A 232,500-nucleotide genomic window follows, 5' to 3' on the forward strand; every position below is an offset into this window, starting at 1 on the left:
CAATAAGACATCTAAGCAATATCCCAAGAACAACTGAGGGTATTAAGTTCAAACTTTCGGGGCTACTTCTATTACTTCTTCTGCTCTTAAAATTTAACTATATCAAAGAGTGTAAGTGTATCCAGGCTGTCAAAAAAGCATAGATAAAAAGGGTGTATTTTGTTGAAAATTGTTGAAAAATTTCTCCAGCATACAGAAAGCAGGTCAAACTAAATTCTTAAAGGAAAAATCAAAAATATTTAAACTATTTTTTCTCCTAATCTGAGAAAGACTATGCCAATATAAAACGAACAAAAATTAATTAAAAAAAACTTTTTCAACAGAATAAGTTTTCAAAGATAAGTTAAGCACTCCAAAATGAGCAAATATAGAATCAAATAATCCACCAAACGTAAAAGTACCACAAATCAGCATCCATAAGTAGCCGAGTTACATTCAAAACGAGCAGAAATTAACATGATTAAGGCTCACAACTCACAAGACCTATGCCTTCTCAAGGCCAGAACATAATTTGCATTTTAATGAAAATATACAAATAAATGTGCATTGTCAGTTTAATATACATTTTTTTATTTATTTTTTGTTTATTTCTATTTTATTTTTTGTTTTTTTTTATTTATGTTTAATAATTTTTTATTTAGTAAAGTTATAAAAATGAAAACACATAATTTTTTTTGAAAATAATCAAGTGCGAACTATGTTCTGGCCTTGAGAAGGCATGGGTTGTGAGCCCTACTCATGTCAATTTCTAGTCGGTCATCCTGAGAATCTTTAGGTAGAAGAACTTTATCAGTATTAATTTTCACGATTTGATCTTTATGGCTATTCCATCTACGTATTCCATCACTTGATCACAGCGATTTTGTAGCTGCCAAAGTCCAGTTTTCGATCCGAGTCAGTAGATTTTGCAACTTCCGAATTTTCAGCAAAAGGAAACCCTTCTGTTAATAACCCAAATCAAACAGTTCGTGGTAACGAACTGTAAGTAAGGAGCGACTCGGCTCAATGGTAACCGAAACTCTAGAAAATGGGATTTTGATACCAATATATACATCAAAAGAATTAGATTTTAATATTGATTTCAAATATATAATTTTTATCATGTTTAGTCCTAACCATTAAAAGTTACGCGCCTGAGAAAATTTGGCTGATTTTCGAAAAAAAGGCGGAAATATCCCCTAAAAATTATAGAACCTTAATGAAAATCACACCATCATATTCAGCGTATAAGAGAACCCTGCTCTAGAGGTTTCAAGCTCCTATCTACAAAAATGTGGAATTTTGCATTTTTTGCCAGAAGAAAGATCACGGATGCGTGTTCATTTGTTGTTTTTTTTTTTTTTTCTCTATGGGTGATCGTATCGACCCAGTGGTCCTAGAATATCGAAGGAGGGCTCATTGGAACGAAAATTAAAAGTTCTAGTGGCATTTTTAAGTGACCAAAAAAATGGAGGGCAACTAGGCCCAAGCTCATTTTTTCCCAAAGTCACCTGATCAAAATTTTGAGATAGCCATTTTGTTCAGCATGGTAGAAAATATGATAACTATGTCTTTTAGGATGACTTATTCCCCCGAAGTCCCCGGGGGGAGGGCTTAAAGTTATGAACTTTACCCAATGTTAACATTTGGTTATTGGGAAGCATACAAACATTTTCAGGGGGATTTTTTCTGGTAGTAGGGGGGGGGTCGGAAGTTATGTGGGAGGATCTTTCCATGAAGGAAATTAAATTAAAAAAAAAATACTTACTTTCAGTTTTTCAACTGAAAGTGAGGAGCAGCATCAAAACTTAAAACGAACAGAAAATATTACGTATATAATTGGGTTCACCCCCTAGTCAATACCTCACTCTTTAAGGCAAAGATTTTTTAGTACTTTCATAAGAGCTATTTATTCTAATTAACGGCCTCTGTGATTAAGGGGTCATTTTTAAAGAATTGGAACAAAATTCGAACTTTAGCTTAAAAAGCAAGGTATTGACTAGGGGGCGAACCCCCTAATATACGTATTAAAAATATATGAATATAGAAGTTCGTTATGTAAGTTAATTCGTAAGTTACGTATATTCATTACTAATAAAAACGTTCGTAAACAAAATTAAACAAGTTCAAGAAAGCCATTTAACCAAATAAAAGTCAAATTAATATGCAAATTTTGTTTTAATTATCCATGTACGATGAGCCAAAATCAAAACCTGTATTAATTCAAAACGTTCCAAAATTGAAGTTTTTTAACTGAAAATAAGGAACGACGTTAAAATTTAAAACGAACAGAAATTATTCCATATATGAAAGGGGCTGTCCCGTCCTCAGCGCCTCGCTCTTTACGCTAAAGTTGGCTTTCTCACAACTCTATTTTTAAACAATAAATACGCTAAACAATACGCTAAAGTTTGAGTTTCTCAAAACTATTTTTTTTTAACAATAGAAAACTTTAGCGTAAAGAGCGAGGCGTTGAGGAGGGGACAGCCCCTTTCATATACGGAATAATTTCTGTTCGTTTAAAGTTTTAACGTTGTTCCTTACTTTCAGTTTTAAAAAAACTTGTTTTTTTATTTAATATTAGTTGGAAGCGAGAAAATTCATGATATCAAGTCCAAAAGAACATCTTTCCAAATTTGAACACAATACAAACCATTAAGGTATTATTTAAATACATATTCAAATGCTTTTAAAAGACTGATTTGAGAGGAGAGGGTATCTCTAATGAAGAGTTTTTTTTAAGTTTGGCTTTATCATTAATTAATATTTGCGCGAATTTTAGGTTTCACTTGTTCATTCATGACAGTTTGTTTTTGGTTTAAATCTGACTTATCATATGACTATTTCCGCTCCTGTCAGGTTTTAATATCGCTCAACGCTTTCCCTGACCAAAGTTTCACATACTGCTGGTGGCAAAAACATCGGAAACACTTTTTTGTTTCTGTTTTATGGTTAAATGAATTCGCAGCTTTATTTACTCAGCCGTGTAACTGCACCAAGAAAAAAAAACACATTAGCATGCTTTGGTGATCAATGACTGGAGTTTACCTAGGTAAAATTATTACAACTAAAAGGAATCTTTAGTGCTATTTCAGATTTAGGCTTTAAGAGACAAAAAAAGAAGAAGAAAGAGATCTTTGTCTCCTAAATGTCATTTATTGGTCATTTAAGAGCTAAAAAGTATCTTAACGTCCTTTGCAAGGATTTAAACTAACCATCATGAAGATGTAAAAATTGTCATTTCTTAAAAACTACTCTGTAAAAGCTGTGCCAGTTTGCCTCTCACAGAGACTATCTGTCTTGGCGTTTATTACTCTAAATGGGCTTTCAAGTCTTTGATCACTTTGACCAAATTTTTCACTTAGACTGGTGAGCCTGTGGAAAAATCTTCCAGCAATTTCCTTCTGTAAGAGGAACAACAGATACTTTGTAGTAGACAAAAGTGTTTCATTCAATTTTTTTTTAAATTGCTCTAAAGAGGGGGGGGGCACAAAAACTAGATTTGTTCTCTGTTTTCTTCCGTCTATACTATTTACTAATGTTTTCCTAGTAAAACGGTTTTTGAAAGTAATATCCCAGGGCCATATCCAGGATATGGCCCTGTAACCCCCCCCCCTGGATACGGCCTTGTAATATCCCATCGTCACCGGTCATATGCACTATCATATTAACTAAATTAATTTATAGTTCTCCCTAGCACCAAAATTAGCAGCCAGCATCCCTGATTTTAGAAACCCAAATCTGTCGGCCACTGAAATTATCAAGCTACTGCCTTGACCTTTATCCAAAGAGGCCTTACCCAGGTACCGAAGCACTGACTTTAGTTTCACCGCGCTATTTCTATTTTTTTTTTTTTTTTTTTACTATTTTTTATTGCTCTATTCTATTTTCGTTGGTTCTCAAGATATTTAGAAGTTTTTCCATTATTTTCAAAGCGAAAAGCCTCTTTTCTCTCACATAAATAGCTGAGAGATAGAACCTCTGATAACAGACAGACAGGTTTTTATCGTATCATGGATGCCTAAATAACCTTTCGCGTACAAACAAGTTGTACTCTATAACAAAGGACCATTTATCCTATAACCACTTAGAAATATGCAGAGTGTTCGGGATAGTTTATGCAGGAAAGACTGTTCATGCGTGTTCTATCTTGCCTACTTAAGTACACTCTAGGTGTTTAAGGTGTATAAACAATACTTTTGAAAAATGATACTCCCTGGGCGTTATCTATCCCTGTTGGTAGAAAAAAAATGTAAACTTAGAAAAGGCATTAGTCATCTTAGTCGGTATGAGAGCCAAAAATTGTTTCATTTTATTGAAATCAGCTCAGAGGCAACGCCCTAGCGTTGATATCGAATTATTGATATCGCTATGATATCAGGTAAAACATTTTAGAATGGTATTTCGTTTAAAATCATCTAAAGAATATGGCTGCAGGAATGACGTGAACCTCCAGTCTCTGGAGTAAGGGGCATTTACAATGGACATTGCCAATTGTTTACATAAGTTCTATAGTGGAATATAGGGTGAACCTTGTGTTTCAAGAGTCGTCCTAAAATAATTGGGACAAAATTCTAAATTTAGCGTAAAGAGCGAGGTGTTGAGGAGGGGACGAACTTCTCATATGCAAAATAATTTCTGCTCGTCTTAAGTTTTAATGTTGCTCCTTACTTTCATTTGAAAAAAAACTTCTGTTTCCAAATTTGATTTTTGGTCTTTGTTAAATATTGCCAGGACATCTGGCTCCACCTCCGCGGGAAAATCCTTCCCCCACTGATATATTCTCTAGACAATTCAATCCTGGTGGAAATTTAACCCGGGCGATTACCCTTAACATCTCCACGCGTAAAATTGAGTCGGCAAAGACAAAGTAAGACATCAAAAGAATTTCGTAAAGGAATTCTGGCAAATTCCCCCAGCGGAAAATTTCCTCTGAAAAATTCACCCCCTAGAAACGTCCCTCCCCATGGAAAATTCCTCCAGCAGAGAATTCGTCCCCCCCCCCCAACCCCACAATGTATGCATACTTCCCAATAACAAATACTACACGTACACAAGGGGCAAATTTTAGGTTTAGGTTTATTTCATCAAATAAACAAAAATCAAGCCACACTAGGGGAAACAAAAATATTTTTTACTAACGCGTAGTGATTACATACATAAATCTTCCTAAATCAACCTAAATTAATTAATCAGTTCCACAAACAAATAATAAATTTGATAAATTAAAGACATTTCCCCAGGGCGTAGAGGGTGGAGGAAGGGTCATGTTATCTTCAAAGGCATAGTTTTCAGACTTTTATCTATGTTGAACAAAATGATTATCTCAAAATTTTGATCAGACTACTTTGATAAATGAATGGGCGGGGGAGGGGACTTAGTTGCCGTCCGATCTTTTTGGTCACTGAAAAAGCGCACTAGAACTTTTAATTTACGTTTGAATGAACCCTCTCTTGATATTCTAACACCACTGGGTCGGTACAATCATCCCCGGAAAAAAAACAACAAATTAACACGCATCCGAGATCTTTTTTCTGGCCAAAAATTCAAAATTCCACATTTTTGCAAGTAGGAGCTTGAAACCTCTTCAAAGGGGTTTTCTGATACGCTGAATCTGATGGCGCGATTTTCATTAAGATTCTATGAATTTTAAGGTGTGTTTCCTCCTTTTTTCAAAAATCAGGCTAATTTTCTCAGGCTCGTATCCTTTGATGCTCGTATCCTTTGCCTAACTGTTGATTAATACCATTTGAATCATTATATGACCTAATTTGTGCTCCTTTTAGCTTTTAATATGGCTGTTTATTTAGTATTGAAAAAGATTTTTTTTTGTGGAAAATGTTTCATGAAATTAATTTCATGAAAAAACAGCTCGTATCGAATCTTTAAAATTTACCGTGCATACAAATATATCTTAATATAAAACAAATTTAAGTAAAAAAAAAAAAACAAAAAAAAAACACAAGCCTTCATAGATTGAGATCCATAAAACATAAACAAACTTAAACAAAAGAATAATAAAACCAAATTTGGCTTAGAAATGCTTATTAATCCTGGAAACTATGATCTATTTAGCGACCGAAATCTACACTTAGCCTATTTTTCCATAAGAGCCAACAAAAAACGGAAGGCAATGTAACACAACAAGCAGCCTTCGAATCCCAATCAACACTAAAACATATAAAATAATGGTTGGTAAAAATTATAATGTAACAACGAAATTTCATAGCTAAAAGATAAGTATGCCATACGTTTCCCAATTAATAGCTATTTCCAAGTAATCGTCACCCCCGTACTGGTGTCCTAGCCCACTCCCCCTTCAATGTCTAGGTACAACCCTAGGCTGTGTTAAAGTTTACTGGTTTTGTCTGTTTGAATTTTCTTGTGTGTTTCTTTCTCTTCAAGAGTAATTCAATTGTGCCAAATAATGCCAGTATGAAGAAAAAAAAAGTTAAATAAAGACATCAATTTTTGCATGAAAACTAGAGCTATACTACTATTAGGGGACGTCAGGGGGAGAGGCAATTTGTGATTTTAGTAAAATTTACCTTATGTCAGAGAGACCGATGAATAGGAAATAAATTAGTACATATATATATATATATATATATATATATATATATATATATATATATATATATATATATATTATGTTTGAGAGGCTTTTTGATATCTTTGAAAGTAGTTGAATGAAAGTAGTTGAAGGACTGAATCCAGGGCCAAAAATTTACCCAAAAAGCTGTTTTCAAGCAACTATCGCTATCCTATCTTATTTCCAGTGCTTAGAAGATTCTATAGATGACAATTTATACCTATCTAAAATTCAATAAAAAATATTTACCTTAATTTTTGTTTTTTAGTCTCTTTTCATTGACTCTAATTTTTGAAAACGCAACTGTTTAATATTTGAGCGAGATTTTAAGCCGTGTGAAAGCGCTCTTTTTTCAAGAATTTAATAAATATATTTGCAAAGCTTAGTGTCATCGTGGTTGCAGCGGTAGCTGCAACCTAGTAAAGGAGGAATCTCAGCCAACAGTAACCCAAAATTAATTATTTTGAAATCGAATCGAAATAATAGTACATATTAATAAAGAACAAACAAAAGCATCATGCTAAAACAATTTTCTTGTGTCTATTTACAGTATTACACCTATTACTCAAGATTTCTCTTTTACAACACAAATAATGTAGAGAATCATCAAAGGTCAGTGTCCTTTGGAGGGTGAAGGTGTTGAGATAGGTGGTTCGAAATATCTAAACGGGGGTCATTTAGCCTCTGGATCCATTCCTGAGAGCCTCATTCACTTAACTCAGCTTTTTTTCCAAGATATAAAAAGCCCCTTGTCTAGAATTTTGCCAGACACTTGTTAATTACTCAGAGCACACTCAAGAATTTTGCTCTGTAAGATCTGACAAAACTGGTGTGTCTCTCTGTAATCGGTTGTGATTTGGGTAAATATCTACCAAATCATATTATTGACTTACGCATAAAGTGAATATACCACTCGATGCATTTTTTATGCTGATTACGAATATAATAATTTTGAGTGAGAAAAACTGCGACTTAGGTATAATTAAATTAAATGATTAATATATAGAGGTGGTCAGGGGTTAGGTATTTTGTTAAAAGTATTATATTTTCATTATATTTTGGTATATTTTAATAGGATTAACCTATTTCCACTTCTTGGGTGTGTTCTGAATAACATATTGTCATCTTTTAACTAGCGAATTTCTGTACTACACTAGATTTTACCTTTTGACTAAAGTTAAAATTCTGGATGAATAAAAAATATTTGATTAGGTTTCAATAGAGATTATACAATTAAACAAATACTCCTTACCTGAAGCTGTTGAAAAAACAAAACAAATTCCAAAAAGAGCAACACTCATCATCTTAGTGCAGCTATAGCGGCTAATAAAAATTGATGAAATACAGGACGACTTGAAAATTTTTCCGAGTAATTCGCAGCCCTGTGACTACCCGCAAACTCAAGTGAGCTATAAATCCACCACTTTTTTTTTCAGAGACAATCAAGTAAATAGATCATTGCAAAATAGTAGGTGTTTTTCATTTGGGGTAAACTCCCATTAACAAAGGTGGTCAAAAAACTATTGCGATTTTGTGGTCATTAAAAGAAGAAAATATTTTTAGAACAAAGGTTTGTGGTTAAGAAAAGAGTAATTACCAGATTATGATTAACTTCATAAGTGGTGTATCAAGTGTCTCTGCACTCAATGGAGCAACTGACACATATCTACATTTTTATTTGGAAAATTAATAATAATCATTTAGCTGGGCTACATAATTGTTTACTTTAATTCTAGAGATAATATCATTTGCCAGTGGCATAATATAAGAAAACTGCAACGAAGGAGATGAGTGGACATATTTATAGAAGAGTCATTCCCTAGCAGCAAGTTCAACCCTTCCTCTAAAAGTATTTATGGCGGTCTTATAATCGACCTTAATAGCCATATTCGGGATTCTTTAAAGCGGTACCAGAAGATTGTCTAAAGGCCCACCACGAAGCCATATTTGGTAAAAGGGTGCAGGACTGGTATGGACAGCTAATCGAGTTGAACGGAAAAAAGACTGGAAGTTACGATTTTTTCCCAGGTTGCTAACGCAGGAGGATTGGAACCGGTTGAGTTGGGATTACACAAAAGTCTAGCTGGGGAACGAATTCACAAACGGCAAAGTTTATCCATGCTCTTACATTGAAAATGAGGGCATATAATTTACACAGAACATGACATTGGAACAAAACACTTCTAATGCGATACATTTCACAATAGAAAAGAAGGAAGAAAGTGAAGAAGGCAATAAAAAGTAGAAAACCAGAGTATTTGATCAACAAAAGAAAAATAAATCACAAGTACTAAAAATAATAATAATAACAGAACGAGGCTGCGAATACGATCCAGTCTGACCCGGGAGTGTCAAACAAGAAAACAACAATAAGTAATCAAAATAAAAAGTATTAGAAAATATTCATATTAATCAGAGAAAAAATATCACCCGCAATATTTTTTCATTTAAAACAAAGGAGAAAATAAGGTACGTTTCAATTAGCTGGTAGGCCTACCCACGCGAGAAGTTAAGTTTGGTTAATGCTAATGAAATGAAACAAAAATTCATGAAAATGAAATAGTTTAGAAACAAATTTGGGCTATATATTTGCATATTAAGGGGGTGGGGTTAAAGAATACCATATATTAAATATGTAACCTAACCTAACCTAGGTGCCTATTTCCCTCTAACCCCTCCCCTCCAAAAAATAGTTTAAATATTTTAACGCAATGACAAACCACGGTTTGCGATCCAATTCTCTATTGACAGATACCCGTTTGACTAGTTTCCTTTAGCATCTTCCCTATACAATATATCGCGTGGGTACCAGCTAATTGAAAAATACCGACATAAAATACGAATACCAAATCAAGATAGCAAAAATTCAATGCGTGGTTTCAATAGTCCCAGAATTCCCTTCCCCCCGTAGTCACAACATCTTCCAGTATAGACCCAGTATTTCAATTTTACACCCTAAATCCTCTCAACAGAAAATTAAAATATTAAAAGAATACCCAAGAAAATAATATAAAAATATATTAAAAAAAAAAAACACACAGAAAAATCAGGACAAAGGACTCCAAACAAGAAATCGAGACAAAAAACGAAATAGTTTGGCGTGAAACCAGAAGTTAAGCAGGTTGTGTCCCATCCCTGATTTGCATGGATTCTTTGATGGACTGTGCCCTAAGACTGTGAAATCAATTGAAAAGGTAAAACTCTCCTAGCTTTAGGCCATGCAGATGGTTTTATTGTCTTAGACAAAAATATTAGCAAAATGAATGAATTTTTAAAGGTTTTGAGGGTTCAGTTTGCAAGAATAGGTATGAAAATTAGCGTTAGGAAGACTCGGTCGCTTTAAAGGAGGAATAAATGAGGGCAAAGAGGTAACGTTACGTGAAAAGATGATGGACAAACTGAAAATCCTCACTTGCCTAGAATATTTTATTAGTAAGGATGGTAGATACAGTGAAGACGTAGAAAGCACAATATCCAAAGCACAGGTTTTTTTTTCTTCGAAGTTTGGAAGAATTGGAATATAAGTCTTAGAAAAAAAGAAGCCACGATAATTATAGCACCAAGAAGATATGAATTCATCGAAAGGTTGAAACAGATGGGCTAGATAATTTCTAAAGGAATTTCCTAAGAATGTTTTTAGCAGCCTATTTGTCAGACGTGAATATTAAACACTAAGCTGTGTACAAAATTGTGGCTCCATCGCATTGTCTAAGGCTATAATGAAAGAAATGTTTAGATGGTTTGGCCATTTTTATGGATCAATAATGATTGGTCACCAAAAAGACGTGCTCTTTGGCAGCCACATCATCCACATCAAGGTAGAGATAAGTGACATCCCTCAAAAGTGTCAGAGTCAGAAGGCCAGTACCTTGCGGCACCTACCATCCTCAAGCTCTTTAGACAAGGTGACCGAACCCAGGCCCGGTGCCAGATTGGATTTTTTTCGTGGGACCTTCTACATACAGACCTACTAAATATTTGGTATATATATATATATATATATATATATATATATATATATATATATATATATATATATATATATATATATATATATATATATATATATATATATATATATATATATATATATATATATATATATATATATATATATATATATATATATATATATATATATATATATATATATATATATATATATATATATATATATATATATATATATATATATATATATATATATATATATATATATATATATATATATATATATATATGCTATATATATATATATATATATATATATCACTATATCTATGCCTGTATATGCTATATGTATATATATGCTATATATATATATCGCTCGCTCGCTCGTGCGTGCGTGCTCGCTCGCTCGCTCGCTCGCGTGCGTGCGTGCGTGCGTGCGTGCGTGCTCTATATATATATATATATATATATATATATCTATATATATATATATATATATATATATATATATATATATATGCTGCTGCTGCTATATCTATATCTCTCTCTGCTATATATATATGTATATATATCTATATATATATATATATATATATATATATATATATATATATATATATATATATATATATATATATATATATATATATATATATATATATATATATATATATATATATATATATATATATATATATATATATATATATATATATATATATATATATATATATATATATATATATATATATATATATATATATATATATATATATATATATATATATATATATATATATATATATATATATATATATATATATTACCCGTGAATGTCCAAAAATTGGTGAATGCCGACATTCACCGGTGAATGTCCGAAATCCCTTTTTTGTATTTGGATTTAATCAGCGTTGCTGGTCAACTTTTTTAATTTAATGCAAGGTTTGATGATGACATGTTAGGTTAGAATAGACTAGGTTTGGTAGGGTTAACTTAGGTTAGATTTTTAACCCATTTTCAATATTTAAAAACAAATTTATACTAACCTAATCTAACCTGACCTAACCTAAACTAACATAATCTAACCTAACTTTAACTTTTACCATAATAGCTTGCACAAGACTTAAAAGACTGACTCGCAAAGCTATATAATCCAAGCAGAGAAAAATGAATTTCGAACATTCACTGGTGAATGTCTGAAATACCTTTTTTCTCCTTGGATTTAGTCAGCATTAATAGTCAACTTTTTCAGTTTAATGCAAGGTTTGATGATGACAGGTTAGGTTAGGTTGGGTTAGCTTAGATTTTTAACCCACTTCTGATATTTATGACCAAATTTAACTTAATTTAACCTAACTTTTACATGATCCGTGCCTGTTTGATCCGGGCCATGGTTCGGTCACCTTGCCTAGAGAGCTTGAGGATGGCAGGTGTCGCAAGGTACTGGCCCTGACGTTTTTGAGGGATAAAAACATACCCAGAAGCATGAAAAATAATCTTGAGGAGAATAGACTAAAGCAGGAACCCTTCACATCAGATTGGAATAGTGCAAAAAACACAGGACAAAAATTTTCAGGAATTTTGTGTGTACGGGGGAGGGAAAAAGGAGGATAAAGACGGAAAGAGGGTTGACTTAAAGATTGAGTCATGCAAGAATTCCAAGCTTCAGGTATATGCTCAGCATTTGTTTATGGTGGGAGGAAGGACTTTCCCAAGATACAAGAAAGGCGAATTACACAAAAATATAAGACGATATGGGTAAAATTTAAAACATCTTAACATTCCCGGTGAGAACAAGCTAAGAGACACCTTGAAATCCTCAAGTACCTTCTTCCCGAATATAATTTGTTTTCAATTTATCTATCACCAGTTCAATAGTTCCTTGCCTTCAATGAACAAGTTTAAATTTCTTCTACTATAAGCTAGTGGTTCTTGGATTAACTACCGACAAAAACTAGAACCTACTAACCCAGAACTAGAGTCTAGTAAGCTAAATTGTTCGAACAACACAGACAGTTCAAAGTTCATATTGTTAAAAACTGGGGATCAATTAGCGCATATTTTGTCACAATAACAATTTTAGACATGGCTGGGTCATAGATTGAAATAATTGCTTCATAGCATTAATAAAGCTAGACACTCCCAAAGAAATATGAAAATGGAGTTCTCAACTTAAATGGAGCCCTGAGGTTGTCTTTGACATTTGACTAATGAGCGTAACATATTTCAAAACGGGACTTGTGAATAAATGCCAGCTGAGATATATATGAAAAATCTGCCTGCCAAATAAGAATCGAAAAACTTCTTTTTTTACGGTTCTCTAATTGACTACATTCTTCTTAGAAAAATGACTTAAATACTTTCAATACGTCACAAAGTAATAACAACTGTAGCGATATATATCTGAAGCATTTGAAAAATGCCTTTACTTAGCACTGCAATAGGCTGCAATAATAATAAAAAAGTAATCACTAATCAAGATTTTGTCCCAGATGTAAGAGAGGCCAGAGCCACCACTGTCTTCAATACCTTACTCTTCATGCTGAAGTTTTTTAGTACTTAAAAAAAACCTTTTTATTCTAATTAAATTGTCCTTGTGTTTGATAACATCGATCATGTCGATCTTAACAGTGATGCCATAAGAAGATAGGAAAAAAAATTAAAGGAAGCTCAAACTCTGACGCAGATGCTTTTTAGTTTTATTCAAGTAAATACAGGGCTCAATTGGAAATTAAAAGTTCTAGTGTTCGTTTTAGTAATCGAAGTTATTTTGAGGGAAATCAACCTCCTCCCATTCCCTTTTCTACCACCCACAGTCCACCCATAAGGACCCAGAAATGGGCAAAACAATTTTTTTCCTGAATACTTGTGCTTCGAGCAAACTCTTGCGGATCATTCGCTATGCCAAGATTCCCAGAGTTTCCAAGGAGTATACTCAGTAAACGACATAGTCCAGGACTTTTAGCTCAAAAAAGTGTCGAATCCGGACAAAATTGCAATATAAACGAAAATGGTACCAAAATGATCAGAAAAAAATTCTGTACAACACACTAAAAGTCCCCATAAATCCGAGTGGGGCGAGTACCCGAAAAACAGGGGAAAAGGGTGACATGCGGGGAAAATGGGAAAAATGCCGAACATGCCCAGAAAATAGTTTAAAGTGAGTTTTCTGAGGTTTTCAAATACGCTGATTACGAAATTGACATCTAAAATTCAGTATAGAAAAAGAGTACTACGGAAACCGGGGGAACAGGGGAAAGAGGGGAGAAAAGAGAAGAATACAGGGTAGGGGTAGAAAGCGGTTTGAAAGATATTTTCTGGGGTATTCCTATCTGGTGATTACGAAATTGAGAACTAAAATGATATAAAAAAATTGATTAAAAAAAAACAGGGAAATGGGGGGGGGGAAGGGGAAAAAGGGAAATATACAGGGTAGGGGTAGAAAGCATGTGGAAATGTTTACAAATGATAATACAGGAGATCTATAGAGATTCGGCTACCCCATAGGTTCGGAAAAGGCAAAAAAATCTCGAGAAAGAAATACGGAAAGTTACTGAAATTACTTTATTCCGTATTCCTCGCCGTTATCAACAAGCGCGTGGGTTCGTCAACATAATCCTGTTCTAATTCGACATTCAGTAAGAGAAGCAAGGTAGACTAGTCACCGCGGAGTTCCAGTGCCGATGACCAAACCTATCCTGACGGAATGACATCTAGCGGATCCAATAGTCCCCAGTCTGCGTGGATGCTTACACATGTGACATGGTAGCAGGGTAAATCAAGGTACGACGAGACTTTTTTGTTAAATCAAGCATAATTTTGCGTATCGGCAACTCTTCTTTCAGTACTAAGCCAAGTTTAATTCATTATTTTCCCTGGGTGCCTGAATTCATGGTTATAATTGCGTTTTGTCAAGATTAAGCAAGAGCGACATCTAATTTTCAGAGACGGTCTTTCGAGATGTATGACGATTTGGTGGATGGAAAGATTTCTGTGGAAGAAGCGGCTAATCACGAAGCCCTTCAGGTAGTTTCGCCACACCTCGAATCCTTACAATTGTTTTTGAAATCCAACAGAACTGAACAACCGTTCATGCAGAATTCCAAGATAGTTTCGATCTTTTGGAAGTATTTGAAAGCAGACAGTACTGGAGACCGGAATATATACTTATCCTATCTTTTTCATATGCTCCCAAACCTTACAGCTGCGGGGCATAATCTTTATGCCAAGTCAGTTTGTCTTTTTCTTCAGATGATGCAAGAACTTGAAACATCGAATCCACAGCTCTTCGGACAATTTGCAAGCGACAAGTTTATTGCCCAATAAAGTGACCATTATTGGGCCGGATTTGCTGCAGACCTCATCATCGAGAAATTGCTGATGAAGAGTCTAAGAAAAGATGGAGGGCTGACAAGAGGGAGAGAGATTTATTTTAAACAAACAATCAATTTAACATAAGTTTAGTGGCCACCCCAAGAAGTAAAAACTTTTCCAAGGGGGTGGCAAAAATACACTAACATAACAAAACAACAATAAAAAAAAAACGAAAAAAATAATAACCTATCTATAACAGTCCCCAAACAGCACCACAAACCTTAAACCTTAACATTTTCATTAAATTTGCAATCATATTCATAATCATCACCCCCAGGAGCCATAAAAATTTACCAATATCATTATTAAAAAAAAAAAAAAAAAAAAAAAAAAAAAAAAAAAAACCATTAAAATTCATACTTACTAAAAAGCATCCCTTTAATTACTATCTTAAACGAAGAAATATCACCTATGTTTTTTATATTTTGATCAAGATGGTTCCAACTTCTGATCCCCCTATGAAGCAAAGAAAACATCGATCGGGCCGAAACTACCAGTGGAATATTAATCTCTGCAGATGACCTAGTATCATAATCATGGACAGAAGATCTCAGGTTAGCCAAGCTATCAAAACACGGGAGGTTTATACCCCTTTGAATCCTAAAAATTAATAGAAGTGTACACAACTCCCTTAATCCAGCAGCTGGCATTATCTTTACACGCTCATACGCGTTTTTTACCAAATCCCGGGGTTGTAGTCCATCTAACAGCCGAACAGCATTGTTTTGTAGAACTCGTATTGGCCGAACAATAGAAGAAAATGTTTCAAGCCAAACGCTACTACAATAAAATATATATGGATGGATAAGGGAATAATAAAGAAGGCGCATAACAAAAGGAGGAAAAAAAATGCTTAAGTTTTCTCATTATACCCAGGTTACGAGACAGTTTTACAATCATAATGTACATGGCGCTTGAATGATAAAACTTTATCAATATAAACCCCCAGGTACTTATAAGAACACACCCGCTTTAAAGCTCCATACTGTGTTACAATATCCTGAAACCATGGATAAAAATCTGGCGAACGGGAAAAAATAACAAAATTAGTCTTACCCAGATTAATCTTTAATCTATTTACCCTCAACCTGGAATATAACCTTTCAATAGCATCTTTCATCGATGTCTGAAGTAATTCTTCTGTCTTCGCGGTACTAACAGCAACTGTGTCATCAGCAAATAATGACAGCGTCTCATTCCTGGGATTTTTGACCATATCACTAACATTAAAACAACAACCTGGGATACAATCAGGCATATCATTAATATACAATAAAAAAGAATCGGACCAAGAACTGACCCCTGCGGGACACCACTAGTCACTGGACGGGCGCCTGATTGTATACAAGTCATCTCTACAAACTGGTACCGGTTACTAAGGAAACTCCGTATAAAGTCAAGAGTTTTACCTCGGATCCCATAGACCTCGCATTTTTCCAGGAGTAGGCCATGGTCAACTGTATCAAAAGCCTTCTGTAAGTCTAGAAACACTGCACCAACCTTAAATCCTTCATCTAAAGCTATGTTAATTATACTAGTCAAAAATATCAATGCATCCTCTGTCTTCCTATCTTTTCTGAAACCGAACTGATTATTATTCAACAATTTAAACTTCTCTAAAAAATAGGTCAACCGATTACTAAAACACTTGAGGAAAAGGGATGACAAGAGGAAAAGGGATGACTGAGCTTCAGAGAAACATATGGACAATGTCTATGCCAGTACTCGCTTCAGTGAATGATCTAATGCAGAAACTGACGGGCCTAGAGTACAGTTCTAGTGAACAGCACATTACTGCAACCGCAGCACGAATAAAGAGAGATACTAAGGATCTACTGACGTTTCTTGAATTCCTTCTAGAGAACTGTCCTTTCGCTAGTTCCACAGAGCTTAGAAGTATAGGTTCTGGGCTGATTGCCCAAAAAGGCGTCAATGCAGTGGATTCTAAAGCTGTAGGTGAGCTGATCCTCCAGCGCATGGATGGCCAATCCGTCGAAAGTTTTTCATTCAGGAAGAAAGACAAAGTCGTTACACTGGCATCCGATGGGAACATAAGGATAGATGGCGAGATTTTGCATATCGACCCTGCACTGCTTTTTCAATGTCTTTTGACTGCTGCCCATACATCTGAAAATGACATGGCAGAAACTCTACGTTACGAACTGTGCAGTTATCCGCTCGCTTTGTTTGAGAATTCTGGCATAATGCGTCAGCCAGAAAAACCTGCACTAGCGAAAGCAATATGGAAAGAAGCGAAAACGGACTCGATTCACCACCTGCCAGTGTCAGATCGTGTCACTGTAGTTGACGGAGGTTGGCTGCTTCAGCAAGTACCTTGGAAGATTGGTGATACTTATGATTCAATCTGTGACAGCTATGTTAGTTTCGTTACTCGACGCTGTACCTCCCCTACTGTTGTCTTCGATGGATACAGCGCTGGTCCAACCACAAAAGATGCTACCCACAACCAACGGTGTAAGGGAAGCCAGCATCAAGTGATCGATTTAAGTTTAGGGATGACGCTCCAGAAAAAGAAGGAAGAGTTTTTGAGCAACTCTCAGAAGAAACAGCGAATTATAAGCTACATCGGGGAAAAACTCAGAGCCAAAGGATTTGAAGTCGTCCATGCAAAGGACGATCCTGACTATCAAATCGTGAAGACTGCCGTAACGAAAGCAGAAAAATCTGAAACAATAGTTCTTGGCAACGACACTGACCTTCTGATTCTACTCTTGTATCACCTCCCGCCTAATGCAAAAACACTTTACTTCGAATCGTCAACGAACGCAAAAGAAGCGATAACACGGTTCTGGTGCCTCAACGAAGTTAAAAAAAAAATGGGAGAAGTATCCAGGCTACTTCTGGTAGGGCACGCAATCTTGGGATGTGACACGACCTCACGAGTTTTTGGACTTGGAAAGCAAGCTGTGCTACCTCTTTTGAAGAAGAGCGAAGTGTTCAAGAAAAAAATGCTAAGTGTTTCTGAGTGAATCATCGTCTAAAGATGAAATTGTGAAAGCGGATGAATATCTTCTCCTCAGCTTGTATAAAGCACGATCAAACAAAGATCTCACTAAGCTGCGAGATTGAATTTTCTTGGAAAAAGTTTCTTCGTCAAATACTATGGTGTTTGTTAAGCCTGAAAGGCCTCTGCCAACCGAAGCTGCAGCTTCATTCCACTCCCAGCGAGTGCGCCTCCAGGTATCCCTTTGGAAAGGGGAACCAGCTGACCTAGACCCGGCTGATTGGGGTTGGGTCCTCAGAGACCATAAATACTCACCTGTGATGACCGATTTGTTGCTCGCACCTCAGACTCTTTTGAGTGTCGTGAGATGCAACTGTCAGACAGGCTGCGAGAACTCGCGATGCAGCTGCAAGAAAAATGGATTAGCGTGTACGTTCGCGTGCGGAGAATGTCAGGGTATCAACTGTTTGAATAGGGACAACGAGATTGTCGAAGACGAGGAACTCGACTAGTGACATCAATGCTGTGTTTTTCAAGTCAACTCTACTGCCTTAAAAAGTGCAGATTTTACCTATAGTTACTGAAGTTCTTTTTTTAGTTTTTTATTCAACGATATTGCCTTCGAAAGTACAAATTTTACCTATAGTAGCTGAAGTCTTATACTGTGATCACTGCCAAGCGGTTGTTTTCTTTATGTTTAGTAATTCAAATGGTTGTAAGAAATGTCTGTGATTCAAGAAAGTAAAAGTTTGATACTTAAGCGAGTTATTTTGTCCATAGGCCCACTTATTAGCCATTAGCAGCTGGCTCAGGAGTCAGGCTTCCCTTCCCCTTTTCCGTTATTTCCTCCAGTTTTGTTCGGTTTTCATGGTTCTCGTTTTCCTTCCTTCATTTTAGGTGTCAGTTTCGTGATCAGCAGATAGGAAAGCCCCAGAAAACACATTTCAAACTGATTTTTATCCCTGACTTCAATTTTCCCGTTTCTTCTCCTCTTTCCCCCTTTTCCCCCGTTATGGTGGGGCTCATGTTCTTTATCTCATTTTAGATGTAAGTTTCGGGATCAGCAGATAGAAAGACCCCAGAAAACATATTTCAAAGTGCTTTCTACCCCTACCCTGTATTTCTAAATTTTTTCCCCTCTTCCCCCTGTTCCCCCAGGTTTCCGTAGTAGTTTTATTCTATACTGACTTTTGGATGTCAGTTTCGTGATCAGCGTAAGGGAAAGCCCCAGAAAACTCACGTTGAACTATTTTCTGGGCATGTTCGGCATTTTTCCCAATTTCCCCCGCATTTCCCCTGTTTTTCGGGTACTCGCCCCACTCGGATTTATGGGGACTTTTAGTATGTTGTACAGAATTTTTTTTTGATCATTTTGGTACTATTTTCGTTTATATTGCAATTTTGTCCGGGTCAAACCCTAAAAGTCCTGGACTAACAGGCGTACTCAAATAAACCAACAGACACTATATGCGCCAAATTTTTCAAATTATTGTCATTATCTTGGGAATCAAACAGTTCGTGGTAACGAAATGTAAGTAAGGAGCGACCCGCCTGAATAGTAACCGAAACTCTAAAAGACGAAATTTTGGTACCAATAAATACGTCGAAAAATCGTATTTTTATGCCGATTTTAAATATATAAGTTTCATCAAGTTTAGTCTTACCCATCAAAAGTTACGAGCCTGAGAAAATTTGCCTCATTTTCAAAAAAAGGGGGGAAAACCCCTAAAAGTCATAGAATCTTATTGAAAATCACGCAATCAGATTCGGCATATCAGATAATCCTACTGTAGAGTTTTCCAGCTCATATCTGCAAAAATGCGGAATTTTTTATTTTTTACCAGAAGAAAGATCACGGATACGTGTTTATTTTTTTCCCAGGGGTGATCGTATCAACCCAGTGGTCCTAGAATGTCGCGAGAGGGCTCATTCGAACGGAAATTAAAAATTCGAGTGCCCTTTTTAAGTGACCCAAAAAATTGGAGGGAAACTCCCATGCTCATTTTTTCCCAAAGTCACCGGATCAAAATTTTGAGATAGCTATTTTGTTTAGCATTGTCGAAAAATCTAATAACTATGTCTTTGAAGATGACTTTATACCCGTAGTCAGTTCAAACAGTTCATGGTAATGAACTGTAAGTAAGGACCGATGCAGCTCAATAGTAACTGTAACTCAAAGAAACAGAGTTTTGATAACAATAGATACATAAAAAAAAAAAATTAATTTTGATGCTTATTAAAAATATATAAAATTCCTCAAATTTAATTTTACCCATCAAAAATTGCGAGCCTGAGAAAATTTGCCAAATTTTATAAAAAGGGGGAGAACACCCTCAAAATATCAAGAGATCTTAATGAAAATGACACCATCAGATTTAGCATACCAGAGAACCCTATACTATAGAAGTGTAAAGCTCCTATGTACAAAAATGTAGAATTTTGCATTTTTTTGCCGGAAGAAATATGCGTGTTCATTTTTTTTTTTTTCAAGGGTAATCGTATTGAACAAGTGATCTTAAAAGATCGGGAGAGGGCTCACTTGATCGGAAATCAAAAGTTCTAGTACCCTTTTTAAGTGACCAAAAATATTGGATGACAGTTAGCCCCCCTCCCACGCTCATTTTACCCCAAAGTCACCCGATCAAAATTTTGAGATAGCCATTTTTTCAGCATGGTCGAACAATCTAATAACAATGTTCTTGAGGATATTTAGCCCCCCGGAGTGCCCAGGGGAAGGGCAGCAAGCTACGAACTTTGCCCACTGTTTGCGTATAGTATTGGTTATTGGGAAGTATACAGACGTTTTTAGGAAGGATTTTTCTGGTGGAGTGGGGTTATGTGGGAGGATCTTTCCATGGTGGGGGAGCCAGGATTCCCAGCATTATTTAAAGAACTATCAGAAATTAAATAAAAAACATGTTTTTACAACTGAAAGTAAGGAGGAACATTAAAACTTAAAACGAACAGAAATTATTACGTATATGAGGGGGGTCGCACTTTCCTGAATATCTCGCTCTTTGCGCTAGTTTTTGTTTTATAACTCTTGCAAGAGCTTATTATTCTAATCAAACGGCTTTTTGTGATTCAGGAGTCATTCTTGAATAACTGGAAAAAAAATAGCGTAAAGAGCGAGGTATTGAGGAGAGGATGACCCCCTTCATATACGTAATAATTTATGTTCATTTTTAATTTTAATGTTGCTCCTTACTTTCAGTAAAAAAAAACTTTTTTTTTAATTTTAGATTAAAATGAACCTATAAAAGTTCACATTCATGGTACTGGAGATATTGGGTTTTGTATATGAAACTTGTTCTATAAAATATATCAGTCAGTTTTTAAACAAGAGTTTTGTCAACAATGGCAAAGTACGACAAGGACATGGCTAAAAAACTATTGATGAGAGTGGTTCTACTTCAAACTCCCGTTATGGAAATTTGCAAAAACAAAGAAAAAATTCTGAACCAATTCCAGTAAAATGGAAAGTGCAGAACTAAAGTGAATTTGTCAAGTGACCAAAACTATAACTAGATTAAATTTCTCATTCGATTGCTTTCTGGCGAGAACGAAGAGCAAATAAATAGAAAGACGCGTGGATTTAATGTACTATTTTAATTTATTTAAGAATCCCATTAAATTGGGCTTTTCATGTAACTACGCTTTTTTTTGTTGATCCTAAAAACTTGTGTGACAAACCACAGTTAATTTGTTTAATGCTTTAGCATTAACAATATGCTATTGATGAGCTTGTGCTGAAAGGTAAAGGAGCTTTGAGAAGGCTTGAAGTTCTTATGAACCTTAGTTTACTCTGCATCAACGTGAATAAGACCTTCTTCGTGATATCCCGCAGAACGGGAACGCCTGATGATGCTAGTAGTCTTCTTATGTTGTCTGGGAAGCCCTTGCACCAAGTGAATTGCCTGCAATACTCAAGGTTTTTTATTGATTACAATCTGTCATAGAGGAAACATAGTGACGCTATTTCTTCTAAAATTGCTAGAGTTGGAACGATCTGAAGACTGCAGCATTTTTTCCCAAAGTGAATTCAATAAATTGTATATAATTCAGTTATTAACCCATATATCCCTTATGGCCATCTCATCCAGAGCCGCAATTTTTACGGTATTTCAAATGAGTAAAAATACTGCAAAACAAAGCAGTAGGGATAATAGGTAAAGAAGTTAAAGAAGTGAAGGATACAATTAATCGATTTAGGTCTTTGGGTTTGCTTAACGTCGGTCAACTACGTGATTATCAAGCCAGGGTTTTTTTTAGTGTACAAATGATCGAGTCGCAAGCATTTTTTTTTTTTTTTTTTTTTTTTGCCGTGCTAGTAGTGATTATGAGACTAGGCTTAGTGATAATTTGGTGGTTGAGCGCAGGAACAGCAGACGATCTGGTTTTGGACTACAAGTTCTTGGAACTTCTGTGTGGAATTAATTACTGATGGATGTCAGGGCAGCTGAACATCTTTTATTTTTAGTGAAACGTAAAATTGAATGGCGCGTAATTTGATTTTTTTTTCTTTTTTGCCAGGGAGCGGGAAGAGGGCCATTGTGAATGTTGTGTTGGACAGTTTGTTTTTTTTTAAGTAAGGGTAGTATGAAGGACGAATGGTAGACAGGTTGGGAGGAAGGGTGCTTGGGGTGACAGGGAAAAAAGGACGCGGGGTGGTAGGGGTGTGTTATGAAAATAATATTTTTGAAAGAGTGAGTTGTTGTTTGACTCCTTTGTTTCTTTTTTAATTATTATTTTTTAATTATTAGTTATTAGTTTATTAGAGCTGATGAAATTGGCTAGTGTCTTACGCTCCGCGCTAACAAAAACGTCGATTTTTGTATAAGTGCAGCATTCTATATTTTGTAACAACTGTTTTTGTGTTTGCGAATAAAGAAACTTTAACTTTAAATAAATTGTTCAAAAACAAGCGAAATAAAGCCAGTAACTTAACTGTAGCTTGTTGTGATATATATTTTTTTGGGTACTTTTATTTTCTACCCTCAGTGGTGTAAGGGGAGTTCGTATCACTTCCTAGTCTGCTATCTTTTAGAGCTTCTAAGATTATTTCGATATTTTGACAATTCTATTTCTACCAAAAAAGAAATTTATGACCCACAAAAACAAACCTTAAAAAGAAAAACAGCAATATTATTCACAATATGATCAAGAGAATAACTTAACGCAAAAATTTAATTGTGGGAGAAATGGCAAAGCTATTTCATGGTAGCAGCAGTAGCTGCAACCTAGTAAAGAGCGAATCACAGCCCATAGTAACCATAAGTTGAAAACGACGTTTTTTAAAAACTGCATTGTGAAAAAAAATTGCCATCTTACACTGAATCAGGAATGGTAACTATTGTTCCGATTAATCTTAAAAGTAATTTATGGTGATTATGAAAAAGAGCCTGAAACCCTTGAAAATAGCATCAGATCGAAATAAAAAGCGCACCATTGGAATCAGCATGGTCGAAAACCTATAGTAGGATAATTACAGCCTTTCACCTTGAACACAAAGAAAAATCACTTTTTTGCATGAGTAGCATGACCAGAACATCATAGAGAGATGTTTAATGGCTCATTTGAACAGAAATTAAATTTGCTAGTGCCTTTTTCAAGTGACCGAAAAGATTTGAGGGCAACTAGCCCCCTCCCTGAAAGTCGTCCTATAAAAATTTCGAGATAGCCAATTTGTTTAACATAGTTCAAAGGTCCAATAAATGTGGTTTTAATGATTATATGACCCTTCTGGGAAGGGCTGTACGTGGTATCGGGCATATCGGTATCACGCGTATTGGTATCAAATATATCGTAACTGGCATATCGGTATCCTTTTTTTTCAGTCATTTTCTAGGCTCATTTTTTAAAGCATATCCCGGGAAGGAAATCTATTTCAATATCATGGTTGCAGCGGTAGCTGCAACCTAGGAAATATCGAACCAAAGCCCATAGTAACCAAAAGTTAAAAAAACTGCCTAGTGAAAAAAAACTGCCATCTGACACTGACTCGGAAATGGTAACTATTATTTCGGTTCGTCTTAAAAGTAAAAGTTTATTGCGCAAAGAAACTTATGGTGATTTCGAAAAAAAGTCTGAAACCCCTCGAAAATGGCGTCAGATTAAAATGAAAAGCGAACCATTGGAATCATCATAGTCAAAGACCTTGTACAGGGAAATTACAGTCCCCCTCCTTGAACAAAAAGGAAAATCATTTTTTTTGCATCGGTAGCACTGATCTGTCTCCCGTTTTTTTTCCAGCAGGCCTAGCGGGCTACCAGAACATCATAGAGATATGCTTAATGGCTCATTCAAAAGCTATTTCTCATATCTATGTGCTTTTTATAAATTCCTCCATCTGCAAGCGCCATATGGCACTAAAATGACACTTTTTTTGCCATCTCGAAAGGGGTGGGGCTAGCGGGCTACCAAAACATCGTAGACATATTTTTTATAGCTCATATAAAAGATATTGCTCACATCTACGTTTTCCCTATATAATCCACCATCTGCATGTGCCAAATGACACTAAAAAATTGCACTATTGGTGCCATGTCTCATGTGGAAAAGCTGTGTGAAAAGCCATGTCTCATGTGGAAGAAGTGGAAAAGGTGGGCATTCAGAACTTCTTAGGGAGATGTTTAATGGCTCATTTGCAAGCTATTACTCATATATACGTGCTTTTCATCATTTCTAAAATCTGTAAGTGCCATGTGGCACTTAAACGGCACTTTTGGGGCCACTTCTTAAGTGGAAAAGCTTGGAAGTATAAAACAGTATCATTGTAATAGTTATGGTCCAAAACCCTTAACTGTAGATTTACAAGAGCCCCTCCCGTATACTCCTTCTCCCAGCCCCCTTAGTAAGTCTCATTAGTCCGTTGGGAGAGTTCACAATGAACTCTTTAACACGGTCAGCCAACGTTGGGACTCGCAAAATGATTTTTAAAATATCGAATGTTCTTAAGAAGAAGAAATTCATAGAAGAACAAATAATTGAATCTCAAAATTCCAAGTGACCATTCCTTGACGTACCCCCTTCGCTCCTCCGGTTCGAAAGTTGAGCTTGGCCAAATATAGTTTAATGCTCTCACTATTTATAACAGAAGCTCTTATTAACTCAATGTTTTATAATAGCCAATTACAAATGAATTTGCTGAATAAGGTCCAATAATTATGCTTTCGGTGATGATATAACTCTCCATAGTCTTTGGGAAAAGGGCTGTAAGTTATACAACTTGGCCCTACAAGAACAAATAGACTGAATTCGATCATCAGCTGCCGTAGTTCAGTTACTATTGCGTGCTAGACTATGAATCAGAATGGCAAGGGTTCAATTCCTTAATTGAACCCTTTTTTTGTTTCAATTTTTTGTTTCAATCATGGTTTTCAATCTTATATGTGATTATTTTTCAGCTAATTCACTATTTTTGTTAATTTTTTTTTGGAATTGTGAAATGTTCCATACACTATTTTTGGAATAAATTACGTCCCAAACCCCAACCCCTTCCCACTTAGGGGTTGGAGAAATCTAGGCATATGGTTCTGGAACCACTCAAAGTTGTATCTTCAAAGACGGATTACTTATTGTTATATTTATTTATTCATATCATTTCCTTTCTTTGCTATTTAATAGACAGAATAAAACTATTTGTACTGTATATAGAGAAAACATAACACTAGCAACCTATTTGCATTTATTACTGTGATATTTTTGTAGTTGTCAGGTTACTTTCCAACTTTTTCTTGTTTATTGCTATTCCACACCTGTATGTCTAATGTTTTGTTGCTATTCCACGCCTGTATGTCTAATATTTTTTTTATTATTAAAAAAATAATAAATAAATAAAAAACAGGGTTTTTCACTTTCTGTTCAAACATCTTAGTCTGAAGCATAAGCATTTATTTTATGCCAAACATGTCATTTCAAATCACTTTTTCAATTGCAATGATCCTAAACGCCACAAAAGTGAAAGGAAATTCATGCTAACTTGGTCACACACTAGTGAAGAAAAAAGCGAAGCAGGTTGCGGGTTTGGCGTAAATGGTAAACTTAATGAGGGCTCCCACCAATAATAAAGGTAATTACACATTTCCTAAATATTCTAATTTAAGAGGAAGTAATTCGCAGCTTGACTCTAACGATTGCATTGAAGGTAGTCATTCTTGTGATATTTGGTTAGAAAGTGTAGATACAGATAATTTATTAGAAGTTAAAATATGCTCTAGATTACAAATCTATATATTTTAAAGAAATGATATCCTTTATTAATAAGGTCCAAGGGAATCGGTCCTTCCAAGTTACAAACGATAAATCGAAGTCATGAGCAATCAATACAACCCTACTGTGGGTTTAATTGTTAATATCCCTTAATATTAAAAAAAAATAATATCTCGTTTAAATCATAAACATCGCGCACACTTTTGTTGGAAATTAGTTTTACGTTATAGCCTATATTTATAAAAGGAAATTGCTTGCGGACTCGAACAAATATATACATATATATAGGCTATTCTGGAAAAAGTGCAAAGTTACTATATATTATCAAATAAAACTTCAATATAAATCAATGTTTAAAAAATGAATAAAATTCTGCAACCAGCAAAGCCAGTGATGATAACTTAGATAATGACACTTTATAACAATATTAATATAGAAAAATAGCTTACCGACCAGCTGCCCGTTCTCAGCAGGGTTATCACCCAGTTAGGAAAGAAATCACTAGATTTTAGTGATTTTCTGGTTGATTTAGAGATTTTCTTCAATAATCTAGTGATTTATGTGCTGATTTAGGGATTTTTTATTTAAACAAAATAAAAAATAACTAGAAATAATGATAAATCACTAGGGGATGGCAACCCTGGTTCTCAGTCAAATGATGTATATTTCATAGTACTAGCACCCCTTATTCCGCAACGCGTGAGATACTTCTGCCCGGCAGCACTATGAATGGAGCACCTCACACCATGCGTGACGTTCGCCACCAACTGTATTCGATCTTTGAAAGTGGGCAGTCCATCGTAACTTACAGTATAAGAAAAAAACAAAAAAAACAATTTTCCCTTCAGAAGACAACAACACTCCGGTTATTTGAGCGAATACATCAAAACCACATAGCCAGTAGGCCGCATTAAAAAAAAGAAAGAAAAAAGAAGTCATATTCCTTTGATATTTTTCTTCACAGTTTTAAGTGAGACAGTTCCATTCTTTCAGCTTGAAATTTTAGAAAACAAGATAATTATACGACAAAACTTTCTTCTTTATATTTTTGTGCGAATTTATTTAATTGGAAATCAGAGATGAAAGAAATTATACAAATCGCTGATCAGGCACGTACGCAGGAATTTGTTTCGGGGGGGGGGCCAAATCCTTCAAACTCATTATTCTGTGAGAAAAATCAGAAAATTATGGGGAAAAAAAATCGTGAGATTTCGGGGGGGGGGGCCGGGCCCAGACGCCCCCCCTGCGTACGTCCCTGTCTCTGATAGACAGCACAAAATACTTCCAAATTTGCTTTATTCTGGTCTAACTTGAATATCAGCATCTATTGTTTTACTTTTAATACTACTGGACCCTAAAAAATTTGCGCCGTCAGTCGCATAAGACATAAGCCCACAAAAAGGAGTAATTATAACCTGTTATTTTTCAGACTGTCCATTGTAGCAACAAATCGTGTTTCTGTTAATAAAACAAAGCCTGTTCGGCTTCATTTTTTTCCTGCAATTTTCCAGATATAGATTAACAGATAAAGTACCCCTACTCTTGGTAATATGATTATTATGAGGTACAGGGTTGGGTATACCGTACAACAGACAAAAAATTCCCAGTAACAAAGTTGGTTCGTGTGATAGCGAAGGCAAACCCAGTGACCTTAGAAGTAACCTTAAGAAAAGGTGGTGGTATACATAAAAAAGGCTCTGAGGTTATTACCTTTAGGCACAAACTACGCCCAACCTCTCGCAGCACCAGCAGCAGATACAAAGGAGAAAGTGAGGGGACCCACTTGGCTTTTCGAAATCAACCAGACAAATATACTCACCCCGAAAAAAAATCGACACCCTCCTACCCAAAATTTGTTTTTAGCCTCTTCTTTAAATCCAAAGCAAATAAAGCGTACAGCTTGTACAGACGCCTGCTTAAGAATAAATAAAATATAACTTTTTTCAACTGAAAATAAGGAGCGACATCAAAACTTATAACGAACATAAATTATTCCGTATATGAAAAAGGGAGCCCCCTCCTCAACGCCTCGCTCTTTAAACTAAAGTTTTTATTACTTTAAAAACAGCAGTAATTATTATGTGTAGTAATTATTATGTAAAGTAATTATTAGGTATACGAGGGGAGTTGCCCCATCCTCAACACCACATTCTTTACGGTAAAGTTTTAATTTTGTCCCATTTCTTTAAGAACGACTCCTGACACACAAGGTTCGTTAATTAGAGCAATAAGTAGCTTTTATAAAAGTATTAAAAAACTTTATCGTAAAGAGCGAGGTGTCGAGTCTGGGACCCCCCCCCCCTCATATACGTAATAATTGCTTTATTAGGCAAATTTTCGAAGGATCGTAACTTTTGATGGGTAAAACTAAATTTGATGAGTTTTATATATTTGGAATCACCATAATAAGCTAATTCTTCTGATGTATCTATTGATATACAAATGAATATCTGTTTTTCTAGAGTTTCAATTACTATTCAACCGAGTCGCTCCTTACTAACAGTTCGTTACCACGAACTGTTTGATGTAAAGAAAAAACAACCGTCTCTAATTTCTATCAGGTCCTCAGTAGCTTATACAAGTCCTTCAGATATATAGGGCGATAAACAGTGGCACTAAAGACGAAGAGGAACTGCTTTCCTATGATTTGGGATGAAAAATATCCTTTAATTCTTTTATTCTGCGACGCATTTTCGAGAACCAGTCATACCGGAAAAGGAAGCCAATAACAAGGGTCAATTAAAGGGAGGAGGTAGGAAAGGCATATGGTCTAAGGCTTTTGGAATACATTAATCTATCTATCTATCAATAACAATAAATATTAAAGGATAGTTTACACCATACATTCTGCATATATTTTGGAACACAGGCAGAATATTCCAGAATCCCGTCTTTTCTTCATTCTTTTTATTTGTCTTATGCCCGTGTCACATCTTAGTCACATCTATCTATAAAGAAAGCCAAATATCATGAATGACAAGGCAATTTTCGTGATTTTAGCGGCACACTTGTATTTAAAAAGCAAATAATTAAAACGACAAGAAATTAGTTTAAAGAGTTTGCTCCATCAGTAATTTGTGTCCAACTGTTCTCTACTAATACTAAGTCTTCTTAACTTTTGTCAGATTCCTCTCCCAGATAGAAAAACCGCTTTTCTAAGTTTCCATCTTTTCTAGTTTTAAAAATTATGCCTTAAACCTTGAATGTGATTGGTGAGTCAAGAAATTTATGTTGGAAGTTGAACAGTGTTCAACTCGAGAAATTATGAACGGCGAACGTAATTGGCGCTGTAGTCGTGCGTAATTTTGATTTTATTGACAAGTGTAACTATAACGTGGCACGGGCATTACTTTCCTATTGGCTGCACAATTTTACACATGAAAGGAATTTTCCGGGGGTTGATTGTCAGCAGGGGGAACTTTCTGGGCAGAATTATCTTCGGGAGGCATTTTCCACGAAGAATTATCCACGGGGGGGGGGATATTTTACAAGGTAAATCAGCCTATGGCGTCCGGACGATCCTCCACCCCCCCCCCCCTGAAAAATTAAAACTTAGAGCCGAACTACATTTTTTGAAGAAACAACAAATAATGACTTAGTAAACTTTTTTTTACAACTAAGTGTTTTCGAGTTTAAATGTTATACATCGGGGGGAGGGAGGGGTGAAAGATGTTTTTGCTCGGGACGGACTAAGGCTCTTGGTGGCCCCACATAAATATGCCCCCCCCCCTCCGTGGCCCTATAAAAGACTACAGACTACATAATAAAGGACTACAGAAACTGGCCAGTTAACCTAAACAGAACTGAGCTATCTAGCTGGGACAGCGGAAAAACTTAAAACAAACATAAATTTACCCATACATAGAAAAGCCTGTCACCCAGTAAGTCTCCCAAAGCACCACAATTAATGGTTTATCACACTCTTTTGGGGAAGCCATTAAAATAGAAAATAGACGCATGAAGACTTCGCTTCAAAAAGAGATACATCGGGGATATTTTTATAAACCCTACTTATGACAATTTAATAAAATGAGTTTCAACTCACATTACGTCTCTTTAAAAAAAATATAAATTGATCGTCTTAACACAAACCAATGCAGTAAACTGCATTTATCCCCAGGGATAAAAATGGATATAATCCGAATTTCAAAGTGTCTTTCATTCACGGTTAATTTTTCTTCAGTCTTTTCCTTCTTCAGAAGTTAGTTCAAATTTTTTTTTCTTTTGCACTGAGTACGACTTAGCGAAAGTCTTGGCCGAAAAATCTGCTTTGTCTTTTCGTTTTTAACTGGCTGTAAACCACCGTGATTTGGTTTTCTTTTATTCTTTTTTTTTTTATTCGTTCATTTTTTGTCTGTACCTCAAGTGTAGCCAGTGTGATCTCAGAACATATTTGGCACTGATTTACAAAAATAGATCCTTTTTTTTGCTCAAAATCCCGCTATTTACCCAAAATTCTCCTTTTCCTAAATTATCCTCTAATACCTTATTTTCGCCCACATAAACCTCATCTTCGACTTTGGAAAACAAATCGTGCTTATTCCATGCTTAATCTCTACAATTGTAAATTTGAAGCGTCACCCATAACAGATAAACTGGATTAAAACAACGAAAATCAAACAAAACCCATTCAAACTTTTAAAAATGGTGACAAGATCTGCACATAATGGCATTAATTCCAGATACGTAAATTTATTTTACATCCAAACACAAGCTCAATGTACTTACAAATTTTCTTAATCAGAACTATCACTTTCAACTTCCTGTATACGCTTTCTAGGTGTCTTCTTTTGCTTCTAAAAAAGAAAAAAAAAGCCACATATAAACACTCTCTCTCTCTCTAGATATATGTAGATTATATATATATATATATATATATATATATATATATATATATATATATATATATATATATATATATATATATATATATATATATATATATATATATATATATATATATAGGCTGAATAAAACAAATTTATAGTGGTGGTCAAGAGTATGGCTCTCAATTATTACAAATAAGAACGCAAAAAAAAAAATACAAAAATGCTGAAAGACCAGACAAACGATGACCAAGAGAAGCATTTTCTCTTATTTTCTTAATCAGAACTATCACTTTCAACTTCCTGTATACGCTTTCTAGGTGTCTTCTTTTGCTTCTAAAAAAGAAAAAAAAATGCCACATATAAACACTCTCTCTCTCTCTAGATATATGTAGGTTATATATATATATATATATATATATATATATATATATATATATATATATATATATATATATATATATATATATATATATATATATATATATATATATATATATATATATATATATATATATATATATATATATATATATATATATATATATATATATAGGCTGAATAAAACAAATTTATAGTGGTGGTCAAGAGTATGGCTCTCAATTATTACAAATAAGAACGCAAAAAAAAATACAAAAATGCTGAAAGACCAGACCTTAAAAGAATTTGAGCGGAATTCTCTTTCATTTCAGTCAATTTTTCAAACTATTGTAGCTGGTGATGATGAAGATACTTCTAGTAATTTTGATATCCCAAAAAATCAATATATATTTATGAATGAGCTGGTAAGAAAAAATGTAAATACAAGTAGGATGTCGTTTTGGAATTGCCGGGGTTGGAGGACTGCACAGGATGTGATTGAAACTTTTTTGTCGGATTCAGATAAAAATATATTAGGCCTATGTGAAACTTTTTTAGATGATTTTTTAATTAAAAATATACATGTAAAAGATTACCAATTTTTTCACATCGGTCGGAAAAGACAAAAACAAGGGGGTCTAGGTGTTTTAATTAAAAATTGCATACCAGCACGTATAAGGATTGATTTTTTGTCAATGAATATTGAAATGATTTTTGAATCTTGTGTAGTTGAATGCTCTTTTCAAAATAATCGGAAGGTTTTAATTGCAGTTATTTACCGTACTCCGTCATCCAGCCAGATGGAATTTAAAAATCATTTTGAAAGTATGTAGGGTATATTAGCTAGTCTTAATACTCCTTATTTAGTTATGGGTGATTTTAATATTGATTTAATGAAACTCCTATCTGCAGATCAGAATAGAATATATATAAATATTTTGCAGTTTTTGGAGGGCCCACTATCTTATGGACTAAACCCCGTATGTTTTGTGCCCTCTAGAATAGCTGATACATCATTTTCACTTATTGATAATATTTTTTCACCTTATAGTGCTGTTAATACATTTATTATTCCTGATGATTCATCTGACCACTGTATAATTATGTTTGATTTTCTTATAAATTTTCCGCATAATAAAAAAAAATCAAACCAAGCGTAGAGATTTTTCACATAAAAATGTGTTAAGGTTAAAAGAAGGGCTTGGTGATGTTGATTGGAGTCCTGTAATTGATTAGAAGGATCCGATCCAATCATTAGATAAATTTTATTATATTATGAATGAAAAGCTTGATCGTTTTTGCCCGTATAAGAGCCCGAGAGGAAAGAAACTTACCCCAAAAAACCTTGGATAAATGAATCACTTTTAAGATCTATTAATGAGAAAAATCGTTTATATAAAATTAGAATAAAATATCCCACGGAAATAAATATAATGCGTTTTAAATATTATAAGAATATGGTGGTAAGGATCCTTAGAGAAAGTGAAAGACTTTATTATGACAAATCTTTTCGAAATTCAGATTCCCCTAGAAAAACTTGGAGTTTGATTAAAGATAAAATTGGAAGAAATAAAAAGTTGTTACACCCTGAAGTGTTATTTGATATTAATGGTAAAGAATTTAGAGGACCACAAGCTGTTGCTAAGAAGTTTAGTGAATATTTTGCTAATATTGGATCATCTGTTGTTTCAGGAGAAGTTGACCTTTCTTCCCCAAGGTCGCATAAAAAATATCTACCGCCCACTGAAGATACGAGCAAATTTATGGCCCCGGTTACTTTTGCAGAATTTCAAAAGGTCATTAAGAGTTTAAAAAATGGTAATTCATTGGGATATGATGAACTTTTAACTAATTTGCTAAAAAATATTGCAGGTGTAATTTTTGAACCATTGCTTCATATTTTAAATTTATGTATTTTCTCAGGTACATTTCCTAAAAGATGGAAAATTGCGCGTGTAATACCATTGCATAAAAAAGGAGATAAATCTGACACAAATAATTATCGTCCTATTGCAATTTTATCACCGTTGTCTAAAGTATTGGAAAAGGTTTTTAAAGGAAGGATTACTAATTATCTAGATAAAATAATTTTTTTTACCAAACATCAGTTTGGATTTAGGACAGGCCATTCGACGGAACAAGCAGTTGCAGCTCTTGTATTAGAAATAAATGACTGCTTAGATAGTAATTATCATGTATCTACTGTTTTTTATGATGTTAAAAAAGCATTTGACACTTTAAACCATGAAATTCTTTTTGATAAAATGGAAAATTCCGGTATAAGAGGGAAAGGACTAGATATAATAAGATCATACCTTTATGGAAGTAAAATCGTGGTAGATGTTGATGGACATTTGTCTAGTTTAAATGATCTTGAAGATATTGGTGTCCCACAAGGATCGGTCTTAGGTCCGCTTTTATTTTTGATGTATATTAATGATCTTCCACGATGTTTGCAGGGAAATAATGGTCTTGCAATTTATTTGCAGATGACACAGCTGTTTCTGTTAAAGCGAAGGATTCATCTACATTGATTCAAAATTTGTTTAACACTGCTAGTTCAGTTAATCGATGATTTGTTTCTCATTATTTAGTACCGAATTTTAAGAAGACTAAATTTATGGTTTTTGGTCATTCAAAACGTGCTACTAAAAAATTTCATGTCAGGAGCTTCAAGTTGGTGAGCATAAAATACGTAGAGTTCAATCGTATCGTTATTTAGGAGTTTTTATTGATCCCCTTTTGTCATTTCAAACTCATATTGATCATTTAAGGGTGAAACTTTCGCAAAATATTGGGTCTATGTATCGTTTGCAACATGCTTTTCCATTTTCAATTTTAAAAATAATTTATCATTCTTTGATTGCTCCTTATTTAAATTATTGCACAATTATTATTTAAATACTTTTTGGATGCATATAAAACCCCTACAGATCCTTCAAAATAAAGCAGTGAGAATACTTGGAAATTTTTTACATCGTCCATCAAAACTTAGAGATGCATCGGAAAATGAAACATTATTTCTTTTCTTGAATTTATTAGATCTGAAACATATAAGAGAACTTAATATATCAATATGACATTTTAAAATACAACATCCTAGTAGTTATTTTTATGAAAAATCTCTGTTGATTCTACCCCCTCCTTCGGCTCTTAGGTGTTCTGGAATATATCGAATTCCCTTTGTTAATTGTGAAAGATCTAGATTTTCAATTAGATACCAAATACCATTTATTTCAAATAAATATAGCCTGAAAGATAGAATTCAAATTGAGTCATTTCGGCAAATATCAGTTCTAATGAAGAAAATATTAAAATTATGTATTGACCTGTGATGGTGGAATAGAAATTTTTTTATTATTATTATTATTTTTTTTTTGGTTTATATTTGTTACCCATGTTGGGATAGCCTTCCGTGCCCCACTTGCCCAGCGTTTGTTTTCTTTATGTTTGTTATTTTTTTTGTTTTTTTCTTTAACCAGGTTTTTTTTCTTTCTCTCTTTTGTTATGATGAGAAAATGTTTTTTTTGTTTTGTTTTTTTTTATTTATTTTTTATTATTGATACCCAATTTTACGAGCTTCGCTCTCTGTTGGGGGTATATGTTTTTTGTTATGTTGAATTAATCAAATAAACAGTTAAACAGTTAACAGACAAACGATGACCAAGAGAAGCAAATTAGGGGGAGGTGGAAAAGACCCAAAGAGGCGAAGATTAAAATACTTTCAGAAATTGCTCATACCCAAACGAGAATGTTCCTTCTGCTGAACCTTGGCAAATAAACTGTGGTAGAGCGGCTAAGCATGAGAATAGTGCATTTTTTCAAGATAGCATGGAAGTTGGTGGACATATACTTTCGACTGCGTTGAACAATCCTAGAATTAGAGGCCCAAATCTGATCACTAGAACATCGTCAAAACTTCGAATAACGTCACGAATTGTCAAATAGGGTTTGACAATACCCTATATATCAGCACTTTTTTCCTCAGATCATAAGGACATCGTCTAAACGTCACAAAACGTCGCGTATTTTTCAAATAACAACTTGCTGATATATAAGAATCAGCAAATTAAAGTCGTGGATGAGGCCTCAACTATGCTGAAAATTCCTAGAAAGGTAGGAAACAAAGAAGGTGACAAGAACGTCGTCAAAAAGTTGTGTGATGTTGCTTATCTTAAAAGAAGAAGGGCTTAGATAGCGAATCAAAGTCCTGAATGGGTTAAAATGAGCTTCTGATCGTACTGGCAAAAAATAAGGTTCATATCGCACTGGCCATTTTAGCATCATATTAGAGGCCATAAATCAGGATTACAGACCTCAGTTTTTTTTTAAATTGCAACGTTATCAGAAGGTCACATTAGGTTGTGACCTTCGTTACTTGTTCGTGAACAAGGCTTAGGTCACTTGTTTGCCTGTGAGTCTAAGCAAATTCACTCCCACGTTTTGCATACAAGTTCAGTGGACATTGTACTCCATGAGTCAACCCAAAATGCTCGATCATCCCTGAGTTCAATGACTATCTACCTTAGTTCTGCCAGGGGATGGATAGATGGATGACACGCTATATATCAACAAGTGAAAATGACATAATTTTTATACAATCCTCAAAAGGACTTATGCCAGCTTTGCCTCCAACTCAGACTATCTGTCTTGGCTTTATTTCCAATTAGCCATGGCTCGATGGCAATTTGATTTTAATTCAAAGATCATCGGATTCGGACAAAAAGTCGGACACTGACTATACAAACTGATTCCAAGAATTAAAATTATATTTCAGAACACTGTTGATATGCGGAGTAACATGAGCTCATTTTTTTGAAAACAAGAAGCCGGACATCGACTATAAAAACTGATTCCAAGAATTAAAATTTTATTTCAGAACATTGTGGATATGCTGAAAACATCTAGAAACAAATACTTTTCGCAATTTACAAGAAAGCCAATGGGTGAATGAGTGAATATTTTTTTTCACAATCAAACTGATTTTCACTTTTTCATGTTTCAATTTGACTTTTTACGGATAAACGAGGATATTACAAAAAGATGTCTTAGGTACCTTGTGAGATTCATCGTAATTAGCAAAAAAAGGTAAAATCACTTGAAAAGAAAGCATCACTCCGATTGAAATTCGGCAGGAAACGATAACTTTTGAATAATTAGATGAACAAACTAATAGCTTAGCACGAGCACATTTTCCACTATATTTACATCTGGCGGTGCATGACAGATTTGCTATTAAACATTTGCACTTTTGAACACAACCATTTTTACAATTGCACTTGGTCAGCTCCTTACTGGCAGAAGATGCCCCTGGTAAATCATTCGAATTTGGAACTCATTTTTCCCCTTTGTCTCGTTTCCATCCCCTTTCTGAAGGATCAAGTTTAAGTGAATCACGTCTAAGAGACTGACCAGATTTTGGCTCGGTAAACAGCACGTCAGATATGCTGAAGCGTTGTTGCTCTCGTTGGAAGAATTCGGTCCACCGATTTGCCTTGGCTAAACAGGTTTTTGCGAGCCTCATTGATATCAGCATCGCAACTCGTGCGGTCATATAGAAAGATTACAGATCGTTCGAGCTCAACAACAACGTCCTTGTCATTGTCTTTATGACATACTGTTACACTATTCATTGATGATGATATCTCAGGATAGATATGCCGTAGATTCCAGCCTGTAGCACACCCAAGGTTCACAGATAAACAAGTGGTGTCACGGCCAAGAAAGGCATGGACTCTTTCTCTGTTACAGAGTTGCTTGTTAGTAAGACTCATTAAGCATGTTCTTCAAGGCTCACATAGTTCATATATTTGGGAATTGGTCTACCTTGTATTCGTTTTTTATGCATTTAGGAGCTACATTTACATTTGGTTATGTCTTGAGATAAAATAATGCAGACAGAAGAGCTATATTCAAATCGTGAAAAACCGAACCAGCAAAACGAGAACATCCGTGTCTACCAACTGAATCACCAGGAGCTTGTACTTATTATCACTGCCTACCTTCGCATGTAGGACAATGCGAGTATCCGCCTCTTCATGTGTACAGGGACTTAAATTTCCAGCATCGATCATTCGGTCAGAACACAAAACAAGTTGTTTTCTCGTAGCAAATAGCTATCGATCTCCGAGTTCGTCAATCTTTTCCAACAAAATTTCAGAAAGAAAGTCAAACAGCTCTTGGTTATTCTCATCAACCTGCAAGTAAGTCTTTCCATTTCCACTTCTGGGGTATCCTTGTTGTGAACAAAATCCGAGTTCTGATCCCTGTTCCGCGCTTTGTTCTTGTTCCAAATTTCAGGCTATCTTCCATGTACACGTCCCAGATGGCATCAAGTCTTTTCCATCGCATGAGCTGAGATCAAACATAAGGAATGAATAAGTCACCTGCGTAATCCCCAAAAGTTTCGACTTCACGGGGGGTCAACATATGCAAGATGACCAGGCCGTCCAACATCCACTGCGAACTAAACGGAGCTAAAATATATATCGGTAGCTCTGGATATGTTTCTATATCTTCATGCAGCAGTGGAATGAGATCAGATTTTGGGCTGCTTAGCAGTTCACCTTTGCTTGAAAGCACAGGAGTAAACCTCTGATTTACATGGGAGAAGAAGTTTGTCAGGTCAGTAGATCTGAATTGGCTAGCTATGTAGAGACTAGAAAAGAGGTTTGTGTTCTTACTCGAGGCATCTAGCTTGCTCTTCATCATGGTATTTGCAGTATGTCCTCGCTTTTCTGAAATACTTCGAAATTATTTCGAGGGATTGGGTCTGACAGTGGTTGCTGCCTTAAGACAAAGTGGTTCATCACGAATTCCTTGTATTGGTGTTCTTTCTTTTGATATCGGGATGATACAAGTCTTTTAACCTTAAAGATTCAAAGTTTTGCGACGTTTTGTGACGTTTAGATGACGTTCTTACGATTCTTCTAATTTTTAAACCTTAGCCGCTCCACTACTGGAGCTAAAAGATGAAAAGGCTGAAAAAGAACTTAAAAAACATGCCATAATGATTCCAAATGAGCCGTTTTACCCATTGACTGAACCAGACTATGATCTCCTAGGAACTATGTGCTCGGAAAAAGTTCGGAGAATCATGAACAGAAACATTGGCAGATCAGCCCCCAGGCTGGTTAGTATACCCACTCGAATGTAGAAATGGGGACGCACTTGATTCCTGCTACTTAACAAAGACATGTTTACAACAACTGTTTGCCTTTCCAAGTGGCCTAGTCAGTGGAATGTGTCGGTATTTATACCACTGTTCAATGAAGGATACAGATTAGATCATGGATATTACTGGGGAAAACATTTAGGAAAATTTTATAAGGAGATTGTTTTGTAAAGCATTAGATTTTAGGTTTTAAAGATGGCCGAAAAGAATGAAATCTTAAGCAAAACACAAACAGGTTCAAGCTAATGATTCAGCTACTGTTAGATATGGAACTGTGGTGATGGGTCTTTTGCACCTAATTTTCAGTTATCTTGGGCACGAAGTTGCTATTTGACAGTCGACGTCATTATTTTTGTGAAAAAGAATAAAATCAAGCATCGGGCTTTCATAAAATAATTTTTGTTTGTGAAAGGTGCAAATCAAAGGTGAGTTGGGCTCTGTGTACGAGGATTCTCTAAGATAATCACAACGTTAAATTACTCTATTGTTAACCTCTTAAATAATAGACGTTCACAACTCTTTAGAGATTTTAAACTACTAATCAGCAATTAAACAAAATGTTGTAACATTTGTTCTTTTCTTTTAAGTAAGTAAATCTTTACTAATACAAATTTCCACTACTAGCTAACAGAGAGCAGAAATCGGTGCGTTAGCTTAATAGTTAGATAACTGAAGAGAAAAAAAAATAACACAAATGTAATGCGACAGAAATAAGACAAATAAAGAAAACGAGCTGTAAAAGACAAAAAACTAATAAAAAAGAAGCAACAGCAGAGAAAAAAGAGCAGAGGCCACTCCAGCATGAGCATAAACCAAACTAAAATTAAAACAAAATCAATCACTCGTAAGTTCCCACACCCATGCGAGGAATAATTTTCAAAATACATTTTTTTACTGACGGAAAATTCTTTGGAATTAATTCGGTCAGAATAAATTTATTTCCAACATAAGGGAAATGGTATGTCAATGACAATCTGACCCTTTCTTATTTCAGCAGAGGAAGAGGAAGCTTCTTGAAGCGAATATGGACAGAAGAAACGGTAAAAAAAATAGGTAAAGAATACGGCATTGGACTTTACAGTCCCTACCGGAGGTGCTGATCTCCGTTTCTTGGCCCTTCAGCCAGGAGGTGCAAGGGGGGTTGGCCAACCATCATATGCTTTCGCACACCCTTCCTGTTTACCTTCCCCAGATTTCTCCAGGTACCCATTTAGAGCTGGGTCGACTCTGGCTGAGCTTACAGAGTCACGTCACTGACCCCCGTTGCAAACCAAATAATTAGATACACTAGGATTCTAACCCTCGCCGTCTCGGACAAAGAATCCTAAATCCAGCGCACCAACCCACTCGGCTAGGACGGCCGGCTAGGACAGAAGAAACGGGGACCCAAGCAATACTTTCATCATGGAAATGGTTTGCTGGAGGTTGAATGTCATAATACGCCATTGCTGTTTGTAATTCTTCTAGTTGCTTTAGAATACGAATATAAAGAAATAAAAAGAGGGTTTGTTTTCCCGATTGATTTTGAAGCTTTTTGGGGCAAGCAATAAAGGAGAAAAGAATTCTTACACCGTAGCATAGCAATGCTACTCGTCAGTTTTCAAATCTGTTGGCAGATTTTGTCTGAAAATACCCTTTTTATATATAAAAATACTTTTTGGTCAAAGAAAAGCTGTCAAAACACAAGTTGTGCTGCTAAAGTGTCGGCAGCTTTTGGAATTCCGTTGAATTCTGCTACTGGCAGCTATGGAACTTTTTCCATATCTGATTTCAAGAGAACCACAAATGTATTGAGATAAATTATAGGACCATATATAAGATAGAATTCTACGAGGGAATGATACACGATCTTAAGATTGGAGAAAGGAAACAAGTCTTAGTTTATAAAGGGAACCCAAATTGTGCCCAAGTGTCTGACTCAAATAATCAGAATGTTTGCAGAAAGACAACATGTCATCAATAATGATCCCATGGTACCGGAAGGATTTAATACTTTTTACGCAATTTTGACCTAAGATCAGCTCTTCTATTCTGATCTTATCTAGTGTCTGCTTTGAGTGCCCAAATATCATTAGATCAGGTAAGTATGGAGCCAAATAGCTATATGTAAACCACGCATTAAGGGAATTTACTGTTGTCATCAAATTTTCGACCAACAAGCACGGAGTTGTAGGTTCTACTACTGAATTTCATCAATGGCTAATTCCTATATGGATTTGTGGCATAATTCAACGGGTAAGTGGAATAGCTATTAAAATCCAGTTCCAACTTATATATAGAATTTATTAATTTCGCAATTATGTTAGAAGGGATAATCTGTTCAGTTAATGGTTGAGACATGGCACTTCCTTTATATTTAGATTTCATTCAATCATAGGAAATGCATTTAAAGCAAAATGAAAGAATAGTAAAATATAAAACGAAAATTACTAGCGAATATATAAGCTCAAACATTTATGTAAACAATTTATAATAAACAGACTTTATGGCAAAGAATTATCGTGATCACATACAAAAAAAAAATTAATGAATATACTAAGTTGTAATAAAATTGACCTAAAACTTACGAGAGTCTACTGTTTTTTTTTATTAACCGTTGAAAACAGACACGTCCATCACCAAGTAACAAAAACAAACGTATAAAGAAATTAGGACTTCTTTTCAAACTCAGGACACCCAACATTTATATTTGAACATTTTGGTTATATACCGGTTAGCCATCCACAGGGAGAATAATGAATGGAAAGCTTGATAGACTACAATAAAAGAACCATATAAAAAAACATTAAACTAGCGTCAGATCCGTGAAGTCAAGGCATTATAGTGGCGTTGTTTATTTCTTTTTTAGAGGAATTTTTAGTTTGTTTTTCATGGTTTTACTTTAACTTTTCTGTCACAATGACACTAAAATCAGAGAGATAATCAGCCTCTTACTAACAGACATTCGATCAACCAGTCCCAAGTTTCTATGATTATATTGTTATAGAAGAAAGTCAACGGGAGAGAGCTTTTAGCAGGCACTTAGTACCACAGAAAAGTAGATAACCAAACACATTCAAACAGTTCACACTATCTTCTACAAGTTTCATTTCGTGCGCCACGGGCTACAAAATTTCAATTTAAATGCTTCTTCTAAAAATGTATACGGCGATACTTATAATTTAAAATCTTGCCTCACTCAAGCAAATACCGAGTACTTACCAGACTGGATACCTGCGAGACATTTTTACGTGACTCCTGTCGGCTCTTTGAAGCACTTGAAATGTGAGAAACATTGCTGCTCGAGATATGTCTACTCCTTGATACATCTGAAATCTGAGAATCATTTTTGCTTGACTTGCGATTACTCTGTGATACAGATGAGATTTGGGAAGCATTTTTGCGAGATTCCTGGGTACTCTGTGAGGCATTCGATTCTAAGCAATTTACACTGGAGTTCTGCGAATCACGAAAAGAATCTATACCAAGACCACAACTAGGACAATTCTGTGCGTCATTCCTCGAAAACTTTTGAAGACACGGCCAATGAAACTTAACACCACAAGAATTGCAAAGTCCACCCTACAAAAGGAAATAAAAAAATCCGGTTTGACAATTTTTTATGTTAATAGTCCCAAATTCTTTTCCCATAAGTCCAAAAGCCTGAAAATTGGCTCAAAGCAACACGATAAACGAAACAGAGCCTCTAAGTAAGAGCAGCTAATATGGTTAGGGTCAAAATAAACAGAATGGCGTTAATATATATATATATATATATATATATATATATATATATATATATATATATATACATCTGTATAGTCAAATTTTTTGCAAATTATATTATTGACTTATGAATAAATCAAATATACCACTAGATGCCTTTTTTTATATTCTTTCCAAATGTAATAATCATTTTTGTCGGAAATGAATTTTACCCTCCCCCCTATATATACTAATTCAGGGCATATATTTGCACATTATGGGGTGGGGTGGTGGCTAAGATTAAAATTTTCTATCTTCTGCAACAGAAATGTAAGTTCTATCACCCCCCCTCTTAAATTACTAAAGTATAATCTGAAACAGTGTAGGGGTGGGGGTGAAATTAAAATACGACCAGAATGATTTTTATATTTGGAAAGAGCATAAAAAAAAGAATCGAGTGATATGTTTACAATATTCGTATGTCAATAATATGAACTGCGAAAAAATTACCGATGGGTCTCCATGTCTAGTTTCCTTATACAGTATATAGCGGTGGGTACCGCATAATGCATAAGTACCTATATATACATATAGTAGTAAATATATATACTATACATAAATACTATGTATATTTACTTAGTTTATAATACTATAAAGTAATATATATATATAGTATAAGCCTAAAATTGAGGCTATTGAAGAGGAGATATGTTAATAAGACAGTTCCTATTTTTATGATATGCAAAAATTGTAGTTATCAAACTTTGAAATCGATTTCGCTATACTTACCTCCCAGGCCCTCTAATATGCGGACGTATAGATAGACGAATTGTATTATTCCCATATGTTTCCCCGTTTCTTGCTTTCGTCAGCATTTATTTGATTTATGGTTATACTAGTTAAAAAAAGCGTGATGCATGGCAAAATGCATAGAAAATAATTAATTTTTACTATATTTTTCCACATTAAGGAGCGAAAGCATAGTGGAATCCCTTTAATATATGTATATATATATATATATATATATATATATATATATATATATATATATATATATATATATATATATATATATATATATATATTTCAGGAGGGGACAGCCCTTTTCATATACGGAATAATTTCTCTTCGTTTTAAGTTTTAATATCGCTCCTTACTTTCAGTTAAAAAAAAACTTTTTTTTTTATTTAATTTCTGAACATTTTGGAATTAATGCAGCTTTGATGTTGGCTCACCGTACATGAATAATTAAAATGAAATTTGCATATTAATTTTACTTTTTTGACTAAATGGATTACGCGTACTTTTGATCTGACGTGACTTACGAATTAACTTACGTAACCCTTAGTCAATACCTCACTCTTTACGCCAAAGTTCAAATTTTCTTCCAGTTTTCTAGGAATGGCCCCTTAACCACAAATGCCGTTAGTTAGAAAAAATAGCTCTGATGAAACTAAAAAAAAAGAAATAGCGCAAAGAGCGAGGTAATGACTAGGGGGCGAACCCAATCATGTACGTATTAATTTTTGTTTGTTTTAAGTTTTGGTTTTGCTCCTTACTTTCAGTTGAAAAATTGCATTTTTATTTAATTTCTTATTGTTTTTTTAAATAATGCTGGGAATCCGACGCCCCCTTCATAGCAATGTCTCTTCCTCCGCGGAAAGCCCCTCCCACGGAAAAATCCGACCCCCTCCCCAACTACCAGACAAATTTGCCCTGAAAACTTTTGTATACTTCCCAATAACCAATATTATATGTAAACATTGAACATAGTTCATAACTTGCAGACCGTCCCCCGGAGACTGTGGGGGTCATCCTCAAAGACATAGTTATTGTATTTTTCGAACATGCTGAACAAAATGGGTATCTAAAAATTATGATCCGGTGACTTTGGGAAAAAGTGAGCGGGGGAGGGGTCTTAGTTACCCTCCATTCTTTTTGGTCACTGGAATAGGGCATTAGAACTTTTAATTTCCTTTCTGAATAAGCAAATCCATCAGTTTTTTGGTCTGCCCTAAGAAAATGTAAGGATGCCAAGGATAAAGAAAAATACAAGGATCTTTGTGATTTTATGCTAACGTTATGTGGCCTGCCACACTCTTCAGCAGCTGCTGGAAGACAGTTTACGCTACTTGGTAACATCAAAACCAAATTACGGAATGGTCTTCTAATGCAAACGACTAGTTGTTTAATGCATGTCAAGCAACTAATTTGGCGTTCTGGAACGTTGCTGGAATCCTGGATTATACATTTTGAAATGCGCAAGAAATACTCCGATTGGTAAATAGCTAGCAAAGGAAGAAATAAGACTGACTCTCGCAAGCTGAGTCACATAATTTTCAAGATGAATTCTCGGTAGACCAGTGGGAGCTTAAGAAGACTAATCTTAAGCTCCCACAAATTATTTTTAGTGTTTACTTGTTTTTATGAGTTTTGTGCTTGTATTAAATGGTTTTTTTTTGTTTTCAATATATTTGATGTTGACTGGCCGCTTTGAAAGATGTTTCCAAAGCGTCTTTTGTTCAATATCCCAATTGATAATAAAAATAACCTCTAGGTTCTGAGATTTCAAGATAACATATTTTGGACATATTTAAGACAAAATATGGACATATTTTGGCTAAAAATGACATAATTTTGGATACTCAGGGGATATATTTATGGACCGCAAAGTTGGCAACCCTGGTCGTGCAAGGGTTGATGTGACTGATTAGTTTCTGATTGTATTTATTCAAAATCTTTCTTATGTGCTATTATGAGCATTGTTTCCACTTCTACTTATTTTGGTAGTAAAATACTTATTTTTGGACTATTCTACTTCCAAATATTAAATCTACTTATCTACTCACTTATCTACTTATTTTTGGAGACTTAAGTTTTCGTGCCGGCCAAGTATTTTGGTTTTGATTCCGTTGAATTGTAATCCTATAATGTCCTATAGAATGGAAGGGTGCAATTGTTTTAAGAACCGGCATCTTTGTCAGGAGCGGAATCTTTGTCGGAAGCGGAAGTCTTAGACTGCATATATGCAGTCTTTGCATCACAGGTTACTGTTATGATAAAATAAGAACGTAATTTAAAAGTTTTAGTGCCCATTGTAAATGACCAAAAAGATTGGATGGCAAATAGCCCCCCACGCTCCTTTTTCGCTCAGAGCTATGCGATTAAGGTTTTTAGTTAGCAATTTTGTTCAGTATATTTAAAAGGCCCAATAACTATGCCTCTTGAGATAACGTGAAACATAAAATATCAAATATCAAAGACTGCATATATGCAGTCTTTACATGAAAGGTTACTGATATGATAAAATCCGAACCGGACCAAATATCAAATTTTTGATCAAAATCCACACTATAACATTTATTACAAAAACCTAGCCTTTATTTACAACAAAAACCTGATTTGTTAAAGTTATATTTTTATGCTAAAAAGGCACTACAATAAACGAGTTGGCACATTTAGTCATCCAAGGGTCAGACCCATATTTCACCAAAAACTGGTTAATATCATCGTACTGCAACATATACACATACAATATGAGACGCTAATTAATTGTACTCTTTGCTAAAACAAATTGGTAAATAAAGAATAAATTATAAGGATAAAAACAAACTATACCTTTCTTAAAAAAAAATAAAAAAAAATTTTTTTCAACTGAGAGCAAGGAGCAACATTAAAACGTAAAACGAACAGAAATCATTACGTATACGAGGGGGTTCGCCCCTTCGTCAATGCTTCGCTCTTTAAGCTAAAGTTGGAATTTTGTTCCCATTCTTTAAGAATGGCCCCTGAATTACAAATGCCGTTTAATTAGAATAAATAGGTCTTTTGAAAGTACAAAAAAAAACTTTAGCGTAAATGGGTATTGACGAGGGGGCGGACCCCCTCACATACGTAACAATTTCTGTTCGTTTTAAGTTTTAATGATGCTCCTTACTCTCAGTTGAAAAACTTGTTTTTTTTTATATTTAATTTCTGATCGTTTTTTAAATAATGCTGGGAAATCCGGCACCACCTCGTGGAAATATTCTCTTCTCCCATTAAAGTTTCTCCACGGAAATATCCTCCCACGTAACCCCTCCCCCACCAGAAAAAAATCCCCCTGAAAACCTCTGTATACTTACCAATTAAAATATCCAATACTATATGTAAACAATAAGCAAAGTTCGTAGATTGCAGCTCTTCCCCCAGGGACTGGGGTATTAAGTCATCCTCAAAGACATGGTTATTAGATTTTTCGACAATGCTGAACAAAATAGCTATCTCAAAATTTTGATCTGGTGACTTTGGGAAAAAATGAGCGTGGGAGGGGGCCTATTTTCCCTCCAATTTTTTTGGTCACTTAAAAAGGACACTAGAACTTTTAATTTCCGTTCAAATGAGTCCTTTCGCGATATTTTACGACCCCTGGGCCGATACGATCACCCTTGGGAAAAAAACGAATAAACACGCATTCGTCTTCTGGCAAAAATCTTTCTTCTGACAAAAATATAAAATTCCACATTTTTGAGAACAGAAGCTTGAAACCTCTACAGTAGAGTTTTCTCATACGCTAAATTTGATGGTGTGTCTTTCATTAAAATTCTATGACTTTTAGGTGGTGTTTCACCTTTTTTTTCCAAAATAAGGCAACTTTTCTCAGGCTCGTAGCTTTTGATGGGTAAGACTAAACTCGATGAAACTTATATATTTGAAATCAGCATAAAAATCCAATTCTTTTAATGTATCTACTGATATCAAAATTCCGTTTTTAGAGTTTCGATTACTATTGAGCCGGGTTCCTCCTTACTTACAGTTCGTTACCACGAATTGTTTGAAAATAATTTCTTTAAAAAAATATCTTTCAATATAAAGAAACAGTAAACTATACAGAATGATAGTAAACATTAAGAAAATGTAAAAAAATTACATGATGTTTTACAAAAAATTAGTCCAAAGGCCTTGGCATGCGTTACTGCTGTGCTTTGTTTATCTTCCCAGCTCGAACGGCCACAAAAGCGATATGGACTCTACAATCAAGAATATTTAGTAGCCTGCAATTCCTATCAGGGCCAAACGAGTAAAGCAATAATAGCTGAAAACCACTTGAAAGTTCTATGGGATGAATCAGACACTCACCATAAACACAAGTGTAAAACCTAGTGTTACCAACTATACTTGTCCTGTAATTTTAATGTACTTCCTTTGAGCATTATCAATTCAAGTTAATTTCATTGTGCTCATGAGCAGTATTAGCTTTCACCTGCCAGTTGTTTGCCTCAATATGCCAGTAATCATTTACAAATGGTTGAAATGCCATATTCTAACAATGATAGGTGATCATAACAAAAGGAACAATTAACAAATTTACAACCAGTCCATCTGCTTTTGGAGCACCCGGTGTGTACAAATATATTCCGTGGATTTCCTTTTTTGTCCCTTACGATTTCTATAATTTCAAGAGCACTGCCATACTACTGAGTTCCAACCAAAAATAAAAAAAGTCTGACAAAGCGAACTAAATAGTGCCCTGCCAGTCTAATCTGTAGCATTGAGCAGCTCTAGAAAAGAGAAAGCCCAAATAATTTTGCTGCAAATAATCCAGCATTATTGACTTCAAATATTAAATAAAACCATTTGTGGGTAAAGAAACGAAATAATCAATACTTAGACCTACTGTTTAAGCTGAAAATACTGCATATAGATTGGTCACGATTGCGAGCATGGGGTGATAAGAAAGATGTATAAACCTCGGAATTCTATAGATAGTTTTCAGCTTGAAAACCAACTTTAATTTGCAGCCATGATGACTACAAAGCACCATAACGAATATGACAAACAAAAACAGCAAAATCAAATATCAACGATCCAGCACGTAAACAGAAGCTGATTTTGGAAGAAGTAGAAGAAAGGTAGAGTGAAATCAATCAACGCAGAAAAACAGGTAAACTGTTTAGAATTTATATGAAAAAAAACATGCTAAAATTGTAAAATTGAAAGGATAATCCTGTGCCCCCCCCCCCAGCAGAATCTTTTTTGTGTGCAGTTATCATGGTATTTTTTTCAAGATAAAGAAATTATCTCTAGTAAAATAAACAAGTTTTTATCACAGACATTCAACAAAGGTACTTCACGTTGAAGCAACACAGAACTGTGTTGCTTCTTTAGAATATTTGTCTAGCTTTCTTAGTAAGCTTCAAGAGCCCATAGAACATTTTGTATCTCTGTTAATTTAATTAATTAATTCTTCTGAAATGTTCATTGATCTGATGTTTCAATCCATAAACTATATTCCATACGTCTTTAATGCAATCTTAGCAGCCGATCCCCGATCCCTTTCAAAGGATCGGGTTTTCTTATTACAGTTATACTGGAAGTGGTTCTGAACTTCCAAAAAATATAAATTTCTGAATATAATAAATTAATAATTTTTTATTCTAGTGGTTAGTTAAGAGGAGAGGATAAACAGCAATTTTACCAAGGTAAATTGTTCAAATATACTTAAAACCATCATAAACTCAATCAATAGGCACCTCCAATGAAATAAGTTATCCCAAATCATTCTTGATTTGACCATTTTTGACCACTATCTATTAGAGCTTCATTTAGTCGTTTGCAGCTAACCGGGACACATCTAATCTAATTTTGAATGAATTTTTCTTGAAATTCTTGATGATTTTAGGAACATACATGTATTTTACAAGGTTCACTTATTATAGGGATACCATGTTTAACATCTTAGTGTAGGTGTGCCGCTAGGCCTGGGCCAGGAATTTAAAGCCAGAAAACTCATAAAGGCTAGTATGTATTTAATTAATTTAATTAATTAATTTATTTATGACCCGTCATACACAAAAATTGCAAAAGACGGAGTAAAAGGAGAAAAAAAAGATTGAAAAACAACATTTGTACAGTCACACTGATGTTGCTACTACTTTGAATCACCCTGTTTTGACATGAAACTTCTCACATTTTCACACTTTAAGCTTGAAGGCACGTGACCAGGTTTCCCGCAGTTTGAGCATTTGATTTGCCTTGTGCAAATCAAATCAAAAACCCCCAGGGCATACTTTACAACCCTTGTCCTGATGGGTGTGGGGGGTTATCAACCTAAAAGCCCTAATTTCCAAAATATTCAACTGCGTTGAACAAAATGAATATCTCAATGAATATCTGAATATCTTTGATTGCATGTGTTTGGGGAAATGGTGGGCGTGAGAGGGGTGTTAATTTACCTCAAATCACTTTCAACTATTAAGAAGGGCACTAGTCATTTCAATTTCCAATTGAATGAGCCCTTTTTGAAGTTTGTACGACAACACTTTCTATAGAATCCTTATATGCCCCCAGGGCATAACTTACAACCCTCGGACTGAGGGTTGGGGGGGGGTTCATCCCCAATGACCTAATTTCCAGAATTTTCAACTACTTTGAACAATATGGCTATATCAAAATTTTGATTGGATGTGTTTTGGGAAATGGTGGGCGTGAGAGGAGGGTTAGTTGCCCTCCAATCACTTTCAACTATTAATAGCCCAGTAAAAGTACGGAGAAAAGTGGGTCAACCCGGACAAAATTGCAACTAAAAGTTTTTTTTACACCAAAATGTTCAGAAAAAATCGCTGAACAACATATCCAAAATCCACTAAAATCGACCATCGGGAAAACCTTCTGGGGCTGCTTAAAGTGGATGGAAGGGGGCGAAAAAATAGGTTTTTTCATTTTTGACATTTAGGAAGCTTCTTTTACTCTAAAATGTTCAGAAAAAATCGCTGGACAATATATCCAAAATCTGCTAAAATCGTCCACCAGGAAAAGCTTCTGGGGCTGCTTAGGGGGTGGAAGGGGGCAAAAAAAATTGGTTTTTTCATATTTGACATTTAGGAAGCTTTTTTTTACACTAAAATGTTCAGAAAAAATCACTGGATAACATATTAAAAATCCGCTAAAATCACCACAGGGAAAACCTTCTGGGGCTCCTTAAAGGGGATGGAAGGGGGCGAATAAATAGTTTTTTTTTCAGTTGTTACATTTAGGAAGCTTTTTTTACTCTAAAATGTTTTGAAAAAATTGCTGAACAACAAATCCAAAATCAGCTAAAATCGCCCGCCGGGAAAACCTTCTGGGGCTGCTTAAAGGGGGTGAAAGGGGAGAAAAATTCTTTTTTCAATTTTTGTTATTTCGGTACGTTCGAAGACTCGATTTTGGTATAAATCAACTCGCTGAAACCGAAAATGATATCACTTTTATTGTAACACTTCTCTAACTTATATTAAACTACAAAAAATAAGATTTTAATAACTCCATTGCCCAAATAAAGGAAGTAGCTTTTCTCCGAAGTTTTACACAAAGATCAGATCGGTCGGTTTGTTATAAGAAGAAACGATGGTTACTCGGCTGGATTGTCACCGGATCTAGTCATTGAGCAAGCTCTAATGCGCAGTTTGGAGAGAAAAGGTGGACTAACTCGTGGACGGGGGAACACACAAACTCAGCGTCTGATATGGACTTTTTCGATGCCGATCTGTGCTGAATTAAGTGCCTCAATGCAAGGTCTGACTAGCCTGAGTTACTCAACAAGTGATCAATACGTCAAAACGTTCCAGTGGCGGATGAAGAGAGATACTGATGACACGGAGGCGGTCCTAGACTTTTTGCGAACCCTGATTCTGTTCAGAGAACACGGAGGGCTCCTCAACATCGTTATCGGCGTAACTGCATCAGCTAATGTAGATACGGACACCACGAAAGAAGTTGGAGCCCGAATTCTAGACGAAATGACTTGGAAGGCAGCTAATTCATTTGCGTTCCGGAAGAAAGACAAGGCTGTTACAATGGCATCCAAATCAGCTGTTAACATCGATGGTAAACCGGTTCATGTAGATCAAGGGCTTCTGTTCCAGCGCTTAGCTACGGTGGACAACCGGGAAGAATTCGATCTTCGAGGCCTTTTGTCGTATGAGCTTTGTACGTATCCCCCATCCTTTCTTGGATCCTATGAAGTTTTGCGTCCTGCCGACAAACCATTTCTGTCAAATGCAATTAGAAAGGCGTCAGGGAGCCATTCGGATGAGCGCTTAGACTCGTGTCACTATGTCGTTGACGGCGGCTGGCTGCTCCAGAAATTGACTTGGCAACCCAGCCCTACAATTGACTTCATTTCCTGCCGACAAACCATTTCTGTCAAACACAATTAGAAAGGCGTCAGGGAGCCATTCGGATGAGCGCTTAGACTCGTGTCACTATGTCGTTGACGGCGGCTGGCTGCTCCAGAAATTGACTTGGCAACCCAGCCCTACAATTGACTTCATTTGCAAAAGTTTCGTCAAGTATGTCACCACTGGATTTGGAAAAGCTTCGGTAGTTTTTGATGGATATGACAATGGTCCTTCGACGAAAGGTATGGCTCACCGTAAACGTTCCAGGGGTAAACAGTACCCAGTGGTAGAATTCACTGGTACAACAAATTTAACAAGAAAGGAGGAAGAGTTCTTGCAAAACGACACAAACAAGCAGCGGATAATTCTAGAAGTAGGAGAAAATTGTCCTCAACAGGTTGTTCAGTACAACATGCCTCTGCTGACACGGATGTCCTGATTGCAACCACAGGCATTCAAAGAGCAAGAACTCAGTTGACGTGTCTCATCGGCAACGACACTGACCTCCTTATCCTTCTCCTCTATCATGTCACTGCCACCCACAAAGGCGTGTATTTCAGATCCGAGACGAAAGTTTCAAACGAACATAAGCAATGGAATATTTGCTCCATCAAAGAAAAACGAAGAGACATGTGTGGTGCAATTCTATTTCTGCACGCGTTCCTAGGCTGTGACACCGCTTCGAAATTACAAGGAATTGGTAAATATATCGGACTGTCATCGTACCGGTCCGATCCGTCTTTCCGTGAGGCCACTAAGGTCCTTATGGACTCGAAGGCTACGAAAGACGAGCTCATTGCAGCTGGTGAACAAGCTCTTTTGAGAATTTAAAAAGGGAAGCGTGAAGGAACTCTCGTGTCCTTGAGATATCGTCTCTTCTTGGCCAAGCTCGCTTCCTCTTCCGCATTTGTCTGCCCTGATCGGATGCCTCCCACACCCTCAGCTGCGAAGTTCCATTCTTTTCACGTGTATTTCCAGGTAATGGAATGGAAAAGTGAGGCTGCTGCGATGAAACCGGAGAACTGGGAATGGCGACACTCTGCTGATAGTTACATCCCTGTAATGATGGAGAAGAAACCAGCTCCCCAAAGTCTTCTTCAAATTATCCGCTGCAAATGCAAATCAGGTTGCGATACGGCCAGATGCACTTGCCGTATAAATGGCATGTCCTGCACACTTGCTTGCGGAGAGTGCATGGGAGCAAGCTGTAATAAATCTGAACTAACATCTCTAGAAGAAGAAGAATTTTAGTGTTTTGTAATAACGGTGGTTGTGCTCTTTTGTAGTGCTCATTAATGAAATGATGATTCTCAATATTATGTGATCTAAAAAGATTATTATCAAAACTGTGATTTATATATAGACGTGTTAATGTTTTCTAACTGTAAAAGAAGCGATAATAATCATGATTTTTCAAGTTTCTATGCGTCTATGCCTATAGTTTCCCTTTTTCTGTAGTCTGGTCTTCACATGGTTGATTCTCATCGGATAACCAGGTTTCCAATGATTAGCGAAGCAACAAAGAGTGGGGTACTTCTCTGCTCCTTTAAATTGCAGTTCGAGATTTTCCTGTGTAGCTGTTTGAAGTATTTCAGGCTTCCATTGATCTGATCTTTCAAACACTTCGGAAGAAAAGCTATTTCCTTTATTTTTGTGATGGGGTTATTAAAATCTTATTTATAGTTTAATATAAGTTACAGACGCGTTACAATAAAAGTAACATCATTTTCGGTTTCAGCGAGTTTATTTATACCAGAATCGAGTCCCCGAACGCACAGAAATAAAAAAAGAATTCCCCCTTTCACCCCCTTTAAGCAGCCGTAGAAGATTTTTCCTACGGGCGATTTTTAGCAGATTTCGGATATGTTGTTCAGCGATTTTTTTTTGAATATTTTAGTATGAAAAAGCTTCCTAAATGTCAAAAATGTCAAAACCTATTTTTTTTGCCCCCTTCCACCCTCTTTAAGCAGCCCTAGAAGGTTTTCCCGGCGGGCGATTTTTTCTTAACATTTTGGTGTAAAAAAAACTTTTGTTGCAATTTTGTCCCGGTCAAACCGTACTTTTACTGGAGTATAAAAAGGGCGCTAGTCCTTTGAATTTCCAATTAAATGAGCCCATTTTCAAGTTTCTACGACAACGCTTTCAATAAAAAACTTATATGCCCCAGGGCAAAAAGTACAACCTTTGCCCTGAGGACTTTGAGGGGAGTGTCCTCTTCAAAGACATAATTTCTAGATCTTTCAACCATGTTTAACAAAATGGCTATCTCAAAATTTTGATTGGATGTGTTTTGTGAAATAGTGGGCGTGGAAGGGGTTTTGATTGCCTTCTAATCACTTTCGACTATTAAAAAGGGCAGAAGCCCTTCCAGTTTCCAATCGAATGAGCCCTTTCCAAGTTTCTACGACAACTCCTTCGATACGAAGAGCCCTGCTCTAAAACCAAGAAACCAAAAAAAAAAAAAAACTATAATACATTGTGCCAACATCGTTCTTTACTTAGGCAGCGTTATTGTGCTATTGCGCTGCCTATGATAAGCATCAATTTCAATGAAAAATTGGAATATGTGAAAAGGTTTAAACATTGCTAGAATTTTGATTTGATTAAATCCTTTCAGAGCACCGTTTCTTCATATCTATATTAATATTAACGGTGATAATGACAAAATAAACGAGCCTAGCGCTTTTAAGACATTGAAGAGACCCTTACCTTTACAACAATATCTTTGCATAGATGGCAGTCGGCAATATAATCCTTCAACTGACTTTCCAGCAGTGATTTAAACTCACCAACTCCTCTAGGCGTTAGTGTTATCTCACCTTTTGACTAGAAAAAAAAACTATAAGAATCATCAATTATAAATATAGGATGTCTTGAAAGCCACTACCCCAGGGGTAAAACAAAATCGTGAGGAAAACGAGGACAATTAACAGCCAGTGAAAAACAAAAAATTATGCAAATATTTTGGTCAAGACCTCCGTTTGACCGTCCTCAGAGCAGAATAAAAAGTATATATATATATATATATATATATATATATATATATATATATATATATATATATATATATATATATATATATATATATATATATATATATATATATATATATATATATATATATATATATATATATATATATATATATATATATATATATATATGTATATATATAGAGTAGAATATTTTTATTTATAACACGTACATAAATAAATGTCACAAAACAGCGCACATGCCTGGTGGCATACTTTAGCGCTGAAAATATTGCCAACGAAAATACACAGCCATTTTCTAACTAAATTTTACAACAACGAAAAAGAAAATCCCAATGAAAAAAATGTTTAGCATGTCATAAGATATTTCTTCACCAGTCTTAGAAAATGTCGCTTGTTGCTACATTCTCGAACTGATGCAGGAATTGAGTTCTAGATTTTTGGGCCAATGTGACGGATGCTGAATCCCGCTCTCGATGTCGGGCGAATTTCGCACGAAAAGTCTGAACGATGCGCAGTAGGATAATTATGAAATTGAGAATTAGTTGAGAAAATGCCGGAGAAATTTACAGGTAAATTACTATATTGATAATCATGACAAATACTAGAGATAGAAATTAAATGAAGTTGGTCCAAAGAGAAAATTCCTGAAGTCCCATATAGTTCTGAAGTTCTGCTGAAGTTCTAACTGAAGTTCTGCAATCAACATTAAAAAGAATCCTCATTGCTTTATTCTGAAGTATTTGAAGAGATTTGAAAACAGACGGAAAGGTAGATGCCCAAACCGAAATGTAATAGAGAAAATATGGGTGGACAAAAGAATAATAAATATATTTTAGAATAGATTTAGGAAAAAAGTGACAAAGACGAGTTCGCATGCCAATATTTCGGGAAATTTTTAACGACAGTGTTTTTACATAATTATGAAACGACAAATTTTCATCTAAAATAATCCCAAGATATTTGAACTGATCCACCCGTCTTAATTCAAGACCATTCAAAAAAGAGAGAAGGTATCTGACACTATATATATATATATATATTATATATATATATTTTATACTCCAGTAAAAGTACGGTTTGACCGGGACAAAATTGCAACAAAAGTTTTTTTTACACCAAAATGTTAAGAAAAAATCGCCCGCCGGGAAAACCTTCTAGGGCTGCTTAAAGAGGGTGGAAGGAAAAAAAAAATAGGTTTTGACATTTAGGAAGCTTTTTCACACTAAAATATTCAAAAAAAAATCGCTGAACAACATATCCGAAATCTGCTAAAATCGCCCGTAGGAAAAATCTTCTACGGCTGCTTAAAGGGGGTGAAAGGGGGAATTCTTTTTTTATTTCTGTGCGTTCGGGGACTCGATTCTGGTATAAATAAACTCGCTGAAACCGAAAATGATGTTACTTTTATTGTAACGCGTCTGTAACTTATATTAAACTATAAGTAAGATTTTAATAACTCCATCGCAAAAATAAAGAAAATAACTTTTCTTCCGAAGTGTTAGAAAGATCAGATCAATGGAAGCCTGAAATACTTCAAACAGCAACACAGGAAAATCTCGAACGGCAATTTAAAGGAGCAGAGAAGTACCCCACTCTTTGTTGCTTCGCTAATCATTGGAAACCTGGTTATCCGATGAGAATCAACCGTGTGAAGACCAGACTGCAGAAAAAGGGAAACTATAGGCATAGACGCATAGAAACTTGAAAAATCATGATTATTATCGGCTTCTTTTAAAGTTGGAAAACATTAACACGTCTATATATAAATCACAGTTTTGATAATAATCTTTTTAGATCACATAATATTGAGAATCATCATTTCATTAATGAGCACTACAAAAGAGCACAACCACCGTTATTGCAAAACACTAAAATTATTCTTCTTCTAGAGATGTTGGTTCAGAGTTATTACAGCTTGTTCCCTCCTGGGGGTCCTTTGGACTGCTTTTACCCGGGATTTGGCAATGAGAATCAATATATACAAGCCTGCCGCGTAGTCGTGCCAGGGCCTGACCTTGAAATAGGCTTTATTTTTTTTTTTTTTTTAAACTGGCATATTGATACTTTTGGCCACAAAAACGATCTAAATAGGTCAAAACTTTAAGGAAGAATTACAAGCGACAGTGAGAATTAAAACGTGTCAAAAATGAAAGTGACAAGTCATTGGGACCCTTCAACGTTATATGTATTCCCTGCAGAGCCCTCGGTTTTCCCGAGGAAAGAGTAGCAAACAAAGGTGATTCATTTAGAGGTTGCTGCTTGCATCGAGAAGTACATATACAAGATGTATGTATGTTCTCGAAACCGGTTCCATATTTTTTCAAGAAGTTGGTATCTTGGGATATTCTCGCATAAAAAAAACGATCTAGATAGGTCAGAAGTCTGAAAAAATTCTTTAAGAGCCTTAATTTTGGTTTTTGCAAGTGACGTTATGTACTGTGTTAGTATATCATATAAGCATTTCTTATGAGATCTTAAAGGTGTTTTCTTATATGATGTCATGCTTAGCATAAATACGATTGTTGAGTTTCCAACGCATCAATTATTTATATCATATAATGTCTGTTGGAAGGCCCAAAAAATGAAAACTTGCAGTTGCAGTTACTATAAATGATGATTCTTGGACGAACACTTAACTATCAAACATGATAAGACGTGAAAATCGAGAACCTGGATCATCAATTGCGACAACACCAATATGCGTGGCTAAAGTAAAAGCCATTGATAAATTGTCTGAAGTTATCAATAATCCAAAAACGTGTCGAAAATGAAGAGCAAAGATACGGGCTGTTAGAAGATATGTGAAAACGACAATTAGAGCGTATCAAAAATGAAATGAAGAGCTAAGACACACGCTGTTAGAAGACATGGAACACCGAGCAAGTGAGCGACTCAAAAATAAAAATGAAGAAAAAAAGACCCACTCGGTTATAAGAAAAGCGGTGGCGTGTCAAAAATGAAAATTAAGAGTAAAGACACACACTGTTAGGGGACATGCAACACCAAGCGTGTGATCGAGTCAAAAATGAAAAGGAAGATCAAATACACACGTGGTTAGAAGAACAGTGGCGGCGTGTAAACAATTAAAATGAAGAGCAAAGACACAGGCGGTTAGAAGACATGTGGCACCGAGCCTGTGAGCTAGTCAAAAAGGAAAATGAAAAGCAAAGACACACGCAGTTAGAAGGCATGTGACACAAAACATGTGAACGAATCAATGAAAGTCAACCTGGACAGCGAGATCAAAACGTGTCAAAATTGGTAATGATAGCGATCATGATTGGGTAAGAGATTTTGACATGCATAAGCTTATCAATGCCTACCATACCTTTGTTAAAAAAAAAAACAAAGGTTCGGCGATGTGTATTTCACGATTGCGAAATACAAGCCAAGGTAAAACGAACCAAACAAATTTACTATACCTTTGTTTAAAAAAAAAACAACAACAACGGTTTGGCGATATGTCAAGGAGGCACACTTTTGCCTCTTTAAAGAGGCACATTCTTTAAAGTATCAGGGACTGTGAAAATGAAATCTGATTGTTTGAATTGGTTAAGTGGGAACTTGCACAATCATATGCATCTTAAAAAATTTGAAAAATCAAGAATAAAAAAAAAAGAAAAAAAAACACAGTCCGTAAGCAGTTATACAGTTCTTGGCAGTAGTGGGTGCCAAACAAAAATTTTAATCAAATTTTTTCTACCATCTACAGTAAAAATTCAATGTATTGAAAACTGTTTTCTTTCACAGCAATTTTTATTATTGGGACAAATTCTTTAAAGTATCAGGGACTGTGAAAATGAAATCTGATTGTTTGAATTGGTTAAGTGGGAATTTGCACAATCATATGCATCTTAAAAAATTTGAAAAATCAAGAATTAAAAAAAAGAAAAAAAAACACAGTTCGTAAGCAGTTATACAGTTCTTGGCAGTAGTGGGTACCAAACAAAAATTTAATCAAATTCTTTCTACCATCTACAGTAAAAATTCAGTGTATTGAAAACTGTTTTATTTCCTAGCAATATATATTATTGGGACAAATTATTTAAAGTATCAGGGACTGTGAAAATGAAATCTGATTGTTTGAATTGGTTAAGTGGAAGCTTGCCCGATCATATCCATCTTTAAAAAATTTTTTAATCAAGAATTAAAAAAAAAGAAAAAAAACACAATCCATACGCACTTATGCAGTTCTTGGCAGAAGTGGATGCCAAACAAAAATTTTAATCAAATTCTATCTACTATCTACAGTAAAAATCCAATGTATTGAAAACTGTTTTCTTTCCCACTAATATATATTATTGGGACGAATTATTTAAAGTATCAGGGACTGTAAAAATGGAATCTGATTGTTTGAATTGGTTAAGTGGAAACTTGCACATCCATATATTTTTAAAGATTTGAAAAATCGAGAATTCAAAAAAAAAGTCTGTACGCAGTTATGCAGTTCTTGGCAGTAGTGGGTGCCAAACAAAAATTTTAATCAAATTCTTTCTACCATCTACTGTAAAAACTCAATGTATTGAAAACTGTTTTCTTTCTCTACAATTTATATTATTGGGACAAAGTATTTAAAGTATCAGGGACTGTGAAAATGAAATCTGATTGTTTGAGTTGGTTAGGGGGAAACTTGCACAGTCATATATATTTTTAAAATTTTGAAAAATCGAGAATTCAAAAAAAAAAAAACAACAAAGTCTGTACGCAGTTATGCAGTTCTTGGCAGTAGTGGGTGCCAAACGAAAATTTTAATCAAATTCTTTCTACCATCTACGGTAAAATTCAATGTATTTAAAAACTGTTTTCTTTCCCAGCAATATATGTTATTGGGACAAATTCTTTAAAGTATCAGAGACTGTGAAAACGAATTCTGATTGTTTGAATTGGTTAAGTGGGAACTTGCACAATCATATGCATCTTAAAAAATTTGAAAAATCAAGAATTAAAAAAAAACAAAAAAAACACAGTCCGTAAGCAGTTATACAGTTCTTGGCAGTAGTGGGTGCCAAACGAAAATTTGAATCAAATTCTTTCTACCATCTACAGTAAAAATTTAATGTATTGGAAACTGTTTTCTTTTACAGCAATTCATATTATTGGGACAAATTCTTTAAAGTATCAGAGACTGTGAAAATGAAATCTGATTGTTTGAATTGATTAAGTGGAAACTTGCACGATCATATGCATGTTAAAAAAATTAAAAAATCAAGAATTCAAAAAGAGAAAAAAAACACAGTCCGTACGCAGTTATGCAGTTCTTGGCAGTAGTGGGTGCCAAAAAAAAAATTGAATCAAATTCTTTCTACCATCTACAGTAAATATTCAATGTATTGAAAACTGTTTTCTTTCCCACTAATACATATTATTGGGACGAATTATTTAAAGTATCAGGGACTGTAAAAATGGAATCTGATTGTTTGAATTGGTTAAGTGGAAACTTGCACATCCATATATTTTTAAAGATTTGAAAAATCGAGAATTCAAAAAAAAGTCTGTACGCAGTTATGCAGTTCTTGGCAGTAGTGGGTGCCAAACAAAAATTTGAATCAAATTCTTTCTACCATCTACAGTAAAAATTCAATGTATTGAAAACTGTTTTCTTTCCCAGCAATATATGTTATTGGGACAAAGTATTTAAAGTATCAGGGACTGTGAAAATGAAATCTGATTGTTTGAATTGATTAAGTGGAAACTTGCACGATCATATGCATGTTAAAAAAAATTAAAAAATCAAGAATTCAAAAAGAGAAAAAAAACACAGTCCGTACGCAGTTATGCAGTTCTTGGCAGTAGTGGGTGCCAAACAAAAATTTGAATCAAATTCTTTCTACCATCTACAGTAAAAATTCAATGTATTGAAAACTGTTTTCTTTCCCAGCAATATATGTTATTGGGACAAAGTATTTAAAGTATCAGGGACTGTGAAAATGAAATCTGATTGTTTGAATTGATTAAGTGGAAACTTGCACGATCATATGCATGTTAAAAAATTTGAAAAATCAAGAATTCAAAAAGAGAAAAAAACGCAGTCCGTACGCAGTTCTTGGCAGTAGTGGGTGCCAAACAAAAATTTTAATCAAATTCTTTCTACCATCTTCAGTAAAAATTCAATGTATTGAAAACTGTTTTCTTTCCCAGCAATATATGTTATTGGGACAAATTCTTTAAAGTATCAGAGACTGTGAAAATGAAATTTGATTGTTTGAATTGGTTAAGTGGAAACTTGCACGATCATATGCATGTTAAAAAATTTGAAAAATCAAGAATTCAAAAAGAGAAAAAAAACACAGTCCGTACGCAGTTATGCAGTTCTTGGCAGTAGTGGGTGCCAAACAAAAATTCGAATCAAATTCTTTCTACCATCTACAGTAAAAATTCAATGTATTGAAAAACGTTTTCTTTCCCAGCAATATATGTTATTGGGACAAATTCTTTAAAGTATCAGGGACTGTGAAAATGAAATCTGATTGTTTGAATTGGTTAAGTGGAAAATTGCACGATCGTATATACCTTAAAAAAATTTTAAAATCGAGAATTAAAAAAAAAAGTCTGTACGCAGTTATGCAGTTCTTTGCAGCAGTGGGTGCCAAACTAAAAAAAAAAAGTTGGTGAAAATGAGCAAAAATAAATTAATACAATCGGCACCAAGGAGCTTAAGAAGGCGTAACTGTATTTTGAAGGTGGATTGTCTTTGGGAACTAATCAGATTGTTTGTGTTAGAGTTCGTAAGGAGGAAATATGTTCCCAAATTTAACTAATTAGGTCTGCTTATTTATTTTATGGTTCAACCTGGCAATACTGACGAAAATGTAATCCTGCCCTAAAAATTACATAATTTTGAAACAACTAGAAAAAAATCCATGAAAATTGTGGTTACACTTATCAATACACCTAAGATAAGTCCAGCTGGAAAACAATGGTTTATTTTAATTGGCGATACTTTAAGCTATTTGTATCTGATAACTAGGTCTTATCCTAGCCTTTTTAAGCGTTGAAAATGAGCTATTCGTAACTTTGTTTCCTGAAGTTCGAATATGAAAATCTAACTAAAGTTTCTTTTTATTTTTGCTATTTTAGTAAAAGTACGAGAAAGGAATATTTCTCGCACTTAAATGTCTAGTATATAGTAAGATGGTCAATTTGATTATTGATTGTATTTTCCAGAGCTATTTGTAAAAAAAAGTCTGTATTTTTTTTCTTTTTTGCAAAGTAAGAATTTTGTAAAGTCATTTTAGGAGTAAAATTTCCATAGTTTCTTGCTTTCAATGCATTTGTTATTGAACAAAAACCCTCATTTTTAGTATTTGGTTGTCCTAATATCCTATTTTGAAGAGCCGATTTTGTGTTTTTTAAAGTGGAATATTGTCATTGTTAATCCTAGGCAGCGCAATAGCGCTGCCTAAGTAAAGAACGATGTTGGCACAATGTATTATTATTTTTTTTTTCTATGCGTAGAAACTTCGAAAAGGGTTCATTTGATTGGAAATTGGAGTGGCTAGTGCCCTTTTTAATAGTCGAAAGTAATTGGAGGGCAACTAGCCCCCCACACCCATCATTCCCCCAAACACATCCAATCAAAATTTTGAGATAGCCATTTTGTTGAGCGTAGTTGATTTCCAGATAGAAATTATGTTTTTGAGTAGGACACTCCCCCACAGCCTTCAGGGCAAGGGTTGTAAGTTATGCCCTGGGCGCACATAAGGTTTTTATAGAAGGCGTTGATTTTGAGATAATTTTCAGATAGCCATTTTGTTCAGCGTAGTTGATTTCCAGATAGAAAATATGTTTTTGAGGAGGACACTCCCCCACAACCGACGTTGCAAGGGTTTCAAGTTATGCCTTGGGGGTATATAAGAAAAATGTTGGCACAATGTATTATTGATCATTTTTTTCCTTAAGACCAGGGCACTTCGTATCAAAGAATCTTTCGTAGAAACTTTGAAAAGGGCTCATTCAATTGGAAACTGGAATGGCTTGTGCGCTTTTTAATAGTCGAAAGTGATTGGAATGCAACTAACACCCCTTCCACGCCCACCATTTCCCAAAACACATCCAATCAAAATTTTTAGATAGCCATTTTGTTCCAGCGTAGTTGATTTCCAGATAGAAATTATGTTTTTGAGAAGGACACTCCCCAACAGCCTTAAGGGCAGGGTTGTAAGTTATGCCCTGGGGGCATATAAGGTTTTAATAGAAGGCGTTGTCAAGGAAACTTCAAAAAGGCTCATTCGATTGGAAATTCAAATGGCTAGTGCCCTTTTTAATAGTCGAAAGTGATTGGAGGACAACTAGCCCCCCCCCCCACGCCCATCATGTCCCCAAACACATACAAACAAAATTTTGAAATAGCCATTTTGTTCAGCGAAGTTGATTTCCAGATAGAAAATATATTTTTGAGGAGGAAACTCCCCCACAATCCTCAGGGCAAGGGTTTTAAGTTATGCCCTGAGGGCATCTAAGAACGATGTTGGCAGAATGTATTATTTATTTTTTTGTCTTTTAGAGTAGGGCACGTCGTATCGAAGAAGTTGTCGTAGAAACTTTGAAAAAGGCTCATTCAATTGGAAATTGGAGTTGCTTATGTCCTTTTTAATAGTCGAAAGTAATTGGAAGACAACTAACACCCCTTCCACGCCCACCATTTACCCAAACACATCCAATAAAAATTTTGAGATAGTCATTTTGTTCAGCGTAGCTGATTTCCGGATAGAAATTATGTTTTTGAGGAGGACACTCCCCCACAGCCTTCAGGGTAAGGGTTGTAAGTTATGCCCTTGGAGAATATAAGAATTTTATAGAGGCACGTTGTCGTAGATACTTAAAAAAAAGGCTCATTCGATTGGAAATTGAAAAGGTTGGTGCCCGTTTTACTAGTCTAAAGTATTGAAAGGCAGCTAACACCCCTCTCATGGCCACTTGTTGCCCAAACACACCCAATCAAATATTTGACATAGCGCTGTTACGGGACGGAGCTGATAGTTCTAGAAATTATACCTTTGAGAAGGGCACTCCCCCCACAGTCTTCAGGGCAAGGGTTATAAGTTATGCCCTAGGGGCATATAAATTTTTATTCAAATCTTTGTCGTCTAAACTTGAAAAAGGGCTCATTCGCTTGGAAATTCAAAGGTCTAATGCCCTATTTAATAGTCGAAAGTGATTTGAGGGCAACTAGCCGCCGTCTCACGCCCAGCTTTTTCCCAAGCACATCCAATCAAAATTTTTAGATAGCAATTTTGTTCAGCGTAGTTGATTTCTAGATAGAAATTGTGTTTTTGAGGAGGACACTCCCCCAAATCCCTTAGGGCAAGGGTTTTAAGTTATATACTGGGGGCGAATAAGGTTTTTGCTGAAGGCGCTGTCGTAGAAACTTCAAAACAGGACCGATTAATTTAATATTCAGAGATCTGTTGGTATATGTAATAGGCAAGGTTTATTTAACGGTAACTAACCCCCCTCTCACGACCACCTTTTCCCCAAACACATTCAATCAAAATTTTAAGATAGCTATTTTGTTCAACTTAGTTGGAAGTTCTGGAAATTAGGTCTTTGAGGATGACAACTCTCCCACAGTCCTCAGGGCAAGGGTTGTAAGTTATGCCCTTGGGACATATAAGGTTTTTATAGAACGAGTTGTCGTAGAAACTTCAAAAATGGCTCATTCGATTGGAAATTGAAATGGCTAGTGCTTTTTTTAATAGTCGAAAGTGATTGGAAGGCAACTAACACCCCTTGCACGCCCACCATTTCCCCAAAAACATCCAATCAAAATTTTGAGATATCCATTTTGTTCCACAAAGTTTAAAGTTCAGGAAATTATACCTTTGAGCAGGGCACTCCCCCCACAGTCTTCAGGGCAAGGGTTATAAGTTATTCCCCGGGGGGAATATAAGTTTTTATTGAAATCTTGAAAAGGGACTCATTCGATTGGAAATTAAAAGGTCAAGTGCCCTTTTTAATAGTCTTGAAAGTGATTTGAGGGCAACTAACCCCCCTCTCACGCCCACCTTTTCCCCAAACACATCTAATCAAAATTTTTAGATAGCCATTTTATTGTATGTAGTTGAAACTAATGGGGATCAGTTCCTTGAGGATGAAAGCCTCTCACCGCCTAGCTCTCAGGCAGAGGTTTGAGAGATGAGCATAGGGGGCATATTAGGTTTTAAATAATAGTGTTGTCGTATAAACTTCAAAGAGGGGTCTAGTAATTGAAAATTGAAAGGGATAGTGTCCTTTAAATATGCGAAAGAGATTAGCGGGTAAATAACGCGCCTCTCAAACTCACCTTTCTCCCTAGCATATTCAATCAAAATATTTAGATTAGGTCTTTTGGGATGATAACCCCATCAGAACCCTCAGTGCAAAGGTTGTAAGTTATGCCCTGGGGGCATATAAGGTTTAAATATAAAGTTGTTGTAAAAATTTGAGCAAGGGCTCAGTTGATTGGAAATTGAAATTGCCCTTTTCAATGGTAGAAAGTTATTAGAGTGATTTAACCCCCTCTCTCGCCCCCCATAATCCCCAAAACCTTCAATCACAGTTTAGAGATAGCCCGTTTATTCAACGGAATTGAAAGTTTTGGAAATTATCTATTTAGGGATGACAACCCCCCCAGAGCACCCAGGGCAATGGTTGTAAGTTATGACCTGGGGGAATATATGGTCGTTATAGATAGAGTCGTCGTAAACACTTCAAAAGGGGCTCATTCAATTGAAAATTTAGTGCCCTTTTTAAGGCTAGTGCCCTTTTTAATAGTTGAAAGTGATTGGAGGGTAACTAACCCCCCTCTCGCGCCCACCATTCCCCCAAACACATCCAATCAAAATTGTCAGATAGCCATTTTGTTCAACGTTGCAGAAAGTTCTGGAAATTAGGTCTTTGAGGATGACGATCCCCCCCCAGTCTTCAGGGCAAGGGTTGTAAGTTATGCACTGGGGGCATATAAGGTTTTTATTGAAAGCTTACTTACTTACTTCACTTTCGGCGGGAACCAGACTATGAACTGTCCTGGCCGGCACCAAAGGATCTTGGAATGACTTCCGACGACCACTTAGACTTCCGACGACCACTCGGCTGCAGCTTCTCCGATGATCTTCAGCCAGTCTTTGTTCCATCTCTGGCCGTGTCTCCTAACTCCTCCCCGCGGTTCCAGGTCCTCCTTCTATTTTTGCCACAGTTTCTTCTTTTGTCCTCCTGGTTTACGTTTCCTGGAGGGGGCTGAAAAGCGTTGTCGTAGAAATTTCAAAAGGGCTCATTTGATTGGAAATTGAAAGGGCTAGTGGCTTTTTTATAGTTGAAAGTGATTGGAGAGCGATTAACGCCCCTCTCACGCCCACCATTTCCCCAGACACATCCAATCAAAATTTTGAGATAGCCATTCTGTTTAACGTAGTTGAAAGTTCTAGAAATTAGGTCTTTGAGGATGACAAACCCCCTCACAGCCCGTTTAGAGTATACATTTTCCGATGCTCTAACTGAGAGCATTATGCTAATATCATTGAATCAATTTGAAATCCTTTGGGAAATCACACCCGACGGCGGTGCTTTACTGGACCTAGCACACTGAACACAAATCAAAAAACCAATGTATTTGATATGGACTCATACTTGTCACAGTACAAGTTCTTTTGCCCACCTTTGAACTTCCTTGAAAAAATTCCAAGTGTTAACAATACCCTAATTATTGTTAATATCAGTTCGTCAACTTTGACTAGTGGTCAGTGCCTAAAAATCTTTCACACAGCGAAGAATATTTAATTTTTCGATCCTCTAAGTCTATCTAATAAATTTTACGTACCCGTTATCAGCAACCGCATTGAAAGCAGTGGAAAAACCAGTATTCAAAATCTACGTAGAGTAAAAGATTCTGTAACTAAGACATTTAGCTTTCATGCACTACTTTTTTTCATGTTCAGATGTCGTGGCTAAAACCAAAAGCAGTTTCTCAACATCTATGTTGACTTACCTCGATTGAACGACTTTATAGCGGAAAATATACTTACAAGCGTATTAAATATTGATCTTAGTGCCCTACGAATAAAATGTTCTAAAAATGTATGTGAAATTGTTTATTAATAAATGATAAAATTTATACATGATAAACCGACTATTCTACTCTTTAGATTTCATCTTGTACTAGCTAAAGGTATTTGTCAATAACAACTAGTCCAGGTAAATTATCTGAATTCACAGGGTACTGATCATGATGTATTGCAATTTCAGAGTCACATTTTCTACAATGGAGTGTAACTTCAGTCCTGTCATATCTTTTGTATAGTCAATGATACTATTCTCATTCATTCTATAGAATTCAAATGTTTCATTTTGTATATTTGAAGTAATGTCACAAATAGTGTCTTCAAGCGGCGAGTCACATTTCGTCACAGCCAAGTAAAAATCAGTGGATTTATAATCATAGTGGTCATTGTCTTCACAACGATGACGCAGAAACCAAATTCTTTTGTTGTTCCAACAGTTGAATCGCTGACCTTGCTCCTCCTCCCAGAGAAATCTAAAAACCTTGACGATACCAATCTTTTAGCAATAAACTAAAATCCTGCTTATTATTCTTTCCAATCATACCTAAATATCTATTATCCCACTTATTACATTTATCATACTGAAAATTGGAACATAGATGGCCTCTAGGATGAGAGTCAAACACCTCTCCAAAACAGGAATTACAACCTTTAATTTGTACAGCATATCCTTTATGCAATTTACACGGGTTGCATAATCTACACTTTTCATCATACTCGTCAATCATTGTGCAGTTCTCACGTGATGACCAGCTGCCCAGGTTGCACATACAGAGTTGGAATCTATGGATCTTTTTGTCATGTGTTATCGGTCTCACTGCCACAACGAAACTGAGCTAGCAACAACAAAAAAATTGTCTGAGATAGAGTGAGAGAGAGTAAATATCTCGGTTGTCTCTAATTGGCTGCCTAAACACATGTACACACTATGCTTTCAAAAAACCAGTCTGGTTGAAATACTTGGAGTTGAAACAAATTTGTGCGGGGAATCCCCCGTTCATACTGTTATCTTTTTTGCAATGTTTAGGAACAGGCGGGGATCCCCACTCGTTTGGAATGGTACCAACGGGACATAAGCAAATAGCACATAGTTTCATAACGTGTTTAATCACGTGTAGAGGTCCCATAGAATAACAATGGAAGGAACATAGAATAGCATGGTAATTCGTATAGCTTCCATAGAAATGTAAGGCCATGTGAGAGGATACTCACTCTCTTTAAAAAGGTGTAGAGCATCCATATAAATGATTTCCTATGGCATCCATCGAAATGGAAGGCCAAGTGAGAGGATACTCACTCTTTAAAAAGGTGTAGAGCATCCATAGACATGTTTTCCTAGGGCATCCATAGAAGTATAAGTTAACATACTACTTATACATCACTACTGTTGGAACCAGCGCATTTTGAATCAGCTCCTTACGGGGGGAATCACGTGACGATGCTTCAGGGTTACATATACATCGTCTATATTCTGTTGGCTTATCACACTTGGCATTCATGTGGTTCAAAAATTGGCATTTATGACAGCAACAGAGCGTGCGCAGGAATTTAGAAACCTGAAGAAACTTACAACCCACCTTGAACCCAATTTGCCAAAGACTTAAATAGATAAAATTTAAAATTAAAACATAGTGTCTTGTTCCCCAGCTGTCCAGACAAAGAAAAATTTCTTTTTTTCCTTTTTAAAGAGGATTTTTCAAAAAGCGGAGAAAATGAATGCTTTAAATAGAGTGGGGCAGAAATATAAGTTCCCTAGTAGATTAACCTCAAGTAGCTTATCTTTGTGGAAAATTGTTCTCTACGGTAAACAAATTTATTAAGGATGCTTTTCTAGGAGAGAAAGTGATAGGGGGGGGGGGCAAAGCTAAACATAGTCTGTTTAACTTAAAGTTTTGATAATATTTTCGTTTTCAGCAATCCAGTCATAAGCTTTTCGATTATAGACTCCACCGCCAATGTAGAAAAATTGTAAGTGCATATATATACGAGGTTTAAATTGGAATGGAAAACTTGTATAAATGAGAATTCTAATTGCTCAATAGCACAATGAATGTGTTCGAGTATGATATATGACGATTCAGTAAATATATATTATATTATGGATATAGAAGGGTTTTTATATGAAATGAAAAATATTTTATTATTATATAAAGGAAGCAGCCCCTTGCTGTCGTGGGCAATAAAAATAAAAGAGATTTTCTCGTAAAAGTAACTTAACTGATTGAAACTCCAGTAAATGAAACCTAAGAAAGGATAGGGCAAATGTGTCGAGGGAGCAGTAAAAATAGTAGATTACAGTGGTTATCAAACGCAGAGGTAATGTATTTGATAGAGGTAGGACGTTTTTTTTTCAAATTGAGATTTTATATGAGTAGCTAAAGGTTATAAAAGTTTGAACAATGAAAAGAAATATAAGAAAACTATATGAGAAATATATGAAGGGAACAAATTTATTTTACAGAAAATGAAAAGGAAGAGGACACGAGGAAAGGAGTTACATCCAGAATATCTCAATATGGACCAAACACCACAGGATAAAAGAAAGAAAGAAAAAAAAATATTAGAAAAGGATTTTGCATACTTTTTAACATCACAGAGACTATTTATTTAAAAAAAAGAGGATTTGTCAAAAAGTTGGAGAAATAAATGCTTTAAATAGGGTGGGGTAGAAACATAAATTCACTAGTAGACAAGCCTCAAGTAACTTATAGTTATGGAATTTTTTGTTTCTACGGTAAAATAGTTTTTAGGAATTATTCTGCTGGAGAACAGGTAAGAGGGGGGGGGCAAAGCTTAACATAGTCTTTATGACTTCCAGTTTTGATAAAATTCTCGTTTTCAGCAATCCAGTCAAAAGTTTTTTAATTATAGGGCCTCCATTGCTCGCTAAGCCAGCTTGATAAGATTTCCAACGGGCACCAAGCGTTTTGGAAAATAGCTTGTGGCGGCCCTAAGACAAACAGAGCCAAGAAGCCACCACAGCTTCATGGAGTTTGATTAGCCTTGGGCGGCTTTGTGCTACGATGAAAGCCTTTTTTATAATTGCAAAATATTCATTACTTACCGCACTAGAAAAACAAGAAGGAAAAAATAATAAAAAGAAGTCCTTATACTTCTTCGGAGTCCATACTTGGAGTTTTATACTATTGGAGTCCCCATTTCTCCAATTTTAGGCAAATGCTTATAAAGAAGGGATTGAAAGTAGGAGTCACATCCCATTTATTTGACTTGTGCTATCCATACTATTTTTGTCCACACATTTGCAAGGGATTATATATTAGGATGAGATACCATTCTTGAAAGAGAGGGGAGGAGGAGGTTTTTTTGTTGAAAAAAATGATATTAAGGACATCATTAGGAAACTTTCACAAACTCTAGTTAACAATATTCTCTTTGGACAGCTTTGTTTTAGTGCTTTGCTCTACATTCCCTATCCTTTAAACAGGAACCATTTTGTTTAACGTAGTTGAAAGTTCTGGAAATTAGGTCTTAGAGGATGAACACCCTCATAGCCCTTAGGGTAAGGGTTGTAATTTATGCCCTGGGGGCATTTAAGGTGTTTATAGAAAGTAAGATCGAGTTTGTTGTTGTTGTTGTTTAGACCAGGGCACTTCGTATCGAAGGAGTTGTCGTGGGAACTTCGAAAAGGAATCATTCGATTGCAAATAGAAAGGGCTGATGACCTTTTTAATAGTCGAAAGTCATTGGAGGAAAACTAATCCCCCTCCCACGCCCGCCCTCCCATTTGCCTTTATGTTTAAAAACTAAATGTTGCCATAAGATTAAATCAAAATGCACTGTGTTAATGCTAATTCCCAATAAGGCATCTCAGCAGTATCCCAAGGACGACTGAGGGTATTATGTTCAAACTTTCAGGGCTACTTCTGCTCTTAAACTTTAACCAAATAAAAATAGCATAAGTGTATCCAAGCTATCAAAGAAAGTAAACAGATTTGTTAGCAAATGGTATCAAGTTTTCCATTTCAGGTCAACTAGAGGAGGTATAAAACTAAATTAAACACTGCAATTTGTGTCCGGATTTTTAATCGGGTGTAAGTTGTTAAAAATTGCTGAAAACTTTTCTCCAGCATACAAATAGCAGGCCAAACTATAAATTCTTAAAACAAACGAAAAGATTTAAAGTATTATTTTCTTTTTCCCTGAAAAGACTGTCAATATAAATGAACAGAAATTAATTAAAAACACTTTTTCCAAAAAATAAGTTTTTCAAAGAAAAGTAAAGAACTAAATTAAACAAAAAATGAGCAAAAATAAAATAAAATAATCTACCAAGCGTGAAACTACCACAAATCAGCATCGATTAAGAAATGAAACCCAAAACGAACAGAAATTACAATAAATAACTGAGTCAAACTCAAAACGAGCAGAAATTAACATAAGTTGGGCTCAAAACCCCTTTGCCTTCCCAAGGCCAGAACATAATATGCACTTTACTGAAAAAAATTCAAATGAATGTACATTGTCAGTTTAATATACATTTACTGATATTTAGTAATCAAAATCTGAATATTATTTGATTTATTAAAGTTATAAAAGTAAAAACATTTATATTTTTTTCAGTAAAGTGCAAATTATGTTCTGGCCTTGGGAAGGAATGGGGGTTATCAGGCCTACTAATGTTAATTTTTGCTCGTTTCGAGTTTGACTTTTTGTTTGGCACCCACTACTGCCAAGAACTGCATAACTGCGTAAAGAACTTTTTTTTTGAATTCTCGATTTTTCAAATCTTTAAAAATATATGGATGTGCAAGTTTCCACTTAACCAATTCAAACAATCAGATTCCATTTTTACAGTCCCTGATACTTTAAATAATTCGTCCCAATAATATATATTAGTGGGAAAGAAAACAGTTTTCAATACATTGGATTTTTACTGTAGATAGTAGATAGAATTTGATTAAAATTTTTGTTTGGCATCCACTTCTGCCAAGAACTGCATAAGTGCGTATGGACTGTGTTTTTTTTTCGTTTTTTTTAATTCTTGATTTAAAAATTTTTTAAAGATGGATATAATCGGGCAAGCTTCCACTTAACCAATTCAAACAATCAGATTTCATTTTCACAGTCCCTGATACTTTAAATAATTTGTCCCAATAATATATATTGCTAGGAAATAAAACAGTTTTCAATACACTGAATTTTTACTGTAGATGGTAGAAAGAATTTGATTAAATTTTTGTTTGGTACCCACTACTGCCAAGAACTGTATAACTGCTTACGAACTGTGTTTTTTTTTCTTTTTTTTTAATTCTTGATTTTTCAAATTTTTTAAGATGCATATGATTGTGCAAATTCCCACTTAACCAATTCAAACAATCAGATTTCATTTTCACAGTCCCTGATACTTTAAAGAATTTGTCCCAATAATAAAAATTGCTGTGAAAGAAAACAGTTTTCAATACATTGAATTTTTACTGTAGATGGTAGAAAAAATTTGATTAAAATTTTTGTTTGGCACCCACTACTGCCAAGAACTGTATAACTGCTTACGGACTGTGTTTTTTTTTCTTTTTTTTAATTCTTGATTTTTCAAATTCTTTAAGATGCATATGATTGTGCAAGTTCCCACTTAACCAATTCAAACAATCAGATTTCATTTTCACAGTCCCTGATACTTTAAAGAATTTGACCCAATAATATAAATTGCTGTGAAAGAAAACAGTTTTTCCTACATTGAATTTTTTTAGCGTGGATAGTAGATAGAATTTGATTACATTGTTAGATTTGGCATAAAAATTTACATTGGAAAGAACTCCAAAGGCAATTAAAACATATTTTATTACAGTCTAAAACATCCAGATACCTACAAGATCTATTTTTTTATTGAAAATACAAATTTATATACTATTTTTTTTTCTAATTTAGATTCAGTACCCTTACAAAATTTCTGCAAGGAAATTTGTAGAAAGAATACCTCTGTTGGAGGGGAATCATGAATTAGGCTTAATAGTAAACAAAAGAAATTACATTTTTTGCAATCCATCCATCAGAAACGAACTTTAGAATGGCTTTGTCTGCATCAGCTTTGCTCATTTTCTTGATCATCGAGGATGTTGAGTTCAACACTTTTATTGATGACGCTACGCCAGTATTTTCACCAGTCACAATCTCGGTCAAGATGTTTTTAAAAAGCTCATATTCAGCAGCAGAATACAAGGAGTTGGACCTAAATACAAGTTAATTTATAAAGAGCTAAACTATTCTGATAGATTTAGAAAAAAAAACAATACACTTATGTAAGGCTAATTTGATCAGGTCTTTGACACAAATAGAAGACGTTTTTTTTAAGAATTGTTTTTACTTTAAGGCACCAATACTCCTATGGTATAAATTATCAGGACTTTTGGGTGTTGGGCTATGCATTTGAACATAAAAAATGTCCGGAAGTACATTTTAGAACGGATTTAGTCATTTTTTTTTCCTTTTTGTACAGATCCTTGTATGCAGAGCGTACCCTTGAGACGGTATAAAGTTCAGAATTAATCAAATCCTCAACTGCAAAAACCATAAAAAGTGGGATCAGTCATATTCAACTAAGTAAAAAAATACAATCAAAATTATAAAAATAGGCTCAGTACAAACAAAAATAAGGTACTTTTATGAAACAAGCATTAAATCCTATTGGATGATAGGCATAAAAAGGAAAAAATCACAAATATCTCAAATTTAGTAAAGAGTTCACAACCTAGGTCTATAATTTTACTATTTATAATTACTACTACTACTACTAACAACTCACCGCAGCACCAAGCCGCCTGAGACCAACACAGCTACGCACGATCCTCCTCCACCCCAATCTATTCAAAGCCTCCCTTTTTACACCCGCCCACGAAGTTCCCATTTTCTTTAAATCTTTCTTTATGACGTCCTCCCACCCCAGACGGGGACGACCTGCTTTCCGTTTAGCCCTAGATGGTTGGCCGAAACGAACAATCTTCGGCAATCTGTCGTCCTTCATCCGTACAACGTGCCCTAACCACCTCAACCTTTCTTTCATTATAACCCTGGAGAGCGGTATTGAACCACATTTTTCGTATAGCCTATTGTTTGAAATACGGTCAGTCAGCCAGGTACCCAGAACAATCCTTAAACAATTTCTCTGGAAAACATCGAGAAAATCTTCTTCCGCTTTTCGGAGCGTCCATGCTTCAGAGCCATATTTATAATTAAAAAATTATGATATGGGATGACCATCCTATACACAGCCTAGGGCTGATAAATTAAGTACCAGTGTTTCCTAAAGCTAAATACATAAAGGTTAAATTTTTCCTTGCCTCACATGCTCACAAATATTCAAGCCGAAAAAACCCTTCATTATATACATAAAAGACAACAACTGCAAATGTAAACTGCTATAGACTAACAACTACAAACATTCGGGGAAACTGTTTGCCCCTCCCCCTCCACCCAGGCAGAAAATTCGAATTCCCATCGCCGGGCATTCCATGAGCACAATCATGTTAAACAACCCATTTTGGCTCTAGATGGTGTTTCTGTAGATAATTTTGAACGTACATAGGTTATGCATCTTTTTCACCAAATAAAAAATAACATAGTTTCTTTGGAGTGCAGCAAAAAGACCGTCGCAGTTGCAAAGAACCACATCTAAACCATCGTGACAGAATATGCTTGCATAAATCACGGATTCTTGGACTTTTGACCTATTTGGTCGTTATCGAATAGAGCCATAGTACTCACAGAAAATACTCAACACAAGGCACTTTAGAAAATTGACAACTTGAGAGTAATGAACAATATTCATCAACATTCAATATCATTAAGACGGGACAAAATATCGATACCAAAAGATAAATATCGACGTCAAGACAACATGTTTTACCATCTCTTAGTTCAGAATTTCGAAATGTAATCTTTTCAGGCATAGCGTTCTAGCTGTTCAAGGTGCACCAGCTCCTCCTCAGTAATATTGCTTGGAACTGACAGAAAGAAAATGAGTTGTTATTTCAAATATGATTTTAAGGCCTACAGCCGAAACAACTCGGCGTTTTTTATCGAGCATTTCTTAGAGTTGTATAGGATAGTATTGACACGGCCGTTTAGGGCAGTTAAAAAAAAAAACATCGACGGCAGCAATGCAGCCGGCCATTATCACTTATACGAGCTATAAAGGAATGGCAAAATAAACGATCTTTTATTTTAACGTATACGCTGAAATTGTTTTTTACCACTGACGACTGCTGATGAGTGTGTTTGCAGAGGGTATATAATAAAAAAACGGAAGTCATAAATTAATTTCTTGTAATGGGAAGAGAGAGGGCCATTGCAAAAAAAGAAAAAATGTTCCAGATAATTTGACTAAGGGTTCCCAGAAATTCAAGGAGGTTTGAAGCGTCAGAGGTATGGGAACAAACTAGCCCTTGCCTTCGACCCTAAACAAATCAAAGCCTATTTATTCATAAAAGAAATTTAGTGTTAATCCAATTTATGTTTCCTAAACTAAACATTATTTTAACAAAATTTGAATTCATTTACATTAAGAAAATTTCTTCCTATTGGTTTTTAGAATAGCTTCAAGTTTAACTGCCCTCCCCCTCCCCCATGTCAGTACGCGTAATAAATCCATACGAATATAGAAAGGAATGCAGTGTATTTTTCAATGTGTAGAGGGGAGTAATTTTGCAGTTTTTTTCAACAATTTTCAACGAAAACACAAAAAGGCTTATGATCTATTAGATTATTAATGATCTATTTGCGATCTATCAGATCTATTATGATCGACTAATGTTGCGACGGTGGAATGTTATCGCCTAGTGTGACCCCACTAGAGTACAAACGGCAAAAAAATTGCTCGGTAAAAATGTCAAAATATCTCGGGCATTGCACTTTTCAAGGTCACAACTGCACCCTTTTCTAAAAACCACCCTTCCAGCTAGAAGTTTTGGTCTAATCTAAAATACTGAAAAACTATAAATAGCTCTGGGAGACTGTGACACATAATCATATTTTTCTGAGGGTTCTGAAATAATTTATTAAGGAGAAAATAAACTCAGTTTATAAGCCTCCATTAAGTTAAATTTGGTTCTAAATATCAGAAATGGGTTTAAACATAACTTAAGCTAACCTAAACCAACCTAACCTCGTCTAACCAAACCTAATCTAATCCAACCTCCCATCATCAAACCTTGCATTAAATTGAAAAAATTTACTGGCAACGGTGACTAAATTCAAGGAGAAAAAAAGGTATTTCGGACATTCACCGGTGAATGTCGAAATTAACCGATTTGCTGACATTCACCGTAACAAATATATATGTTACCGTGAATTTCTGAAATCTAGTTAATGTCGACATTCACCAGTGAATGTTCAAAATTCCTTTTTCTCTGCTTGGATTCAATTTGCTTTGCGAGAAAGCTTTTTCAGTGCTATGCAAGCTATGGTGGTAAAAGTTAAAGTTAGTTTACGGTAGATTATGTTAGTTTATGTTAGGTTACATTAGGTTAAATTTGGGTCTAAAAATCAGAAATGGGTTAAAAACATAACCTAACCCAACCTAAACCTACCTAACCTAATCTATTCTAACCTGTCGTTATAAAACCTTCCATTAAATTGAAAAATTTGACTGGCAACACTGACTAAATCCAAGGAGAAAAAAAGGTATTTTGGACATTCACGGTAACATATACATATATAGTACAGGGAGCCCGGCGGCTTCACCGCCGGGTCCCGGCACTCGGCAGGCTTATACATATGGATTTTCACTGTCGCTTGTCTTCTAAACGCAGGCAATTTGAGCCTTTTCTTGGTGTCATGATGTCCAAATAGACTTTAAATTAGAAGTAGGGCCTTTTTAAATATAACAATTTTCTTATCGGACCTTTAACTTTTGCCGCGACTTATTTTTTGTCATTATGAAAAACATATCGCCGAATCTTTGTTTCTTTTAATTGTTCAGGTGGTGGGACAAAAATTTCTTTCTTTGCCTCGGCTTGTTTTTTGTGATTATGAAAGACATTTCGCCGAACCTTTGTTTCTTTTAATTGTTCGGGTGGTGGGACGAAAACTTCTTTTTCTTTCAGCGATTTATCTAGTCCAGGTTCTTGATTTTCGAAGGTATAGTAGGCATTGATGACCTTATCCATGTCAAAATCCCAAATTTAATAATCGTCACTATCATTTTCGATTTGTTTGGTTCATTTTACCTCTGCTTTTCTTTCGTCATTATGAAATATTATTTGAAAAAAAACTACGTTTTCTAAAGAGTTAAAGAGGCTGAGTCACAAGTTCGAACCTTAAAACGTACAGGAGTTAGGAGGTACAGTTGGGGGGCTGCCGCCCCCCAAACCCCCTGCTTTTGCAGCCTTTAAATAACAAAAAAGTTTTTTAAACTGAAAGTAAGGAGCGACATTAAAACTTAAAACGAACAGAAATTATACCGTCTATGAAAGGGGCTGTCCCCTCCTCAACGCCTCACTCTTTACGCTAAAGTTTGACTTTCTCACAACTCTATTTTTGGTAAGCAAAAAAAAACTTTAGCGTAAAGAGCGAGGCATTGCGGAGGGGACAGCCCCTTTCATATACGGAATAATTTCTGTTCGTTTTAAGTTTTAATGTCGCTCCTTACTTTCAGTTTGAAAAACTTGTTTTTTTATTTAAAGGCTGCAAAAGCGGGGAGTTTGGGGGGGGCCAGCCCCCCAACTGTACCTCCTAATCCCGGTAAGTTTTAAGGTTCGAGCTTGTGACTCAGCCTCTTTAACTCTTTAGAAAACGTAGTTTTTTTCAAATAATTTCTGCACGTTTTTGTACAGTTTAGTACATACGTATTATTACTTGACTAACTGTTAGCTCATCGTGTCAGGAGTTAAAGTTGGGGGGCTGCCGCCCCTAAACCCCCCGCTTTTGAAGATTCTTGTGTTAAGGCTTTTAAAAATTTTCGTTTTTCGACAAAAAAAACTTCTGGGAAAGAGCTGGAATTTTTGGAAGCTTGCAGTCGGTCTTTTCAGGTTAAGAGGACTATTTTGATCTAATTTAATAATGAAATATTATGCTTTTAGGAATTTTAAAAATTAACATGGGCCCTTATAGGAAAACGAGGTTTTTCGTAAATGTAAATTCGGGGGATAATTTTTTCGGTCTGAAAATATCAAAGGCCCTAACAGGACGAGTTCCACTTCGAATGAGTCCTCATTCACCCGGATCCGTTGCCAAATGTGGCCTGTAGGCGTGGCTGATAAAAAAAAATAATTTGATGAACATTAAGTGGCTATATTTGGTTTTTGGAAAACAGGGAAGGAGTGATCGGATTGAGCTAAAATTTTGAGGATAAGCTCCCAGGCCCTAGGAAAGCTCATCTTCTAAATTTCATCCCGATCGGACAACGTTAAAGGGGGGCTGTGGTGGGAGGGTCGAAACTTCCGGCCCACTTTCCCCCATGAAGATAAATTCGGGGGGGGGGGGAGTTTTGCATGTTTCTTAGTTTGAGCTTAGGCTACAAAATGCGATCACCGCCGTCTCTCTGCGACCGCTAAGACCGGAAATCGCTTAACATTGTGGTGGGTCGCCTCTTTAAAGAGGCACAAGTGTGCCCCCTTGATAGGCTGTGAAGTAATAATTTTTGTTTGTTTTAAGTTCCAACTTCATTCTTTACTTTCCTAAAAAAACTGTTTTTTTTTTATTTTCATCAGAGAAGACAGCAGATTTTATCGACTTGCGTCATTAAAATCTCTTGACATTCCTCAGTGAGTGATTTAGTTCCGAGACGAATGCCGATGCTAGCTTTTGGCGGCATGCCTAAATTAACATGAAAACGAAGTTTTTCGTAAATATAAATTCGAGGGATAATTTTTTCGGTCTGAAAATATCAAAAGGCCCTAATAGGTCGAATTCCGGTTCGAATAAGTCCTCATTCACCCGGATCCGTTGCCAACTGTGGCCTGTAGGCGTGTCATATAAAAAAAATATTGATGAACATTAAGTGGCTATATTTGGTTTCTGGAAAACAGGGAAGGAGTGATCGGATTGAGCTGAAATTTTAAGAATAGGCTCCCAGGCCCTAGGAAAGCTTGTTTTCTAAATTTCAGCCCAATCGGACCACGTTAACGGGGGGCTGTGGTGGGAGGGTCGAAACTGCCGGCCCACTTTCCCCCATGAAGATAAAGTTAGAGGGGGGTGAAATTTTGCATGTTTTTTAGTTTGAGCTTAGGCTACAAAATGCGATCACCGCCGTCTCTCTGCAACCGCTAGGACCGGATATCGCTTAACATTGTGGTGGGTCGCCTCTTTAAAGAGGCACAAGTGTGCCTCCTTGACATATCGCCAAACCGTTGTTGTTGTTTTTTTTTAAACAAAGGTATAGTAAATTTGTTTGGTTCGTTTTACCTTGGCTTGTCTTTCGCAATCGTGAAATACACATCGCCGAACCTTTGTTTGTTTTTAACAAAGATATGGTAGGCATTGATGAGCTTATGCATGTCAAAATCTCTTACCCAATCATGATCGCTATCATTATCAATTTTGACACGTTTTGATCTCGCTGTCCAGGTTGACTTTCATTGATTCGCTCACATGTTTTGTGTCACATGCCTTCTAACTGCGTGTGTCTTTGCTTTTCATTTTCCTTTTTGACTTGCTCACATGCTCGGTGCCGCATGTCTTCTAACCGCGTGTATCTTTGCTCTTCAATTTCATTTTTGACATGCCGCCGCTGTTCTTCTAACCACGTGTGTATTTGATCTTCCTTTTCATTTTTGACTCGATCACACGCTTGGTGTTGCATGTCCCCTAACAGTGTGTGTCTTTACTCTTAATTTTCATTTTTGACACACCACCGCTTTTCTTCTAACCGAGTGGGTCTTTTTTTCTTCATTTTTATTTTTGAGTCGCTCACTTGCTCGGTGTTCCATGTCTTCTAACCGCGTGTGTCTTAGCTCTTCATTTCATTTTTGATACGCTCTAATTGTCGTTTTCACATATCTTCTAACAGCCCGTATCTTTGCTCTTCATTTTCGACACGTTTTTGGATTATTGATAACTACAGACAATTTATCAATGGCTTTTACTTTAGCCACGCATATTAGTGTTGTCGCAATTGATGATCCAGGTTCTCGATTTTCACGTCTTATCATGTTTGATAGTTAAGTGTTCGTCCAAGAATCATCATTTATAGTAACTGCAACTGCAAATTTTCATTTTTTGGGCCTTCCAACAGACTTTATGTTATACAAATAATTGATACGTTAGAAACTCAACAATCGTATTTATGCTAAGCATGACATCATATAAGAAAACACCTTTAAGATCTCATAAGAAATGCTTATATGATATACTAACATAGTACATAACGTCACTTGCAAAAACTAAAATTAAGGCTCTTAAAGAATTTTTTCAGACTTCTGACCTATCTAGATCGTTTTTTTTATGCGAGAATATCCCAAGATACCAACTTCTTGAAAAAATATGGAACCGGTTTCGAGAACATACATACATACATACATATATATATATATATATATATATATATATATATATATATATATATATATATATATATATATATATATATATATATATATATATATATATATATATATATATATATATTATATATATATATAGTTCCGGGCCCCGGAACAAGGCAGGCTTGTATATGTACTTCTCGATGCAAGCAGCAACCTCCAAATGAATCACCTTTGTTTGCTACTCTTTCCTCGGGAAAACCGAGGGCTTTACAGGGAACCTTCAATGACATTTAAGGTTCCCACTGGCTTGTCACTTTCATTTTTGACATGTTCTAATCCTCGCTGTTGCTAGTTATTCTTCCTTAAAGTTTTGACCTATTTAGATCGTTTTTGTGGCCAAAAGTATCAATATGCCAGTTTTAAGAAAAAAAACAACAATAAAGCCTATTTCAAGGTCAGGCCCTGGCACGACTACGCGGCAGGCTTGTATATATTGATTCTCATTGCCAAATCTCGGGTAAAAGCAGTCCAAAGGACCCCCAGGAAATTATAGGTCAGAATGCATTTTTTAAAGAAACTGGATAGCATTAGGTTATAAGGAAGTACCAATATTTATGTACATTTTGTCAAAAATATTTTTTTTATGTCGAATTTAATTTTAATTTGCAGAACCAGGGATTTACAAACCTTTTCTTTTATTGTTTGTTAGTAAATCTTCTTTTCTCAACTTAGCACAAACGAATGCACAACATATCAATGAGGGAAAGAAAAAGAAGGAACAGAGCCCTGATTATAATTAACGTATTCTTACATTACATAGTAGCCACCTAACTGAAAAAGGACATAACTTAAACAAAGCTGTTCCTTACTTACTTAAGATGTTTTCCAGAAGAAGTATTGACTAACACATAATGAAAACAGCCTGTGTCTTCGCACAGCCTTTTAATACAATCTAGACCAACCAGTTTAAGTTTTTTTCTTGTTTCTTCTAAGAAATCATCTGCTAAAACATTAGGTGGTACAAAGCCTGCAAGACAATAACTAGTTAATACCAATTACAAAATGCTCCCATTCACTGATTTAAGAGTAGGCAGACCTTTCACTGTTCTTAGATCTTTTGCACTGTTCTTTGACCTTTATTGGAAATTTGTTTAATTTTGGGCAAGATAAAAAAAAAGGAAATTTACATCAAGACTGAATGAACTTTGTCATTAAACTCTCTCTGATAATAATCTGGAAGTTCATTATTCTGTGAATGACCCAGAAAAGTTATTTACTTTTTTGTGAATAAATATTCTAGTTTCAATTATATTATTTTAGTAATTCTACTGATGATGGTTACTGTATATGTGATCAAAATATCTGGACTTTTGTACCTGTTCTTTTTTTTCACTGTCTAAATAAATGGTTTTATCCCCACTTGAAAACTTATTTGTTCGTCATAGAACGGCAGTGTGGTCTAAGAAAAAATACCTAATTAAAGGTGTTACATCGGAAATACTATTTCTTCAAATTTAAAGTGGGGTATTCTTATCAAAATTAACATCCATAAAGCTAATGTACCTTTCTCCCTCCTTAAGCTTCTAAATAAATTTGAAATTCACCCTTTCCATTGTCTAAGGATTTATACTTCCTTTGTCTGCACTTATTTTGAATACACACAAGCCCGTGACCGGAGGGGGAGTTAGGGGGGTTTGAACCCCCCCCCTTCCCCGAAATGTTTGTTTGACTTGTAAAAACGTAACAAAAATGCATATAAACAAATTTTTTGTGCGTTTTTTGTGTACCCCCCCCCCCCAAAAAAAAAAATCTTTGGGTAAAATCCCCCTCCGAAAAAAAATCCTAAGGTACGGCCTTGAACACACATGTCCAATTTGGAACCCTGGTATTCCAGACAGGAGTCAGATAAAATTGAATCTGTCCAATAACTCACCTTGCAAATAATTTTCAAAAAAGGTGATATCCCCTACTCTGTTCTTCAAAAAAAAAACCTAGGTTAGAAACGCTTGAGTGCAGGAGAGGTATACTGTGCCTCCGTTTTTAAAAAATGCATCAACAAACCCTTGTACAGAACACATTTTTCCAAAATGTGTTCCATTCCAAATTTTTCCATCTTGATTCTGCCCCCCCCTCAGGCCATTTTCCAGCCTGTTCCTACCTAGTCTCCTGTTTGCAGCTGTAGCAATGAATATAAAATCCTTTGTCCCCAATATTATGGAAAATATATAAAAAATACTGTTAGCTTCCATCTTCTTATTTTTTGGTATACACACTGCCCACATTTTGTATTTCTTTGCTTGATTTTTTTCTTTACTTTTTTAATGTCACTTTTACTTTTTTTGTATTTATATTGTTTGTTTTTTGTTGTTGTTTTTTTTGGAGGGGGGGGGTTATTATTTAGTTTAACTTATTGACTAATGAATGGAATTCATTTTTAAAGTTTTAGTTTTGGCATTCTTTTGCCAGTCCTTAAAATTTTTGTTTCTTTTTTTGTTTTTGTCCTGTTTTTATTTATTGACCCAAAGATTTGAATTTGGCCCTTTGGGGCTTGTGATAGCAATCTTTCTTAAATAGATATCTTGTCTTAGCTTAAACATAACAAAAAACATAATGCTATTCATTATTAAAGCTCAAAAAGGACAGACATACTTTGCAATTCACTCTGCAAAACTGAACCTTGGAACAGCAAAAACCTTGAGAAAAATTTTCTTTTTTCAGTCTTATCTTAGCTTAAACATAACATCTTATCTTAGCTTAATATCTTATCTTATCTTAGCTTAAACATAACAAAAAAACTTAATACTATTCATTATTAAAGCTAAAAAAAAAAAGAGAGACATACTTTGCAATTCACTCTGCACAAATGAACCTTGGAACAGCAAAAACATTGAGAAAAACTTTCTTTTTTCAGTCTTATCTTATCTTAAACATAACATCTTAGCTTAATATTTTATCATATCTTCGCTTAAACATAACAAAAAAACTTAATACTATTTGTTATTAAAGCTCAAAAAAGAGAGACATACTTTGCAATTCACTCTGCAAAACTGAACCTTGGAACAGCGAAAACCTTGAGAAAAATTTTCTTTTTTCAGTCTTATCTTATCTTAGCTTAAACATAACATCTTATCTTAGCTTAATATCTTATCTCATCTTAAACATAACAAAACAAAACTGAATACTATTCATTATTAAAGCTAAAAAAAAAGAGAGACATACTTTGCAATTCACTCTGCAAAACTGAACCTTGGAACAACAAAAACCTTGAGAAAAATTTTCTTTTTTCAGTGAAGCCATCCATAGGTATGCACCTAAAAACAGAACAAATCTGTGTACTTAAATTTAGGAAGATGCAAAAACATCAAACAAGGCACTAGTGTAGAAGAAGGCACTAGTGTGAATAAAATTATTGTGATATCTTTGCACGTCTTTTTTTAATTCCAAAACGGTACTTACTTAAAAACATGCCTCATATATATATATATATATATATATATATATATATATATATATATATATATATATATATATATATATATATATATATATATATATATATATATATATATATATATATATATAATCAGGAAAACATCTTGGGCCAATATAAGAGGGCAGTTTCCACTTCCAGGTGTATATCCATCTCCCTCTTAGTCAATGTTAGAATTCTTATGAAGGAAGCAGAGATATTAGGTGCATTCCAGGTTGATAACCATAATAACTTTACATTAGCTTGTGAAGTAATATGGATTCATTAGGGTTTGGCCAGCCACCATTGTTATTGGATCTTGTAATAGAAAGTGATCATGAAGCATTATTAAATGTAGCCCCACTACTGCCCTTTGGTGCAAGCAATCACGCTGCTACCCAATTCTCCCTTAGACTTTACCCTGAAAAATCAGTTTTTACAAAACATGTGTATAGAGATTATCATCTAATGAGGCAAGAGTTGGCAGGACATGATTGGTCCTATATCACTGAGAATGATGTTTACAAATTATGGAATATGATAAAGAGAACACTACTAGAGGTATCAGAGAAAAATACTACAGTAAAATGGGCTCAAAACCTAAAACACCGCCATTTATGACCAAAGAAATATGGAAAGCAATAAATAAAAAGAAAGGTTTGGAGACTATAAGCAGAATATACATAATAAGAATATCTACACAAAATATACCAAGGCACAAAATCAAGTCAGAAACCTATTCAGGAAGCCAGGGGTGTCGTTTGGGGGTGGCAAGGGGGGGGGGCAGGTGCCCCCCTAATAATGTGGAGAGAAACAATATTATACATCCCATGCCCTTTGATTATTCAGATATGGACCCCTCTTGCCCCCCCCCCATAAAGATGTTGGAGATTTGCCCCTGCAGGAAGCTATTTGAACAGCATGAGGAGGCTATAGCAGCAGCAAGTCAGATCCAAAACGCTTTTGAAATTATGTCCCAGCCCATAAGCCTGGCAGACACTTGGTTACACAACTAAAAGTCAATGACTGTGTAGTAGACAACCCAGAAAAAATTGCTAATGCTAGAAATAGGTAGATTACATCTGTATTTACTCTACCTGAATGCCTCTCTTCCAGTCCCCCTATCTATACCATCATAACCCCTATGCCATAGATAGCTGTCAACAGGGTTGATGTAGAGGCATGCCTAAAAAAGTTGAACCCAAATAAATCAGTGGGACCTGATGGTGCAGACCCAAGGCTTCTAAAAGAGTTGCATGTTGAACTGCTGGGCCCACTAGCTCTACTTTTTCAGGAATCTCTTGAGGAAATGTGTATCCCACAAGATTGGTGCACTGCACATACAACCCTCAAACACAAGGGTGGTAGCAAAGAGGACACAAGTTATTACAGGCCAATAAGCATTACCTCTGCAGTTGGGAAGCTTCTAGAAGGAATTGTTAACACTGCAATCTTGAAACACTTAAAAACCAATAAACTATCCTCATCATGTTAACATGGCTTTAAGTCTGGTTGGTCAGTTGAAATAATCCTGATTCATACTTACAATTATGTCACCAATCTTCTGGACCAGGAGTTCCCTTTAGACATTGTATTACAGGATTTGGCCCATTATGCTGTTTCTCATATTTTCTACTTTAAAAGAATCAGAACAATAATTATAAATCCAGTAAAATTCTAGACAAGCTACTTTGGCTATCTTGGAAAGGGGGTAGGAAAATGAAACTGTCAGGGGTGGATCTAAATACTAATGTTTGCCCTGGGAAGGTATTTTGAAGTGATCTACCTCTACTCTTTCTCCCTCTAGAGGACACTGACTTTTATAAATCTTTGTGTTTTAAAAGTGAAACCTTGCAAAACAGATCTTTATTAAAGTTCTAGTTTAGTTTTTTGCCATCTTGGAAGCAGGTTAGGCTAGGAAACTCCTGACCCCTTTCCAAGATAGCCAAAAATAGCTTGTCTAGAACCATACCATAAACCTATAGGGTAAAATTCTAGTTTAGCTACTGTTTGCTATCTTGGAAAGAGGCTAGGTTAGGAAAATGAATTTTTCAGTAATGAATCCAGGGCCAAAAAGATACTCTGGGAATGTATTAACAAGCTTCTATATAAACACTCCTCTGATTTTTAAGACTTAGAGATGTGCCTACTTGGCATGTCTATAGGCTGCCTATTGAAATTTGGACAAAACAACATTTTACCTTAATTTTCAGTTATCACTTTTTTTTCTTTGGTTTTAGTTTTGAAAATACAATTCCTGTTATTTGAGTAGAATGTTAAGTCATACCAATGATTTTTTTTTCTAAATTTAGAAAATATATCTGCACATTTTTGAAACCTCAAAAATTAAGATTGAGCAAAGTTGTGATGCTGATAACAGTTTTGTTGTACTTTATTTAGGCAGAAGAAATATTTTGTAAGGTTTCACTTTTATAGCACAAAAAATTTTCAGGTAGATTTGTAGTTGGCTATATAATTTAGCTACAATGAAAGTGAAAACATCATTTGATGCCTTTTTTATACTCTTTCATAATTCAGTAATTGCTTCTGGGGCTAATTGCATCTTGAGCTCTTAAAGGGACCTTGAATGTATTTCATTTTTGTAACCACACAAAGAAGTTATCAACATTAGTAAAGGTACTGAAATTGGTTAAAAACATATAACTAGTTTATAAATAGGTAAATTTTTCACATTTCATATTATTGACTTAAAGTACCAATAAAGTGAACATGCCACTCAATGCCTTTTTTATGCCCTTTAGGAGTATAATAATTGTTTCTATTGTAAATTCAAATTTACCCCCCCCCCCCAACCCCTAATATAGAAATATATATCCTGAATTGCAATATACCATGAATTGTTGATGGCAAAGTTTCAAATAGCAAAATTCAGCACTATTTTTTTTGACAGCATTCAACAAACATGAAATGATAGGAAAATGTTTTATATTTGAGTTGCCTAATAAATGAGGTTTGAATTGTTATAAATAAGTATTTTTGGAATATTTTACTCTTGAACAGCTTATTTGTAAACTAGTTATATGTTTTTAACCACTTTTCAATAACTTAACTAGTGTTAATAACTTCTTTGTGTGGTTACAATTCAGGGTATATATTTGAACATTAGGGGGTGGGGTTGGGTAAATTTGAATTTGCAATGGAGTGATTATTTTTTTTTTATAGAGAATAAAAAAGGCATTAAGTTGTATGTTCATTTTATTTATAAGTCAATAATATGAAGAGTAAAAATTTACCTATAAACAAGTTGTAGGAATAAGTCTTCCAAAAATACTTATTTATAACAATTCAAACCTCATTTATTAGGCATTCCAAGTATAAACCAGTTTCCTACCATTTCAACCTAACTGTGTGTTTTTCAAATGCTGTTGATAAAAATAGTGCTGAATTTTGTGATTTGAAACTTTGCTGTCAACAATTCAGGGTATATATTTGCACATTAGGGGGTTGGTGAATTCCATAGTAAATTTGCAGTGGGCCATATAATTTAGCTAGGATGAAAGTGAAAACTCATTTGATGCTTTTTTATGCTCTTTCATAATTCAAAAATATACCTTTGGAGCCCCTTTAAGGGCTCAAGATGCAATCAGCCCCAGAAGCAATTATTGAATTATGAAAGAGCATAAACAAGGCATTAAATGATGTTTTCACTTTCATCCTAGCTAAATTATATAGCCAACTATAAATTTACTGATTTTCAAAGGTCACTGCCCTCTAGAGGGAGGAGTGAAGGTAAAATTATACTTTAAGCTACTTTAGGCTATCTTGGAAAGGGGTTAGGTTAGGAAAATAGAACTTACACAGATGGGTCTACAGGCTAAAGTATGTCTCAGGAAGGTATTTTGAAGTACCTACCTCCAATTCTTCTCTCTCCAGAGGGTCCTGACCTTTGATAACCTTTAAAAATCTATGAGTTATAAAAGTGAAACCTTGCAAAATAGATCTCCTGTTTAAATGAAGTACAACAACAAAAAGTTCAGCTTTAAAGCTTCAATCAATCCTTATTTATAAGGTTATGAAGATATGCAAATACATTTCCTAAATTATGAAGAAAAAAAAAATTATATGGCTTAAAATTCTACTCAAATAACAGAAATTGCATTTTAAAAACAAAATCCAGAGAAAATGAAACTGATAACTGAAAATTAAGGTAAATTTTTTTTTGTCAAAATTTCAATAGCCTAGGTATAGACCTGTCATAGGCTATAGGCAAATTTCAGGACCCTCTAGAGGGAGGAGTGGAGGGATTTACTTCAAAATACCTTCCCAGGACATACTTCAGCCTGTAAACCCATCCCTGAAAGTTTTATTTTTCCTAACCTAGCCCCTTCCTGGTAAATAGCCTATTTACCAAATCATATTATTGAGTTACAACTAAAGAGAATATACCACTTGATGCCTTTTTTTATTCTCTTTACAAATATAATGATCATTTTTGTTGGAAATGAATTTTAGCCCCTGCCCCTATATATACCAATTCAGGGTATATATTTGCACATTAGGGGGATGGGGGGAAAGTTTAAACTTAGGCTACCTCTCATTTACATCAGAAATAAAATTACCCCCACCCCCTTTATGTGCAAATATATACCCTGAATTGGTATATAGAGGGGTGGGGGCTAAAATTCATTTCTGACAAAAATGATTATTATATTTGTAAAGAGCATAAAAAAAAGGCATTGAGTGATATATTCACTTTAGTTGTAACTCAATAATATGATTTGGTAAATATTTAACCCCTTTCCAAGATAGTCAAAAATAGCTAAAGTAAAATTTTACCATGGTAGGTATTTCAAAATATCTTCCCAGGATATAGGCTAGCTACTTTTGTCTGTACACCCATCCCTAAAAGTTTCAACTTCCTAACCTAACCCCTTTTCATGATAGCAAAGGTAGAATCTTACCATCCATAGATTTTAACATTACCTTATATCTATAAAACTATCAAGCAAGTGGTCTATTTACTGAATTTACATACAGAACTGCCAATTCTAATAAATTCTTCTTTTCTAAACGTTAGATTTTATTGACACTCATGCTTTTGGCATCAAACATTAAATTTTAAATATTTAAAATGGAGGAGGATGACCAACCTAGAACTGATTTTAAATTTAGTTCGTTTAGTAAGGTATGGAATGTGTTTAACAAATTTATTACATCCCCAAAATGAATGAACTGTAAAATTCCACTTTAGTTGCTGTCGGTTATCATGGAAAGGAGTTTAGTTAGGGAAATGAAACTTTCAGGGATAGGTCTACAGGCTAAAGTATATCCTGGGAAGGTATTTTCAAGTACTTACCTAAATACCTTGTTCTAGAGGGCCTAAAATTTGGCTACATGACAGGTCTATACCTATTGAAATTTTAACAAAACAACATTTTACTGTAATTTTCAGTTAGGCTATCAGTTTCTTTTTCTCTGGCTTTAGTTCTGAAAATGCAATTTCTGTTATTTGAGCAGAATCTTAAGTCATATCAATGTTTTTTTTTCAAAATTTAGGGAATGTATTTAGGCTAGCCTATATATCTTTAAAACCTTATAAATTGGGACAGAGCAAAGTTGTGAAGCTCAAAACAATTTTGTTCTACTTCATTTAAGCAGGAGATCTATTTGCAAGGTTTCACTTTCATAACACATAGATTTTTAAAGGTCAGGACCCTTTAGAGGGAGAAGGAGTGGAGGTAGGTACTTCAAAAGGTCAATATATACAAAATCATATTAGTGAGTTAGGACTAAAGTGAATACACCATTCGATGCCTTTTTTATGCTGATTATGAATGAATATAATAAGCATTTCTATTGGAAATGAATTTCAGCCCCCCCCCCCTATATATGCCAATTCAGGGTTAGGTTGGGTTAGGTTAGGTATAGCCTATATAGGGGGGGGGGCTGAAATTCATTTCTGATAGAAATGCTTATTATATTAATAATCAGCATAAAAAAGGCATTGAATGGTGTATTCACTTTAGTCTTAACTCAATAATATGATTTTGTATATATTGACCCTTCAAAATATCTGCCAGGATATACTTTAGCCTGTAGACCCATCCCTGAAAGTTTCATTTTCCTAACCTAACCCCTTCCCAAGATAGCCAAAAGGGTAAAGTTCTACAAAATCATATTATTGAGCTAGGACAAAAGTGAATACACCATTCAATGCCTTTTTTATACTGATTACGAATATAATAAGCATTTCTATTGGAAATGAATTTCAACCCTTCCCCCCTATATAGGCCAATTCAGGGTTAGGTTAGGTATAGCCTATATAGGGGGGGGGCTGAAATTTATTTCTGATAGAAATGCTTATTATATTTGTAATCAGCATAAAAAAAGGCATCAAATGGTGTATTCACTTTATTCCTAACTCAATAATATGATTTCATAGAACTTTACCACCAAAAGTAGCTAAAGTAGAATTTACTGAATGAACATTTGAAACTGCTATTGGCAAGCTCTGGCCTGTGATTAATCTTATCTATTTTTAAGGAATCAAGGCTCATAATGAGCAGGTGGTAGATTTGCAGTTGGCCATATAATTTAGTTAGGATGAAAGTGAAAACAGTATTTGATGCTTTTTTTGGTAAATATCTACCAAATCATATTATTGAGTTTGGACTAAAGTGAATACACAATTTGATGCCTTTTTTTATGGTTATTTCTAATTTAATAAGAATTTAGTTCGGAATTTATTTTCAGCCCCCCCCCCCCTTTAGGCTATATCTAACCTAACCTGTTAAGTACCTTTTTAGGGGGAGGGGGGCTGAAATTCATTTCCGATTGAAAATATTATCACATTCTCTATAAGCATAAAAAAAGGCAACGAAGTGTGAGTTCAATTTTTTACTAAATCAAAAATATCATTTGGTAGATATTTACCCTTTTTTTATGCTCTTTCATAGATCAAGAATTGCTTCTGGGGCTAATCGCATCTTGAGCCCTTAAAGGGGCCCCAAAGGTATTTTATATGAATAATGAAACAGAATAAAAAAAACATCAAATTATGTTCTCATTTTCATTCTCGCTAAATTATATTGCTCACTGCAAATTTACTATGAAATGTACCCAGCCCCCTAATGTGCAAATATATACCCTGAATTGGAATATAGGCCCACCCTACCCCCCTAAATTTACCCACCACTACCCCCCCCCCTAATGTGCAGATATATACCCTGAATTGTCAACAGCAAAGTTTTGAATTGCAAAATTCAGTGCTATTTTTGTTGATGGCATTCAAAAAACTTGAAACAGTAAGAATAGGCCTATGGTTTATATTTGAGTTGTCTAATGAATGAGGTTTGAAGTGTTATAAATAAGTATTTTTGGAATAAGCTATATTACTCTTGAACAGCTTATTTATAAACTAGTGATATGTTTTCAACCACTTTTCAATAACTTAACTAGTGTTGATAACTTCTTTGTGTTGTTACAAAATGAAATACCTTTGGGGTCCCTTTAAGGGCTCAAGATGCAACTAGCCCCAGAAGCAATTAGAAGTTATTAACACTAGTTAAGTTATTGAAAAGTGGTTAAAAACATATCACTAGTTTATAAATAGGTTGTTCAAGAGTAATAGCCTATATTCCAAAAATACTTATTTATAATAATTCAAACTTTTGCAAAGTTTTGAATTGCAAAATTCAGTGCTATTTTTGTTGATGGCATTCAAAAAACTTGAAACAGTAAGAATAGGCCTATGGTTTATATTTGAGTTGCCTAATGAATGAGGTTTGAAGTGTTATAAATAAGTATTTTTGGAATAAGCTATATTACTCTTGAACCGCTTGTATATAAACTAGTGATACGTTTTCAACCACTTTTCAATAACTTAACTAGTGTTGATAACTTCTTTGTGTGGTTACAAAAATGAAATACCTTTGGGGTCCCTTTAAGGGCTCAAGATGCAACTAGCCCCAGAAGCAATTAGAAGTTATTAACACTAGTTAAGTTATTGAAAAGTGGTTAAAAACATATCACTAGTTTATAAATAGGTTGTTCAAGAGTAATAGCCTATATTCCAAAAATACTTATTTATAACAATTCAAACTTTATTTACTAGGCAACTCAAATATAAACTATTTCAAGTTTGTTGAATGCTTGGCATATATTTGCATTAGGAGGTTTGGGGGGGGTTAAATTTCCAGTGGGCCACATAATTTAGCTAGGATGAAAGTAAAAACATCATTTGATGCTTTTTTACTCTCTTTCATTATTCATATAATATATCTTTGGGGCCCCTTTGAGGGCTCAAGATGCAATTAGCCCCAGAAGTTATTATTGAATTATGAAAGAGGATAAAAAAAAGGCATCAAATGACATTTTCACTTTCATCTTAGCTAAAATATAAAGCCCACTAGAAATTTACCAGAAAATGAAACTTTCAGTAATGAATCCAGGGCCAAAAATGGTATAGATGCAGGGTTGGTCATCTACATAATGAAATATGTTAAGAAAACAATTCTTACTTTATAATATGCAGAATAATCCTAGTTAACATATTTTGCAAGGGGAGATTATCATCACTTCTTTCATTCTTTTTCCAGTTTTTCTATCACACTTTTAAATATTTGTGTCCATTTTTTAAGTCTTTAAAATTGTTTATAAACAAAAACCATCTGACATAACTAACCTAACCTTATTTAACCTAAATTATCAGTATTTGTCTACTAATATGTTTTTGGTTGATGGCATTGATGGTGTCCATCTACAAATATAGATAATTTGAACATGGAAAATGGAGTCAAATTAATGTTTATATTTCAGAATTTTGTTTAAAAAAATTGTACAGCAGTGAAAGAAGTAAAGATAAATGCCCCCCCCTCTACAAAATATGTTAAGTAGGATTATTCTACATATAATGAAGTAAGGATTTTTTCTCAATATGTTATATTTTTGTTTTGAGATTTCTATTATACAGCATTGGAAGGGCTGATTAGACCAGGTAAGCCCCCCCTCCTAAAATTCAGGTTATGGCTGCCCATGCCCTATTCTATATAAAAACTTAATGATTTTATTTTGTTGTTGTTGTTTTTTTTTTATTGGCTTTGTGTATTTTTAATGGTCTAGTGTACAATCTTTCTTCCTCAGAAGGAAGCAATATAAAATTCTGAAAACAACTTTGAAATTATAAAATAGAAGATGAGAATCAAGAAACAGAAGTTGCATGGGAAATATGTAACTTGGGCTAAATATTTGCAGATTACTTGGGATAAAGTAAAGTGGATTGCTTTTAGGAATAACATAAGTGACTATTTTAGGATTTTTAGTAAGTATGATTTAAGTAAGTATTCTAGAATTTTTTAAAATTGTTTTCAGAATTTTATAGTATTCCTTTCTGAAAAAGAGTGATTGTAACCTAGAACCCTAATTCGATATATATGTGCTAGATATTAATCTGTCTTAATTTGCTCCCAAGGTTGCTTAAAACATTGTGGCAACAGGGAGAATACAATCAATGCAAAGTTGGAAAAAGTGGTTGCTGGATGCACCAAGAGTTCTAGAAACTGTCATCAGGATTATGAGACTTGCTTAAAGACCTCCATTTGGCTTGCCAGACAGTTACCTCTGCAACAACAGCTTCATCACAACATCCGCTAATACACCATAAACAATACAACAAGGTAACAGAAGTTGGATTTGAAATGCTATAGCCTAGTGGTTGAGAATTCTTGTATTCAGTTCTTCACATAGCTGTTCAAAGTATGGGGAAAAGACAGAGTCTTTGAAAAAAGAGAAGTGTCTGAAGAGGATAATCACCAATGTTGGTGTTGTAGTTATAAGGCAATAGTCCCAACACTTTTAGCTGTCTTGACTGTTTTCCCTAAAAAGAATGAAAATCCACTTCCATTGGGTCTTTTGCTACAGTCTTGCATAGACCAGTATGTTTTCAGTAGAGAAGTGGTAAGTAGATCTAAATTTTCTTTCTGCAGAGAAGTGGAAGTTGAAAGCAGAATCAAACTCATTTTTTCTGCAAGATTCAAAGGGAAAATGAAACTGAACTCAGTAATGGTTGGTACTAAGGAGTTGCCTTTTGCCATTGGACCTGAATCAGGCTGGTTGTCAACAAAACTCCAGTACTCCAACAACAGCAGGGAAATGCTCCAGAAAAGTGTCAGTACTATCTTGGCTTTCAACCCACCATGTGTCATAAAAGCAAAGGAGTTTTTGCTTTTTTTGTACGTGGCAGAGTAGAAGCTAATGACTCAGTTTGTTTGGGGGAATAAGAAGAAAACAAACAACTTCTTAGAAGTATCCATATAGCATTTGAATTAAGTTGAGTCTGGAGGCATTTGCCAGTGGAAGGTTCAAACAAAGCACAATGTATGTAAATGGCAGGTGGGTTTTGTTTTCTTATCTCTGCTTGAACACCCTTGTACAAACCAGACAAGCTACTACCTCCATCAGAGCCAATTCCAACTAACTTGTTTGTGCCTACTCCAAACTCTAAGCAGAGTCCAATAATCTCTTTTATGGCAGTCACGTCATTTGTAGTGGCAAAATGCAAAAAACATTTCTTTTATCTGATGGTTATCATAGAAACGGACGACAAGGACAAGCTGTTCTTTTTGAGTTGCACCACTCATCTCATCACCCAATATAAAAACACTTTGTAATTTTTCCTCTATTCAAAATTGCATCCCAAATGACACTGCAAACACTATTGACAGTATCATTCTGCACAAGAGGAGATGCATATTTTTCTTGCTTGTAGTGGATGATCAAAATGTTCCCACAACTTTGTGTTTCCACAATCCATCATCAATTCCAACAACACTCTAAACACTTCTTCATTTTCAACACTTTTTGTAAGGAAATCCTTTTTTATGACAACCCTGCAGGGCTAGTTTATGAAAACCACAAAATAGAATAGCCTGATTAATAGGTCTTGACATTTTTAGGTTTTTAGTCCTTTCCTTACAATTTTGCAAATTCAATTGCTGGTCAATGGGAATGCTTTTACCTTCTTAAATTATGATGAACATCATAGATATTTGTACTGTAGTAATATGATACTGTCTTTCATTGTGATACTTGAAAGTCAGCAAGATCATCTTTAAGGGTCATTGTATGGCTTCAAAACCAAACATCCAAGCCTCTGACATGAGCCTTTACTGGTCTCACATTTGGCAAACAAGAAGCAGTATTTATAGAATGCACCTTTTTTTGAAGGGCTGAATACCAACCATGAATACTTTTGGAGTTGTGCAATTTGAAAACGATGACATTTTGCTACTATGCCTTTGACATTTTGGTTAACTATTTCAGGAAATTCAAAGTTCTTTCCTGGTTTCCAGTGGCTAAACTTTAAGTCCCACTTTTGAGCATCAGAAATCTTGTCATGGTTGTCAAAGTACTCCAGAATAATGTCAAGCATGGTGATTATGGGTGTAGTAAATGAGGTGTCTTCTGAATGTTGGTCTATTTCATGAAAGCAATTACTAATGCTTTGGTTCAGAAGTTATTCTAATGTCTTAAGGTCAATACACATAAAAACTTGGTTTAATTCAGAAATTTTTGAACTAAAGCATTTAAGTATTTTGCAGAGATTGAAACACAAAATAGAAAAATTTCCAATCCTATGACCAATAGGTGTTTTGTGTGGCTGTGTTAAATAATATTAGTCGCTTTTTTTGATCAGAACGGCCACAGGCCTTCCTGCTAAGTTCTCTTTCCTTACTGCTAATTTGACTGTTTTTTTTTTTAATGCAAGAGTTTTGACACTTTTTTCGTCATACCATGACAAAAGAAAACAACCTAATTCGTATTCTTACATTTGTTAAAATTTAACTGTATTTCATTGCCTTAAATTCCTAAATGGGTTTTCAATTCTTGTAACCTTCACAGCTTCATAATTATCAGCCATGTTTCATTTTTTATTTAATTCTTATGCTAATTACAAGAGGAGATAGGAAAACTGATCTCAGAGTCGCCATTCTCCTTTCTTTGCTGGCCATAGGACAAAGGGTTGGTTAAAAAGTGGGAAAATGAACCAAGGCCTCAGAAGATAGGGGGACAAAAAACACAACTTGGGTTGTAGAACAATCTGTTCTTGCATACTATACCTATGTTCATGAACAATCCTTTTATCTTATTCAACAAGAATTTTATGGCACATATTGTTGGTTAAAACAGACAACAATTGTGCAATCTGTTTTTCCTTCTCACTTTGAGTTGTGAGATTAGAAAGTTGGTAACTATAAAGCAGTCACTTTAACTCTAGTTCTTGTATCCATCTTCATTTTGCCCATCTTTCTCAAGAAATTAAAAACCGTCTCCTTTCTGTGTGCTTTGAATTTGAGGAAAAAAGACCATCCAGACAATCAGTATTTTCATTTCCAAAAACTACTAAGTGAGTAAAAGATGATATGAGAACTATTCCACTATGCAGCTTAGCTTCTATGATAGTTATGGGGATTGACAGCTGCTTTATTTAGTTTATTCAATATAGGAGAAAGGCATAGGCTTGTTGCAATAAAACTATGAAAATAAGTTTTAATAGATATAACTATGAAAAGTTTTAAGAATTTTGTAATTTCTGATGTATTATGATTTGAAGTGAAATAAGGTATTTAAACTGTTGTTGATGTTTTCATGTTGGTCAACATAATGACATCTAGACAATTAGCATCAATACAAGGCTGTTATAGGGCTAATCTATTTCATTCTTAATGTTAAATCGTTCTCAAGTACTTAGAAACGAAAAAAGAAAATTGTATATAAAGCTTAGATACAAAAAGGCTGATCATTAATAATTCCTTTGACTGGAAGGAGATTAGCCAAATACCTTTTACCCTTGCCTGAACAACTAGAAGAGCGGGAGTGAATCACGATCTTTATCTATCTAAACGCTGTGTTTTTGTAAAAACAATGACAAAGAGATTGTAGACAGTGTTGTTTCACCATTAAGATACCTATCAATATATTATGCTTTCTTTTAAATATTGCTGAGTCATGTTGGGTCAGATAATAGGAACAAAGCTTATGCAGCTTTCAATCTGATCAAATGTAATTACAATAAGTATGAAATAAGACTTGTCAGAGACTCAAGCAAAGGGATGGAATGACGGAAAGAATGACAGTTCTTGGCTAAGAATGTGAGAGAGGTCTTAGAAGTATAGGATCTAAGTCTAGACAGGTACATAAAAGATCTGTAAAGGGGAGAAAATTTATTGCTTTGCAGCACTGGCAGTATTGAAGTATACAACAAAAAATTACAGGGACTGCTGAGAGCAAAACATAAAACTATTAAAAAAATCCTATGTGAATTTCGGGAGAGGGGCTTGGGCCCCCCTCTAAAAACGTCACTGCTATGGTTCTCCTATTGTACCAAAAACTGTAGTCAAAATAAAATAAAAAATGTTAGATTTTTAATTGAGAGTAGAGTTGCAAGTTCTGTAAGACTTGTAAGCTATCTTCATAGATAAATACACCAAGAATTTTCTAGAACAGAACAAATTGCAACTTACTGTGTACTGCCATGCAATATGCAATAAATTCAAACGCAATTCCATAATTACAATCGCTTATTGGATGCTGAATTGTAAAGAAATAAATTTTAATAAGCTTATTGAATGCAGGAATTATAGTCAAAATGGAACAAAAATATTAGATTTTTAATTGAAAAATAATAGATTTTTAATATAGTTGCAAGTTGCCTAAATTGAAGAACTTCATTAAACAAAAAAGAGCAAAAATCAAATCAAATAATCTACCAAGCGTGAAACTACCACAAATCAGCATCAATAAATAAATGCAACCCAAAACGAACAGAAATTACAATAAATAACTGAGTCAAATTCAAAACGAGCAGAAATTAACATATGTTGGGCTCAAAATTCCTATGCCTTCCCAAGGCCAGAACATAATTTGCACTTTACTGAAAAAAATATAAATGTTTTACTTTCATAAATTTAATAAATCAAATAATATTAACATTTTGATTACTAAATATCAGTATATGTATATTAAACTGACAATGCACATTCATTTGTGTTTTTTTCAGTAAAGTGCATTTGAGTTTCACTTGGTTATTTATTGTAATTTCTGTTTGTTTTGGGTTTCATTTATTTATCGATGCTGATTTGTGGTAGTTTCATGCTTGGTAGATTATTTGATTTTATTTTTGCTCATTTTTTGTTTAATGGAGTTCTTTACTTTTCTTTGAAAAACTTATTCTGAGGAAAAAGTTTTTTTTAGTTAATTTCTGTTCGTTTTATATTGACATAGTCTTTTCAGGGAAAAAAGAAAATAATACTTTAAATCTTTTCGTTTTTTAAGACTTTATAGTTTAGCCTGCTATTTGTATGCTTGAGAAAAATTTTCAGCAGTTTTTAACAGCATACACCCTTTTACAAATCTGGACACAAATAGTTGTGTTTAATTTAGTTTCATACCTCCTCTAGTTGACTAGAAATGGGAAACTTGATACCATTTGCAAAAAAATCTGTTTACTTTCTTTGATACCTTGGATACACTTACGCTATTTTGATTTGGTTAAGTTTTAAGAGCAGAAGTAGCCCCAAAAGTTTGAAAATAGTATCCTCAGTCGTTTTGGGATGCTGCTGAGATGCCTTATTGGGAATTAGCATTAACACAGTGCATTTTGATTTAATCTTAAGGCAACATTTAGTTTTCAAACATAATGGGCAAACTGGAGGGTGGGTGTGGGAGGGGGATTAGTTGACCTCTAATCACTTTCGACTATTAAAAAGGGCATCAGACCTTTCTATTTTCAATCGAATGAGCCCCTTTCGAAGTTCCTATGACAACTCATTTGATACGAAGTGCCCTGGTCTAAACAACAACAACAACAACAAAAAATAATACATTATACCCACATCGATCTTTAATATAAAAATATCAAGCCTTCCAATCACTTTCGACTGTTAAAAAAAGCACTAGGCCTTTCGATTTCCAATTGAATGAGCCCATTTTGAGTTTCTACGACAACGCTTTCTATAAACATCTTATATGCCCCCAGGGAAAAAATTACAACCCTTACCCTAAGGGCTGTTAGGGTGGTTGTCGTCCTCTAAGACCTAATTTCCAGAACTTTCAGCTACCTTAAACAAAATGGCTATCTCAAATTTTTTATTGGATGTGTTTGGGGAAATGGTGGGCGTGAGAGGGGTGTTAGTTGCTCTCCAATCACTTTCAATAATAAAAAAATTCACTAGCCCTTTCAATTTCCAATCAAATGAGCACTTTTGAAGTTTTAACAACAACGATTTCAATCAAAATATGGTCGCAGGCCATACCTTACAGCCCTTGCCCTGAGGGCTGGGGGGGTTGTCATCCTCAAAGACCTAATTTCCAAAACTTTTTACTACGTTGAACAAAATGGCTATCTCAAAATTTCGATTGGATGTGTTTGGAGGAATGGTGGGCATGAAAGGGGGGTTAGTTACCCTCCAATTACTTTCGACTATCAAAAAGACCGCTAGCCCTCTGAATTTCCATTTGAATGGGCCCCTTTTGAAATTTTTACGACAACTCTATCTATAGAAACCTTATATGCCCCTAGGGCAGAACTTACAACCTTTGCACTGGGGGCTCTGGGGGGTATTGGCATCCTTAAATACATAATTTCCATAACTTTCAACTACGTTGAACAAAATGGCTATCTCTAAACTTTGATTGAATGTGTTTGGGGAAATGGTGGGCGTGAGAGGGGGGTTAATTTACTCTCCACTCACTTTCGAGTATTAAAAAGGGCAATTTCAAATCAAATGAGCCCTTTTGGAAATTTCTACAACAACTTTCTGTATAAACCTTATATGCCCCCAGGGCATAATTACCACCCTTGCACTGAGGGCTTTGAGGGGGTTATCATCCTAAAAGACCTAATTTCCAGAACTTTCAACTACGTTGAACAAAATGGATATCTCAAAATTTTGATTGGATGTGTTTGGGGAAACGGTGGGAGTGAGAGGGGGGTAAGTTGGCCTCCAAACACTTTCGACTATTAAAAATGACACTAGCCCTTTCAATTTCAAATTGAATTAGCTCTTTTTTAAGTTTTTACAACAATGCTTTCTATAAAAACCTTATATGCCCCGATGGCATAACTTACAACCTGAGGACTGTGGGGGTTGCCATCCTTAAAGACCTAATTTCCAAAATTTTCAACTATGTTGAATGAAATGGCTATCTAAAAATGTTGATTGGATGTGTTTCGGGAAAAGGTGGGCATGAGAGGGGGTTTAGTTGACCTCAAATCACTTTCGACTCTTAAAAAGGGCACTAGCCCTTTGAATTTCCAATCGAATAAGCCCCTTTTGAAGTTTTTACAACAACTCTTTCTATAAAAACCTTATATGCCCCCAGGGCATAACTTAAACCTTTGCCCTGGGGGCTCTTGGGGGTTTGTCATCCTTAAATACATAATTTTCAGAACTTTCAACTACGTTGAACAAAATGGCTATCTCTAAACTTTGATTGAATGTTTCAGAAGCAACGCTATAGCGTTGCCTATAGTAAATGCCACACGGCTCCTAATGCTTTATTATGTTTTTTTCCCCCAGAGGCACTTCATATGGAAAGAGTCGTCGTAAAAACTTCAAAGGGGGCTCATTCGATTGGAAATTCAAAGGGCTAGTGCCCTTTTTAAGAGTCGAAAGTGATTTGAGGTCAACTAAACCCCCTCTCATGCCCACCTTTTCCCCAAACGCATTCAATCAACATTTTTAGATAGCCATTTCATTCAACATAGTTGAAAATTTTGGAAATTAGGTCTTTAAGGATGGCAACCGCCACAGTCCTCAGGTTGTAAGTTATGCCATCGGGGCATATAAGGTTTTTATAGCAAGCAGTGTTGTAGAAACTTCAAAAAGAGCTAATTCAATTGGAAATTGAAAGGGCTAGTGCCAAAAGTGTTTGGAAGGGAACGAACATTCCTTCCTTGCCCACCATTTCCCCAAACACATCCAATCGAAATTTTGAGATAACCATTTTGTTCTACGTAGTCGATTTTCACTTAGAAATTATGTTTTTGACGAGGACACTCCGCCACTGCCCTCAGGGCGAGGGTTGTAAGTTATGCCCTGGTGGCATATAAGCTTTTTGTAGAAAGCTTTGTCGTAGAAACTTCAAAAATGGCTCTTTCGATTGGAAATGCAAAAGGCTAGTGCGCTTTTTAATAGTCGAAAGTGATTGGAGGGCAACTAACCCCCTGTCTCACGCCCACCTTTTCCCCAAACACATCCAATCAAAATTTTGAGACATCGATTCTGTCCAACGTAGTTGAAAGTTCTGGAAATTAGGTCTTTGAGGATGACAACCCCCCCCCCCACACAGCCCTCAAGGCAAGGGTTGTAAGTTAAGTCCTGGGGGCATATAAGGTTTTATATTGAAAGCGTGTTCGTAGAAACTTCAAAAACGTCTCATTCGATTGGAAATTTAAATAGCTAGTGCCCTTTTTAATAGTCAAAAGTGATTGGGTAGGCAACTAACACCCCTTCCATGCCCACCATTTCCCCAAACACATCCAATCAAAGTTTTTAGATAGCTATTTTGTTCAACGTAGTTGAAAGTTCTGGAAATTATAGCTTTGAGCATAACACCCCCCCCCCCTTGTCTTCAGGGCAAGGGTTATAAGTTATGCCATAGGGGCATATATGGTTCTTATGGAAGGAATGCTCGTATAAACTTCAGAGAGGGCTCGTTTAATTGGAAATTGAAAGTTCTAATTCACTTTTTAAGCGTCAAAAGATATCGCAGGATTACCAGCCCCCTCCCACGCCTTCTTTTCCCAAATGCATCCGATAAAAATTTTTAGATAGCTATTTTGTTAAAAATAGTTCAAAGATCATATAACAAAAACTCCGGTATCGACACAACCCCCCCGGGCCCGGTGGCTGGCATTGTAAGTTATGCTCTGGGGGCATATATGATTTTTATGGAAGGGATTCTCGTATAAACTTCAAAGAGAGCTCATTTGATTGGAATTTGAAAGTTCTAGTTCACTTTTTAAGAGTCAAAAGAGATTGCAGGGCACCTACCCCCCCCCCCCCCTCCACTCCCTTTTTTCTCAAGCTCATCCTATAAGAACTTTGAGATAGGTATTTTTTTTTAATAGTTGAAACACCATATAACGACAACTCAGGGGTCGACACAGTCCCCCAGGGCCCGAAGGCAGGCTTTGTAAGTTATGCCATGGGAGAATATATGGTTTTTATGGAAGGCATGCTCGTAAAACTTCAGAGAGGGCTAATTTGATTGGAAATTGAAAGCTCTAGTTCAGTTTTTGACAGTCAAAAGAGATTGGAGGGCAACTAGCCCCCCCCCCCCCCTCACATGCCCATTTTTCCGAAATCATCCGATAAAAATTTTGAGATAGACATTAAGTTAAAAATCGTTCGAAATTCCGATAACTAAAACTCAGGTGTCGACACCCCCCCCCCCGAGGGTCCGGGAGCAGGCGTTGTAAGTTTTGCCCTGGGGCATATATGGTTCTTATGAATGGGATGCTCGTATAAACTGTAGAGAGGGTTTATTTGATTGTAAACTTAAAGTTCGAGTTCACTTTTCAATAACAAAAAGAAATCTGAGGGCAACTAGCCCCCCCCCCCCCCACGGCTTCTTTTTCCAAACCCATCTGATGAACATTTTGAGATAGACGTTTTGTTAAAAAAAATAGTTCAAAGGTTGGATAAGAAAAACTCCGGTGTCAATACAACCCCCCAGGGCCCGGGAGAAGGCGTTCGAAGTTATGCCCTAAGGGCATGTATGGTTCTTATGAAAGGGATGCTTTTATAAACTTCATAGAGGGCTCATTTGATTGTAAATTGAAAGTTCTAGTTCACTTTTTAAGAGTCAAGAGATATAAGGGTAATTATCCCCTCCCCCACGCCCTTTTTCCCCAAACGCATCCGCTACAAATTTTAAGATGACCAGTTTTTAAAAAATTGTGCAAAAATTAGATAGCAAAACTCCGGGGTCAACACAACCCCCTAGGGCCCAGGGGGTAGGCGTTGTAAGTGTTGTCCTGGGGGCATGTATGGTTCTTATGAAAGGGATGCTCGTATAAACTTCAGATAGGACTCATTTGATTGGAAATTGAAAGTTCTGGTCCACTTTTTAAGAGTCAAAAGATATCCAAGGGCAACCAGCCCCGCCCCCTCCCCCCACACACCCTTTTTACCCCAGCCAATCCGATAAAATTTTTAAAAAAGCCATTTCATGAAAAATAATTCAAAGGTCAGATAAGAAAAATTCCTGTGTCGACGCAACTCCCTCATGGCCAAGAGGCAGGCGTTGTAATTAATGCTCTGTGGGCATATATAGTTTTTGTATGGAAGGTATGCTCGTATAAACTTCGAAGATGGCTCATTTGATTGGAAATTGAAAGTTCTTGTTCACTTTTTAAGAGTCAAAGGAGATTGGAGGGCAACTAGCCCCCATCCACGCCCTAAATGCATCGAAAAAAAATTTGAGATAGACATTTTTCTAAAAATAGTTCACAATTCAGATAACAAAAACTCCGGTGGCGACACATCTCCACGGGGCCCAAGGGCAGGCGTTGTTGGTTCTGCCCTGGGGGCATATATGGGTGTTATGGAAGGGACGCTCGTATAAACTTCATATAGGGCTTATTTGATTGGAAATAGAAATTTGTAAATCACTTTTTAAGGGTAAAAAGTGATTGGAGGGCATCTAGCCTCCCCCTACACTCCATTTATTTGTTTTCCCAGGCGCACTTCATATAGAAGGGGTCGTCGTATAAACTTCAAAACGGGCTCATTTCAAAGGGGGCAAACTTTTTTCACTTTGAAACTGTTACTTTGATACCAGTTTTGATACTTTGATGAAGATTTGACTTTTTTTAAATTTGATTTTGAAATAAGCAATTTTTAAAAACTTGAAAGTTTTTGTAATCAAAAACGAACAAAAATTAATTTAAAAAAAACCTTTCCGAAAAATAGGTATTTCAAAGAAAAGTAAATGCCATTTCAAACTTAAGCTCAGCAGATACAAATACCTGTTAAAATTCAAACTCAAAACTGTAGCGATGAAAAATTTGGCTGGCTATACTAAATGTGGTACTAAATACTGACCGCGTCAAAGGCGATATTATGCCCAAAGGTCGTGAACTTACACCTTGTAATTTCTCCGATAGTGCCGCTTATAGCGCTGAAGATTGTGTCAACTAGGCTAGCGCCGCCCTCAATTAATGGGAGAAAATTGGATATGTAGACATATAAATGTTGCCTTGTTTTTCTTGAGCTATCTGGAGATCCGATTCCGCTAGGAGCGCTACCTTGGAGACATGCGAACTAATTAGCTATCATTAGGCTATATACGGGCATATAAAATGAAATAAACACAGGTAAAAAGCAATGGATTTATTGTGACTTACATATTTAGGTGAACAGCAATGGGTCACTCCAAATGACAATAACGGTGACCAAGATACAACATGAAAGAATTGCAAAGATCGTACGCCAAAAATTCTGTCTCAATGGTCCTGACTCTCAGATACGAATCTTTTCAAAAAGCACTTTTACCCCACTATCAAACGTAGCTCTTTACTCCTGCGCTGTAAGAACTGGCTCACAATTGGCTCGAGTGGCCCAAGGATGCGAACCCTCGTCCAATAATACGTCTTAAATATTTTTGATGATTCAAACGTTCACACGGCTCTTATAGTTTAAACTTCCTTAGAAATATTGTGCGTAGCATCTTTTTTGTTACTAATTATCTTAGCGAAATTGAAACCGACTAGCGTCGTTGTTTGACTGAAGCTAGAATGCAATTTCTGTTTTTGCTGATTAAGAATTTAGACTCTTGGAAGCTAGTATTTGAACTCAATTAGGGGACGTTTAGTTTCTGTCCGAATCATCTTTAGAAGGAAAGAACTTTATTTTGGTATTTTAAATATATCGCATTTTGCTCATGGTACATATAACCCGTCCCATTAATTAATGACGTCCCGTCATTATGACTTGCTTGCCTTTGGGCTTTTGAATGTTCGCAATTTATTAATTATTTCTTCTACATAATTATTTCATATTTATATTATGGCCTAATCAGGAGTGCTAAACATTTTTTCTATTACTTTTCTTATTTTATTCTACATTCATATCTAAAATTCGTCTACCGGACTAAGATTATTCATGGTTCTAGGCTAACTACTATACTAAAGATTTTTTTTCTTTGAATTGACTTTTTACAAGGCTTTTTTTTGCTGTTTATATGGCACACTACTTTCTATCTACGCTACATTAATTGAATAGCTTGACAAAGCTACACATAACTCTATCTGGACACCTAACACTACATACAAAAACGATTTCACACAATATTGGGTTCACCATATTCACTGGTAAAATTAAAACACTTTCACTGGGGATGTTTTACTACGCAACGTTAATGATGGGATATTGGGATTTCTGAGTAATCAAAGTTATTAAGAAGTTACATATGTAAATTCACATCTATTTCAGTACCTTCGAGTCTTTTAGCGTACTCAATCCTCCTGTTGTAAATTATTGTTCTTCACTCTTTTCGTCTTGGCAAAATTTTTTAAAGCACTTATGTTATGGTTTCTTCATGGGACAGTTCAATCACGATTGTGTTCACACGACAGGCTTTCTCTAATTGTCAACTGAGAAATAATGCTTCCAACTACAGGTGTGGGAATATGCCGTCAGAAATCATTCTCACCTGCTTTTCTTGTATAGGGCCTTATCATTAAGGGGTCGAACACGCTTATTTTCTTCTTCAGGGATATTTTGAGGCACATAGAGAATGTATTCTCGCATAAAATTGTTCATTTGTGTCTCTTATAAACTTGTTAGCTCATGGCTTGCGTCTATTAACCTTTGCGGTGATTCCTAGGTTAATCACGGGGGAATTGAAGTTTGGATTTGGAACGGGTTGACATCAAACTATAGTGACTCCTTCAACATATTGTCTTTAACTTGTGGGAGGGGCATATTGTCACTGGCTTGATCACTGGGGTTAATTTTGGTTTCTAGGTCCATTTTCAGAAATTATCTCGTACATTTATGGCATAACAGAGATATGATCTTTCCACCCAGAGGGGATAGGATGGATTCTGAGAGATGGTCGAAAGGGATTCGACGCGTGAATCTGCGTTGTATAAATAATTTTCAGGATCATCAAATATCATAACTATACAGTCAAATGGTTCTGGGGTCCATACTGATTGTCAAAGGCGATATTTATGTAATAATATCTTGTACTGATTTATGGGGTTCTCAGCATTTATGTGATTATATGGTTCGATAAAGCACTGGATATTGAGATTCAAATATAATGTTACCTGATACGTAATAGGGTTTATGGTCGAAAAAACAATGATCAAAGATAACTGTTGTTTTCGTAGACGAACCTGGGATGAAAATTGCCTGGAGTGTATGGTGAGTACTCTTCGTTGGTTGAGGTATGATGAAAATAGATGCTACTAGGTTGTATCTGTACTGGGCAAATCATTGTAATGCTCGATATCCAATGTTTCAATCCACTTCCTGTAATAAAAATATCGAAGCAGAATCACACGGTCTTTAAAGTAAATACTTATAGTACAAATAAGTCACGTATTGATCGGTTACATGAATTTTACGCTATGAGACGGAGTTAAATAAATACACTAATATTAGTACAGAAAAATAAATTTTTATCGTGTTCAGCAATTCTTCAACACTCAGTTAATTTTACATTAGATTTGAAATAATCATTTAAACAGAGTTTATGCTACATGGTTAATTTTTGAGGTCTAATTTTACAACATGTTTCATGCCTGCATTGTTCACGCACGTCCGTGCTGTCCCAGAAACGCATGTTGCAGAGTCGTAGCCACACGGTTTTACGCAAACAATACTATTATGAGGGGACAAGACATAACAGGGATGAGCGGAGACCTCTATACTCACTCGTTTTCCGATGTCTTTCCTATTTTTTTCCCTAACTGTTCTCATTGGGTTCCGGGTTTAACCTCTGCATTTCAGCTGTTTCCCCGTGTTCTTCTCTTGGTTTTCGTCTTCTTAGTCTTAGCATTTTTCCGTAATTAAAAGTCAATAGGGTTCTTATGGTCAGGGAAGTCGCGAATACGAAACATACGGCCAATAGTATGTTCCGCCAGAAATTGGTCGATTCTTTGAGTTCATTCGTGTTTCTTTCTAGTCTTGTTACTTGTTGAAACAAGGTCTCGAAGGGTTTGGGGTCCAATTTCATAAAGATCTTCCATGCGTCATGGCTCGCTAGTAATGAATTTTCATGCTTGAATATTACTCCATGTTTTACAATGTTCTGGGCAACTGCGTGAACAACGAGGATTATGATGATATTCTTAAGCCTCATCTTATTGTTTGTTTCTATAATTAATTTATTATTAATTTCATCCGTTTTTTGCAAAATTCGTTTTTTTTTTTTTTTTTTTTTTACTGCTTTGTTATTATTTTTTTTTCAAAGGCACTTTAATTTTTACTTAGGTTATTTCTTATTATGTAATCATTTTGTGGCGTTGGCCAAAGAATACTGATTTGTTGGCGTAAAACAGAATAAATACTTTATGATTAGATAGGTTATGAAAGTAAAGTTAGGACTTCCGAGCTTTATTCTGGTCGTGATATACCTCTATGACTGGTTGAGATATAACTTTAAAGCGTAGCTAATAATCGCTATACAATTTAATTTTGCATTGTATTTTTCGAGTAAGCAGCACATAAATAAGTAAGCTATCAGCACATAATTATACTGTTATCCTATTTTATTTTTTTTTAACTTATTCCCCCAAATTATATTTTTTTCAATATACATATCAAAGGAATCGCCTTTTAATGCTGATTCTAAATATGTGTAATTTAATTAGTTTCACTGCACCTATTTAAAAGTCACGTGTGACCTATTAACGCCCTGTGTAATTGTTTCCGTGATAAGGTTTCTGTTGGCTTTCTAGGCACAATCGATTTGTCGACTAATTGGGATATAAGGGACTATTGGCTTCACTCTATTTGATTTCTACTATCAGATCGTATTTGTCTGATATAAAATCTATCTGATATTCGACTAAACTCTACTGATTTATAATCAGACTAGACTTGAGGATGATTCGTCATTGAGTAACCGTAAGAGCGGACCAGAATTAACAATATCAGCTTTTCTAAAAGGATATATTTCCTTCTGTGTTTGTCCTATTGTGTGCTTATATTCTTTATAAATAAGCATGAACACTGGCTTGTTTTACATCTACATGGCTCTAAAGCAGCCATGGTTTAAAATTCAAATTTGAACTTTCTTGTGCCTCGTTTTGCGGAGCTAATTCAGAATTTAAATTTTTTCTAACACCATTATTCAGATGAAGGTCATCTGTGTAGGTAAAGGAGACCCTTTTAAGACCTATCCCCATGCCTCCATTTTCTGTGATTAACGGTTTCTTTCGCCGAATTTCTCACCTTATGCAGAGTTCCAGTCACAGCTGGTTAACAACTTTCTTTTTTTTTGCTTCCTTCGCCGACTTTTGCTAAGCTTCCACTTTTTTTTCTTGCATATAAGGTTACTTTTCTCGTTTTTTTTTCATCCCTTTCATCAAGTAATTTAATTATATATTTAGATATCTTTTACTTCCCTTTGCTTTTGAAACTACATAACTAACCTAGTATTTGTTAGCTTTAACAAAGGTAATTCTATTGCTTATTACGTCGTAAAATACCATATTTTCGAAGCATATCTACTCCTAAAACACTTTGAAATGGTAGCTTCTAACCTATAGTTGTTTGGACCACACTTTATGTGTTTCCTCTGCTAAATTGTAGCACTGTTATCCTTGAACAACAAGTTTATAGCCTGTACCTGCAGTAATGCTGAATTAGGACCTCATTTGCTACTATCATGCCTAAAATTCTTCTGTTTCTACCAACGTTTCATCGGTTCAGCTAGATTTTGTTTTTCTTTACGTATTATCTTTTATTTTGTTCTTTCAATTCACAGTACAAATACTTTATTATTTAGTAATATACGGCACTACTACATTGCATTTATTACTAACTCTAAAAAAAACTATTAACTATACACTTGCTTCTACTTGTTAAAAACTGAATACTATTTTTTCTCATTTTACAATTCTTCATTGAGCCTTTTCTCCATTTTTTCTATTGTACCCAACTCTTTGAGGGGATACAAATTTATTTCCAGTAGCCAAAGTTAAATCAAAGTTGCTTTAAGTTTTTGCTGATTCGATTGATGCTAAAAACAAAGTCCATTTACCTTCCTCCTTTGACAAAGCCATTTATGTTTCAATATACAATTTTTACTTATTCTACTTGATCCAGTTTTCCCAACTTAAACCAATTAGAACTTAAAGAAAATAAAAATATAGTATATATGTATACAAGCATTGAATCAGTTCAAAATAAATTTATTTTTTCACTTAACCCATTTTCGGAGAGGCTATTATCTCCTATGAGATATCTAAAGGGTTTCCCTGTAGTATCTTAGCGGTTATAGGCCTAATCACTTTACTTATATGTCTGTATCTCCCTAATAATTAAATTTAAATTACAAAGTTTTATAGCCTAATTAGTTCGCAAGTTTTCCTCCAATTTCCGACTGTGCCATTTGTAGCAATACAAGTTTTAATAAAAGTTCTTAGTCCGGTAGACGAATTTTAGATAGGGACATAGAACAAAATAAGAAAAGTAATAGAGAAGATTTGTAGGACCCCCGATTAAGCTATAACATAAATATAAAATAATTATGTAGAGGAAATAGTTAATAAATGGCGAACATTTTAAATGCCCAAAGGCAAGCAATTATTAATGACGGGGCGTCATTAATTGATGGGAAGGGTAATATGTACCATGAGTAAAATGCGATGTATTTAAAATACCAAAATACAGTTCCTTCTTTCTAAAGATAATTCTGACTTCCTCTAATTGAGTTAAACCTAGTTTCAAAAATGAGAAGTCCTAAATCAGCAAAGAGAAAATCGCAATTAGCCGCAGGCATAGAACGGCGCTATTCAAGCTTTGGATTTCGCTAAGATAGTGAGCAATAAAAAAGGTGCCACGCACAATATTTCTAAGGAAGTTTAAATGATAAGAACCGTGTGAACGCTTGAATCATCAGAAATATTTAAAAGAATTTATTGGACGAAAGGTTCGCATCCTTGGACCACTCGGGCCAATTATGAGCCAGTTCTTACAGCGCAGGACTGAAGAGCTATGTTTGATAGTGCGGTAAAAATGCTTTTTGAAATTATTGGTAATGTAGAATCAGGACCATTCAGATAGAAGTCTTATATTCTTTCATTGTTGTACCTCTGTCACCATTGTTGTCGTTTGAAGTGACTCGCTGCTGTGCACCTAAATATGTAAGTCCCAATAAATCTGTTGCTTTTTACCTGTGTTTATTTCACTTTATATGTCTGCATCTAGCCTAGTAGCAGGTAATTAGTTCGCATGTCTCCAAGGTAGCGCTCCCAGAGGAATCTGACCTCCAGATAGCTCAAGAAAAAAGAGGCCACATTTATATGTCTACATATTCTATTTTCTCCCATTAATTGAGGGCGGCGCTAGCCTAGCTGACACAATCTTTAGCGCTATAAGCGGCGCTATCGGAGAACTTATAAGGTGTAAGTTCGCAGTTTCAAGGTATAATTTTAGACTTGACGCGATCAATCTTCATTACCGCTATTAGGACGGCCATAAAAACTTTATCGCTACAAAACCACCAGAAATTACTATTAAAGAATAAATGAAACCCAAAACGAACAGAAATTAAATAAACAATCGTTGGAAAAAAACATACAACACGTAATAATATAAATGAATAAATTAATCTTAAAGCGAGTAATGCTTAGATTGAATATGAAATTCAAGCTTAAAACGAAAAAATATTTTGCTATTGAAGTATAAATGAAACTTAAAACGAACAGAAATTAAATAAACAATCAATGCAAACAAACATACAATGGATATTATTGTGAATTAATAAATAAATCATAAAACTGTCAAGTTGACAGCAATAGGAAAGGGATTATAATTCAGGGCAAGAGCTATAATCTACTTGATTTAATATACGATATGGTTACAAATCGTAAAGGACTGTTATCATTCGATGCTCATCTATACAACTTTCTAAATACATTAAACTCTCCCAAAAGCCTTATTAGCAATAGGCAAATTCTAAAAAAATTAAATGAACATGCTTCCTCGACGTCAAAACCATTAAAATGTGAAGAAGAAGAAGATTTTAAATCAATCTTGGAAAATACTAGCACACCTAGTTATTGATTTGATAATGAGGAGGAGGAGCACACCACTGATAGCTAGACTAAAGCGAAGATGTATCAAGTCAAAGTCACCGCCACCACCAACCACTAGTATACAAAAGGGTAGTGGACATTACACTATGTGTTTACGTTCAAAATGGTTGACGTTAGGTAACCTGTTTATGAAAATATTGGTGAAGTAGGAAGATTACGTTCTCCCACCACTCTTTCAAAAGTCACTGGTGTTCACGCTAAAGGGTACAAGACTATCTACAAAATGAATCAAGTTACACTCTGCATAGAAATCATAGGCTTCCTGCTAATCATTATCGAAAAACTAAAGCCTTTTCCCCATTGCATATAATGGAAGCAGATCTCTTAACTCTAGATGAGATTCAAAGACGTCACAATACACCGTACAAGTACATTCTACTTGCAATCATTTTTTTAGTCGTTATGCATATGCCATTCCATTGTGGTCAAAGAGAGGTGTTGAAGTTGCTCAGGCTATTGAAAGTATTCTCGAACAGGATTCGTATAAACAAATTCAAATGGATCGCGGTTGTGAATTTGTTAATCCCCATGTTGAAAAAGTACTAGCCAAATATAATATACTGCTCTATCATAGTCATAGTCCTATAAAGGCTGCATTGGCCGAAGGATTGATAAGAACTATTCCACTTTTAATTTCAAGATATTGTACATTGAAAAATACATTGCTCTTTTAAAAAAAGTGTATAGGTCTCAAGAAATGGAACATAGATGCATGGGGCTACTCACTCTCTTTGAAAAGGTGTAGAGCATCAAGCAAATAGCATGGTAAGGAACATAAGCCAAGCAAATAGCGTGGTAAGGAACATAAGCCATGCAAATGGCACAGTGATTCCTATACGTCTGTGCAAATCCAGAAGGTCAACTCTACTCTTTCCTTATCACTAATTGTGGCCCTGTTCCTATGTTTAAGTGGGACAAGTCCAGATAGACTGCTCCCTTTCAAGTTTTAACATGCCAGTACAATATTGCAATATTATGTCATCTAGCTGCATCTTCCAGATCCTCGGCAATTTTATCTATGATCTCCACTTCACACCACCTTAGTTTTTATTTTAATGCTTTCTCCACTTTCTTTACATTTCTCTTGTTTTCATATGATCTGTCACTCAGATAGTTCTTGTACAAGCCCCTCCTCCTCATTATGAAACACATACTCTTTCACTTTCACTCTTCGGCTTTCACTCTTTCGGCTTTTTCACTAATATTCTTAGTTGCGTTACTGACATTCTTCTCTAAGACACCATTAGCAACATCACAAATTATTTTCCTAAAATTATTCCATCCATCTTCTACATTGTAAAATTTTAAACTTTCCAGTTTAATATTCAATTAAACTGGAAAGTTTCTCTCAAATTCTCATCCTGGAGTATGACCAACGTCATAACTTTCCGGGATGTAGTTACCCTTCCGAAATTTCAGCTCTAAATTAACCCTACACACTTCTAGATGGTGATCTTTACTTTGATCATCAATAACAGTACTCTTGTATACCCTAGTATCTTGTATTGATCCTGCCAGTCTTCGGTTTACAATAATATAATAATAAGGTTAGCTGTCTTACCATCACGTGAATATCATGTTAACTTATGGGTCATGTATGACTAAATACTGTAGTGGTTATAACTAGATTGTTATACCTACAAAAGTAGAGCAGTCTGTAGCCATTACTGTTTGCTTTTCTGACACTCAATTTCAATAGTGTAAGATATTATCTATCCCTATTTCTACTGACCTGGGCGTTAAAATCTCTTAATAAAATCACCATATTTCTAAGCGGGACCCTGTCTATTTGTTCCTGTAACTGTAAGTAAAATTCATCTGAGTTGCTACTACCTCGTGTCAGTCGGTTGTACAGGGGTAGATACTACTATAACTGATACCTTGCACTTTTTAGTCCTAAAAAGAGCAATTAGGATTATATTACTAATATCTTCCCAGCCTGAACAAGACTTAGCAGCTTCCTTATTCATCATGAGCCCTATTTCCTCTCTATGTACCCCATCCTTCCTGCTTTAGTAAGGTAATTCAATATGGCCTAATTTCAGGCTTCCTTCCCCTGGGATGTGAGTTTCTGAAATTCCTAATAAATCCAGTTCGAATCGTCCGAATTAAAAAATAGCGACGAAGACCACACTGCCTTTCCATCACAAATAACAAAAACAAGAAGAAGAATAGGGGATTATTTTCGTAAGACAGTGAAGATAATCTGAATGAATATTTCGGTCCTATGTCCAAGGGCCGTTCTCAGAAAGACAAAAATGTATAAAAGAAGAAAAACTCACAACAATATGCGACCAATAAAACTAACAAGCGTGAATTTTCAAAACAGTCCCAGCATCCTTACTTCAGCGAAGCTCAACCATGACTGATAAAAAGTGAGGTAAAACAAGCGGTTCATTCAGATGAAATAAAAATAATTTAAAAACGCGCTTATTGCTAACCCAGCCTTTTTGGCAGCTAACCTCAAAGGTTTTTTTGTGACCGGTTCTGTGTTAATGTCTTTTGGTTTTTAAAAATATTTTGTAAGATGAGTTTTAATTAATTTTGTGTACAGAGCATTTAATATATATTCCCCCAAGTCCCTATTTAAAGAAATACTATTATTAATCTTAAGTCTGCTTTCAATTGCTTCTCGAACTACCTGTTTTATGCCTAGGTCATTGCTAATAGGGCAGATTCATCAAAAAGTATTTTGTCGCTAGGATTTTCAAATACTTGGCTGTCTAAAGCAGAATCAAATGAAATAGTAGCAATATTAGAATTTAGGGCTTAGGTAATACCATCTTTATGCTGTTGTATGCGTCGCAATCGCAAATAAAATCTCATTCCTAGACGTGTTAATTATTTGTAGCTTAGATAAACTCAATTTTACTATTTATAGAAATCCAACACAAAATAATAGATATTTGTATTTTAGATCAAACCATCCCCCACAAATTAAAAGAGCTGTCGTAATCTCTCTCGTCGCTCGTGCCCTAAACATTTGTTCTGATTCCCACGTCGCAGCAGAACTAAACTTTATCAGGGACATACTTTTTGGAAATGGGAATCCTGTTTTATTTATTAATAGTACAATTAACCGTAGACTGAAAAGATACTCCCGTAAAATTAATGATAGTTTACCTTGTGAGAATCTTACTACGAATCACTACGAATCTTAAAAAAGTTTGCATACAAATAATCTATTGGTAGTATTTACCAATAATTTCAAAATCATAAATTTCCTAAATTCTGGTAAAGATAAAACCCCAGTTACTCGCCAAAGAGGGGTCTATGAAATACCATGCAATTGTGGCAAATACTATGTAGGTAGAACTCATCAGAATTTAGAGAAACGCATACAACAGCATAAAGGTGCCATTACCGAAGCTCTAAATTATAATATTGCTACTGTTTCATTTGATTCTTCTTTAGGCAGCCATGTATTTGGAAATCCTTGCCACAAAATACTTTTTGATGAATCTGCCCTTATTAGCAATGACCTAGGCATAAAACAGGTAGTTCGAGAAGCAATTGAAATCAGACTTAAAATTAATAATAATATTTCCTTAAACAGGGACTTGGGGGAATATACATTAAATGCTCTATACGCAAATTTAATTGAAAATGATCTTAAAAATTATTTTTAAAAACCAATAGACATTAGCCCAGGACCGGTCACAAAAAGACCTTTGAGGTTAGCTGCCAAAAAGGCTGGATTAACAATAATAACGTGTTTTGAAATTATTTTTCTTTCATCTGAATGAATCGCCTTATTTTACCTCACTTTTTATTTGTTTGGTTGAACGGTTGAACTTCACTGAAGTAAGGATGCTGGGACTGTTTTGAAAAATCTTGCTTGTTAGTTTTATTGGTCACATATTGTTGTGAGTTTTTCTTCTTTTATATATTTTTATCTTGCTGAGGACGACCGTAGGACATAGGGCCAAAATATTCATTCGAGTTATCTTCATTGTCTTACGAAAAGAATTCCCTATTGTTGTTTTTGTTGTTCGTCTGAATTCGTCTATCAAAATGTTGGTACAGTATTTATTTTTTAGTCGTAGCATTCCAAGTTGTAAATTTTATATTCTTTAAATCTTTGAAATTATTTTTGCCTCAGGAAAAGCAATGGTCCCGGATACTAGTGCTGGACGGGGACCAACACATTTTCTAAAGTATGTACCGAAGCGCTTAAGCTGGCTTGGAACCAGACAGCAAGAAGTCCCTGTGACCTCCAGTATGAATGGCGGCTTTGTCCATTCCTGGGATCATCCTGGTCACAACATGGTTTTCAGCACTTGGTAATGCTCTTCTATCAACATGAGTCGTAATCCTGCACAGACAATCTCAAGCATATTACATCCAACTCATTATATATTCATACGTACAAATATAATGCTACTACGGGGAGGTAATCCATAATAAATAAATCAGCTAGGGAGAGGTTTTTCATCCCGAAAACGCCCACCAAAACAGATCAAGTCCAGAATTATTATCCATTGATCAGAATCCCGTGCGAATGCTGTGTCATTTACTTGGCCATAATTTCCTCGAGGGGCGTCACTCCTCAAGTAGGAATAGAGTTGACCGAAGGGTGTCTAGTCTTGCAGGTACCCTGAAAGGGTCAAGGCAGCCCTTTGCGGAGGCCATTGTCCATACATCTGGATCTTACGCCCTGCTGCAGTTGTCCTCCTATAGTGGATCCTCCCACGATGGTGTTCTGTGCCACCATGCAATTAAACCCATTACTGGGAGAAGTTTTCTGACTCACAGGACGTGTGCAGACACCGGTGGGCCCTGCGGAGTGCACATTTGAGCGACTTTCTTCCTTTTCTGCCTGTACTTATGGCCCCCGGGTGAGGGTGCCCTAGTTTCTACTATGGACACCCAGGAAGAGATCCTCTCTTGGTCCGTGCCTCCTATGGAGGTATCCTACATATCTTTAGGGCCTTCCCCTATCGCCACCTGGGGGACGCGCTTAGTGGCCTGGGGGAGGCCTCTGCTGAGTAGTAGACTCATAAATCCACTATGACAAGCCTAAATATATTAGGCTAGGTCAAGCCTAAATCTTCTATCATTCGTAAATCTATTATCCTCTGAAAAAAAAAACACAGAAAATAGTGATGTATAATGTCCCAATTGAATTGTCAACAGATGTCCTGAAAAATAGTCTCATAAACAAAAACTTAGAAATGCTAGAGATCTGTGAAGTCCATCGCATGGGCAAACTTGACTCTAAAGGGATACTAAGTAGTTAGAGTGTCCTCTTTATCTTACCAGCCATTGCCCAATTAGACTCATGTTCCCTTTTGGTCAGCCTAAAGCTTAGAAAACATACCAAGAAAAGCCTCTTCAATGCTCAAAATGTTTTAAGCTTGGACAGACATCAAAGAATTAGTCAGTGATCTTTGAATTTTCAATGCAGTAACTTTAAATTTGGCCTCATTGTCTGTTGTTTAATAGACTACTGTAGAATGTTGGGGAAGCTATGCAAATTTTGTATTTGACTGCCAATGAAAGCAGAATCCTTGGAAAATTTAACAAAGACAGAAAAAAGTGAATTTTGAATGAATGAATGGATTAATGAATTTATTGAAAACTTGTAAAGTTAAAAAAAACAATGTTGGAGGAAAAAAACAACAACAAAGAACAATTGAAGAAATTTTACTAGACAAAACACAACAAAAACAAAGGAGTAAACTAATAAATGATTTCATACATGAAAAAAAAACATTGCATAAACACTACTAACATTGCATTACATAAACATTACAAATAAAATCACATAAAAATAAGCAATGCAACTAACAAAACAAGTTACTTTTTTACTGTGGAGTTAATTGGGCCACTGGTGGCTATGAACTTTAGAGTTGGGATATTGATTCTGTTTTTCAACTACTATGTATGGTTCTGTGAGGTCTTAATATTTAGAATATTTAGTCTGTTTATTTTGAGCAATGATTCTCTTAAAGGTTGCACAGTAAACAATGTGGGGCACTATAATTATGTTGTATAGATTTGTGAGTGCTACTCTATGAAGGGAATGAATGTGGTATTTATGTGCTGAATAAATAAATTTTTTTGCGTAAATAACAATCATTATACTTTCTATTAGTAAATACTAATCATAGGCAGCGCGCTAGCGCTGCCTAAGTAAAGAACGATGTGGGCACAATGTGTTTTTCTTTTCTCCATACCCGGGTACTTAGTATCGAAGGAGTTGTCGGAGAAACATCGAAATTGGCTCATTCGATTGGAAATTGCAGTGCCCAGTGCCCTTTTTAATAGTCGAAAGTGATTGCAGGGCAACTAGCCCCCCCACGCCCATCAGTCCCCCAAACACATCCAATCAAAATTTGAGATAGCTATTTTGTTCAGCGTAGTTGATTTCCAGATAGAAAATATGTTTTTGAGGAAGACACTCCCGCACAACCCTCGGGGCAAGGATTTTAAGTTATGCCCTGAGGGCATATAAGAACGATGTTGGTACAATGTACTATTTATTATTTTTTCCTTTAGAGAAGGGTACTTCATATGGAAAGGGTCGTCGTAGAAATTTCAAAAGGGGCTCATTTGATTGGAAATTGAGAGTTCTAGTGCCCTTTTTAATAGTCGAAAGTGATTGGGGGACAACTAGCCCCCCTCCACGCCCACCATTCCCCCAAACACATCCAATCAAAATTTTGAGATAGCCATTTTTTTCAGCGTAGTTGATTTTTAGATAGAAAATATGTTTTTGAGGAGGACACTCCCCCACAACCCTCAGGGCAAGGGTTTTAAGTTATGCCCTGGGGGCATATAAGGTATTTATAGAAGGCTTGGTCGTAGAAACTTCAAAAAAGGCTCACTCGATTGGACATTCAAAGGGCTAGTGCTCTTTTTAATAGTCGAAAGCTATTGGAGGGCAACTACCCCCCCCCCATGCCCATCATATCCCCAAACATTTCCAATCAAAATTTTGAAATCGCCATTTTGTTCAGCGTGGTTGATTTCCAGATAGAAATTATGTTTTTGAGGAGGACACTCCCCCAGAGCCCTCCGGGCAAGGGTTTTAAGTTAAGCCCTGGGGGGATATAAGGTTTTTTATAGAAAGCGTTGTCGTAGAAACTTCAAAACGCGCTCGGTCGATCGAATACTCAAAGGGCTAGTGATCTTTTTAATAGTCGAAAGTGATTGGAGGGCAACTAGCCGCCCCCCCCCCACGCCCATCATTCCCCCAAACACATCCAATCAAAATTTTTGAGATAGCCATTTTGTTCAGCGTAGTTGATTTCCAGATAGATAATATATTTTTGAGGATGACACTCCCCTACAACCCTCAGGGCAAGGGTTTTAAGTTATACCCTGGGGGCATATAAGGTTTTTATAAAAGGCGTTGTCGTAGAATGTTCAAAAGGGGCTCATTCGATTGGAAATTCAAAGGGCTAGTGCCCTTTTTAATAGTCGAAAGTGATTTGAGGCAACTAGTCCCCCTCCCCCCACGCCCATCATTCCCCCAAACACATCCAATGAAAATTTTAGATAGCCATTTTATTCAATGTACTTGAAAGTTTTAGAAATTAGGTATTTAAGGATGACAACCCCTCCCCCCACAGCCCTCAGGGCAAGGGTTGTAAGATATGCCCTGGGGGAATATAAGGTTTTTATTGAAAGCGTTGTCGTAGAAACTTCAAAAGGGCTCATTCAATTGGAAATTGAAAGGGCTATTGCCTTTTTTAATAGTTGAAAGTGATTGGATATCGACTAACGCCCCTCTCATGGTCAAAATTTGCACCTCTCACTAAAGTGTAAATTTTGTTCTGGCCGTGGGAAGGCATAGGGATTTTGCGCCCAACTTGTGCTAATTTCTGCTCGTTTTGAGTTTGACTCGGTTATTTATTGTAATTTCTGTTCGTTTTGGGTTTCATTTATTTATCAATTTCACGCTTGGTAGATTATTTGATTTTATTTTTGCTCATTTTTTGTTTAAAGGAGTTCTTTACTTTTCTTTGAAAAACTTATTTTGTGGAAAAAGTTTTTTTTAATTAATAAATAGAAAATACAAGGCAAAGCTTTATTAAATGGAAAATACAAGGCAAAGCTTTAGTTAGGAAATGGCTGTATATTTTCGTTGGCAATATTTTCAGTGCTAAAGTATGTCACCAGGCATGTGCGCTATTTTGTGACATTCATTTATGTATGTGTTATAAATAAATATATTCTACTCTACTCTCTACTTATTAAATCAATGGAGACTCTGCAAAGTGCCGATCTTCGGGGGTGGCAAGTGGTGCGACCACACCAGCCCCCACACCTGCTGGAGCCCCGCGCTAACAGGACCAAATATATTAAAAATTACAATCACCTGAGTCATTTTTTGACTTTGCCATGAACCTCACAGAAAAATCAGCAGAATGCAAGCTTGCGTTTCTAAATATGGCCCCCGCCCCTTTATATGGAGCAGATCCATTAGTTGTAAAATTTTTCCTAGACATATAATACAGTTCGGAAATAAGTTGAACAAACTTAAGTTCGAATGACACTGTACATACGCAATACAAGGCCTACGTGATTAAATCCATCGGACTTATCTTAGAAAGTACAAAGTTCGCTACGTGGTATACTTTGTGTAAAAAAAAATAATTATGATATTATTATTACGCATATATGATATTATATATGTATATATATATTATATATATATATGATATTATAATATGATATATATATATGATATTATATGATACATATATATATGATATTATATATATGATATATATATATGATATTATAATAAAAATAATTATTACGCGCGTAACAACGCTTTAACGCTAGAGTTTCATACCGTAACTTAACATTATAGAACGATTCTCATCTTGCCTTCTTAATACTGAATTTAGCTAAAAGGATGTAACGTTATATTTTACTTTTGTTGTAATACAGCATGGAAGCTTTTTTACACGTGTAATATATTCATTTTTATAACACAAAATGTTGCGGTGCATAGTCTATTGTCAGTACGAAGAATAAATAACGTTATATAGTGGTATAACGCTTACAACACCTTTCGTCGTAGTGTGGTTATTACCTGACGTCTTGTCGAAACCACAAGTAAGGCCGACTCTGACTGTGCACCATCAGTTTCAGAATTTCCTGAAACTGACTTAGAGAATTTCCATCCTTGCAATGCTCCGTGATGACAACTTAATTATGATACTCTGGGATGACCAGTTAAGAAGTTTTTTGATTAGTTCTGTTGCGGTAAGTCATAGCAAATGCTGAGGTTGCCCAGAAAAGGCTGTCATGCCAGAAGTCGTCAATAAAATTGATGAAATAATAATATAAGAATTAAAGAATAAAAATAATTGAGGTGGCTTATGTTCTAGGCATTTCAACTGAGCAGGTACATTACATTTTACAGCAATATTTGAAATGAAAAAGCTGTCTGCACAGTGGGTTGGGCAATTGCTACCATTTAATATTAGGAGCAGCAGGGTGATCATTTCAAATAAGTCTTTGATAAATGATAACACTCAGCTGCAATCAGAATAAATTTTTGTGCTGCTTAATTACCATGGACAAAGCACGAATCCAACACTCAGAATTAGAGACCAACTAACAATCAAGACTTCCTTTGGTCAACATGAACCAAAAAAGACTTAGGTGGGTCTGCTGGTCAAGAATTGCATACCTTTAGCATTGTCTACCTTCAGGAAGGCAAAGTGACCACAGCAAATACAGTTGAGAGCTCTTGGCCAGATTAATATTGATTGCAGAAAAAAAGTCAATTCCGTCAGGATAGTCGGTGTTCCTGAATAGACGGTGTTTCTTCATACCTAAGTATCCATAAATTCAGCTGTGAAGCGTTAACCCATTCAACATGTTCAGCAGATTTAGTCCCCCCTGACTATTTCCAGTCATGAAGAAATGCGGCGGAAGTAAATAATTTGGGTCAGATGAAGAATTTATCATTCAAACAATGCCTATTTTGGAGGACTTGAGAAATATTGTTATTTGGTAGGAATAAATCAATTGAAGATTTATGAACTTAATATACTAAGTTAAAGAATGTAGAGAATTAAAATGCTCATTTGCCAAAAACATATTTGATTCAAAAATTCAGTGGGTCATCAAATTACCCTCATAAGAAAGATTGCTAGAAAATAAACATACAGTTCAATTGGCTATTCAATGATATTGATAATTACTAAAATCATTTTGATTAGGAATTCCAAAAAAAAGTCAGCAAAATCATTTTATTTTTCAAATTTGTTTTTGGATAATAAATGTCTATTGTCTCAAAATAAGTAACAATTTTAGATGATGAAATTTTGCTATCATAAAAAGTAGTTGAGTTAGGAGAATGGAACTGCTAGAAAACAGAGCCTAAAATAATTCATGAAAGGATGTTTTCAAGATCCTATCACTACTACTCCCCTATATCTGAGGCGTAGGAGGTAGCACAGAAGATGGATTCAACCTTTTTAGAAGAAAATTCTTTTGCTTCCTTAGTTTTCGAAAACTATTTTCTCTTAGTTTTTGTTTGTTTTTCGTTTTCTTTGACTTAAAATTCTGAAATTCCAATCCTTTGAGATGGATTTTATGACTCCAACTTAGTGAAAAGTCCATGATCTAGAATTTTACCCAAAATTAACGTATTGAATTGGCAGAGCCGGCTAATGCTTAGTATTGATATCAAAGACAATACTTTTGTATCATTCTCAATGGAAAGTAGATCACGTAATTCTTATCCTCAAACCATAGAATAGATTCGCGCAAAAGTCCTTCAAAATATAGAGAGCAGCATCGTTCTTCAACACAATGTTCATGCTAATAATTTCTCTGGCTTGCAACATATTTTCCTACATGAAATATATTTATTTTAAATTAATCTCCTGATATTTACAAGTTAGTTATCCAGCTGCTAGATGACAAGTTTTCTGTGGTTTTAAATTTTTTTTTTTTTTTTTTTAACATAGCCAAAGCACCTGACAAGGCCCCATACACTTGACTTTGAACCAAGTTAAAAGCTATAGGGATTAACCAAAAATGAGTTGGCAAGCTAACAGACTTCCTGGTTGATAGAACAGCTTAATCACACTTACTAATACTAAAGACAGGTCTAGGGATTGCCAATCAGTGAGTGCTCCATCACATTGTATGATCCATAGTTTAGCCGACCAATCCTTTTCATGATTTGTTTTAAAGCTGCTTCTTTTTTCCTTTTTTCGGAATAATTTTTCTAGGATTCCAGGCAAAAGAATAAAAAATATTATCAATTTGTATACTTGCAAATTCGCAAAAGTCAAACTTAAAAAAATTATATGGCAGGAAATTGATTGTTGAAGTTGACAGAAGTGTGGCAGAATTTCATTGTGCAAGAAACTGATTCTTACTGATCACCTACTTATAAAGATACTTATTAAGATAGGCCAATGATTAGGGAAAAGGGTCAATTAAGCTGAAGATCCCTAGAACTTCTTTCTCTTCAATCATTTGCTAGCTGAAGCACTTCTGTGTAGACTTAAGTTATTTACCATTTGCACGGGGGGGGGGGGGGACTGTATGCCTTGCTTGATGCACTAATAATTTTAATAACTTAAAACATTTGAATATTGGAAGAAAACTACAATGCCTACTATGCTCATGGACTGACAATCATAAATGTTTTTGACTGGTCTTCTTAAATCATATTGATTATGGAAGCTTCTGTCTTATTTAGGGTAGGAAGGTGTTAATAATACACTTCTGCTTACAAACTGTATGACTACAAAAGTGCAAAGTATCAGTCACTATTGTGTAACTGGATAAATTATACTTACAGTTGCAGTAACAAATGAACAAGATCCCAGACATAAAATAGTATTGCTGTTAGGAGACTTCAATACCCATTCTGGTTCAAATAAGGACAAATGGCATCAAAACAAATAGGGACAGATTACGTAATAGCAATAGAAATATACTACTACCATACAACTGTCTTGTAGATACCAAAACTTTATTACAACTATTATAGTATTAGCTAATTAAGTAGACCGACAGAGCAAGGACGAGTACAAGAGGCTAAAACGCTTAGTAGAAAAGAGAGTCCTGGAAGTTCTATGACAACTATAAATAAGTGTTGTGAATGTAAAGAAGTCTTTCAAAAAGGTGGCAGCCACTTCCTGTACAATAAAGTTCATGGACCCTTGAAAAAGAAGTCCTTGGCCACTTCTACTCTGTTAAAAAGGCATAGGCTCCCAATCAATGACATATTCTCCCAATCAAGGCATAGGCTCCCAATCATGAATCTCCTAAAGGAAATATAATGTTCTCCATTTGAATCATGTCATGTGCATGCATTCACCCTGCCGAATTAGGTTAATGAAGCCAAAAAAAGGCATAGGCTCCCAATCAGTGACTCCGAGGGAAGACAAGAATCATGGAAGGACCTGCGAAAAAACGGAACTCCACAATAACGCCCGACTCGGATCTTTCTATCCTTCCCACTATACTATATTATACTGTACTCTCAGCTATAATATTATTTCTGATTATTCAATCAGAACTTCTAAAAGCAGGCGCAGAACAACTGGTCAATTTCTGCCAAAAAAGTTATTACAAGTGTTTAGGAATGGGCAGCTTCCCCATACGTTTGGTGAAAGCCGCCATTATCCCCCTTCTCAAAAAGGGAGAAAATGGCAACTGTAACGACTAAGGATCAATAAGTTTGAATAGTCACCCGCAAAGATTCTTAAAAAAATACTCGTTGACTGTCTCAAATCTCTGACGAACGATGTCTTCAAGGAATACCAAGCAGGCTTTCGAAAAGACCGCTCTACCATAGACCAGGTTTTTTTCACTTTGCTACTGATGGAGAAGTATATCGAATCTGCATAAGAGCTGATACTACTCTTCATCAACTTCAATTAGGCTTTCGACTTGATACAGAGAAATAATTATGGCATATTCTGCTACATTTGGAGTCCCTGAAAACTTGGTAGTCCTGATCAGAGACATCTATTCGCATTTCGTTAGCCTGGTCCAGACGCCCATGGATTCACATAAATTTTTCTAACATCAGTGAGTGTTCTCCGAGGCTGCCTCTTGTCACCCCACCTCTTTAACCTATTCCTCAACGCAGTGCTACCACTTACTGAAACTGTAGACGATACAGAGATTAGGGAGAAGCTTGTCACAAATTGGTATACACAGGTAACACCAAGAGCATCTACTCTAAACTAACAGTGATGAACTAGTGTCGGAAAGTGAGGATTTTGGTAAGGTAGTTAATACATCAAAACTCAAGTTTATGCGGGTGTCTAGAGCAGGGCCGTCACGTATACGGGAAGAGTTGGGACGTCCCCCTATTGTTTTGGTCACTCGGTAAAAAAATAAGTTGGTAACGCGCCACGATTTTTCCGACCCCGCTAAAATCCTTTGTTCAGTTCAATAGAGATTATGAAAATACTGACATGTCATCTACAGAAATTTTGAACTTGGTTGGTAAACACAACAGTTTTACCAACTCCTGCCATGATTTTACGGATGGTGCCACAATTTTCTGTTTGGTTAAATAAACAGCATTAAAATAGTGACATGATATGTACCAAAACATAAATCTCCGTCTGTAAATTCAGCGGTTTTACCGACTTGTGCAGTGATTTTACATATTGTATTTGAAACGGACATTATGCTAATTAATAACAAAAAACAGTCGGTAAAAATGACAATCCAGTCGGTAAAATCTCTAGCCCCCCCCCCAAAAAAAAAAAAAAATTGGCTAGTAACGACACTGGTCTAGAGACCCTGCTAAAAGAACTTAACAACTGACAATAAAGGAGGAGCCAGTAGTAATGTTATCTCCTTCATGTACTTAGGGAGCCTCCTAACTTCTGACAACGACTGCTCAAAAGCGATCAAGCAAAGACTTGGCCAAGCTAGTGACAGCTTCAAGAATCTCTTTTCAATTTTGAAAAGCAGGGCCGTGTCAACGTTTCTAAAGTTGCGACTCTTCAAGTGCCTCATTAACCCCATTGATTTATGCTCAAGCTGAACATTGTTAAAAGAGGCTGATAATGATTGAAGAATGTCTGCATTTGAAACTAAATGCCTTAGATGCATTGTGAGGATCACTTATTTGGAACGAGCCTCAAATGAAGATCTCTGAAAACTACTCTGTTGACCCCTAACCATCATAGATCGAATCAGAAGTAAAAAACTCTGCTGATTTGGCTGTATTCAGCGTATGCAAGCCAACCAGCTACCAAAAATCATATTCGAAGGACGGGTTCACGGCACACGTCCCAAACGGTCACCTCATAAGAGATAGACCAACAACTTCCTGACCCCTAACCTTCCCTAGCTACTACGCCTAGCGCCAAAAAGATTGAGATACCGTCGCAAAATTCGTCTTCGGCTTAGAATAGAAGACATCCTAATACAGCCACAAAGGCTGGGCGGGAGTTAAGTCAAGTAAAGTCATGTTAAGGCATGAGATGATGTTTCCAAGCTTGTGCCTTCTCCCTTTTGTCTTCTTGAAAACATTAGAAGATTCTATTTGAAACTCTCTCATAAAAATGTTTTCATGTAAAATGGTTCTATACTTCTTCATTTATGTGTTGAGGTATCTAAATCACTATGAAGGTCCTTTTACCTCTTTTGGGTTGTCTGTAGAGCAGTCACCCCAAGTATGAGGAATCCAAGGGATTAATAGATCATTTTCTTCTTGAAGATATTAATACTATATTTAAAGGCTATCAATTCTGTTTAATGGGGGGAATGGTGGTTAATAATATTCCAAAAGTCGTCTTGGATTTTTGCGCCTTGGTAGTATTAGTTTAAAGTCTATGAATGAGCAGCAGAAGATGGATACTCAGTGAAACATGCTGAATTTTTTAATTAGATTTATGGCAATCTCAACAGAGATGAACGTAATGTAGCCTTAATTAAAAAGAAAATCATGGAAAAAAACATCCAGCTTTCAATTGTTAGTTTATTATGGACAAGTCCCTAAACTGGTATAAAATCCCTTTCCAAAGGAGGATTTGAGTATGAGGTATCTGCTGTATCATTTTCTAGCAGATGTAAAACATCGTGCCATTTGATCCCCATATGCCTCGGTGCGTCCTGCACCTTGGGTTTATTCTATTTGTTCTTTTATTTGCGAGTCAATTTACAAGTTGCCTTTAAATCTGAATCAGGGGCAGAAAAATAGACTCAAAACGGCAGAGACATAGCTGACTGAGAGTCAGTTACTAGCAGTATGTTTTTCGTGTCATGATATAGTTCAACAACACTTCTAAAGCAATCTAAATTGCTTGAATATCTGGTAAAAGTAAGTAGGGAGGCCCCAATAGATAAGAACGGGCCCCACTGCTGCCATTTATAATCGAGTCTAACGCTGACAGAACATAGTTTATGAATGTTTTTTCTCACTGAGGATTTTTTTTCATGGCTTTTCTCACTGTGGATGTTTTTTTCATGGTTTTTCTCACTGTTGATGGATGTTTGATGGTTATGAGTGTTAGTCAATTTGTTTGTTGTTTTCTTGGATGTCAAAATAAGTTCACATCAACAATTGCTGGATTATTGAACGACTCTAACGGGACAGGGTCAATGACACCTCTTTCAAGGTCAATTCGTTTGTTGTTTTCTTGGATGTCAACATAAGTTCACGACAACAATTGCTGGATTATCGACTCTAACGGGACAGGGTCAATGACACCTCTTTCAAGGTCAATTTGTTTGTTGTTTCCATGTCTATTGATCGAGTCTAACGGGACAAGATCGTGTGTCTCTTTCTAAGCCAATCAGGGAGTCACGTAAGGTTTCTCTTTACATCACAATTCGCACTTGAGATTTTATATATAACGGACATGCATTGAGGTTGAATTATCATACGGTCTCAAGTCACCATGGATAGAGGATCAAGTATTATTGACAAGGAAATTATTAACTACAATGATTAATAATGTGAGTTCTGTTTAGTAAATTTTCTTAGGTTATTTCCAAATAAAATAATTTTACATAGTCCCCCTACAGTATATTCAAATTCAGGTACATCCCCCCTCCCCCCTCCAATACAAACTCCACTATGCGTTATTTATAGTCGTTAGAAAGCGTAAAATATGCTCTTTTTTACCATGTAAACCCCCCCTGTTTACGACTTTAATTCTTTCATTGGAAATAATTATCTTTTTCGATAAAATCACGCTTTCTATATCCTACCTAAAAGTGTCAACTGACTTCTGTCAGCCCTTAGCTATTAATATGCCGATTCCATTTAAGCCGTCAACATAACTTTTATCAGTTCCGAAAAGATTTTAATAGGGGTAATTATCGCATCCTGTCAATGGTCATCCGGTATGTAGGAAACCAGGGAATTAAGCATTACGGTGATTTCACAGAAAGATTCTTTTTTCCAGTCGAATTAGCGATACAGTAAATCTTATGAATTGCAAGGGGGAGAGGTGACTGTTATGATAAATATTATAATATGAAAAATGTAATGGCTTCCATTTTGAATACCCAGTGTTTATATGGGGAGGGGGGAAGGGGCACTGCATCGCTTCTAACAGCTTCATTGTAAGGTGAAAACAAACTGTCCCCCCCCTCGCCCCAAAAAGAATTTCCAATATGCGATGTCTATAGTCATTAGAAAGCATAAAATACGCTCTTTTTCCACTACCTAAACCCCTCGCCCCGCCTCCCACCATTCATCACAATTTAATTCTTTCAATTGAAGATATTACTCAAAAAGTTTCATTTTCACACACGTTTAAAACCATTAAAATCTTCACACTTGCGCTTTAACCTAACCTGTGTGTGAATAAGTCTCAAAAGGGGAGCTTCGTAAACAAATCGTCTCGCACGCGTGTTGTCCAAATTAACAAAAAAAAGGGTGGTAGCTAGACACGAAAATGATTAAGGCTACAGGCTTTAGGTATTTCTAGACGGTTTGAAAAAGGGATGAATTATTTGCAAAATTAGAAGAGATATTTTTAGGACGTGGAAATTATGTAAATGTCAGATGCAAAGAGTCCTTTAGAGTGTATTATATTCCTTTTTCTATACCTTTCTTTCGATAAAGTGTCTTTTATGTTGTCAGGGGGGAGGGATCGAAAACTATGCTTTTTAACTATGATAGTAATAGGCTAGAAAGCAAAGTCTTTAATTTAGGGAGAGGGTTGTTAAAATTAGAGCTATGTCTCTTGCACTCTAAACGAAATACATCTTTTATTAACAAAACGGAAAAAGATTGCTTTTGCAGACAATTATACCTAATGAGAGGAGTGTTCTATTTTCAAATGACTTTGATGAAAGCAAATAATGTTTTAGTTAAATCTTCAAAGTTTTACCTTCCCGGAAAGGAAGGGATGGGGCAATTTAAATGCTCTTGTTTTCGAATTCATGGATTTTATTTACTCTTTAGATGATTAATAGTTTAAGTGATTTTCATAAAAATCTTTCTTTCACTAATTTCTTTTCTTCAGTAAAAGGGAGTCGTTACTCAATACTAAATTTTTCTTCTTTTTTAAGGATGAATCCGACAAATGCCCGTCTCCTCCCAGTAAGAGGGCTAGGGCTAACGTTAAAACCCCTACGAAGGCGATAGTTGTCCAATATGGCCGCTGGCAGAGGCCCTCCAGCTCTGCACTGCCTGCCCAAGTTTCATCTGCGCAGGCAACAATACAGCCAGGCTGAAAACCAAACAGAGAGTGGATGGCTGCTTTAAATGCCGCAGCCCCACCTACGCAAGATCATGAGGTAGCCGGCCCGTCACCCCCTTATCACACTTTGTCGAGGGTCTCAGGAGCTACCCCGCCTACACGAGATCATGAGGTTGCCCTCCAACACGCGCTAGCAGGACCATCCGGCACCCAAGTGCAGCCGGAATTTGGAGATGTAAGCATTTTTGCCTCTAGTTTCTACCTGGTTTTAGAAACATCTATCTATTTCTTCCAACTTTTTTAGGATTTTCTTTTCGCCATTTTTCAAGACAGTAAAAGTATGTCAGAGATATTAAAAGATTTCTTCTCCCAAAGGGTATATAATGTTCTCCCTTTGAATCATGTCAAGTGGATGCATTTACCCTGCCGAATTAGGTTAGTGAAGCCAAAAAAAGGTAGCCTACTATATTTTGATCATAGTAAGGTTAGATAATTTTTATTTCGCTATAAACGAAAGGTTAATCTTGCCACTACAAATTTCTTAAAAAGCGACTTTCTATCGGAATGAGTTGTGTATCATGACAGGAGATGGCTATCCATTTCAAATCATATTTTTTCCAAAGCAGATAAAGAGTATTAATATGAAATTTTTTGGGAGGGATTGTTTGAACAAAATCAAAACCTGCTATGTCATGTTTAGATTGTAAATATCTTATATTAAGGTGGAACTTTCAGGATATATATATATAGTAGTGAATTAACCAAATGCTACTAAGCACATGTAAATAATAATCCAATTTTAAAAATAGGGTGATTTAGACACTTTGAAAATGAGCTATTTTCTTTTACAGATTACATTGGTTCCATATTCCTTATCTCCGTCCTCATCAGTTGGAGAAGAAGAAGAAGACGCATCTATGGAGTTTTGCGATAATTCACTTATCAGTGAATGGCATGGTAATTCTCTAGAAATACCGTTTAATATTGATGATGATTTTCTAACTAATTATTTCAATGTGGAACCTAGCACAGTTGAACAAGGCAAAATAGCTAATTCAGATTTGGACTTGCCTTTGCTAAGTCCGAAAACACTATAAATTTTATGCGATTTTGCCAATGAATTAACATAGAACCCTTTCTCCTCTGATTACATGAACACACTTCAAACAAATGAAATGGCTTCGAACAACCCTATTGTTGAACAATGTGGGGAAAGGGGAGATAATATACAATTTATGACATTTCCAGACTTCCAGCGGTCAAATTCAATATTAAATACAATAGTCATCAACAGTGCGACTTTCAGGGATCCATTTAATTCGCTTATGGGGGGGATTTTGTATTTGACCCTATTGATATTGTTCATGTATATTTAGATAAAATTCGTGCACTGTTAGAAAACCAGATTCAGTTGGGGGGATGTAGGGAGGCTATTAAGCTTTCAATTGTTTTGAAGGTATTTTATTTAAATGAGGGTAAAAGTGAAGTTTATTATCATTATGTACATACCGAGATGCTAGTGGTCTACCCGCATTTGGAAAATTATGAAACAGTTTTTATGGAAAGGGTAGTTGACATTATTACGCATCTCGAAAATTATAACGAGAATGGTAGTGGATCTGTGGTTCTTTTTATTGAAAATTTAAGCGTAAAGTTTTGTGAATTTAAAAAAGATTTTAATTTAAGAGGGGGTGGTGGTGAGAGGGATACAGTTTTAAAATATAATCCAGATTTAGAGGGTTGTCAGAGCGTTCAGCGAATCTGTTTTGAAACAGGTCAAAAATGTTTCATGTATGCTTTGCTCGTACCCTCCTCCAAAGCAATAAAATTTCTTTGGATTGTGAAGCTAGGCTAGTGGATATGAACGATCCTCGATTTCCCAATCGTATCAAAGAATGTCTGGCCATAGTGGTTTCCTATGCCCACGCGCAAAGAGACAACTCTAACACTATGCAGTTGCTAAAAATAGTCGAAACGTTGGATGAGGAGGAGTGATCAAGGCACTGACTAAATTAACTGACACTGCAAATGGAGCAATTAAAAATAAAAAAATATGCTGGGTTTGTAAGGGAGAGTGTGAAGAGGGGGCTAAGGGGAAAGGGACTAGGGGGAAAAGAGGGGGAAGGGGAAATTGATCGACCATGATCACTTGTGGCAGGAAATATCATCAGGGGGTACTAATTTTAGAGGGGTTGCACATCAATCGTGCAATGTGAATGTAAGCCAGCAGTTTTTTTATACCGGTTTTCATTCACAACGCAGATTATGATTTAAAATTTATTTACCGGCTTTGTCATGTATGTACAGGGAGGGAGGGGGAGTAGATAGTCCGTGGGTAAACAATTCATTTACCTATAATATTATCCCAAAATCGGCCGAGAAGCTGGTGCTTCTCGAGCTGAAATGGCAGGTAGTGAATAACGGGCATACGCTTTGGAATAAAATTAGGTTTTTAGATTCTTTTAGTTTTTTCCCCAAGGCATTGAGTCAATCGATTCAACTGTAGAAAAGCGACAATTTTGATAGTTTTCCTTTGCTTAAACCGCACTTTCCGGACAGTGAAATGTATGACCTATTGACCTGTAAAGGTGTATATTCACACGACTGTTACTGTTCTGGCGCTCGGTTCAGCGAGGAGAAACTACCTCCAATTGAAGCTTTCTATAATTCACTCACCAACAGTGAATGCACTGCCGAGGAACATGAATTTGCCAAGAGGGTCTGGGCTTAATGTAATTGTAAAAATGGGTGGGATTATTGTAGACTGTACTTGGCCAGTGATGTTTTAACTCTTTTAGATATTGCCTTTAAAAACACAGAACCAAATCTATTCAGAGTTTGGACTAGATATAGGATATTATTTTTCCACACCACATTTGGTGATGGGCTTGATATTAAAAATTTGTAGGGAAGAAATAGGATTGATCACTGATGTGGATCAACACCTTTTTGTAGAAAGATCAATAGGGGGGGTATGTTTTTCATGGAGATCGCGTTCTAGCAACAGATCCAAGCGGGCAAGACACGGGTGTAAAGTCCAGTGCAGTTTTCCTTGACATGAACTCGTTATACCCCTCGGCAATGTCTCACTACTCTTTGCCGTGTGGAAACTATTAATGGCATCAGAGATTCAGAGATTCATCCTTGTGAGATCCCCGACATTCACACCGTGGAGAACAATGGGCCACAAGGATGGTTCTTTGAAATTGACGGGCACATTCTATTGGCGCTTCATGGTTCTGTCAAAGATTTTGTTTTCCCCTGTATCAATCGACCAGTGACAAAGGACTCGCTGAGCCCATACAATCGATCATTGGTTGATGATATGAGAATGCACTGGACCCCCTCCAAGCATAAACTTATTGTAGATTTAGACCCTAAACAGAATATCGTTGTTCATTATGTGCTTTTGCGCTGGATGGTGAACAATGGTTTCAAGATAAAAAAAACACATAGGGTCCTGCAATTCAGTCAAAAACCTTATTTGAAGACGTTTATCGATACCTTTGTCAATAAACGCTCTCGGGCAAAAAGTAAAGTAGAAAAAGGAAATGTAAAAGCTCATTTTAAATTCAGCGTTTGGCAAAATGTGTGAAAGTGTTTGGAACAGATCTCGTTGTGACGTCGTGATTGACCCCCAAAAATGTGCACAAATTATTACGGACCCTAATTTTACATCGTTAATGAGCGTAGAGACAAGTTAGGTTCTTATACACAGGAAGAAAAGAAATGTGGTACTGAACAAGAATATAGCGGGAGGTATTTCAGTAATTGAAATTTCCAAAAACTCATGTTGTCCTTTTTTACAATGTGTGTAAGGTACAATAGCCAAGGGAGGGGGAGGTTCAAGTTTATTATTGGGATACAGATTCTCTGCTGTTAAAAGCAAATACCGGGGATTTATTAAATGATTTAGAAAATGGGGAACACATCAGCTCGCGGATGGATTTCACTAACTGGAATGCATCCCTCTACCCCGAGTTGGTGAAACGTCAGGCCCCCAATCAGCTACTCATGTTAAAATCAGAGACGGAGAGCGATTTGATATCTAATGGGGTGTTCCCCGGTCCTAAAGTTTATTGCGTAGAAACTCACAACAAAGATGTAAAACAGAAGTGTAAAGGGGTGCCTACACATTTTGTAAAGAACAATTTCAACATGAGTGTCTACAGAAACTGTGTAGAGAGTAGTCTAGTGCCAAGAGCACAAGTGCTTGCAATTCGCTCTCTGCAGTATAAAAACTATACTATTAGAGTTGAAAAGAATGCCAGGTCTTGTATATCCGACAAAGTCTTTGTAATCGAGAATGGTGTAAATGTACTCCCCCACGGCCACTATCGAATTTCAGACCGGGTTGAATGTGTAGACTATCGCAACCAACTCGGTCTGGATAAATTAAATTAACTTAACCCAACCCAGCCTCGCCTGATAAATTAACCCAACCTAACCTAACCTGATAAAATTAACTTAAATGTTCAAACCTAACTTAACCTGCAGCAGCAGCGGCGACTATTGTATACAGTTTTTCCACAGCGACCCTGGGGCGGGGGGTGCACCGCCCGCCACTGGCCTTTGGCCCGCGGCTCCCGGGAGGTTAAGGGGGGTCCCGCCCGCGATCCCCGGGGGGGCGGAGGGCATCTTTTAAATTCATAGTGTTCAACCGTGCTATTCGTGTTCGTGTTGTAAGTTTTTTTTTATGTCGATAAGTGTTGTTGTGCAAATAGTACTGTTATATAAAAATATGTGTGTGTACTATTACTGTTGGTGTTCTTGATGTACAAAAAAAGTGTTTTTTATGACAGTAAATGTTGTTGTACAAATAGTGTATGTTGTTCTTGCTAAAAAAAAGTGTTTTTGATAATAAATATTGTTGTTGTTGTTCTTGTTGAACAAATGTTGTTGTTCAATAAGTGAAAAAATAATGTTGTTGTACAAATGGTGTTGTTGTTCTTGCTGTACAAAAAAAGTTTTATGATAATAAATGTTCTTCTTGAACAAATAGTGTGTGTTACTCATGCTTTTCAAGTGTTTTTATGTTAATAAATGAAAGAAATATTGTTTTTGGTCTTCTTGTTAACGTAGCTAGATCTATGGGAAATTATTATTACTTATTTATTAGACAAGTATGGTTTACAGTTAGTTGTAGTCCGACTGTTGTCAACATTCAGATCGTTTCTGTGTGGCCCGTCAATGTCTGGGAAAACGACACTTTTAGCTAAAATAATTCAAAATTGTAATAAAATGTTTTCGGAAAAGCCGCAAAAATTTCCTATTGCTATAGTATTTGGCAGGAATTCTACGATCAAATAAAAGCTATTGCCACATACTTGCTAATACAATTCATACGGGGACTTGATGTTTTCAATAGTATTGAACCAAGCTCGTGGCTGATTGTTGATGATTTGGCTGAATCAATTGAACAGTTCTTACAGGAAATGCTGCACCTGTTTACCGTTCGCTCTCATCATGAACACATTTTCATAACCCTAGTTCTACACGATCTGTTTATCAGAGCAAATGTATGAGAACCCTTGCTTTGAATTGCACCATCTATATTATTTACCGAGTTGTTCGTGATTCTAGCTCGCTAATAACTCTCAATAAGCAAATATATCCAGGAGCCCCCAAATTTTTGCTGTCAGCGTACACTCAGGCGACAAATAAGCCCTACGGGTACATTTTGCTAGATCTTAATCAGAGCACACCCGAGGATCTACGTGTAGTCACAGATATTTCCGACAAAGAAATTAATGTTTATCTTCCAGTGAACAGTAGAAAAAGCTATTAGTTGCCCTCATGACACTGAAGAAACTACACGAACAACGGCATTTATTTTCCCTTTTAGGCACTTACAAAACCTCCACTCAGGAAGGCCATACTAAAACATGGTGTTGACAATGATTTCATTAATCTAATATCTGAACTTTGTTTAAATTTAACTGAGGGCAATGTACACTTGCCAGAAGGTGTTAGACAACAAACAAGGAAACATCGTTCCACTGTACGTGCCTTGGCTTGCAAAAACAAAGAAAAATTGTTAGAAAGAAAACGTTTCCTTAAAGCGGGCGGTACCTTTTTTACGTTTTTACTACCAATGATTGCCGGACTTGTAAACAGTTTTATTTAGATGGCTAAACCCTACAAATTGACGCTATTTGAACTTGTCCTCTCGCCCGTGGAACATTTTGAAGACAATCTCAGCAAATTCATTAATGATGAGAATATTGCCGATGATAAAAAGCTAGTTTTTCTTCAAGATGCATTGCGACGTGTGGACAAACATAGACCTTATCGTGAGAGACCCGCCGTCACAGATCCCCCTAAACAGGAAACATCTCAAGATTCAGCAGTGCAGTCAAAGGAGAAGGAATTGAATTTTAAAGTGTCGTGAATTGGAAACCTATTGCCAGTGACCTATCGAGAACAGAGTAAAAGAGTATTAGCATATTTCATGTTGGAGAGTGGTGGTGAACATCAAGTTTAAGTCGATAGCAGAGGAAAACGAATTATAATTCAAGCAAAAAGTAATAATCTAGTTGATTTAATTTGTGACATGGTGATGAATCGTAAAGGATTTTTATCATTTGACAATAATCTATACTCCTTTCTAAATGCATCAAACTTCCCCAAAAGTCTTATTGGCAATACGCAAATTCTAAAGAAACTAAAAGAATATAGTCCTCAAACAACGCCAACACCACCATTTAAAAAAGAAGAAGTTTCAATCTTGGAAAATACTATCGTCAGCAGCAGCAGCAATGGTTTTATAGCACCAGTGGCTGCTAGTCAAAAGTGAAGACGGATTGATTTACCCTCCAGTGTGCTAAAGGGGAGTGGACATTACACTACGTGTTTGCATTCAAAATGGATAAAGTTCTGAAACATGTTTATGAAAATATTGGTGAAGCGGGAAGTTCCCCCACAACGCTTTCTAAAGTTACATCTAACAGATGGCAGCACATTAAAAAAGCTGTAGGGTGGATAGAGGTTGAGCCGGCTTTTATACCTCTCTAAAATTGCCCGCTTCATGGTAAACAGTATTAAAAAAGTTTAGCCTTTTTTTTTCTGCCTGCGGCGTAGACTGGTCTCCCGACTTTGTATATGAACTAACAGCGTCAAAATGAACCCTACAAAAATATTCTAGTGGCAATCAGTGTCTTTAGTCGCTATGCATATTACATTCCATTGCGATCAAAGAGAGGCGTGGAAGTTGCTCAGGCTTTAGAAAGTATTCTTGAACAGGATTGCTATATAAAAATTCAATCGGATCGCGGTAGTGAATTTGTTAATCCTCATGTGCAAACGGTTCTTTTGAAATATAATACAACACTCTATCATAGTCACAGCCCGATAAAGGCTGCATTAGCTGAACGATTAATAAGAACGTTTCGTCTATTAATTTCAAGATATTGCACGCTGAAAAATACTGCTGCTTTTATTCATGATTTAGATAAAATCATGCAAATACAACCAACTACCACATCGATCCCTGTCCAACTCAAGCCCTCAGGACGTTCATTGCAGTGAAAATACATTTGATGCTTTTCTAAAACAATATTCCAATGGTAGTGTAAATGAGAAGAAAAAGAAGAAATTCAATATTGGTGATACTGTTCTAATTAATAGAATAACCAATATCTTTGAAAAGTTGGATTATTTATGGAGCACTGAACTTTTTAAAGTGTCTAGAATTCTAGGAACTACACCCATGACTTATCGACTATGAGAGACCAAAGATGATGAGATTATCTGCGGTTTTTATGAATATGAACTACAAAAAGTTAGAAACACTTCTGAAATTTATCAAATTGAAAAGATATTAAAGAGTCATACTCGCAGGGGCAAGAGACAGTTGCTTGTTCGGTGGCTAGGATACAACTCTGATTTTGATTCTTGGGTCAGTGTTGAAGATATTAACAATGCCCAATGATTTCCTTTTGAATTTCATGTCCAATGTTTCTGATCCTCTCTACAATGATTTGAATAAAACAAGTAATTTTTGGACAAAACTTTCTCCAACCGTCAAATTCGATGGCGCGTATGAAGTGGCTCTTGTCGACTGTATTCTCAAAAATACATATGATATCCTGAGAAAAGATCACATATATGATATAAAAATTAGACCCTATGATTGGTCGCCACCCTCATTTGATAAAGAACAAATTCAAAAGATCAATTGGATGAATTATCCATATATTGAATTACCCTACGAAGAATTCACCTGTATGAATGATTTATGTCGTTCTATCAATAAAAGAATCTCCACTCGTAAAAAAGGAGCCTTTTATTTCAACTATTCAAAGGAAGAGGGCAAGATCTACATTAGTTCACCCATTGCCGATGAAAAGATCATTCTCAATGATAATCTAAAAGATGTTCTTGGCTTTAGGCTCAATATAATCAATGGTAAAAGTGCTGGAAACGCTAATTTTATTTTTGCTGACTACCCACCTGCCTTCTCCAAGGACATTTGTATATTTCTCTACGCTTCATTTGTGGAAACATCTCGAGTTGGCAATAGCAATGTTCTCCTCCTACGAGTTCTTGAACGAAAAGTCAATAAAGAATACATTCATCATTGCAACATAAAGCATCTTGAGCACATTCCTGTAAACACTTTCTATTCGGTACTCTACCAAATAGCACTAAGTACTTAATTATTGGACCCTCAGGTGATTTCAAAAGATTTGGCTGTGGTTACATGCGTTTTTCGACCCATTCAACAACAGCAAAATAATGTCTAATAGAAAAGTGGTATTCATTTGTCCTGATATTGACTGTTATGTAAATATTCTTGGCCCAAGACAACTGGGCAATGGAATGGACTATTACAAAGGTCGCTCGTCGATGTCTGACTATGGTCTTGGCGGTTGGTTTGCTAAGCTGTTTCGCTCTGCACTACTCCGGCTAGAAAATGTATTGTACCGGCTGCGACAGATTTTGCGTCCTCTACACTATACGATTAGAGCTCTGGCAAGGATTTTAAAAAAGTGCTTCGGAAAATCTTAGGTCCAGTGCGTGAACCCTTGGTGAGAGATTAAAACAAAATGGAAAAGGTTTAAAAAGGTCGGAAAAACAGTGCACCACTCATTAGTCTCTACTCAGGTCAGAAACGAAAGACATCACCCCTGTCAAAGAAAAGAAGGAAAAAGCCGACACGTACAGTAAATAGTAGAAGAAAGAGCCTCAGGAAGAGAATTGTTAGATCAAAACTAGATTTCTTTTCTTAAGATTTCATATCTACCGCATAAGGATTCCCAACCTTCAATCACCTCATTGAATCTATTCAATGCTGAAAATGTTGATGTGAGTGTAAAACATGGATACTATGAACAATGTTTTCCACAACAACCCCTCCACGATAATATCCACTTTCAAATTTATTCCAATGAAGACTACTTTATGGACATGTCTTAGACATTTTAGATTTACGAATGAAAGTCCGGAAACCCGATAATACATTGCCAATTCTTGCCGATGGAATATCCTATGAAAATTGTATATTACATAATTTATTTCGTCAAATCAGAGTCTACATAAATGCTACACTGGTGAGCACAAGCAACAATATCTCAAATTATACAAGCTATATGCAAGTCATGCTGATGGCACCCAAGTCATAAAAAGAATTGAGAGACACCTCCAATGGATATGAATATATTACTAATACTGAAAGTACAGATGCAGTTAAAAATGCTACAACTAGTGAATTACATCTAGTTGGAAAAATATATCATGAAATATTTAATATACCCCAATGGCTACCACCCAATGTTAAAGTGGATATAAAAATTGACGCTTGCACCATCCAATTTCATTTTACGAAAAGAACTTGCTGCCAATCCTGATGTAACTCTCTCCCTCACCTTGGCAATACTACATGTACGCAAACAGCTGGTTATTAGTTCCGTTGTTTTGGTAGTGGAGAAACTGAGAGCCAGTGGAAATAATACTAAATTACTTGTACCTCCTACAATCACCAATCAGCTTCATATCACCAAAGGCTCATGCACCTTCACTGACTCATACTTTATCAATGGAGAAATTCCGTCAAAATTGGCATTGGCATTTGTAAAAAGCGCTAGTGCAATAAAATCGTGGACTGGATGCCCACATAAATTTGAAATGTTTGGGCTTTCATCTCTTCTGCAAAGTAAATGGAATCCCACTGTACAATCTTAGATAATTTCGGAGACCACACTGCCTTTCCATGACGATAAATAAAAGTTCAAATAGGGATAAAATCCTTTTAATAGACAGTGATGATAGAAATTCACAAAAATACCAGATATTTCGGTCACATATACAGTGACCGTCATCAGTAGTAAGACGTCATCAGTAGTAAATCAGTACTGATGACGGTCACTGTATATGTGACCGAAATATCTGGTATTTTTGTGAATTTCTATCATCACTGTCTATTAAAAGGATTTTATCCCTATTTGAACTTTTATTTACTGTACAATCTATCTTTTGATAAATCCTTTAGGACATTGTATGAGTTGACCATGCAAACCCTAGATCATGCTTCACAACTATTTGAAAATGGTATAACCGAAGAAATGTTTGCCAAAACACATGGTATCATTGTATTGGATTTGTCTGGCACCCAGGATATGAGTATAGTACGAACGGGGAGTGTGCGTTTAGAGTGTACATTTGCCGACCCATTAGCTGAGAGTACTGCACTAATCTCACTAAATCAATTTGAAACCTGTTGGGAAATCACTCCCGTAGGCAGTGTTCTATTAGGTTTGGCACCATGAACACCAGTCAAATAATCAACGTATTTAATATGGACCCCTACATGTCCAAATACAGATCCTATTGTCTGCCCTTGGACTTTCTTTAAAAAATTCAAAGTGCCAACAATACCCTAATCATTGTTAATAGCAGTCCGTTGACTGTGAATACTGGCCATTGTTTGGGCATCTTTCAAACAATGAAGAATATAGAATTTTTGGATTCTCTTGGCCTACCCTATACCTTCTACACTCCACACATCAGCACGTATATTGAGAGCAGTGGGAAAACTATTATTCAAAATTTGAGGAGAGTGCAGGATCTGACGACTAAAAGCTGTGGCTTCCATGCACTACTATATTTTGTGTTCAGATGTCGCCGCTATACTTTCAAGCAGTTTCTCAACATTTATGTAGACAATCCACATCTGAACGACTTTATGGTGGAAAATGTCCTCTCAGACCTGTGTAATATTGATTTTAGTGCCCTACGAGTAAAGTGCTTAAAAATGTATGTGAATTTGTTTATTAATAAATGAAAAATGTATACAACAATGTCTTTATTCTTCACTTTAGATTTCTTCTTCTTCGGTGTATAGGCAACTGTCGTGAACCAATAATTCTTTTAAATCATTTGAATTCACTGTATATTGATCTTTATTTGTTTCAAATTAAGGGTTGAATTTTATTCAGTAATTTGCAACTTCACGCTTGTCATATCTCTACTTATAGTTAATGATACTATTTACAGTCCTATATGTAAAATTCACGTGTCTTAATTGGTCCCTTTGGAGCAGCATTATATACAATGTTTTCAAATGGTGAATCACATTCGGTAACTGCCAAATAAAAATCACTAGGTTTATAGTCACAATAGGTAGTGTCGTCACAACGATGACATGACATAGAAACCAAATTGTCTTGTTACCCCAACAGTTGAATCGTAGACCTGATTCTTCCTCCCAAAATAATTTAAATCCACGACGATACCAATCTCGTAGAAATAAACTAAAATCACGTTTGGGATTCTTTGTAATTTACAAGAGTACATAATTTGCACTTTTCATTATAGTCATCAATAATTGTACAATTCTCACATGATGACCGGCTGCCAAGAGTGTACATGCATAGTGGACATGTATAGAACATTTTTTTTGGTTTCCGATGTCAACTCTCTCACAGCTAAAACGAAACATATCCTCGTTCGATAAAATTCAGAGGGAAGAATGGGAGAGGAGTAACTCTGTGACGCTACCTTTTTCGAATGGGGGAGCCATCTACTATGAATCTATGGTAATGTTTTCAAAAGTATATCCACGATATTATTCTGCTCTGTTCTAATTAATATATCAATAAATTGAGTATAAGCATTTGGGTCGCATCGTACAAGTTTCATAGAATAGTCCAATGGGGGAGAATCAGTTTTCATTATATTATCAAGTCTTCCCTGTGAGAATATCTTTCGTTGAAGGGATAACTCGAAAAAATCATCATCCAAAATCAAATGTTTTTCCATAATCACAAGATTCGACCCAATTCTCTGTTTCTCAAATTTATTCATTTTTTAATCCTATCACTGTCACTGCAGACTCTAGGCTGACCATGATTCGTTCTACTTAATCTAACAAAAAGAAAGGGAACATTTTCAATTTCGAATCAATTTTTTTATATATCTACAACAATAATATTACACATGTACAATTAGTGATACGGCTTATTGTCTTCGATATGCTTCACTAATGCACTTAAAGCACTTTGAAGTCTATTCACATGTGTTATATCAACTTTTGCAGCGAAGCATAATTGATCCTCCATTTTAAATTTGCTGAAGGATATCACATATATTGCATATGCTTCATCCTATTCCAGATAAAGTCGTGATCCTCTCTTGATTTCCATTGCAATATTTGGTGCTCTTGTATCATTGCTACGAACTCCACTATCAACTTCTAATAGTGTAAACGTTCCACTCATTATTACAAATATATCCTAATGAGTGAAGTCAAACTGTTCTCACTCCTTGAATTCTATTCACACAGTAATAACAACTATAGCAAAAATCCTTTCCTTATATTCTCTGCAATCCTGTCCCGTTAATATTTCCGACTCCCTGATTGGCTTAGAAAGAGACACGTGATCTTGTCCCGTTAGCGGATAAATAGACTCGGAAACAAGGAACAAATTGACCTTGAAAGAGGTGTCATTGACCCGTTAGATTCGATCAATAATCCAGCAATTGTTGATGTGAACTTATATTGACATCCAAGAAAACAACAAACAAATTGACTAACACTCATAACCATCAAACAACCATCAACAGTGAGAAAAACCATGAAAAAACATCCACAGTGAGAAAAACCATGAAAAAACATCGTCAGAGAGAAAAACTATAAAAACATGCATAAATTATGTCCTGTCAGCGTTAGACTGGATTATAGATGGCAGCAGTGGTGCCTGTTCGTATCTATTGGGGCCTCCCTACTAAAGTATGGAACTAGGTTTAGGCATAGATGAAGTAGGGTCCAAGAGGCAACAACTGTAATAGCTGCTTAAAGGATTCTCTGTTTACATGACTGTTCACAGTCCCAGGAAGTTATACACGCAATCAGAACTGAACAGTATTTGGGGAGGGGAGTTTAGTCTTTACTGCAATAATAGTTAAATAATAAGTAAAAATAGCTTCAAATGCTCCTATAGCTCCTATTTGGGCCATCAGGGTGTACTTTAAACTGGTTAGGGAAAGTGTTATTACAAGACTATTTGTACTGTATAAGAGTAGCCTAGTGTAGTCTATCACTTGGAAGGAAGTCATATGGCTATTGCGTCAGCAACGTTTGAAATAGCCTCCACATTCAAAACAAATACTAAATGCATGGGCTTAGGGGGGGGGGGGCAGCTGCCCCCTCCCCCTAGACCTTCAAATATACATTAGATATGGCTGAAAAAGCAGATGGTTTGGAAAAAGCAGTGGATAAAACTCCATCACACTATCGACTGCACCCCCCCCCCTAGACAATATGCTGGCTAATGCTGCCTACGCCCATGACTAAATGTGTTATCATTTTGGGTATCTGTGTTGCAAAACTATCCTCAAATTTGTAGTTACAAAGCTCAAAAACCCCTAAATACCATATTTTTGAAAAACTAATGAAAAACCAAAGTATTTGGGAAGGGGGTAATGTATAATGCATTGACACAAAGGGGCTTAAACGGGCTCGTTCAATTGTTCCGTTGTATAGATTAAATTGTATTTAAACGGTTTCATTGGAGGTTGTTACATTACAAAGGTTTTAATTAAGTTTTACATTGTAGTTTGTGCATTTTAGCACAGTTATATCTAGCAACTTTTCTAAAAAAGAAAATAAAAGACTTTATACTAATAAAAGTGAACTGTAAAGGCGTTTTGTAATGAAGGTCATCCTATGGAAAAGGCAAAGATGCGTCCCCTCTCTATAGGTACACATTTAAACTATTTTTGTAGTACTCTTCACGATTTTCCCTTGGAAAATGGAAAATTTTTAATGGGCCCATTCTCTGAGGGGTTAATCCTTAAGTTTAATTTTAAGTGTTGAATATCATTAGGATACCAGCTTAGATTGTAAGTTGAAAATCACAAAATTCAGATTTTTTTACGAGCAGACCAATGGTCTGCATAGCGCAGATAATTTCCTTTATTCGGCCGGGATTGTTATGCGTGGTTGGGGGCAAGTCACTCGACGCTTCCCGTGTTTCCCTGAATTTTCTCCATTGGGCTCTCGGCTTTTAAAATCTTTGCCATTTTTTCAGACCCCTTCTTTTCAAATGATGCCTTATAGAATTCGTCCATTTGAACATACGAGGGTCTTTTTTTTTACCCCTCGATAAGGTATAAAAAAGAGATAAATTCATATAACTAGATACTAAGTCAGGAACAGCCTATACGACGAATGATCCAAAATGTCCCATTGTAAGTGTTTGAGAAGCCATTGAATTACACCAGCAGTGTCTGGATGGGCACTGTCACGGATAAAACAAATCCAGCAGTCAGCTTTCCTCCTCATTTGTTTTGAGTGGCTTTACGCAAATGACGTTAAGTTTCACAATAAACAGCTATGCAGCAATGACTGAATCAACAGGAAAAGTGACTGCTGTAGTTGTTGTGATCCATGACAATGTTTGTATACACAATGCTGATACAACTCAACGGCTTTTCAAACAATTGGATATTTTGATCATCCACTATATTGTCCTGACTTAGCGCCCAGTGACTTTCATTTTATTCCTGAACTGAACCTGTGGCTTGAAAGGTAGGCCTAGTGCTTTCAAACAACTAAAGAACTTCAAACCAACGCCAAGGATAATTTGAATTCATTAGCAGCAGTATTTTTTGAAGAGGGTATTGAAAAGTCTGTACACAGATATGACAAATGTCTTAATCTTTTTGGTGATTATGTCGAAAAGTAACTGTAAGTGTAGCAATCTTTTGATAATAAAATTATTGTTTTAAATGAACTTCTTTTTATTCATAGCCTATTGGATGTTGATAGAAATGTTTATTAATTTCAGTTCTTTTAATGGTAACAATTTACTGCAGACTTAAAATAGATAAACAAGTTTTAACTGTAAATTTGTAATATTTCACAAATCTCCTCATAAAATCAAACAGTTCGTGGTAACGAATTGTAAGTAAGGAAGGACCCGGCTCAATAGTAACCGAAACTCTAAAAGAAAGTATTGTGATATCAATAAGTACGTAGAAGAAACGAGATTTTTATGCTAATTTCAAATATATGAGCTTCAACAGGTTTAGTTTTGACCTTCAAAAGCTACATTCCTGAAACAATCTTCCTGATTTTTGAAAAAAGCGGGAAACATCCCTTGAAAGTCATAGAAGCTTAATGAAAATAATACCATCAGATTCAGCGTATCAGAAGACCCTACTGCAGAAGTTTCAAGCTCCTATCTGAAAAAATGTGGAATTTTTTATATTTTTTCTGCCAGAAAAAAGATCACTGATACGTGTTTATTTGTTTGTTGTTTTTTTTTTTTTCAGGGGTGATCGTATCGATCCATTAGTCCTAGAATATCGTAGTTGGGCTCATTTGAACAGAAATTAAAAGTTCTAGGGTCCTTTTCAAGTGACCAAAAAATTGGAGAGCAACTAGGCCCCCTCACACACTCATTTTTTCCCAAAGTCACCCAATCAAAATTTTGAGAGAGCCATTTTGTTTAGCATAGTCCAGAATCTAATAAATATGTCTTTGAGGATGACTTAATCCCCCACAGTCCCCGGGGCAAGGGCTGCAAGTTTTGAACTTTGCCCGTTGTTTACATATAGTATTGGTTATTGGGAAGTATAAAGACGTTTCAGGAGGGATTTTTTTTCTGATGGGGGGGGGTCGTAGTAAGGGGTTACGGGGAGGATCTTTCAATGGAGGATGTCTCCCTGGGGGAATGGACATTTATATGAAGGGGTGCCCGGTTTCCCAGCATTATTTCAAAAACGATCAGAAATTAAATAAAAAAAATAGTTTTTTCAATTGAAAGTAAGGAGCAATATTAAAACTTAAGACGAATAGAAATTATTGCTATATGAGGGGTTTGCTCCCTAGTCAATACTTCGCCCTTTTCGCTAAAGTTTTTTAGTACTTTCAAAAGAGCTAATTAACCGGCCTTTGTGATTCAGGGGTTTTTGATTCGAACAAAATTCGAACTTTAGTGTAAAGAGCAAGGTATCGACTAGGGGGCAAACTCCCTAATATACGTAATGAAAACATACGAATATTGAAGTTCGTTACGTAAGTTAATTCGTAAGTTACGTCAGAACAAGAAATGGCTTTTCGAGAAACCCATTTAGCCAAAAACAGTAAAATTAATATGTAAATTTCGTTTTAATTATTCATGTACGGTGAGCCAAAATCAAAGCTGTATTAATTCAAAAAAGTTCAGATATTAAATTTAAAAAAACAAGGTTTCTTTAAACTGAAAGTAAGGAGCGACATTAAAACATAAAACGAAGAGAAATTGTTCCGCATATGAAAGGAGCTGTCCCCTCCTCAACACCTCGCTCTTTACGCTAAAGTTTGAATCTGTCACACAACTTATTTTTCGAAACTATAAAAAACTCTAGCGTAAAGAGCTAAGTATTGAGGAGGGCAAAGCCCCTTTCATATACGGAATAATTTCTGCTCGTTTTAAGTTTTAATGTCGCTCCTTACTTTTAGTTGAAATAAACTTGTTTTTTTTTATTTAATGCTAAAAAGAGCCAACATAAATTCCCTAATTTAAACATCCTTATAACTCACTTTTTGAGAGGATTATATCTAGGATTATTATTTACAAAATTATAATTGCTACAGTCTTTGCTTCGTATATATCTTAGTTACCCTCTGCCTTGCTCTGGACAAAGTAAATGTTAAACGCCTGAAGAATAATTACAGAATGTGTTTTTTTTTTCAAGTTATTGTTTGCCTACTCATATTTTTCTATTTGCCATTTGGTAAAGCCTAAGAATTTCTAACTTCCTGAGTCCTAGATCCCTTGGTTCAATCTTTTGGGTGGATCTTCCCCTTTTTGCTGGTTCGATTGAGTTGAAAAGATGCATATAGACTGATAGGACATTTTTCTATTATAGAGAGATGAATATTTTGCACCTCCAGTCTTGGAACTTCCATCAGTAATCCTTCCAAGGAAACCAGAATCACCAAGGAATGAAATTTTCTTAAGCCAGCCAGGTGTAACTACACCACTATACAATCAACAGTTATCTGATAATCACATTGACACTTTTTTAGCAGCTATTGTTAGACAAAATGAACAAATAATTCATTTACAAGAGCAAATGGCATCTTTATTGTTTAGACATCAGCCTCAAAATCAGGGATCTCTATACTTTTATGAAGAAAAGCGAGTTGAAAGATCGATAATTGAAAGGACTGATGGTACTACTGCTCAAGTTGGTGTATTAACAAACAGAGTTGTTGGCAATGCCGGGACTGAAGACCTTAAAAGACAGTTAAAAGAGGAAATCTTGGCTGAGCTAAGGCAGTCTGAACCTAATCTTGTCCTTGGTGCTTCTACTAATTCTCCACTGCTGAGTTGTTCAGATGCTAGAGATGTGTCTCCAAAAGAGTTACATAATGCTGGCTCCAATCAAGTTGATACTTCAAGACCTACCACTGAAGTAGACTCTTTGTGTCAAAAAAGACAATCTCCTAAATTCCAAGAAACACAGAAAAACAAATGCAAAAAATATACTACATCTGTTTCTAAAAACAAGGTTCCAAAAGATAAAGTTCTTAATCCTCAAAGAGGGCGTGATATAAGTCTGCCTTCGGCTAGCAATGATTCACAAAAAGAGGGAATAGGCAAGGAACCCAAGAACAAATTTTTTCATTCCTCTAAAAATATAACAGACAATTTAAATTACTCAAATCAGGATGAAAGTGCACAAGAAGAGAAAAACGAAAATTCAATGCTAACATTTGCTGATTTGAAGCTTGCCACAATTGATGAACAAACGTCTATAGTGCAAGAGCCTGTTGTTGTTGACATTGAGGAATATGAGACAAGTGATTCTGAAGATGAGACCATGTTCAAAGAATCTGAAAAAGAATTTGGATATGCATTAGATCAAGTAAAAAATATAATTGAACATAAAAAGCAAGTTAGTTTTGGTCCCTACGAAAACCAGACGTTCAGAAACAACTCCCCAAAAGTTTCAAGTTCGCCTAACGGTTTTAGAAGAATTACCAACCAACCAAGATCAAAACCTAGCATGCCTATGACTCCAATTAGGAAAGCAACGCTTGAAAGAGTGACAGAGCTTGGAGCAAGTTTTGTTCAAAGACGAGCCCAGGAAGGGAATTATAGGTTGGTAACTTATCATTTATTTCTTCTTTTCCCATTGTCTAGTTTATAATGATGGTATCTTAGAAATCTAGCCTGAAAAAGTGCTGCTTTGGGAAGAGAATTCAACTGGTCCTAAATAATAATACGATTTGTATTCTATTACAATTGAAATAATAATTATAGCACTGACGTATAAACACCTTGTACACTTTCTTGTACATATCCTTTACGTAGTCTGAATTCTAATTTTCATTAAAATAGTTGATCAGCGCTTTATGCACACCAACACATTTGCACATCAGCAACATACCTCATCATCAAATAAGTGGTATTGCTCTGAAAATATTTTTCCATGTTATGCATGCCCTCTTTGTGCAGCAGGTCCTGTATAGATTTTCTCCCCAGACTTAGCCTCTGCGACTTTGGCTGGCCAACTCTTTTTTTTGCGTCTGTGTGGGCTCTGGGTCCTTCTCGAACCCAAAGAGGTAAATTCCAGGCAATTCAAAGGGTGTGTTGCCTTTTTTTTGTAGCTCTTTTTCTCAAGGGGGGGGGTATCCCATTTGTGTTTTTCATCGAAGTTCCTTTAGCCCAATGACTTAGATGTGAGTTTCAAAACGAACAGACACAAACAAATTGACGTATCTTTGTGCCCCAAATACCCTTAATTTAGGGTTCTCACCCTTGGTGCAGCATTAGTTTTATTATCCCTGGAGGCATGTATGTTTGATGATTTGGCTGTTATGAGCAAACCAGCAAAAAGGGTCAAGAGAGGGCTAGTTGCACTGCGATCACTTTTGGTGCTTAGAAGGGGCACTGCAATTTTAAGCTTTTGATCCAGCCAGCCCTACATCGCTCTTTACAGTGCCTGCTTTATCGCGTAAACTAATTCTGGCTAGCCTAAGATTTATTGTTGAAAAAAGTCAGTCTAATTAAAAAAATGCATCTCATTGTTAAAACCCGCTTTTTTATCTCGGCTTCTTTGGGCCATCGATTGCTCTTTACTAGATAAAATCAAACAAGACAAGTAGATAGTTTTTTTTTAATTATTTGTCACCTAGTAGAGAGTGAACCACGACCAGCAATTTCGGCGGTTGTTCTCACTTCACAAAAAGTCAGAACTAAGGATAATTATTTGATATGTTTGAAATATAACTTGCTTAAAGTGATTTTTTGTTTAAGTTAATGAGTTGATATTTTGTTTGTACATAAACTATCCAGCTTCAATAGCTAGTTTGTCCCTATTTTCAGGGACATTGCCAGAATTAATCTTCCTTGAACTTAACTCATCTCTTTAATCTTCTTTGCTAGCTTCTATTATGCCATCAATCCTTATTGTTTTTGACATCAGTTCTTTTTCTTGACCCTTCAAATCAGTATTACCTGCGTTAGATCTGGTTTTCAAGATTTATTTCAAGCAAAGGTTTCTGGATTTCATGACTGCGTGAGACCATGGCAGATTGATTGGCTTCATCGAAACTTGTAATCTTTGTCATTTTGGCCAAACCCACCCGGTTTGACCCCCTCTCCTTCGAAATTTTTGTCTGAATCGTACAAAAGTAACAAAAATACATGTAAACAAATTTCGGAACACGGAAACCATGGTAATCACTAATCTTTTCAATGGGCCAAGCCTATACATCGTAAAGGATGGATTCTATGGAAAGATTTTTTTAATCCCCTCCCAGTAAAAATGCTAGATAGGGTGCTGCAGGAGGTACGATGCAGGATTCCCCCTCCCCCTTTTGATGATGTCGTTGGTTTAGCTCCCTTTGTTAAAGGCTTGATTTCGCTTGTTTGAGTCTTTTTGTTGACAATTTCTTATTCCTAGTTAAGACTGAGATATCTTTAAACTAGAGGGAGAGGAGTAATTTAGCTGGATCCAAATTTGTGGTTCAAAAATAAACCAGTTCACTAGTTTAGATAGTTTTCAAGTTTTTATTAAAATGTCGAATGAAAATGAGATTCAAGAAAGTAAAAGTAAGACTTTTATGAAACTAGGGCTTGGTGATCAGTTCCTTTGTTCTCTCGGCTGTTGTCTAAGCCTTTACTCCAATCTACTGTAAGCGTATAAGAGGAATGCTACGTCATGTTTTGTTTTCAACTTCATTTTAAATGGTTTTACCCCTATTTAAGCCATATGCTTTGTTAATTTTAGTCTTTTTTATAATTATTTTTAATTTTGAATGATTTGTTCAAACTATTAAAGTATCAAGAAAGTTGAAATAAAAAAAAAAAAATTCGTGCAGTAGTCCGATCTTAGGTTTATTTATTCCTAACAACCATGGCTTTCTAAGATTTTTCTTTTGGTTGTTTTAACATTAGCATGCTCTTCGAGCAGTTTCACATTTTTATCAGTATTGTCATGTTGAACTGTGAAAAAAAAAATAAACAAAGATAATTAGGTAAATTTGACAGTGCTTTTTTTCCGTAAAAAATTCCAACAACAACGAACTCTTCATTTCCAGGGACAACTGTACCTTCAAAGGAAAGCAACCCTGTGCTAGAAGATTTTTAAAAACAGGCCTTTAAAAAAAACAAGTCTCGTTTATTGAAAGTGAAGTGACATTAAAATTGCAAACGAACAGAGATATTTATTAGCTTTGCATATACTTTTATCCTTTTTTGACCCAAGAATTAGCCCTGACTTCAAAGAGGTTTTGTTTTTTCTTTTCCTCGCAATATCATTGCGCTGTAAATAGATTTAGAGCATCAAGGACAGTATCAAAGTGAGAATATCCAAAGCGTCTTCTGCCATGGCTGGCCTAAATCGGCACCTCTGGCGAAAATCGAATATCATTCTTATAACGAAACTGCGGGTTTTCAGCGCACTCGTGGGCCTTGTGATGCTTTACGGAGCTAAGACGTGGCAAGCATCACCCGCAAGTTCTAGGACATTGACGTGTTTCATTCAAAGAGCTTGAGGATGATCGAAGGTCTGTGATGGTTCGACTGCGTCAGCAATAAGAAGCCGTTGCAGCTCACTAAGCAATCTCGGTTTTCGACAAACAGTCGAGCGCATCTCACTATGGTTTAAAAATCTGCTGCAAATACCTCCACATTTACCCGCCCTACGACTTCTTGACGACTTCAGAACTCGGACGAGCAAAGCCTGTCCGAGTTTTTCACTATGGCAAACATCAGACTGAGTGAAACACAAACGTTCGCCTTGGACTGAAGTGGATTAAGGAGGCAGACCTCACTCTCTACGCTAAGTAGCGCCCGGCAGGAGACAAGTCAAGTTAAGTCGAGGACAGTAAAAATTAAATCTGATTTTTTGGATTTGTTAGGTGATAACTTCAGCAACCATATATTTCATTAAAAAAAAGGAAAAATAGGGACTTAAATGTTTAATGAAAAACACTCCATCAGTACTTATGGCATTTCACGTCTAGTGAGCATCTACTTTAAAGGAAACGTGGGCAAAAAAAAAAAAGCAAAGGATAATCTAAACAATACAACGTCAAACAGTTTAAGAATGTAGTCTGAAACAGCCTTGCTTTTTCAGGTATAAATAGACCTAATATTGGTTAAGGAGGGCAAAAAAGTTTTTTTTTTTTTTTTTTTTTTACTTGATTTTTTCTTTATTTTATTTTTTAATTTGAATTTCCTCTCTTCTAAGATTGTCTCGACTCTTAGATAATTGTTAAAAAATTGATCCTAAATCGTACCTATTACTCAATACTTTAAGGCAACAAAACTAACAATTATTTTGCCTCATTTCAGGGATAATCAACGTTTGCAACTTAAAAAGGATAACCATTCTGAAGTTAGTATTGCTTTAGCTCGCCTAAGCAAGAAGTATAGCCTGCCAAGCACGGACACTTCTATTCGAGTTGATGAGACAGATAGTACACCTAGCGAAACAAATTTCTCTTTGTCCACTCAACAATATTTGCAGAAATATGGGCTTATGAATTAGCTCAGAGTTTATTATTATATTTTTAGTACAATACTAACTGGGGACAGAATTTGGCCAGTGTAAATATCAGTATCTATGTGGTTTAAAATTTAGTGGTAGTAAAAGTAAATAAAAGGGGCAGTGCTTATTTTGTTTCTCATTAGCAGGCATTGTGGCTTTATTTCATCACCGAAAGATTTTGGCGATCAGTAAACAGCTATTGATATAAAAACTGATATATAGTAAATGAACATTTACCGCCACATCCCTTTTTGTTCCCCCGCTTTGGTGTTAAATACCTAAACCCCCTAAAATTGGCCTTTTACCTTGCTTTATTACAGTGTTTAAATATCACCATACTAAAGGGAAAAGGACTACGATGGAAAGCAACTAGATTTCTTATTAGTTCTTTCTTTTCAGCGAAGTTTTCGAAAGTTTTCCTTTGAGGTGCTTTCAAATGCAACTATTTTTATTTTGAAAACTAAAAGACTGAAATACTTTGAAGTTCTAATTTTTCAGCAACTAAAGAAAATTACTACAGAAAGGTGACTATAACTAAATAACTAAATTATATGTATCGAGTTATGTTAGTTCTTTTTTTTTCAGCGGAGTGTTCGAAAGTTTTTCTTTCTGGTGCTTTCGAATGTGACTATTTTTATTTTGAAATCTAAAAGACTGAAATAATTTCAAGGTATAATTTTACAACAACAAAAGAAAATTACAAAAATTGCTACAGAAAGATAACTAAATTATAACTAAGCAAAACTACCGGTGGTAGTGGCCCTGCTGATGAACAGGTCTATATATTGGTTTTGAAGCATGTACACCACTTTCAAATGTGGTCTTGATTGACTTTAATGGTCCTTGTATGACCTTTGTGATTTTAAAAATGAAAACAACATGTGGATTTAATTAATGAATATTTTGTTTTTAAATTTCGAAATTGTTTACTATTCATTATTTAGAAAACAGTTTACACTGAAAACAAGTAATTTACCCATGTGTTGTACAGCTGTTTTCAAGCAAAATTTGAATTAATTTCTTTTTTCGTTAATCTGTTCTGTTGCTAAGGGGAATTAAAAGAGAACAAAATAGAATGTAGAGAGACGACATTTTATTTCCCTTTGCCTGCTTGTATTGTGCTACCTAAGAGTTAATCCACCACAAATTAATAAATTACGACTAATTGATATAACTTTTATGCATAGACACCAAAAGGCAAAGAACGGGACTTTCCTTCGTGTACGGATGGGAACGTGAGGCAGTTAGAAAAAAAAAACAGAACCCGAGGATCTTATAGAGCCTGAAGCCCAAACCCTCTGCACAAAAATGTCTCCTCGTAGATAGAGCCGCTTGTTTGAACTTTTTTAAAAAGAGTAATAGGGGAGCTTTCCTTGACTGTGTATTGTCCTTATGACCCTTTTTCGTTTTGTCTCTGTTTTTTCTGTTTGTGCTTTGGTGAGTCGTGAGTGACAGTCTAGACGAGCATACTCTGAATGAGGTAGAACAAATGATGTGAAAAGTCATATAAGGTAATTTATGGATTTCTAGCTGTCTAAGCGCAATTACAATTTATTCTTCATCATAATTCTCAATTTCTTAATTTTGGACTCCAAGTCCCATGTTAAAAGAAAGTTAAAATCATACGATATCTTCAAAATAATTTTGCAAGCCTTGGCGTTCATTAGCTGTAACAAAGACAAATGACCTATTAGTGTAATTTCTAGGGGACTCGAAGTGATCGAAAGCTGTCGAGAATTTGTGATTTGGCTGTGAAATTTAACTAAAAAAGATTGTGGAATTTACTTCCCTTTTGTCGGCAAATTTGTTAATAAAAGCGGATGGAATAACTGGGAATTCCAAAAATGGCCACTTTACTCAAATGATAATTCCTTTGAACTTATTTTTAGCAGTTTTCGAGTAGGTAGGCTAGGCAGTTTTTGGAGGCCACCCTTTCATAAACTTAAAAAAAATGTTGCTCTGTTTAATCCAAAAAATAAATTTTACAAATTTTGATATTAGAGTCAAAAATCCGTATCTTGGGCACAAAACGGTTTTTCGTTTGTCTGCAAGTAATGGCAAGAGCACCCGATAAATTCTAAATAGTTTGGCCAAGTAAGCTAAAAATTGTATAATGGAAGGGGTAGGGTGATTCTTTAAGGTGTTGTATGACTAAGCTAACACGGAAATGTCGCGTCTCATGAGCTCGTGAAATGCTGTCTTATTGTCTGTTCTAGTTATGTTATGGATAGTTTCAAGAGTGACTGGATTTTAGAAAATTAAACTTCGGATTGCTAAATATGTTTAAGGCTCCTACTTTTCTTGGTTTTGAAATTTAAATCTGAGCTGGTTAAGATTTCTGCATTTAACGGCCTTTGGTGGGACAATGGATTGATCTCTGCTTCGCAGTGCGAGGCTTGATATCAACTGCCGCAAAGCCAACGCTAGGAACTTTGTAGGCAAGAAGCATCGTCAATTCATAGGATAGACTATTTTTACAATAATGTTTCTGAATTTCACGCTTTTATAGCCGGCTTAAATCTAGGATATTTTTTTTATTTATGAAATTAAAAATTGAGGATCGACCCAAATTTCAAAAATCTTATGCATGCCAATTTTTTTTTTTTCAAGGCCAGTAACAGCAAAACAAATTATTGTTGTATTTACCAAAAAGTAGCTCACCCAAATGAGTAGGAACCCTGGTTTTATTGTTTGTGGTAATGTAATGCAGTCTTAGATTTTAAGTTGATTTGTAAAAGTAGGGATTGTTGTTTTTTCTTCGTTTTTCTGGACAAATGTTTTATTTTCAGGCTTGTTATGCAATAAAAAATTTAGTTTTTGAAATCCATTATAGTGTATGTACATTACCTTTTTTGGGAAAGTGTCTCATCTTTTGATGCATCAGTAAATTAATCAATCCAGACGATTTTTGCTTAGCTCAGTGTATTCAAGTCAAATAGACACCATAATTGCTCGCATAGTTATCATGGTTGCAGCAGTAGCTTTCACATAATAAAGAGTGAACCAGATCGGTTGCCCTCAAACATAATACCATTGTTGTAAGAGTAGATAAGCAACTCCTGATGAGATAACTCCATTGTAACCTTATTTTATTGTTTAATTTTAAGCAGAGGGAAGGAATGCATTGATGGAATTTTCACAATTACATTAATTATCGGGAATTTTCTTGTTCATCAGACCCTTTGTCTCTAGGTTTTATAGACTATGAACAGAAGCTATGAGGATAATATTGCTGCTGTTAATGTTGGAAGCGAGGGGCTTTATCATATGGAACATCGCAATGGCTGGGGGAGACTATGATATCGAATGGTAAGGTACAACTACCGTAGACTTAGATTATGGAGATGACCTGAATTTTTTTTTTTAGGTTTTTAGAGTTTAGGGTGTGGGAAGAGGATAAAATTGCTTAAACTGGGAATAAAGGACTAAAAAGAGATCTTGTTAGGTAACAGGAATACTGACGAAACTGTGTCACTTACCTGAGTAGTATAAAATAGTTCGTTGCAACGAACTGTAAGTAAGGAGTGTCTCGGCCAAATAGTAACCGAAACTCTATGAACGGAATTTTGATAATGATAGATACATGAAAAGAATTGGATTTATATGTTGATTCCAAATGTATGAAATTGCTCAAGTTCAATATTACCGATCAGAAGCTAGGAGCGTCAGGAAATTTGCCTGATATTTGAGAAAGGGGGTAAACACCCTTAAAAGTTTAGCAATCCCAATGAAACTCACATAATCAGATTCGGCATATCTGAGAATCTCACTGTAGAAGTTTCATGCTCCTATCACAAAAGGTAGGATTTTCTGTCAGAAGGAATATCAAGGAGGCGTGTTTATTTCTTTTGTTGTTTTTCTTCTTCTTTTTTATGTAATCAAACGAACCAATGATCTTAGATGGTCAGGAGTAGACCTCGGTGCCGCGCCGATGAGGGAAGACCGGTGGCGGTCAGTTGTTTGCGATCAATGTTGACCGCAAACATTAATGTTTTCATCAGTCTTTCTCAAACCACAGCTTAAATTTACAACAGATTCGAGCCTATTCATGAACTCGAAACTTCACCAGTCGCTGGCGGGAAACTGGTCTTCTTTGTTATCCGTCAAGGGAGTAGACATCTGGTAGAAACGAAATGGCTGTGGTGTTTCGGAACCCTCGCATAATACGAATAGTTGAAATATCTATTAGCTATGTATTCTTAACATAAATAATTGTCAAATTAGTAGTTTTTTTCATCGAGCATTACTACATGCAAAACTTCAAACACCGTATCACAAAATTCGTCAGTTAAATGGGGAAAAACTTTGAATAGAACTTTGAACTTAGAAGCTTAATTTTTTCATAATGCCCTTGCCTATATCTGTTTTGTCACCTTTAAAACAGTTGAAATGGGCGACTTTGATAATGATTGTTTTTTTTTGTGCTCTTTTGGATTCCTAAAAAGCCTTCTTGTATTAAAAACTGGTTTTTAATAACAATTTAAAAAAAATGCATTTAAAGTTTTTTTGGCTTCTTTACAGAATATATATCATGTAGAATAAGGCTGAACTGCTGCTTTTTTATTGTTTTTGGCTGCTCTTATGGATAGTATTCATTTTTCTTTTGGGGATTTATTCCAAATTATAAACTAGTAAATACCATATATCAGTCAAATGATAAACTGCATATAAAAGCGGTATATTTAGCAAATTGAAAAATACATGATGAAGACTTCACATGAGAACACTTCAATTACAATGAAAAAAAAACAAAAAAAAACACTTAATGGTTTATTCGGTATGAAGAAAAATGAAGTGCCAGCTATTTTCTTAGGTAAAAAATGAAAAGCTCATTCGTTTTAAATGTAATTAAATGAAATAATATGCAGAATGAAGTAGCTCCAGGAAGATATTGAGATTTTCTTCCTAGTTCGTCACTTATAATCCAAGCAAAATGTTAGGACACTTAGTATCAGTTATTGAGTTTAAGCTTTGATTTCCAAATGCTCAAACAAATGACCAAATTTAAGAAAGTCGCAACAATAAGTCACCTGTGGTCAAAATACTCAAAGACTCCTCTTTGATCCCCACCCAGGCTCAAAGCTTCTGCTATGGTCATATCCATGGAAATCTTCAAAGAGTTTCTTTTTAAAATAGCTTTCATGCGTAGTTATAAAGCGTAGGGGTATTTAGCCTTCTTTACTTTTCTTCAAAGCTTTGAAAAAAGTGTTATAATATTCCAAATGTTACATTTGTTATATTTGTGCATATTTTTGGTCATAATTTGTGGGGTGATCGATTTTTATAAACCACTGTAGATACGTAAGAACGTTGCAACATCTAGTACCCTGAGGTCATAAGACCGTCAAAGACACCTCCTTGAACCTCCCAAATTGAAAGCTTTTATTATGACCTGGCCTTGTAACTTGGGCTCTGGATCAAGGGCACCACTGTCGCTCGAGTGCAACGTCAGATGGTGATGTCAATATCGCTCTCGTCACACCAATTCGTTTTAGTTTGAATCTGCCTCGTACTTGTGAATGAATGTTTTCAAAGTAAACTCGTTTCATCAATAAGAAAAACAACGGGTTGGACGCATATTTGCCTTTCCCTTTGGATGATAAAACTATAAAAGTACTTTATCAAGTATAACTCACTAAAATATGTTAATTTTTTTCAACTTTTCAACTTTTTGGCATCCCTGCTTTCAAAAAAAAAAAAATCAAGGTACTATCACTTAAATATAATAACTCCCTATGCCCCCCCCCCCCTCTGGATACCATCTTGATAGGATACCGTCTCTGCTTTAAATAAAAAAATAATTAACTTATTGGCATCCCTGCTTTCAAAAAAAAAACTATACAAGTGCTGTATCAAGTATAAGTCACGAAAATTTTTTTAATTTTTGTCAACTTTTAAACTTTTTTGCATCCCTGCTTTCAATAAAAAAATAAAGGTTCTATAAACTAAATATAATAATTCCCAATGTCCCCCCGCCCCCTCTGGATAGCATATTGATAGGGTACTATCTCTGCTTTAAATAAAAAAAGATTAACCTATTGGCACTCCTGGTTTCAAAAAAAAAATTGAGGTATTATTATTTAAATATGATATCTCCCTAACCCCCCCCCCTCTGGATACCACCTGGATAGGATGCCGTTTCTGCTTTAAATTAAAAAAAAAATGTACTTTTTTGGCATCCCTGCTTTCAATTAAACAGTTTCGAGATATTATCATTTAAATGTAATACCTCCCCTTCCCCTCTGGATACCACCTTGATAGAATACCGTCTCAACTTTACATTAGAAAAATAATTTACTTAATAATTAACTAGGTCGCTATATGGTCCAAACAAACACGCAAAATAACGTTAAACAGCTTAGTTTTCTTTGAAGAAAAAACTGAGGGTATGAGTAAAGCGGTAATGTGACAAAAACAAAAGTCTAAAAATTATTCAGATATACTTCAAATTATTGGAAAACTGAGTGATAAATTCGCCATGACATTCAATAAGATCCAAAGGATCTAATTGAAAGGCAGAACCACCAAAAGCCAAATTAGGCCAGTAGTCTATGAGAAATCGCAAAATACCCAAGACAACAAACAAATCCCAATGGGGGGGGGGGCCTGTGTCTATCAAAATATTTCAATGGTTTCCCAGGAATCATATTTTTGGGGTAACTTCTGTTTCAATTTTTAATTCCCCAACCTTGTGCATAGCTTAGTCTATAGCTAAATTCTGTCTCAATAGAAGGTTTTTTTTTGGGGGGGGGGGGGTTAAAAATTTTTAAGAAAGAAGACTATATTTTCAATAAGGTGTTCAAAAATTTAGTATTAAACATTAAGAAAATCTTATCTAAAAAAAGCAAAAGAAAAAAAACTCTGCAAACTCTCAATTCAGCTGTAGAAACAATCTGTCGGCTGTCAATTTCAAAATCCAACTGAAGGCTGAAGCTGTATAGTAATGAATGCGTTCTATAATTCTATTCAACTTGGAAATAAAATTCTTCTCTACGAATAATGTAAGAAATAGCGATTGATAAACTGCATTCGAAATGATTTAAACTCATTTCATAAAGACGATACTTTTTTTTTTGTCAACATATGAAGAACTCTGTATATTGCAATATTTGCAATAGCATATTGCATCTGTCTGGTTTTTATGCAAAGTAATATTTGGCAGGGAAAGTCACTGGTGATAAATCTCTAGGGGTGGCACCGTGATTGCGTGATTTTCGGGGAACCAAATTTTTTTTCGGGGAAATGCTCGAAAATTCGGGGATAGTGCAAGCCCTGCTTGATTTCTAATCAGGAAAATCAAAATACTAAGCCACATAAGAAGGAAAAGCTCCGACTTTGCGGTTGACGCAATAAAGAATTACTGCAAGATTAATTTAAAGTCAAACGAACGCCGCCGCCTCTGCTGGCGGCGGTGTTGCGACAGTTCGGCGGTGGTCGACCGGGCCTCTCGTCCGCGGTGTTCGGTCGATCCACCGGCGTGACGCCGGGGTCCAGTTAGGAGATGGCTCAATTGAACGAAAATAAAAAGCCCTTGTGCCCGTCTTAATAGACTAAAAAGACTGAAGGGTGACTATCCCCACATCCCCCTTTTATCCCTAAGACATCGGATCAAAATTTTGAGGTTGCCACTTGACTCTGCATCGTTTAAAGGTCCAATGACTTTGTCTTTAGGAATGACATAACCCTCTTAGTCCCTGGGGAAAGAGCTGAAAGTTATGCAATTTGCTCGTTCTCGGCGTTAGGGAGTATTATAGCATGGGGTATTATAGTAGGGTAAATTAACATGAGTAGGGCTAACGACCCCCATGCCTTCTCAAGACCAGAAAACAATTTGCACTTAACTGAAAAAAAAAAAACAAAAACAGATGACCGTGGACTGTCAGTTTAATATACATATACTAATATTTATTCCTTTTGACAATTTTTTATTTATTCAAGTCAAAAAGTGAAAATATTTAAAATATTAAGGAAAGTATTTTATTTTCAGTAAAGTGCAAATTTTGTTCTGGTTTTGAGAAGTCATGGGAGTTGTAAGCTTTACTCATGTTAATTGTTGCTGGTTTTAAGTTTGACTCGGTTATTTATTGTAATTTCTGTTTGTTTTTGGTTTCATTTATTTACTGATGATGTTTTGTGGTAGTTTACGCTTGGAAGATTATTTGACTTTATTTTTGCTTTAAGATCTATTAAAATCAGACCTCCCCCCCCCCCCTATACTTAATAATTTATGTTCGTTTTAAGTTTTAATGTTGTTCCTTACTTTCAGTTGGTAAAAAACTAGTTTTTTTTTTTTTATTTAATAACAACCACAAGTCGAAAAAATACAATATCTTTGGGTTACTATTACATAAAAATCATAGTTATGAAGCTGCTTAAGATAATATTAAATGCTAAGATTGGCCGAAAAATAACACAAACAAAATATTGTTTATATCGGCCTTTATTTAACATAATTCTAACTTTAATGAAAAGAGCGAAGTATTGACGAGGGGTGAACTCCCTCATTTACGTAACATGAGGCGGTTCACCCCCTCGTCAATACCTCGCTCTTTACACCAAAGTTCGATTTTTTTCCCAATTCCTTAAGAATTCCCTGTGAATCACAAAAGCCGTTTAATTAGAATAAATAGCTCTTTTGAAATTACTTAAAATACTTTAGCGTAAAGAGCGAAATATTGAAGAGGGGGCGAGCCCTCTCATATACGTAATAATTTCTGTTCGTTTTAAGTTTTAATGTTGCTCCTTACTTTCAGTTGAAAAGACTTGTGTTTTTTGTTTGTTTTTTTTTATTTAATTTCTGATTGTTTTTTAAATAATGCTGGGAAATCCAGCGCCTCCTTCATGGAAATTCTCTTCCGCCATGAAAAATTCCTCCATGGAAAGATATTCCCACGTAACCCTCTCCCACGACCCCCTCCTCACAAGAGAAAATCCCCCTAAAACGCCTGTATACGTCCAAATAGCCAATACTGTATGTAAACAATGAGCAAAGTTCATAACTTGCAGCCCTTCCCCCGGGGACTGTGGGGGATTAAGAAGTCCTCAAAGACATAGTCATTTGATTTTTTCGACTAAGTTGAACAAAGTGACTATCTCAAAATTTTGATCCGGTGGCATGGGGAAAAACTGAACGTGGGAGGGGCCCTAGTTGCCTTCCAATTTTTTGGTTACTTAAAAATGGTACTATAACTTTTAATTTCCTTTCAAATGAGCCCTCTCGCGACATTTTAGGACCACTGGGTCGATACGGTGACCCCTGGGAAAAAACAAATAAACACACATCCGTGATCTTTCTTCTGGCAAAAAATACAAAATTCCACATTTTTGCAGATAGGAGCTTGAAACATCTATAGTAGGGATCTCTGATACGCTGAATCTAATGGTGTGATTTTTATCAAGATTTTATGACTTTTATGGGGTGTTTTCTTTTTTTTCGAAAATAAGGCAAATTTTCTCAAGCTCGTAACTTTTGATGGGCAGGATTAAACTTGATGAAACTTATATATTTAAAATCAGCATAAAAATATGATTCTAAATCTTAAAAAATCTCAATCCGTTTTTTAGAATTTCGGTTCCTAGTGAGTCGGGTCGCTCCTTACTTACAGTTCGTTACCATGAACTGTTTGATGAATGCTAAAATGACGCCACAAGCATTGATATGCCAAGCACATGAATGAAGCCACGATTTAACTGATGACAGCAAATTTTGTTAAGCGAGACTGAACAGTCCTATTCAATAGAAAAGTCTTCAAAGAATCGAAAAAAAGACTCCTTTGAAAAATATCTCCCATTCCCCCTCTAAATTTAGTACGCCACACAAATTGGCCCTAGGGAACGGAAGACTAAAAAAAATTATCTTAAAAGAAAAAAAAACTGGGTAAGGTACTTCGGCACTTCAGGAAGATTTAATTATTTTTTTCACAAGTCTGCCGACCAGAGAAACAGAGAACACTGATCCAAATAGGAAGGTTTGGTAAATATGCCACACAGCTCGAGGATTCAGTTTAAACTTTCAGAAGAGGTTCTTTTTCATTTTTTTAAAAGGCAGGGGTAGTGGGAATTTGGGGGAAGGGAAAAAACGTATAAACCCTCTAGCCATACTGATTCAATATTCTCGTAATATTCTAGTTCGTAGTGTGTAGAATCCTTACCTCTATGCTAAAATCTCAGCGGAGCTATTGGAGGGGGCCTATGGCCCACTTTGGCATCATAATCGTACTGATGAAAATTCCTGTGTGATTCCGGCTCAAAGAAGGTTCAACACGCCTACCCTTCTGAGGGAAGATTGGCCCAAATTTGGTCCTCAATTTCCGGATATTGAAAATCTTTGCACAATTCTGCTTCAAACAATGTGTAACATTCCTACCTTTCTGCAAATGGTTAGGAGAGGCAGAGGGAAGGAGGAGATATTGCAGCAATTGTAAGATATAATGAAGTGACGGACAGCTGGACTTGAAAGACCTCCTGATATCCATCTGCCTGAGCTATTTATAATAATATTAAGGTAAAAATCAGTCGGCTGCCGTTACAAGACGGACTGAAACACTGAGACACTGGAAATTTCAAAACGTATTTTCTCGCGACCAGTTTTGTAATTACGAAATTTTTATTCAATTGGTGTAAGGGAAATGTGCCCCCTTGCTCCCCCTACGATTCGGAAAAATTTCTCTTTTGAGATGTCCTTAACATTCAAACACCTCTTTTGTTATTTATTTTAGAAAACTGAATGAAGGGCCCATTTCACCCCGCCTCCTAGGTTTTAAAAAATACCCTAGGCTTATCTCCTTATATTGTAATTTGTTTTGATTTTAGGAAAGGTGGTCAGATTTATAAACAGTTGAAAAAGCTAGGTAGCTCAGTGAATTGGGATAGAGCCTGTTTTACAATGGGCAAAAAATCTGCAACGCCATTTGAAACATTTGTTTTTGGCTGCATACGAAAGGTGTTTATTTTTAAACAATCAATTGTTTTAGCGATCCAAAAAGCTCAGCGAATAGAAAATTGCTTGATGTGTGTAATTACCGGCCAATATTCATAAATAATAACTTGCTCGCTTCAACCCCATAGACCAGATTTTTATTTATTAATTTTGTTTATTTTTCAGTTAAGATGCATTTTTGTTAATCTAGCTTCAAACATGTCAAGAAAAGTCGTTTTGAATGGCTTCACTTACTCCTTATAGTCACGAGAAACATGCATAGTAAAGGGGAAACGTCTAATTTTTAGTGTTTTTTTTCCTAAAATTATTTAAATTGTAAAAAAAGAATGTTCTTAAAACCAATTACCAGGTCATTTCGCTCGACTACTATTTATCTTAGGAATACAAGATATCCTTATAATATATTTCTGGCTGAGGCCAGACGATCTATATTTTAAGCTTAAAATGCTGGACTTAGAGAGAGCAGTTTTCCCTCAGTTGTCCATAAGAATTATCGGACATTGAAACAATCTAGTCAGTATTGGGAATGCGACAGACACTTTCAAATTTCATTTAATGGTCCAACTAGTTAAGCTAGTCTTTGCTTTCCTCTCGGGAGTTCTGCCATTGAGCTTGGTTTTTCGAAATCACTTCAGGTTCTAATATATGAAATAAATAGAGCGCGTCAGAAGTCAGTGAATGCTTGACTCCCTGTTATCGATTATATACAGAATTTTTGAAGTACAGAATATGCATAAAAAAATTACTTGATTTAGTCACAGAAGCTATGGTGAGTTACCTTGCTTTCCTCGAGAAAGAAGCAGAAAAGAAAAAGTAAAAACCGCAATAACAAGTAAGGGAGAATGACGAAGCTATTTTCAGACATAGAGAAATCGAAGGGAAAAAAAAATGAAAAATCGAGAACTTCTGAAAAGAGCTCAAGGAACAAAAAGCTATCTTTTTTCTGTAAAAGAGAAAATTTCAAATAAGTTACTTGAAGCTGGATCAGAGAACTTGAATCAAGGCCTTGGTATTATGAACTTCCTCGACATGGAATTGCACATAACATTGATAAAATCGCCTATAACAACAAAAAAGAGGGAAAGGGGTGTCAGGATTCTAGTCAAATCGAATGCACACTCTGATTGATTTTTTCACAAAGATATAAAACAAAAATTAATTCAACTTCCATTGTAGGTGATATATTCGAGCTGTAATTGTTTTTATGCCAATCAACGAAGCATGTTAAGTAAAAAAAACAATGTCGAGAATGAGTTCACTTTACTAAATTCACTTTTTCAACAAGTATAACCCGTATGATTCCGACTCATAGTATTACTGGAAAAACAGTTAATAGTTGCAGACTATTTTTTAAGGGACTGTAAACATGCTTGAGACATATGTACCTCCGCTTTGCAGGAATTACTCCTAAGACTCTAAGGTTGTAAGGCCACCTTTTTCATAATTTGAAGCCAAATGTATACCTCAGAATATCCCTATTTGTTCAATACCATTCAGGTCCTCTTTGGCAGTAAGTCTTGTTTTCCGGCACAAAACAACCAATATTGAGACTTCGCTATTGCACGATCTCTTTAGTTACTTAAAATGGATAGTAACGCTTTCTATTTCATTCAAGAGAGCTCTCTCGCTGTTTTCTATGTTCTAGAATTTCACTACTTGTGACATTATGATAAGAAAGAAGCAACTGATTTCGCCAAGAAAAAGACAATATTGTGTTCAGTGATCAGTTTCTGAACTAAAACATTGTCAAACATTCGTGGTAACTAACTATAAGTAAGGAGCGACCCGGCTCAATGGTAACCGAAACTCTAAAAAATGGAATTGTGATACCAATAGATGCATTAAAAGAATCAGATTTTAATTCTGATTTCAAATATATAAGTTTCATCAAGTTTAATCTTACCCATCAAAAGTTACGCACCTGAGAAAATTTGGCTGATTTTCGAAAAAGGGGGAAACACCCCCTAAAAGCTATAGAACCTAAATGAAAATTCACCATCATATTCAGCGTATCAGAGAAACCTACTGTAGAGGTTTCAAGCTCCTATCTACAAAAATGTGGAATTTTCCATTTTTTGCCAGAAGAAAGATCACGGATGCGTGTTTATTTGCTTTTTTCTTTTCCCCAGGGGTAGTCGTATTAACCCAGTGGTCCTAGAATATCGTAGGAGGGCTCATTGGAACGGAAATTAAAAGTTCTAGTGCCCTTTTTAAGTTAAAAAAAAATGGAGGGCAACTAGGCCCCCTCCCACGCTTAATTTTTTCTCAAAGTCACCCAATTGAAATTTTGAGATAGCCATTTTGCTCAACATAGTCGAAAATCTAATAAATATGTCTTTTAGGATGACTTAACCCCGCACAGTTCCCAGGGGAAGGGCTGCAAGTTATGAACTTTGCCCATTGTTTACATATTGTATTGGTTATTAGGAAGCATACAGACATTTTCAGGAAGGATTTTTTTCTGGTGGGGTGGGGGGCTGGAGGAGGGAGCTACTCGGGAGAGTCTTTCCGTGGAGGATGTTTCCTAGGAGTAAGGGACATTTCTATGAAGGGGGCGCCGGATTTCCAAGCATTATTTAAAAAACGATCAGAAATTAAATAAAAATAAAAACAATTTTTTTCAACTGAAAGTAAGAAGCAACATTAGAACTCAAAACGAACAGAAATTATTACGCATATGAGTGGGTTCTCCCCCAAGTCAATACCTCGCTCTTTAAACTACATTTTGTTTTAGTGGTTTCAAAAGAGCTATCTATTCTAATTAAACGGCCTTTGTGATTCAGGGGTTTGTGAATTAAAAAAAAAATTAACTTTTAACGTAAAGAGCGTGGTATTGACTAAGGGGAGAACCCCCTCATATACGTAATAACTTACGCAATAAAAAAAAAGCGATACGGCTCAATAGTAATCGAAACTTTTAAAAACGGAATTTTGATGTCAATAAATATATCAAAAGAATGGGCTTATAATGCTGATTCTAAATATATAAATTTTATTAAGTTTAGTATTATTCATTAAAGGCTACGAGCCTGAGAAAATCTACCTGATTTTTTAAAGAGGGGGGAAACATCCCCTAGAAGTGAAAAAATTTTAATGAAAATCACACCGTCAGATTCAGCGTATCAGAAAACCCTATTACATAGGTTTCAAGCTCATGTCTGCAAAAATATGTAACTTTGTATATTTTGCCAGAAGAAAAATATACGAATATAGAAGTTCGTTACGTAAGTTAATTTGTAAGTTACGTCATAAGCAAATTTAGAAACAGCCATTTAGCAAAAGAAAAGTAAAAATTTTATGCAAATTTTGTTTACTTATTCAATGACGGTGAGCCAAAATAAAAGCTGCATTAACTAAAAAACGATCAGAAATTTAAAAACAAGTTTTTAAACTGAAAGTAAGGAGCGACATTAAAACTTAAAACGAACAGAAATCATTCCGTATATGAAAGGGGCTGTCCCCTCCTCAACGCCTCGCTCTATACGCTAAAGTTTGACTCTGTCTCACAAGTTTATTTTTTAAAACAATAAAAAACTTTAGCGTAAAGAGCGAGGCATTGTGGAGGGCACAATCCCTTTTATATACGGATTAATTTCTGTTCGTCTTAAGTTTTAATGTCGCTCCTTACTTTCAGTTTAAAAAACTTGTTTTTTTTATATTTAATCATTAACAAGAACGAATGCTTTTGTTCAACAATGGTAGTTATAATAAACCAGGTAGGCTATTAGGCTTTGAAGAATTTTCTAATGAAGTCAATCAGATAAACAAGATGATAGGAATCAGAAGGGGATTTAAGGTTCCCGACAACAAAGAATCCTTCATGTAGTTTTGAGAATACGATAATGAGAAAGATATGACAAACCTCTTCAAAACCAGGCTTTAAATGTTGCTTTTGCAAGGGGCCTATGAAACTCTGTTTCTATATTTGGGGTAATTGATTTCTTACAGTCTTTTTTACGTTATTAATTAAAAAAAAAGCTATCCAAAAAACAAGTTTTTCAAAGAAAAGTAAGGATCATTTTAAACTTAAGCTCAGCATATAAAAATACTTGATAAAATTTAAACTTAAAACTACCAAAAATTGCTACTAGATAATAAATTAAGCACAAAATCAGCAGAATTAAATAAACAATCATAGCAAAAAACATACAACAGGTACTAATATAAATGAATAAATAGATCTTAAAGCAAATAATATTTAGATTTAATGTAAAAATCAATCTTTTAACAAACACAAATAGTTTACTATTAAAGTAAAAATGAAACTTAAAACGAACAGAAATTAAATAACCAATCAATGCGAACAAACATACAATATATATTAATGTAAATGAATAAATAAATCTTAAAAAGAGTGAAACTTATATTGAATATGCAAATCAAGTTTGAATCGAAGAAAAATAACTATAAACAAGAGTTTGGGTATCGTATCACTGCAGAAGCCTAAAACCTACTGCGTCATTGGCGCTTTACTGAAAACAATTCTTTGACATATTTTCACTTTTGTAACTTTAAGAAATCCAAAATCAATTAAGATTTTAAGGAATAAATATCAGCATATGTATATTAAATTGACAATGCACATTTTTTTTCTGTAAAGTAAAAATTATATTCTGGTTTTTAGAAAGCATAGGGGTTTTGAACCCTACTCATATTAATTTATGCTCGTTTTGAGTTTTACTCTAATATTTATTTTAATTTTTGTTACTTTTTGGGTTTCATTTATTTATTGATAATGATTTTTTGTTGTTGTATTCTTGGTAGATTATATGATAGTCTGGACGCCAGGTGTTGAAAATGTGAACCATACCAAGACGGAATGGGGCTTCTACAAGAATTAGCCTACCCTCCACCCCCTAAATTGACCATGCGGATTTAAAAATACCAATGGCACTTGCTTACGAGTGGTGGAACACTCCGAAACTTGACATTTTATTATATATTGGTGTTTTATGGAAGAAAATGCATGTTCCACAAAGTTTGAGGTGCAGTTTTCCGCTCAAATAGAAATGCCTAGAAGCGATAGAATGTTTTCATAACAAACTAACACGATTAGTTACAATAAATGGCAGAGTTAAAAAAAATAGCAAAACTATATGAGTCTTGAACAGTCTTGGAAAGTATAAACAAAATCAAATTGAATATTAGATATATAATGATATTAATTGTTGAAACATCCATCAGTTCAAGATTTTTTTTCACTGTAATTTTTGTTTTCATTTTCAATGCTGTAAGAACTGGAAAATAATAAATTTGTAATATACGAGCAATTCATTTTCAGTGAAGCACTAATGACGCAGAAGGCTTTAGGTTTTTACAGTTAAAGAAGGGGGCAGTATCCAAATTTTGCTTGTAGTGAAACTATATTTGTCTTGATCAATCTTGAAAAGAACTAATAAATTAAACAGAATATTTGATGCATAATGATATTAATTGCTAAAAGCTCATCAGTTCAAAATTTTACTGTAATTTTAATATTTATTTTCAATATTAAGTACAAAAGAAAACATTTGTAATATAATTCGTTTTCAGTAAAGCACCAATGACGCAGTAGGTTTTAGGCTTCTGTAGTGAGACGATACCCAAACTCTTGTTTGTAGTTATTTTTCTTCGATTCAAACTTGATTTGCATATTCAATTTAAGTTTCAGTCGTTTTAAGATTTATTTATTCATTTACATTAATATATATTGTATGTTTGTTCGCATTGATTGTTTATTTAATTTCTATTCGTTTTAAGTTTCATTTATAATTTAATAGCAAAATAATTGTTTTCGTTTTAAGCTTGATTTTCATATTCAATCTAAACATTACTTGCTTTAAGATCTATTTATTCATTTATATTATTACTTGTTGTATTTTTTTTTGCTATGAATGTTTATTTAATTTCTGTTCGTTTTGGGTTTCATTTATTCTTTAATAATAATTTCTGCTCGTTTTGAGTTGGAATTTTAACAGGTATTTGTATCTCCTGAGCTTAAGTTTAAAATGGCCTTTACTTCGAAAAACTTATTTTTCGGAAAGTTTTTTTTTAATTAATTTTTGTTCGTTTTTGATTGCAAAAAGTTTCAAGTTTTTATGGCATGGGGGGGGGGGTGCTTACTGTCCGATTATTCTTGACTTTAAAAAACGCATCTAGAACTTTCAATTTAAATCGAATGAGGCTTTTTTCAAAGTCTGCACGATTACCTCTTTGATAAAAACCTTACATATGAACAATAGACAGCTTGCATAACTTGTGGACAGCGATTGACAACAATGAATGGATTGAAAAAATAGCTCCAATAAAGGGGTTTAGACCATTTCATTTGCTGACACAAAGGGATCACGACAGTTTGGAATTGACCTTAATAGGAATTTGTGTGCCAAAGCTATTTTGCATCTATCCCAGAGTATGTATTTTAACCTTATAATTGGATAATTATAATATATTTCCTATGTGTTCTTCCCATAAAAAACCCCTTCCCATAAGTTATAAACCCCCCTTAATAAGTTATGCCCCAGGGCATAACTTACAACGCCTACCCCTGGGCCCTGGTGGGCTGTGTCGACACCGGCGTTTTTTTTTATCAGAACTTTGAACTATTTTAACAAAATGTCAATCGCAAAATTTTTATCTGATGCATTTAATGCGTGGATGAGGGAGAGGGGCTAGTTTCCCTTCAATCTCTTTTGACTCTTAAAAAGTGAACAAGAACTTTCAACTTTCAATCAAATGAGCCCTCTCTAAAGTTTATACGAGCATCCCTTCCATAAGAAATAATATGAAGGATTCGGAGAATTCTTACATTACAACCCTTGCCTTGAGGGCTTTGGGGGAGTTGTAATCCTCAAAGACCTAATTTCCAGAACTTAAAACTACGTTTAATAAATGGCTGTCTTAAAATTTTGATTGGATGTGTTTGGGGAAAAGGTGGGCGTGAGAGGGGGGTTAGTTGCCCTCAAATCACTTTCGACTATTACAAAGGGCACTAGCCCTCGGAATTTCCAAACGAATAAGCCTTTTTTGAAGTTTCTACGACACCGCTTTCTATAAAAACCTTATATGCCCCCAGGGCATAACTTAAAACACTTGCCCTGAGGGTTGTGGGGGATTGTCTTCCTCGAAAACATATTTTCTATCTGGAAATTAACTACGCCTAACAAAATAGTTATTAAAAAATTTTGATTGGTTGTTTCTGTAGGACTGAGGGGCATGGGGGAGGGGGCTAGTTGCCCTCCAATCACTTTTGAATATTAAAAAGGGCACTAACCCTTTAGTTTGCAATCGAATGAGCCTGTTTTGAAGTTTCTACGAAAACACCTTCTATGAAAACCTTATATGCCCCCAGGGCATATCTTAAAACCCTTGCCCGGAGGGTTGTGGGAGAGTGTCCTCCTCAAAAACATATTTTCTATCTGGAAATCAACTATTCCGAACAAAATGGCTATCCAAAAATTTTGATTTGATGTGTTTGGGGAAATGATCGGTGTGGGGGGGGGGGCTAGTTACACTCCAATCACTTTCGACTATTAAAAAGGGCACTAGCCCTTTTTAATAAAAGTAGGTGTTTCTACGACAACACCTTCTATAAAAACCTTATATGTCCCCAGGGTATAACTTAAAACCTTTGCCCTGAGGGTTGTGGGGGAGTGTCCTCCTCAAAAATATATTTTATATCTGAAAATCAACTACGCTGAACAAAATGGCTATCTGAAAATTTTGAGTGGATGAGTTTGGGGAAATGATGGGGGTGGGGGGGGCGGGGGCTAGTTACACTCCGATGACTTTCAACTATTAAAAAGGGCACTAGCCCTTTAATTTCCAATCGAATGAGCATGTTTTGAAGTTTCTATGACAACGCCTTCTATAAAAACCTTATATGCCCCCAGGGCATACCTTAAAACTCTTGCCCTGAGGGTTGTGGGGGAGTGTCCTCCTCAAAGACATATTTTCTATCTGGAAATCAGCTACACTGAACAAAATGGCTATCTCAAAAGTTTGATTGGATGTGTTTGGGGAAATGATGGGCGTGGGGGGGGGGGCTAGTTGCACTCCAATCACTTTCGACTATTAAAAAGGGCACTAGAACTCTCAATTTCCAATCGAATGAGCCCCCTTTGAAGCTTCTACGACGACCCCTTCCATATGAAGTGCCTCTGGGAAAAAATAAATAAATAATAATAATAAAACATTGGAGCTGTATGGCCTTTACTATAGGCAACGCTAAAGCTTTGCCTCTGATTTCAAATATCATAATTAGCTGAAATTAGAATAGTATTTTTTGCTGATGCAAATTTACTCCCACCTTTTACCCGTGTCATTTAAACATTTTTGTCTCTAAATTACTCGGACTATCTGCCTTGGCTTTTTTCTACAATTAGTCATGTCTTGATGCCTACTGGAAAATACTTGATTTTCAATTCAAAATCAACGGACTCGGTTGAGGCCAAACATGGAAAAAAATTGTGAAAGAAAACAAAGAAAATTTGTGAAAGATCAGATGATGCAGGGGAACAGCAATATCATTCCTCTTGTAGAGGTTGGTCTTAAATTTTTGGACTTACAAAGAGACTCAGATTGAGCACAAACTTTTCATAGGCAAAATATGATTCTATAAGTGATTTTATACACAACGTAGCTGAAGTCTGAATTTATGTCACTATGACGTCATATTATTTAAAGCCATTTCGAACTGTATAGACAACATAGCAGCGTATAATGAGCAACATAACTTTTTACACAAACGTCATATCTGGATAAAAACCATGACTTCATTTTCACAATATAACTCAGTAGTCAATCGTCAATGACCCTTAGTAGAAAAAATGATTACATGCAGTTCTGTGTTTAAACTATTTCGCGCCGGGATTCCTGTTACAGGTGCTGGAATAGCAATCTGGTGGGTAGTAAAAAAATATAGACAGTCCAAAACGGATAAAGGTTCCATAGATGATGACGGGAAGAAATTGGAATTGTTTGCATCTAAAGTAAATCCTCCCTTAGGTGTAATCTTAGTTGCTGAAGTAGCATTAGGAAGAAAATATTTGTTGCAGTGGAGCAATGAAACAAAATTCATTGCAAAGAATAATATGCCACTTATTCAACAAGGAGTTATATGTCGATTTTTAGCAAGACAATATGCTCCTCAGCTGTATGGATCAACAGTCAATGAAATGACTAAAGTAGACCAATCGTTTTTTATGGCTCAAGATATTTTGATTATGCCTCAGCAGCTTCCAAGGTTCATCAAACAACTGGAAGACATCCTTTCAAGTCAGAAGTTTTTGGTTGGAGAGAATTTGACCATGGCGGATTTAGTCTGTTGGGCAGCTTTATTTTTGAATCCAAACTGGCACAACATGGTCGCTGATAGGACAGTCCCATCTTCTCTTCTAAAGTGGCACATGTCAATTTTTAACAATAAAGCTGTGCGTTATGTTATTGATAATCTACCATCAGAAATAAAGCCGTCTGTTTCTACTGATGTGGAGCTTCCAGGTGGTGAAATGAATGAAAAAGAAAATCCAGTGAAAACGCGATTGGGAGTGGAAGCGAAGAAAGAAGAGGATCTCCCCAAATGGTATTCAGAGGTCCTTGAAAAGTCTAAAATGATTGACTATTCTGACGTCAGTGGTTGTTATATACTTCTTCCCTGGGCGTATTCCATTTGGGATACGATAAAAACTTTTCTTGACGAAGAAATCAAGAAACTTGGCGTCGAAAATTGTTATTTTCCGATGTTGATTTCAAAGTCAGCGCTGGAAAAAGAGAAAGAACATATTCGCGGTTTTAAACTAGAGGTTGCATGGGTTACTAAATCTGGTGATACAATATTAAAAGAACCAATCGCAATCCGACCAACATCGGAGGCTGTGATGTACCCGTCCTATGCTAGACAGATTCGGTCACATAGAGACCTGCCTTTACGTTTAAACCAGTGGAACAATGTTATTAGATGGGAGTTTAAGGACCCAACCCCTTTTTTAAGATCAAGAGAGTTTTTGTGGCAAGAAGGTCATAGTGCCTTTGCAACTAGAAAAGAGGCGGAATCTGAAGTGTTCGCCATTCTTGACTTATATGAGAAGGTTTACAAAGACCTGTTGGCAGTTCCTGTTATAAAAGGAAGAAAGACAGAAAAGGAAAAATTTGCCGGTGCGGATTTCACCACCACGGTGGAAGCCTTTGTACCAGCCAATGGCAGAGGCATCCAGGGAGCGACCTCACACATGCTAGGCCAAAATTTCTCCAGGCGAGAAATGTTTAATATTGGATTCCAGGACCCTAAGACTAATAAAAGAAGCTTTGTTTGGCAAAACTCATGGGGCATGACGCCCAGAACCATCGGTGTTCTAATCATGGTCCATGCTGATAACAAGGGACTAGTACTGCCACCTCGAGTAGCTCCTGTACAGGTTGTTATAATTCCCTGTGGTATACACTTTGATACCAAAGAAGAAGATCGACAACACCTATATGAATTTTGTAGGAACATAGAGAAGGAATTAACTGACAATGGTTTACGTGCTAAAGGAGACTATCGTGACAACTATGACCCAGGCTGGAAATATAACCATTGGGAACTAAAGGGTGTTCCTTTGAGAATTGAAGTCGGTCCCCGTGATGTCGAGAAAAACGAGTTTGTTGCCGTCCGAAGGGACACGGGTGTTAAGGAATCCTTGTCTCTCGTTAATGTGCCAGAACGTGTGAAGCATTTGCTTGATACTATTCAGCAATCGATGCTGGAAAAGGCCACCCAGGAGATGAAAAGTCACATCAGGGAGTGTTTCAATTTTAATAATATTAAGGAAGAACTGGATAGGAAAAATATGATCCTTGCACCTTTCTGTGGGGACAAGAAGTGCGAGGAGAATATTAAGACTGATACTATCAAGGGAGCTGATACAGAACCAGGAACTTCAGCAATGGGTGCTAAAAGCTTATGCTCCCCATTTGAACAACCACGCATTACAGAGGATATGAAGTGTATCCATCCTGAATGCAGTAGGAAACCCGCAAGATTCACACTTTTTGGGAGAAGTTATTAATTAACTTCTCCTTTTTTATTTTACATCTCCTTTATTGAATTTTGTTTATTTCCTATTTAATTGGCTAAATTTGCACTTAATTTCCAGAATAAATTTGCGTATCATTATATATATATATATATATATATATATATATATATATATATATATATATATATATATATATATATATATATATATATATATATATATATATAATTTGTTTCCGCAACACGTTTCTATCTGACATCGGAGACATAATTACTTATAGGCTAATGGAATGTAAATAGGGGTTAGAAACGTAATTTCAACCTGTAAGAATATTTCAGCGTGTGTGCGCATGTGTGTGTGTGAACGTGTGTGTGTGAACGTGTGTGTGTGAACGTGTGTGCGTATACGTGTGTGTGTGTGTGTGTGTGTGTGTGTGTGTGTGTGTGTGTGTGTGTGTGTGTGTGTGTGTGTGTGTGTGTGTGTGTGTGTGTGTGTGTGTGTGTGTGTGTGTGTGTGTGTGTGTGTGTGTGTGTGTGTGTGTGTGTGTGTGTGTGTGTGTGTGTGTGTGTGTGTGTGTGTGTGTGTGTGTGTGTGTGTGTGTGTGTGTGTGTGTGTGTGTGTGTGTGTGTGTGTGTGTGTGTGTGTGTGTGTGTGTGTGTGTGTGTGTGTGTGTGTGTGTGTGTGTGTGTGTGTGTGTGTGTGTGTGTGTGTGTGTGTGTGTGTGTGTGTGTGTGTGTGTGTGTGTGTGTGTGTGTGTGTGTGTGTGTGTGTGTGTGTGTGTGTGTGTGTGTGTGTGTGTGTGTGTGTGTGTGTGTGTGTGTGTGTGTGTGTGTGTGTGTGTGTGTGTGTGTGTGTGTGTGTGTGTGTGTGTGTGTGTGTGTGTGTGTGTGTGTGTGTGTGTGTGTGTGTGTGTGTGTGTGTGTGTGTGTGTGTGTGTGTGTGTGTGTGTGTGTGTGTGTGTGTGTGTGTGTGTGTGTGTGTGTGTGTGTGTGTGTGTGTGTGTGTGTGTGTGTGTGTGTGAGTGTGTGCGCTTTTGAGCTCTCTCGCTGTTTTCTATGTTCTAGCATTTCACTACTTGTGACATTATGATAAGAAAGAGGCAACTGATTTCGCCAAGAAAAAGACAATATTGTGTTCAGTGATCAGTTCCTGAACTAAAACATTGTCATTAACAAGAACGAATGCTTGTGTTGAACAATGGAAGTTATAATAAACCAGGTAGGCTATTAGGCTTTTCAAGAATTTTCCAATGAAGTAAATCAGATAAACAAGATGATAGGAATCAGAAGGGGATTTAAGGTTCCCGACAAAAAAGAATCCTTCATGCAGTTTTGAGAATACAAGAATGAGAAAGATAGGACAAGCATCTTCAAAACCAGGCTTTAAATGCCGCTTTTGTAAGGGGCCTATGAAACTCTGTTTCTATATTTGTGGTATTTTATTTCTTGCAGTCTTTTTTACGTTATTCCAAATTTCATAACTAGCTGAAATTAGATCAGTATTTTTTCCACTATTTACCCGTGCCATTTAAACATCTTTGCCTCTAAATTACTCGGACTATCTGATTTTCAAAATAGTTGATTTTCAATTCAAAATCAACGGACTCGGTCGAGGCCAAACAAAAAAAAAATTGTGAAAGAAAACAATGAAAAATTGTGGAAGATCAGATGATGCAGGGGAACAGCAATATCATTCCTCTTGTGGAGGTTGGTCTTAAATTTTTGGACTTACAAGAGACTCAGATTGAGCACAAACTTTTCATAAGCAAAATATGTTTCTATAAGCGATTTTATACACAACGTAACTGAAGTTTGAATTTATGTCACTATGACGTCATATTATTTAAAGCCATTTCGAACTGTATAGACAACATAGCAGTGTATAATGAGCAACATAACTTTTTACACAAACGTCATATCTGGATAAAAACCATGACGTCATTTTCACAATATAACTCAGTAGTCAATAGTCAATGACCCTTAGTAGAAAAAATGATTACATACAGTTCTGTGTTTAAACTATTTCATGTCGGGATTCCAGTCACAGGTACTGGAATAGCAATCTGGTGGGTAGTAAAAAAATATAGAGAGTCCAAAACAGATAAAGGTTCCATAGATGATGACGGGAAGAAAAACGAGGCCAAACAAGCTAATGAGGAAAGCATTATTATTGAACCAGGCTCACAGGAGAATATTAAAATAGGGCAAGATAATAAGGATCAATTCAACATGCGGCAAAAGTTTCGTCAAGTGCAGCGAAGGTTTATGGATTTTCTTATGACACAAATACGTCCTTTTTTCAGGAAGGAAAATGAGCCCATACCAGTTAACGAGGAAAACATTACTATTACTCAAGCCTCACAGAAGCATATTCAAATAGAGCAAGATAATAATGATCAATATAAGATAACTGCCTGTGAAGTGCGGCAAAGGTTTATGGATTTTTTTAAGAAAAAACAACATCAGTTTTTTAGATCCTCTTCAACAATTCCCAAGGAAGATCAAAACATTTTATTTACGAATTCTGGAATGAATCAATTCCAGCCCGTCTTCAAGGGTATAATAAACCCTAGTAGCGAAATGGACAAATTAACCCGCGTAGTCAACACCCAAAAATGTATTCGTGCTGGTGGCAAGCACAACGATCTTAGAAATGTAGGCCACGATACTTATCATCACTCATTTTTCGAAATGCTGGGAAATTGGTCCTTTGGAGACTATTGGAAGGAAGAAATCTGCAGATGGGCTTGGGAGTTCTTAACAGAAGAACTGAAATTACCCGAAGATCAACTCTACGTTACGTATTTTGGTGGTAACGAATCCTCGTTTCTCAACCCTGATTTGGAAACTAAAAATATTTGGAAAGAACTCAACCTTCCTGAATCACATATCATTTGTGGTTCCATAAATGAGAATTTTTGGGAAATGGAACAGATCGGTCCTTGCGGTCCTTGTTCTGAAATCCATTTTGATCGAATCGGTGGTCGTGATGCAGCTCATCTTGTAAACAAAGGTGACCCAGATGTTTTAGAAATTTGGAATCTTGTTTTCCTTACATACACCAAAGACATTAATGGCCTGAGGCATTTGCAGAAAAAACATGTTGATTGTGGAATGGGCTTAGAACGATTAGTCTCCATTGTCCAACAAAAAAGATCAAACTACGATACGGAGCTTTTCACTCCTTTGTTTGATGCCATTCAAAAGGGAACCAACATGCCAGCTTATTGCGGTAAATGTGGAGCTGAAGATAAGGAAGGAATTGATATGGCCTACAGAATAGTTGCAGACCACATACGATGCCTAACTATAGCCTTGTCAGACGGAGGAATACCAGGTGACACAGGAAAAGGATATGTTCTCCGACGAATTTTGCGCCGTGGTGTACACTTTGCCACCGAGAAACTAAAGGCAAAGGAAAAATTTTTCGGATCATTGGTTCATGTTGTGATCGATATATTAGGAGAAGAGTTCAGCGAGATCAAAAAAGATCCTGAGAAGATCATTAACATCATTAATGAAGAAGAAAAACTATTCCAAGATACTCTTTCGGATGGAAGAAGTGTGTTCGAAAAAAAAGTTGTCGAACTTGGTGATTGCAAAGTCTTTCCAGGGGCAACTGCTTGGGAATTGAAGGCTACACACGGCTTTCCATTTGACCTTACAGAAATGTTGTGCGAGGAGAAAGAACTAACAATAGATTCAATAGCCTATGAGGAATACCAAAAAAAAGCTCAAAGGCTCGCAAGACAAAGAGTTTTCTTTTAAAAGCGACAATAACTTCTTATTGCTTGAGTAAAAAGTTGCTGTAAAAAAAGATGCTACGCCAAAGCCCCAGGAGATTTGAATTCGCTTAGCTTAGCAAGTTTATGCTGAACCAAAGGCCAAAGGTGTGTTTATTTGTTTTGTCGCTTTTTTTGTGGTGGTTAGGTGAACCAATGATCCTAGATGGCTGGGAGAAGGCTCATTCTAACAGACTTCAAATTGATTTGTGAAAGTAGGGATTCTTGGCTCTTCTTAATTTTTTGGACAAATGTTCTATTTTCAGGATTGTTAAGAAATAAAAGATCTTGTCTTTGAAATGAGTTACAGTTTATGTTCATTATGTTTTTAGGAAAGTGTCTCATCTTTTGATGCATCTGTAGAATAATTTAGTTGAATGAATTTTTGCTTAGCTTTGTGTATTCAAGTCAAATAAAAGCCAAAATTGCTCGCATAATTATCATGGTTGCAGCAGTAGCTTTCACCTAATAAAGAGTGAACCAGATTAGTTGCCCTCAACCATAATACCTATTACTGTGAGAGTAGATTAGCAACTTCAGGGTGAGATAACTCCATTGTTGCCTTATTTTATTGTTTGATATTAAGGAGAGGGGCAGGGATTGCATTGACGGAATTTTCACACTTACATTAGTAATTGGGAATTGTCTGGTTCATCAGAACCCTTTTGCTATTGATTTTTATAGACTATGAACAGAAGCTATTAGGACGAGATTGCTGCTGTTAATGTTGGAAGCAACCTCAATAAACGCATACAAAATTAGTTTATATCCATTTTTGTAACGTTTTTACGAGTCAGACAAACATTTTATTTTTTGTGGGGGGGGGGGTATCCCCCCTAACCCCACCCCCTCTGGGCACGGCCTTGAGAAGAAGTGATGTTAGGTAACAAGAAAACTGAACAAACTGTGTGACTTACCTGAGTAGTATAAAACAGTTCGTGGCAACGAACTGTAAGTAAGAAGCGTCTCGGCCTAATGGTAACCAAAACTCTAAAAACTGTTATAATAATAATAGACTTCAAAAACTCTATTATAATATTCCCAAATCTCTATTATAATATCCAAAAGCTCTACTATACTAATAATAATCACATCAAAAGAATCGGATTTATATTTTGGTTCGAAATATATGAGATGCATTAAGTTTAATACTACTGATCAGAAGCTACGAACCAGAAAAAATTTGCCTGATTTTGGAAAAAGACGGAAAGCACCCTCAAAAAGCTTTATTTTGAATTAACATATCTAAGAACCCCACAGTAGAAGTTTCTAGCTCCTAACTACAAGAAATGTGGAATTTCTTATTTTTTACTGGAAGGAAGATCATGGACGCGTGTTTATTTGTTTGTTTTTTTTTGTTTTTTTTTTGTGGTGATTATGTGATCCAATGATCCTAGATGGCCAGGAGAGGGCTCATTCGAACAGAAATGAAAAGTTCCAGTGCCCTTCTTAATATGATTAAAAAGAAGGAGGGGCGACTATCCCCACTCCCAATTTGCTCCCCTGAGACATCTGATCAAAATTTTGAGACAACCACTTGATTCAGCATAGTTGAAAGGTCCAATGAATATGTCTTTAGAAGTTAATTTAAAAAACTTTTTCCACAAAACAAGTTTTTCCAAAGAAAAGTAAAGAGCTCGATTAAGCCAAAAATGGGCAGAAATAAAGTCAAATAATCTCCCAAACGTAAAACTACCGCAAATCACTATCAATAAGCAAATGAAACTCAAAACGAACAGACATTACAATAAATAGCCGAGTTAAACTCAAAACGAGCAAAAATTAACATGAGTAGGGCTAATAAACCCCATGCTTTCTCAAGACCAGAACACAATTTGTGCTTTACTTAAAAAAAAAATGACCGTGGATTGTCAGTTTAATTGAAATACTGCTGTTTATTCCTTAAAATTTGATAATTTTTTATTTTAGAAAGTAAAAAAGTGAAAACACTAAAAACGTGTTTCGTTTTCAGTAAAGCGCAAATTATTGCCCAAACTATTCTTGAGATATCCTACTTTGACAATGTGTGTCCACATAGCGCCTTTTGATTTTGTTCAAATTTTCCCTCACTGCTGTAAATGAAGTAGTGTGGTATTAGTAGCGGTAGTAGTTGTAGTAGTATTGGTAGCATGCAAATATTGCCTTCTTTGATCACCTCCCTTGTCATTTTCTGACTTTTCCAAATTAATATACTAAGTCATTCCTGTGTTACATCCTTGTGACAGCCCGTATATACATAATTTGTTTTGATTTAGTTCAACACTCCCCTCAACATTCTCTGAAAGGGTCATCTGAATGCCCTTCGTCTTCATGAAAAGTAAAGTTAAAACATGCATACCTTTCTCAATAACATATACTATGTGTTAAATAATGAACGAACTGCCTAACTTACAGTCCTTGTCCTGAGGATTGTGGGGAGATTGACATCCCAAAGACGTAATTACTAGACCTTTCAACAATGCTGAACAATATTTGTTTTGGAGAATGATAGGCTTGGGGTGGGGGGGTTGGGCTGATTGCCCTCTATTTACTTTTGACTCCTAAAAAAGCCACTAAAACTTCCGACTTCCAATCAAACGAGCTCCATCCAATCCAAAGTTTATGCAACCAGCCGTTCCATAAGAACCTTATGTGCCCCGGGGTATAGCTTACAACCCTTGCCCATGGGCTCTAGTGGATTGTGTCCACCCCAAAGACATTGTTATATGATTTTTTTACTATTGGTAACAAAATGGCAATCTCACAGTTTCAATTGAATACGTTTCGGGATTAGACGATGTCAGGGAGGGGGGGTGGGCTAGTTCATCTCCATCAGGTTTGACTCTTAAAAGGGAGCTAGAACTATACATTTTAATTAAATGAGCCTCTGTCACCCGATCACTTTGACTCTTAAAAAGTGCACTAGAAAATCTGATTTCCAATCCAATGAGCCCCCTCCTGAGTTTTTACGAGCACACTTTCCATAAGCCCTTCAGACATAACTTAAAAACCTTGCGTTGAGGGCTGTGGGGGAGAGAGGAGGGATTGTCATCCTCAAAGACATAATTACCAGAACTTTCAAATACGCTGAACAAAATGGCAATCCTCGGAATTTTCATTAGATTTGTTTTGGGAATCAATGAGCGTAGGGGGGGGGGGGTTCTTGTTGCACTCCAACCACTTTTTACTATTAAAAGGGCACCAGCCCTTTCAATTTTCAATCAATGATCCCTTTTTAAAGTTTCTACGACAACAAATAGCTATCTCAAAATTTCTATCAATGCATTTCGGGAAAATACGAAATGTGGGGTATCAGCCATCCGATCACTTTGTATCTTAAAAAATGTAATAGAACTTCTGAATACCAATCCAAATAGCCACCTCCAAAGTTCATACGACCACCCTTTCCATAAAAACCTTATATGCCCCCAGGGCATAACTTATGATCCTTGCCCTGAGGGCTCTGGGGGGGGGGAGGTTGTCATCTTCAAAGACATAATTTCTGGACCTTTCAACTACGCTGAACAAAATGGCAATCTCAGAATTTTGATTGGATGTGTGTGGGCAAATGGTGGGCGTGGGAGGGGGTTGGTCGCCCTCCAATCCCTTTTGACTATTAAAAAGGGCAGTACCCCTTTCAATTTCCAATCAAATGAGCCCTTTTTGAAGTTTCTGAGACAACTTCTTCAACACGAAGTGTCCTGGTCTAAAAAATAAAAAAAAGAATAATACATTGTGCCCATATCGCTCTTTACTTGGGCAGCGCTGTTGCGCTGAACAGCGCTGCCCATGTTTACAAGACCCTCCTAGTCCCTGGGAAAAGGGCTGAATTCTACGCAATTTGCTCATTGCCCACATACAGTACCTGCTATTCTGGAATTTATGGATTTTTTTTTGGGGGGGGGGGGTCTTTCACGGGAAAAACTTCCTGATGGTATAAAGTTTCCAAAGCAAACTTTAAAGGGGGGGGGGGGGGAGTGGATTTCCTGGCATGTTTTGAAAAACGCTCAGAAACAGATACAAAAAAAAAACTTTTTTCAGCTGAAAATAAGGAGCAGCATTAAAACTTAAAGCAAACCGAAACTATTCCGTATATGATGCGGGCTTCTCCTTCTTCAATCTCCCGCTCTTTGTGCTAAAGCTTGACTTTTTCTTTTCCCGGGGTAATCGTATTAAACCAAAAAAAAAAAGATTTGAGGGCAAATAGCCCCCCCCCCCCCTCACACGTCCCTTAATTCTCCCTTGAAATTTCTATCAAAACCTCAAAAACGGAATTTTGAAATCAAAAGATATAGATTAAAAAAATTGGTTTATTATGCAGATTCCAAATATATAATATTCATTAATTTTAGAGTTACTCATCAAAGGCTACGAGCCAGAGAAAATTTTCTGGATTTTCGGAAAATGAGGGAAAGACAGGAGCGCCGGCAGAAAATTTTCCAGGAGGGGGGTGGGGGGGGGCAGACGCCAAAATAGCAGTGGTGGTTGGGTGACAGTTTAGGTGGTTTAGGGCACCAAACTCCGGCTTTACCCCGAAGAGGATGGATTTGCAATCAATTTAAAATCTTGAGAAGCTAACTAATTTAAAAGTATCAATAACTTTATTTTAGGCTTCCCAGTTGCAAAAGAAGTAATGCCACACGGTGGTAGTACTGGATTCAACCAAGTTGATTCGCTTTATTAATAATGAAATTACGATACGTTTCGTGATCTGTAATTGCGTATCCGCTATAACGAGGAGGGTGTGATTCATTGTTCAGGTGGGGGTGGGGTAGATTCCTACAAAAGTACAATGGACAAACTGCTTACTCTTCGTAAGGCTTCCGATAAATGTTGAAAGAGGAAAGGGGGAGGAATTAATTAAAATGTTTCTCTGTACCGCACAGCTAATATGTTACATTCCCATATCTACCAGTACAGAGGTGGAAAAGGCAAGGCAGGTCATCATCAGCCCCGCCATGAAATTCCTTTAGTGCTATGTACGAGAATAACAGGGTTGCAGTTAAGGTAGGAAATTAGGTTAGCAGCTGGTTTTGTATTAAATCAGGAGTTAAGCAGGTCTTTATTTTATCTCCATCTATATCGATCGTTTTAAGACCCTTTGTCTTAAGGAGCACAAGAACGGCAATAAAAAAAAACAGATCCAAATGGGGAACAAAAGGTTTTCTGGATCTAGATTATGCTGACGATCTAAGCGTCCTAGATGTAAATTGAAGCAAGATGAATGAACGTTTTCAGGTTTTGCGACATACAGGTGCTAGAATGGGTTTGAAAGTAAATTTTAAGAAGACTAAGTCACTAAGGCTAGGAATAAGTGAAGATGAAAAGGTGACATTGCGTAATGATAAGATTGATCAAGTGAGCAGTTTCACTTATCGTAGCAGTATTACTAGTAAAGATGGTGGGAGCAGTGAAGATGTTAAAAGTAGAATAGCCAAGGCTCAGGGTGTTTTTTCACAATTAAAAAAAGTTTGGAAGAATAGGAAGATAAATCTGGAAACCAAGATTAGAATATTAGAAAATACATTGATGACAGTAGTCAAATATGGCTCTGAAGCATGGGCGCTTCGAAAAGCGGATTAAGATTTGCTAGATGTATTCCAGAGAAATTGCTTAAGGATTGTTCTGGGTACCCGGATGACTGACCGTATTTCCAAAAATAGGATGTACGAAAATTGTGGTTAAATACCGCTCTCTAGGGCTATAATGAAAGAAAGGTTGAAATGGCTAGGGCACGTTGTGCGGATGAAGGATGAGAGATTGCCGAAGATTGTTCTTTTCGACCAACTGTCGAAAAGATTATAAAAAATAAAAAGATAAAGAAAGTTTTAAAGGAAATGGGAACTTCGTGGGAGGGTGTAAAGAGGAAGGCTGTGAATAGATTGGGATGGAGGAGGAGCGTGCGCAGCTGTGTTGGCCTTAGGCGGCTTGGTGCTGCGGTGAGTTTGTAGTAGTAGTAGTAGTGACAAACACGCTACTAGGTGAATTTGAAAACATTACGCAATACATTATAAACAATAAACACATATTAAACAATTATAAATATGTGATTGTGCTTGGCTTTTACTAAAATTGGCAGCAATGAGCTGCTGCAGACGACAGTGGTGTAGCGTAAACATGCTTTCGGGTGGGCGATGGTGAATGTCTCATACACTCGGCTTTTTTCAGACAGATTCACCACTAATACTGCAGTACATATCCCCCTGTACTTCCCCCAACGCGTACGCCCAGCACAGGATGCTAAATCTCATGATTGAGCCAAGCTCTATTTTAATAGCCAAGAATCAAGCTCTTAATCAAAAGCATTTTTAATGCTTAATCAAAATGACTCTGTAAGATTTAATTTGTTGTGCTAAACTTTTAATATACGTGATTTATAGAAATATTATTTATGATTTTTTATCTATTTGGTTTATTTGTGGGTTCGCCAATTTATATCAATAAATAGTATTGATATCATCGAGCCACATAAAGCCAAAACAAAAATCATAAGCAGCGTAATAGTGCTGTCTATGTAAAGATACAGGATAAGTCAAAGTATTGCCACAGATTGTATAACATTATGTTGTGACATATTCCCCACATTTACATAGCAACCGTATTTCAAAACTGAAAGTATTCGAAAAATAAAGTTATAATTGTTAACTTATCCGTTGGGCATTGTTTGACAAAGAATACCCGGAGAATCGGAATAATTCTTGGCATCATTGTGGCACAAAACGTTAAATTAATTAAATTTTGCCAGGGATGCTAATTGGAAGGTAAAATTGACTTCTAGAGTTTGAAAATTACCTTCCCCTTTGCATCTTTATTTTTGTTAAAAAAAAACAACGAATTCTATAAAAACTATACAAAAGTTTTTCTTGTGTAAATCAGTTCAGGGGGGTATACATTCCCGGAGGGGGGTTACATTGAATATTGTTGTTGTGTCTATAGTTACCTTCACTAGCAAAGCTCGGCCTCCTAGTGCGTCATGATAAAACTGGTAACAATAGGAAAAGAGAATGGGTTGGTACCACTTATAAGTGTACACAATTTTTTTTAAATGCGAGAAAAATATGCATACTTTGCTTAAATTCCCTTTATTCTATTCTCAGCAGACATTTCGTAAAGCATATAAAAAAGCACTATAGAAAGCATAATAAGCATATAAGATATCATTATAAAAAGCACTAAGTCTTATTTTCTTTTTCAGTCAGGAAATTATATTCACTATATATCTACCTTTCTATTCTTCAATGATTACATTTATGTCCTATTTTCAGATTTAGAGGGTGTATTCATTTCCACTTTTGAAAGTTTTAAAACAAGAGGATCTAATCTTGAACTGATAGATTCTAGAAAGTAAAAGCACATCAAATATCAGTGAAAAAATTGATCTGAGCAAATGTGGCGAAACAGGAAGCATAAAATTATATTCAATTTTGCCATTAACTAGGCTCACATTTTCTACTTGACGATAAGTTTTCAAAGACAGTATATTTGAAAAAAAAACATTAATGTGGAACATAAATGAATTGTAATAGACCCCTATTTTTCTTGTTTTCCTTATGTTAAAAACGAGCATAGATTAACTAAAAAAAAATTATCTAGTCATAGTAAAGAGTCAATTTTCACTTAATACCAGAGACAATTTTAAAGCTACTTAATAGACTATAGTTTTTCAAAATTATTGGGGGACAACTTTCCCTCCCTTACCCCCCTCAACGACGCAACTGCATTTAAAAATACACTAAAGTCAGGTTTCGGAGAGGACTAAAGTGAAAGATATGAGCAAAAAGAAAATGGTTTAATAATTTTTAGGAAGAATTTTAACTTCGGAATGAAAGCTGCTGTTCTTGTGTCTGCCCCCCACCATCCCGAAAAATATTGAATATTAAACTTACTACTACTAATCACTCGCCACAGCACCAAGCCACCTGAGGCCAACACAGCTGCGCACGCTCCTCCTCCATCCCAATCTATTCAAAGCCTCCCTTTTTACACCCTCCCACGAAGTTCCCATTTCCTTTAAAACTTTCTTTATCTTTTTATTTTTTATAATCTTTTCGACAGTTGGTCGAAAAGAACAATCTTCGGCAATCTATCATCCTTCATCCGCACAACGTGCCCTAGTCATCTCAACCTTTCTTTCATTATAGGCCTAGAGAGCGGGATTGAACCACAATTTTCGTACAGCCTACTGTTTGAAATACGGTCAGTCAGCCGGGTACCCAGAACAATCCTGAAAAATTCTCTCGACGTTCAAATTTACCCATTGCTCCTACCAAGTCAAAAGGAATCCAATTTCGCTGAAAGCGAAATCATGTTAATGCAAGATTGACTCTAAATGGAACAACTATTCCACAAGATAACCATATTAATTATCTAGGTATCTGGCTTGACCAAAAACTGAATTTCCACCTCCTCATTTCAAACTCAATAAAAAAATGCTATAGAAAAACAATTATACTAAAAAGACTTCTTTCCACACCCTGGGGATGTAAGGAGAAAACCTTACTCCAGTTTTATAAATCACATATAAGACCCCATATTGACTATGGGCTCATCGTCTATGGTGCATATGCAAAGACCCAGATACAAAAAATTGAAACAATAAAAAATGATAAAATGTCTCTTATTTGGTCTTAGAAAACCAACAAGCACCAAATTTCTGGTTATGGCGAGTGGATTAATAACAATAAGGGAGTGAAGTAGTTTTAAAACATCTTACAAAAATTGAATCAATAGCTCACAGACCCTACATAATTGGTTAAGAAATCCAGCCATGTATAGAGGCATTGCAGATGAGTATGCCAGTACTCAGAAGAAGTTCCCTGTACCCATAAAGTCTATTTCACCTACTTTCCCCCCATCTTCTCCATGAAATCGGTCAATCCCCATGATAAATACTTATTTCTCAAAGTGGACTAAATATTTAACCCCCATCACTTTTGTCAAGAAAAAATTTGCTGAACTTAATACAATCATTTATAAAAAACATTTCCAAATCTTTGTTGATGGGTCCAAAATGAATGAGAAGGTAGCAAGTGGTGCCTTCCTTCCTCACCTGAAAATTGCAATGGGTGAGAGATTGTATAATAATGTATCTATAATGTATGCGGAGTTAAATGCCATAATCATGGCATTAGAATACCTTATGGAAAATAAACCCTTGATTGCTAATTCAAATAATATTATAGTTTATTCTGACTCTTTATCAAGCCTTGAGTTGCTGTCTTCAGCTCCTCAGTATCAGTTGGATATTGACACTTATCATTGTCTTAGTATTATAAATAATCTTGCTTCAAGTGGCATAAGAACTTATCTTCAGTATATTCCTTGCCACTCTGGTATAAGTGGTAATCATCAGGTTGATGAAATAGTAAAAAATGCTATAAATATTGACCAGACAAGTGGGAGACCAATCCCCATTAGAGATATTTACCGATGGAGGCTATCAGATATTATGTTTAATAAGAAAAATCCTACTCTTTCCCCCTTTCCCAATAAGTACTTCTCTAAAATTTATCATAGAATACGTTCTGGAACAAATGGACTAAATTTTCTTGCATTCTCGTATCAGTTTCCTAATTCAAGTGGTTCAGTTCCCCTGTCCCCTCTTTGCAAGTATTGTATTATGAATAATGAAACAATTGACCACTGCCTATTTGAATGTAATATGCTGACGTCTGCACAGCATACTTTGCATTGTAAACTGTTAAAGTGCTTCAAACACTACAAAATCTCACCATCAGCTAAGAGCCTAGCCGACTATACCTGCACACAGAGCACAGAAATCGATATCTATCTTCTTATATTTGAACTCCTTGAGTCAAAAGATCTACTGAAAGATATCTGAGAATATCTAATAATAGGAGACGACCAAGCCAGTAGCTCTGTAGCCCACAGAGTGAAGGAAAAGGGCTAAATAGTATCAGCTGAAAAGCCCGCCTGTTGAGAAATAGAAGAAGAAGGCTAAAAAGCAAAAGACGGTTTCTCGTAACAGGAGTTACAATTGGAGTGACGATTCTGACGTATATGAGCTGTATACAACCACTTTTTAGACTCCAGTATGGAGATTGAAGAAGAGCAACTTCAAATTTGAAACTGAGAAAGTCAAGGCGGGTGATTACATTCTGGTTGAGCTGAAGAGCAGGAAAGGAACAAGGGTGGAGCAAGGAACAGATGGAACAAGGGTGGAGTATTTCTAATTGCCTTTTTCAAGGGTTGTATTGAATGTTACCTTTGCTTTGCCATGCTCAGCAACTTCTTAACGCTTGATTCAATTCCTCGAGAAGTAATTAAGTCAAAACCTGCCGATCGTGGGCTAGTCTCCCCTACTAATAATTACCATCAACATACAGCCGCTGATTGTCCTGCCTAATGTCTGACCACCAGACTGGGAATTATGCGGAATGTACTGCTGAGATTAGATTGCAGCCAGTGATGGCTTCTCACATATTTAAACCAAAATACAACGAGGGCTGAACAATATTAGCGTACCATAATTTTTCCTATCCCCCCAACAGGCAAATTCTATTTTTAAGATTTTTATTTATTAAAAATTAACTGCAGCTGGATCTGATTGTCACCTGGATTAGAGAATCTCATCTCCGGAGAGGGCAACAGAAATGCAGTCTCAGAGTCCCTTCAATGGTTCTGAATAGAACTTGTGACGGTAATGAGTATTATATTTGGAAAGAACGTTGAAGTGCAAATCAAAGGATATATTTTTGTGGAATTCGACTTTGCGCAATGTGACCGCTTAAGGTACCGGAAAATAAATACGTGAAAGTCAAATTGCTCTTTACTAAGTGCTCCAAGTGAGGGTACTTTATTGAAGAGGGAAAGGTGAAAGTGATGGCATGGATGGGCAGGAATGGCTTCAATAGGAATATGATATAGCCTTTAGTCTACAAACACGAATAACAGAAAAATTGAGGGAAATACAATAGGAAAAAATTTTAGTACACAGAGCAAAGTTGCTTACCCATTGTTGGTTTTGCCTTGTATCTCCGAAAACATACCATAAAATTTTGACCTATTCAGAACGGAATTGTTTCATGAGTCTGAAACTTTAGAACCCCTATGGGATAAACTTTTTTTTCTCTCTGATCAAACTGAAATCTTCATGCGATGTATTTTCTAGTCTAGAAATACAGAGCGAAAAAATAATCTTAGACTCGCTGATAATTGTTTGTAATTTAATTACTGTAATGTTTTTTTTTTAATTTTAATATACTTTAATATATTTCAACAATTTTCTTATTTTGGTAATAAAAAAAAAAAAAAATGTTGGTACGACCCACAGTTGAAATTATTCTTTATCATTATAGTCAAAATTATTTACAAAAGTGATTTTCAGGAATTTTGTAAAGAAGCTTGAAAGCCCTCAAAAATGGCGGCGGATAAAAATGAAAAGTGCGCCATTAGAACCACCATGATATAAAATTCTTGACCAGAGGTTTATAATTCTCCGTCTTGAACACTTCCCCCTTTCCCATATCAAAACAGAACTTTCTGATTGAAACAATTGTCTGAATACGATATACAATAATTATATAGCGTATGTACTTTCCGGGCGCTGAAGGTTGAAGTATTGGACAACAGCGCCCTAAATGTGAATCTTTAGCATAAAAAAAACTTTAGCATATATTTTGAGCGAGGATCGGAGAAAAGTGTCCCCCCAAGCACTAAATTATAACCCCTCTTACCCCCCCCCCCACACACACATCAAAAGAAAAAAATTCTGGAAGTTTTATTGGATTGCCAGCCCTAAGATGAAACAGAGTACATCATTTTGTGCTGATCGGAAACCAACCAGAGTTCGACTGTAAATTCCGCAGGAGAAATGTTGGCCTCACCTACTCATAGCATGAATTCATGTGATTAGCTAGTTTTTGCGAACACTTGCCAATTATATAAATCAAGATTGTATTAGCTTCAGAGCCATTATACGGAGAGTGGGGTACATACTTTGACCCCCCCCCCCCAACCTAAAAAATTTTCTGACTTAAAAAGTAACAAAGATTATGTTTTTGAGGATAAAAAATCACCCCAGCCCTCAGGGCAAGGGTTGTAAGTTATGCCCTGGGGACATATAAGGTTTTTATAGTAAGCGTGGTCATATAAACTTTGGAGGGGGCTCATTGGATTGTTAATCAGACGCTCTAGTCCTCTTCACAAATTTTTGTCCTCCCCACAAACAAGTTTTTGACGTGTCTAAAAAAATTTACCCTCCGCCCCGTCGAAAATTAAACCTTGCAGATGGCCTAGATTGGTTGGTTAAGAAATTGAGGAGGATAACAGACTAGACTAGGCTTAAGACAGGAAAGAGGCATAAATTTGTGATTAAGGGTGTTAAGGAGAGATGTTCTGAACATTTTGGAGGTTTGGAAGCGTGATTAAGTTGTATTAAACAATCAGATTATTTTTTTAATTTAATAGCGAAGTAGGATTTATCTAGTATGGAGTGTTGAGATTAGTATAAGATTTATTGAGCAGGGGGGGGGGGATATTAAAAAGAACTCCAAGCTAATGAGGCTACTGTAATTAAGCCATGGGTACTAAAGGCCATGGTAATGCCAGTATTCCAGTGTAGCACTCACACATGAGCGGTAGAGTAAGTTGAGGAAGACATGCTAGGTTTTTGCCAGACTTATCCAAAAATATTTATAAGCACATATAATTACAAAACAAGCAATAAGCGGTAAAAAAAAATAAATAAATGCGGCTTTGTTTCACTGCCTAGGACTATGATGAAACGAAGTTAAGAAGTTTAGGTCCCACCTGGATTTTTAAAATCTGAAAACCATGAGTGCTATTGCCTTAGTACTCATTAATTCTCATAAGTTTGGTCACTTTCCTCCATTTTCCCCACACTGATGACAATTTGTTCAGAAGTCAATCCACTACTTAACCATTATTACAAACATTTATTTCGGTACTTGTTAAGAGCGATAAGTGAAGTCTCGTTAATGCTAATGAAATAAAACAAAATAGGATGAAAATAATACAGTTCAGAAACAAATTTGGACTATATCAAGGTTCAGAATCCAGAACCAAACGAAAAGCAGGACTACCAGGAAGTAGTAAATTTATGACAAGAAGTAGAAAGTAAAGCTTTGAACAGAGTGGAATAGAGCAGGAGCATGCACGGCATTGTTGACCTTATGGGATTGGTGCTATGTTAAGTTACTGGTACTATTTTTTTGGGAGGGGGAGTGGGAGTAAATCAACAGGTGGGATTGAACAGAGAACCTTGATTAAGAGAACTGGTAGTAATTGATTTTTTCCGAAAAAAGCTAAATTCTAGTAATGTTGGAACAGCCTTTGGTTTCGACTACGACGGTATTAGACTGCCAACCGATTTGCGAAAGTGCCATTTTATACAAAAAATTCGCCCGATGTTTTATTAAATATATTCAACAAATCATTATGTTATATACAACGACTAGACTACTATTCCTTATCAGATCGAAAAACTTTCTCCACATCCACAGGTCCCTTTAATGTTCGGGTTATTGAACACAAATTCTGCTGATAAATCCGTTTGCACAAAATCCATTTCGGTTCCCAATAAGCTCAACTGTGCTTTCTTATCAATAAATATACGAACTCCTGAAAGATAATTTTCAGTAAGTAGCATGTCGAAGAACATAATATGGACAATGAAGGAAATTACAAGGTACTTATGAGCAAACTCCAAAGGAATAAGAAAGAATTTCTAAATTAAGAATCTACACGCTTTTAGGATATAGAAAATATTGTTGTTTTTTTTCTTTGCTGAATCCAAATCCATCTCGTCAACGTCAAATCTACAATTCGCAGTGCCTTTCCTTCACCTATAGTTTATGCGCAATAATTTTTTGAGGGAGAGGGTCCACTGTTTTTTAATTTGAAAGAAGGAAGAGAATTCTTTGGAATGTCAAATCTAATACAAATTTTAAGGCACAGTTAAAAACGTAGTCAGATTTCTTCTAGTACCAGCATATTGTACGAAATAATGTGTTGGATTTTTTTTCGCCTTAATCACCAAAAAGTGCTCTCATGAAAAGAATAATCAACTAACTATTACACAAAACTATGGACGCTTCATAAACACAAATTGAATTCATAAATTTACCAGAGAAACTTGCGGAGATAAACTTTCCTATAGATTTTTTTAGTTCAAAATACTAAACTTTCATGAGAACAGAGTTAAAAAACATTCACAAAAAAATGTCAGTGACGGAATAACTCTTACTCAATTTTTGGAGTGAACTTAAACCAAAGTTTTCTTAGAATAGGAGAATGTACAGTCAGTCTACTTTGCTGTAACTTGTGAAAGCTTCTAGCAACCGCGGGAAATCAGAAACTAATTGGATATTTCTCCGGCTCGCCTTCACTACTCTTTTTTACACAACTCGCGCACACCAGGTTCAGCAAAACACAAAACTGTTCATATCAAAGATGTCATTTCCATCAAACGACAAAACAAGTAACATGGAATTGAGAAGAAAGAAATGCTTTTTATCGCTGCGCTTTCAACCGTTCAGACGAAGTACCTCAACGAAGCTGTTGGACCGTAATAATGCGTGGGCTTGCACAACAAAGAAACAGATGAAATCTGACAGAATAAATAAACAAGCTGAGTGAACCTATGGTTATTGTATAAAATTATCTGTTCTCCAAATGATGTGGTTGAAACACACGTTTAAGGTGCCTTTCACCACATTTTTTTTCAGTTTTATCACATCTTACTGGTTGATTATATACTAAAAAAAGGCAACAAAAGATTGTACCTATAAGGGACCATAATACTCACTGACTCTAAACTGCCTTAAATCTGCTTGAAAGAAAAACAATGCAGGTTTAAACCATATAGGCAGGATAGTCGCTGATTATCGAAGGATAGTTGAAATTCACAAAAATAGAACACCAAACAACTGTAAAGGAGTTGCAGAAAAACTAAAACTCTGGTGTAGACCAGTGGTTGGCAAACTTATTAGTCAGAGAGCCAAATAGGAACAGCACAACGATTAAAACAGTTTTACAAAAGCCAAATCTGTTTATTGTTTTAGTAAAGCTTTGTCATAGTTTTAGACTTTCATTAAATTACAAGTGCACTCAATAAAACCAAGCTCAAATAAATTTCAGAATATTAATACTGATTTGAGAAGTCAAGGTACTTTCACCAGATTATCACATGAATAAATTCATTCTTTTTTCAAATATAAATTAGGGTATATCAAAGGATACTTGACCTGTTCATACTTTTTTATTTTAATTGAACTGACCTAGGTTATTCATAAGACATTTAAACAAAAAAACTGTATATTCTGCTACAATCTCAATGAGTAGAAAACAGTCAACCTTTGGGACCTACACGTTGTTAAACACGTTTTATTGCATCTGTACAGGGGTTTTCACTCTATTGGATTCGTTTAGAATAATTACAGAATAACAAATATAGTTTTCAAATATGTTCTTTTGGTTTTTTCTTATTCTTAATTTACTAACAAAGCATTTTTTTATTTTGTTTTCTTGTATATTCTGGTAATTCCATCTATTTTTTCTGTTGATTAAGAGTTCTACCAAAACATTTGCACAATTTTTAGTTATTTTTTTCCCCACTGATTTAATTTAAAATTATGCCACTATTCATATTATTATTATTTTTTTCGCGACTTTTGTGCATCATTGAGCCGTCCTAGTGGAGTGGTTAGCGCGGTAAACTTGAAATCCTTTGCCTGTGAGGACAAGGATTCGAGTCCTAGTGATGCTGGTCATTTGGTTTAGAACGGGAGTCACCGGTGTGACTATAAGCTTAGCCCGAGTAGAACCAGCTCTAAATGGCTGCTGAGAGAAATCTGGGGAGAAACACAGGAGGCGTCTGATGATTTGCCCCCAATCACGCACTGCATTACCCACCAAGGGCAGAGAATCAGGAGATCAGTACCTACAGTATGCAGACCATTGGTCAGCATGCAAAAAGTGGTAAGTTTTTAGAATAGTAAACGGATCCTATAGTCGTTTCTTTATTATTTTCAGATTTAATCTAAAAAAAAAGTTTGGTACTTATTATTTACATATTATGAATATACAAAACTCCCAGGAAGCTAAATCATTAAAATAATTAACAAAACATAAAGATTCCAAGTTTATGCTAATGGTATTATCTTAAAACACAGCATAGAAAAGGTTCAGACTGTTCACTAACCTTTCGCCTAGTTTATGAAAAAAAAAAATCAGTGGTACCTTTCAATATTTGCATCGTTTAATTTTTACTTTTTTGTCTCTCTTTTTTCTTACATTCATCAGTGATTTTTTATGATGTTCACCATTGTTCTTTGAAGAAATGCCCAGAAAGGTTCCATGGTTCAAAATTTAAAGCCTTGTTATAGTAGAAGCAGACCTCTGTGGATAGATTCTAAATATAATAGGGGCTTATGACAGACAATATGCCTGCATATTTTTCAACATATTGACATTTCGGATGGGGATAAGGTTTCATCCCTTCTAAAAACTGGGTGAATCATGTAAAAATTCATCATTACTCGCGTGATATTCCATTACTCACACATTATGCTTTACTTGAAATAATTTTCATATTCCTTAGTTAGTTATTAATTATCAAAAAAGAAAGTGCCCCAAAAATTTATAAAAAAAAAACGTCTGAAAAGCAATTTCATTATTGTGTATAAAAACTGGGGCACCAGGAGCCAAACTAGATTGCAGGGCAAAAGTTGTCACATGCTCATAACAAGCTCCATGAGGATGAATGACATTTAAAAAAAAATGTTGACGATATGGGCATTAAGGATTTTCAAAACTTATTAGCAGAAAAATTTGGCTGACAATACTTGACCAAAGTAATTGATACTGAGTATTCCTTTCATTTAAAATACTTTTATACTTTGTTTCAGGAAGAAATAGAAGAATATTACCATCTTGAAGAACCTCCTCGTCCATCTTATCCTTTTCAGAAGCATAGGCAAGGGTATAACTCAAGCCATTGCAGCCTCTCTGCCTCACACCAATCTTTAGGGCTACCTGTTAAGAATAATGTATGGAACATCAACAACTAAACAGATACAACAAGTTTAAAGAGAACTGCTAAATTACATAGAATTTTCTCTGTGTAGGATGATTGTCCTTTATTTTCTAAATTTTAAGCTTGAATCTCAGTCCTTACCTTCATCAAGGCAGCAATTTCATTGTCTTTTTTTCATCCTATAAACTGTTTTCAGATGATTGTGTTGATCTAATGTACATTTAAAATCAAAAATATTTTTCATACAGATAGAATATGTAAAGACAATACAGTACAAAGCTACATGGGCAATTTCGAACAATAGAGAAAAAAATTATAAATTTTCTTTTAAAAAATGTGATATTTTAAATTTTCCTAAGCATGATCTTTTTAAAAATGTCTACAGCTTTAAAGGTACCCAATAACCAAGGATCCTGCTTCAAAATTGTCTAGAAAGTTTGGATTGAGTTACATACTAAGGTACAAAAACTTCCCTTTTTATACAAGTTCCTCTTAAAGCTTCTCTATTATTCCATGAAAATCAGACCTTACCAACAAAATCATTACGATATGCACTAATTGGTCAATATTTCACATAAACACAGATTACACTGATGTAGAGGCTGTTCCTTGGGGTGGAGAGGGGGTTAAACAGAATTTTTTAATATTGGCTTGTCCAGCACTGTCTCAAAACTCTTCAATCTAAGTGGTTTCAGAGAATGAGTTGCCCAGCAGTCACTTCTCTGTTTCAGACATCTGTTGCAACTGCCTGCTGACACTCTGGCTTGGCATCTTTATGACTTTGAACTAATTGGTAATGGCTGGAAACGTCCAAGAGAAAGAATCCAAGTTTCAGGGGAATGACAGTCTCAGGAAATTCCTGGACAAAGCTGGAATTTCCATGTTTGATGCAGAGGCCCTTGCTACTGACTGTTCCTCATGAGGAAGGCTGACAATGCTCTCAAAGCCACCCTGATATGAGGATTAAGTAATAAGCAAGAAGCACTGTTTGTAAATAACGAAAGAAAAACAAAGGGGTAATATGTTGCCAGTTTGCAACTACAATTTACCCAATTTTTCACAAACATTGTTTTCAGCAACTATACTGGCAGCATAATCCTTAAAGTTAAGAAACAAATCTTATCAATTCTTACTGCATCAGGCTTCTGAGACAGAAGATTCTTCACCCTGTTCACAGCAGATGGAGTCTGAAAGAGAGATAAGAATATTATGTCCTTGATAAAAATGAAGTTTACTTTTAAAAGTATATAAAAAATTCAAAAATTGGTCTATATATATTATACATTTCAAAAATATAGGGTGAAATAATGTGTTTCTCTTTTTCTTTTTTTTTAACAAAGGCAATTCAAATTTACTGTTTTACCAATCAAATTAGTCATGGTATTGAACAGTAAGCAATTAGCTGCCCTTATCAATCCTAGCAAAAACTGCAAAAATTTGAATTTTTAAAAGAATATATTATAGTCAATAGCACCATCAACTAGTTTAGTGAAAAGTTCCAGATGTCCCTTGTCTGTTGTTTCTGGTCACATTGTATGAGTAGGGTGATCCTAGAAACTTGGCAAGGGACTTGACTAGAAATCACAGTTACTAGACCTGTTTTTAAGGTCCAAAAGTGATTAAAGGGGAACCAAAACAATAGGCATCAATGCCCTTTTTACCCTTGGACATCCCTGTAATCACCTATGGCTAATAGATTACATTTATGCTTATAAATTACCTACTAATCACAGCTAGGTTTAAATAAGGAAAAGGAGGTATTTGTCATTTGCTGTATAATTGGCTTGAAAGCTTTGAAGACAGTTCCCTAGGTCAAGTGGACCTAAAAGCACAATAACACTCTAACCTTTAAGGAGTATGAGGGGGTGATGATCCCACTCTTATCTATGGTAATTACTACATCAGCAAAATCCAAATTTTGATCTTGGTTCCAAATGCACAAAATTCCTCAGTATAAATCTACTTACCAAAATTCAACTTTTTAAGCAGCAAAAGAGATCATGCTGCAATAGGGTGCTGTTGTTGTTTGGTCAATTTGTGCTGCAAAACAACAGTTTTGGAACAAACACAGTAGAACAAAGATTATGAGATAGCCAACCAGTTTCAAACTGGAAACATTCATTTAAATCTTCACTTTTACAAGTGCATACTGTGATGGGGAAGCACATGCCATCAATAAACATATATTAAATCCATGTAAAAGAAAAATAATATTATTACAGACAACAATTTGAAATTTTCTCTTGAATGAGTTCATGCATTTGAGACTTCATTAATTTCTGCACAGTACTGAATAACTGCACAAAACTTTTAAGGGAGGTGCTCCATTCATAGGGGAATGCCAGAAGCCTTAAAAATCCCATTTATATGCCCAAGTTTTGTGAGTGGTTCTTTTAATTGACCTAAAGATAGTGATGATTTACCCTGAACTTCTCTATATGGAGGAAGATTTAAATTGAGACTATATTTGTATACTTATTATTTAGGGTAATAATAAAATCAGAGATTAATATAATTCACAGATTAATTATAATTCGCAGCATTCTTGTACTGTCATCAACATCAATGCATTTCTGCTGATGATGGTCACAGAACATGTGACCAAAATATCCAGTATTTTTTGGTAAAATTCTACTTTAGTTACTTTTGGCTATCTTGGAAAGGGGTTGGGTTAGGAAAATGAAACTTTCAGGTATGGATCTACATGCTAAGCTATGTACCGGGAAGGTACTTTGAAGTAGGCTACCTACCTCCACTCCTCCCCCCTCTATATAATGGTAAATTACTGCACATTACTAATTGTTTTAGCTCACATTTCATCCTATATTAATATCATAATTATAAATCACTGCTTACCTTACACAACTTCAGCTTTTAACCTTGCTCATTAAAATATATTCTAAAATCCTATTTTTATTTAATGATCCATTTAACTTATTTACTATCTAGCTGACATTCCTTATGGAACCCGTTTGTGATGTCATAACTTTGCTTATCATAACCCCTTTAACAGTAGCATGCAGGTGCCATGGGGTAGAAGACAACTCTGTGTTGATGAGCCATTTAAACTTTATTAATTAGAGAAAGGATTTGACAAGAGATAGACCAGTAGAAAAATCCAACTTGTTTTTAGAGGACAAATTATGTTATGAGAAGATGTTTTTATTTTTATAGGTCCATGCGCTCATGAAGCAAAGATGTTTTTAAAATCCCCAAAAATCAAAAATGTCTAAAATTCTACTTAAGAAGCTTTTTAAATATTTCTAAAGCACTAATAGAGCACTACAAATATCAGAATTGAATTTAGAGGACAATTTATATCATGGGAAGATGTTTCTGAAATCCCCCTTCGCCCCAAACTCAAAATTTTCCAAAATTCTACTTTAGAAGCGTTTTTCAATATGTCTGAGGAGCTAATAGATAGCGCGCTAAAAACATCAGAATCGACTTCAGAGGCCAAATTAATTCTACACTAATTCTCCCTTTCCCCCAAACTCAAAATTTTACAAAATTCTACTTTAGAAGCTTTTTTAAATATTTATAAAGCGCTAAGACATAGGGTGCTACAAACATCAGAATGTACTTTAGAGGACAAATTATGTTATGGGAAGATGTTCTTGAAATCCCCCTTCCCCCCAAACTCAAAATTTTCTAAAATTCTACTCTAGAAGGTTTTTAAATATTTCTAAAGCGCTAAGACATAGAGCACTACAAACATCAGAATCGACTTTAGAGGACAATTTAGGTCATGGGAAGATGTTTTTGAAATCCCCCTTCCCCCAAAACTCAAAATTTTCTAAAATTCTACTCTAGAAGCTTTTTAAATATTTCCAAATCACTAACAGATAGTGCGCTAAAAACATCAGAATCGACTTTAGAGGCCAAATTAATTCTAAAATAATTCCCCCTTCTGCCCAAACTCAAAATTTTGTTGAAATCCCCCTTCACCCCAAACTCAAAATTTTCTAAAATTCTAGTTTAGAAGCTTTTTTAAATATTTCTAAAGCGCTAAGACATAGAGCACTACAAATATCAGAATCGACTTTAGAGGACAATTTATGTCATGGGAAGATGTTTTTGAAATCCCCCTTCCCCCCAAACTCAAAATTTTATAAAACTCTACTCTAGAAGCTTTTTAAATATTTCCAAAGCACTAACAGATAGTGCGCTAAAAACATCAGAATCGACTTTAGAGGACAATTTATGTCATGGGAAGATGTTTTTGAAATACCCATTACCCATTGAAATTTTGACAAAACAACATTTTACCTTAATCTTCAGTTATCAGTTTCTTTTTCTCTTGCTTTAGTTCTGAAAATCATTTGAGCAGAATTTTAAGCCATATCAATGTTTTATTTCCAAAATTTAGGAAATGTATTTGCATATATTTAAAATCTTATAAGTTGGTATTGAGCAAAGTTTTAAAGCTGAAATAATTTTGTTGTACTTCATTTAAACAGAAGATCTATTTTGCAAGGTTCCATTGCTATAACTCACAGATTTTTAAAGGTCATTCAAAGTTTTTGAAATCCTCCTTACCATTCATCCCATTCCCCCTTCATACTCTAAAATCTGGTTGATAATTTGAAATTTGAAAAGCCTTATTTTCCACGGGGGTATTTTTTTTTGGGTGGGGGGATTTTCCGTGAGGGTATTTCCCATGGGGGGGGGGGGGGTATTTTCAGTGGGGAGGTATTTTACGGGGGGGGAGGGGGGTTCCGGCGGGTATTTGCCAAGAACCACAAATTTGATGGTATGAGTTTTATTAAAATCTTTGACTTTTAGGGGGTTGTTTCCCCCTTTTACGAAACTCAGACAAATTTTTTAGACAGGCAAATTATCAACCAGATTTTAGAGTATTATTCCAGTGCAACGCATTGCAACAAATTGGTCAGCTTAGATTAGTATAAGCAGGGGCACCACAAGCAGGTTGCTGACCACTGCCCCCGCCCGCTCCCTCCCCCTGCTATAAAATCCCCTTACAGCTAACCTTTCAACCCTTGAAAGAAAATTTTTATATAAGTTTCAGCATTCTTAACATATTTAAAATCATAGATGTAAAAAAGAAAAGCAACAATTTTTCAACATTATAGGATTAAGCTATTTGAATATGTTTTATGTGGTTACCCAACTCAAAATGTTAAGGGGTTTCCAAAAAAATAATCAAAACGAATATAGATTATTCGGTACTTGTGCATTATAAATAACCCACCACTATAGACTGTACAAGGAAACCAGACAAACGGGTATTTGTTAGACAAATAAACCAGACAAACAGGTATTTGCTAGACAAAGACATAAAACATAATAACTGAAATTGCATTTTCAGAACTAAAGCCAGAGAAAAAGAAACTGATAACTGAAAATTAAGGTAAAATGTTATATTGTCAAAAATTCAATGGGTAATGGGTATTTCAAAAACATTTTCCTAGATATAATTTGTCCTCTAAATTTGATTCTGATGTTTGTAGCGCTCTATGTCTTAGCACTTTAGAAATATTTAAAAAAGCTTCTAAAGCGGAATTTTGGAAAATTTTGAGTTTGGGGCAAAGGGAGATTAAAAAAAAATTTTGAGTTTGGGGGGAAGGGGGAATTATTGTAGAGTTAATTTGGCCCCTAAAGTCGATTCTGATGTTTTTAGTGTGCTATCTGTTAGTGCTTTGGAAATATTTTAAAAGCTTCTAGAGTAGAATTTTAGAAAATTTTGAGTTTGGGCAAAAGGGGGATTTCAAAAACATCTTCCCATGATGATATAACGTGTCCTCTGAAGTCGATTCGGATGCTTTTAGCACTCTATCTATTAGTGCTTTAGAAATATTTTAAAAGCTTCTAAAGTAGAATTTTTGAAAATTTGAGTTTGGGGGAAGGGGGTATTTCAAAACCTCTTTCTATGATACAACTTATCCTCTAAAATCGATTCTGATGTTTGTAGCTCTCAACGTCTTAGCACTTTAGAAATATATAAAAAAGCTTCTAAAGTGGAGTTTTGGAAAATTTTGAGTTTGAGGCGAAAGGGGGTATCAAGAACATCTTCCCATACGGTAACATAAATTGTCCTCTAAAGTTGATTCTGATGTTTGTAGCGCTCTATGTCTTCGCGCTTTAGAAATATTTAAAAAAGCTTCTAAAGTAGAATTTTTGAAAATTTTGAGTTTGGGGGGAAGGGGGAATTATTGTAGAATTAATTTGGCCTCTAAAGTCGATTCTGATGTTTGTAGTGCTCTATGTCTTAGCGCTTTAGAAATATTTAAAAATGCTACTAAAGTAAAATTTTGAGTTTGGGGGGAAGGGGGATTTCAAAAATATCTTCCCAAAATATAATTTGTCCTCTAAAAACGATTCCTGATATTTATAACACTCTATCTATTGGTGCTTTAGAAATATTAAAAAAGATTGTAGAGTAGAATTTTAGCCATTTTTGAGTTTGGGGGAGGGGGTATTTTAAAAAAATTGTCTCATAAAATAATTTGTCTTCTAAAGTCAATTCTGATGTTTGTAGCCCTCTATCTATTAGTGCTTTAGAAATATTTAAAAAGCTTCTAAAGTGGAATTTTGGAAAATTTTGAGTTTGGGGTGAAAGGGGATTTAAACACCTCTTCCCGTCATATAATGTGTCCTCAGGGCAATTTCAAAAACATATTCCCATAACATAACTTGTCCTCTAAAGTTGATTCTGATGTTTGTAGCACTCTGTGTCTTAGCACTTTAGAAATATTTAAAAAAGCTTCTAAAGTAGAATTTGGAAAATTTTGAGTTTGGGGCAAAGGGGGATTTCAAAAAAATTTTGAGTGTGGGGGGAAGGGGGAATTATTGTAGAATTAATTTGACCTCTAAAGTCAATTCTGATATTGTTAGCGTGCTATCTGTTAGTGCTTTGGAAATATTTAAAAATCTTCTAGAGTAGAATTTTAGAGAATTTTGAGTTTGGGGGGGAAGGGGGATTTCAAAAACATCTTCCATGACATAAATTGTCCTCCAAAGTCGATTCTGATGTTTGTAACGCTCTATGTCTTAGTGCCTTAGAAATATTAAAAAAAAGCTTCTAAAGTAGAATCTTGGAAAATTTTGAGTTTGGGGGAAGGGGGATTTCAAAAACATCTTCCCATTATATACTTTGTCCTCTAAGGTTGATTCTGATATTTGTAACGCTCTATGTCTTAGTGCTTTAGAGATATTAAAAAAAACTTTTAAAGTAACATTTTGGAAAATTTTGAGTTTGGGGGGAAGGGTGATTTCAAAAACCCATTCCCATGACATAACTTGTCCTCTAAAGTTGATTCTGATGTTTGTAGCACTCATGTCTTAGCGCTTTAGAAATATTTAAAAAAACTTCTAAAGTAGAATTTTGGAAAATATTGAGTTTGGGGCAAAGGGGGATTTAAAAAAAATTTTGAGTTTGGGGGGAAGGGGGAATTATTGTAGAATTAATTTGGCCTCTAAAGTCAATTCTGATGTTTTTAGCGCTCTATGTCTTAGTGCTATAGAAATACTTAAAAATACTTCTAAAGTAGAATTTTGGAAAATTTTGAATTTTGGGGGAAGGGGGATTTCAAATACATATTCCCATAACATAATTTGTCCTCTAAAGTCGATTCTGATATTTGTAGCGCTCTATCTATAAGTGCTTTAGAAATATTTGAAAAGATTCTAAATTAGAATTTTTGAAATTTTTGAGTTTGGAGTGGGGATTGCAAAAACATCTTCCCATGACATAAGTTGTCTTCTAAAGTCAATTCTGATGTTTGTAGCCCTCTATCAATTAGTGCTTTAAAAATATTTAAAAAGCTTCTAAAGTAAAATTTCAGAAAACTTTTAGTTTGGGGGAAAGGGGATTTTAAAAACCTCTTCCCGTCATATAATGTGTCCTCAGGGCAATTTCAAAAACATATTCCCATAACATAACTTGTCCTCTAAAGTTGATTCTGATGTTTGTAGCACTCTGTGTCTTAGCACTTTAGAAATATTTAAAAAAGCTTCTAAAGTAGAATTTGGAAAATTTTGAGTTTGGGGCAAAGGGGGATTTCAAAAAATTTTTGAGTTTGGGGGGAAGGGGGAATTATTGTAGAATTAATTTGACCTCTAAAGTCAATTCTGATGTTTTTAGCGTGCTATCTATTAGTGCCTTTGAAATATTGAAAAAGGTTCTAAAGTAGGATTTTGGAAAAATTTGAGGTTGGGGGGAAGGAGGATTTCAAAAACATCTTCCCATGACAGAAATTGTCTTCGAAAGTCGATTCTGATGTTTGTAGCCCTCTATGTCTTAGTGCTTTACAAATATTTAAAAAAGCTTCTAAAGTAGAATTTTTGGAAAATTTTGAGCAAAGCGGGATTTCTAAAACATCTTCCCATGACATAAATTGTCCTCTAAAGTTGATTCTGATATTTGTAGCACTCTAAGTCTTAGCGCTTTAGAAATATTTAAAAAAGCTTCTAAAGTAGAATTTTGGAAAACTTTGAGTTTGGGGGAATGGGGATTTCAAGAACATCTTCCCATAACATAATTTGTCTGATTCTGATGTTTGTAGCGCTCTATGTCTTAGCGCTTTAGAAATATTAAAAAAAGCTTTTAAAGTAAAATTTTGGAAAATTTTGAGTTTGGGGGGAAGGGTGATTTCAAAAACACATTCCCATGACATAACTTGTCCTCTAAAGTTGATTCTGGTGTTTGTAGCACTCATGTCTTAGTGCTTTAAAAATATTTAAAAAAGCTTCCAAAGTAGAATTTTGGAAAATATTGAGTTTGGGGCAAAGGGGGATTTCAAAAAAATTTTGAGTTTGGGGGGAGGGAGAATTATTGTAGAATTAATTTGGCCTCTAAAGTCGATTCTGATGTTTTTAGCCCTCCATCAATTAGTGCTTTAGAAATATTTAAAAAGCTTCTAAAGTAGAATTTTAGAAAATTTTGAGTTTGGGGGGAAAGGGGATTTTAAAAACCTCTTCCCGTGATATAATTTGTCCTCAGGGCAATTTCAAAAACATATTCCCATGACATAACTTGTCCTCTAAAGTTGATTCTGATGTTTGTAGCACTCTATGTCTTAGCGGTTTAGAAATATTTAAAAAAGCTTCTAAAGTAGAATTTGGAAAATTTTGAGTTTGGGGCAAAGGGGGATTCCTAACAACTCTTGAGTTTGGGGGGAAGAGGGAATTATTGTAGAATTAATTTGGCCTCTAAAGGCAATTCTGATATTTTTAGCGTGCTATCTGTTAGTGCTTTGGAAATATTTAAAAAAGCTTCTAGAGTAAAATTTTGGAAAATTTTGAGTTTAGGGCGATGGGGGATTTCAAAAACATCTTCCCATGACAAATTGTCCTGTTAAGTCGATTCTGATATTTGTAGCACTTCTATGTTTTAGCGTTTTACAAATATCTAAAAAAGCTTCTAAAGTAGAATTTTTGAAAAATTTTGAGCAAAGGGGGATTTCTAAAACATCTTCCCATGACATAAATTGTCCTCTAAAGTTGATTCTGATGTTTGTAGTGCTCTATGTCTTGGCACTTTAGAAATATTTAAAAAAGCTTCTAAAGTAGAATTTTGGAAAATTTTGAGTTTGGGGCAAAGAGGGATTTCAAAAAAATTTGAGTTTGGGGGGAAGGGGGAATTATTGTAGAATTAATTTGGCCTCTAAAGTCAATTCTGATGTTTTTAGCATGCTATCTTTTAGTACTTTGGAAATATTTAAAAAGCCTCTAAAGCAGAATTTTAGAAAATTTTGAGTTTGGGGGGAAGGGGGATTTCAAAAACATCTTCCCATGACATAAGTTGTCCTCTGAAGTTGATTCTGATGGTTGTAGCGCTCTATGTCTTAGCGCTTTACAAATATTTAAAAAAGCTTCTAAAGTAGAATTTTGGAAAATTTTGAGCAAAGGGGGATTTCAAAAACATCTTCCGATGACATAAATTGTCCTCTAAAGTTGATTCTGATGTTTGTAGCGCTCTATGTCTTAGTGATTCGGAAATATTTAAAAAAAGCTTCCGGTGTAGCCTTTTGTACAATTTTGGGTTTGGGGGGAAGGGGGATGACGTAGTAATTTTCCAATAGCCCAAATGGTCCTCTAAAGTTGATTCTGATGTTTGTAGCGCCATATGTTCGAGCACCTAAGAAATATTTAAAAAAGCTACTACGGTAGAATTTTGGAAAATTTTTGTTGTTTGAGGAACGGGGGATTTTAAAAACATATTACCATGACATAGATTGTCCTCTTAAGTTGATTCTGATGTTTGTAGTGCTCTATGTCTTAGCGCTTTAGAAATATTTAAAAAAGCTTCTAAAATAAAATTTTGGAAAATTTTGAGTTTGGGGCAAAGGGGCATTTACAAAAAAATTTGGAGGTTGGGGGGAAGGGGGAATTATTGTAGAATTAATTTGGCCTCTAAAGTTGATTCTGATGTTTTTAGTGCATTATCTGTTAATGCTTTAGAAATATTTAAAAAACTTCTAGAGTAGAATTTTAGAAAATTTTGAGTTTGGGCAAAAGGGGGATTTCAAAAACATCTTCCCATGATGATATAACGTGTCCTCTGAAGTCGATTCGGATGCTTTTAGCACTCTATCTATTAGTGCTTTAGAAATATTTTAAAAGTTTCTAAAGTAGAATTTTTGAAAATTTGAGTTTGGGGGGAAGGGGGATTTCAAAAACATCTTCCCATGATATAAATTGTCCTCTGAAGTCGATTCTGATGTTTGTAGCACTCTATGTCTTAGCGCTTTAGAAATATTTAAAAAAGCATCAAAAGTAGAATTTTGGAAAATTTTTGAGTTTGGGGGGTAGGGGGATTTCAAAAACATCTTGCAATAACATAATCTGTCCTCTAAAGTTGATTCTGATGTTTGTAGCGCTCTATGTCTTAGCGCTTTAGAAATTTTTAAAAGCTTCTTAAGTAGAATTTTAGACATTTTTGAGTTTTGGGGAGGGAGGACTTCAAAAACATCTTCCGATGAAATAACTTGTCTTCTAAAGTCAATTCTGATGTTTGTAGCCCTCTATCAATTAGTGCTTTAGAAATATTTAAAAAGCTTCTAAAGTAGAATTTTAGAAAATTTTGAGTTTGGGGGAAGGGGGATTTTAAAAACCTCTTCCCTTGATAAGTGCATGGACCTATAAAATAAAAACATCTTCTCATAACATAATTTGTCCTCTAAAAACAATTTGGTTTTTTTTCTGGTCTATCTCTTGTCAAATCCTTTCCCTAATTAATAAAGTTTAAACAGCTTATCAACATAGAGTTGTCTTCTACCCCATGGCACCTGCATGCTACTGTTAAAGGGGTTATGATAAGCAAAGTTGTGACATCACAAATGGGTTCCATAAGGAATGTCAGCTATATAGTAAATAAGTTAAATGGATCGTTAAATGACAATAGGGTTTCGGAATATATTTAATGAACATGATTAAACGTTGAATTTGTATAAGATCAGTATTGATTTATAAGTCCGATTTTAGCATAAGATGAGATGTGAGTTAAAACAGTAAGTAATGTGCTATAGCTTGCAGTAAATAGAGGGGGGATGATTGGAGATAAGTAGTACAAAGTACCTTCCTATGGCATACCTTAGCACGTAGATCCATCCCTGAAAGTTTCATTTTCCTAGCCCAACCTCTTTCCAAGATAGCCAAAAGTAACTAAAGTAGAATTTTACCAAAAATTTTTAGGGAGGGCACAAAATAGGTTGATCTGAAAAACTTGCATTAAAAGCAAGTTTAATTAATGCAAACTTGGGTTAATCAAGTAAATTACACTCTAAACTATGTTAGGGGGGAGCCCCCTTGCCCCCCTGGGTTACCATAACCATCTGTGATCCTTTAAACAAACTGACTGTGCTAACCAGCTAGTAAATCTTTATATTTGGAGAGTAGGACCTATTAAAGAGGATTTTCATTTTTCAATCGAGTTTTCGTTTTATACTTCCAAATTTTCCATTGTTTTTGCCAAGACTATATGAAGTTAACTCACAGGCTCTGTAGACTAGCCTGCTAAGTAGCCTATTTTATTCATTCACAAAGAGCTAACCAGCAAAATAGCTTGTCTGACTGGTATACTTCTCCTGCCTTTCAAGGCTCTTACAGTAGCAGAAGCAACAACTCTAGCAGCCATCAAGAATTAATCATCGGTTTTATCAAAATTATAAGATTAGCTTATGCAACTGAAGTCTCTTTCTTCTTTGAATCAATGTTCTCACATTTACCAAGACATCATAAAAGAGATGAAAAGGACTAGTTTACTGTATGCAGTTTTAGAAATCGAATTTATCAATTTTTCCCATTGGAACTTCTTTATCCTACTTCTGCTATGATTTATCAGCTTTCAAAAACGATAAATAACTAATCCATTTATTTTAGATATCTGCTTTATTTGCTTACTACATTAAAATAATTAAGAATGGAATACTGAGCTATATTAGCTAAAACGCTAATCGATATCGATTGTTAACCCTTGACGGGCCACTATAGGAACGAATACCAGGAAAAATCTCCAACGCTTCCCATGTAATCTCTAGGTCAGACTATTGACGAAATTTTTTTTTTTTGCATGATTTATTCAATTGTCAATTTTAGACCATGTTGTAAAAATACGACATTAGCCTCTCGAGTATATAAAAATGGGGCATTTTCACTTTGTGTGGGAGGCTTTAAAACATTTATTTTAGGCAGTAAGGTACAGTGGATGGTCACATTTTTTACATTCAAAAGTGGTATATCCTGATTTTCCCTGTTTGCAGTAGCTCTGTTTCTCAGTCTTTTTTGCCAGTGATAAAGTCCATCGGCTTGAGCACATATTGCCGGTCGGATTTGTTTGCGACTTCAAATGGGGCTGAGACTTTCTTCAACATCTGAAGATGGTCTAGCACGTTTACGTTGGGGCATCACACGCGCCGAGGCACACAACCCTGCAGCAACTTCAGACCTGAAGGCTCTCACGATCATTGGTTCGTCTGTCCTTGAAGTCAGCGCTTTGACGTCTGACCTGAAAAGAAGCCAGCTATTGCAGATTGCTGTGTCAATAAGACACCAGAAGATTCTCATATACCATTTTCGTGTCCAAAGATGAGTTCGGCACATCTCCACCAGCATGTCTGCTAAATCTACGCTACCCATATGACGGTTGTACTCATAAACAATGGCTGGCCTTGAAACTTCAACCCTGGATTTATCCTTAACGTTCCAGCGTCTGCACGTGTCCTGTGGCGTTATTCCAGCATACATCGAAGCCAAGCAAACCGTGCTGTTATCCAACCATTTCACTACACTAACACCAGAATGAACGTCAGTCCTGTAACCGGAAGTTCCTCTGTCTCGTTTCTTCATTTCACCATCTGTGAGGAGCGGGCAGCCCTTCAGTCGGGCTTTGTTCAACGTAATAATACAAGGGAATCCTTTAATTTTGAGCAAACTCATTAGTTTCAAGCTCGAAAACCAGTTGTCAAAGTAAATCTTGTAGTTCATTTTCTCTGGCAAGGTACTCATCAGACGTAAAACTATGTTGCCTCCGACTCCAAGAGCTGGCTCTATGTCATCTTCAACAAGAGTGCCCTTCCGTTGGTAAACTTCAAAATCATATACAGAACCTGACACACCAGCTCTTGTGAACACTTTTATTGCCCATTTTGTCGGCTTTTTCGGTAGATATTGTCTCAAGTTGCTTCGCCCATTGAAAGGAATCATTTGCTCGTCAACTGAATGGTGTTCTTCGGGGCTGACTTCAAGAAACTTGGAACGGATATGACTCAGGCAGGTCGAATCTTGTATAGCTTGTCAAATCCTTGTTCTCCAGGTTTCTTAGTTTTATTGTTGTCGTTGAAATGAAGAAAACGTTTGATCTTGTCAAACCTTTGGCGGCCCATCTTGTCGGCAATTTGAGGGTATCTGGTGGCTGCTTCACAGTGCATTCGATAATAGGGAACTTTTATCACTCCCAATAATAGAATAATGCTCATGAAAACTTTTAGCTCTTCGGCAGTGAGGCAGAGGTTGCATCCCTAAGTTTGAAGTGCAAAGACGTTACTTTGTTCAACTATCAGCTCAAGAAGGTCATCGTCAAAGAATTTTTGGAAGTATTTCAGTGGAGTCTCCAAGATGCCCGGAACTTGGCGAGGTTCTCCTTTCCAAGACAGATCAACTTTTTCTATCTCTACTTTTCTCCAGTCGAATTTTTCTTGGACTTTCGATTTCTTCTTTGATTTTCCAGTACTTGCTGTTACCGGTTGCTGTTGCTGACTGGAGGGTGGAGTTTCCCCCGAGTCATCGTCACTGGGTTCAGTGTTAGTCTCCACGTCATCCTATTCCAAGAAGAAGCTGAGATTGTCCAGTAGAGGCAACAAGTCTGCATCAGGATCATCGATAAGACCTTCTGGAGACAGGAAGTCTCGATCATCGTCATCATCATCGTCGGACAAGTCAGACAACATGTCTTCTCGAATGTCAAAAATATACTTGGCCGCCTCTTCTGCGTCAATTCGGCGATTTTGAGCTCGTTTTCTTAGTCTGTCGTAAAAAAGACTTCTGCCATTTAAAAAGAAAACAAAAATTAGTTATTCGTTTCACAATTTTGAGCCACGATCGTCCGATGTTGTATTTTTACAACAGGAGGAAGTTTATCTTGCTACTGCTCCAAATTCTTGCACATTTCGTGAATTTCAACTACAGTAATTCTAAGCGGTATATATTTTATACGCATATGACATGCAAGGAATCTCCCACCTTTTCGTTTTGTTTCCAGTTTCTAGCTTAGAAATTGCCTACCTTTTCATTCGTTTTTCTTATCCCTTGGTTTGGTGACTCACTGTTTAGGCCACATGTCACACAGCAGCTCTTCGAAGGTATCAATCGACTGCTATCTTTCAGCCCCATCGAAAGATGTTGATAAAAGCAGTATTTTTTTACAGCAAGATGGCAGTCCAAGCTTGATAAGTATAGTGTTGTTTTTTTTATAACAATTGCCTCTATAGGGTTAATAAATGGAGGGCTGTGCAAAATGTAACCAAGAATTTATACATTGAGACAATTAAGGCTTGGACATTTTTTGCTTTGGATATTAAATCAGCTAGCTTCTCTTAATATTTGGATGTATGTTTTTCACATTAGTGTCTTGTCATCTGAGCTTGTGGGTAAAAATCCATAATAAGAAAAGCATAAATAGATGCCAAGTTTATTAAAACTTCGGAAAAAAATAAATAAGAAAAGTCCTTGTGTAATGTTATCAAAAGATTTTCCTTTCTGTCAGAAATTAAAAGTACCAGATAAATGGTGTTTTCCTTGCATCTAGTCAGCAAAAAGTGAAGTTTTGCAACAAAAATAAGGAGGGGTGTTAGTACCCAAAACACACTGCTATCATAACAAGTATAATTAAAAGAGTAAAGAAATTACTATGAATAAAGAAATGAGACTCGGACGAACTTTTGGCGACTTTTACACCAAACTGTGAAATAAAACATAAAAGGACCACAATCCATCACAAAAGAGCGTTGTACCACCACCAACTTAGAGATTAGGGTAGCATTTGACCTTTACTTAAAACTAAATCGATAGGATAGCCAACGGATTATCAATATATGTTTAAAAAACTGATTGAAAGGGAAGAAAATATTGATGAAAACTGGTGTCATGTTTGAATAGTAAATCTAAACTGCTTATCACGAACACAAAATATACACAAAAAGAAATCACTGGAATATTTAACAGTATTTTGACCATTCTTAATGTTATTAAATAAAAGTTTTTTCAACTAAAAGTAAGTAGCAACATAAAAACTTAAAACGAACAGAAATTATTAGGTATAAAAAGGGGTTGCTCTTCCTCAACACGTCTCTTTTTACGCTAAGGTTTCTTAGTACCTTTAAGAAAAGGTTCTGGGGGGTTGCTCTTCCTCAACACCTCCCCCTTTACACTAAAGTTCTTAGCACTTTAAAAAAAGGTTTCTATTGTTCTAATTAAACAAACATAGTGTTTCAAGAGTCGTTCTTAAAGGATTGGGACAGAATTCAAACTTTAGCGTAAAGAGCGAGGTGTTGAAGAAGAGCAACCCCCCTCATATACGAAATAATTTCTGTTCGTTTTAAGTTTTAATGTTACTCCTTACTTTCAGTTGAAAAAACTTGTTTTTCTATTTAATTTCTGATCGCTTTTTGAATAAGGCCAGAAAATCAAGCTACACCCTCACAAATTATTTCACCTCCCCACGGATTTATACTCTTGATAATTCAATCCTGATGAAAATTTACCCCGGACAATTACCCTTAACATCTCCACGCATAACATTGAGTCGGGTGAGAGAAAGCAAGACATAAGACGAATTTCGTGTAGGAATTCTGGAAAATTCCCCCAGTGTAAAATTTTCCCTGACAAACTCATTCCCTGGTAACTTCCTTCCCATGGAAAATTATCTCTGTGAAAAAACCCACCAGCAGAATACCCCCCCCCACCCAAAAATGTATGCATACTTCAAAGTAACAAATACTATACGTAAATAATAAGCATATTTTGTAACTTGAAGACCTTTCCCCAGGGGCTGTGGGGGTCATTATATCTCCAAAGGCATAGTTATTCAGCCTTTCAACTATGCTGAACAAAATGTCTATCTCAAAATTTTGATCAGACGATTCAAAAAATGGGGCGTGGGAGGGGGGCTAATTACCCTCCAATTTTTTTGGTCACTTGGGCACTAGAACTTTTAGTTTTCGTTTGAATAAGTTCTATCCCGATATTCTAGAACACTGGGTAAAAAAAAAAAAAAAAAAAAAAAAAAAAAAAAAAAAAAAAAAAAAAACAACAACAAATCACAACACATCCGTGATCTTTCTTCTGTTAAAAATTACCGAATTTTACATTTTTACAGACAGGATCTTGAAACCTCTACCGTAGGGTTCTCTGGTATGCTGAATCTGATGGTGTGATTTTTTGTATTAAGATTCTATGGCTGTTACGGGGATGTTTTCCCCTTTTTTCGAAATAAGGCAATTTTTTCAGGCCAAACCTTTGATGGGTAAGACTAAATTTAATGAAACTTATATATTTAAATCAGCATAAAATCTAATTTTTTTATTATATCTATTGGTATCAAAATTCCGTCTTTCAGAGCTTCGGTTACTATTGAGCTGGATCGCTCCTTACTTACAGTTCGTTACCACGAAGTGTTTGACAATGATTATGATAAAATAGTTCAAAATACGTTTTTTTCAAAAAAGCACGAATGAAATTGCAGCCATTAGGATAATATGAAAGACTTAGTGCGGTAGAAATAAAAAAAAACTAACGGAAATATCGTCATATTAGACTAGTAAAACCAAATTAATTGTTAGTGATATACTGATAATGAAAACAGACTTTTCCAGGAAGTTGTAGCAGTATTAATGCTTTCTTACATGTCATGAAAAAAAAAGAAAGTCTGCTCAAACATACATTTCATTTTTTGAAAGTCACAAATAATTCCCTCGCCTTTAATGGGGTTTAAAGGGTTTGGTAAATGCCACGATTAGTTTCGGCAATTTGTTCAATTAATTATTAGTTTTAATGCTGGTTAATAAGTTTTATCAATAATTGCAGTTAATGTAAAGTCATTTTAGTAGCATGATATTAGTAGCTGTGGTAGCAATAGGCTTGGTAGAGGAAGTTGCACTATGGTAGAAACAGTAGTGAAAGTGGTCATAGCAGGACCAACAGTAGGGCTGGATATCTTCTACAAAGTGAAAATTTTGTTTATTTGAACAAAATAAGTTGATCATTGTTGAGTAAGGCATAAAACTTTATCTACATTTTTCGAAAAATCAAAAAGGCTATTCCGCTCGAGGGCGTCCCAAATTCAAATTTAAAAAAGTATGATATATCATAAATGCGGTTGAATCTACTGGATACAGGAAGTGAGTGAGCATTGAGCATAGTGATCAGGCAATAATATGTTTTGCTTCACCATGCTCCAGGTATTTTTTAAACATATGCTTACTCTGCGTTTTTTATGCAGTATTAGCCTCAGATTTATAATCAGCAAATTCAGGAGTCATACATAACCACCAATGGTGAAATCCGAAGCCGTTGCTATAACCTTTGGGTTACCGTACCCATTTTGTGCTTCGTTTTGAGACACGTCAGATGAGAAGCCCCATTTGTGCAAACATAATTGCTGGGTGTTATTTTCAAACTTCAATACTGCAATATCAAACAGTTGGTGGTAGCGAACTATAAGTAGGGAGTGACCCGGCTCAATAGTAACTTAAACTCTAAAAAACGAAATTTTGATACCAATAGATACATCGAAAGAATTGGATTTTAATGCTGATTTCAATTTTAATTTCATCAAGTTTAGTCTTACCCATCAAAAGTTACGAGCCTGAGAATATTTGCCTTAGTTTCGAAACAAGGGGGAAACGCCCCGCGAAAGTCATAGAAGCTTAATGAAAAACACACCATCAGATTCAGCGTATCAGAAAACCCTACTGTAGAGGTTTCAAGCTCCTATTTGAAAAAATGGAGAATTTCGTATTTTTTGCCAGAAGAAAGATCACGGATGTGTGTTTATTGTTTTTTTCTTCCCAGGGGTGATCGATTCGACCCAGTGGTCCTAGAATATCACGAGAGGGCTTATTCGAACGGAAGTTAAAAGTTCTAGGGCCCTTTTGAAGTGACCAAAAAAATTGGAGGGCAACAAGGCCCCCTCCAACGCCCATTTTTTTTCCAAAGTTAACCGATAAAAAATTTTAAGATAGCCATTTTGTTCAGCATAGTCGAAATATCTTATAACTATGTTGTTGAGGATGACTTAATCTCCCACAGTTCCCGGGGGAAGGACTGCAAGTTGTTAACTTTGCCTATTATTTACATACAGTATTGGTTATTGGGAAGTCTGCAGACGTTTTTAGGGGGGATTTATTTTTGGTGGGGGGGAGAAGGTTACATGGGAGGATCTTTACATGGAGGAGTTTTTCATGGGGGAATGGAATTTTCCATGAAGGGGTTGCCAGATTTCCAACATTATTTAAAAGACGATCAGAAATTAAATAAAAAAAACAAGTTTTTTCTACTGAAAGTAAGGAGCAACATTAAAACGTAAAACGAACAAAAATTATTACGTATATGAGGAGGTTCGCCTCCTCGTCAATACCTCGCTCTTTACGCTAAAGGTTTTTTTAGTACTTTCTTAAGAGCTATTTATTCTAACTAAACCCTTTGTCATTCACGGGTCATTCTTTAAGAATTGGAACAAAATTCGAACTTAAGCGTAAAGAGCGAGGTATTGATGAGGGGGGAGGGGGGCAAACCTCATCATATACGAAATAATTTCTGTTCGTTTTAAGTTTTAATGTTGCTCCTTAATTTCAATTGAAAAAAACATGTTTTTTTTTATATAATTACACTAGGATTTGAACCTACAAGTCTAGAGATCCTACAGAAAAAATCGCAGAGTAATCAGAAGCCTTTTGTAAAACTTGTTGGCTACATTTCATGTTTTGGTTTATAAGCAATTTTTCGTGTTATCTCTGAATTCAACCTCCCCCCCCCCCTCCTACCCTAAATAACACTGTTGGCCAAATTTAAATGGGATAATTCACATTTTTCCTATTTTTATACAAGTTTTCAATGTCCTTTTGCTTCCAATAGGGGAGAGCACCCATCCTCTAGAGGCATATCTGTACCTTCAGAAAAAATTATGCACTTCATTAATTTTTAATACAAATAATGGCAGATTTGCAGTATAGCACGGGAATCTTATTAAAAAAAAAAAAAAAAAAAAAAAAAAAAAAAAAAAAAAAAAAAAAAAAAGCTTCATTTAATACCCTCTAAATTCAAGGATTACGTGCTGGATTACAAAATACCCGACGTATTTTATGGATATTTGGACCGTTTTTATTGTAACTGTGTAACTGCTACAATTTTGGCTCTAGTTGGCCCGTGGGGGTGCCGAGTGACAGAAAGTGTTAAAATGGCGGATAATCACCCTCTATTTGGTTTCATCACCTAAAAAAGGTACTCAAACTTATAACTTACAATCAATGAGCAAATGGGCCATCAGCCAACCTTCTGACATCATCCGTACTACAGGATAAAGCTGAAAGAAAAAAACTGAAAGAATATGAGAGGCATATTCTAAGGAGACACTGATATTGCGCTGACAAAAATATCAGTTATCCCGATTATTCAAACGACCACAGATACACGGCAAGTTATTGCCAATACAGCGGTAGAAATACCGGTGGGCTTAATCCTTTGACACGGTATTCCACCTTTGAACTACAAGCGGCCAAGCCTATTAGGCTTAGGTCACTTGTTCGCCTGTGAGTCCAAGAAAATTCAGTCCACCGTTTTGCATACAAGTCCAGCGCACATTGTCCGTCATGTGTTAACCCAAAATCACTCTGATCTTCCATCCCTTAGTTCCATGACAATCTACCTTAGTTCTGCCCTAGGAATGATGTATGATAGACTTATCTTTCAACAAGTAAAATGACATCATTTTTATACCATCCTAAAAAGGGCTTATGCCAAATTTGCCTCTCACTCACGCGGACTATCTGTCTCGGCTTTTTCTACAATTCAACCATGGCTTGATGCCCATAACTACTTGATTTTAATTAAAAATGCCATCCTAAAAAGGGCTTATGCCAGATTTGCCTCTCACTCACTCGGACTATCTGTCTTGACAACTACTTAATTTTACTTAATGATGGTTTTAATTGTACCAGTGGGCTTAATCCTTTTTGGGAGAGGCAATGGAAGCAAATATATAGAACCCCTCTAATTTTAGTAAGCACTGAGGTCCAACTTGCTGTACCAGCCGGATCCCAAGTATAGCCTTGGGACACATACAAACCTAAAAGAATACAATAAAACAATGAAATTCTCACTTTATAATATGCGAGGGGGCGCCGATCTTCAGAAATTAATTACACCAGGTGGCGCATGCCAAGCTTTGGAGAGATCATGGTAAACGTGGCAGAACTGTGTCAAGTGTAGAGGGGAATGTGCAACTAATGGTAAAACTTTGCGGTACGTGGCGCTCCGAGATGCACATTTTCGTATAACAGCCTCCGACTGTTTAGTTTCTTTATCAACTTTATCCTCAATAAATATTTGCAAAGGTCGTAAACATAGTACATTAGCTACTAATACAACATTGAAGACAGTGTTCACATAAACAAAACTGCCTTTTAATACTATTTAACAAATAAAAACTACAATGTTAACAAAACTATAAGGCACAAAGTTAAAACATATCATGTACCCAAAACAAAAGGGCATATCTCATGCTGCTAAGAATGATACAGGAAATCAGACAGATTTTAAAACAATTTACAAAATTAAAAATGATTTCAAAAATCAGAAACACTTGAAAACGATTCCAAAAATTTAAAACGCTTTTGAAAATTAGAGACTTTTTCCACAGGGTTGTTATCCACTACTTGTATTTCAGAGGCACATTTACTTTATAGTAGATAAGGAACAGAAGCCATAACAGGGACAAAAATACTTAAATCACTTTAATTTCAACTAGAACTTCACATAGTGTTATGTACTACATACCAAAGTGAACAACAATTGTCTAAATCTGCAACGAAAACATCGATCTCGCAAAAAACTTATTTTTCCCTTGGTTCCATTAATATTTAACATGAGGTACACCCTTCCTTCTCAGCAAGAAGAGAGCAAATTTCAAGGAGTCGACAGGGCCACCTTTTAAGCCTTCTAAATCAGACACACAGCCCTATATTTGAAGAGAGCTCATTTCAATTTCGTATTTCAATTGCTTTTGAGTCAGAAATGAGTAAAAACAAGTTTTTTCTTCAACTAAAAGTAAGGAGCAACATAGGAACTTAAAACACAAAAATTATTACGTACATGAAATGGGTCGTCCCTTCGTGAATACCTCAGTCTTTACGGTAAAGTTCGAATTGTGTCTCAATTCTTTAAGAATAACTCCTGAGTCACAAAGGCCGTTTAATTAGAATAAATAACTCTTTTAAAAGTACAAAAAAACTTTAGCGTAAAGAGCGCGGTATTGACGAGTGGGCGACCTCCCTCATATACGTAATAATCTCTGTTCTTTTTAAGTTTTACTGTTGCTCCTTACTTTCAGTTGAAAAAAAAACTTGTTTTTTATTTGATTTCTGATCATTTTTTAAATAATTCTGGGAAATCCAGCTCCCCCTTGATGAGAAGATCCTCCCGCGTAGCCCACCCCCACCAGAAAAATTTCCCCTAAAAACGTCTGTATACTTCCCAATAACAAATACTATATGTAAACAATGGGTAAAGTTCATGACTTGCAGCCCTTCCCCCCGGGACTGTGGGGGGATTAATTAATCATAAAAGACATAGTTATTAGATCTTTCGACTATGCTGCATAAAATGGCTAGCTTAAATTTTTATCTGGTGACTGGGGGGAAAAATAAGCGTGTGAGGGGGCTAGTTGCCCTCTAATGTTTTTGGTCACTTAAAGAGGGCACTAGTATTTTTGATTTCCGATCGAATGCGCCCTCTCCCGATCTTCTACAATCACTGGTTTGGTATGATCACCTCTGAAAAAAAAAAAACGCCTTCATGGTCTTTCTTCTGGCAAAAAGTGCGAAATTCCACATTTTTGTACATAGGAGCTTGAAACCTCTACAGTAGGGTTCTCTTGTATGCTGAATTTGATGGAGTGATTTTCATTAAGACCACTTGGTATTTTGGGAGTACTTCCCCCCTTTTACAAAAGTTGGGCAAATTTTCTCAGGCTCGTAACTTTCGATGGGTATCATCAAAATTTGTTAGATGAATTTTACATATTTTGAATACTACTAATACTTACAAATTCGATTCTTTTGATGTATCTATTGTTATCAAGACTGTTTTCAGAGTTTCGGTTACTATTGAGCCGCATCGGTTCCTCCTTAGAGTTCGGTTAGTCCTTACTTACAGTTCTTTACTGCGAATTGTTTAATATGGTTTGCCCTTTTAAATACTTAGATGTCTCTCTTAGGAAGTCAAACAAAAGTAAGTCAAGTCCGTTTTAATCAGTCAGATAGTATTGAAGAATTTTGGGACTAAATGGCTTTCGAGGGTAACTCTCCATAGCATAGCAGTTTCATGCACAACACGTATTTTGAACTACATTAAAATCAAAGGAGAAAGATTATTTTGGCAATTTTTTATAGATCAACCACAAGAACTATGTACAGAAAATCTTCAGGAATTCCAATAAATATACGAATATTCGACATGTGTAGTCGCTCCATTTGATATGGCCTAAGAACAGAGAATTTAAGCAAAACATGTTACGTATCCAATTAATTTTACACTCCTAGATTGAATTTCCCATAGAAGATTTATAGCGGATTTATATCTCCGAAGATTTATAAGTCTGCATTTATAGCGGCTTTGTTTTTAAGCCAATTAGAACGTGAGTTTATAATTGATAAAAAGAACCCAAGTAATGCTAAATATTCGTTTTCAAATAATAAAAGATACTTAGATGATCTTCTGGCGATAAATTGTGCAGAGTTTTTAGAGATTTTGAATAATATATACCTGCCAGAGATAATTCTGGAACCTAGCAATGGGAAAGGCAATTATGACCATTTTCTAGATTTAGATATTAATCTTTCATATAACAACAAATTAATTTTTTAAATATAATACAACGGATGATTTTAATTTTGAAGTAGTTAATTCCTTGGAGTAGATAATACCATTCCTTAAAAGCAATATACATTCAAATATAACATATTCAGCTTTTTATTCCCAACTATTTAGATATGCGAGAATTTGTAGTAATTACATTGATTTTAAAAGTAGAAGTCAAATACTTAGCCATAACTTTATCGTAAGAGGTTTTTCCGCCAATAAACTTGTGTGGCAATTTAAAAAGCTTAGTTTTCAGTATAATGAACTTTTAAATAAATATAATAAAAGTTATCAAGAAATATTGAATGACATTTTGATGTAACTTGTTGGATGTATTTTTCTCTTCCTTATTTTTTTTTAATTTAGGGTAAGTTTCAACTGAAGCAGGTGTTTTGCTACAGGTGGGTAGGATGAAATAAGTTCTTAGAAGGTTTTGCATGAAAGTGAATGGGAATTTTTTGACAGTTGGTTGTTATGCAAATAAGGGAGGTAATTTGGCCAGGGTGGTATTCTTTCAGATTTGTGTAGAGATTATTTTGAATCAGTTCAGGGTGATTAGTGGTGAAGGAAGCTTTGGAACTGGTGGGTATATCTATAATTTTGGTTATTTAGATTTTTGTGTATATTTCTAAGGGGACAAGGGGATGCCATAAGTTGTTATGGTAGGCACGCTCACTTGCTAGGGTCAGGAAATTAAAGTGCCGAAACACGTTCTAGCAAGTGTGTATTCCTCTGAGGAGCCCTGATGTGAGGTGATCCCTTGGGGAATATTTTTTTATTATAATTTTAGATTTAAGGTGCTTTTGCTTGGTGTTGTACAACGACTTACATTTATTAATATTAAATTTGCTCGATGTATGACATGATTTTTTGGCTAATGGATTATTTAAACTGTTTTGTCATAGGTAATTGGATGGATGAGTAAGGATGAGTTCATTTATCTCAATTACTAGATTAGAAAGAGCGTTTTTTTTTTACCCAAAATTTACCTGTAACATATTATAGAAAGAATGGTATCCCAACCATACATTAAGTGAAATGAATTAAATAAATAGAAATAGCAGTATTCAACGCATATGGTCTCAACAAACCAGTAGAATGGAACAGTAGCCAATCAAAAGTAATATTTTACGCCCATATACTCAGCCCATTTTACGATACTTTGAATTCCGTGGCTTCAAAGTTAGATATTACCCCACTCACAATAAGGCTTTACTAGTACTAAAATTAAACTAGCACTAATTTAGCCCTTTCAGAATTTTTCAGCCAATCAAAAAGTTTTATGAAAATTCTAACTGACTCAAATTAGCCCAAACTAATTCTCAGTGTTAGTAAAAATCTCGTTGTAAATTAGACCTAAGTAGCCCAAAGCGCACTGAAACACGCATAGCGTATATAGAAAAGTCTCAAGCCATACTTTTTCAAAATAATCACATACAAGATGCTTTCACCACGACCACAATATGTTCCAAAGCTAACTATAAGGCAACCATAAATGTTAAAATTCAACTCAATGCTATTGAAAACCGACTTTTATGAATACTATCAGAATTAAATCAAAATAGTTAAAGCTCATATTTCAACTAAACTTCAACTTTAACAAAAGAATAACACTTGCAAGGGTAAAATTCACTCTAGTTTCATAGAAAGGTTTGAAAAATACATATCTTTTTTCGTATTCACCGGGCTAAATGATTATGGTCGGGGTACTAAGGTACTTTCAAACAAAACAAATAAAGAACAAAATTAGCAGTATGGTTTGATCTGAAGAAAAAAAAATCGAATTGATAACATCACATTATCATATCTATAGGTCTACCTTTAAAACTATCCTAACGCAGAATAGCCGGCAGAAATCTAGTGTTTCAAGACATTAATTTTTACTTTATTTCAAGCTATAAATACTTTATAAATATGGCTCTTTTGAAGCAGAGATTAATAACAACGTGACATATAAATAAATTTGCTTAAATTGTAAAAACACTTTTTATTTTGAAATCTTCAGAAGAAAGGTTGGCTTCGAAAAAAAAATTAAGTTTTGTAAGATAAACATCTATGAAAGCTAATACACTGACTCTAATTGCTCTTCAGTTTTAGAAATGGAATGAAAGAAGACAAATTTTTAAATACTAACTTTGACAGAAAAATGCAACAATTTCCCTAATTACAGCGTTTAAATAATTTTCAAAACAGCATTCTACGCACGTTGAGATACCTGAACGTACACGGGAGACGCGTCCAAAAGCTACTATTGGCTCTGACTTTAAAGAGGTTTTTACTGGCTTTAAAGAGGTTATGTCTAATTACAGAAGTATATCTTTGGTTTGACAAATAATACAAAATTATCTCCTTGACCGGACACGCAAAACATAAACTTACAAACAAAAACATAATTACAATAACAGTCTGTCATTTTAACAAGATGCGAGATTTATATTTATGTTGAACATAAGATTAATTCAATTAATTCATTTAATTAGTTGCACATCTTTAAGATTTATCATCTGAAGTTTATTACTTCGATTCATAAATACATACACTCACAGTCATGGGCTATAAGTCCTAAGACAAGAGTGGAGGATACTGACAGGAGGGGAAACTCAAGTTCATTTCTGAGGAAAAACAGTAAAGTGCCATCTAAATACAATACCAATTCAAGTGAAATGTTAGTTGTACATAATTTTATATCTATATTTTTTAAATATTTTGCTTTAAATTAGGCTGAAGATAAAGAACCCCCTATTTTTGACAGGGCACGATGCTTACTCTATGACATTCACAACAAACCCGGACTATCTATCGAACCATAGACTATCTTATCGGGTCGAAAGGGAAAGTGCCTTCACAGATATTTATCCGAAACCTATACACCGGAGATATACATCGATGTTTTTCAAATTAGATTTTTTCTCTACTTTCATCAAGTCCCTTTTCTTTAGGCAGCGTTACTAGTCTTTCTTGTTCCAAAAACACAACATAGCAAGAGGATTGGATCCATTCTAATGACTGTAAGCGCAGAAGAGATTAGAAGGTTAGTTCCTTTTGCAATTTATGATCATATAAGGGGTTGCATTTGCTGCTATTTACTCTTTTCGAGTGAAGATAATAACGAACAATTAAAAATCATTGATGGTAATTGATTTTTGGAACAAAAAATTAGCTTTCAAATCATCAGACTATCTTACATGAAAACTTTCTTTTTTATCAAAACAATTCCTGCCATATAAACTTAGCTAAAGAGTTATATACCCCCGCCCACACCCTCCCCCCTATCTAAGGAATTAAAAGAACACTACATAAAAATAGGCACTAGAAAATAAAGCTAAAAGTTAAACTTCATAGCTATCAAAAACAGTGTAAACCTAACTCCATTAAACCTATTTAAACTAGGAAAAAAAAGTAATCATAATAGTTTACAAAATCTTCAAACTTCAGAGATCGGCATCATCAACATGTAGCTTCCTTTTTTCGGCAGCCAATAAGTCAGTCAAGTCTTCAACTTCTTCTGAACTAAAATATTTTTATCGCTTTAAAATCTCAATATTTTATACAGCAATATACAAACAAGCAAAAGTTAATTTTCTATTTACCTTATAGTAGAACTAATATGTCGACTAAACATACTCTATCGCTCCATAAAAAAACGAGCACCCGTCAAAATTTACCCCTTAGCGATCCCGTCATAGAGTCATTATCTCATATTGTCACTTATGGGGTAGATCCAGGGTAGGACGTTTGGGGTAGATCCATTTTGTTTGACTCTAGATGGATAGAGATCAGTTTCGTTTCAGAGTTCAGTGAGGTAACACCAAAATTGAATTGGATATTATTCCTGTCTGGATTTATTTTGGTGAGGTCATAATTTATTCCAAGTGAGTGTTAAGAGGATTATAAAATGGAATCTACTTTGCTTTTAGTTTGACCTATATTTCAATATTTATTAATTCAGTATTTTTTCTTGAATTAATATGGAGACTTTTTAATTTGTGTGGTGATTGCGATAGCCAGGAAAAGCTCTGACGAAACGCCTGAACTTGTATATTCTCGGTTCTGAATTTTATTCAAAGCAATTTAATAATTTATTCCAAGTCAGTTGTCCACCTGAGGTAACTTTAAGAGGATTATAAAATGGAATCTACTTTGCTTTTAGTTTGACCTATATTTCGATATTTATTAATTCAGCATTTTTTCTTGAATTAATATTGAGACTTTTTAATTTCGCCGGTGATTTTTTACTCAGATGAGTTTTTTTTTTGGCTGTTCGTATGGGCACTATAGTTTTCATTAATACTATCTGCCTTATGATGACCGTTCTTCCAGATCGATGGCTAGATATGCTAAAGCCTGTAACATGTTGAAGTTTTTTAGTGGAAAAACTTCTTTCTATTTCTCTAGATTATATGATCATTGGTGACTTCAAAACGGACATAAATATCTCGTCAGTGACAAGTGATTTGTTGTTAGATTACCTTCCATCTTATAATATTATACCCAAAACTCATCCGTATTCTTATATTCACCATTGAGGCAGTAAGAGCAATATTGATCACATTATTTGCTCACCTAGTATTACTACATCAATAGTGTTTGTTCATGCTGAAGAACAAGACTTAGGCCATCTCCCTATCTCACTTACTCTTACGCTGAATTTAAACCCTGCAAGTTTTCGTAAAGTACCCCGGTCTTCAAAATGGTTTGAAAAAAGTAATTGGAAGAAAGCTGATGTTCCTCTCTATACGTTTACACTAACAAGCCTGCTGTATGCTATTCCTATCATCTGCTTCAGAGTTCTATACAAGTAAATTGAAAAAAGGACCTGGATTGCTATTATAATCAAATAATTAAATGTCTAAAAAATGCCGAGGCAGTTGCAGTGCCGCTGCAACGTGTTAGACGTGGTACACAAAAACCTATTTGGTCTATAGATCCTAATTTAAAAACTTTGCAAAATAAAGCTAAGTTTTCGTTAAAAGTCTGGAATGAATGTGATAGACCGCCTTGTGGAATTGTATCTGACCTTAAGCGTGAGACGCGCAGTGAATATAAAAAATATCTTAAGTCAATGCGTTATCGTGGTATGGATTTTCCAGTGTCAAAGAGAGAATGGCGAAAAGTTATTAATTCTGAGTCGATTAGAAGTGATGTGCCAAGTAGTGATTGTCTTCCTGCATATGCTTGGCATGGCCATTACTCGTCTATTTTTTCTAATGTTAGTTACCGTGTGCATTCTTTGTATTCTCATTCTCTTTCTGCTATTTTTAGTACCCATTTATCTCAGCGTCTTTGTGTTCCCATTTCTCTTTCATGCCTAGTAGAAGAAATTCAGAAACTTAATCAAATAACGTTGATAATGATGGTATATCTAGATTTCACCTTTTATTAGATTGCTCCCCCCCTTATTGACCATATACACCTACTTCTCCAGAAGTAGAATGCGTATTTGTACTTCTAGTGTACCGGAGAGTTTTTTGTGTGGTACTGTTTCTTCAATTTTAAAGAAGGGAAATTCTCCTTGTATTTGCTCTTCTTACCGACCTATTACTGTCTCTTGCACTTTTAGTAAAGTTATTGAGCATGTATTATACTACCTTTTGTGACTAATAATATGCTTGAGAGAGATAACCAGTTTGGATTTAAGCCCGGAGTAGGTTGTCAACACGCACATCGTGTATTATCTTCTATGCTCCTTGAAAATTCTTCTAAGGGAAGGAGTATATATCTCTGTACTTTAGATCTATCAAAAGCTTTTGATAGTGCATGTCATAGTCAGCTTTTTTTTGCTCTTTGTGGTTGCGGTGTCAATCTATAGGTTATTTTGCTTCTTCGGTACTGGTACTCTAATTCTTTTCTTCGGCTGAAATCTGTGCCAGCATCTATTATTAAATAGAAAAGAGGTTTAAGGCAAGGTGGAGTTTTATCTCCAACCCTTTTTAATTTATGTATTTCAGGAGTTCTGGCAAAGATATCGGCTACCTATCTCTCCGGTTTTTCTGATGTTTCATACCTGGCTTACGCAGATGATCTGCTTCTTATAAGTCGTACTAAAACTGGTTTATCTAAAATGGTTTCTTGTGTTGCCACTTCTTTTTCAGACATAGGCCTTTCTCTTAATGTAGATAAATGTAAATTTCTTTCTTTTAGTAACATTTCTAGAACTTCCCTTCGGTGTAGTGGCTTTACTATCCCTCTCGTAGATTCTCTTCGATGGCTCGGTATTTCTACTACTAATAATCTTCGGAGCTTGCGCCAGCGCACAGTCTCAGATATTAATATGAAAATTAAATTAGGATATGCTAAGATTGTTGCCAATAGAGGTAAATATAATAAACCCGCGTTGGCCAAGCTCTACTCAACTTTTTGTGACCATTCATTTCTTTTCGCTTCTGGAATTTTTTTCCTTCTGAAGAAAAATGAGTTAAAAAGAATCCGGATTAATTATTTTAGATTTTGTAAATTTTTGTTGTTTCTTCTACCTTGGACCAAAAACCGGGTAATTATTAATAAATTTCTTGTTCCTAATATTACTGAAAAACTGGAAGCACTACACAGAAAACTTTCAAATACTGCTTGTATCCGTTTTTCTCCGCACCATCACCTTATCAGGTTTTTTTTCAGTCGTAAGCTATTTTTCTTTTATTTGTTTAGTCGTATTTCTCTGTTTGGTCACTCTACATTTTTCAGTATTGTAAAGAGTGAGTAAAATCAAATAATGATAACAATAATGACAGCTTGTATCCATATTTCTGCATATTACTGCTTATTAGACTCTGCAAGTTGTCAGTTTTTTCTCTCTTCCTCTTTTCCCCCTCCTTTCATGTTATTTCTTTTTTGTTTTAGTTTCTTTTAAATTATTATGTGTTACACTGTAACTGATAATCTTTGATTTCTATATTGATTTGTGTTGCATTTTATATGTTTTTCCTCGTGATACTCCACGTATTATACCTCTGTACAGTGTGGGTTAGAAATAAATAATAATAATAATAACCAAAAAGCTCAATTTCTGTTAATCTATCATCCGCAAAACGTGGCCTAGCCACCTCGACCTTTTTTTTTCATTGTGGTCCTAAGAAGTGGGATCAAACCCCATTTTGCGTACAACTTATTGTTTGGGCAGATGTATTCTATTGGGGGTCTTGAATGTCAATAATACACGAAAAAAAAACAAGATTTCGTTGGAGGCTAATAGAAAGAATGGATGGTTTTTAATTAACTTTAGGCAATGTTTTCAAGTGCTTCTTAGATTTTTTCAAACAACCATGACATATTCCTTTTAGTGACAACATTAAAAGTGTCTCTGAAAGTATTGATTGGCACGATTGATGTAGCTTAAAATCTGACCTCAGGGAACCCCTAAACTGAATTTTCATACAAGACGTGGAAACATTTTAGCCATGTATGAATATGTTACACCAACCGATGCCACAGCCCATTTTTGCTATTGACCAGATATTTGTCACTAACTAACTAACTAACTAACTATAAATGATATCTAAAAATATCTTATAAAACGGAAATTTGCCTTTTGATGACAACGTGTTAAAAAATGTTTCGACTCTTTTTAAAACCTACTGAGTCACCTTCTCAGTAGGGGCCCTCTCCAGGCCACTCAGCGCGTCCCCAGGTGGTGGATAGGGGAACGCACTACAGATATATAGGGTACCTCCATGGAGTAGGAGGCGCGGACCAAGGGGGGACCCAGTCCCTGGGGGTCCTTAATTAAAACTGGCGCACCCTCACCCGGGGGCCGTAAATACAGGCGGAGGAGAAAGAAGGTCCCTCGAAGTACACTCATCAGAGCCCACTGGCCTGTGGATATGTCCCATAAGTTACAAATCTTCTCCCAGCAATGAGTTAAATTTCATGGTTACGCAGAACACCATCGTGGGAGGACCCCCTATAGAAGGACAACTGCGAAAGGGCGGAGGATCCGGATTTACGGACAACGGCCTCTGCGGGTGGTAGGTCCAGGGGGTTCTGGCCCCACGGTCAGGAATTGGCGTCCCTGCCCCTAGCCGAGCCGAAGAAACCGGTTGGGCAGTGGCCTAACAAGTCGCTCCCGTAGAAAAAGAATGTGCTAAAGAAACGTCAGTAAAAAACCTCGGATCACATCCCAATATGATGACAACCCATGCAAGCTCCTCGGCCAGATTTTTCAACGCGAATAAACAAGTACCAATCGGATTTTGGAACGCAAGGACTATGTCGGCTCTTTCAAAAACTAAACAAGTTCTACAGGAGTGTGAAAACTTTCGGCTAGATATCCTCGCCGCGGCCGAAGCACGATAGAAAGGTTGTGGAGAAAAGAAACTCAAAACAGTAAACAGCAACATGACTTATACAGTTCTGTACAGCGGAAAAACGGACAGACATGCAGCCGGAGTCGCAGCTATATTGAACCCAAATGCAGAAAAGTCTCTCTGCTCGTGGAAACCGATTAACGAGAGAATCCTGTATACACGATTTGCATCTAAACATGCAAAGCTGTCACTAGTCATATGCTATGCACCAACAAATGATGCCAATGAAACCTTGAAAGACGGTTTTTATGAAACCCTCCAGTCCGTCCTAGACCTCATCCATCTCCATGACGTCGCTTGCTTGGCAGGCGACTTAAATGCGAAAGTTGGTCAGGACAGATCATACTGCCCCGAGGTGTTGGGACATCACGGGCTTGGTCACTATCAACTATCAACGAAAATGGTGCAAGGCTAGTCAGCTTTGCCATGTCGAATGACCTGTTGATAGGAGGTACATTATTCGAGCACAAAGATATACATAAGTATACATGGACATCCCCAGACAAAACTGTCAAAAACCAGATTGACCACTTTCTAATCCGACGACGGTGGAGAACTAGTCTGAAAGACGTGAGGCGTTACAGAAATGCGGACGTTGGGTCGGATCATGAACTTCTTGTAGCGACACTCAAGTTGAAACTCCGCTCCAACAGATCCCGACAACCAAAAAAACTACCAAGCAATTTTGACGTGGAGAATCTCAGAGACAAGAATGTTAGGAGACAATTTAACATCAAACTCTCGAACAGATTCGAGGCACTTGCGGATATACCACAAGATGTGGAAGAAGCTTGGACGACTATACAACAGAACTACGCAGAAACTGCTGAAGAAGTTCTTGGCTTTAAAAAGTCAATAAAGGAACAGTGGATATCCCAGAAGACATGGGACTTGATCGAAGACCGCAAGAAAATAAAACAGAGCACGCTCAGTAATGATCCCTCTGCTGATGTCATGAAAGACATAGCTTATAAAGAAGCGGACAGAGAAGTGAAGAAAAGTGCTAGGTCAGACAAACGAAAGCACCTCAATGAGAAAGTAAGATAAATAAAAGTTCAAATAGGGATAAAATCCTTTTAATAGACAGTGTTTTTTATAACAGTGATAGAAATTCACAAAAATACCAGATATTTCGGTCACATATACAGTGACCGTCATCAGTAGTAAAACTAAAATAAAATAATTTAAATCAAAATTTTATATACTCAATCAAATAACACTACATATTATTTAAATCTCTAATTCTTTTCAAAGCAAAGGCGGAAGCTATTCTCTTTGACCTTTTTGGATTTGGTTCATTAGTTTTCAATGATATAACACTTGGACAGAGGTCAACTACATTGGGTGAATTGAACTTTACTCTGTCAGATTTCAATAAATTATCATAAATCGGATTCAGCCCAAATTAACCTATAACCCGATTCAAAGCAATATTCTTGAATAAGATTTTCTTTATTTCAAGAGTTTCACGAAAATTTTGCTTTAAACCCCGATCCCTAGAAATCAAAGAGACATTCTCGAACAAAATAAAATGGTCTGGAAAATTAAAAATATGTTCTGAAGGGGCTGAAGTGAAATCTTCAGACTTAGAATCTTGCTTTAAAGCTGAAGAAATAGAATCTTTGTGTTGTAATAATCTCATTTCCAAACTCTGGTTAGTACGTCCCATATATGAGCTTCCACAAGTACCTGGGATCTGATAAACCCCATTTTGTTGCCCCAATGAAGTTAGATCCTTCCCAGAATTTAGAAAACTACTCAAAGTATTTTTACTCTTTAAAGCTACCCTTAGACCATTGCTTTGTAAAATTCTTTTAAGTTTTTTCACTTAGCCCGGGTACATATGGTAAGGAACAAAAAACATCCTTCTCCCGAGTTTTTTTTTTTTTTTTAGGAATAGTAATTTATTAACACACACAAGGACAATACATTTTACTCACTACCGACCCAAGAACCTGGGGTCAGGTTGTCCTAAGGGTAGGCATATATCAAAATTTCATATTCACAACAGAAATATACAACCTAGGCCTAAAAAAAAATAAAATAAAAGAAAAAATCAGTCCCCTTCGCACGCAGTTCCTACCACCAATCACAAAATCACCATACTTGTCCTCCAGGTACATAAAAAAAAAAAAACATTAAAAAAAAAAAAAAAAAAAAAAAAAAATTTAAAAATCATATTTATCAAATAACATTCCTTTTATTTTATTTTTAAATTCCTTAAGATCCCCTATTTCTCTTAACTCTTTATTAACCCCATTCCACAACTTTAATCCCCTATAAATAGGCGAGAATGTCGACCTGGCAGACACCACGAGCGGGGCATGTAAATTTTCCCTTTGGCGAGTTTCATGATCATGAATCGAAGATCTAGCTTTTAGCATTCCTGAAAAGCAAGACGGTAATAATTCATTATTATATTTGAACATAAATTGAAGGCTATAAAAATCTCTAAGGCCTGCAGCAGGTAATACTTTTACATCAATATAGGTAGCTCTAACGGATACAAGATTTGATTTACCAGTCAACACACGGATTCCATTATTTTGGATCACTCGAACTCGATTAGTAATTGATGGAAACGTACTCAGCCAAATAGATGAGCAATACAATATATGTGGATGTATAATAGAAAAATACAAAGTGCGAAGAACAGAAGGGGGTAATACATGTTTCAATTTACGCAGTATTCCCAGATTACGGCACAGGATTCCTGACACCTTTTCAACATGTTTCCTAAAAGATAGTGTTTCATCTAGCATAATACCCAAATATCTAACACACTGATCACGCTTAACTTTACCTTCCAGGTAACTCACTTCTTGGATCCATGGGTAGTTGTCTCCAAGACTTCCTTAGAAATCTCTAGAAACCTTTTTCTTCTTTTTGAAAAAGTCTGGTTAATTAACCATTCTGGATACATGTTACTTATTAGTATTTTCCTTAGAAAAGACAACTCCTCCTCAACAAATTTTGGAGAGCAAATACTAAAGATCCGATCAGTTAAAGAAATGATCAAACCAATTTTTACTTGAAGAGCGTGACCGGAACTATAAGACAAAAATCTATTGTTATTTGTCGGTTTTCTGTAAATTTTAAAATCCAGACTATTTTGATTTTTCAAAAGAAGAACATCAAGGAAAGGAAATTTCCCATTCTCTTCCAATTCAACGGTAAACTTTAAATCCCCTCCCAAACAATTAAGATGTTCCAAAAATCCTTTTAATTCCTCCTCCCCATAATCCCATACTAAAATAATAACATCCATATACCGGCCCCAGAAAATATGTTTTAAAAAATATGAATCTAACTCAAGTTTTACAATATTCACCAAAAGTATATTATCTAATAAAGGGGATACAGGGGCCCCCAGGGTAACACACCTGATTTGCTCGATATAATTCCCTATGAATTGAAAAAAAATAAGATAATTCATTACACAAACTCGATAAAAAAAAATTTTCAGAAACTACCAAGTCGGTTCTTAGTAAAGTAAAGCCAAAGTTTCTTAGCAGCTTTCCTTCTAGAAGAGTTTCGGCTGCTTCTACATCAATATTTGTGTACATTGATACAATGTCGAAGCTTGAAAGCAAAGAATTCGAAGAAATTTCTACTTTTTTCAGTTTTTCAACCAAATTCGAAGAATTCTTAATAAACGAAATTTGTGTAGACAAAAGTGGTTTACAGATTGACACCAACCATTTGCTCAAAACACTTGTTGGTGACCTTGAATTTGACACAATTTGTCGTAATGGTAGGTTAGGCTTAGGAATTTTGGGAAGTCCATATATTTTAGGGCTCAAGGAACTGCGTGGCAGGTATTTGTAATAGAGTTGAGGTGTAATTTTTCTTCTTACTTCAAACACTTTAATTTTTTTCTTAAATTTAATTGTAAAAGAGTTTGTTGGAATATACAATAGCTTCTTTTATGTTTTTTCATCCTTCAGTGAACTCCTTAAGTTTGATTCGTAGTCCTCAGTATTCATCACAACTAAAGTATTACTCTTATCTGCTTTTGTAATGGTAATTGAACCATCCTTTTTCAAGTTTTTAAGAATTCTTATGTCTTTGATGGTCGTACTAGGAAATTTCGGTTTCAATACAAAATTAGACAGGGTTTTTACGGTAGAAGCTCTTACTAAGCTAACATCTTTGCATAAAAACGCAAATCTAATAAAAGATATTAGCTTAGTTAGAGCTTCTACTGTAAAAGCCCTGTCTAATTTTGTATTGAAACTGGAATTTCTTAGTAGGACCATCAAAGACATAAGAGTTCTTATAAACTTGAAAAAAGAAGATTCAATTACCATTACAAAAAGTAGAAGAGGGGGTGTTACTCCCACGATTACACCACCCCTTCGAATCCCGATCCGGACACTTTTTTTTAAAACTCCCACGATCACCACGTGGTTTATGGTCCTAATAAGGGCATAGCCTCCCTAGGGAGAATGATTGCGTAATGGGGTCAATGACCTCTTTTTTCCAAGGTCGATTTATTTGATGTTTCTATGTGTAATAACTCCGGAACGAAGGTTGCACATGCGCATTGAATTCTAACGGGAACAATGTTATTGATCTAGGACTCGAGGGGGAAGTGAATTTCTGAGAACTTGATTGCGTAATCAAAGTGTGTCAACAACAACAACATCGACCTTGACATTCGCTGAGAGCGTGCACTTACAACAACAAAAACATCGACCGTGGAACACCTGTGCTGTCGACCTCAATTCACTTATCGTGAATCAATAATTTCCCTTAGAAACAACAAATTAGTTTCCCCTTTCTTGACAGATCAATCAATCAATGACATCATCTGTCAGACTTTAAAAATTTTTGCCTAGAAACATTTCTCCAGGAATAGATCCAAATCATTAATGTCTTTGCCTCGGGAACAACTCTTTTGGTCGAACTCCAAAGGATATTAATAACCAAAGGCCATGGAAACAATTAGGCAAGAAACATCTTAGCGATGAATTGTTTTAGCGCGCGAAAAGGTTTCCTATTAATTTGAAATGCGTTAGCGCAGAGATGCCAATAACAAAGGAACACGCTGAATTTGCGTTTAGGGATTATTTGGGCGAAACCGTTTTAGACAGGTTATGGAACTATTTCGGCGAAACAGATAGAGACATTTTAAAAGAAGATTTTTGAAGAGATTTTAGAAGAGAATTTGAGTGTGGTCGTTATAATACACAAGTTTCATTTGAACAGTGTTGTGAGGTCCTCTACCCCAACCCCAACGGGGTCCCCTCCTCCGCCCCCCCCCCCCCCGGAAGCCCCCGGGCCTCCCCCGCCCCCCCCGCTCCCAAAGGCCCTCCCCCGGTCCCCAAAAGTCCCCCAGGCACCCAACTACCCCCCCCCGGACACTCAAAGGCCCCCCAAGCTCCCAAAGGGCCACCGGCACCCCAAAGGCCCACCCAGACACCCAAATGCCATCCCCGGGCCCCCCAAAGGCCCATCGAGCTCCCAAACGAACAACGGGCTCCCAAAGGCCCTCCACCCGTCCCCAAAGGTCCATCGAGCTCCCAAAGGCTCAACGGGGTCCCACAGGCCCTCCACCGGTCCCCAAAAGTCCACCAAGCACCCAAAGGCCCTCCCTGTGCCCCCCAAAGGCCCCCCAAGCTCCCAAAGGATCACCGGCGCCCCCAAAGGCCCACCCAGACCCCCAAAGGCCATCCCCGGGCCCCACAAAGGACCAACGGGGTCCCAAAGGCCCTCCACCTGTCCCCAAAAGTCCACCAGACAGCCAAATACCCTCTATGTGCCCCACAGGCAAACTCAGCTCCCCAGGGATCCCCGGTGCCGCCCCACGCCCCCCCCGCCCCCCCCCGGCCATCCCCCGGCCCCCCCCCCGCCATATTTAAAGACCTTAAGTTGTTGTGATTTTAAAAGTTATGCTTTTGTTTTCTAAAATCATCGCCTAAAATGCATCAAACTGTTTCACCCAAAGAGACACATACACAGAGACACACACACAGAGACACAAACAGAGACACACACACAGAGACACACACACACAGACACACGCACACAGACACACACACACAGAGACACACAGAGAGACACACACACAGAGACACACACACAGAGACAAACACCGAGAGACACACACACAGAGACACACACACAGAGACACACACCCACAGACACACACACACAGACCAACAAAAAGTGACACACACACAGTCACTCAACCTCCGACACACACAGAGATACACACACACACAGACACACACACACAGAGAGACAAACACACACAGATACACAAACACACAGAGACACACACACACACAGACACACACACACACAGAGACACACACACAGAGACACACACACAGAGAGACACAGACACAGAGACACACAGACAGAGACACACACACACACAGAGACACACACAGAGAGACACACACACAGAGACACAAACACACACAGACACACACACAGACACATACACACAGAGACACACACACAGAGACACACACACAGAGACACACACACAGAGAGAGACACACACAGAGACACACACACAGAGACACACAAACAGATACACACACACACAGAGACACACACACAGAGACACACACACACAGACAGAGACACACACAGATAGAAACACAGACCCATAGACACACATACACACAGACACAACACAGACACACACAAACAGAGACACAAAAACACACAGACACATACACACAGACACATACACACACACAAACACAGAGACACACACACAGATACAGACAAACACACACTAACTCACACACACACACACACAGACACACACACAGAGACAAAGAAACAGAGACACACACACAGATAGAGACACACACAGAGAGACACACACACACACACACACACACACACACACAGAGACACACACAGAGAGAGAGAAAGACACACACACACACAGAGACACACACACACAGACACACACACAGAGACACACACACACAGAGACACACAAAGACATAAACACACACAGAGACACACATACAGAGAGACTCAAACACAGAGACACACACAAAGAGCTACACACAGAGACACACACACAGAGTCACACACACAGATACACACACACACACAGACGACACACACACAGAGACACACACAGAGAGACACACACACAGAGACACACACACAGAGACACACACACAGAGACAAACACACAGAGACACACACACAGAGACACACACACAGAGAGACACACACAGAGACACACACACAGAGAAACACACACATACAAATACACACAGAGACACACACACAGAGACACACACAGAGAGACACACACAGATAGAC

At 35.7% G+C, this 232,500-nt stretch overlaps 7 protein-coding genes across 17 annotated transcripts in view; 3 read left to right on the forward strand and 4 right to left on the reverse strand.

The window, feature by feature from the left end:
- The window catches only part of LOC148946970 (uncharacterized), a 268,849-nt gene extending 260,885 nt beyond the window's left edge, over positions 1–7,964 (reverse strand). The window contains exon 1 of the mRNA XM_089096472.1: positions 7,824–7,964. Within this exon, the coding sequence (XP_088952598.1) occupies positions 7,824–7,875 (52 nt within the window). The 5' untranslated portion in view covers positions 7,876–7,964. The remainder of the gene's footprint in view (positions 1–7,823) is intronic.
- A 22,784-nt stretch (positions 7,965–30,748) lies between these two features.
- Positions 30,749–88,608, reverse strand: Nse1 (SMC5-SMC6 complex component Non-SMC element 1). 8 transcript variants are annotated; one of them, XR_016142409.1, is made up of 8 exons: positions 88,134–88,215; positions 82,940–83,031; positions 80,594–80,747; positions 72,273–72,471; positions 53,963–54,079; positions 41,634–41,993; positions 35,000–35,132; positions 30,749–30,868 (listed from the first exon to the last, which is right to left on the reverse strand). XR_016142409.1 is itself a non-coding variant. In XM_089096777.1 (7 exons), exons 2-7 carry the CDS (start codon positions 83,019–83,021, stop codon positions 30,809–30,811), a joined length of 972 nt encoding a protein of 323 aa, XP_088952903.1. In that variant the 5' UTR covers positions 83,022–83,031; positions 88,134–88,215; the 3' UTR covers positions 30,749–30,808. The 8 variants fall into 8 exon arrangements, 2 of the variants coding, with proteins under 2 accessions (XP_088952903.1, XP_088952902.1); XR_016142413.1 differs by lacking the exons at positions 30,749–30,868; positions 88,134–88,215 and adding exons at positions 31,090–31,234; positions 88,591–88,608; XR_016142412.1 differs by lacking the exons at positions 30,749–30,868; positions 88,134–88,215 and adding exons at positions 31,090–31,234; positions 88,301–88,308.
- On the forward strand, positions 47,948–153,428 carry LOC148946972 (uncharacterized). Of its 3 annotated transcripts, none has more exons than XM_089096775.1 (3): positions 47,948–48,039; positions 145,458–146,695; positions 150,398–153,428. In XM_089096775.1, the coding sequence occupies exons 2-3, from the start codon at positions 145,665–145,667 to the stop codon at positions 150,591–150,593; spliced, it is 1,227 nt and encodes a 408-aa protein (XP_088952901.1). In that variant the 5' UTR covers positions 47,948–48,039; positions 145,458–145,664; the 3' UTR covers positions 150,594–153,428. The 3 variants fall into 3 exon arrangements, with proteins under 3 accessions (XP_088952901.1, XP_088952900.1, XP_088952899.1); XM_089096774.1 differs by lacking the exon at positions 47,948–48,039 and adding an exon at positions 87,884–87,990; XM_089096773.1 differs by lacking the exon at positions 47,948–48,039 and adding an exon at positions 88,240–88,335.
- Positions 153,429–170,339: 16,911 nt separating this feature from the next.
- LOC148946973 (uncharacterized) lies at positions 170,340–172,559 on the forward strand. Its single transcript, XM_089096473.1, has one exon. It carries the CDS (start codon positions 170,340–170,342, stop codon positions 172,557–172,559), a length of 2,220 nt encoding a protein of 739 aa, XP_088952599.1.
- A 1,961-nt stretch (positions 172,560–174,520) lies between these two features.
- On the forward strand, positions 174,521–176,296 carry LOC148946974 (alanine--tRNA ligase, cytoplasmic-like). The gene has a single exon (XM_089096474.1). The coding sequence runs from the start codon at positions 174,521–174,523 to the stop codon at positions 176,294–176,296; it is 1,776 nt and encodes a 591-aa protein (XP_088952600.1).
- Positions 176,297–189,669: 13,373 nt separating this feature from the next.
- On the reverse strand, positions 189,670–205,479 carry MagR (Iron-sulfur cluster assembly 1 homolog MagR). Of its 2 annotated transcripts, none has more exons than XM_089096779.1 (4): positions 205,320–205,479; positions 194,440–194,493; positions 193,200–193,305; positions 189,670–189,891 (listed from the first exon to the last, which is right to left on the reverse strand). In XM_089096779.1, the coding sequence occupies exons 1-4, from the start codon at positions 205,401–205,403 to the stop codon at positions 189,743–189,745; spliced, it is 393 nt and encodes a 130-aa protein (XP_088952905.1). In that variant the 5' UTR covers positions 205,404–205,479; the 3' UTR covers positions 189,670–189,742. The 2 variants fall into 2 exon arrangements, with proteins under 2 accessions (XP_088952905.1, XP_088952906.1); XM_089096780.1 differs by having other exon boundaries at positions 205,374–205,454.
- Positions 205,480–220,187: 14,708 nt separating this feature from the next.
- Positions 220,188–232,500, reverse strand: part of Balat (Beta-alanine transporter) — a 169,140-nt gene continuing 156,827 nt past the window's right edge. The window contains exon 13 of the mRNA XM_089097218.1: positions 220,188–220,408. Within this exon, the coding sequence (XP_088953344.1) occupies positions 220,330–220,408 (79 nt within the window). The 3' untranslated portion in view covers positions 220,188–220,329. The remainder of the gene's footprint in view (positions 220,409–232,500) is intronic.

This window comes from Artemia sp. Qi Xiang Cuo, chromosome 11, assembly GCF_049724085.1.
Source record: "Artemia sp. Qi Xiang Cuo chromosome 11, ASM4972408v1, whole genome shotgun sequence".
NCBI classification, from domain to species: Eukaryota; Metazoa; Arthropoda; class Branchiopoda; order Anostraca; family Artemiidae; genus Artemia; species Artemia sp. Qi Xiang Cuo.

Excerpts from the sequence above, each read along its gene's own strand:
- Nse1 (XM_089096777.1), bottom strand. The coding sequence starts at position 83,021 with ATGGATGGCTTCACTGAAAAAAGAAAATTTTTCTCAAGGTTTTTGTTG. Across the intron at positions 54,080-72,272 it reads ATGGATGGATTGCAAAAAAT|TCAAAAGGTGAGATAACACT; the intron begins GTAATTTCTTTT and ends TTTTTTTTCTAG. Across the intron at positions 30,869-41,633 it reads TCTCGCAGGTATCCAGTCTG|AAGCAAAAGAAGACACCTAG; the intron begins GTAAGTACTCGG and ends TTTCTTTTTTAG.
- LOC148946972 (XM_089096773.1), top strand. The coding sequence starts at position 88,282 with ATGGAGGAGGATGACCAACCTAGAACTGATTTTAAATTTAGTTCGTTT. Across the intron at positions 88,336-145,457 it reads AATTTAGTTCGTTTAGTAAG|AGAGATGAATATTTTGCACC; the intron begins GTATGGAATGTG and ends TTTCTATTATAG. Across the intron at positions 146,696-150,397 it reads GCCCAGGAAGGGAATTATAG|GGATAATCAACGTTTGCAAC; the intron begins GTTGGTAACTTA and ends GCCTCATTTCAG.
- LOC148946973 (XM_089096473.1), top strand. The coding sequence starts at position 170,340 with ATGATTACATGCAGTTCTGTGTTTAAACTATTTCGCGCCGGGATTCCT.
- LOC148946974 (XM_089096474.1), top strand. The coding sequence starts at position 174,521 with ATGATTACATACAGTTCTGTGTTTAAACTATTTCATGTCGGGATTCCA.
- MagR (XM_089096779.1), bottom strand. The coding sequence starts at position 205,403 with ATGGCTGCTAGAGTTGTTGCTTCTGCTACTGTAAGAGCCTTGAAAGGC. Across the intron at positions 193,306-194,439 it reads TGTCTCAGAAGCCTGATGCA|GTAGCCCTAAAGATTGGTGT; the intron begins GTAAGAATTGAT and ends TATTCTTAACAG. Across the intron at positions 189,892-193,199 it reads CGAGGAGGTTCTTCAAGATG|GAGTTCGTATATTTATTGAT; the intron begins GTAATATTCTTC and ends ATTATCTTTCAG.